The 275,922-nt window shown below is 55.4% G+C and overlaps 9 protein-coding genes, 5 long non-coding RNA genes and 2 other non-coding genes across 37 annotated transcripts in view; 11 read left to right on the forward strand and 5 right to left on the reverse strand.

Annotated features, from left to right (window-relative positions):
• Window positions 1-87,409: 87,409 nt before the first annotated feature.
• LOC127491022 (uncharacterized) lies at window positions 87,410-91,402 on the reverse strand. Its single transcript, XR_007919474.2, has 3 exons — window positions 91,263-91,402; window positions 88,262-88,399; window positions 87,410-88,028 (listed from the first exon to the last, which is right to left on the reverse strand). It is a non-coding gene; the product is annotated as an uncharacterized lncRNA (long non-coding RNA).
• Window positions 90,644-97,916, forward strand: HOXC13 (homeobox C13). The gene is made up of 2 exons (XM_008256700.4): window positions 90,644-91,434; window positions 96,387-97,916. Exons 1-2 carry the CDS (start codon window positions 90,711-90,713, stop codon window positions 96,641-96,643), a joined length of 981 nt encoding a protein of 326 aa, XP_008254922.3. The 5' UTR covers window positions 90,644-90,710; the 3' UTR covers window positions 96,644-97,916.
• Window positions 97,917-100,710: 2,794 nt separating this feature from the next.
• Window positions 100,711-109,857, forward strand: HOXC12 (homeobox C12). The gene is made up of 2 exons (XM_002711030.5): window positions 100,711-106,238; window positions 106,945-109,857. The coding sequence occupies exons 1-2, from the start codon at window positions 105,641-105,643 to the stop codon at window positions 107,181-107,183; spliced, it is 837 nt and encodes a 278-aa protein (XP_002711076.1). The 5' UTR covers window positions 100,711-105,640; the 3' UTR covers window positions 107,184-109,857.
• A 13,440-nt stretch (window positions 109,858-123,297) lies between these two features.
• Window positions 123,298-126,920, forward strand: HOXC11 (homeobox C11). Its single transcript, XM_008256545.4, has 2 exons — window positions 123,298-124,352; window positions 125,681-126,920. The coding sequence occupies exons 1-2, from the start codon at window positions 123,653-123,655 to the stop codon at window positions 125,911-125,913; spliced, it is 933 nt and encodes a 310-aa protein (XP_008254767.2). The 5' UTR covers window positions 123,298-123,652; the 3' UTR covers window positions 125,914-126,920.
• An 8,446-nt stretch (window positions 126,921-135,366) lies between these two features.
• Window positions 135,367-140,621, forward strand: HOXC10 (homeobox C10). Its single transcript, XM_008256546.4, has 2 exons — window positions 135,367-136,240; window positions 139,495-140,621. Exons 1-2 carry the CDS (start codon window positions 135,490-135,492, stop codon window positions 139,770-139,772), a joined length of 1,029 nt encoding a protein of 342 aa, XP_008254768.3. The 5' UTR covers window positions 135,367-135,489; the 3' UTR covers window positions 139,773-140,621.
• Window positions 140,622-142,132: 1,511 nt separating this feature from the next.
• On the forward strand, window positions 142,133-142,191 carry MIR196A-2 (microRNA mir-196a-2). Its single transcript, NR_162571.1, has one exon. It is a non-coding gene; the product is annotated as a microRNA mir-196a-2 (primary transcript).
• Window positions 142,192-149,293: 7,102 nt separating this feature from the next.
• On the reverse strand, window positions 149,294-150,259 carry LOC103348279 (uncharacterized). The gene is made up of 2 exons (XR_516711.4): window positions 149,834-150,259; window positions 149,294-149,541 (listed from the first exon to the last, which is right to left on the reverse strand). It is a non-coding gene; the product is annotated as an uncharacterized lncRNA (long non-coding RNA).
• A 63-nt stretch (window positions 150,260-150,322) lies between these two features.
• HOXC9 (homeobox C9) lies at window positions 150,323-153,229 on the forward strand. The gene is made up of 2 exons (XM_008256547.4): window positions 150,323-151,013; window positions 152,666-153,229. Exons 1-2 carry the CDS (start codon window positions 150,476-150,478, stop codon window positions 152,908-152,910), a joined length of 783 nt encoding a protein of 260 aa, XP_008254769.1. The 5' UTR covers window positions 150,323-150,475; the 3' UTR covers window positions 152,911-153,229.
• A 3,128-nt stretch (window positions 153,230-156,357) lies between these two features.
• Window positions 156,358-162,412, forward strand: HOXC8 (homeobox C8). Its single transcript, XM_008256548.4, has 2 exons — window positions 156,358-159,719; window positions 161,050-162,412. Exons 1-2 carry the CDS (start codon window positions 159,284-159,286, stop codon window positions 161,340-161,342), a joined length of 729 nt encoding a protein of 242 aa, XP_008254770.1. The 5' UTR covers window positions 156,358-159,283; the 3' UTR covers window positions 161,343-162,412.
• A 4,706-nt stretch (window positions 162,413-167,118) lies between these two features.
• Window positions 167,119-180,350, forward strand: HOXC6 (homeobox C6). Of its 5 annotated transcripts, none has more exons than XM_051845600.2 (3): window positions 167,119-167,258; window positions 178,052-178,397; window positions 179,142-180,350. In XM_051845600.2, the coding sequence occupies exons 2-3, from the start codon at window positions 178,244-178,246 to the stop codon at window positions 179,447-179,449; spliced, it is 462 nt and encodes a 153-aa protein (XP_051701560.1). In that variant the 5' UTR covers window positions 167,119-167,258; window positions 178,052-178,243; the 3' UTR covers window positions 179,450-180,350. The 5 variants fall into 5 exon arrangements, with proteins under 5 accessions (XP_051701560.1, XP_051701562.1, XP_051701561.1 ...); XM_051845602.2 differs by having other exon boundaries at window positions 167,128-167,258; window positions 178,235-178,397; XM_051845601.2 differs by lacking the exon at window positions 167,119-167,258 and adding an exon at window positions 169,153-169,289.
• Window positions 167,126-203,422, forward strand: HOXC4 (homeobox C4). 9 transcript variants are annotated; one of them, XM_070052333.1, is made up of 4 exons: window positions 194,051-200,475; window positions 200,608-200,725; window positions 200,875-201,784; window positions 202,268-203,422. In XM_070052333.1, the coding sequence occupies exons 3-4, from the start codon at window positions 201,346-201,348 to the stop codon at window positions 202,621-202,623; spliced, it is 795 nt and encodes a 264-aa protein (XP_069908434.1). In that variant the 5' UTR covers window positions 194,051-200,475; window positions 200,608-200,725; window positions 200,875-201,345; the 3' UTR covers window positions 202,624-203,422. The 9 variants fall into 9 exon arrangements, with proteins under 9 accessions (XP_051701551.1, XP_051701554.1, XP_051701556.1 ...); XM_051845591.2 differs by lacking the exon at window positions 194,051-200,475 and adding an exon at window positions 167,126-167,258 and having other exon boundaries at window positions 200,608-201,784; XM_051845594.2 differs by lacking the exon at window positions 194,051-200,475 and adding an exon at window positions 169,159-169,289 and having other exon boundaries at window positions 200,608-201,784.
• Window positions 182,108-184,694, forward strand: HOXC5 (homeobox C5). Its single transcript, XM_051845605.2, has 2 exons — window positions 182,108-182,896; window positions 183,645-184,694. The coding sequence occupies exons 1-2, from the start codon at window positions 182,443-182,445 to the stop codon at window positions 183,857-183,859; spliced, it is 669 nt and encodes a 222-aa protein (XP_051701565.1). The 5' UTR covers window positions 182,108-182,442; the 3' UTR covers window positions 183,860-184,694.
• Window positions 203,423-224,915: 21,493 nt separating the features above from the next.
• LOC103348283 (uncharacterized) lies at window positions 224,916-230,974 on the reverse strand. Of its 3 annotated transcripts, none has more exons than XR_011379778.1 (3): window positions 230,265-230,519; window positions 229,465-230,074; window positions 224,916-229,304 (listed from the first exon to the last, which is right to left on the reverse strand). It is a non-coding gene; the product is annotated as an uncharacterized lncRNA (long non-coding RNA). The 3 variants fall into 3 exon arrangements; XR_011379779.1 differs by having other exon boundaries at window positions 224,916-227,981; window positions 229,051-229,304; window positions 229,465-230,503; XR_007919475.2 differs by having other exon boundaries at window positions 229,465-230,974.
• A 36,407-nt stretch (window positions 230,975-267,381) lies between these two features.
• LOC103348284 (uncharacterized) lies at window positions 267,382-275,859 on the reverse strand. Of its 8 annotated transcripts, none has more exons than XR_011380072.1 (6): window positions 275,397-275,855; window positions 273,357-273,538; window positions 273,158-273,245; window positions 271,763-272,596; window positions 271,459-271,658; window positions 267,386-270,397 (listed from the first exon to the last, which is right to left on the reverse strand). It is a non-coding gene; the product is annotated as an uncharacterized lncRNA (long non-coding RNA). The 8 variants fall into 8 exon arrangements; XR_011380071.1 differs by having other exon boundaries at window positions 267,389-270,041; window positions 270,185-270,397; window positions 271,459-272,596; window positions 275,397-275,857; XR_011380070.1 differs by having other exon boundaries at window positions 267,389-270,063; window positions 270,185-270,397; window positions 271,459-272,596; window positions 275,397-275,857.
• Window positions 268,360-268,462, reverse strand: LOC127491200 (U6 spliceosomal RNA). The gene has a single exon (XR_007919791.1). It is a non-coding gene; the product is annotated as a U6 spliceosomal RNA (small nuclear RNA).
• The window catches only part of LOC108176648 (uncharacterized), a 4,840-nt gene continuing 2,558 nt past the window's right edge, over window positions 273,641-275,922 (forward strand). The window contains exon 1 of the long non-coding RNA XR_001793339.3: window positions 273,641-274,181. This is a non-coding gene — a long non-coding RNA (uncharacterized lncRNA). The remainder of the gene's footprint in view (window positions 274,182-275,922) is intronic.

The following is a 275,922-nucleotide window of genomic DNA, read 5'->3' on the forward strand; positions in this document are numbered from 1 at the left end:
CTGGAAGAGAAGCTCCTGGCTTCAACCTGGCCAAGTGCAGGCAGTTGGGACCATCTGAATCCTGAAGAGTGCAGGCCAGGAGTGGGGGGCCACCTCTGAGCCCTTTGGGCCTGGTGCACCTGGTCCCCCTTCCCTCCATCTTCAGCCCCTCCTTGTCCCCTGCTCACCACCGTCACACCTGGCTGTGCCTTCATTTCAGCCACATGTCTGATCCCATCTCTGTCCCTTGGCGGGCTCCCTGCTGCCAGCATTTATCTCCCTGTTTTATGATGTCATTTAATTAGCTCGCACACCGTGGTTTTATGGGACAAACACGGCCTTGTTTGCCTTATAACTGGCTTTCCCGGCTCTTTGGGGACAGGTCAGGGAATCAGCCTGGTGGGGTTTGGAGTTCAGGAAAGCTGGATCTTTAGGAACCTGGGAAATTTGGGAATGATCTGACTTAGGGACCCATCTACAGCAAACTGGAAAAGGGCCATCCCTCGGTCATCCCTGGCTCCCCACCCACAGCGTGGGAATCTCCCTGGTGGGGGAGACGCTAATCCTCTCGCTGTCCCAAATCCCTGTTGCTCCCGTGCATCTCTCACGATTCTAGTGCGTAGACAGAGTGGCCGCCTATAGCATGGTCACAAGCCTCCTGCTCGTTAGCTCCAGGGGGAAGAAAAACAGATCTGGTAGGACACATGTTAAAATGGGGCTTATGAGGCCAGTGCTGTGGCATGGCGGGTAAAGCCGCCACCTGTGATGCCAGCATCCCATATGGGCGCTGGTTCGAGTCCTGGCTGCTCTACTTCCAATCCAGCTCCCTGCTAATGTGCCTGGGAAAGTAGAAGATGGCCCAAGTGCTTGGGCCCCTGCACCCATGTGGGAGACCTTGATTGGATTCCCAGCTCTTGGCTTCGACCTTGATCTGGCTCTGGCCATTGTGGGCATTTGGGCAGTGAACCAGCAGATAGAATCTCTCTCCCTCTCTCTCTCTCTCTCTCTCTCTCTCTGTGTGTGTGTCTCTCAACCAAATTAAATAAATAACTAAAATTAGAGGACAACAATAATAAAGAAGAAATTGACAGAAGAGCACCCTAAATTGTAACAACTCAGAAGAAAGAAAATACAGGGGTTTATTTGAAATTAATATTTATAAATTGAAAATTGGGTATTGAAAACACCGCTCTGCCTCCTTCTGGAACGGCGTGGATCAGGTTCTGTCTGGGACTGAAACTTCAACCAAAATGCTCCAGGAAGAGGACTCTGTGTCTGGACTTATGCTTCCAGAACCTTCCACGTCAGCATGTCTTCAGAAACTTTGGCCCCAGCCCCTGCTGCCACCGCTTGCGACACCTCACAGGACCAGTGATGCACGAAGCCTGTCTTCGGCGTCCCCGTCCCCTCCTCCCAGCGGCTGTGACGTGCATCTCCCCTGAAAAACCATTAGGCTCGGGAAGCGTTGGGACTGGCCTGGGCACGCCTTGGCCCCGCTGGGCCGTGCCATCCCCCAGTGACTTCAGAGCAGGGAGGGCGGTATTCCGAGGATGCTCCAGCCGCCCCTCCTCTGTCACTGAATTGCCAATATATTTTCTCTGACAGTTTGTACAGATAGTTAAGATACCGTGTAATTACTGTTGCGTTTGAAAGCCAAACATGATTTACTTCTGACAAGCTCAGTCATCTTTCGGATGACTTGGGGTGTGTGTGTGTATGTGTGTGTGCGTGCGTGTGTGTTGGTTATGTCAGATCCTAATAGCAGAGTAGGGATTAGGCCCCATGCTTCTGCCATTCACCTTCCTGTACCAGATCAAGAAACATAGGGGTAGCCAAGGGTAGATAGTTCAGAAAGTCCCTGGAAAAATGGACCTCAAAGATAAGTTTATTTTGGTGCATAGATTTTTTTTCCATAATGTATGTTTTTATGAACTTCTTGAAAACCTTTATATGCTTGCAATTCAAAACTTTTTCTCCCCAAGTAAGCTTACCGCTTAAATCCATTTTTCAGGGACTTTAAGTCCCCGTGGACTGAGCCCAGTATGGGGAGATGGCATTCCTCCTCTCAGGGAACCCAGGGCCTGAAGAGTGATGTCCTGCACGCCTAGGTCAGTGAAAAACGCACAGACCTAGGATCCCGGGTAGGCGATGGGGCAGCCAGGGAGGATGGCAGTGCAGCATGCGTCTGATCAGAGCTTTGGGAGAGGAGGTTTAGCGCCGGAGAGAAAGGAAAGGAGGGGGTGGTTGCTGAGGGAGAGGAGTGACCCTCACGGTGCAGGAGAGGCGCTGGCACAGAGGAGCGCTCTTCTTCCTGGCTGTGTCTGAGCAAAGGGTCCTGGCAGAGGATGGGGAGGAGGAGCAACGTCCTGGTGCCTGGAGGGAGGAGGGGCCGGAGGCTGGATCAGACCACCGCTAGGCAGCCTGTAGGGGGTCCAAAGTGCACTAGCGGGTTGGGAGGATGGTTCCCACCTGCTGAAAGAGGTTGCACTTGAATGGGGCAAGGGAGAGGTGAGTGCAGTTGAATGAGGGCCTGGGTGCCCCCAGCTTCTGAGCTCATGACATGGGAAAGAGCAATCGGTCCTTTTCCTGGTTCCTTTCTAATTGCAGCAGGAGACTCCAAGTCTGCATTAGACAAAGGATTATATAAGGTCCCAAAGCCAAGGGCGCCATGGGGTTGCCTTCTGGGCCCCAAAAGAAGCCTGGGCCTGGGCCGAGCAGAACAGGGCTCATCTTCAGCCCCTGGGGTGGAAAGGGTGTGGGGGTGGTTGATGTTCTTAAGTTTTGCTCTCGGCGTCTCTGGCTCAGGCTTCTGTCCGCACAGACCTGCATCCCAGCCCCGCCCCAACTGCTGATTATACCCCTTGAGATGCATCATTGCTAGGAAAGCAGATGTGCCAGCCAGATGTGACATGTTGGAAGGAAAAAAATTTAAAAAGCCCTTACCTCTGAGCCTTGGGGAGAGCTGCTCATCACGGTCTCGCTGTTCTCATGGGGAGGGCAGGGCGGAGGCTGGGTTCCCGCCAGCTTTGAACCCGCCAGGCTCATCTGCAGGAGGCTCTCCAAGCTCTTCAAGGAGCCGGATGTGGGAGCTGGGGAGTGCAGGGTCCGTAGCAGATGGGAGAGGTTTGAGGTGCGTGGTAGCAAGTGGGCTACCAGTTAGTCCCTCTTGCTGGATTGCATAGGGAGGTGCTGATGAGTGCGTGTGTGCGCGCGTGTGTGTGTGCACGAGCACACGGACATATGTGATCTCTAAGCGTGGGTTTCTAGGAATTCAGCCCAGAGGTATCCACCAGCTTCCCCGGACAGGCCCCCATGACCCCCCTGGAATGCCTCTGCAGTTGTCCCCAGGTTTTAATTCCTTTCTGTCATCAGAAACCCAGCTCAGAACTTTCTAGCGACTTGCCCTTTGCCTGGGGGTAGGGGTGAGGAACCTCTTGAGCCTGCTGACAGACATCTCAGTCTGGGAGGCCCTGGCACGCTTTGCTGGGAGCCTCCCCGCCAAGACGGCGCCTGGGGTCCCCGGATGTCAGCCATTCCCCCAGTCACTTCCCAAAGGTCAAGGGGTAGAGGAATAACCCCTTAGAATAGGCTAGGAAGGGACTAGGGGAAGAAATCCCAGGAAGTGTCTTGGGTGGACCAGCGAGTTCTAAGGGCAAGGTCAAGGTGAAGTTGCACAGTGCTGCACCAGGCATGGAGGACATCCTTGATAGTGCAGGTTACCCACAGCCTTCAGAAATGTAGTCAGTTCTACAAAGTCCTCTGCTCAGACCCCTGAGAGGTGTTTCTTGATGACATCTTTGCCTAAATGTCGACATTTCCCATTTTCTAAACTGGACTCCAACTCTTCCAATCCATCCCCAAAGCGGACTTGTGATCAAAGTGCCCTGGGAGCCAACCTAGATCTGAACACGCGTGAGCTGGTGGAGGGCTAGTGTCTTTTCCAGCTAAAGCCCACGGACTAAACCAGATCCCAAAGGAACTCTTCCCCAATCCTGCTCTTAATCCCCATCCTGAAAGTAACCCTCCCTCAAATCCCAATTTGAAGCCTGTGCCTACCTCTCTCCTCCCCACCCCCACTGCCTAGGATGATTTGAGGGTTAGGAGGGGCTGGGGAGGAGAGGGCAAGGTGAGGAGTGCCTCTGGGGAAAAGGAGGAGGAGGAGAGCCAGCCAGAGCGACCTGGAGGAGCCAGTGTGGTATCTGGGAGCCTGGGGCATGCTCCTGGTGCTTGCCAAGCCATGAGTCACAACATCGTTCTCCGTGGCATTTTGGTGGGGGTGTGTCTGGGCTGGCAGCAGGCAAACAGGCTCGGCTCGTCCCCCTAATGGGGGGAGGGGAGGGAGAAGGTCTTCCATCCTGAGGGTCCCTCTTTTCTCTGCTCTTTTAGATTTCACAAGACTCAGGCTCAGCAGGAGGAAATGCGGTGCTTAGAAATTCTTTGTCATTCGTTGCAAATAAATCATTGGAAAGACAAAGTCACTGGGAATGCAGAGTCTTGAAGCTCCCAAATAAGAGAGGTGACCTCGGCCAGCGCCCCCACACCCCCCAGCATCATCCCCTCAGGGACCTGGGGTTGCCCCATCTGGCCACGCCCCCTCCCTCCCACTGTAGTCATTGCCAAGATCCAGATAGGCACCCACCACAGCCAGATACAGATCTTTATGGCGTGAACCTATGCTTGCACGAAATAGTTCCTGGAGCCTTTCCCCGAGCCTGGTACCTGTCCCTGGCTGTCTCCAGGTGCCATGTGTCAGTTTTCTGGCTGGCCATGGGCCCAGCCCTGACCCTTACCGCTGAGAGAAGGAGTCGGACGGTAATGACTGTTTTCTGATGTTGAGTGACGATTAGGGTTATTATTGTTTGTTCCTTGGGGAAGCCAGACAACCATCAGCCTGACTCTAAACACATGTGGTTCAGAGCAGTGACTTGTCCTGAGGGCCCATGGAAGTTCCACCGAGCCCCTTATCCTTAGCCCGCATCTGGAACTGGAAATGCTACGGACGGGCTGGGAGGAAGGAAGGGGCCTGCTCCTTATGCCTGCCCTCTGGGGCTCATTTTCACGGCCTGGAGTAGACTTTACACTCCACAGATCTAGCTCCTAGCCAGCCTTCTCTGCCAGGTGTGGAGGCGAGAGGTACCGTGAGACCAGCCAGGAAGTGACGTGGTTGAGAGACACCCCGCTTCTCTCCGCACCACGCACCTGCCTTCAAGTGACACACCACGCTCACTTCAACCATGTGTTTCAGTTTGTTGAGGATTTCTTTTTTTAAGATTTTATTTTATTTATTTGAGAGGCAGAGTTACAGACAGAGAGAGGGAGAGACAGAGAGAAAGGCAATGGCCGGAGCTGGGCCAATCTAAAGCCAGGAGCCAGGAGCTTCTTCCGGGTCTCCCACGTGGGTGCAGGGACTCAAGGACTTGGGCCATCTTCTACTGCTGTCCCAGGGCATAACAGAGCTGGATCGGAAGTGGAGAAGCCGGGACTCAAACCGGAGAACACATGGGACGGCAGTGCTGCAAGCCAGGGCTTTAACCCATGGTGCCACAACACTGGCCCCACAGTTTGGCTTAGAAAAAGACAGGGCCGGCGCTGTGGCATAGCGGGTAAAGCCACCGCCTGCAGTGCTGGCATCCCATATGGGCACCAGTTTGAGTCCCAGCAGCTCCACTTCCAATCCAGCTCTCTGCTATGGCCTGGGAAGGTAGTAGATGATGGCCCAAGTCCTTGGACCCCTGCACTTGCGTGGGAGACTCAGAAGAAGCTCCTGGCTCCTGGCTTTGGATTGGCACAGCTCTGTCTGTTGCAGCCATTTGGGGAGTGAACCAGTGGATGGAAGACCTCTCTCTCTGTCTCTACCTCTGCCTCTCTAACTCTCTGCTTTTCAAATAAATACATAAATCTTAATAAAAAGAAAAGTTCCCAGTATAGTGTCCATTTATGAGTTTATTTTATTTATTTATTTATTGACAGGTGGAGTTAGACAGTGAGAGAGAGAGAGACAGAGAGAAAGGTCTTCCTTTTTCCGTTGGTTCACCCTCCAAGTGGCCGCTACGGCCGGTGTGTTGCGGCTGGCGTGCTGTGCCGATCTGAAGTAAGGAGCCAGGTGCTTCCTCCTGGTCTCCCATGCGGGTGCAGGGCCCAAGCACTTGGGCTATCCTCCGCTGCTGCCTGGGCCACAGCAGAGAGCTGGACTGGAAGAGGAGCAACCGGGACAGAATCTGGTGCCCCAACCGGGGTGCCGGTGCTGCAGGCGGAGGATTAGCCAAGTGAGCCACGGCGCCAGCCCATTTATGAGTTTATTATCAGCAATTCATCTTTTTCAGACTTCTCCAGCCTAAATAACTCAATTCTCTTGACCTTTTCTTCTCATGTCTAGCCTTACAAAATTTATTATTTGAGGCAGAGAGGGAAAGAGGAAGAGAGAGGGAGCTTCCATTTGCTGGTTCACTCACCCAAATGCTCACAACAACTGCGGCTGGGTCAGGTGGAAGTCAGGAGCCCAGCACTCACTCACTCACAAGCATGGAAGGGACCCAACCATTTGGACCGTCACCTGCAGCCTCCCAGAGTGTGCTTTAGCAGGAAGCCAGGGCTGGAAGTGGAGCTGGGGCTCAAACCCAGGCACTCAGATAAAGGGATAGGAACATCCCAAGTGGCATCTATTTTTTAAAAAAGATTGCTTTTGTTTATTTGTTTATTTGAAAGGCAGAGCTACAGAAAGAGAGAGAGCAAGAGCGAGAAAGAGCGAGAGCGAGAGAGAGAGAGAGAGAGAGTGCACGCGTGCTCTTTGATGTGCTGGTTCACTCCCCAGATGGCTGCATCAGCTGGATCTGGGCCAGGAACCAGGAGCTTCTTCCAGGTCTCCCACATGGGTGCAGGAACCCAAGCACTTGGGCCGTCTTCTGCTGCTTTCCCAGGCACATTAGCAGGGAGCTGGATTGGAAGAGGAGCAGCTGGGACCCGAACCGGCGCCCATATGGGATGCCAGCACAGCACCAGCCCGTTCAAGCGGCATCTTAACCACTGTGCTAAATGCCTGCCCCCCGCTCCAGCTTTTTGAATGACTCTGGTTGGTGCCATTCCCTGTGGGCAGCCAAGGCTCCAGGCACCTGAACGGCTCTCACTTCCTCTGCTCTCCTCTCATTCAGACTGTTCTTGCATTTTTGCTTCCTGGGTAATAAAAGCTGCTAAACAGAACTCTTCCCCTTCACTTCTCTCCCCAGTAGTCCCTCCAAGCATTGCTGCAAGATTTGTCTTCCTAAAGCAAGGCTCTGGTCCCGACATTTTCTGCTCAGGCTGGTTCTCAGCACTGCCAGGCTGAGTGCTCACTACGGGTCGGGTATTAAATGCTTTTGATGCGTTCGCTAATTTAATCACCGTGAACTCTGGAGGGAGGATGGAGGGGCTTGTGAGTTCCCCTGGAACGATGAGGAATCAGGTGCAGAATAGTTAACTTGTCCAGTGTCTCATGACTGGAGAGAGAAGGCACTGAGATCTGAGCCCAGGCCCCATGCTGTTCATCTCCGTGTATTGGAAAATGCCTGGGAGGATCTGACTTCCAGCCCCGAAACACCCAGCGCAGCGCGGCACCGAGTACACGATGGAGAAAACAGCAGTTGTGTGGTCAGCAGGAGGAAGGGAGACTCTTTCTTTCTTTCTTTCTTTTTTTTTTTTTGACAGGCAGAGTGGACAGTGAGAGAGAGAGACAGAGAGAAAGGTCTTCCTTTGCCGTTGGTTCACTCTCCAATGGCTGCCGCGGCCGGCGCACCGCGCTGATCCGATGGCAGGAGCCAGGAGCCAGGTGATTTTCCTGGTCTCCCATGGGGTGCAGGGCCCAAGCACTTGGGCCATCCTCCACTGCACTCCCTGGTCACAGCAGAGAGCTGGCCTGGAAGAGGGGCAACCGGGACAGAATCCGGCGCCCCTACCGGGACTAGAACCCGGTGTGCCGGCGCCGCTAGGCGGAGGATTAGCCTAGTGAGCCGCGGCGCCGGCAAGGGAGACTCTTTCTTGTGATTGTCCAACTTGCCTGGGGGAATCCGCACTCCTGTGCAGAGCTCTCTGCTGGGTGGGGGAATCATCTAGGGACAAGACCTGCCTCCTTCCGAAGCTCCAAACTCAGTCATGAGAGCTGCGCGTTCCTGCCACCGGGCCCCACTGTGCCAGGTTCCGGCACCACTCAGCAATAGTCTGGGGGCTCTGGTTTGCTCCGCTGGTGGGAGAAGCCGAAGAAGGGGAGACCACAGAGACAATAATCTTTGGGGTCTCCAGTTGACCTTCAAGATGGGCTTGGCTGTGAGCCTCCACTGCGTGGTCTCAGCAAGGTAAGGGTGGATGGGCGGGCAGTGAGGATTTACCCGGAACAAAGACAGGAGAGGCAGGACGGCAGGACGAAGCTCAAGGCCACGGAGCCGCAGAAGTAAGACTGGGGCCCGAAGTCTCCAACAAGGCCACCTGCGCGTCTCTGCCTGTTCTGGCCCGGCTTCCATGTCAGGATGACTCCCGCTCCAACTGCCCATGCGCGCGCTGCCTCGCCCCTGCCACCCACACTTTGCTTAAGTGCCCTGCCCGGAAGCAAGAGCTGAGGTCCCAGGTTTTGGGGAAAGTGAGCTGCAGCGTCCCCACCCCCTGCCCCGTTTATGAGCTTAGGGTGGCTCCCACCTTCTCACACCCTCCCTCTCTTTATGTCTCAGTGCAATCTTTGATGTCTTCTTCTCCTAAGGGGTAGGGGTAGGGGTGGAGAGAAGCCAACCCCAGCCACCGAGGCCCCGCCCCCGGCAGGCCTCAGGTGAGGGAAGGGGTTCCGGAAGTGAAGGAGGGGGGACCACTGCACCCCAGCAGCCTTGGCCTCCCTGTGGGGGGTGGGGGGCATCGCGTTGGGTTTGGTCTCTTCCGTGGCGCTGCCGGGAACAGCATGCGCGGCTTTGCAGGCAGCCAGACTCAAGTTCACATCCTGGCTCGCTCCTTGACCTTGATCTTGGGCAAGCTCCCTTAGCCCTCTGAGCTTCAGTTTCCTAACCTGAACTAACACGCTGTGCATTTCACAGAGCGCCGCGAGAAGGCGGTAACTCAGGCTTGGCCGGGCCGCTGGAGCCTCTTACACCCAGCCTCGCTTGCTCCCCTGATTAACAGCGGAGTCCCTGAGAGCTGGCAGGTCCCTGGCTGGCCGCCTTCCGTGCCCCTGCCTCTTCCTTCGCACCGCAGGCCTCCGGCCCCCCTTGGTGCCTGGCAGAGAGAAGCATCCTTGCTAGCATGCCCCTGCCCCTCTGCTGGCTGCACAGCCCCTGTTGGTCTGCAGGTCCCCAAGCCGCCCAGGGGAGGAGCCCCTCTTCCCACTCGTGCCCAGTCTCCCGGCCCCTCCATGAGCGCCATTTGCTTTGCTTTGTTCCTATTCTTATCCATCTATAATTTTTATTTTATAGCTACCCTCTAATGGTCTGGGGCCATCCCTACTGAATCACCGGCTGGTCTTACTTTAGGATTCAATTTGGTTTTATGAAAATTACCAAAATTCTCCCTGGGTGGGTGTAGACCTGGGCAGGGCCAAGCTCTTTCTGCCGGTGAAGCTCCTCCCCACTGGGAGCCTCCCAAGCCTTTTCTATTTCGTGTTCGGCCACAGCAGAGGAGCACACATATGCGTGTAGATGTGTGTGTGCATGGTTGTGCATGCATGTGTGTGTACACGTGTGCCTGTGTGCACACTTGATGTATGTGCCATGTTTGTGTGCGCATGTGTGTGGCCTCCTTGGCCTTGTAAAATCTCAAAAAATGGGTTTCTCACTCCTGCTACTTATTCACATATTTGCTGTTTTGGGGGAGGTAATGTTTAGTTATCTTCCTTTTGCCTTTATTTATGTATTTCTAATTTTTATTTTTAAAAATTTTTTTAAGGATTTATTTTATTTATTTGAAAGACATAGTTACAGAGTGAGGTAGAGACAGAGAGAGGTCTTCCATCAGCTGGTTCACTTCCCAGATGGCCACAATGGCCGGAGCTGCGCCAATCCAAAGGCAGGAGCCAGGAGCTTCTTCCAGGTCTCCCATGTGGGTGCAGGGGTCCAAGGACTTGGGCCACCTCCTACTGCTTCCCCAGGCCACAGCAGAGAGCTGGATCGGAAGTGGAGCAGCCAGGACTAGAACCTGTGCCCATATGGGATGCTGGCGCTTCAGGCCAGGGCTTTAACCTGCTGTGCCATGGCGCCGGCCTCTCTAATTTTTATTTACTTGAGAGGGATGGAGACAGAGGAAGAAACAGCTAGATAGAGGAAGCCAGAGAGACAGGTAGACATAAAGGAAGAGTTCCCCTCTGCTGGTTCATCCCCCAAATGACTGCAGTGGCCCAGGGTGGATGTGGGGCCAAAGCTGGAAGCCAGGAACTCAGTCCAGGCCTCTCATGTTGGCAGTGGAGGCCCAGTCACTTGAGCCATCGCCACTGCTTTCCAGGGCCAGCAGCAACAGGAGGCTGGAGTCAGGAGCCAGGCCAGGTGGAGAACCCAGGCCAGGTGGATTGTGGGATGTGGGCAGAGGTGACTGTGGGAGTGAAGCCGACCTCTCAAGGGTTTTGGGCTGCTTTGCGCCTTCTTTCCAGGCAAGTGGGGTAGGAAAAACTTGGGGGAAGCATATTTACTTTTATTTAATCTTTAATTAACTCATTTAATTAATTTATTTGAAAGGCATAGACAGACAGACAAAGACAGAGATTGGCCATCCACTGGTTCATTCTCTAAAAGCCCTCAACATTCAAGGCTGGGCCAGGCCAATGCCAGGAACCAGAAGCTCAATCTGGGTCTCCCACGTGAGTGGCAGGGGCCCAAGAACTTGATCCGCCTGTCAGCTGCTGCCTCCCAGGGAAGCTGGGTTGGAAGAGCAGTCCAGGCTGGAGCCTGGGCCCCTGACACGGGATGTGGGCATCCTAGGTGGTGTCTTAACCACTGTAGCAAATGCTCACCTTCAGTTTTCCATTGAGATTTTCTAATACATTCCTGCTTCCTTTGGCAGACATCTCCATTAGGGTTTAGAAATTCAGTGCTATGAGGGTTGGGCCCGAAAGTGGCAGAAGAGGAAATAGGATTCAAAGCAAACAAAAACAACGAAATTAGGAGCAGTGATTTGTCCTGTTGATCTCGGTAGCTGATTACTGATCCCCCCCGCCCCACCCCCCCCAGGCCTCGGATCCACACAGATCCTGCCAGAGGCAGAGCTCAGACCAGACCTCTGCCCAGTGCCACGCTCCTCCCCGGCCTGAAACTCATCAGATCCTGTGCTTCCCTCCCCCCTGCCTTACCTGCCCCTCCCATTACCTGGTGACCCAGGTGAGTGTGCTTCAAAAGTTCATGGAAAATGGAATTAATAAGATAAGCATAGGGGCAGGCATTTGGCCAAGTGGTTAAGATGCCATTCAGACACGCGCATGCCATAGGAGAGGACCTGGGTTCAAGTCCCGGCTCCACTCCCTATTCCAGCTTCCTGCTAATGCAGACCCTGGGAGGCAGCAAGTGGTGGCTCAGGTAACAGGATCCCTGTCACCCACCCGGGGACACCCAGCTTGAGTTCCTGGCTTCTGCCTGGCCCTACCCTGGCTGTTGCTGCCATTTGGAGAGTGAAGCAGGATGGATGAGCTCTCTCTTTCTTTGTCTGTCTCTCACTGTCTTTCAAACCAATAAATAATTTACAATCTATGCAGATTAATCCTGGCACAGAAACATTTAAAGTCGTGCATAATTTTTTCATAATATGTCTTTTAAGAGCCCCTCGAATTCCTCTCCCTTCCCCTCTTCTGCCTCTGCTCACCCGCGTCTCAAACATCATGTCCAGACCAGGAGGAGAGCCCTCCACCCCTGGGGGTGGGGGAGCTGGGAGCTGGGAGCTGGGAGTCTTTCCTGGAGAATCCCATCAAATGGGCGCAGAGAGCCTCAGCGTCAGGAGTGTCTGTTTTGTTCTTCAGCTTCTGCTCGTTGCCCTTAGAGGAGCGGGTGTAGAGCGGCTGAGAGAGGGGTGGGCTTGGGGTTGGGGATGACCCCTGAGCCCTGCTTCCCCTTTAAGGAGCTCACTTCTAATCCAGCGGCTTCACTGAGACCTGAAGGCAGCCCGACCTTTGAAAATGACATTTTCTCACCAGCCATCCGTTCCTTTAAAAAAAAAAAATAAGGTAACTGGAAAGAATATGATTATCCTAAAACATTTTATTTTTTAATTAAAGAGGGTTCATTACACTACCCGTCTCATCTCGTCCCAGAGGAGAGAAAGCCTGTGTTCAGCAGGTTTGCTAAGAAATAATTATAGGTTCAGACCTTCCCCGGGCCCCGAAATTCAATTAAACTTTTTTTTTTGTTTTAAGTTGCTTGCAGTCACATGGTATGGATGTGTGCATGTGTGTGTGTGTGTGTGTGTCCCAGCTTTCCTGGTAGAACTTGGGGAACAGCTCCTCCGGGATGTCAGCCCTGGCCTGACATCCGGGGCTGTATGGATGCGAGTGGATTTTAACACCCTGAAGGATGCCCGCCCACCTTTGTTTTTTCATGGTTGGTTTGTTTTTCTCAGTAGGAGCACCCCGATGATCCAGCGGTCCCCAATTCCTGGGACACTTCCCTGGCTTATATATTGAGTCAGGTCAGTGCGCATGGGGGGCTGTCGACCTCCACGGTGGATCCAGATCACACGGGGAACACAGCAGAGACCCAGGCCTACACACCCACCCACCCCCGCCCTACACACCAGGCTGGACACAGCACGAGGCCCAGGCACCAGTATTTTTGAAAAGTTCCTGCAGTGCTTCTGAGGCACAGCCAGGGAGCAGAGGGCCTGGGGCCACGGGGGCTGGCAGCTGGACTGCACCGATCGTACGGGAGTCGGTGTTCAGCAGACACCCAAACCGGGTCGAGGGCCTGCTTCGCTCAGCTCATCATACAGTTGTTTTAAGCATGGACGCAGGGGGCCGGCTGGTTTCCTGTCGCCCCTGTCCAGGCACCGAGTTATATTTCAGTCTAGGTCGGAACAGTCATCCTCATTGTCCTCACTGCCACCTGCTTCATGTGAGACAGGGGGAGGCAGCTCCAGGGCAGGACTGTGCCGTGGACCCTGTGTGGATGACACAGCCTACGTGAGCAGCAGGGAATGCCGGCCAAGCTCCAGGAGGTGGGGCAGGAGCTGAGTCTACAGACAGCAGGTGAGACCCCAGGCTTCGGGCACAAACCTGCCTGGCGGTCAGAAATATGGAAGGGGGTGGGTAGGGCTGTGTGAGGCCAGATTCTTACCAGACAATAAACCAAGACAGACAAGAGAATAGAAATCTAATAAATGAATCAATAAAATAAATAAGTGTGCCTATGAATCCCCATATATGTCAGCATATAACTATATATGAGTTTACATACATTAGTGGTATCTAGTGTGTGTGTGTGTGTGTGTGTGTGTAGATTTCAGTAGTGTGGTGTATCAATCTATTTATGTAGCTATACTAGCCTTGTGGGGCCAAGAGGTAATTATACAGCTCTCTTATATTTTTTTAAAATTGTGGTCATTTTTGTATTTAAATTTTACCAATATCCCAACGCTTCGAGTATTTGGATTTATAAAATATGTATGTGTTTCCTATTTTGTGTGCAGGTAATCTGTTACCTGTATTAACTAACTCTACTTAACTGAAGTGGGTAATTCAGACACAACTAATCTGCTTTGAAAATAAAAGAATCTATCTGGGGCTTAGGTCATCTGAGCTTACTGTGTGACTTTTTTAAAGATTTATTTATTTATTTGAAAGTCAAAGTTACAGGCAGAAGAAGAAGAGAGAGAGAGAGAGAGAGAGAGAGAGAGGTTTTCCTTCTGCTGGTTCACTCCCCAGATGGCTACAATGGCCGGAGCTGTGCCGATCCAAAGCCAGGAGTCAGGAGCTTCCTCTGGTTCTGGGTACGGGGGCCCAAGCACTTGGGCCATCTTGCACTGCTTTCCCAGGCCATAACAGAGAACTGGATGGGAAGTGGAGCAGCCAGGACTTGAACCGGCACCCAAATGGGATGCTGGTGCTTCAGACCAGGGCTTTAACCCATTGCGCCACAGTGCTGGCCCCTGACTTAGCTTTTTTTTTTTTTGAAAGGCAGAGTGGACAGTGAGAGAGAGAGACAGAGAGAAAGGTCTTCCTTTTGCCGTTGGTTCACCCTCCAATGGCCGGCGCACTGCGCTGATCCGAAGGCAGGAGCCAGGTGCTTCTCCTGGTCTCCCATGGGGTGCAGGGCCCAAGCACTTGGGCCATCCTCCACTGCACTCCCTGGCCACATCAGAGAGCTGGCCTGGAAGAGGGGCAACCGGGACAGAATCCGGCGCCCCGACCGGGACTAGAACCAGTGTGCTGGCGCTGCAAGGCGGAGGATTAGCCTAGTGAGCCGCGGCGCCGGCCCCTGACTTAGCTTTAAATATGTCTCTCATCCTCCTAACTGCTTCTCTTTGCTTGTGGGTGAAGCCAGAATGAGGCAGACAAGAAGACAAAAATAAGGCAGCCCTGGGAAGACAGCCGTGTCCAAACCCCGTGGTAGCTTCTCCCGGACAACATCAAAGAAAAAGCAGCTCTCTGCGCGAGTGGTGTTTTAAGAAGTGTATCAACGTGAAGCCAGCTGGGCAGCTTTTCCTGAATCCGCATCTCCGCGCTGCTGGGAGGGTGCGGGGGGAAGGCACAGAACGGCTCTGAGTCCCCTGGCCACCACCCTGTGTCACTCACACAGCCAGCAGGGCCGTGGGTCACGGCGCGGGCACATCGGTGCGGACACATCGGTGCATGGCTTTCCCCTGGTGGTTACCTGTCAGGTGGGTTCCACCAGCAGAGTGAGCTTGGGCAAAGGGCGTCTGCCCAGCGCCTCATGGACTCATTCAGTAAAAGTGTGTTGTGCCCCTACCCCGTCCAAGGCACTCGCTGGGTTCTGGGGTGGAAGAGAAAGAGACCGTCGCCTGCAAGCCCTTCACAGCCTGAGAGGAAGAGATGGACAGTGAACAGAGACAGATAATGTGGGGAATGTGCTGGCAGAAGCAACGCGAGGGTCCCACACTGTGGCGCAGTGCTTGCAATGCTGGCGTCCCATTTGGGCGCCTGAGTCCCAGCTGCTCCACTTCCAAACCAGCTCAAAACCTCCCAGTGGGCGGGGAGCTGTCTTGTTGCGTTACTGTCTGCTGTTTGCTGTTGACGCCAGCAGCCAGCCAGCCTGGCGGCCCAGGTGTCCCGCCCTGGACAAGAGAACTAGAATCCCTCCTCCTGCTGTTTCTCTTCCTGTTGCTTGAAGGAAGGGAAACGAAGCCTGAATGTTCTACATTGAATCAGACAGTGTCCTCTGCCCTCTGCCTCCAAAACACTAGAACTCCTATTTATCTCAGTCTTCCCTCCTGTGAAGTGGGTATAATCATTTCTGCCCTACTTTCTCTTCAAGGTGTTTTTCTAGCACTTATCATAACATATAATTTATATTTGATTAATGTCTGCTTTCCTACTAGACTGTAATATTCATAAATACAGACTGTGTTTATTTCCCCTCTTTTTTATTTCTTAAAAGATTTTTTAATTTATTACTTATTTGATAAGTTACAGAGAGAGAGGGAGAAACAAAGAGAGAGAGGTCTTCCATCCGCTGGTCATTCCCCACATAGCCACAATGGCCAAGGCTGGGCCAGGCTGAAGCCAGGAGCCAGGAGCCTCATCCAGGTCTCCCACGTACGTGGCAGAGGCCCAAGCACTCAGGCCATCTTCCACTGCTCTCCCAGGCACATCCCAGGGAACTGGACTGGAAGAGCAGCAGCCAGGACTTGAACCTGCACCCATATGGGATGCCCGTGTTCCAGGCTGTGGCTTTACCCACTGGGCCACAGCACCGGCCACTTCCTCTCTATTTAATCCCCAGCCTCTAGCACAATGCTTCTACACAGTAGTCACTCAGTAAACACTGTTGAATAAACCAGCGGATGGTGTTTCCAGGATCAAGTAAGACGGAGTCTTGAAATCTCTTCGAACAATTGAAAATGGGTATTTGTCTTTCTGAGCCTTGCCGATTTCACTTGGGATAACGTTCTCGAAGCCCATCTTATGCTCCACATGTTTGACGTTGATTAGTTAATCCTCGTTATTCCTGAATTCCGCCCGTATTTGTGAATTCACCTGCTTGCTTGGTTCTGCTGGTAACCTCGAAAGCAAGACGGGGACAAGGTGCTAGCAAAGTCATCTGGGCATGCGCAGAGCTGCAAAAGTATTTCTTCTTTTGGTGCAGCAGTTAAGTGGCCTCATCTTCTATCAGGGTGCCTGGGTTCAAGTCCTGGCTCTGCTTCTGATTCCAGCTTCCTGCTAATGTGCACCCTGGGAGGCAGCAGGTGATGGCTCAAGACCTTGGGTCCCTGCCACCCATGGGGAGACCCTGATTGAGCTCCAGGCTCCTGGCTTCAGCCTGGTATACTTCTGGCTCTTGTGGGCATTTGGGGAAGGAACCAACAGACAGGAGATGTCACTGCCTCTGTTTCTCAGCTTTTCAAATAAAATGAAACGGCCGGCCCTGTGGTGCAGTAGGTTAATCTCTAACTGCGGCTCCAGTTCGAGTTGCGGCTGCTCCACTTCCTATCCAGCTCTCTACTACACCTGGGAAAACAGTAGGAGATGGCCCAAGTCCTTGGGCCCCTGCACCCACGTGGGAGACCTGGAGGAAGCTCCTGGCTCCTGGCTTCAGCCTGGCCCAGCCTAGGCTATTGCAGCCATCTGGGGAGTGAACCAGCAGATGGAAGACTCTCTCTCTGTCTCTCCTTCTCTGTAACTCTGCCTTTCAAATAAATAAATAAGTCTTTAAAAAAAAGTCTAAGAGAGTAAATTTCAAGTGTTCTCAGCCTAAAAAAATAAGTATTTGAGATGATACATTAATTAGCTTGGCTTAATTATACAACAATAGTATCCATAAATCATAGCATTAGTTTATACTCCGTAAATACATACAACTGTAATTTCTTAATTTGCAAGTAAGAATAAATTTTTAAAAATTGGAAAGGGGAAATGTATAACATTGTTTCTAGTCAACCAGATTGTAAATTCCTTGAGTTTAAGAGCTGAGTATGGGGCTGGCGCTGTGGCGTAGTGGGTAAAGCCACTGTCTGCAGCACCGGCATCCCATATGGGTGTGGGTTCGAGTCTCGGCTGCTCCACTTCCTATCCAGCTCTCTGCTATGGTCTTGGAAAGGAGTGGAAGATGGCCCAAGTCCTTGGGCCCCTGCACCCACGTGGGAGACCTGGAGGAGGCTCCTGGCTCCTGGCTTCAAATCAGCACAGCTCCAGCCATTGCAGCCAGCTGGGGAGTGAACCAGCAGATGGAAGATCTCTCTCTCTCTCTCTCTCTCTCTCGCTGCCTCTGCTCTCTGTATCTCTGCATTTCAAATAAATAAATATTTTGAAAAAAATAAAGAACCGAGTAGAAAAAGCCAATTGCCCATTAGGATGGATAAAAAAATACTAAATCTATGTAATGGAAAATAATACTCTTTATTTCCCACTCAACCCAACTTTTTACCTGTTAGGTCTCTGTAAATAATTACATTTATCACTCTAGTGTTTATAGCCACAATAAGACATCAGCTCGCGCCAGTGAGAGTGGCTTTTGTGCCAAAAAAGACAAAGGAGAACAAGGATTGGTGAGTGTGTGGAGAACAGGGAAAGTGTACTCTCTGCATGTGGGGATGCAAGTCAGTACAGTCATGTGGAAGGCAGTATAGAGGTCCCCCCCCAAAAAAAGGTAAAACAGAACTACCAAGTGAGCCAGCAACCCCACTTCTGGGCAATGAAACCCATCTGTCAGAGAGACACTCACGTCCCTATGTTCATTGAAGCGTCACTCACAATAGCCAAGATACAGAAACAACTTAAAGCCCATTCACTGATAAATGAATAAAGAAAAGGTGGTACCTATACATGATGGAGTATTACTCGGCCAGAAAAAAGGATGAAATCTTGTCATTTGTACCCACATGGATGGAACTCAGGGTCATTTTGTTAAATGGAGTAAGCCAAGCACGGGAAGAAAAGCACCATGTCATCTCACTCCTATGTGGAGTTTAGAAAAACAGGTGATTTTGTAAAAGTTAAAAATACAGTGGTGGTTATCAGAGGCTGGGGAGGGAAGGGGTTGACTGACAGGTAGAGGTTATAGGAGTCAGAAGTTCTGGGTCTCCACTGCACAGTAGGGGGACCATAGATAATACTAATGTACTGTTTATTTCTCTATTTTAAAAACCTAGAAGATAGGATTTTGGATACTTCTACTTAAAGAAATGCTAAGTGCTTGAAAGGTTAAAATATTTACCCGGACTGGATGTTACACAACATAACAAAACATCACACAGTACTCCATAAATATGTACTGTTTTTTATAGGTCTGTTAAACTGTCTTGCATTAAATTTAAAAACAAAGGAAAAATATAATACTTGCAATTAATACTTTGAAAATGAATTTGGCCGGCGCCGTGGCTCAATAGGCTAATCCTCCGCCTTGCGGCACCGGCACACCGGGTTCTAGTCCCGGTCGGGGCGCCGGATTCTGTCCCGGTTACCCCTCTTCCAGGCCAGCTCTCTGCTATGGCCCGGGAGTGCAGTGGAGGATGGCCCAAGTGCTTGGGCCCTGCACCCCATGGGAGACCAGGATAAGTACCTGGCTCCTGCCATCGGATCAGCGTGGTGCACCGGCCGCAGCGCACCGGCCACGGCGGCCATTGGAGGGTGAACCAACGGAAAAGGAAGACCTTTCTCTCTGTCTCTCTCTCACTGTCCACTCTGCCTGTCAAAAATAAAAAAAAAGAAAATGAATCTAAGAAAACAAATCTCACAGTAGCATCAAACATGATAAAGTACTTAGAAATAAATGTGGCAAAAGTAAAAGCTTACACTCTGCAAACTCTGAAATATTGTTGAAAGAAATTAGACGACCTAAATGAAGGTGAAAGCAACCCGTGTTGATGGCGATACTTTCAGAATTAATCTAGGGATTCGACATGATCCCTACCAAGTCCCATCTGGTTTTGCAGAAACCAACAAGCTCTTCCTACAATTCAAGAGATCCAAAACAGCCAAAACAGCTTTGTAAAAGAAGAACAAGGTCGGAGTACTCACATTTCCTGATCTACAGGGACAGGTGCTCTGGCGCCCTGAGTTAAGCCGCGGCTTGCTGCTTGCGACACTTGCATCCCATATCGGAGTGCAGGCTCATGTCCTGGCTGCTCCGCTTCCAATCCAGCTCTCTGTCGATGGAAAATTGGCTGTTTTGATCATCTGGGCAGTGAAGCAACAGATGGGAGATCCGTGTGTGTGTGTGTGTGTGTGTGTGTGTGTGTATGTGTGTATCACCCTGCCTTTCAAAGAAACAAAACAAATCTTTAAAAAAAATGTTTTAAAGTTACTGCAAGGACAGTATGGCACTGGCAAAACAGACATATCCCTCCCCAGGGGAATAGAACTGCGAGTCCAAGAACAAACCCTCACGCTTTTGCATAATTGATTTTCAGCATGAGGACCCTGACAATTCCGTGGGGCAAGAACTGTCTTTTCGAGTAGCGCTGACACAGATTATCACGCGTGCAAGAACTGAGTTGGACTTCCACCTCACACTACATACAAAAATTAACTCAAAGTAGATCAATGACCCCAGTGGGAGAACTGAACTATAAAACACCTAGAAGAAAATAAAGGCAAATCTTGGATTATGCATTATTTGAAAAAGACCCAATAAAAAAGAAAAGCAGATAAATTGAACTTCCTCCAAATTAAAAACTTTTTGCTTCCAAAGACAGCAACAGGAAAGTGAGGAGATGCCCAGAAAGGGATGAAACCTTTGCATATCATACATCTGATAAGAGACTTGTGTCTACCGTATATAAAGAACCCTTACAACGCAATAGTAAAAGGATACATAGCCCAATTAAAAGCGGGCAGAAGACCTGAACACTCCTTTCTCCAAAGAAGACAAACACATGGCTCTTAAAAGTATGCTCAGCCCATGGAAATATGTTCCATGTTATTAGTTATCAAGAAATGCAAATCAAAACCACAATGACACACTATTTACACCCACTAGAATGGCTATAAAACTAATAAGAACAAGATAATAAGTGTTGATGAGAATGGAAAAAGGAAATGCTCAGCTGTCGCTGGTGGACTGTGTCACAGTCCAGCTGCCTTTGAAAGCAACTTGGCAGCTCCTCACCATGTTAAGCCTAGCGTTGCCGTAGGATCAGCAGCTCCACTCCTAGGGGTACGCCCTGCGGAAAGGAAAGGAGGGAGCCACCTAAGAGCTTGTGTATGAACATTCATAGCAGCTGAAAAGTGGGACAACTTGTATATCCCTCAACTCACGACACGTAACTGAAATGTGGATTCTCCAGGCACCAGAATATTGTGACAATAAGAAAGGACAGAAGTGGCCAATGTTGTGGCCTGAGACACTGGTATCCCACATAGGCACCAGTTCATGTCCTGGCTGCTCCACCTCTGATCCAACTCCCTGCTCATGGCCTGGGAAAGCAGTGGAAGATGGCCCAAGAGCTTGGGCCCCTGCATTTGCGTGAGAGACCTGGATGAAGCTCCTGGCTCTTGGCTTTGGCCTGGCTCAGCCCTGGCTGTTGAGGCTATCTGGGGAGTGAGCCAATAAGTGGAAGACATGTGTGTGTGTGTGTGTGTGTGTCTCCCTCTCCCTCTGAAACTCTGCTTTTCAAATAAATAAATAAATAAATAAATCTTTAAAAAAAGAAAGAAGAGAGTATTAAATCATGCTACAACATGGATAAGCCTTGAAAATAGGTGAACTGAAAGAAAGCACATAATGTATGTATTTATTTTTATAAAATTTTTATTTATATTTTCATTTTATTTGAAAAGCAGAGAGAGACAGAGACAGAGATCTTCCATCTACTTATTCATTCCCAAAATGCCCCCAATGCCATGGCTGGGCCAGGCACCTGGAACTCAATCTGGGTCTCTCACGTGGGTGGCAGAGGCCCAGGTACTTGAGCCATCATCTGCCACCTTCCAGGATGTGCAGTAGCAGGAAGCTGCATCCAAAGCGGAGGAGCCAGGACTTGAACCGGGCACTCTCTGGTTGCATTTACAGGAAGTGTTCAGAGTAGGTGATTTTACAGAGACTGAGAGTAGATTAGTGGGTGCCTAGGACTGGGAGTGTTGAAGGGACATGGGGAGTGAGTGCTATTATCAGGTACCTCAAAAAAGTTTACAGAGGCCGGCGCCGCGGCTCACTAGGCTAATCCTCCGCCTAGCGGCGCCGGCACACCGGGTTCTAGTCCCGGTTGGGGCGCCGGATTCTGTCCCGGTTGCCCCTCTTCCAGGCCAGCTCTCTGCTGTGGCCAGGGAGTGCAGTGGAGGATGGCCCAGGTGCTTGGGCCCTGCACCCCATGGGAGACCGGGAAAAGCACCTGGCTCCTGGCTCCTGCCATCGGATCAGCGCGGTGTGCTGGCTGCAGCGCGCCGGCCACGGCGGCCATTGGAGGGTGAACCAACGGCAAAGGAAGACCTTTCTCTCTGTCTCTCTCTCTCACTGTCCACTCTGCCTGTCAAAAAAAAAAAAAAAAGTTTACAGAAAACACATATTATTAAAAATTGTGCCGGACTTTCAAATATTTTTTGCAGTAAGATAAACTTATCTTTTAATTTAATTTTCCATGAACTTTTTGAAGTACCCTTGTAGATGCAGATTTTCTCTTGGGATTATGACATTACTTTTTAAAAGATTTATTTTATTTATTTGAAAGGTAGAGTTGCAGAGAGACTCCCCAAATGGCTATAACAGCCAGGGCTGGGCCAGGCTGTAGCCAGGGTCCAGGAATCTGCATCTTCCACATGGGTACTGGGGTCCAAGCACTTGGGCCATCTTCCACTGCTTTCCCAGGTCCGTTAGCAGGAAGCTTATGGGAAGTGGAGCAGCGGGGGCTCGAACCGGCCCATTACAATACAGTGCCTGCCCTTAGGGAATCTTCAAAGTAATTAGAAATTTGCTATTGCTCTCTTAAAAATCCTGGCTGCTCCATTTTGAAGGTTACTTAATAATTCATATTTAATTTTCTATCAGCGGCTGGGGCTCAGTGCTTTGGAGCTGTGAGTGAAAGTTGCCAGGAGGACATCAGAGAGGAATATAAAGTGCAGAGAGCAAGGGCAAAACGAAACCCAAGCTGCTGAGCCTTCGCGGGGAGAGACCCGGGGAGCCAGCTCACACTCCCAGCCGGCGGGAGAAGCACTGTGTCGTCGCAACTCCAAACACGATATTCTTTATTGAGGTTTCTAGTTTTGGTTGCGGTGTTGGGAACTGAGTTGGCCCAGCCACCTTCTTTGGGTCCAGAGACACTACAAATAGGGACTCCCGACCTCCAGGTGCTTCCTTTAGCCTCCTGCGAGGCACTGAAGACTCGGTTAGCCGACGGGTGTGAAAGAAAGCCGTGGAGAACTTGGAAAGGCGACAAGGAGCTGGGGACCGGGTCAAGGAGACCGGGCTCCAGGAACAGCCCTGCTGTAGACGCCACGGCTTGGGACACGGGCGGCTTGGTGAGGGGCCCACTCCTGCCGTGCGGTCTGCTTGAGTCTAGTCTTGGTTTCCTTCCTCTCTGCAGGATTCTGTGACCTGAAGGAAGCTCTCCTTCCGATGGGGAAACAATACTTGGATTTCAGGGGGTAGAGCATCAACAAATAGGGGGAAAGCACCCTGGGGGCCAGCGTTGTGGGGCAGCAGGTGAAGCCGCCACTTGCGATGCCGGCATCCCATACGGGAGCGCCAGTCGGGGGTCTCAGCTGCTCCACTTCTGATCTAGCTCCCTGCTAACGTGCCTGGGAAAGTAGCAGATGGCTCAAAATACCTGGGTCCCTGCCACCCCTGGGAGATACCAGGACGCAGTTCCTGGCTTGTGGCTTTGGTCTGGCTCAGCTCTGGCTGTTGCAGCCATCTGTGGAGTGAACCAGCGGATGGAAGATCTCCATCCCGCACCTCCCGTCCCCCCCTTCTCTCTCTTTCTGCCTTTCAAGTAAATAAATAAATCTTTAAAAAGAAAGACAAACTTCCCAGCTAACAAAAAACTGAGCTGGATTTTAAAGGACGTTCAGAATGTAATAATACTGTAAAAGAGAAGAACTTCCACCCAAGGTCATCCGCACAAAAGGGACTTTACACCATGACGCTGGGCCCCCAGCCACTGCACGAGGCCACGGCCCAGCAATGCCACATGGCGGCCCCCGGCCCCAGTATGCCGAGTGATGAGATTGGACTACAGGAGGCGGCTAGGGGAGGCCAAACGGCGGCCGGCTGGGTCTCTGCTGCGGAATCCAGAGCGCTCGCAGTCACCTTGGACTCGCAGAAGCCAGCGAGTTAGGAGTATGCGCCGTGCGCTGCGAGTCACGGGGTTACCTGCACCCCAACGGGCTTGTGCTGTGCTCCCCGGCCGGCCCAGCTCTCTGCTCTTCTTATCCCAACTTGCCTAATTGATACCTTGGCCGATGGTGTCATTAACGATGCTTGAATAATAGCCTGACGAGCCGATTTCAAAACGAGAGAGGTGATTAATACGTTGGAAATCCAGCGAGGGGGAGCGGGGAAGGGGGTGTCCCAAGAAGTTAAGAAATGAAGGGAGGGCAGTTCTGCGCCCCTCACCGCCTGTCTGAGGGGCAGACTAGGGCGCAAGAGTCCGACCCCCAGCTTTGCCCGGCATGCTGATCTCCCCCAAGTCCCCTCCCCCGTCCACCCCCCCCCCACTTTCTGACACCTACAAGCTCGTTACATGATGATGACCTATATTTTTATCTTTTTTATGAGCATCAAACACACATCATCCTGCAAGCACATGTGTTGGACGTGTGAGTGCCTTTGATGGTAATTTATTGTAGGGTTCAGTAGCCAGGGCTTAATTGTACCCTAAAATCGCTTACCATTTTGATGCCTCTAAACCATCCCAAAATGCGCCTTTTTCCTACAGGAGGGAGTGGGCCCACCTCTTTTTCCTACACCTCTTTTTTACAATTTTCTTCAGTGGAGTGGAGCTGAGCGAGGGCTTAAGGGAGAGAGTCCCCTGCCGGCTTCTGAAACGCCTTGGTCCCCAGCCTCTCGCAGCCACTGGGCTGTGAGGAAGCTTTGCTCAGCTCCGCAAAACCGAGTTTGGTTTTTCCCTCAGGGTTTAGGCCAGCATGGGGCTTCCTTGGTGGCTCAGTATGGTTGTCAAGCAATTCAGACTTTTTCAGCTTGTGGATGATGGGATTCGATGGGATTCGAAATGCAAATATTGTGTATTAACTGAGGGAGGCTGGGCCGCCCTGAGGCACGGCAGGTCTCCTGCTGTCATTCTAGAATCCTCTCCACTTCCGCATCCCACCGCTCTTTCCTGGGGGGGGGGGGGGGTTGACGGAATTCAGCAGCCTCTGTGGAGTATGAGGGGGTGGGGGTGGGAACAGAGGAGGCGTGGAATCCCCCGGACTAGATGTAGCCCAAGCAGCAGTTCCAGCCTGCTTGCCTCCGCTCCTCCGCCCGGCCCCTCTGCGTCTCTCCGTACAGCAGGGGATTGCGTTACAGGAAGACGAGTCAATGTTTGGAACAACTAGGAATGTGACTCCCATCCCGCGGAAGGGAGAAGGGAGACTGGAATGTCCACCTCTCTTTCTGGAGAGCCCAGTGGCCGTGTCCAGCGCTGGCCGGGCTGGTGCGCTGGATACTGGTTACCTGGGGACACCCTTCTCACCGGCTCTTGCTACCGACTCTCCCTTCCAGCTGCGTTCCTTTGCTCTCAGTCTCCCACACATGACACTCATCACACGTGCTTGTTCGTACTTGTCTCCACTCACTCACACAGGCCAGGCCCTCCTCCTGCAGCCCCAGCTCCTATTTCTCTGTCCTCCCTGCTCGGCCCTTTGCCCGTCCCTCTTTACAGACCGGGCCCTAAACTCACTGCCGCCAGGAAAACTCCTTCGTTAGTCTTGCCTTGCTCCTAGGGCTCTGCTGTTCCAGCTCTGTCCTGGTCTGGCAGTGCCGGCTGCTGTTACCCGCACTTACTTCTGTGTCCTGCCGCCTGCCAACGTCCACAGAGGCACACCACACGTCCTCCGAGTGAGCTTCTTCACTGACAGCTGAACCGTCACCATCGCCTCCTTGGGGGCTGAAAATCTGTCTTCTGCAAAAGGCCGTCCCAGCGAGCCTTCCTCTCTCACGTCCACGGCAATGGAGCTGCACAGACACGGCCGAGCTTGGTGAAGACAGCCGCTTCCACGGTGCAGTGCGTGTGAAACCTCATTTTCCCCATGGTAACCAAAAGCATGTTTGTTCCCAATCTTCTGAAAATGAACCAGCTGTCTGGAAGTGTCCGTCCACATCTCTTAACTACCCGGTTCTCGGCGACGCAGAGCACAGAATGGTCAGGGGCCCCCGTGGTGACACTCCCTGCACGTGCATCTACACCCCCTTTACAGAGCCCTGACTACAACCTCGCAGGTCTGCTGGAGCTGCTGGAGCTTGCTTGCTGTGTGCTCCCTGCCTCCAGCCTGCCACACGCGCCACTCCTGTCATCTGGAGTGCCGTTCCTTTCCTCATCTACCTCATAAGGTCCGATCCTCTACCCAAAGCCCAGCTTAAAACCTCCAAGATGGGGCTGGCACTGTGGCGCAGTGGGTTAAAGCCCTGGTCTGCAATGCCGGCATCCCATATGAGTGCTGGTTCGAGTCCTGGCTGCTCCACTTCTGATCCAACTCTCTGCTATGGCCTGGGAAAACAGTAGAAGATGGCCCAAGTCCTTGGGCCCCTGAACCTGCGTGGGAGACCCGGAAGAAGTTCCTGGCTCCTGGCTTTGGATTGGTGCAGCTCCAGCCGTTGTGGCCATTTGGGGAGTGAACCAGTGGATGGAAGAGCCCCCTCTCTCTCTCCTTGTCTCTACCTCTCTCTGTAACTGTCTCTCAAATAAATAAAATAAATCTTTAGAAAAAAAAAAAAAAAAAAACCTCCAAGAATATGTCCCAGCTGTCAAGTGCAGTTATTTCTGCCTCACCCCAGCTGTCGTGAGGCGCTATCCAGGCCTCTTTTTAAACAGCACATTGTGCCACAATGGTTCATGCATGCATTTATCTTTTACTAGTTTGTAGGCTTTTGGAAGGTGGAGATGGCATATTTTTTAAATTATATATCTCTTCCCATATTCAGGTTTAGAACCACAGTGCTTCGCGCAGTAAGCACTAAAGAAGCATAAGTTGGTTCATGGAGCCAGGTGTCTCTGCTTATTTTGTTCCTATACAGTTGCTTCTCTCTAACCGTGTCGCTGTTTGTCTCTGGGGAATCCTCCGTCTATCTACAGTAAGATGAGAAGGTCTTAACGCAGAGCATTAGACAGATTCGTCCTTGTGCACGTTGTGTGCTGGGCTGAGATGAGCTCTCCTGCTTGGCGGAGGACAGCCGAAGGGGTGTCTCTGCAGGTCCACTCGGTGAGAAAACACGGCTCGCGAGAGGCAGCCGCGGAGGAGTGGGAAGTGGTTTCTGGGAAGGGGACCAGCAGCAGGATTTCCTATGTCAGCAAAGAGGACAAAGTATTTGCTTAAAGAGATTCATTTCACCCTTGGCACCAAGCTCGCTTCTTCATGCGGCAGTAACGTCACACAGCACTCTGAATGGCGGGCACCTGAGGAAGCGCCCATGGTTCTGCTCCTGTCTGCGTGGCAGAAGGAGTGAGTGAGGAAAGAAATGGTTGGGGACTGCTTATGCTCCATATACTTAAGAAAAGACACCTGGGGCTGGCACCTTGGTGCAGTAGATTAATTCTCCGCCTGTGCCACTGGCATCCCATGTGGGTGCTGGTTCTAGTCCCGGCTGTTCCTCTTCCAGTCCAGCTCTCTGCTGTGGCCCAGGAGGACAGTGGAGGATGGCCCAAGTCCTTGGGCCCTGCACCCGCGTGGGAAACCCGGAGGAAGCACCTGGCTCCTGGCTTCAGGTGGGCACAGCTCCAGCCGTAGCGGCCATTTTGGGGGGTGAACCAGCGGAAGGAAGACCTTTCTCTCTGTCTCTACCTCTCACTGTCTGTAGCTCTACCTCTCAAATAAATAAATAAAAATCTTAAAAAAAAAAAAAAAAACACATCTCAGTCTCCCGGATCTCCTCCTCATTCCTTCCAGCAGCTGCTTGCTCCCCCAGCGTCTCAGTTCACCTGGCTTCCAACAAAGCCTTTTCCTTCTCGGATAAACGGTTCAACTGTTTCCCAGTGCATAAGGACCCCTCCGATCTCTGTGGACTCATAGCTTCATCAGTCCCGCTCTCCCGTGCTCAGTGCTGCAGCTCCCTTCCTGCTGAACTCCGTGAGGTTCTCTGCTGCCTCCAGGAAACCCTCCCGCATCCCGCCCAGCGATGCTCTCTGTCCCCACCCTCCCGCGCTGAGTCTCGGCATTTCTCACTGTCTTGCTTGCGACCTTTTCCTTACAGAGAGCTCTTTCCTGGTTATCTCCCTCTCCTTCCCCACGGCTTCCAGTTGACTGGCTTTGGAGAATCAACCAACTTTAGCAAGTGATAATAGAGACAGCTTCAGAACCTATTAGCCTAATCCCTTCCTTTCCATCTCATCCCTTCCTTCCACAAAAACTATTTATTTATTTATTTGTTTAACTGAAAGGCAAAAAAGAGAAAGAGAGAGAGAGAGAGAGCAAGCGAGCTAACCCATCTGCTGTCACTCCCAAAAATGTTTGCAATGGTCAGAGACGGAAGCTGGACGTGAAATGCAATCCCCCATGGGTGTCAGGGACCCAGTCACTTGCGCCATCACCACTGCCTCCCAGGGTCTGGATTAGCAGAGAACCAGAGCTGGGACACACGCATCTTATCTAGCGTCTGAATCCCTGGGTTAAACACGCTCCCCTCCGCTCTTCCTTGAAATCTCGCCTTCCTTCAACAAGTGCTGGCCAAGCATCTGGTATGTAATAGGCACGGCTTGCTCCAGGCTCCTCCCCTGCTTGTGGCTTACGTTCCCTGTTCTCTCTGAGTGGGTGTTTAGACGTTGGTCTGACACTGGAGGTTCCTTAATCAAATGCTCCCAAGCAAGGTGACGGGGTGGCGGGCTGATGGAGTGTGCAGCAGGCACTTCTCCTCCCAGCGAGACATCCTCCTGATCCTTGGCTTTGCTTCTCGTCACTGCTGCCTCTCTCCGAACTTCAAATAGGAGGGCCTGGGGTCTCACACAGTGGCCAGCCGTGAGCCCATCTCAGACACAAGTTAGTACTTACTCAAGGACTCTGCAGAGTGGAGAAGGGAAACTGGGTATTCCAGCCTTCCCCTGTGCATACGCCCATCCACTCACGTTTTTACCCACGGCCGCCTTCTGCAGTTAGGGCACACGGGGAGCAAAGACGCGCTCTCGGCTGGAGTTGCAGTTAACAAAGGAAGATGCTCGGTGGGCGAGGCATCTTTTGATGGGATCTGGGTTTTGCTGGGCGGCCCAGGGAGAGACTGTGGAGATGACCTTCTGTGGACAGCAGACATGTCCAGTCGGAGGCCTGGCTGAGTCAGGCTGTGGGGCTGGTGAGTGAGTTAGCTTGGCTGAAGCACAAACCCCCAGGTTAGAGAAGCCCAAGAATCGGATTCCGCGAGGGATTAGGGTGGACTCCGTGGGCCTAGATGAGCAAGCTGGGTGCACAGCCTCCTGCCTGGAGGTGGAGACATGCATGAACTTCAAGGGGGCTGACATTTTTAGTCTTACTCTTCAGTTTTGAGCAAAAAGGATAAAGTGTTTTGGAACTCTGACTTCTGACTACAGTGGTTCACCTACAAAGACCACAATGAAAGTTTAGTTTCCGGTGTGTGTGTGTGTGTTTTTTTTTTTTTAAGATTTATTTATTTATTTGAAAGGCAGAGTTACAGAGAGGAAGAGGCAAGGAGGTGGGGAGAAGAGGGAGGAAGGGAGAGAGAGAGAGAGAGAGAGAGAGAGAGAGGTCTTCCATTCACTGGTTCACTCTCCACATGGCTGCAATGGCTGGAGCTGTGTCAATCCGAAGCCAGGAGCCAGGAACCAGGAGCTTCTTCCCAGTCTCCCATGTGGTCACAGGGGCCCAAGGACTTGGACCATCCTCTACTGCTTTCCCAAGCCACAGCAGAGAGCTGGGTTGGAAGTGGAGCAGCTGGGACGCAAACCGGCACCCATGTGGAATGCCGGCACTGCAGGCGGCGGCTTTACCTGAACCTACTGCTGACACTTCCACTGTAGTTTCCTATCCAGATGGGCATCGACACTTCCTTGCACTTCTGTTCTGGAGTCATCGAATGAGCCCTCCTTGCATTGCCCAGTCTATTTCTTTCCCAGTAAGGTTTCAAGGTAGTGCAGAGAAGCTTTTGCACTTCAAGCTCTACCTTGAACTTGTGCCTGAGGGACAGAAAGGCAGCCAGGAGCTGCCTGTGCCCTCCCAGCCTGCTGGTAGATGGACTCCAAGCCTGGGTGTTTTTGCCGGCCACAGGGGAGGAGACATCCAGGTCTGCTTTCCCCAGTGTTTTAAAGATGTCTCTCTTTATTTGAGAGACAGAGAGATGCCCCATTCACTGGCTAACTCTCCAAATGCCTGTGACAGGCAGGAAGAGACCAGGCCCACACCAGGAGTCTGGAGCTCCATCTTGGTCTCCCACGTGGGCCATCATCCGCTGCCTCCCAGCAGCACCTGCAGGAAGCTGGATCAGAAAGATGGAGTAGCCAGGACTCACAGCAGACACCCCGATGTGCACTGGGGACACCCCCACTGGCCGCTCAGCTCGCTGGGCCACAAAGCCTGCCCCTAGTTTCTCAGACCTTTGTATTTCCACCTTGAACCTCTGCCAGGGTTTCCTCTGAAGCAGAAGGGAGAGGTGGTAGTTTTCCATAGAAGGTATAAATATGACTGGGGCCGGGAAACACTGTGAGGTATCCACACGTCCCCTTAGGCATATTGAGATGTCTTTTTTTTTTTTTTAAAGAGGCAGAGAGAAAGGAAGAGACAGACAGAGTTCATTCCCATCCACTGATTCATACTCCAAATGCCCACAGTGGCCAGGCCCGGGCCAGGTCGAAGCCAGGAGCCATGAATTCAATCCAAGCCCCCTCCTGGGGTCAGGGAGGAGGTGGCAGGAACTCAGCCCCTGGAAGCATCACCTGCTGCTGCCCAGGGTCTGCATTAGCAGGAGTCAGGAACCAGAGCCGGGTGTTGAACCCGGGCCCTCCAACATGAGATATGGTCATCTCAACCACTAGCCTAAATGCCTGCTGGCACATTTGGATTTTTTTTAAAGATTTATTTTATTTATTTGAAAGCAGAGTTACAGAGAGAGGTAGAGATAGAGACAGAGAGAAAGGTCTTCCCTGCTGGTTCACTCCCTAGATGGCCACAATGGCAGGAGCTGCGCTGATCCAAAGCCAGGAGCCAGGAGCTCCTTCCAGGTCTCCCATGTGGGTGCAGGGGCCCAAGGACTTGGGCCATCTTATTTTATTTTATTTTTTTTGACAGGCAGAGTTAGAGAGAGAGAGAGAGAGATAGAGAGAAAGGTCTTACTTTTTCTATTGGCTCACCCCCCAAGTGGCCACTACAGATGGCGCGTTGCGGCCGGTGTGCTGTGCCCATCTGAAGCCAGGAGCCAGGTGCTTTCTTCTGGTCTCCCATGTGGGTGCAGGGCCCAAGGACCTGGGCCATCCTCCACTGCACTCCCAGGCCACAGCAGAGAGCTGGACTGGAAGAGGAGCAAGTGGGACAGAATCCAGCATTGGGTCATCTTCTACTGCTTTCCCAGGCCATAGCAGAGAGCTGGATCAGAAGAGGAGCAGCCAGGACTAAAACCAGCGCCCATAAGGGATGCCAGCACTCCAGGCCAGAGCTTTAACCTGCTGCGCCACAGCGCCAGCCCCCATATTTGGATTTAAAAGACAAAATCCCAAGAAAGAAACTGTGCTTTGAGAGAAGGGATAGTATTGCCAAAGAAGAATTTTCCAGCAGAGTGGCTTGTTGAGCCGATTGCAGGAAATGGTGCAGACGAACAACGTCCAAGCCTGGCTTGGACACCTGGCTTTGGAGGCACCGCAACAGACAGACAGGACGGGCTCCAAAGCTCCATCCCAGACCCGAGCCCAAGCACTGCAGAAAAACACCTGGGGCACCCCCGACTTTCCAGGTCTTTCTTTCCTGTGGCTGCGGGTCTCTCCCACTCCTCAACACAAAACAAAATTCTTCTTTTTGCCCTTCTGCTTCAGGTTTTGAAGAAGTGAAGTGAAGCTGGTGCTGAAAGCAAATGGAGGGGCCGGCACTGTGGCATAGCAGGTAAAGCTGCCGCCTGCAGTGCCAGCATCCCATATGGGCACTGGTTCAAGTCCCTGCTGCTCCACTTCCGATCCAACAGCTCACCTGCAGGAGACACTTGATGAATGCTAGTCTTTTCCTCCTCCCTCTCCCCCAGCCCTCCAGGGACTCTCCTTTGGAGAAAACTGCAATAGTCCAGCTACTTCAAGAGTTGTGATCCTAGAGTTGGTGCTGTGGCATGGCATGCTAAGCCTCCGCCTGCTGCGCCGGCATCCTGCATGGTTACCAGTTTGAGTCCTGGCTGCTCTACTTCTGATCTGCTACAGCCTGAGAAAGCAGTAGAAGATGGCCCAAGTCCTTGTGCCCCTGCACCCACGTGGGAGACCTGGAAGGAGCTCCTGGTTTCTGACTTCGGATTGGCTCAGCTTCGGCCACTGAAGCTGGGGAGTGAACCAGTGAATGGAAGACTCCTCTCTTTGCCTCTCCCTCAGTCTAAAACTCTGCTTCTCAAATAAATAAATAAATCTTTTTAAAAAAGGCTTGTGGCCGGCACCGCGGCTCAATAGGCTAATCCTCCGCCTGCGGCGCCGGCACACCGGGTTCTGGTCCCGGTCGGGGCACCGGATTCTGTCCCGGTTGCTCCTCTTCCAGGCCAGCTCTCTGCTGTGGCCAGGGAGTGCAGTGGAGGATGGCCCAGGTGATTGGGCCCTGCACCCCATGGGAGACCAGGAGAAGTACCTGGCTCCTGCCATCGGGTCGGCGGTGCGCCGGCCGCAGCGCGCCGGCCGAGGCGGCCATTGGAGGGTGAACCAACGGCAAAAGGAGGACCTTCCTCTGTGTCTCTCTCTCTCACTGTCCACTCTGCCTGTCAAAAAAAAAAAAAAAAAAAAAAAGGCTTGTGATTCTATCCATGCTTAGTAGCAGTAAGCAGCATGGTCACCCTGAAAAATGCTTCTAAGTGTCCTCTAGTCCACAGAGGGAGCCACGTGGGGGACACACACACACACACACAACCTTATAAATTAGTGTTTTTATGGGCTTTCATTTTACAAGGATTGTTACAAAGCCTAATAAGCAAGCTATCATAGAAGAAATTTCAATTCCACTTAGAAAGTGAAGACTTTTGGGGCAGGCGCTGTGGCACAGCAGGTTAACGCTATGGCCTGAAGCACCCGCATCCCATATGGGCGCCGGTTCAAGACCCGGCTGCTCCACTTCCGATCCAGCTCTCTCTCTGCTATGGCCTGGGAAAGCAGTGGAAAATGGCCCAAGTCCTTGGGCCCCTGCACCCGCGTGGGAAACCCGGAGGAAGCTCCTGGCTCCTGGCTTCGGATCAGCTCAGCTCTAGCCATTGCGGCCAACTGGGGAGTGAGCCAATGGATGGAAGACCTCTCTCTACCTCTCCTCTCTCTGTGTAACTCTTTGGCCTGGGCCAGCTCCAGCGGTTGTGGCCATTTGGGGAGCGAACCAGCAGATGGAATGTGTCTCTCCCTCTGCCTCTGTCACTCTGTCTTTCAAATAAATAAAACCAATCTTTAAAAAAAAATGGTAGGAGACTGAAGTTAGACGATAGGGGCAATCAGCAGGGGAATTTGATTTCGGAAATCTTGAAACCAGGTCCGCAGGAGCCAGCTGTCAGCCTGGGATGAGTTAAGTTCAGTCCTGCCCGGAGGCAGAGGGAGGGATGAGGCAGCCAGTCAGAGTCTGGGAGTCTGGATCAGGGCTGGCTCATGGAAACAAAGCAGCTCATTAGGACAGAGGTGGAGAGCAGCCGCGAAATCCCCAACCTGTTTGCCTGGGGCTCAGAGCAGTGGGGAAGCTTTCTGGCTTGATCAATTTTAGACTCTGGTTATAATAACAAAATAACAAAAAAAAAGGGGGGGGGGAGGGATTTCAGTAAAACCAAAATGCAAGGATCGCCCCTGCCATGGAGCTTGGATCTCACTCACTGGGGAGTTGGGCAACTCGGAGCAACACCCAGGAATAATTTAGACCCGGCAGCAGAGAGAGGGCTAAAAACCATTGCTGGGTTTGGGAATTCAGATCCAGCCCCCAGGCCCCGGAGCTTGTCAGGGAGGATTGGTTCATCGAGGGGTCCTCCCAGCCTGGTGGCTATGCAATGCAAGAACTCACTTCTGGGAAGCACTGGGAAAGGCTGGGTGTGTCTGAGCGTGTGCGGAATCCTGGCTTCAATTACAGACTGGCAGGCGGCTTGGCTCGGGAGCCGTCACAGCCCTTGTCATCCTATTTACAAGACTCACAGTCCCCTCTCCAGTAGGTGCCAAACCTGAGGGCCTCTCTGTGCCCGCCACCACCTCCCACTACTTGTGCACAGAGTGGAAGCAGCGGAAGGGGTGAGGGTCTTCCTGGTGTGTGCACCCACTCCCACCAGAGGAAAGAGGGCCCAAGCACTTGCTCAGCTTACACATCTTTTCTACTGCCCTGGTCACGAGGGTGGATTTACCAGTGCAATGCTCTCCTTGTTGGAAAGATCTTCAAGAGGGAGAGAGATTTCTTTCTCTAGAATGGAGGTAGCTCTCTCAAGCTTCCTTCCTACGAAACAGATCTATGGACTGTCTCCTGCCCGTTGAAATCTATGAGATTCTTCTGCTAGCACCATCCTGGGGGGAGTTAGAGAATGTGGGTGTTCAGTCTGCCTTCTTCAGTAGACTGTTGCCAGGCTCTGCCCCTGGAGGTGCCACGAGAGGACCCATAGGCACGGGGAGCCGGCTTCCCACAGAGCGAAACTCGCAGGCAACCAGCCCCGCATTCCTCGCTGACTCATGCCCGCAGGTTGGTGGGCCGGGAGCCCTGGTGCTTCTGGGACAGCTACAGCTGGAAGGTGTCTGCTCTGGTCTCCGGGACTCGCCAGCTCCCTTCCCTGGCCTTGGGCACTCCCTGGCCCATGCGCCAGGTATCATGATGAGATGCAGCCAGTGCTAGGGCAGGAGAGGGGGAGGGAGACCCACCACAACCACCCTGACCCTGAATTACCAGCTTCCCCTGGGGAGATCAGAGCCCAGGTCCCAGGGCATCGCTGATCCCTCCTCATCATCTGAGTCGGGGGTGCCAGCAGAGGCATGTACAGTTTTTTCATTGTTGAGGGTCTACCCTGTACCAAGTCCTGTGCTAAGCAGGTAAGGGTGTCTCTTCCCCAAGGGACTACGAGCAAGTTTCCTGGTGTCAGGTTGAGCAGGGAAAAGGGCCCGGCCAGCCCGCTGTGTGGCCCACATTGCTAGTCCCCAGGTAGCCCAAGAGAAGCTTCGGAGTTCAGAGGTTGACATTGTCCTGCCCGCCCGTATGACAAAACAAGCTTTGAAACTTCTGGGGACTGTAAAAAGTGACCCAGTAGATTTCAGACAGAAGCAAGCAGAGTGACTCCAAAGGTAGATTGTTTCTATTAGGAGAAAGAATTACTAAACCAGAACTAGGTCAGAAAGAAGTTCAGAATACAGCAGAGAGAGACAAAAATATGCAAGAGACAAAAATGTGCAAGAGAGTTGAGAGCTACAGAGGCCAGAATGAGACGATCTCCCCCTCGATGATCAAATTCCAAAACAAAACAGAGAGAGTAGAGCAGAGGCAAGGTTGAAATAAATGGTGACAGAATTTTCTAGAGCTGATTAAAGTTACTAAGAGCCAAGTAAACCCAAGAAGGAGAAAGCAAAAAAAAAAAAAAAATATTTCATGTGTGTTAGGGAAATGCAGAACATGAAATATGATGAGAAAAAGACAATAAGGAACCAGGTAAGATTCCTGCTTTTGGCCACAAAGAATTTGTCCTTCTACCATAAATAACAAGAAAATAAGAGAACATTTCAAAAAGCTAATGGGAGTGGAGTTTTTTTTTTTTTTAAGATTTATTTATTTATTATTTGCAAGTCAGAGTTACATAGAGAGAGGAGAGAGAGAGAGAGGTCTTTCATCCGCTGGTTCACTTCCCAATTGGCCACAACGGCTAGAGCTGTGCTGATCTGAAGCCAGGAGCCAGGAGCTTCTTCTGGGTCTCCCACGTGGGTGCAGGGGCCCAAGGACATGGCCATCTTCTACTGCTTTCCCAGGCCACAGCAGAGAGCTGGATCAGAAGTGGAGCAGCCGGGACTTGAACCGGCGGCGCCCATATGGGATGTCGGCACTGCAGGCGGCGGCTTTAACGGCTACACCATGGTGCTGGACCCAGGAGTGGAGTTTTTAAAAATCCATTCATTTATTTTTATTATACTTGAAAGACAGGCAGAGACCTTCCTTCCCTCAGTTGATTCATTCCCCCAAAGAGCTGGGCCAGGTGGAAACCAGGAGCTTGGAATTCAATCCAGGTTTTCTATGTGGGTGGCAGGGACCCAAGTACCTGAACCCTCACCTGCTGCTCCCCAGGGTGTGCATCAGCAGGAAGCTGGATCCGAAGTGGAGGAGCCTGGACTTGAAGCAGGTGCTCCTGTATAGGGCACGGGCAATCCAAGTGGCCATTTAGCCCCTGTGGCAAATGCCTGCTCTGGGAAGTAGAATTTAAAAGGTACGTTTAGGGGTGGACATTTGACCCAGCCGTTAAAACATGTGTTGAGATGCCCGTGTCCCCTAGCAGAGTACCTGGGCCCCACACCTGGCTCTGCTTATGTGTTCCCTGCCAGTTGTGATGGTGCAAGTGACTGGTTTTCTGCCACCCCCATGGGAGATCTGGCTTGAGTTCCTGGTTTACATTTTCAGGTTTGGTGTAGCCCCAGCCATTGTGGGCATCTAGAGAACAAGCCGTCTCTCAGTCTCTCTCTCTTTCTCTCTCTGTGCCTCTTAAATCAATAAACAAAAATTTTAAAAATAAAAAATATAAGATATTTTGATGCAAAACACTTTGAAATCCTTGCATACGAGGAGCAAAGTCCATGAAAATGCGTACTATGAAAAAATTAAAGTTTATACACTAAAGTAAACATCTTTTAACTCCACTTCCATGAGAATGTTTTGAAGTGCTCGTGTGTGTGTGTGTGTGTGTGTGTGTGGAACAGGAGGCAGTGCAGGATGTGATCCTTGAGAGAGAAACAAACAAGTGGAACCCTGTAATTACCCTGCCTTCCAACCTGGGGGCAGTTTTCCGAGAGCCATGGAGAGGCGCATGGAGCAGGGCCTGCCTGTCTTTCTAAGTTGAGGAGGCAGAACCTAGAGCTCGGGCGAGAGGGCGTGGGAGGAAGAGCTCCAAAGTCTGCCCGGCCCTTCAGGAGTCTTCGACAGAACACCGACTCGTGCGTGGGTTGGGAAAGACTCCGTGACACTGAACAAAGGATAGCAGTAGGCAAGTACTGAGCCAAGCAGAGCTGGGATCCGTCCAAATGCTGTCCACCCAGAGAACACAGCCTTCGTGAGGCATTTGGAGCAAAGAGTAGGAACCTTAGTGCCTTAGTTTTAACAGTAACGGAGCCTGGTCTTACCACCAACAAAGCTTAAAAGCAAGCCCCAAAAGATAATTTTGTCTGCAAGGAAGACAGAAAAATCCAAATATTTTATGCAACGTTCAAAATACCAGAATACAAAGATTTCAGACGTGCCAAAGGGGAGCACACCATGATCCACAAGCAGAAGGAAAAGTCCAGAGAAACAGGCCCAGAAATGACCGAGGCTGTGGGGTTAGCAGGCAATGACCTTAGAGCAGGGTCAGACATAGGTGTGAGGATTCACAGGAAGACTGATAGAAAGAAGACAGAAGGAGAAAATATTTCTAAGTGGACTTTCTCAAACTGAAAATGCCTGCAATGGAAAATGTACTCAGTGGGCTTCCAGCAGATCTGACTTAGCAGAAGAAAAGATGAGGGAACTTGAAGACAGAAGAAGCACACGAACGACTGCAGCACACAGGGAACAGTGTGAACAGCACACAGGGGCCTCAGCGGCCAGGGGACAGCGCCAAGTAGTTTAACCTCCACAGAACTGAACAGAAGAAAATACTTGATGAAACAACCCTGACTTACTAAAAATGAAAAACCTACCGATTTAAGAGACACAACTATTGACCCCAATCTGGCTAATAATAAATCCAACTACACCATGGTGCATCATAATCAAATTGCTAAAGAATTTAGAAGTAGCCAGAGAGGACATATTAAATATAAAGGGGGGACCGGCGCTGTGGCGTGGCAGGTAAAGCTGCCACCTACAGTGCCAGAATCCCATGTGGCTGGTTCCAGTCCCAGCTGCTCCACTTCTGATCCAGCTCTCTGCTGTGGCCTGGGAAAGCAGTAGAAGATGGCCCAAGTCCTTGGGCCCCTGCACCCACGTGGGAGACCGAGAGGAAGCTCCTGGCTCTTGGCTTCAGATCAGCACAGCTCCAGCCATTGCAACTAACTGGGGAGTGAACCAGTGGATGGAAGACCTCTCTCTCTCTCTTTCTTTGCCTCTGCTCTCTGTAACTCTGCCTTTCAAATAAATAAATATGTAAAAAATATATATATATAAAGGGAAAAAATAAAAATTATTGGGGGTGTTTTAGCAGAATCAAACTATTATTTGGAATAATATTTTGAAAGCACTGAAAAAATTTGCCAATCTGAATTCCATATTCAGTTAATTTTTTTTCAAAATGGAAGTATAATAAAACTTTTTTGGAGGAAAAAAAAAGAAATCTTAATGAATTCTGAGTGCCAAAGGAAATTTTAGAGTGAAAGGAAAGGATTCTAGATGGAAACTTAGACCTATAAGAGTTCCAGAAATGGCCAGTATGTATGTAGATAAATATTAAAAGACTTCTTCTCTAGCTTTAAATGTTTCTTTGAAAGATAACTGGCTGTTTAGAAGAAAAGTAATAACAGCGTATTATAAGATCTGTAAGATACAAAGAAGTAAGATGTATGACAACACTAGCATAAAGGAAATGGAAGCAAACTATAGTAAAGTAATTACACATCAATGGATACGTTGTCTGAATACAGACTTTGACAGTTAAAGATGCATGTAGTAAACCCAGAGAAACTGAAAAGGCAATAAAAGGCAAAGACATGGCTATTAAACCAGTAGTGAAGATAAAAATAGAATCTCCAGGGCTGGCGCTGTGGCGCAGTGGGTAAAGCTGCCACTTGAAGCGCTGGCATCCCTTATGGGCACTGGTTCGAGTCCTGGCTGCTCCACTTCTGATCCAGATCCCTGCTGATGGCCTGGGAAAGCAGCAGAAGATGGTCCAGGTCCTTGGGCCCCTCCACCCACGTGGGAGACCTGAAAGAAGCTCTGGGTGGGTAGAAGAGTCTCTCTCTCTCGCTCTCTCGCTCTCCCCCCCCCCATAATTCTGCCTTTCAAATAAATAAATAAATCTTTTTTAAAAAATAGAATCTCAGGGAGCCGGCATTGTGGCATAGTGGGTTGACCTGCTGCCTGTAATGTTGGCATCCCATATGAGCACTGGTTTGAGTCTTGGCTGCTCCACTTCTGTTCCAGCTCCCTGCTAATGTGCTTGGGAAAGTAGCAGAGGATGGCCCATGTGCTTGGCCCCTGCCACCCACATGGGAGATCAAGACTGTGTTCTGGGCTCTTGGCTTTGGCTTGACCCAGCCCTGGCCATTGCAACCATTTGGGAAGTGAACCAATGGATGGAGGATGGGCCATTCTCTGCTGCCTTCCCAAATGCGTTAGCAAGGAGTTGGATTGGAAGTGGAGCATCCGAGACTCGAACCTGCGCCCATGTGGGATGCTGGCATCACAGGTGGCAGCTTTGCCTGCTATGCCCAACAGCAGCCCCCCCAGATAAATCTTTTTAAAAACAATAAAATAATACATAGGAAGTGCCAAGGCAGCATGGCGAAGCTATATTTGTAGCTGCTGAGCTGTCACAGAGCAATAGAGCTGTCACTTTTGGGTTGTCTTGACAAGGCATGGCTTCCTGCAAGTAGGAAAATTTGACAGAGTTTAGACAGACCAAAGGTTAAGTCACTGCAATTTATTGGCTATATAATCTTGGGCAAATTGCCCAAGTTTCCAAATACCAGTTAACTCTTTTGTAAGATGTAGATCATAATAGTACCTGACTCAAAGGACTTTTTTTTTTTTTTTTTTTTTTTTTTTTTTTTTACTTAACCTGAGATGATACATACAAAACTCTTAGCATAATGCCTGGCCTGTAAAAAGCACTCAAGAAATCTTGGCTAGCATTTTTATACAGAGGAAACGTGGCTGCTGCAGAAGAGATAAGCGTGTGTGATACGAAGGCCTTGCAGGAGGAGTGTGTCATGTGCGGGACGAAGCAGAGGGCCTGCGGCGGCAGAGATGCCACTTAGAAAGCCATTGGGTGAGAGAGTGAGGCTGGGGACGTGGGGGGAGGGGAGGCGCAAGAGATGAGTTAAGGGCAGACTGAGGCGCTGTGCTCTGATATGATGAATGACAGTAGCTACTGCCTAACCAAGGGACCGCAGGAAACAGCTTCCATGCGTGGTTGACTTCTTACCAGTGACCGACTGATTTATTATTAGACCAACACCAGGTCCTGTGGGCTCTCCCCTGGCTTTTGTAGCGCTTGGGAGGGCGGTTGGGTGTGTGAGCGACTGCTCAGATTCATGTCTCTATGGGGAGAGGAGCAGCGGAGGATCTCACCCCACCACCATCCTGCTCCACCCCCTCCCCCGCCCCAGAGAAAATTCTGGTTAGGGGCAGACATCTGGCCTTGTGCTAAAGATGCCAGTGTTACACAGCAAAGTGCCTGGATGCGATTCCCGGCTCCAGACCCTGGCTCCAGCTTCCTGCCGAGGTGGATGCCGGGAACAGCAGGTGATGGCTCAAGTGATTGGCTTCCTGCTACCCAGGTGGGAGAGCCGGATGGAGTTCCTGACTGTCGGCTGCAGCTGGGCCCAGTCCCAGCTGTTGCAGCCATTTGGGGAGTGGACCATCATGTGAGGGCTCTTTGTGTCTTTGCCTTTCTATACCTCTTGAGTTAAACAAAAATAATAAGTCTGGTTAACTTACAGAAGGGAAAGACGGGAGGCATGAAAGCCAGTGAGGGGAGCCTGTGCTGTGGTGCAGTAGGTTAATCTTCCACCTGCGGCCCCGGCATCCCATATGGGCACTGGTTCATGTCCCGGCTGCTCCACTTCTGATCAAGCTCTCTGCTATGGCCTGGGAAAGCAGTAGAAGATGGCCCAAGTTCTTGGGCCCCTGCACCCATGTAGGAGACCCGGCAGAAGCTCCTGGCTCCTGGCTTCAGATTGGCTCAGCTTCGGCTGTTGCAGCCATTTGGGGAGTGAACCAGCAGATAGAAAACCCTTCTCTGTCTCTCCCACTGTCTGTAACTCTACCTCTCAAATAAAATCTTTAAAAAAAGAAAAAAAAAGCCAGTGAGGACTTTGCAGAGAGAATCCAGATGGATTCGCTTTAGTTCCAGGTCAGGCTTAGCACTCCAATTCAAGTGCCTACACCTGGCTGCAGTGCCCGGTTTTGCTGGGGAACCAGGGAGCTCAGGTACAACGGAGCAGGGTCCCTTGTGCTGCCTGTGGGCACTTGCAGGCTGCAACCTCACCGCACACCTCTGCTGCATCCCTTTCCTGCCAACCCTGGGACTTCCCTGCAGCTACCGGTGTGGAGGAGGCTGGTGCACAGCACAGGTGTTGGAAGACTGGGCAGTGCAGGGAGGTTAACCTGTCAAGGGACCCAACTTGACTGGGAGAGAACAGATGCATTCTTTCTCCTTTCTTCCCTGCCGGATTGTGTGGGGACACAGTGGCTGCACCGGGCCCCTTTGAAGACAACTCTTCCATGCAAAGCCACCAATCCACTCGATGCCGTGGCCCATTGTGTATTTGTGTCTGCTGTTTTCTGCTTCACTGTCTTAGCCCTCACTCTTGGCTCCCTGGGATTGCACTGCTCATTAAACTATTATTGCATAAACTTTTGCTTCAGGCTCTCATTTCTAGGGCAATGCGGCTCAGCGAGGAGGGCATAATCTAAAAGAGATATTGGGTAATGGCTCAATGCAGGTGGAAATGTGCTGAAGGTTTTCCTCCCAACAGCAGGGAAATTGGGCACCCGTGTGCTCCTGACGGCATGGGAGGGGCTGGTCTGTATCCCAAGGGAATAGTTGGAACGGCTTGGGGACATGGGCATCTAGCCTAGCGGTTAAGATGTCTGTGTCCTGGCCGGCGCCGCGGCTCACTAGGCTAATCCTCCATCTAGCAGCGCCGGCACACCGGGTTCTAGTCCCGGTTGGGGCGCCGGATTCTGTCCCGGTTGCCCCTCTTCCAGGCCAGCTCTCTGCTGTGGCCCGGGAGTGCAGTGGAGGATGGCCCAAGTGCTTGGGCCCTGCACCCCATGGGTGACCAGGAAAAGCACCTGGCTCCTGGCTCCTGCCATCGGATCAGCGCGGTGCGCCGGCCGCAGCGCGCCGGCCGCGGTGGCCATTGGAGGGTGAACCAACGGCAAAAGGAAGACCTTTCTCTCTGTCTCTCTCTCTCACTGTCCACTCTGCCTGTCAAAAAAAAAAAAAAAAAAGATAAGATGTCTGTGTCCTGCATGGGAGCACCTGGATTTCATTCCTGGATCCAGCTCCCGGCTCCAGCTCCCTGCCAGTGCGGATCCTGGGAGGCAGCAGAGATGACTGAGGTAATTGGGTTCCTGCCACCCGTGTGGGAAACTTGGATTATGTTCTTGGATCCTGGTTTTGGCCCTAGCCCAACCCTGGCCACTGGAGACATCTGGGGAGTGAACCTGCTGAGAGAAGTGCTCTCTCTCTCTCTCTTTCTCAATTAACTAAATATACAGGTTTCAAAAGTGTCTTTTCTACTGGAGCAAAGCCCTTGCCTTCATATCCTTATTTGATATCATACATTTATACTAGGATTAGAACAACTAAATTTAGCATTTAACTCATTTTGTAGCATAAAACTTAATAAAAAGGAATGCAATCAGAATGACAGACTTAGGGGCCGGTGCTGTGGCGCAGTAGGTTAATCCTCCACCTGTGGCACCAGCATCCCATATGGGTGCTGGTTCGAGTCCTGGCTGCTCCACTTCTGATCCAGCTCTCTGCTGTGGCCTGGGAAAGTGGTAGAAGATGGCCCAAGTCCTTGGGCCCCTGCACCCATATGGGAGACCTGGAGGAAGCTCCTGGCTCCTGGCTTTTGGATCGGCTCAGCTCCGGCCATTGTGGCCATTTGAGGAGTGAACCAGTGGATGGAAGACTTTGTCTCTCCCTCTCACTGTAACTCTACCTCTCAAATAAATAAATAAAATCTAAAAAAAAAAATGACAGACTTATGAAATCATCTTCCCGATCTTCATTTGAATGTACAGTTTAACAGAACATCTTTAAAAATCAGAGTTACAGAGAGAGAAGCACAGAGAATCTTCCATCTGCTGGTTCACTCCCCAAATGGCTACAATGGCCAGAGCTGCGCCGATCAGAAGCCACGAGCCAAGAGCTTCCTCTGGGCCTCCTACATGGGTGCAGGGGCCCAAGCACTTGGGCTGTCTTCTACTGCTTTCCCAGGCAATAGGAGAGAGCGGGATCAGAAGTGGAGCAACCAGGTCTCGAACCTTTGCCTGTATGGGATGCCAGCACTGCAGGTGGCAGCTTTACCCGCTATGCCACAGCGCCAGCCCTTGGTCTTATTGTCTTGACTTCTGTGCTGAGGCTACCCCTCAGACTCACATGCCTCTCCTGGTTGTGCCAGGTACAACGACTTGCAAACACAACTGCAGCTGGGAGCTGCACCCTTCCATGCATGGACCATTGACACAGCCCCCTAAAGATGGCTACAGGTCAACCAGATGGGGGGGGGGAAGAGAGAGAGAGAGAGAGAGAGAGAGAGAGAGTGAAAGTAGCTGAGGGACCCAAGAAATACCACGTGATGTCAACACAGGCACGTTTTATGGGGCCTTGTTATGTCTTGGTGCTGCGTGTGCCTGTCTAGGGATCATCAGCTGCCAGGGTTTTGAGAAGCAGAAAATTGGCTAGATGATCTTGATTATTCAAATAAAATAGATTCGACACCTGCATTATCTGGTTAATTGCCGCCTTGTGGCCTGGGGCAACCTGACCCTCATCCTGCTGGAGCCACAGGACATGCCAGTCATAATTATCTGTGTGGAACTGGATCGAGTGTCTGCCGAGTAGGAAACGGGAAGAGACTGCTCCGAGTGACAAAGGAGTCGTGCGCCCACGTGGCAGGCAAGAGAAAGATCAGCCCAGCCTGGGAGTGAGCTGGAGAAGCGAATTCAGGCAGATCTCAGAGAGTTTTCTCACTCTGCCTATGTGGATTCCGGCCCGAGTAACTCTAAGGAAACGCGTGGCCCCCCGGGAGGCCGTCCCGCGCCCCTTCATCCGGTGCTGGTTTCTTCTTCACACAGCACTGGGGACTCGGTCTGCGCTCTGCTTATTGGCACTGATTTAGAAGCTGCTCTGTGTGTTTGCCCATTTTTCTGCATGCGTGCCGTGTTCCCGGAAGTGGGTTCAGGTAGTGCCTTCCATAGTCACGTGCCCCATCCGACACCACCTCACACAAACCTCCGTGGAGCTTCTTTATATATATTCGTCATATATATAACAATGTTTTAATGATTGAATTCTTTGTTTTAAAGATTGATTGATTTATTTGAAAGGCAGAGTTACAGAGAGGAAGAGACAGAGAGAGAGAGAGTCTTCCTTGGGCCCCTACACCCACATGGGAGACCCGGAAGAAGCTCCTGGCTCCTGGCTCCTGGCTTCGGATCAGCACAGCTCCAGCCATTGTGGCCAGTTGGGGAGTGAACCAGCGAATGGAAGACCTCTCTCTCTGTCTCTTTGCCTCTCCCTCTCTCTGTGTAATTCTGACTTTCAAATAAATAGATCTTTAAAAGAGAGAGAGAGAGAGAGAGAGAGAGAGAGATCTTCCATCATCAAGTTCCCTCCCCAAATGCCTGCAACAGCCAGGAACCTAGAACCCAATCTGATCTCCCGCGTGGGCAGCAAGGACTCACGAACTTGAGCCATCACCTGCTGCCTCCCAGATGTGTGCCAGTAGGAGTCTGGGCAAGAAGTGGAGTAGTTGGGACTGGAACCAGCACTCTGATGTGGAGGCCAGCATGGCACACCACGATTTAACCCGCTGCTCCTCAATGCCAGTCCTGGGATGTTTATATCTTCATGGCTTGAAGATTGGACTGAGAACCGGAAAATGACCTTTTGCTACCTTGTCTGATACGTGCAATGAAAAGCTGTATCTAGCTTTGGCATGCCACTCTCACTTGGGAATCGAATGCTATCTGAATGTGGCTTTCTATCATCGTATGTCCCAAAATCTACAATACCGTACTTATCCCTATCGCAATTCCCTGCTGTAGTAGGTAGATACTTGTACCTGCACACACAAGATACCTGCAACTGTCCCACGGTGTAAGCACCTGCCAGTCACACATTCACTCTAAATGCACCACCTTCTCCTCCACTAGGACCTATCCTTGAGACACATTTCCTAGCTCAGGTGCACGTGAGTGCATGTGGAACCCACCTGCAGACCTCAGCTTCCCCTCTTGACTCCCCCCTCCCTCCCTCCCTCACCCCTTCCCTTCCTCCCTTCCCAAGCAAGGAGTTGGGGATAGAGATAAGCTCCATTTTGTCAGGATTAGAATCTCCTTGACAACGATCACAGACTTATCACATTAGGCCAATTTTCTAAATGAACCGGACAAGCCCCGGGTGAAAATCTCTTCTTTTAATTGCCAGGAAAAAAAATTAATTGCCAGTACTCCCTCCCTCCATCCTCCCGGACAAAGCAGGCCCTACAGGCTCATGTGATGCTGGAAACCATTTAAAGTGGCTCGTCGGGGGGAGGTGTGAGCTCTGTCCCGGGGAGAACACGGACAGAGAGAAGGGAGAGGGAAAGGATGGCTAATCTGTGCAAGGTGCTGCAGTCCCGTCATTGCTCCTGCCCTTGGACGTGGCTCCAGAGCCTAGATTTTTTTTTTTTTTTTTTGGACAGGCAGAGTTAGTCAGTGAGAGAGACAAAGAGAAAGGTCTTCCTTCCATTGTTTCACCCCCCAAATGGCCACCATGGCTGGCGCTGTGCCGATCCAAAGCCAGGAGCCAGGTGCTTCTTCCGGGTCTCCCATGCGGGTGCAGAGCCCAAGCACTTGGGCCATCCTCCACTGCCTTCCCAGGCCACAGCAGAGAGCTGGACTGGAAGAGGAACAACCGGGACAGAATCCAGGGCCCCAACCAGGACTAGAACCTGGGGTACTGGCGCCGCGGGCAGAGGATTAGCCTAGTGAGCCATGGCACTGGCCCAAGAGCCTAGATTTTCAAAAGCTAACGTGGCCTCTGCTGCCTCAGAGAGAAGCCAGCCCCGCGAGAGGAGGGGTATCTCTTGGGAAGGCGAAGGGGCAAGCGAACCAGTACTCAAAGCCTGAGCACTGCAGACCAGGCTACATGTGCAATTTCCTTCATTAAAACTTCAAAATGGCTGGTACCACGGCTCAATAGGCTAATCCTCCACCTAGCAGCGCTGGCACCCCGGGTTCTAGTCCTGGTCGGGGCGCTGGATTCTTTCCCGGTGGCCCCTCTTCCAGGCCAGCTCTCTGCTGTGGCCAGGGAGTGCAGTGGAGGATGGCCCAAGTGCTTGGGCCCTGCACCCCATGGGAGACCAGGAGAAGTACCTGGCTCCTGCCATCGGATCAGCGTGGTGCGCCAACCGCAGCACGCCAGCCGTGGTGGCCATTGGAGGGTGAACCAATGGCAAAAAAAAAAGGAAGATCTTTCTCTCTGTCTCTCTCTCACTATCCACTCTGCCTGTCCAAAAAAAAAAAGAAAACCCAAACTTCAAAACGGGGGCCAGTGTTCTGGCGCAGTGGGTAAAGCTGCCGCCTGCAGTGCCAGCATCCCTTATGGGCGCCGCTTCAAGTCCTGGCTGCTCCACTTTCGATCCAGCTCTCTGCTGTGGCCTGGGAAAGCAGTGGAAGATGGTCCAAGTCCCTGGGCCCCTGCACCCGTGTGGCAGACCCGGAAGAAGCTCCTGGCTCCTGGCTTCAGATTGGCGCAGCTCCAGCTGTGCCAGCCAGTTGGGGAATAAACCAGTGGATGGAAGACTCTATCTCTCTCTCTGCCTCTCTGTAACTCTGCCTTTCAAATAAACAAATAAATCTTTACAAACAGCAACACCAAAAGAGCTCATAGTATGTAATACTCTCAAAAATAAATAAATAAAACCTTAAAACAATCCAAGTGACGGAGAGTACTGAACTCAGTTCTTTGAGGAAACCCAAGCTCAAGTACATTAAGTGACAGTGACATCAGGATGCGACCTCAGGTCCGAGGGGCTCCCCGCTGATGCTCATTCTGCTAATATACCAGGACTGACTCGCTGTCTGGGAAGTCTGAGTTTCTGGGATTTTTGCCTCCAGCATTGCAAGGGTCTCGTGGTTCCTTGAACAGCTGCTGGCTGTGCTCAGAGAAACCGTTTCCAGGGAAGGGGAGCGCATGGGGCCGCTGCTGACGGGGTCTCCCCTTCCCGCGGCTCCCTGTGATTCCACGGCCAGGCGCCCCTCTGGAGGGGCTTGAGCTGGCAGCGAGGAAGGCACTCTTTTAGCTTGTCTGGGCCTTGTTGACATAAATCACATGGGTCAGAGAGACCTGCAGGAACGCTCCCGGCCTGCCCTCGAGGGGGAGTGTGGACTTGGCCGGCCAGGGGGACAGGTGTGACCTACATTTCCCATCCCTTCCTGCCTGCCTTCCAGTCTTCCAGTCCTTGCCTCTGTCTCCAGACCTGGGAACCCTTCCTTGCTTTGGTCCACAGATCCAGGCCCACCCTTTGCACACCGGAGACAGGCACGTCCTGTGCTCCCTCACTTGATTTCGTCACAGCTTTGCAGCACCTGTCTCTGCAGCCCCACGAGGCGCCTCCTGGGTCCGCCTGGTCTCCCTGGGCCTGTCTGAATCTCCGAGCACTGCCCCACCTCCCTCACAGCACAGGACTCTGTGGGAAGGGACCCATCTATCCCCATTCCCTGGCATTTTCCCTTGCTGGGGGCACCAGGGGGCCGTCTCAAAAGTGACTGAGTGAGATGGTTAAGACACCTGTGGCCCACCTCAGGTGGCCTGCGGCTGCTTCAGGCTCCAGCTGCTGACTCCAGCGGGGACAGTGCCAATGGCTCAAGTCATTGGATTTCTGCCTCCCCGTGGGAGATCTGAACTGGCTGCCCAGCTCCTGGTTCCAGCCTCTGCCCAGCCCTGGCCATTGCGGGCATCTGCAATGAGTGAACCTGTAGCTGAGAGCTCTGTGTCTCTTTCTTCTCTGTCTCTCAAATAAATATATAACATTAAGGGAAAAAAAGGTGCCTGGCCTACACATCATCTGATGAGCCTCTAAGTCAGTGAGTTATTCCTTCATGTTTCCAGTTAAGGTCTTGCTCTAATTTCGCATATGAATTCAGCATTCAGCAGGCACAATTTTTCTGCTTGTGACATTGGCACAGGGCAAGGAGAAAAAAAACACGATTCTAGGGGAATGAACACAAACTCTCAGACCAACTAACTAACAGTCCCCGTGTTCGTCACGTTCTAGCGATTGAGTGATTAATTTGGGGAGTTTTATAGACAGCTTAACACTCTCCTGGCATAAGGAATCCACCAGGTTATGTAAAAAAGAGGACAGATCCCTGAGCTATAGCTACCTCTGACGATGAACATGACAAGTGAGAGATAGGGACATCAGAGAATTTCCCTTAAATTCCATAGTCCAGCATGTGGGTAAGAACGGGCGACTCCTAAATACTGGTGCGTGTATTGATCTTGGAGACACTTAAAACCCTAACCCGACCGTCCTGCACCCTCCCACGCATCATGGCCACCCTACTCGAGTCTTGCCCCAGTTGGCCTCGTAAAGCAAACTTAAAAACCAGCCTGCCCATCTCTAACACTTCAGTGTCCACTTTCATTTTATTCATGCTGTTGATCAATAGTTTTGCCTGGGGTGAAACCTAGACCTTTTATTGGGTACCCGGGACGGGTGTGGAAGGACTGTTCGTGGGGTGCCTTCCTCAAAGGGCCCCCAGATCAAGCAGCCCGACACAGCTGCCCGTCACTCGCTCTGTGTGCTCTGCCCCTGTTATTTTGTGTCTCTGTAATCTTTCATTGATTCAGCAAATACCCCTTAGGTGTCTGCTGTGTGCCAAGAGCTGTATTCTACCCGTGGTTTAATAGTGATCTGATATAGTTGCTTCTTTGTGATTGCCAGACATTTAAAAAGCCTAATGAGGAAACTGTATTGGGGAAACAGCTAGAAGAGGAAGTTGATTTTTTTCTTTTTTTTTTTTCCCTCTTATCTCTGGGGGCCTTTATTATTGGGGTGGGGCAGTGTGAGAGGAGCAGCGTGGCTGAGCAGAAGCCCACCTCACGTTAGCCTCAATGACAGGGCTGCAGTGGCGGCGGCAGGTGGGGGGGTGCCTACAGTCATAGCCCCCCCAAGTCTTCTCACCCTTATTTTCTTACCCCAGCACCCCTTCAACCAAGAAGGAGTCCTTTGCTGTAATTAAGCAGTCTGTAATCAACGAATCCCATTAAGAAATAATGAGGCCAGTAATGCAGCGAGCGCCATTGATGGGGGATCAGTGAAACTCATGTGGTTTCCCACTTTCTGAGCAAGAGCGGGTGGGGGAGGGTGGAGGAACTGCTGACTCAGCACTCTTAGCATGACTTCCCTGCTGTCTCCTCGCCCCCCGCCATGTCTCCAGCCAGACTCTTTTTGCTGACGTTGGATGTGTCTTCCGGAACGTGGCTCCCCAGTTCTGATGGAGAGGAATGTGTGAACGCCTTGGTGGCAGGGTTTTAGTGTAGTCATCTTTCTATCCCAAGTGCCTGGCACGTCCTAAGTGCCCTGGGTGCTGAGACAGGCTGGGCAGGAAACAGAAGGCCAACACAGGACCCACGTGCTCTGCTTTCTCGCTCCAGACTTTACCAAATAGGCTTTGGGTCCATTAGCATCTGGGTAGGTCTGCTCAGCTGTGGGGGCTCCTGGCACAGACTCCCTCATACTGCTCCCATCTGAGCCCTGGCTCTATTGTGTGCACTGGTATATAAGGGCAGAAGTTCTTGGATACAACGGCTATTTTCTGTCGTGTATGGTGAGCGCTCCCTGGTCCCAAGAAAGTCTAATGTTTATCTTGCAGCAACAAGGATTGGGACTAGACAAATAGGAATGTTTCCATGCAAGAAAGTCAACCAAGAGGTCCCTCCAAACACCTTCTTGTATTAATTCTACCGAGCCCATTGAAGCAATGAGCGCTAAGTGGAGAGGGGACCGACTGGTCGATCTGGAGATCTGCGAGGTGTGAGGTTCAGATGTCTCAGTTGGATGAGCTTGGTCTGCATTGAGCTCATCCACTCTCCTAAGGTGAATCCCGCGAAGGCCTGAAGAATCTTCTCCGTGGTGGCCGGAGAGTGACTTCAGAAAGTGTGTCTCCGCCCGAGACCCTGGAGCCCAGGCAAGCTCGGCATGTCTTGAGCTTGTAGTTTTGGTTATTTCCCTTAGCCAGAGAGGAGAGCTGGCTGGGTCGGGCAGGGAACAGGGAAGGGACAGACAGATGTTCACGGAATTCAGCACTCGCCCAGCCACGCCCTCTAGGCTGTAGGACCTCCACCCCCTCCACCCCAGCGAGCCAGCGAGGAGGGTCAGAACTTCTTTCAGGGTGGAAAGTTCTGAAGGAGGCGGGGTGGGCTGGTGGCCAAAGGCACCTGCTGTGAGGCCCAGAGATTTGGGTTTCAATGAGGGAAGAGCCTTCCTCCCCCTCCCCTGCCGGGGAGCAAGTTTCTTCATCTCTCTGAAAGGATGGCAGCGAAACCTCCCACAAAGTCTGTGAGGGTTAACCGATAGAAATTCAATAAAGCACACCCAACCCCGTGTCAGGCTCGCTGGGAATGCTCAAGATGGCGATTAGGAGGAGCGCTAAATCCAGCGTGGAGCTCTCCTTTCCCAGCAGGCACTGCAGAGTTTTGCCTGGGATCATGCAGCTTTGTGGTTACTCTCGAATGTTCTTAGCTGTGTGTTATCTCCCCACTTGGACCGTAAGCTCCTTTAACTATGGTCTGGTACTCTTTGATACTAACTTTGAGATTGTTGAATTCCACCGAAAACTTTGATCTTTTTAAAAAATATATTTATTCATTTATTTGAAAGGCAGGTGACAGAGAGAGAGAGATACGCACACACACACACAAATTCTGTATTCACTGGTTCACTCCTCAAATGGCTGCAACAGCCAGGGCTGAGCCAGGCTGAAGCCAGGAGCTTCCTCCAGGTCTCCCACGTGGGTGCAGAGGCTAAGCACTTGGGCCATCCTCAGTTGCCTTCCTGGGTGCATTAGCAGGGAGCTGGATCTGAAGCCAAGCAGCAGCACTGGAACAGTCTCTCCCACATGGGGTGCAGGCATCCTAGGCGGGGCTCAACCTGCTGCACCACAAAAGCAGCCCACACAGAAGTCTTCAGGGTAGGAACTCTGCTCAGGTTTCAGATGATTACGGTAAGCCCATTTGCCATCTCGAGTTTGAGAAGTGCATGATTTTTATCTTTTATGTCAGGGGAGCGTGCCCTGTGTTAAGAACTAATTTGCCCACTTTAGTACGTCTAGCGGAGTCTGGAGGGCTTCCACACGGTTAGAAGGAGAAAGATCAGCAGCGTCCGTGCACACTGCAGGTGGCCGAGGGGAAGAAAGAACCTGCAAGAGGAAAGGCTCGGGTGAAAACTGGGTCTCTGTGAGACTTGGCTGAATCCACACACTGCATAGTCTTCTCCTCCAAGTCCTCATGCGCACGAGTTGTACAAGTTCAAGTTCAAGTTCAAGTTCAAGTGCTCCAGTCCCAGGTCTGAACCCACAGCTTCAGGACGAGCCAGGTGCTAAGGGTCACTTCTATAGTCTCCTTCCCTCTCCCAACATGGAGTTTCCTTTTCTCTTGTTCTGATGAGGACATCATCCTAGCAAGGATTCGCCGTTTCCCCCACAGTATCTGTTCATTGTTGCTGCCACCTGAGTATATTATCCGTTTTTTGAATCGTCCACAGCAAACGTTTTCTCCTTGCCTAGCTTCTTCCTGTTACCTTGCATCCTTGTTGTTATACATGGTGGTTATACTTTGGATAATAGTTTGCCCCCCTAAAGACCCATATGTTAAAAGGCTTGATCCCTAGAATCTTTTAAGATTTATTTATTTATTTATTTATTTATTTGAAAGGCAGAGTAGCCGGCGCCGCGGCTCACTAGGCTAATCCTCCGCCTTGCGGCTCCGGCACACCAGGTTCTAGTCCCGATCGGGGCGCCGGATTCTGTCCCGGTTCTACTGCTTTCCCAGGCCATAGCAGAGAGCTGGATTGGAAGAGGAGCAGCCGGGACTCGAACCGGCACCCACATGGGATGCCAGCACCGCAGGCAGCAGCTTTACCCACTACACCACAGTGCTGGTCCCATTCCTAGAATTTTATGACAATGGATTAAGGATGGAACTTCATCTAGTTACAACATGTAAAAGTAAGGTCTTGAAAAGTGATTAGACAGGATTAGGCAAAGCCCCTATAACTGAATCAGGGTGCCTGCATACGGAGACTGATGATGGGTGTGCTTCCTGGCTTGCACGTGGCCCTCATCAGGTGTTAGACTAATGGGACACTTGATCTTGGACTGTGCACCTCCAAAACCGTGAGGCAGAACACAGCTTCTTCCTGCAGAAGCAGCGCCTCTCAGCTGTCTGTCATCCTGATGAAAATCTGCCCACCACAGGGCCAGCTCCTTACTCAGTCACTTGGCGAGTGAAGGAAACAAAACCCTCCCAACACTCGGCAGACTCCGCAGGGGGCACCTTCCCATGGATGGTCAGAAAGCTCCTGCTGTGACTTTTTTTCTTTCTTTCTTTCTTTTTTTTTAACAGGCAGAGTGGACAGTGAGAGAGAGAGACAGAGAGAAAGGTCTTCCTTCCGTTGGTTCACCCTCCAATGGCCGCTGTGGCCGGCGTGCTGTGGCTGGCACACCACGCTGATCCGAAGGCAGGAGCCAGGTGCTTCTCCTGGTCTCCCATGGGGTGCAGGGCCCAAGCACTTGGGCCATCCTCCACTGCACTCCCGGGCCACAGCAGAGAGCTGGCCTGGAAGAAGGGCAACCAGGAAAGATTCCGGCGCCCTGACTGGGACTAGAACCCAGTGTGCTGGCGCCGCTAGGTGGAGGATTAGCCTATTGAGCCGTGGCGCCGGCCCCTGCTGTGACTTTCCACATCGAAGCGTGACTAACTGAGAAAACAGGGACCCTGGGACTGGCGCTGTGGCGTTGCAGGTAAAGCCTCAGCCTGCAGTGCCGGTATCCCATTTGGGTGCCAGTTCGAGTCCCGGCTGCTCCACTTCCAATCCAGCTTTCTGCTACGGCCTGGGAAAGTGGTAGAAGATGGTCCAAATGCTTGGGCCCCTGCACCCATATGGGAGACCTGGAAGAAGCTCCTGGCTCCTGGCTTCAGATCGGTGCAGCCCGGTCGTTGAGGCCAACTGGGGAGTGAGCCAGCAGATGGAAGACCTCTCTCTCTCTCTGTCTCTCCTTCTCTGTGTGTAACTCTGACTTTCAAATAAATTAATTAATCTTAAAAAAGAGAGGGAACCCTTCCTACAACCGGTCTTGGAAGTCTTCGGAGATTAATTCCAGAGACGCCTCCTTGACCTTCACCTTCTTGCCTCGTGGTGTCTTAGTATGTGTGTGCTTGAGGGGTGTACTAAAGACCGTTGAACAACACTGCCCGCCCTCGCTTACAATCTCACTGGCTGACTCCACAACATGTCCCACGGGAGGCAGGTTGGACCGTGGACAGCACAAACCCTCGCTATTCAGGACACGAGAACTGAGGAAAAGGAGCCAGAACGTATTTTATAGGACAGTGAGAGAAGAGAGGGAAAAATACTCCAGCTTGCGTGGACCTGCCTAAAAGCAAAATCTACTTAAAAGACCCCCAAAGACTAAGGCTCTGTAGCAGCATGAACGATGCAACTTAATGATCGAAGACCCCAAGGCAGGCGCTGTGGTGCAGTGGGTTAAGCCTGTGTTTGGGGTGTTGGCGTCCCACATTGGAGTACCTGTGTTCAAGTCCCACCTCTGCTTCCACGCCAGCTTCCTGCTAATGTGCACCTGAGGATGTAATAGATGATGGCTCAGGTCCTTGGGTTTCTGTCAACCGTGTAGGAGAGCTCCTGAATTTGGCCCGGCTGTTGTAGATATTTCAGGAGTGAACCAACAGATGGAAGATACCTCTCTCTCTCTCTCTCTCTCTCTCTCTCTCTCCATTTCAAATAAATAAATAAATACAGTAAGTAGGGTAGAATGTCCCTGATTTCAAAGGGAGATGTTAGCAACCCTGCCAAACAGAGGAGAAGGCAGAGCATCTATCGGGTCAGGCCATTCTTCCGTAATCTCTCCAGTGCTATTTTATTTGCTGCATTAATGTGTGGCTTTGTAATTGTTCTCGGGTTGCTTTTACTGTGTGCATTTTGCCTTCACAGGTGAAGTCTTCCTGGGCAGGACCTGACTCTTCGGAGGAATTTTTTAATCCCCCTTCCCAGCAGTGCCCATGAAGCTCCAAAGCAATTATGAGCCAACCACCAGTGCAAGCCCAGAAAATACAACAGTCAACATCCTGCCTAGGACGGCTCTGCCCCAGATGAGACACAAGCCAGCCATCTCCTTCCCGGAAGACAAATGTTTGCGCACGGGTCTGTGCATCACGTTGAGGGCACAGGGAGACGCAACTGTAGAACCCAGTTCCCATCTTACCTTGCGTCTGGGTCATTGAAAGGGAAAAGGAAACAAATTCAGGCAGAAAAAGGTTTCAGGCTCCATCCTGCAGGGACGGGCACTTGGCACAGGGCTTGTGATGTCAGAGTCCTGTCTCAGAGGACCTGGGTTCCAGGCCAGCTCCAGCTTCCTTCTAACACAGACCCTGAGAGGCAGCGGGTCCTGGCCACCCACACGGGAGACCCAGACTGAGCTCCAAGTTCCTGGCTCCTGGCTTTGGCCTGGCCTAGCTCTGGCTGTTACAGGCATTTAGAATGTAAACCAGCAACTAGGGGAGCTCTCGCTCGCGCGCGCTCTCTCTCTCTCTCTCTCCCTCCCTCCAAGGTTTATCATGAGACAACTGGGTGTTTTACAAATTAAGGACCAGTTCTGAACCTGGGATTTCTCTGTGCTTTTCTGGAAGCAGTTGAGCACTTGGGCTATGATGCCAGAGCCCTAGGCTGAGCTCCTTCTTAGCTATCCCCAACCATGTAAATTTGAGTAACTTAACGTCTCCGAGCCTTGGTTTCCTCATCTGTAAAATGGGCCCAAAAATAGTGGCAAACTCAGATGCCTGGTGCAAAGGTTAAATGCAATAACTCCGATAAAGCCTTTCAAATAAAATTAAGGGTCTGATTGGAGGCCTCCCGGGAGCAGCTCCCTCATCCTGGCTGCACCCTGCCCAGTTCCTTGCTGTTCCCATCTGCAATTCTGTCTTGGCAACAATTCCACTCTGAACGCTCTCAAAGTGCTTTGTAGACTTTTAATTAGTTCCGTGGGAAGTGAGGCAAAGCCTAGCCTTCATTTTGCTGACGAGACTGGGGGTGAAGGGGGAGGAGGGAGGGAGGGGGAGGAAGAGGAGCAAGATGACCAGAGCACTTGTGCAACTCACTGAAGCCCTTACGGTGTGGGAGGGCCTGGGATTCAAACTCCTGAGTCTTGCTTAAAAAAAAAAATCTTCGGCGTCCAGATTCCTGAGCAGGCAGTGGGCTCACCCTACTAACCTACTTTGCTGGGGTGGTGTTGATGAACGCTTATAAACCCCGTCCTAGATGATAGGCTTGGAAGATTGTTGAAGAAAGCATGTCATTAAGTCCCTGCTCACCCCCTCCTCGACGAACAGCCCCAGGCGGAAATGGACGTGAGCCAGACTCGAGGGCCTCCACTTCCAGCGGACAGACTGGGATTCGACAGCAGCAGGGATTTTCCAGCCATGAGGGAAGCCCAGGGTGTGCGTCGGGAGTGAATCATGAGAGGCTGGGGACAGAGCCCAAAGCGGGCAACACATGGCGAGGGAGTCCAGAAAAATCCTCACCACACGACGGGCTCCCCTTGAAGTAGGCTGGGTGGTGGCTTCCTTGAAATCCAGGCCACTGTCTTTATAGTTTTCTTGCTTCCCTTTGTGAGAGCGGGCCGATCACAAGGCAGCTGGGTGTTCGCAAATCTAGGACGTGCTCAGAGCCAAGGACTCCTGTGTGCTTTTCTGGAAGCGGTTGGGAATTCGGGCACTGATGTCAAAGACCTGGCAGGCTGAGATCCATCTTTGCTGTGTCCATCTGTGTGAATTTGAGTAAGTTATTTTGTTTCTCTAAGCCTTGATTTCCTCACCTATAAAATGGGCTCAATAAAAGCGCTAACCCGAATGTCTGCTGTGCAGGTGAAATGCAATAATTCCGAGGGAGCCATAACTCAGTGCTCCTCATAAAGTGAGTATTTGATCCATTTTATTTCATTTTTTACGTTATTTATTTATTTTTGTTTGAAAGGCAGAGAGAGAGAGAGACAAAAGACAGGTCACACCCTCTGCTTCCCTCCCCAAATGCCTGCAACAGCCAGGGCTGGGTCTCTCAGGCCAATGGCAGGGACTCAATTACGTGAGCCATCACTACTGCCTCCCAGGCTGCACGTTAGCAGGAAGCTGGAATTGAAAGCAGAGCCTGGACTCGAACCCAGGCCCTCCAAAATGGGATGCGGGAACCCAAGTAGTGTCTTAACTGCTGTGCCAAATGCCTTTCCCACTGATCTATTTTAGCCACTCGTTCTCTCCATGTGAGTTACCTGCATTGGAGATTATCTCTGTGTGTGTACATGTGTGTGTGTGTGTGTCTCCCTCTCTTTCTCTCTGTAACTCTGCCTTTCAAATACATAAATAAATCTTTAAAAAATTAAAAATAAATAAAAAGAAAATATCCACATTTCCTTCCATCAGTGTGATCTGTCAAAAGCAGACACATCCAGGGCCACTTCACAAAGCTGATGGAGAGGCAGGCACTTAGCCTAGCGGTTAGACACCCACGTCCTGTATCCCAGTACCTAGCGGTTAGACACCCACGTCCCGTATCCCAGTACCTGGGGCCCACACCTGGCTCCAGGTTCCTGCTAATGCAGATCCTGGGAGGCAGCGGTGATGGTTCAAGTAGCGGGGTCCCTGCCACCCATGTGGGAGACCTGGATTGAGGCCCTGCCTCCTGGTTTCAGCCTCAGCCCAGCACCAGCTGTTGTAGGCATTTGGGGAGTGAACCAGCTGATGGGAGTTCTCGCCCTCTCTCAAAAAAAAAAAAAAAAAAAAAAAAAAAAAAAAGTTCATGGAAGCTGAAATCAAAAGTTTATTTTGGGCCAGCGCCGCGGCTCACTAGGCTACTCCTCTGCCTGCAGCACCGGCACTCCAGGTTCTAGCCCCAGTTAGGGCGCCGGATTCTGTCCCGGTTGCTCCTCTTCCAGGACAGCTCTCTGCTGTGACCCGGGAGTGCAGTGGAGGATGGCCCAAGTGCTTGGGCCCTGCACCCGCATGGGAGACCAGGAGGAAGCACCTGGCTCCTGGCTTCAGAGCGGCATAGCTCCGGCTGTAGCGGCCATTTGGGGGGTGAACCAACGGAAGGAAGACCTTTCTCTCTGTCTCTCTCTCTCACTGTCCACTCTGCCTGTCAAAAAAAAAAGTTCATTTTGGTGCAAAAAGAACTGAAAACAGGGCTGGTGCTGTGGCTCAGTGGGCTAAGCCACCACCTGCAGTGCTGGAATCTCATATGGGCGCTGGTTCAAGTCTCAGCGGCTCCACTTCCGATGCAGCTCCCTGCTGATGTCTGGGAAAGCAGCGGGGGGGGGGGGGGGGGGGCGGCAAGTACTTGAGTACCTTGCACCCACGTGGGAGACCAGAATGAAACTCCTGACTCCTGAGTTCCTGGCTTCGGCCGGACCCAGCGCTGACTGTCCTTGCCATTTGGAGAGTGAAGCAGCAGATGGAAGATCTCTCTCTCGCTCTCTCACTCTGTAACTCTGACTTTCAAATAAATAAATAAATAAATATTTTTTTAAAAAAAGAACTGAAATCCTGCAGCTTTTTGATAACACATTTCCCATGAACTTTTTGGAGTACATAGATCACTCCATTTATACAAAACTATGAAATGCAGATTAGTCCATAATGACAGAAATCGGATTTGTGGTTGTCTGGAAGGGGTGAGGGCTGAAGGGAAAGATGGCAGAGGGGCGAGAAGAAACTTCCTGGGGTGCACGTGCTCTGAGTACAAATACAGACTCCCATCAGCATTTATAAATAAGTTTAAAGTCTGAATGCATATTAACAATCTATGCACACAAGGACTGACGCTGGGGGCCAGCATTATGGTATAGCAGGTAAAGCTGCCTCATGCAATGCCTGCATCCCACATGGGCACTGGTTCGAGTCCGAGCTATACCACCTCTGATCCAGCTCCCTGCTAATGGCCTGGGAAATGCAGTAGAAGATGTCCCAAGTGGGAGAACCGGATGAAGCTCCTGGCTCCTGGCTTCGACCTGGCCCAGCCCTGGACATTGTGGCCATCTTGGGAGTAAACCAATGGATGGCAGATCCTCTGTCTCTGTAATTCTGACTTTCAAGTAAAAAATAAATCTTTAAAAAAAAAGTCACGCTACATTAACAGTGGAAACAGAGTATCAATTTCCCTAGCAGCCCCTTATATATAAAAGACACTGCCTGCCACACGGGAGGAGTGAAGAGCCCACTGGACCACCTGCTGCCTTGTCCCTGAATCTCCAGCACTTGGCGTAGTGCCTCATGCATAGGTTTGTCAATGACTGTTGAACTGAACCGAGCTTAAGCACTTTGCTAATTACTTAGCAGATTGCCTGTACTGACAGAGCCATGCCAAGAAGATTTGTAGATGTTTTCCAGTTGCCTAATTTTGCGCTTACCCATAAAAATGGGAGAAAGTGGAGTTGTCCTCCGAGTTCTGTGAGTCTCCAGGTAAACCTTCAAGAAAGAGGGTCAGGGACATCTGATGATGGCTAAGAGCATCCATGAGAACAGTAAATGTGTGGAAGAGGAGTGGCTGGGGGCCACAGTGTTGCTGCTCAGCAGGCTAAGCTGCCCCCTGCGACGCCGACATTCCATCTAGGCACCAGTGCGAGTCCCAGCTGCTCCCTGCTGAGGCACCTGGGAAGGTAGCAGAGGCTGGCCCGTGTCCTTGGGCCCCTGCACCCAAGTAACATGATGGAGTTTCAGGCTCCTGGCTTCGGCCCAGCCTAGCTCCAGCCGTTGTGGCCATTTGGAGAGTTAACCAGGGGATGGAAGATCTGTCTCTCTCTGTCCCTCCCCTCTCTGTGTAACTCTGCCTTTCAAATAAATAAATAAAGAGGAGCAGTTGCAAATCGTAGCTGAGAGCCTAAAGTTGCGATCTCATTCGCGTTTGCAGACGGGAAAGTACAGGGAACGGAGTTCTCTCAATCTCACAGCTCCTTTCCACCCTCAACAGGTGCACTTCCCTCCCTACCTCAGGCCCCGGGCCAGGGCCACTTGCCACTAACTCCCCCAACGTCCGTCCCCTTGGTCTCTCAGCTTTGATAACCACCTGGCCTTTCCTCCAAGTCTCTTTTAGAAATTAGAGAAGTGCACGGCCTTGCCACCTTAAAAAACTATTTATTTATTTATTTGCGAGGCGGAGAGAAATCCCAACTACTGGCTCACTCCTCCAACGTGCACAATGGCCAGCTGGAAGCCAGGAGACAGGAGCTGAGAACTCAGTCCAGGTCTTCTACACAGTTGGCAGGACCCCAGCTGCTTGAGCCCTCATCAGTGCCTCTGACAGTGTGCATTAGCAGGAAGCTGGGCTCAGAAGGGGAGCCAGGACTTGAATCCAGGAACTCTGCTACGGGGCGCAAGTGGGCGCAAGTGTCTTAACCAGCATCGTAGCCGTTAGCTCGCGTGGAGCTGTCCCAGGCCCTGTAATCCTGCATGCCTCTGCCTGCTGCTCCTTCTCCTGAAAAACTGCTCATCTGCAATGCGGCCTGAGCGTCACCACCTCCGAGAAGGTGGCCCGGACACCTCCCCATCCCCCCAGCAGTTAGACGCCTTCTCCTCCCTGTGCCCTCAACTTCTTGTGTGTATTTCTGCTTTAACAAGTCTGCTCTTATTTATTTTTAAGCTTTTGAAAAATCTTTGTCTCTCTTGACCACCACTCTAAAATAAGCTTAAGGACAGGAATCAGATTTTATTTGTCATTCTGTTCCCTATGTCCAGAGCAATGAATTTTCACACACACAAAAAATTACTGGAGAAGCAGAGAGACAGAGATGACAGAGAGATGTTCCATCCACTGGCTCACCACCCCCCAAGTATTTGCAACAGCCAGGAATAGACCAGGTCAAAGCCTGGACCTGGGAAGCCAATCCAGGCCTCCCACTTGGGTGGCAGGGACTCCATTACTTGAGCCATTGCTGTTCCCTCCCAGATGCACAGTAGCAGGAAGCTGGAGTCCGGAGCAGAGACGGGACTTGAACCCAGCAACTCCAATGTCGGATGCAGGCAGCTTGTGTGTGTGTGTGTGTATGTGTGTGTTTTAATGTATTTGAAAGGCAGAGTGACAAAGAAAGGAAGAAACAGAGAGAGCTTCCGTCTGCTAGTTTAATCCTCAAATGGCTGCAATGACTGGGGCTGGGCCAGATCAAAGCCAGGAGCCAGGAACTCCGCCTGAGTCTCCCATGTGAGCAGCAGGGGCCCACGCACTTGAGCCATCACTGCTGCTTCCCAGGGGGCACGCCAGCAGACAGCTGGAGCGGAAGTGGAGAACCAGGACTCAAGTCAGGCTCTCCGATCCGGGACATCGTCCCACATGGCAGCTCAGTCCGCGCAGCACGGCACCTACCCGTGCAGTTATGTCCGCTTGTTTCTCTCTGGTGGAAACTTCTACCCCAAAGCTGCATTCCTCATCCTTGCATTTCATTACATTTTACAACATATAACTCCTTTTGCAATTTCATTGTCTAGTTGTTCAGATATTTAAATTTTTGTATAAATGTTGGCATAATGTGTGAATTCTTGGAACTTGCCTTTTTCTCTCAGCTTTACGCTTATGATGTTCACCCGCATTGCTACGTACAGCTTTAGTTCATTTTACTGCTGCCTTACAGTTTAATAAAGGACTATACTCTGACTGATTGATTTATGAAGATTTATGTATTTATTTATTCAAAAGGCAGAGTTACAGAGAAAGACAGAGAGAGAGAGAGAGAGAGGTCTTCCATCTGCTGGTTCACTCTCCAAATGGCTGCAATGGCTGGGGTTGGGCCAGGCTGACGTCAAGAACCAGGAGCTTCATCCAGGTCTCCCACGTGGGTGCAGGAGCCCAAGCACTTGGGTCATCTTCTACTGCTTTCCCAGGTGCATTAGCAGGGAGTTGAATAGGAAGTGGAGCAGCCAGAACTTGAACGGGCATCCATATGGAATGCCAGGGTCATAGGAGGCAGTTTTACCTGCTACACCACAGCGCCAGCCCCTACTACAATTTTTTGTTGGTGGTGTTTTGTTTTGATTTTGATCTGTTTATTTGAAAGGCAGAGTTACAGAGAGGTAGAGAGAGAGAGAAAGAGAGAGGTCTTCCATCCGCTGGTTCACTCCCCAGATGGCCACAATGGCTGGAGCTGTGCAGATCCGAAGCCAGGAGCCAGGAGCTTCTTCCAGGTCTCCCACATGGGTGCAGGGATCCAAGGACTTGGGCCATCTTCTACTGCTTTTCCAGGCCATAGCAGAGAGCTGGATCTGAAGTGGAGCAGCCGGGTCTCAAACTGGTGCCCACGTGGAATGCCAGCACTACAGGTGGTAGTTTTACCCGCTTCACCACAGCTCTGGCCCCAACACTTCTACTATTATTTATTTAATTGTTCTCTTGTCAATAGATTGTCCAGTTGTTCCCAAGTCCTTGCTTTCACAAACAATAGTGTTACAAACATGAGCAAGTTTCCTCTAAGATATATATGTGTAAGAATAGAATTGCTGGGTTGAGTTCTTGGCTTCAGCCCTGGTCCAAGTGTAGCGGTTGCAAACATCTGAGCAGTGATACATTGAATAGAAATTCTCTGGCTCTCTCTCTTCCTGCCTCTCCAATAAATAAATTTTTTTTCAAAAGAAAACAAGTGTTTCATGTGGTGAAATGCATCCATTCCTCCCAGCAGGATTTATTCTTTTTGTCTCTTGCTTTAAGAAATCTCTCCTGGCCCTGAGGAAATTGAGATCTTCTAGAAAACCAAGGTTGTGCGGGAACTGGTTGCCCAAGAGGTTGAAGAACCAGTAATGGGAATTTGGAAAGGCTTTCCTGCTTTCCACGGAGGCCGTGACTGTGTAGGATGGATCTGGAGCCGCCACAGAGGGAGTTGGCTGAACTCCCAGAAGACCTTCTGGTCCATGAGGATTTGCAAAGTGTCTCTGACTTATGGAAGCACTGACCCGTATCTCATCTTGTTTGGTCACAGTGGGTGGATGTCTGGAGACTGCTGAACACCAGGGAGGTTGGTTCAACGGTGAGGGGAGAAGTGAAGAGGCTGAAGATCGGCAAGATTCTCCAGTTTGTGAGCCCAAGTTCATCACTCTCAGGTGCAAGACAGCAACCACAAACGAGCCGGTGCCGCCCCATGCCGCCCCTTGCCACCCCTTGCTTGCAGACTTACGCCCTGTCCTTTGCCTGGAACTTCCTGTTCAGTAGCAACGAAACCACGCTGGGAGAGTATGGCCAGAAACCAGAGTGGAGAAGAAGATGCGAGCGAAGCTTTGAGGGCGAGAACGCACTCCACCAAAACACGAATGCAGACTCAGCTTCCCTCAGGGTCTTGGGAAAGTGGGATTCTCGCGGCTTTGCGCAGAGGAAGGAGGATCTGGCCTCCAGAGCTCCTGGACCTCCGTGGAGGGGTCTAATGGTGGGGTCAGCTGAAGAGTCCTCCTCGTTCTCCTCTGCCCAGAGTGGCTGGCTGTCAAAGGTGTGGACGTTTCGGGAGCCCCTGCGGGAGGTTTGGGAGAAGGGGATTGAACACCTACCTCCCCGCCCCCGAGCAGGGCAGGAGTGGAGCTGGGAGGAAAGCTACAGAGAACTAGACTGACACGGTGAGGATGAATGACACTCTGGCTCCTCCGAAGGGACATCACCATCAATCTCCAGTTTCTCATCCCAGGCAAGGGAAAGGGAGCCAGAGAGGAAGGACAATGCAGTGTAAATTATTACACAGCCCGTGGCTTTCCAAGCACTGCCAGTAAAGGAGATTTATGGCCTAAAACTTGCAGCATGAGGTTCTAGGAAACGCTTGCATCACCTGCAGGTGCACCTTTCAACAACACTGGTGCGTGAGTGTGCCATTGCCCACCCACGTGCAGGGACACGCTCACACACTTACTCCACGAGACGCAGCTGGTGTACAATAGTGTGCACCATGGTTTTACTTCACTCTTCAGAAAGAATCCTGTCTGTTCTTGTTTCCACGCAGTCTCCAAGCTAGACCCAACTACTGATGTGGGTGTTGTTCAGGTAGCCTTGTGTGATGCTGTAGGTGGTGGGTGAGGAGTTCCAGAAGTTGACTGGAAATATTTTAGGTTAAATGTGGTAAATGAGGGGTGGGCATCTGGCTCAGCAGTTAAGGCACTACTTGTGGAGCCAGTGTTGTGATGTAGTGGGTTAAGCCACTGCCTGTGACACTGGCATCCCATATGGGCGCCAGTTCAAGTCCCGGCTGCTCCACTTCCCATCCAGCTCCCTGCTAATGTGCCTGGGAAAACAACAGAAAATGGTCCAAGGCCTTGGGCCCCTGCACCTATGTGAGAGACCCACGTGGAGCTCCAGGCTCCTGTTTCAGCTTGGGCCAGCCCTGGTCATTGCTGCCATTTGGGGAGTGAATCAGAAAATGGAAGACTCTCTCTCTCTCTCCTTCTCTCTCTCCTATCTCTCTGTTACTGCCTTTCAAATAAACAAATACATAAATATTTTTTCGAAGAGTGAAAGGAATCAATGCATATAAAGTGATGCCATTTGGGAGGCCCATGTCGCATATCAGAGCACCTGGTTCCATCCCAGCCCCACTTTTGACTCAGCTGCCTGCTGTTGCACATCCTGGGAGGCAGCAGGCAATGGCTCGAGTCCTTGGGTCCCTGCCACCCACATGGGAGACGCAAGAATGAGTTCCAGGCTCGTGGCTCTGAGCTGGCCCAGTCCTGCTAACTGTAGGCATTTGAGGAGTGAACAAGAACATGGAAGATCTCTCTCTTTCTTTGCCCCTGTGATATATATATATATATATATATATACACACACACACACACATACATATACATACATTTTTAAATGCAGTAAATGGCAGTTGTTGAGGAGGTTAGTATCTGGGGCAGCTTCTGTGCACCAAGCTTTGATTCCCTTTAGACTAAGAAGAACCCACAGTACTGATGCACCAGGCGACTTCCGGAAACCTCAGATGGAAGATGAGGCCGGCAACGGCAAAGCCCAGACAGACTGAACCCGAGGGGATGTGCATCTGTCTCCCGTCTCCCCTCGAGTTCCAACGTCCTGCGAGCCGGTGCAGAGCCCGGAGGCCTTTGATCTCAGGGTGTTGGGTGCTCTAATGAGGAAGCCTGCTGCCCTGTCTGGGTTTCGCAGGAGTTCACTTGCAGGCTTGCAGACAAGGACTTCTGAGCCAAGGCCGTGGCCAAGTCCTGGCTGGTTTGAAGCAAACTCTGAGACACACTGAGCAACGGAAAAGGGAAGGGGCGACCTGGGCCAGTGGAGGGGCCGCGCCGCACTGCCGTCCTTTGACCTGTCGGACTCGCTTCTCACCCCACGCAGATCTCCACCCTCTGTCCTCAAATGCTTGCTTCACTTGAAGTTGCTTGGGGTGTTTACCTTCACCCCCTCATTCTTCAGTGGCAGCACGACCTAGGCCCTATGCGCAAAAGACTTGACAACGTTGAAAAGAGAGATTACAGCGCATCTCAGAGCCTCGCGATGGAATTTCTGCCGATTTGTTTTTTGTTTGCCATGGATTAGGTTGACCCATATGCAATTACTAACATGTTTGACTATTTTGGCCTACAGAAAATGGTGTTCTTCTACAAGAGTGCTTTGAGCAGTCCATGCAAAGTGGAACGAAAAGATAAGCTTTTTGGACCCAAATAATTTTGAAATCCATGCATACAAGGGGTCTTCAAGAAGCTCATGGAGGGGTGGGCACTGTGGTGCAGCAGTTAGGCCACCACTTAGGATACCCACACCCCATATTGGTGTGCCTGGACCAAGTCCCATTTCTGCTTCCGATCCATCTTCCTGCTAACACCCACATGCAAGACAGTAGATGATGGCTCGAGTACCTGGGTCCCCGTCAGCCATGTGGGAGACCAAAATGGGGTTCCTGGCTCCTGGCTTCAACGTAGCCCCGTCCCAGCTGTTGCAGGCATTAAGGGAGTGAATCAGCAGATGGAAGACCTCTCTCTCTCTCTCTCTCTCTCTCATTTTGCCTTTTAAATACATAAAAATAAAATAAGCATTCGAAAAGATTTATGGAAATGCATATGACAGAAAAACTATGCATGATTTTTAAAATACTTTGCATCAAAGTCAACTTATCTTTTTTTAAATAGATTTACTTATCTTCTTGAAAGTCAGAGTCACACAGAGATAGGAGGAGAGAAAGAGGTAGAGAGAAGGGAGAGAGAGAGGTCTTCCTTCCGTTGGTTCACTTCCAGATTGGCCACAACGGCCAGAGCTGTGCCGATCCGAAGCCAGGAGCAAGGAGCTTCTTCCAGGTCTTCCAAGCAGGTACAGGAGCCTAAGGACTTGAGCCATCTTCTACTGCTTTCCCAGGACACAGCAGAGAACTGGATTGGAAGTGGAACAGCCGGGACTCGAACTGGCGCCCATATGGGATGCCGGTACTGCAGGGAGCAGCTTCACACACTACGCCACAGCGCCACCCCTATTTCCTCACTCTTAAAATGGAGGTAATAATGGCACTGCCCTCACAAAGCTGCTGTGCAAATTTAAATAAAATGTTATATGTAAAACACAGAACAGTGCCCAACTCAAATTAAACTCTACATAAATATTGACTAATGTGGTGAGCATCATGGCACAGCAGGTTAAGCTGAGGTTTGGGATGCTCGTATCCTATATCAGAATGCTGGGTCCAGCCCCGGGTACTCTGTGTTTCCTAGCCAGCTCCCTTCTGGCACACCTGGGAGACAGCAGATGACGGCCGAAGTACTTAGTTCTGTACCACTCATGTGGGAAACCTGAATAGAGTCCCTGGCTTAGTCTAGCCCCAGCTATGGCAGGCATCTGGAGAGAGACCAGCAGATGGAAGATTGATCTCTCTCTCTCTCTCTCTCTCTCTCTGCCTCTGCCTCTCTGTAACTCTGCCTTTCAAATAAATACATAAACATTAAAAAAAAAAATGAGCAACAAAATAGCTTCCAGGGTGAAATTTACATTTAAAAAAGAAGAAATTGACTCCTGAAACCTGCAGAATGCAAAAAAGGGATGAGAAGGAAGGCAGATCTCCAAGGAGATCATTCTGCCCCGTAGTGAGAGGACTCAGCCCTCCATACACTCCTGGGTGCCCAGCCCCATGTATTCCAGCTACGGGCGAGAGAGAAGCAAACAGGGCTCACTGGCCAGCCTCGTGAGATGGTGCTGCACCCTCACAAGGCTTTGTCTGCCGGCTGACTCGGAGTCTGAGTCCTGTTAGCGCATTCCAGCAATCTGTGAAATTAACAACCCATTGACCAGGGGTAAGACTGTTGGAGCTGGAATCCTGAGCTCACTACCTCACTTTTATTTCTACAAAACGAACACTTTGGATAGAAAAGACGCGTGGAGCACCAGGGTAGTGAGTGCAGCGCTTACCAAGCCTGTGGACAGTGGTGCTTGTGGAAGCCGGGGTGGGTAGAAGACAAATCACATCTAGAAGAAGTACATGTGCCGGTAGGGTCAGGGCCCGCCTCCCCAGACGTGAGAGCAGTGTCCTCTGTAACCAACCCGCCTTGCCTGCTCTCCCCAGCCGTGATCCCAGGTGGCTCATTATTGGTCTCTGCTGCTGACAGATTAGCCCCTGGGAGGTGCAGGGGCCAGATCTGCCTCAGTGAGACAAAATCTGTTTTGTTGAGCCCATGCATAATTTCCAACCTTGCAGGGGTGTTAATGACCCCTTTGAGCAAGCCCTGGGTGGCTTGACAAAGAAGTCACCGACATTTACAGAGCCAGGTCATGCGGCCACCTGGTAATTGAGACTCCTCAGTGCCCTTCGGGGAGTGAGCAGTCACCAATTTTGAGTTCTGTCCATGCTCCCTGCTGTATTTTTGTTTTCTTATTTTTGCTCTTAACGTCTGTTATTTTGTCCATCTGCTTGGGCGGCTGGGAAAGGCTGCTGCGGCGTTCTTTTTGTAACTTCTTGAGTTGGGATCCAACTTTTTTTTTATTCTTTTCTAATGTGTTAAGCCTGTAAATCTCTTTTTTTTTTATAAGACTTAATTTTTTCTAAAGATTTATTTTATTTATTTGAAAGTCAGAGTTACACACAGAGAGAAGGAGAAGCAGAGAGAGAGAGAGAGAGAGAGAGAGGTCTTCCATCCGCTGGTTCACTCCCTAAACGGCCACAACTGCTGGAGCTGGAGCTGCGCCGATCCGAAGCCAGGAGCCAGGAGCTTCTTCTGCTCTCCAACACAGGTGCAGGGGCCCAGGCACTTGGGCCATCTTCCACTGCTTTCCCGGGCCATAGCAGAGAGCTGGATCAGAAGTGGAGCAGCCGGGAGTCGAACCGGTGCCCATAAGTGATGCTGGTACTGTAGGCAGGGCTCTACCTGCTACACCACATGCGCCGGCCTCTGAAATCTGTTCTTAAATTTCTAGCCATATTGGAATTGTATCTTTCTGTTAGTGATATTTAAATTAATTACTTATATTCATAGAAATGTGGCCTTATTACACTGATTCTTTTTATTTATGGTTATTGGTTTTGTGGCACAATGCACAGTCCATTCTTTTTTATTTTTATTTTTTTATTTTTTTATTTATTATTTTTTTTTGACAGGCAGAGTGGACAGTGAGAGAGAGAGACAGAGAGAAAGGTCTTCCTTTGCCGTTGGTTCACCCTCCAATGGCCGCCGCGGCCGGCGCGCTGCGGCCGGCGCACCGCGCTGATCCGATGGCAGGAGCCAGGAGCCAGGTGCTTTTCCTGGTCTCCCATGGGGTGCAGGGCCCAAGCACCTGGGCCATCCTCCACTGCACTCCCTGGCCACAGCAGAGGGCTGGCCTGGAAGAGGGGCAACCGGGACAGAATCCGGCACCCCAACCAGGACTAGAACCCGGTGTGCCGGCGCCGCTAGGCGGAGGATTAGCCTAGTGAGCCGCGGCGCCGGCAACACAGTCCATTCTTTAAATGCACTGTGTGTTCTTGGGCCAGCACTGTGGCATAGTGGGTTAAAGCCCCAACCTGCAATGCCGGCATCCTGTATGGGTGCCAGTTCAAGTCCTGGCTGCTCTATTTCTGATCCAGCTCTCTGCTGTGGCCTGGGAAAGCAGCAGAGGATGGCCCAGGTGCTTGGGCCCCTGCACCCATGTGGGAGACCCAGAAGAAGCTCCTGGCTCCTGGCTTTGGATCGGCACAGCTCCAGCTGTTGCGGCCATTTGGGGAGTGAACCAGCAGATGGAATACCTCTCTTTCTCTCTGGCTCTACCTCTCTCTGTAACTCTGTCTTTCAAAATAAAATAAATTCTTTTTTTTAAAAAAAGTGTATTCTCTAATCCTGCTTAAAGGATTCCAGATATATGTACCAGAACATGCTCGTTAATTGTATTATTCAAATCTTCTGTGAGTCTGCTAATTTTTTTCTGGCCAGTTAATCTGCTGTTAGAGAATAGGATTTTTAAAAATCTATTATGGTGAATTTTTTCATTTTTTTCTTATAGTTTCATTTTATATATTTGAAGTGGTTACAAAAAAAATAAAGAATTGCTGTGTCTTCCAGGTGAGTTGTTACTTTTGTGAATATGTAGTGATTACATTTCCTTAACTTAAAAAGCGTTTTGATTTATTTATTTGAGAGGTAAAGAGACAGGCAAAAAGAGAGACAGACAGAGCTCCCATGGGTTGGTTCACTGCCCTGCGGTGACTGGTACTGGGCCAGACCAACGCCTGGAGCCAGGAGCTCAATTCAGGTCTCCATGTAGATGGCAGGAACCCAAGACTTGAGCCATCGCTCGCTGCCTTCCAGGGTCTGCACTAGCAGGAAGCTGGACTCAGGAGCAGAGCCAGAACTGGCCCTAGGCTCTCCGACAGGGGATGCAGGCGACCTAACTGACGTCTCCACCACAGGCTAACTGTCTACCCAAGGCCACGTTTCTGAGGGAGACGGCTGAAGGCCTATTTCTCACTGAAGTACCTTACACACAGCATGGAACTCCGCACTTTGATTATGTCTGGGCTTACTGCTCAGGGCATCCACGTTGTTGTGTGCCCATCGACACCACCCATCTCCAGAGCTTCCCTTCATCATGCTGAAGTCTGTGCCCGTGAAGTAGTAACTCCCCACCAGCCCTACTCCAGTACTGCAGTGACCCTTATCCTAGGCATCTTTTTTAAAGGTTTATTTAATTATTTGAAAGTCAGAGTTCAAAGAGAGAGGAAGAGGCAGAGAGAGAGAGAGAGAGAGAGAGGTCTTCCATCCTATGGTTCACTCCCCAAATGGCCACAATGGCCAGGGCTGGGCCAGACTGAAGCAAGGAGCTAGGATCCCCATCTGGGTCTCTCACGTGGGTGCAGGCACCCAAGCACTTGGGCCATCCTCCGCTGCTTTCCCAGGCGCAGTTGCAGGGAGCTGGATTGGAAGTGGAACAGCGGGGACTTGAACCAGTGCTCATATGGAATGCCAGCACTGCAGGCAGCAGCTTAACCTGCTACATCACAGCTCTGGTCCCCATCCTTGTATCTTTTTTTTTTTCTTTAAAAAAGATTTATTTATTTATTTATTTGAAAGTCAGAGTTACACAGAGAGAGAAGGAGAGGCAAAGAGAGAGAGAGAGAGGGCTTCCATCTGCTGGTTCAACCCCCAAATGACCACAATGGCTGGAACTGCGCCAATCCGAAGCCAGGAGCCAGGAGCTTCCTCTGGGTCTCCCACACGGGTGCAGAGGCCCAAGGACTTGGGCCATCTTCTACCGCTTTCCCAGGCCACAGCAGAGAGAGCTGGATTAGAAGTGGAGCAGCCGGGACTCGAACCAGTGCCCATACGGGATGCCGGCACTGCAGGTGGCAGATTTACCTGCTTTGCCATAGTGCTGGCCTCCATCCTTGTATCTTAAGTCAATTTTGTCTCTTATTAGTATAGCAATATCATGTTTTTTGTGTTTTCTCATTTCTTTTCCTCTCAAGCATTCTGTGTCACTATGACTTATAGCAGCACATAAGTAGAAGTTTTCATCCAGCTTGACAATTTCAGACTTTTGACTGGTGATTTCAGTGCATTTCCATTTACTCATTTTGCTGATTTTCGCTTTCTATCTACTGCTTTAGTTTGTGCTTTTATTTTCCATGTCTCTCTCTTCCTGTTTTCTATTGAAGTGATGGAAGTTTTAAAAATTCTCCCTGGGGCTGGCACTGTGGCGTAGCAGGTAAAGCCACCACCTGCAGTGCCGGCCCCCGGTATGGGTGCTGGTTCGAGTCCCAGCTGCTCCACTTCCGATCCAGCTCTCTGCTATGGCCGGGGAGAGCAGTAGAAGATGGCCCAAGTCCTTGGGGCCCTGCACCTGCGTGGGAGATCCGAAAGAAGCTCCTGGCTCCGCCCTGGCTGTTGTGGCTACTTGGGGAGTGAACCAGTGGATGGAATACCTCTCTCTCTCTCTGCCTCTCCTCTCTCTATGTAACTCTGACATTCAAATAAATAAATCAAACTTTAAAAAAAAATTCTCACTTTCTCCTTTAGGATTTTGAAAGCTGTATATTCTATTTCTATTCTTTTCATGGTTGCCTGAATTTTAAATCTAAAATAATCATATTGGCTTAACCAGTGCCCCTGCTATCCTCCCAAGTAGTCCAAGGCCTTTGGAATCCTTTAACTCTGATCATGTTTCTCCCATTGTGTAGGCTATTATTGTCCAGTGTAATGATAGCATCATATTTTCACACTTGTTGTTGTTTGCACAGTCAGAACAGAACAGAAACCTGTTCTCCGGTTTCTGCACTCATCATGACTTTTCTTCGGATTCCTATTTTTAGCTCACTCCTTCCTTATGGGTTGAAATTTTCTTCAGGAAATTCCCTGAAATGGCCAGGGTGGGAATTCTATTTGTGGTAAGGAAGCTATTTGTGTCTGCCTAGAAATTTATGTTTTTTTAAAGATGTATTTATTTATTTGGAAGTCAGAGTTATACACAGAGAGAAGGAGGGGCAGAGAGAGAGAGAGAGAGAGAGAGAGAGGTCTTCCATCTGCTGGTTCACTCTTCAGATGGCCACAACAGCTGGAGCTGTGCCGATCCGAAGCCAGGAGCCAGGAGCTTCTTCCAGGTCTCCCATGCAGATACAGGGGCCCAAGCACTTGGACCATCTTCTACTGCTTTTTCAGGGCACAGCAGAGAGCTGGATCAGAAGTGGAGCAGCCAGGACTCAAACCAGCGCTCATATGGGATGCTGGCACTGCGGGCGGGAGCTTTACCCGCTCTGCCACAGCGCCGGCCCCCGGGGTGTTTCTAAGAGTGCTCCATATTATCTTCTGGATTTTTCTGAAAGTTGTCATCTGTTCTGTAAATTTTGATCTGTGTGAGTAGGCAATGAAACCAAGTCAGAGGGCTATGTAACCCTAGGAAATACCCGGATACTCAAATGTGAACAAGGTGCATCTCACATAGATGAAAAATGCTACGTTTTCCATATCTAAAAATTCTGCAGGGTTCTTTTTCAAATTTATCTGGTCATTTTAATAGTATTTTGTTCTTTTTTATCTTAAAAAGTTCTTCCTTTGCATCACGTAGCATACTTGTTTTATTATCTGGATCTGATCACGTGCTAACTTAAGTTCATAGGCATCCACATCTTCTATTTGATGTATCTATTAGCGTTTGTTCTTTTTCTTTCTTTCTTTTCTTTTTTTTTAAAGATTCATTTATTTATTTGAAAGTCAGAACTGACGGGTGGGGGGAGCGAGAGCTCTTCCATCCTCTGGTTCATTCCCCAAGTGGCTGCAATGGTTAGGGCTTGGCCAGGCCAAAACTAGGAGCCAGGAGCTTCTTCCAGGTCTTCCACATGGGTGCAGGGGCCCAAGGACTTGGACCATCCTCTACTGCTTTTCCCAGGCCATAGCAGAGAGCTGGATCGGAAGTGGAGTAGCTGGTGGGACCAGCGCTGTGGCTTAGTGGGCTAAGCCTCCGCCTGCAGTGACACAATCCCATACGGGTGCCAGTTTGTGTTCCGGCTGCTCCATTTCCCATCCAGCTCTCTGCTATGGCCTGGGAAAGCAGCGGAAGATGGTCCAAGTGTTTGGGCCCCTGTACTCACATAGGAGATCCAGAAGAAGCTCCTGGCTCCTGGCTTCTGATCAGTGCAACTCCAGCCATTGTGGCCATGTTGGGAGTGAACCAGCGGATAGAAGACCTTACTCTGTAACTCTACCTCTCAAATAAATAAGTAAAATATTAAAAAAAAAAAAAAAAAAGTGGAGCAGCTGGGACATGACCTGGGACCCATATGGGAGGGTGGTGTTGCAGGCGGTAGCTTCACCTGCTACGCCACAGCTTTTGGTCTCTTGGATGTTTTCTTGGTGCTTTGGTAATTTTGATTTAGGAGCTTATCTGAAACAAGACTTTGTGGGGATAGCGTGTGGCCTGGGTTGGAGATGCCTCCCTTCGGAGATTTTATTTCACTTCCTCTAGGAAACCCAACTCAGGGTCAATGCTAATATTAGCTTCTCAGTAAGGAATTGGTATGGTGTTCACAGGATATAAATTTGAACCCCCAACTGGCATAAAGGAAGACAAAGATTCCTCACATGAAAATGCCTCTGCTATGTTGGAGTTCTTTGCCAGTCCAGAATCCAGACCAAGACGGATAAACCTTGTCCCTGCTCTTTATCAGTGGGCAAATATCTTTGCTACGTTTCCTTTTTATTTGATGGTTCCTGTGTTTCCTTTTTATGTGACTTGATTCCTAGTCCTACACAACCATTAAACACAACCCCTTCAGTGAACCACTTCCGCCACAGCCCCAGCGCCAGGCAGCTTCCGGATTGGCTCCTCCATTTACACTCTGATTTTCAGTTCTCATCTCATTTTTGGTGCCATGGGGGATTTCTAACAACCTTTGGTTTAAGAGGAGAATTTCTTCTTTACTTAATGTGGACTAAACTGATCTTCTGTATATATAGAAAATTGAAAATGAATCTTGATATGAACGGAAGGGGAGAGAGCAGGAAAGGGGAGGGTTGCGGGTGGGAGGGAAGTCACGGTGGGGGAGGTGGGGAAGCCAATGTAATCTATAAGCTGTACTTTGGAAATCTATATTCATTAAATAAAAGTAAAAAAAAAAAGAGGAGAATTTCTTTCTTTCTTTTTTTTTTTTTAACAGGCAGAGTGGACAGTGAGAGAGAGACAGAGAGAAAGGTCTTCCTTTGCCGTTGGTTCACTCTCCAATGGCCGCCGCAGCCGCCGCGCTGCAGCCGGTGCACCGCGCTGATCCGAAGCCAGGAGCCAGGTGCTTCTCCTGGTCTCCCATGGGGTGCAGGGCCCAAGTACTTGGGCCACCCTCCACTGCACTCCCTGGCCACAGCAGAGAGCTGGCCTGAAAGGGGGGCAACCAGGACAGAATCTGGCGCCCCGACCTGGACTAGAACCCGGTGTGCCGGCGCCGCGAGGCAGAGGATTAGCCTAGTGAGCCGCAGCGCCAGCTAAGAGGAGAATTTCTATTTCACCCTTTAATTCCATGTGCTTCGCAGTAAAGCCTTCCGTTTGCTGTCTTGCAGAATACAGGAGCCAGTCTCATCGCTACGTACTGGAAAATTCCCACCTCACACATGAGGTATGAAGGCTCACAGACGTGAAGTAATTCCCCTAAATTCACACAGGCAAAAAGTGGCAGGACCAGGATTCACACCAATCTTCTGTCTCCTGCTCTTCCTGTTAGGCAACCTCGCCACTGTGAATTTCCGTGTCCTATTGTGATCAGTTACAAATTTCCAGCTTATTGGATGATTCCATCCCTACCTGTGGTAACAGAAAAGTTGAGCTCATTTATAATAGACAGAAGTGGCACGATGAAGGCTTGATGAATTCTGTAACATTCTATTTTTAGAAACAGACTTCTAGCCTTGGAAGCCACCTGAAAAAGACATCTGGTCCACCCCCTCACTGCACACAGAACCACCCTCCCCCGTCACTCACCATCTTCACCCAGTGATAACTTCCCTGGCACCTAAGATGCTGCAGAAGACAAGCTAGGAATTCTTTTTTTTTTTTTTTTAAGAATTATTTTATTTATTTGAAAGACAGAGTTACAGAGAGAGGTAGAGCCAGAGACAGAGATAAAGAGAGATCTTCCATCCGCTGGTTCAATCCCCAAATTACCACAACGGCTGGAGCTGAGCCGATCCGAAGCCAGGAGCCAGGAGCTTCTTCCAGGTCTCCCATGCGGGTGCAGGGGCCCAAGGACTTGGGCCACCTTCTACTGCTTTCCCAGGCCACAGCAGAAAGCTGGATCGGAAGTGGAGCAGCTGGGTCTCAAACCGGTGGCCATATGGGATGCTGGCACTGCAGGCAGGGGCTTTAACCCACTGCGCCACAGCGCCGGCCTCAAGCTAGAGATTCTTGTAGCCAGACTCTTCAGCTCAGCAAGTGCCACTGGCAGGATTTTTCTTCCTGACTTCTGATTCTGTCCTGCACCTGTGCCTCTCCTGTCCTCAGGGAAGACACAAAAGAGCTTCCTTAGCCTGCTTGCCTCCTGCCATTGCTGAGTGACCACAAGCCCCCAAGGAATCACTCAGGTCATCCAGCTTTCCCTTCTTCCTTCCTTTCGGTCAGGATTTTTTTTTTCTGGCTGAAATTCCGGGTGAGTTATCTCCCATTAATGAGGCTGATATCCGGGAGCCAGATAAAGTATGATATAAATGCTAATTGGTCACAGCCAGTCTTGGCTTTGGTGCAGGTGTCTCAGGCTCCTGCGCTATGGGACCCATTCCCTGCTGACATTCAGGATGAAAAAAAGTTTAGCAGCAGACTTTTTTTTTTTTTTTGCAATGCACTAATGCGACAAGTACTAGTGTATCATACAATTTCTCTGCAACACGTGTACATGCAGAACATCTTTATGACATATTCACATACACTAACAGGCTTTCAGAATTTGGATATTCTAGGATTCTTGAGCAAATCCCTTTGCCAGGCATTAGGGGTGAAGGTAGAAAGAGATCCAGAGAAAAGTGGGTCCAAGTACTTCTTACGGTGGGAGTGGGCACACCCATAACACAAACGCTAGCTCTGCTTACAATGTTAGAATAATTGTTTTGATTAGCCAACATCAAAGGACCAACATTCGGATTATTTTCATGCAGTTAACTAAATCCTCCCATTGTTTCGAGCCTCACAATGTCAAAAATATTTCGAGTTTTCTCATTAGAAAATATAACTGAACATTCCACCCATATGGGAGACCCGAATGGAGTTTCTGGCTCCTGTCTCTGGCCTGGTTTGACCCCAGCTATTGAGCTATTGGGGGCATTTGGGAAGTGAATCAGCAAATGGAAGAGATTCTCTCTCTCTCTCTCTCTCTCTCTCTCTCTCTCTCTCTCCCCATATCGCTCTCAGTCACTCTGTCTTTCAAATAAATGAATAAATACATCTTTTAAAAAAAGAAAGAAAACGTAACTGGAAAGTTGTTTGGGTATTTTTTAGACACCTAAGGTCACCCTTGCTCCTGCCCAGTTCTGCAAGGCTGTCTCCTCCTGGCTCTGCCCCCAGCCCCTGCTGCAGCACCCCCCCCCCCACTCCCCTGCACTGCTGCCCAGCACCGCTCTTGTGTGTCAGTCTGCTCACCTGCCTAGCTGGCTGGGCCCTGAGCCTGTGCTGTCTCCCTGCACACGTGTTCCCTGGGGCTCCTCTGCCCCAGCCCAGGCCATGCCTGTTTCCTGACCGAGTGACTGGAAGGGAGCTCAGCCTTAACCCTTCTCCTCTCTCCTCTGTTAATTAGCGTGCTGCGTTTGGCACCAGCTCCGTCTGCAGATGGAGGGCGACTTTCCAAGAGGCCTTGCTCCTTCTCCTTCCCTTCCCAAATAGACTAGTATTTCAACCTGACAGCTCCCGGCTGGTCCTCTGGCTGTCGAGCATTGAGTGTTTATTTTCCTGATGTTTTTATTCCAAAGTCTTTGCCGGGGTCATGTCGCTGAAGTCTGCCAAGTGACAACAGCCCCTGACCTTGCTGCTGAATCCGACACATTTTACAGGTACAGCTGTTGTCAGGAAGTTATAGAAGCCAAAAAAAGAGACCCTCCGAGGTCACCTTGGACATGCCCCTGTCTACAGCCTATCGTCCATCCATTTCTGCGGACGCGAATTAGAGCAGAGCTAGTTTCCCAAACACATGCAAGGAGAGTGGATGTCACACTCTTTGACTCCCACCCCATTAGCCAGCCGCCCACACCGTCGGGATACTGAGTTTCCTTAAATGGACCTACAGACTCTCTGCTTGACCCACCCAGGCCTTTGGAAATGCTCCAGCGAAGGACTGAAGTTTTCCTCTGTTGGTGCCTGCCATCACTGGCGCTTCCTTTCTGAACGCAGGCATGCTGAGGCTCACGCGCCTGCTCCCCCACCTGGAACCCCCTAGGCTGGCCTGGTGGACTTGGCACTGGTTATGAAGAGGGAAGCTAGTGTCTCCGGAGGGCCTGACAGCCTGGCAGGCAGCCTGACGATAAGGCAGCTGCTGCAGTGTCTACAAGCTGAATACAAAACAGAACTATAAAATGGAGGCTAGTAAAGCCGCTGCCTGCAGTGCTGGCATCCCATATGGGCACTGGTTCGAGACCCGGCTGCTCCACTTCCGATCCAGGTCTCTGCTATGGCCCGAGAAAGCAGTAGAGGATGGTCCAAGTGCTTGGGTCCCTGTACCCAAGTGGGAGACCCGGAAGAAGCCCCTGGCTTCAGATCAGCCCAGCTCCGGCTGTTGCAGCCATTTGGGAAGTGAACCAGCGGATGGAAGACCTCTCTCTCTCTCTTTCTCTCTCTCTCTGCCTCTGCCTCTCTGTAACTCTGCCTTTCAAATAATAAATAAATCTTTAAGAAAAAATGGAAGCTTGGCCGGCGCCGCGGCTCACTAGGCTAATCCTCCACCTTACGGCACCGGCACACCGGGTTCTAGTCCCGGTCGGGGCGCCGGATTCTGTCCCGGTTGCCCCTCTTCCAGGCCAGCTCTCTGCTGTGGCCAGGGAGTGCAGTGGAGGATGGCCCAAGTGCTTGGGCCCTGCACCACCTGGGAGACCAGGAGAAGCACCTGGCTCCTGGCTTCAGATCAGCGCAGTGCACTGGCCATTGGAGGGTGAACCAACGGCAAAGGAAGACCTTTCTCTCTGTCTCTCTCTCTCACTGTCCACTCTGCCTGTCAAAAAAAAAAAAAAAAAAAAAAAAAAAAAAAGAAGAAGAAGAAAGAAAAAAAAAAGAAGAAGAAAAGAAAAAGAAAGAAAAAAGGAAAAGAAAAAATGGAAGCTACCCAGTTCCTGGTATTGGCAGGGGTCAGAGACTAAAATTGATTTCCTGGTAGTGAGTCTAAGCTATATATCCAGGGACGATGCTGGGGCAACTCTGGGGAACCAATGCCAGGCAATGTATCTTCCTCACCTTTGGAGAAAATGCTCTCATATTGGCCACTTGGCGAGGGACCGACAGGGAGTGTTTGCACACAATCTAGTGAAGCAAATGTTGGCTCTTTATTAGATCTGGAAATACATCAAACTAGATAATTCAGAAAATACATCAAACTAGATAATTCAGAAAATATATCAAACTAGATAATTCAGAAAATCTCTTTATTAAAATTCTGACCTATGTAATTCTACATTTCTATCTATATGTCAAATTAAGACTCAAATTGCCAAAACTCTGCTTCATTTCACACTGTGTTCTTGCTACAATAGTAGCCCTGGTTTTGTGGGCTTTGTTCCACTTCACAAAATCACAGGAGGACGGTTGGAGCCAGCTACCAACTCTCTTCAGCCCTTGAGCCTCTAGCGGATGTGAAATAGCAGCTGACAACAGAGAGAAGAGAAATACCAAGTTACGAACTGAAGAAGCCAAAAATCCCCCTCTTCCCTTCTAGGTAACTGGGCAGAATCAAACCTGGGCTGGAGAGGGAAGAAGGTTTCACTTTAAACCAAGCTCAGAGCCGTGAGGATGCATTGGCCTGGACCTTCTAACTACAGATTTGAAATCATTTGTATGGGGGTTGGTGCCATGGCGCAGTGGGTTAATCCTCCACTTGCGGTGCCGGCATCCCATATGGATGCCGGTTCTAGTCTCAGCTGCTCCTCTTCCAGTCCAGCTCTCTGCTGTGGCTGGGAAAGCAGTAGAAGATGGCCCAAGTGCTTGGGCTCCTGCACCCACATGGGAGACCGAGAAGAAGCTCTTGGCTCCTGGCTTTGGATCAGCACAGCTCCAGTCATTGTGGCCATTTGGGGAGTGAACCAGCGGACGGAAGACCTTTCTCTCTGTCTCTCCCTCTCACTGTCTGTAACTCTACCTCTCAAATCATATGTATGACAGCAAATCGCTACAGAACCACTAAGTGTGTTAATTTAGGGACAAAGAGGCCGGCGCCGTGGCTCAATAGGCTAATCCTCCGCCTAGCGGCGCCGGCACACCGGGTTCTAGTCCCGGTTGGGGCGCCGGATTCTGTCCCGGTTGCCCCTCTTCCAGGCCAGCTCTCTGCTGTGGCCAGGGAGTGCAGTGGAGGATGGCCCAGGTGCTTGGGCCCTGCACCCCATGGGAGACCAGGAGAAGTACCTGGCTCCTGCCATCGGATCAGCGCGGTGCGCCGGCCACAGCTTGCTGGCCGCGGCAGCCATTGGAGGGTGAACCACCGGCAAAGGAAGACCTTTCTCTCTGTCTCTCTCTCACTGTCCACTCTGCCTTTCAAAAAAAAAAAAATTTTAGGGACAAAGAGGGGTTAGTGAACACCCATTGGCATTGATTAGGGCTGACAGACGACAAACATTCTGCTGCTATTTTGAAGCGTGCGTGTTAAGGGCAGTTCCAGCATGCACGGTGGCACAGACACAAAGGACTTACTCCTCCGCACATGAAGTCCCAGGCGGCTGATTCCTGGCAGTGGGCAGCTCTCCTCCACACAGCATTCAGGAAGCCAGTTCTTCCCCAGGGCCTCACTGTCCACATCCTGACAGAGGCAGAGGACAGAAGCCTGGGACAGGGGGATGAGGACACACCCACGTGTTGAAAGCCTCCACCAGCAAATGGCACATACATTCCCTTGAGAACTCAGCAAAGAAAGCTGGGGACCCATAGTCCAGCTGAGACGCTGCCAGAGCTGGGTGGGGGGGAGCAGTTGCTATGGAGACTAACCTGGAAGGTCAACCCGGGTACCAGCAGTCCCCACCTACCGTAGAAGCTGCTGAAAGCACTTTATCTTTCTTAGAAAAGCAGGTCAGCACTGGCCACGTGGACGGTGCACCTGGGGCCTTGGGCTTCTTCCCTTTGGAAGGGGGAGAGCGAGCGAGCGAGCGAGCGAAAATCTTGCATGCCTGGCACCCGCGAGGGACCGGGGCTGGGCGGGCATCGGTGGGAAGCTGGGATGCGGGTGTGGGCGTCCCACGCGGCGCCAGGCACCTGCCCTGCAGTCTCGAGCCAGGGCCGTGCCTTTGTGACGGACAGGGAAGGCCTCATCCCACTCACGGACGTACCGAGGACTTGTCTCCAGGTGGCGAGTGTTGATGGGAGGGGGCCAGGAAGGACAAGGAGGGGCCAAGGAGGGAGGACTGAGTGCAAGATCAGGAGCAAAGTGGCCACAGCAGGCTGCCCCCCCACCCCGCCCTCTCCCAGGAACATGGCTCAGCCTCCCCTGAGTTGCCTACCAAGGTCTCCCACATGCCAGAGACCAGTCCCTTCTAGCAGGAGGGCTTCTCTGGTCTCTTGTGTTTTGAAGGTGTGAGGAACTCCTGGGTCCCGGGGACCCTGGGAATGGACACATGCCTAAAACATCCTTTTTGTTACTGGAAGAAAAAAAAAAAAAAAACCACCCAGTGAAATGTACCACTGGCCGAGGAAGCCAATAAAACCCATGACAGCAGAATTGTCTGGCCCTTCAACTCCAAAGAAAATAAATATATTTTACATCAGATAAATTCCAAAACTGGATTTAATTTTTTTAAGTGCCTTATTCTGGTAGGATCCGAAGACACATCTGTCAGGGATGAGGTCATCACAAGGAGAGTTTGACTATTTACAATAAAAATCACCGCCTCCCTCGCATTCTCGGGGTTAGGCGGGAGCAAACCGCTGCTTCAGCTTCTTCCCGGCGAGGGAGGCACCTCCGTGCCCTGTCACCTGCGCTCCCGGCCTCCAGCTCGGCGTGAACCACACAAGCGCGCCTGCAGCGTTCTGAGGCTACCCTCACTGCTTTCCGCACACTCCCTGCTCTCCTGCAGCGCTGCGGTTTTATCGTAGGCACCCTCCCTGCCCCATATCTGAGACCCGCCGGATCCCGGGCTGGACCAGCAAAACGAGGGAGCGGCCGGGACCGGCAACCCCCAGGACGAAACTCAGCCAGCGCTTCCTTGGGAAATGGAAAGCGTTTGGGGCAGAAACAGTCCGTTGGTGCACACACTTTGGGGGGTAAAATCGCGCCGCCACGGAGAAGGAGACGTGCGCAGTCCCAAGGGGCACAAGGCCACCAAGTGCGGCTTTTGGAGGTTGCGGGAGTCTGCAACCCCGCAGTGCGCTCCCGCCGTTTCTCCTACCAGAGACCGGTCAGAAGGCCTGCAAGGTCCGCTGGGCCCTGCGTGATCCTTTGCGGGCTCTGCGTGCGGGGCCGCGTACCCCCTGTCGCCGTCTGCCCCCGGCTCCCGCACAGCCCAGAGAGGACCGGCGTTTGGGGGCGGGGGTCTCCTGGAGCGCGATTGCGGGGAAAGCGACTGCCCCGCAGCTTCCAACGGCGACAGCGCAGCGGGACCCCGCTCCTGGAGAGCGCCGGGAGGCGCAGGGCGGCGCCGACACCTCCAAGTTCCTCTAGGAATGTTTGAAAATACAAGTTTCTCCCCGACTGATTTTGTTTCCCTTTTAAATGGAGTCCCCTCAAAAATACAAAGACGTGGACAGGCAGGCGCCACCCGGTCTGCAGTCATCAGTCACGACTGATGCCGATTTCGTTAGGTTCCAGTTAGGAAAAAAACAAAAACCGGGGTAGCTCGGACCAGGCTGGGAGCGCCGGGGACCTCGGTCTCCAGTCTGTGCAAACCGTCTGAGCTCCTCCCGAGAGAGCCCCCCACCCCCGGCCCGGGGACTGAGGAAGGGACCCTGCAAGCCCTGGACGCCACATCCCTCAGGGGCGGGACGGAGAAGGCGCCGCAGCACCGCCGCCGCCCGCCGCCTCCCGGTCGGTCTCACGGCGGGTGGAACGCACGGGGCTCGCTCGGGCGCGGCTCCTGCCGTTCCCGCCTCCTGCGGCCTGCCTGGGGAGGTCGTCGGTTTTCGGGAGGCAGAAAATGAAGCCGAGCTCTCGGAACAGCCGTGGGAGAGAAGAAAATTAAACGAGTGACTCATCTCTACGCCGGAAGGTCTGGGGCGAGGCTGTGGCCCCCGCTGGCTTCTTCCGCAGAAGGTGCGGTGGGCACATTCGAGAGGAACAAGCCCCCTTTGGGGCCAGTCAGGGGGCCTCCAGCGAAGATTACGGGAGGTGCTGACGGGAGGTCCCGCGCTCTGCGAGACCTTCGGAACCCAGGCCGATTGCAGCTTTGTTGCCAAGCGGAGCGTGCTCCGGGTGGTTCGACGAGCGTGGGCTCCGCGTCCAGGCTCGGCTGTTTTAATTTGGGTCCAGAGCCTCGAGGTTCTCCGTGGAGGTGGGGGGCCGGGGGCCGGGGGCCAGGGAGCGATCTTCCAGCGCCGTAATAAACCACGTTAAAACTGTAACGGTCGAAGGATTCGGACAACAGAAATCCCTCTCGCTAACCTCGTCGGATGATTGGAATGAGTAAGGAAAAGGCAAATTTCTGATTGTTTGCAGAGATTTGGCGTTGTTAGCGGGGAACGGGCAGAGAAAATAGGAGAAGGTAGCCGAGGCGGGCAGTGTGCTGGGAGACGGTGGGACGGTTTTCTGTGCACCCTTCCCTGTGAGGATGCAGTTTCTGTTGTGATGACAGGCACTGACCTGCGTCAAGTTATCAGAAAGACCTGCAAGTGTGGTTTCCACTTATATTTTTCCAATGTGATCAGAGTTAGCTAGGAGCAGCCGCCTCCAGCCAGTCCTTACGCTGCGTGTGCACTTGCCCTGTAGTCTGCGGATTCCCCACACAGAACTCAGGTGAAAAGTCCTCTGAGGACTGCCCTATTCTAGGTGTGCTGGGCAGAGCACCGGAGACACTCGTCTGGGTTCAGAAACCAAAGAGTGAGCCTTGAGAACTTGGCCTGGAGAGGCAGGGGGTATTTTTAGATCTGGCGAAGAGCCCATTTTTATGTGGCTGCACCCAGAGGGCCGGGTCCCCCCCCCCCAAACCCCAGAACGGAGAAGCAGTGATCTTTAGGGGAGAAGAGACTGCTCGCCCTTTTGTAGTGGAAGGTAGTGAGTCCCCTTTTTCTTACTGGCAATGATTGGAAGGAGAAATTCACCACTATTTATGATCTTGTTCATCGTGTGTAAGTGTAAAGCATTCTAAAGATCAGATTCAACACAGGGGATGTGTATGCCTTCAGTGCGCCAGGCTTACAAGTAGATTTGAGATACAATCAACTGCAAATGGAAACCATCACCCTGGGCTTCTGTTTAAGACCTGATCTTACCATTTCCTGTGTATTATACTCCTCAGATGGCAACAAATAAGAGCTACATGGGAAATTAATACCAAGATTCCTAACATCTGAATAATTTGTTTCCTCCTTTAACATTATGCCAGCTAAAATGTATCCAGCTTTTCAAAAGTCTGTGCTCAAGGCTCTGTCGCTCCATCCAGCTTTACCCTCTCCATCCCAAGAATTCACTTAATCTCTTTGGATAATTCCTTGCAGGGCTGTGATTATTTTTAAAATCACTTTCCTACCTCAAGATCGGGCATAAGGAAAAGAAGAATGGAGGGGGGTGTCCTTTCCTAATTTGGGAGGTGTCTTTTCTTCGGGACCTGCCGCGGTGGGTAGGGGCTGGGGGGGGGGGGGGAGCTGGTTTTTTGGTCTTGACAACGGGTGTTTCTTGCCAACAGGAATTGACGGGTAAGCTCAAGAGCCCCTGGAGGCACAGGGACCTACCTCCCAACAGCGGAGTCTGTTCAACACCCCTGAACGCCCAGGCACAGGGGAAGCCAGGGCATCTCCCACATGCCCAGAGCTCACAGGGGTCTCATCCTGGTCTTTCTATCCCGCATGGGAATGTACCCACCTGTGATTGCAGCCCACGGCCGGCACCCAATGCAGCCATGAGGGTGTGGGTGTGATGGAGCCTGTCTCGCTCCATTTGCTCCGGGTCCCAGCGGAGACCCAGTGCTTCCCAAGACAGGTACTCTTCCCTCTGTTCTCTCAGGTCGGCCATCGACGGTCCCGTGTGGAAGCTGCTTTCCCTAAGCGTAAGCCTGGGGCGGCAGCAGGGGTGGGAGGTGCAATATAAAATACTGAATAATTGCTGCATGTACACATGAGAAATCAGCACAGTGAAAGAAAGCCTCAGAATTCCCTGGATCTGGCGAGCGATACAGAGAGAAAGGAAGGAAAGGAGTTGCCTGCTGTTGAGTTCCCGGCGGCCAAGGCGGCGGCGGCGGGGACTCCTCTGCTGCGGCTTAGGAAGTGGCCCGCATCTCCCAAAACCCATGGAAGCTGGAGCCGCGGCTCCCTAGGCTAATCCTCCGCCTTTAGTGCCAGAACTCCAGGTTCTAGTCCCAGTTGGGGCGCTAGTTCTGTCCCGCTTGCCCCTCTTCCAGTCCAGCTCTCTGCTGTGGCCCGGGAGTGCAGTGGAGGATGGCCCAAGTCCTCGGGCCCTGCGCCCGCATGGGAGACCAGGAGGAGCACCTGGCTCCTGGCTTCGGTTCAGCACAGTGCGTCGGCCGGATAAGCGCAGCGAGAACCAACGGAAAAAGGAAGACCTTTCTCTCTGTCTCGCTCTCTCTCTCACTATCTAATTCTGCCTGTCAAAAAAAAAAAAAAAAAAAAAAAAAGATTGTGCTGAAAGAGCAGGGCCAATGCCAAAACTCTGCCATGTTTGCCCAAATGGAGAGTGAGGACAATTCTGCCGAGTGTTGGCGGAAGTCAAAGTGGATCTGAACTCTGCATGCTGCAGATTTGGCACCGGATGCACTCAGACCTGGTGTCTTTATTCTCTCTTTAAAATAAGATTTCAAGAAGCCTCTCTCACTCCTGTCTCCGCTGCGTAGCTGAGCGCTAAAAGTGATGGCTTAACCACAAGGTGCGTGGTTAAATTCACAGCACTGCAGGCCCACCAGCACACCGGCTCAGCACAGGCATGCAGACAACCAAAGCCTGTACCATCTTAAAATTAAACACAGCTATGTTGTTATATTCAAGGGAAATGTTATGTGAAAAACATACAGAAAAATTAAAGATTACCTAATTATGTGGCTATGGGTATCCGAGGGCACATATCTGTGTTCATGTTTATCTCGAGTTCCCCGAACACCTCACCAAGCGTATATTACATACTACTTGTCTGGAAAGAATAGGTCTCCAACAGATGAGAGAGGAGTAAGTCTGGATTACTTTTCTGGAGCAAAGTTCATTAATAAGTCAGGCACTAGAAGGAGGATTACAAGTACTGTCAATCACAAGTGCAGATCAGAGCGGAAAAGGATTTTCCCCAAGGCCTCGGAGGAGGAGAGAGATGGCACAAGTCCCTCTGCCCTGCCGCTTAAGAATCCACAGCTCAGCCCAGACACAGATGCCTGCCTCTGAGGAGAGCAGGGGTCGGAGGATTCCCAGGGGTTCTCCCCGAGCTCACATATCCTTTGCTTTCAAGCTCACCCCATCAGCCTGCCCCAATCAGCATCCCTGTTCTGACCACCCACAGCTGCCTCTGTGCTGCACCACAAATGCCCCAGCACCTGCCCTGTGCCAGTTTTGGAAGTCGGTGGTCATCCTCCCCAGGAATGCCCTCGGCCACAAAGAGCCTGGGGTGGGCCCTATGCCTTGAAAGACCTTCCTGTCCCTGGGAGTTAGAGTTTCTCTGACTGTACAAGTGAGGGCGGCATTCCTTGGCAAGAGGGAAAATGGATGTCTCCATTCTTCTTTCAAGTTCTCTAGAATCCCTCCACTCTGCTGACAGTACCAGGAAATACCACAGGGGGAAAGTGCCCCCCAAATATCCCCCAAAGCAGAGGAAATGCAGATGAGAGAGAGAAGGAAAGGTATACCCCCATATCTCTCCAGCCAGTAAAGCTGCACCCGGCTTTGTCTTTTTAGGAAGATTTAAGTGATCACCAGCAGCAGCTACACTCCCTTCTGCTTCCCTGCCCCAGAGATTTCGGCCAAGATTGTTCCTTGTGGGATTTCTTCCTTCTGCAGTCGAATTCTGAGCCTCTCCCCCCAACCCTTTGTTTTAAGAATCAAGATGATTAAAATCCACCTCTTTGCATCCTCTGGAGGTCTTTTGATTCTTAGTGTTTTGCTCAGTGGTTTTCAGAATACAATGTCCTCCCTGTCACTGCTAGAGGTGTCTGGTCATGGAGAGAAGCAGGCTGTGGTCCACTTCAGATGCGACTTTCCCTCTTCCCTATGAGGAAATACACATTCTCCCTCCACCATCTGCCTCCGAGGGTCCCAGACTCCAGTTCCCCCATCCCCGTGTCATCGGGGGTCCCCGAGCTAGTCAAGGCGAAATGCCCAGCCCCTCAGCCGCATCTTTGACCCTAAAGTTGCCCTTCGGGGCGGGCCAGGTCTACCTTGACCCAGAAGAATGCTGCATGGGGGTCCCCAACCCCTCTCTGCTTTCACAAAAAATGTTATTCTCCCGATCTTTAAAAAAAAAAAAAAAAACTGGAAATCTTTAAAAAGAAGAGAATGATGATCTCTCCACCTCTCCCTTCTAGGAGCCCCAAAGCTGAACTTTAAAAGATGGAGGAAATGATCAAAAGTGATAAATACCTTTTCCAGGCATTCAGTTTGTTGGCTTTCTGACCAAAAGGGGCCTTTGTTGGATGTCTGCAAGGAAGCCCAATCCAGCCTCCAACCAACACTCCTCCACCTCCTTCCCAACCCCCCTCAGCTCCCTTGTCTAACTTGAAAATGAACTTGGACTTCCCTCTCAGACAGGCCCTAAAACCAGGAGGGTTTTATTTGTCTGTTTCTGAAGGGCTTCCTAAAAGGGGGAGGTGTTTTGGGGGAGGGGGAGGGGACAGGGAGTCCTCTCCACAGCTGAGGAAGGAGTGGGGGCTCTGGGGAGGGCAGGAGGGGGAGGGGATTCTTTGCTAACTTCTCAACTCTGTGTTTATTCCCTGGACTTTGTCAATGGATGCAGGGGGAGGTGGGGAGGGGGGGCCAGTGACCAAGAGAGATGCTACCCCAAAAGAAAAAGGGGGTGGGAGGAGTTAGGATCAGAGAGGACCAGGACAGAATACATAGAGAGATGGGGAGGGGGTTCTGCGAGGAGCTTGGTAGGGAAATGGTGGAAGAAAGAGGGCTGGGGTTGAGGACACTGGAGGGCCATGGACAGCCGGCACCTGACTGCCTGACCAGAGCCAGTGCTGTCACCAGTCACCAGGCAGGGTCTGCTATGGGGCCAGGCTGGAGGAGAACCCAGGAAAAGACCCCTGTACAGATCCCTGCAGTGCCAGAGAGGAGAAGCTTGGGGTGGTCCCCAAATCTTGGCCAACACTGCAAGCAAGCACTAACTAAGCAGCAAAGAGGAGTGGATTGCCACGATGTCTGACAGGTACCAAAAAGGGGGGAATGAGTGGGGCCCAGAGACAAGCAAGTCTGGGCTGGAGAGTAGAACTCTCAAACCAGGAGCAAAGCGATGGCTCGGCCCCCCTGGTCCCATCTTTCCTCAAGCTGGGGGCCTAGGGAGGGAGAACAAGAGAGGCAGAGATGCCAGGGTGGCCACCGCTGTCCACTTTCCAGGAGGTGCGTCCCAGGCTGGGAGAAGAGGCAGGTGGTTCTCCCCCAAGGCTGGGCTGCGTGGATGGTGGGACCCAAGTGGAGCAGGTCCCAGAGGGGTCAGGACCCTGGCCGGGGCACCTGTGTCTGCCTACTCCTCACCTGTCCCAACCTCCTGGCGCTCAGAAGAGAGGAGGGGAGACAGGGCAGGCTCAGGGAGCCCCCAAACCAGCCACTGTTCTTTTCCTTTCCCATCAGTATCACCAGGAATTTCCTGAATCTGTGGGAGGGTCGCAGCTCTCAGACACACCCTGGAGGGCGCCTGTCCATGGGCCCTCCAGGACCACCCCCTCAGTCTCAGACACCCCTTTCTTTGCTCAGCAGCTTGGACACTCTCTTCACTTTGTTCCACCTATCTCCCCTCCCGCCCTGCAGGTAGGACCCGGGACAGGAAAGGGGTCCCCCCCCAAACTCTATACCTACCCTACAAGGCCCCGAGTCTGGGCCAGAATCCAGACCCCACGGTGAGCAGCGAGCCTCTTTGTTCCGCAACAGCCTCAACCCACAGGAATTTCTCCCATTAAAAAAAAAAAAAAATGAGCTTCTAGCTCTTTCTTTGTCCCCCTTTCCTGGGAAATATGGAGGAGACAGAGCAAAGAGAGATGGGGAAGGGAAACGTGGATGCCTGATTTCCAGGGGAGGACATCTGACCGTTGAATAACAGACCCCCACACCAGTCTCAGCTTTCTTCGCTCTCTGAGCCCAAGCTACACCCAGCCCTCAAGTGTGTGCACCAGCCAGGCTGAAGAGTTCCACCTTTGACTTTGTCTTTCGTACTGTGGGCCAGGAGTTCCACTCCTCAACTGGAGAAACACAGAGACCCCTGCCTCTTTTCCTGAGCAATGTCTTTGCAAGTAGATTATGATGAACACGGACACGAAACGCCTATATGAGCAGAGAAGCAGCCAGCCAGGGAGACCTTTATTGGAATGGTGTATCTCTGGGCACACATTTGGGCCAAGTCTGCAGAGCATTGCAGGACCCACGCGGCTGCAGTTTACACACATCCACAAACCGCAGGCATGCGTGCCCCCGCGCACACTTCTAGGGGGAAAGGCATGTTAGATGCAGGCTTGATGCGTTGGCGCATTTGAAAGAAAGCATTTCCCGGTTCCAAGAAGGAGCTGAGGACTGGTGTGGCACCGGCAGCGCAGAGCAAGGCTCCCCCGAGGAGCCCCAGGGGCCATTTTCCACTTTTCTTCGGTGTCATTTACTGCTCCGTCTTCCGCCCTGGAAACCCTTTCTTCCTGGAAACCCAGGAGCCACACTTCCTTTCGTTTCTCTTGGTTTTCTCCGAACTGCATCCGCAGCGAAGCCCCGTGGCCCCTAGGCGAAGCCGGGCGGGTGTGGCCGCGTGGTGCGGAGGGTTCCAGCGCCCGGCTTTCTGGGGCGGGATCGCCTCGGAGATGTAATTACTACGTTTCCATTGCTGCCTATTCTCCTGGAGTGTTTCATTTGATTTTATTTGTGTCCCAGCGAGATGCACATTTTTGCTGGGGGAGGAGAGAGAAGAGACCCTGGGCTTAAAGTTAATTAAGCAGCAAAGCTTTCCTTTCCTCCGCCCTCCCGCGGGGCTCTTGTCTCTGCGTCTCGCCCGCGGATCCCAGCGCGCCCCAGCCGTGAAGGCTGCATTGACAAGGCGTTGGAAGTCTGGGGGGAACCCGGCAAAGCTGAGGGGGATCGCACAGAGCTTGCCGATGTCTCCAGCCGCTTTGAGCGTCCTTACCCGGGAGCTTTCCCCTCCGGCGCCCCCTGCCACAGGAGTCGCTCTGGGGGCTCCATCTCCCGCTGGTCTTCCTGAAGAAGCGACTTTTGGTTCCTTCTCTTTCTTTCACCGCCGCTAAACTTTGGCCGCATAGTGCCCCTAGTAAATGGAATTGTAAAGTTACCGGGTTAATTAAATCTATATCTCATTGCAATAGGAATAGTTAATGTCCTTATATAAACTTGGAAAAGAACATACCATTAATTTTATTTATTGGCGAGCCTTCCTGCCCCCAAATCCTGCCCCTACTCCCAAAAGCTGGCGGTCCCATCCCTGGGTCCTAGCCCGCGGTAGAAGCGTGTGGCCTCGGCCCAGATCCGGGAGGAGGCCCCAAGAATGGGGTGGGAGCTTCAGGCCATTTGTTGCCTCTGGCGGCCCGCACGGAACCCAGAGCCGCGTTTCACGGGACTCGAGGCCAGGGCCTCCACCTTGGCGACGCCAGGCTGGACACTGGCGGACCTCCCCCCACCCCCACCCGCCAGGCCTTAGCCGAGGGAGCCAAGGTCACACAACTCAATCGAACTTGGCCAAGCCCTGTTTGCTTTTTTTTTTTTTTTTTTTTTACCTTGACCGTGGACTCCAGCGGCAGGGTGGCCGCTTTCCCAAGCTAGTGACTCCCAGCTACGATCAACTCCTCTGTCCCCACCGTCATCGCCCTCAAAGCGCGCTCAAGCCGGCCAGCTTGTTTCGAGCCCCAGGCTACAGCCTGCTTTCTGAACTCTGAGCTGACCCCGCGGGATGAAGATCGCGCTGATAAAGAACAATGCTCCCTAGGCTAACTCACGGGGGACGGCGGGCGTCCCCAACCGCCAAACACCGTGGTCGCCCCCCCAGGGAGGAGGGGAAGCGGTCGCCGGGGCCTCAGCGCAGACTCGGCCATTTGCTCTGGGGCTTGAGGGGTGCAGAGAGGCCGGTTTGGGGGGGGGCTACTGCCTGGCCATAGTCCCCGAAGCTGCCTGAAAGGGTGCACGGAGCCTTTAAAACCTATGGCGGGGGCAGGAAAGAGGGCGACGCCGCAGCCCTCTTTTCTGTCATCTCTTTCTCGCCAAGGGCGTGTGCTGAAAGCTACCCTGGCTCAATTCCACAGAGATGCTCCAGCGGAAAGAGGCGACTGTACTGAGGACCTGGACAAGTTGGCACACAGGGAGGAAGCGGGCAGGGGGCTTTGAAAAACCAGTAAGCGGGCGTTCACGTTTTAGCGCATGAAAATACTTCGCGCCGAGTGACCCCAAGGAAGCTGGGGAAGATGTGCTGGGTTCCTCTCGGCTCTGGCTGGGCCGAGGTCGGACCTCCTGGGGCCCTCCTGGTTCCTCCAGGGGACTGCCCCGACCCCTCCCGCGCCCCCATCTTCCACATTTCCCTTTGTACACCTCTGCGCTGGAGAGCAGCTCTGTGGGCATTCGGGCTTCCAGTTTGCCTAGACCGAATCCTTGCCCCCACTCCCTGCTGCTTTGCAAAATCTCACTTCGAGCTGCCCACTGAGGTATCAGTCTAGTGCCCACCCCCCTGAGCGCGCTCCATCATGTCACACTCCCCCTGGGGTCGAAGGCTGTTGCGTCTCCCCAGCCCTCTCCGCTCCAGGCAGGAAGGCACAGGGTCCTTTTCCCACAACTGGGGCTTTGAGAACGAGGAGAAAGTTCGGAAAGGAAAGCACAGTCCCCACCCAAGGCTCGCCACGGGGCGCCGGGCTCCAGCCAGCCGCGAGATGGAGATCAGGAGTCCGCCAGGGCCTGAGCGTTCCCGCCTGTTTTCCAGTTTCTTCATCATATTTTTTAAAAACCCAATCTCTCCCCTACCCTTAAGCTCCAAGCCCCAATCCAGAGACCTTGGCAATCCCAGCGAGGGGTTTTGGGGTACGGGTCTGCCTCCTCCCCCCTCCCCGTGCGCATCCTAACCCGAGGGGGAGGCGCACAGGAACAGTCCTCTCCTCCCCAGACCCCTTTGCGTCGGCTAAATTCAGCTTCCCCCTCCCCTTCTCCCCTCTCCCTCCGCGGTCCAGCCAGGGGGCGTCGCCCTGTCCCTTTAAATCTCGCAGGGCCCGCCTCCTAGGCCCCTCCCGAGAGCCAATCAGCACAAACCTCCTTCTTGACGCCCCGCCTCTCGTCGAAGGGAGGGAACCCCAGGAGCTCCAGCCTGGGCGTCACGTGCGAGGACCGCGTCACGTGGCCGCGGGAGGGGCGCCAAGGGGAGGAGGGCGGGAGCCGGCGGATTTCTTAATGAAGTGTCCCCGCATGCGTAGAGAGAATGCACGGAGGGAGGTGGAAGCTCCTGGAGGAGGAGGAGGAGGAGGAGGAGGAGGAGGGGGAGGTGGAGGAGGAGGGGAGGGAGGAGGGGAAAAGGGAGCGAGGTGTCTCCCTAGCTCTCTGCCTCTGGCAAGTGGAGTTTTTAAAAAGCTCGAGCAGACCATGTCATGACGACTTCGCTGCTCCTGCATCCGCGCTGGCCGGAGAGCCTTATGTACGTCTATGAGGACAGCGCGGCGGAGAGCGGCAGCGGCGGCGGCGGCGGCGGCGCAGGCGGCGCGGGGGGCGGCTGCAGCGGAGCGAGCCCCGGCAAAGCCCCGAGCATGGACGGCCTGGGCAGCAGCTGCCCGGCCAGCCACTGCCGCGACCTGCTTCCGCACCCCGTGCTGGGTCGCCCGCCGGCTCCCCTGGGCGCTCCGCAGGGCGCCGTCTACACGGACATCCCGGCCCCGGAGGCAGCGCGCCAGTGCGCCCCTCCGCCGGCGCCCCCCACCTCGTCCAGCGCCACCCTGGGCTACGGCTACCCGTTCGGGGGCAGCTACTACGGCTGCCGCCTGTCACACAACGTGAACCTGCAGCAGAAGCCTTGCGCCTACCACCCGGGCGACAAGTACCCGGAGCCGTCGGGCGCCCTGCCGGGTGATGACCTGTCTTCTCGGGCCAAGGAGTTCGCCTTCTACCCCAGCTTCGCTAGCTCCTACCAGGCGATGCCCGGCTACCTGGACGTGTCGGTGGTGCCCGGGATCAGCGGGCACCCGGAGCCGCGTCACGACGCGCTCATCCCGGTCGAAGGCTACCAGCACTGGGCTCTCTCCAATGGCTGGGACAGTCAGGTGTACTGCTCCAAAGAGCAGTCGCAGTCCGCCCACCTCTGGAAGTCTCCCTTCCCAGGTAAGGAAGGGGCCCGAGCTCCGCTGCCGCCAGCGACCCCTCCCCGCCCCGCCTGCCCCCGGGCTCCGCGCCCCAGCCACCCCCGCCGTCTGGCCTCGGCGCGCCGGCTCGGCTGGGCTGCCGATGGAGCCGGCCGGGCGAGCTGCGCTAAGGAATGCGCTGGGGAAGAAATCTGCTCCGACACGTTCTCCGGAGCTGCCCGGCCGAGTGAAGCAATCACAGGCGCCCGAGCGCCGGGGCCGCCGGCTCGGCTCCGGTCGGGAGCTCGCCTCATCCTCCCCCTGCCGGCTGCAGCTTCGCGCAAGGCCCCTGCCCCTAACCCCGCTTCCGGACTGGGCTGGGGGTGGGGGTGAGCCTCCCGTGCCCCAAATTCCAGGAGAAAGCCCTCAACTCATCGAAGAATTGGGGGCGTGGGGGTGATAAGAACTCTCACGGTTTCTGCCTGCATTTTCAGGATCGTACAGGCACTGGATAGTATTTTTTAAGTAAGGGTCTGATTTGCCAGGATCTAGTGAAATGTAGGGTTTCCTCTACCTTGATTCATTTTTAAAAATCAGCCCGAGTTTCCTGATTGTTGAGGGAAAAGAAGAGCTAAAATCGCTGGAGAGGGAATGGGACTTGAATTTTCTTGGCCGGTGGTATATACGGAACTAGAATGCCTTGGAGGCTCCCACTGTCAAGTTCCCCAGATCAGCTGGAGCCAGTCGCTGGGCCAGACACAGAAAGAAGGGCTGGTGATGAGAAGTGAGGAAGACCTGGGGGGCCTTGAGGGCAGCCCCCCCCCCAAGAGCTGGGGACCCCTGGGTCCTGCACGGCTGTGGAAGGGGAGAATTCCCTTCTGCCGTGGAGGCTGTCTCCAACCAGGAGAAGCTCCCGTGCCTCCCATCACCCCTACCCAAGGAGGTGGGGGAGACCTGTCCCGTGCTTCCCAGAACCACCACATCAGGAGCTTGCATCCTGTGCTGAGACACCTGTTCTGGGGTCTAGGGGACCCCACATGTGAGCCTGCTCTTCCTGTAAGCAGGTCTTAGTGGCTGACAGCCAGTCCTCCTTTGATGGCTACACAGGGTTCTCAGAGCAACCACAGATACCTCTGCATACTGCCCAGAGAGCCACCCTCCCCGAGTTCCACATGCTGGGCCAAGGGTTGTTCTCGTTGGAAAGCACGACCCAAAGACCTTCTAAGGGCGAGCCTGATATTCTTCCATATCCAAGACTGGGAGTGGACGTAGATGAAGAAAAATCCCTGGATGATGTTAGAGAGGGTAGCAAGTAGCATTCATGAAAATATTGCAAGATTGCTTAGTACAATATAATGCAGTACCAGGATGGGACCCACACTAGGTGCCCAGAATTGCCAGAATTGAGACTCATGCAGTTTTACTATACTGCTGTCACATATCACCTACTTTGCATCAGCTATGATATCGTCAGGTAATATGATTTCTTTCATTAACTGCTACATAGGAAGCACACAACAACACATTTCTGGAAGAGCGGCGATTCACATGTAGGTACTCAACACAGATAGAGAGACAACCCTGTAATTCTCTTTATCACCAGAACAGAAAGCTCTGTAGGCATTGGGGGTCCAACGGGAATCTGAAGCACTGGAACCAGATGGTTGTGCCAACGGGTGGGGAAGAGGTGCCTGCCAGCTCCCAGATCCCACTGTGGATGAGGGCATAGCCCTGCAGCAATGCTCATGGGTTTAGGGTGAATGCATGCAGAGTAGGATAGGACTGGAGGGGAGCTCAGAAATAAAGATCCTCAGAAAGAAAAAGAAAAAGAAAAAAGTCAGCAAACCCTGCTGAAAGTCAACAGTTTTGATCATAGCCTCCTAGAGAAAAATATCTCTGAAATAAAATAATACAGCCCAGTAGAGATTTAATACACTTGCAAACGACAGCATGGAAATGCATATGAAAGACTTGCGGCTTGCCTCAGCAGCACTGAGCTCACGCACTTCCCGAGTGGAAACAGAACCCGGCTGATGTATCTGGGTGAGTGCAGAGGTCCAGGCAGGAGGCAGATGAAAAAGAAATTATCTTCAGACACCCTCCATCTTTCTACCCACACAGAGATCTTTTAGAAGTAGCGAGATTTCCAGATAACTCTGTCTATGCAATTGTGGTTTGTTCAGCGGCATCTAGGCATAAACATCACTGTCTCTCTTCAGCGCCTCTGGCTCTCAGAACCCTTGTCTATAGCAGTCTGGGCTGGTGTGGGAGATGCCGGCAATTGTTCAGAGAGATCCCGATAATTAGGGCTGAGATGTGTTGTGGCTTCTTCTGTCTCCCAATTATACAGACCCTTGCTTCACTGCTCTGAGTTTTTGTTTTGTTTTGTTCCTTCCTATGGTGAGTGTAGACACTTTTTTTTTGACAGCAGGAGGCAGAAATTCCAGGAGAGAATTAGATATAGAGACTGGATTTAGGGGGAAGAAGAAGTGGACTGCATTGGAAGTCTCTGTTGAAAGCTTTTGGCTTTGGGTTGAGAAGAGCAGCTGGCTGGGTTTCTAGCTGGTCTGGGCCCCTCTTGGGAACCCAGAGCCCGCTTGTGGGAGAGAAGGGGGCTGTGGAAGCTGTAGCCAGGGACCCCTCGGGCTCTTAAGAGAACACTATGGCGGAGCTTTGGAGCCTCAGAGGTGTCTGCCAGGCTCCCAGGTGTGATGGAGGGAGAGTGGGGAAGCTGTGTTGGTAACAGTGATGGTCAAGTCCCCACTCCCTTTAGGCCTTGTAGATACAACTCAAGATCTGAGTTACTAGACGCTTCCATATCTGCAGAGCAGGCTTCCTCTCCAGACAAGGCAGCAGACAATGCAAGGAGGCTTCCGTGGAAAGACAAGGCTGGAGTTGTTTCCCTCAAAAACCTGCGTCTTGGTCTGATCCATGCAAAAACTCCACCAGGTCAAGCCTGGGCATCCTGTAGAGAAATATAACCTATTCAGACCCTTTTTTAAAGGTGATATTTTTAAGGGTTATGTTGATGAAATCCCATTGAGGATTTAGAGTGGGCATTTAGAGATCTAAAATTAGGTAAGTAATTATGAGTGATGTTGAAAACCAGAGACAATTATCTGGTTAATTCAGAAAGGAAGACCCACCTCCACTGCACTTTACTGTCAAGGGCCAAGGAGATGTCTTAACACTGGACGGTACAAGGCGGCCTGTTTGCATCTTAAAACTTACTGTATGGTTATGTTGCAAGTCAGGAAAGTCTGGGTTTAAAGCCTGGCTTTGCCATTTAAATTATTTTACCCACACTGAGCCTCAGATTCTGGAGCGTCTAAAATAGGCTTAATACAATAAGCCCGAAGAAATGTTCTGAGAATTTACAACAAAAGCAGACAAACAAAATCTCATGGTATCACCACTCACCCTCTTCATTTTTGTTCTTGTCCTTGAATCATCAATTTCCTGAATCACAACCACATCTATAAAATATATTTGAAAACTGAGAATTTTTAAAAATTATCCTCTAAGAAAAAAATCTTTGTTAACTTTAAAAGCTCTTATCTGTTAAAGGGGAGTTGTTTTGTTTTTCAGATTAAAAAAAAACAAAAACAAAAACCTGGCTTATTTATACAGAGGCAGAAAAAAAATCCCAGGTCCAGCAATTTTCCTGAGAAATTGTCGCCGTAAAGAGGACCCCTCTCCGACACGTCCTTCCTGAGAGTTTTTATTTCCCTTCTACCTGTGTTGGATGGGACTCCTGTTCTTGTCCTGGGTAGACGCCCCTAGGAGAGAGCAGACCCAATGGGGACAGGTGTAGCGAGGGGGTTGATGAGGATGCCAGGGAAGGAGTTTGGGTCTTCACTCTGGCCTGTAAGGGCAGTAAGAATGATGGGTTCCGGGAACCCCAGAGATTCCGCCCTACTCGCTGGCTTCTGCCTGAGGAAGGTGAGGACTGGGTTATCCGATGATTCCCCCCAGCTCTCCACCTCCCCTAGCAAGCTTTGCTGGGACCTTTCACTGGCAGGACAGAGGGTGGACTGGACAGTGAGCCTGGAAGTGCCATGTTGGGTTTCGCCCTGGTGAAATCGTCAGAGCCTACAGAAAGGAACTGCACGGGGTTGGGATGACGACCTGTTTAGGGTTTAGGGTGAGGCTTGCTCTGTGGAATGTAACCAGTTTCCTGCACTCTAAAAGGAACCGAATGGGGAGGAGGTTGGGGCAGAATTTATTCTGTCTGGTTGGGGGAGGGGGGGGACCAGGCCCCCTCCTACATCCAGGAACCTGGTTTCCTGTGTCTCCATGGCCAGGACCTCCCACCCTGGTTGCTTGGTGGTTCACAACATGGAGCCCCAGTTCCAGTCCGCCTGCACCGTGGGAAACTTTGCTTCTCTTTATCCGTTGGTGCCTCAGATCCCTGATGCAGAACCAGCGCCCAGAGGCAGGCAGACCCACTTGGTGGTCTGTGCCCACTGATGGTGACCCCTCTGCCTGCCATACCCTCCCCCAAATGTAAAACAGACCTCCTTCTTGTCCCAAAGGGACGGGGAATAAGCCAAGATGGGCACCCGAAAGTTAGATACTGCGGGAAGGAGGGCTTTCTGAATCCTGGTCAAGCCAGCAGGCAGCTAGGATGGCATGTGGGCCTGGTCCTGTAAGGGGCCAGGGAGAGGAGGCCCTGCAGAGCCATATCCCAGCCTAGGTCTAAAGGAGAAATCAGTTGTACTGATTCTGTGTTTATTTGAAACATTTATTTATTTTTTCATCATGGAGTTTTTACACTCGTTTTGATTTTTTTTTTAAATCGCATTAACTGAATTACTGAGTTGTTGGCACCCCCTCCAAGTTTGTGCCTACGGCGAGTATCCGTGTGACCTTGCTAATATCAGAGGTACAAAGGATTAGGGGGCTTCACCAGGCAGAGCGGCGCGCGGGTCCCCTCGGAGTCGCCGCCCAGCAGAGCCGCGCGTTTCACGTACCTTCTCTCCCCTCCCCCAGACGTGGTTCCCCTGCAGCCCGAGGTGAGCAGCTACCGGCGTGGGCGCAAGAAGCGCGTGCCCTACACCAAGGTGCAGCTGAAGGAGCTGGAGAAAGAGTACGCAGCCAGCAAGTTCATCACCAAAGAGAAGCGCCGGCGCATCTCAGCCACCACGAACCTCTCCGAGCGCCAGGTCACCATCTGGTTCCAGAACCGCCGAGTCAAAGAGAAGAAGGTGGTCAGCAAATCGAAAGCGCCGCACCTCCACTCCACCTGACCGCCCCCCGCCCCCCGCCGCCCGCCCCGCCTATTTATGTCGCCGCTTTGTACCGTGCCCGAGCCCACCGAAGGACGCTGCGCCGGTGCGGACGAGTATTGAACGTTGACGAGAAAGAGGAACCGCGCCCACGGAAGGCCGAGAGGCCTCGCCTGCCTGCTCCGTATCCCACCCCAGCCTCAACCCCAAGCCCGAGGAGCCCGCCAGGCCTCAGCGGCTTTGGACGCGGGTCGAGGTGGCTGTGGGAGGAGGCTTCTACTCGCCCTCGTCCGCCCCTAAGAAGGACGAGGACGGGGCGGCCGAGAGCCCAACCATCGGAACCCAGGCAGGGCCAGGGCGCCCCAGAAGACCCCATCGCCGGCCAGGCTGGTGGATCGCCCTCCTCGGGCGTGCGGAGCCGCAGCACCCGGCGAGCCCCTGCCTTCCCGGCAGTTCCTCTTTCCCCTCTGTCTGTCCCGCACTCCTGAGGCACGATTTCCCATTGAGATTTCTCTGTGCATATTTTACAAATCGCGTTATATCGATGATCATTCGTAGGCATCCGGCCGCGGCTGAGTTATAGACCCGCTCGGAGCTCGCCGCTGGGTTTTCTCTCTTTCGGGTCTGTGTCCACAGAAGCCCCGACCCTTGCATTGCAACCAAGGAACAGCATTTTCTCAGTCCCGGCCCTGCCCCCGCTGCCTCCCCGCGATCCGCCGCCGGCGGCTCGGTCATCGCGTGGAAATCCGGGGAGGAGGAAGACCGAGCGGCGCTGCTCGGTGCGCTCACCCCACCACCACCACCCCTGAGCTTGGGGGCCGGGCTAGGCAAACAGCAGAACTTCTTCCTAAGGGCAAACTTCTCTTCCAAGGGGATGGAGAGTGGGTCCCGCCCCCAACCCCGCAGAGTTCCTCTCCACCTCCCTACATCCAGGCCGTGGCTCGCGGAAGAGGCCTCACGCTTTCACTTTGAGTGACATCCCTAGGAAATCAGTAGAGGAGCAGCAGCCCAGGAGGCAAGTAGAACTGGAGCCCGATCAGCCACACGCTGCTTTCCTCCTCCAAGGCCAGCTTGGTGTCCTAGGGGCCCCTTCACCTCCTCCCTTCCCACTGGCCCATTACAAAACAGTGTTCTCTTGAAATGTCCATCAGAAACAGGCTCTTTTTTTAAAAAGAAAAAATGTTGTGTATCTGTATATAGTATTGTGATGTCTGAATGACAATGTACTGAATGCAAAAAAAAATCCACAAACCTGTTTTTAAAATAAAATCTTTTTTTTTTTTTTTTGCCATGATTTTATTGTTCAGGTTCCTTCTGAAACCAGTTCTGCCACTGGCTCTTCAGGGCCATCTCTGATGCCTGGTGCCCCTATACAGCCAAAGAGGCAGGGAGCAGAGGGCACACAGCACCCCCACTTAGGCTGATCCCAAACCCCTACTTGGCTCCGCTTGAGTTCTTTGAGTTATAGGTGCAGTCTTTACCATTGAGGCAGGAGAAAAGCTCTTCCTATGCTAATACCCAGTTTAGCTGCACGTCTGTCCAGGAAGTGAAACGTTGATTGGCAAGTGACTGCCCGGAGACAGGTGAGTGACTAAAGCCCATTGCTTGTCACTGCAGTTAATAGTTGAGGCTCAGCTCTGGCTCTGGGTGCTCAGAGGGTGCTGTGCTAACTAGAAGCTGGGGGTGGGGAGGTAGTAGTAGCAGAGTGGTGGGAGGCTCCTGAGGCCCTTACTGCCCCCCAGGCTCCCAAACCCCTGCAGCCAGTCTGGGCTAGGGTTGGGGTTGGTGCAGGTCTGCCCAGCCTGCCTAGCTCAGCAGAACTCTTTTCTTCCCACTAACCTAGGCCAATGGGCGGGGCTGCTGGGAGTCCTTGGGCCCCCAGTTTGCCAAGCCAACCTCACTTTTACTCTCTAGCCTTCCTGGGAGCCCATGTAGACACTGCCACTAATTTGTTTTCCTTGTCGCGTCTGTGCCTATCTCCCTATCTGGCAGAGTTAATGAGATCGTTAAGTTGTCAGGTTAAGAGACTTTTAAAAAGCAATATAGCCTAAAACAATGTTATCTCAGATTAAATCTTTACTGCAGCAATTTTTATTTATATATAATATTTTTCCTCTCCCAAGGCCCAGAAAAACTGGAGGCATCAGGTTGGAAATCAGAGTTCTCCATTCTCCCTTTGCCTGATGGGACTGAAGCTTTTAAAATTGCATTTGAATAAATGTTTAAATGTTTCTGGGGTCTCTCTCTCTCTCTCTCTCTCTCACACACACACAGCATGAGAGACAAAGAGCCTGAAGAATTCCCTTTTCCTGGGGGCTCCACTGCTGCTGTGGCTGCCAGTACTGTTCTACTTGACACCAGCTCCGGGTTGACCACCATGGTGGGCAGTGAAATATAAGAGAGTAGGGGATTTGCCCAGGAATAGGGTTCATTCTCAATTCCACATCCCCTTTCTCTCCCCACCCACCACCCCATCTCTCTTCCAAGCCTCCCGGAGTCTCCCCTGGAATGGAAAGCATTGAAGACTCTCTCTCTCTCTCTCTCTCTCTCTCTCTCTGTGTGTGTGTGTGTGTGTGTGTGTGTGTGTGGTCAGAAAAGGGAACTAAGTGGACAAGAGCCCGGGGCTCTATTGATATTGTCCCCCAGCCCTCTTGGCTCTTTTGGGAAGCTCCATGTCAAAGACATAAACACAGTGAAAGTTGGGGAGGGGGCACTTGGTGGATAGAGAAGTCCAGAGTTCTCCAAGGGATCCTCCTACTTCTGCACAAAACCCATACACAGTCAAATGAGCGAGTCTTCCTCCACCGAGACACCCCCAACTCGAGACCCCAGACGGTTGAAGGCAAAGGAAAGGTGCAGAGGAAACCTCAGGCAGGCAACTGGGGGGAGCAGGGGACGCTGGTAACCCCAGCAAGGACCGCGGCTCTGCTGGAGCCAGGCTGTCAGGAGCTCTCCCATCCTGGATGGATTCTGGAGGGTTTCTATGCCGCCTGCCCGGACTGACTTTGCGGATGTGTCTCGCTAGGAGTAGGCAGGCACTCTGAGCGGGCGTGTTCTGGGGAGGGACCTTTCCTTCCTCTGTCTGGGGCGCCATCACTGGGGACGCTGTGAGACGTCTCTGGGAAGGAGTACGTGAGCGTGAGGGTGCGTGTGCTCACACGTGTCCGGCTTTTATGAACCCAAGTGTGTAAGTGGAGGTCGTCACCCAGCACACCCTGTCTTGGCGGTAGAGTGTGTTTCCTCTCCATTATTTACATCCACAAAAAGTCCTTCCTCTTCAAGGCTGGTCTACCAGTGTTTGTGTTAGAATAAGGCTGGGAGCAAAGGCAAATAATGCACGAGCAAGGGGCTAAGGAGCCCAGAGCTTTCCCTGGGATGGTGGCTTCCATGCTTTTATAATCTGATGGCACCCCCTACTCCCCCACCTGCCTGAGGAGAGGAGTGGGGGCAGGTGGGCTGGGGTCTCTTCACCCAGAGGCTGCCAGGGAGAACTCAGATCCTTCCTGGAGTTTGCTGATGATGATGGCGGGGTGTGGGGGGGGGGAGCTTCCCCACAAGTCCTAGTCTCCAGACTAGGGGCCAGCAAGATGGGTTTTTCAGCCAGGAGCCCAGCAGCAGGAACCCACAGGCCAGCAGCACCCCTGCGGGCTGTTGGGTCCTGAAGTTGACCCATAGGTGGTAGAGGGAGGGCGTGGGGGATGGGGTGGGGGTGGGGAGGGTGGGGGGTTCGAGGCAAGGGCAGCCCCCCCCCATAGGCGCCGTCTCTCCTGACAGCCCTGGCCTGCCGCAGCTCCCTTGTGACCTCATTCTATTCACAAAAGGGCTCCCCACCCTAAGATCCGCCCGGAAGGTCTTGGATGGTTTCAGAGCCCTCTCCTAAGAAGCTGCGAGGCCCCGTTGGGGCAGATGTATCTCTAGACCTGCGCTGGTGGAGGAGCGAGGGGCCCTGGGGAGCGAGGGGCTTCTGGGAGGAGGAGGGGGGTGGAGGAGGAGGAGGAGGAAGAGGCCGCCACCGCCAGAGCTCTTTAGCAACCAACCAGGCTCTTCCTCTTTTAGCCTTGACCGTGACTAGGTCTTTCTGACCTTGACATCACCGAGAGCACAGGCGCGGGGTGGGGGGGGGGGTAGGCCTTGATCTTCCGGGGGGGCCCCTGTAGACGCGCCATCCCCTTCCCGCCGGAGCCGGTCGCCTCTGTTTACACACTGAGGAGGTGTCATCTGCAGTCTAGACAGGGGCGCTAATAACGCCCATAAAAGACGGCCTCTCCAGAGATGCTCCAGCAACTCAGCCCCTGCGCGCCTGCCGCCGGCCGCTCCCTCCGCCTCGCGCGCCCCGCCCTCCTGGGCTGTGGCCGCTGGGCCTGCGGGCGGCCTCGGGGAGGGGGGGAGCCGGAAGGTTTCTAGAGGCTGAAGACCTCCGCCTTCGGTCTCCAACGGTAAGTGGATCCCCGCTCGTCCAGCCCAGCTCGGGGTCTGCGGTGCATCCTCGAGTCCCCGCCGGCCCCCTCTGTCGGTTGCTCCCACCCCTGTCCGCTGGCGCCCGTTGCCCCAGACGAGGGCCCTGGGGTTTGGGAGGCAGCTGAATAGCTGTGTGGAGCAGACCCACCCCCTCTGGCAGATTTCAGCTCCTCCCCGGAGCCGTGGTGGGGGCGGGCGACCCGGGCACAGCCAGAGGGGTCGGGCCGAGGGGCGCGGGTACTGGGGGTAGTGCTCACCCCCAGCCGGCTTCGAAGTCAGGCCTGGGGCGCTGCGATGCGTCGCAGGCGGTTGTGGGTGTGGCGTTTGATGAGGTGTGTGTGAACTTGGTCCCCACACCTCTCCTGACACTCAGTAATTCACCGGGCGGAGGAGATCCTCTACTGGTGGAGGTGGAAAATGTCAGAGCTGGGGAGGTGTTTAACTGTTAGTGCGCCGCGGGAAAGACAGAATGGGGAGATATGGGGGATGGCCCAGCTAGGCATGCAGAGGGCATCTCCCGGATGGTCCTTCCTGGGATTACCCCCCCGCCCTATTCCCCCCCCCCACACACAAGGGTAATTGGACTAGGGTATTCTGGTGGATCTGGACTGGGGCTCAGAGGAGCCCCATGCGAGGGATGGGAGGAGGTACTCTTGTCCCCGAGCTCTTGAGTGAGCCAGGAAGCTGGACGGAACTCTCTCACTCAGCCTTGTCCAGCCCCTTCTCCAGGTTGCGGATCGCCCAAAAGCAGCACCTGGGGAAGGAGGGGGTGTCTCCCGGTCTGCTCTTTCAGTCCCAGTCTTCGAAGGAAGGGTCGGGAATAAGGTGGGCGTTGATCCCTACAGGAGCCTGGGAGCAATGAAGGAAATTGAGCCCCTACCCCTACCTTACAAAGGTCCCCCTCCAAGCCTGAACCGCTACAGGGGGTGAGACTGAGAGGGTCCGGCGGTCTGCAGGGGCCCAGGCTGTCCCCATGGGCGGCTGTTATCTCCCCTCCCGCTGCCCGACCAGCTCTCACTAATGTCCCTTCTGGGACCCAGGCCCTGTTTCATTTGCATAAGCGGCAGAACCGCTCTCTGCAAATCAGACAGTGACCTTGAACTGGGCCGCCAGGGCCAGCAGAGGTCTTGGCGGACCAAGGAGAAGACAGCACCGCACCTACTAATTTCCGACCTCCTGGGCTGGCAGGCGAGTGGGAGTGATCGCTGGCGGCCTGTGCCTCCCACAGCCATTCTGTCCCTGCCACCAGGGAAGGCATGGATTTTATAATTGTCTCATCCTCACCGGCGGCCCCGAGGATGTGGAAGGAGGGGTGGAGGCACAGAGAAGGCGAGGAAGGGTGCTGCAGGACACCGGCTGCCTCGGGTGTGCAAGAAAAGCCTTGGTCCGAAGCCTTGCCTTCAGCTTTCATAGCCCCGGAGTTAATGAGCGGGGCACGGTGGAGCCGGGCCAGCTGCGGTGGGAACGGGTGGCCGAGGGACCAACGCTCAAGCCACCCCTTGTCTAGCTCTGCGTTCCGATGAACCCACAGAGTTAGGGCGCACCAATCGCGCGGCGGTTCCAGAGCTGCGGTCCGACCTACTGTAGTTCTGCGCGTGGGCAGCGCAGCGCTGGCGGGTCGGACCCGGCTGGACGCAGCTGCCCAGCGTCGGGGGGCTGCGAGTCTCTCCTAGCCTCCTAACCCAGCCCTAGACCGCTCCCGGCGGCGAGCGCCTCTCGCCAAAGCCGCATTTAGATTGGCAGCTTTGCACCCGAGCCTCCCGCCGGCCCTGGGGACCCAGGCCGGGAGCGGCGTTTTTGTCCGAGCCTGGTTAAAGAAGGGGCGCTTGAGTTGCGTGTGCGGCGGGATTTCTTAGAGGCGAACAAAGCCACGGTGGTGCCTGCTGGGGCTGGACACTTAGATTGCCTGGGTCCTCGGTAGGGTCCTGAAAACCCCTGGGCTCGCGGCGGGAGGGCTTGAGGGAGCAAGACACCTGGAATGCGAATTTTGCCGATGACTTCTTGGCTTGCGCTCTCCGACTGCAATCGGGGTCGACTGCGTAGAAGGAAGGGGTTTGTGCCTAAAGTCCGAAACCTAGAGAAAATGGCCTGTTTGGACAGAGCCAAATCGGGCCGAGACAAGTGCGTGTATTGAAAAAGGACTTCCTCAGCCCATCCTCATTTCGTCGGCATCTGCCGCCCTGTGGCCGCTGCTGCGCGCGTTCGGAGCGGCCTGGCCAGGGAGCGCAGCCGGCCGAGCTCCAGGCCAGAGATCCGCGAGCTGGGGGAGGATGCGCCGAGGCTCCCGCTCTCTGTCCTGCGGTCCGTCTTCTAGACGATCGGAGTCATCCGGGGACGCGAAAGAGAACGGGGAGAAGATCCCACGCCACAAAGGCCGGAGAGTATCCGGCAGAGCCTAGCCCAGCGCCCCCCACGCCAACAATAGCGGCTGCGCGCCGAGGCCCGGAGAGCCTGGGCGGAGACCCCGCTGCTGGTGCAGTGTTCCAACTGCTATCAGCGACCGAATTAAAGTCACACCCTGTTTATCTTGACAATCAACATTAGCCCCTCAGAAAAAAAAATATAGGAACAATTGTCAGTGACGCTCATGAATGCGTCTTGAACAGAGGAAAAAAATGTGAGGGTTGCTGTGACATGGAATTCGCAGCCCCTCCATCAATTCAGCACAGAAAAAGCCAAGCCAGGCGGAGTCTCTGGCCCATTCCTCGGCGTGCCCCCCAGCAGTTGGCAGCCCTCGGCTCGGCTTGGGTTCCAGCATGTGGACCAGGCGCCCCAGCAGGGCAGGCTCCTGAGGGCGGAGGGGCCAGGCCGGGGGGAAAGGGGAGACGATCCAGCCCAGCGAGGGGCGGAGGGGCAGGCTCTGCGCAGTCCCTGGCAGGGCGCCCGCGGGGACGCATTGCTGTCGGAGTGAGCAGCTAGGGCTTGGAATATGAAATCGCGAGGGGGGCCGTGGAATTCCAAGAATCTGCGTTCTCTCTGCCGCATCCTGCAGAAGAGAGGAGAGAGAGAACAAGGAAAAGAGGGAGATGAAAATCTTCTGTCTTCCGTCTGCTTTTGTGGCTTTGCCTCATTCTCAGAGACAATTTTCACCTACGTGGGTTTCCTTTCTATTCTCTCGACCTCTCAGTCTCTCCAACGCTCTCTAAATCTTCCAGTGTCTTGCGGTATTTGGACTGTCGCTGAACAATTTAATCTTGTATTAGTTGAACCATGCTTTGTGTAGGAGTTTGAAATAAGCATATACAGAAATGTAAGCGTTTTCTCTCGGTGGCTCCCGTAAGGCACATCTGGTTTGGGAGGGCTCTATTTTGAGTTTCTGTTCAATCCACTTGGGCTGGGCTGTGGGGGGGCCAAGTGTCAGATCATCACTTCAGTGGCCAGAGCGCTAGATTCTTAGACTTTTCTGAAGGAGGCTTCTGAGATTTGCTCCGTAAATAAAATCTCAAACCCTCTGGCTCCCAGCCCACCTCAGGAGGCAACCTCCCCTAGCCCTCTGCAAAGCTAGGCTGGGCCAGTTCTGGGGTGTGGGTATATCCTTTGCAGTGGGAAGCAGGAGCCTCTCCCGGCAGCCAAGCCCTGCTAGGGAGCTGGAGTCTCACGCTGCTAAAAATCTGAGAACACCCCAATCCCTAGAAGCTCCTTAGTCCCTCTAGAAGTCAGAAGATGAGTAGCTCCAACCCCCCGATTTTCAGGAATAAGCAAGTAGGTCCCTTTGGAGCTAAGCGCCTCTTTTTCTTGCTTCTTCTGCATCCTTCTTCCAAAGGTTAGGGGAGGTGTGAGGCTGGGGTGGCTCCCAGCTGTGGTGCAAGACTGAGTTTCCATGGGCCTTGGGTGGGGGGATAGGGAGAGGACCCCAAATGTCTTCGCGAATGCCTAAGGGGAAGGTGCTGAGGAAGAGCCCAGCAGGGGTAGGGCTGGGAGAAATAGCGGCAGGAAAACCTGTCCTTACCCCCACTTCCCTCCACTGTAAATAAACCCCGACCCAAGGGCTCATCCGTCTCCTTAAACAGCCAGTAAACTTTATATGACACAATATCTAATAGTAATTTATTGGGGAGATATTGTAAATTCCAACGGTTTTAGTTAATAAAGGAGCTAATTAAAGAGGGACGGGCTGTGTTGGGCCAGCTGTTGGTGATAAGATAACACATCTGGGGGCGGGGCTGCGGGGCCGGTGTGTATGTGTGAGTATTTTTGGTGTGGCGTTTTCCCTCTTGTCCCGCGTCTGGCTATTGCTTCACTTCTCTGCCCTAGGTTTTATGTGATTAAAAAAAAAAAAACAAAAACAAAAACATAATTCAGCGAACAGACCTGCCCTAGACCTTGGTCCCCCCCCCCAGCCCCCACCTGGGGTTGGGGATGGGAGAAGTTGGAGTTGGTGCGGGGTGTGTGTGTGTGTGTGTGTGGGTTTGGGGGGGGGTGCGAATCCGCTGTCCACACCCCTCCCCCTGGCGGCGGCACCCACGTGAGCAGGGCGGCCAATGGGTGGCCGGCGCAGGTTTAACTATGTTTAATGTCAGATAGCAATAAAGTAGAAGCTGCCGGTCTGGCCCCGCGGAAATGGGCGAGCATAATCTCTTGAATCCCGGGTTTGTGGGGCCGCTGGTGAACATCCACACGGGAGACACCTTCTACTTCCCCAACTTCCGCGCGTCCGGGGCGCAGCTGCCCGGGCTGCCTTCGCTGTCCTATCCGCGCCGCGACAATGTGTGCTCGCTGCCTTGGCCGTCGGCTGAGCCGTGCAATGGCTACCCGCAGCCCTATCTCGGCAGCCCGGTGTCGCTCAACCCGCCCTTCGGCCGCACGTGCGAGCTGGCGCGCGTGGAGGACAGCAAGGGTTACTACCGAGAGCCGTGCGCCGAGGGCGGTGGCGGCCTGAAGCGCGAGGAGCGCGGGCGCGACCCGGGCGCCGGACCCGGAGCAGCGGCGCTGCTGCCGCTGGAGCCGTCGGGGCCGCCGGCGCTCGGCTTCAAGTACGACTACGCGGCGGGCGGTGGCGACGGCGGCACGGGACCTCCGCACGACCCGCCCTCGTGCCAGTCGCTGGAATCCGACTCCAGTTCGTCCCTACTCAACGAAGGCAACAAGGGCGCCGGCGCGGGCGACCCCGGCAGCTTGGTATCGCCGTTGAACCCCGGCAGCGGGCTCTCGGCCAGCGGTAAGGACCTCGGCCCAATCGTGCGCGCCACGTGAGGGCTTCCTACCTGGGCGGGCCGGGGAGCGACGAGCTGGGGCCGCCTGGGGTGACAGAATGAGTGGAAAGTTAGAGCTTCTTTGAGAATGAAGTGCGGGTGGTGGGGTGAGCCCTATAAACATGTAAATATCCCCATAAAAGAACGGCAGAGGTTTCCTTTTTTGCTAGCCAGAGGCCGGAGGGGGCAGGGGCTCCAGAGAAGCGGGATCCTAAGGCAGACTTCCCCACAAGCAGGAGGGACGGAGCCAGGACCCTGCTTTCCACGGGTCCTTGGATACGATCTACTCTTAGCCACTTGCTAATGTTAGGTTCACACTCTCCTGGGATCCAGTCCTGGAGGGTGTGGGAGAGGAGAGGGCCAGGAAGTAGGGAAGAAGAAAATAAAGGAGAAGGTAGGGGAAGAGTGAGAGATGGGCCTTCGACGGCCACCGATCCTGCAACGGGAGGCAGGGCTCAGGAGGCTAGGGTGCCCAGTGAAAGTGGGAAAGGAGACAGGGATGAAGATCTGGATGGGAAAGGTTTCTGGGATGCCCACCAGCCAGGAGAAGGAACACAGAGAATCTGAGGTCCCAGGTGGCGTGCCAGGGGCAAGGCTCCGGGGAAGGGTGGAGGGCACTGGGCTGGTTGCCCCTCAATCCTCTGGCCAACCCTGCGGTTCATCTCCACCCAGGCGCGCCCTGGTACCCGATCCACAGCCGCTCACGGAAGAAGCGCAAGCCCTATTCGAAGCTGCAGCTGGCGGAGCTGGAGGGCGAGTTTCTGGTCAACGAGTTCATCACGCGCCAGCGCCGGAGGGAACTCTCGGACCGCTTGAATCTTAGTGACCAGCAGGTCAAGATCTGGTTTCAGAACCGGAGAATGAAAAAGAAAAGACTTCTGTTGAGAGAGCAAGCCCTCTCCTTCTTTTAGGGGGCGGCACAGGGTGCCAGCCCCAGACTGAGCCTGTCTTTGGGCAGAGAGCAAGAGAGGGCGCCGCCTGGGACACAGTCCCCGCTTGGGACGCCCGGCGTCTCTGGCAGGCCCTCCCTGGACGTCTTCTTGTCTGTTTTGTTCGTGGTTCCCTCCCACACACCCCCAGCAGGCCCTGCCAGTTCTCAGAGAGAAGGGAAGAAGCCCAGCCAGGGAGAGAGAGAGAGCAGAGGCCCACAGCTGTGGACGGTGGCAGGGCCCAGAGCCGCTGGGGAGGGGCTGCTTTATTTTAGGCGGGACTGGGGCGCTCCGACAAGGGTCTGGAGGAGCCTGGGCTCAGATGCCCCCTTCTTCCACTTCCTTTCTGCTGCCCTGACTTTCTACCTGCAAAAGCAGATGAGAGTGGAGAGAGTGAAAGCCGGGCACCCAAACTCACAGTTGGTGGGGTTTGGAGAGGTTGGGAGGAGGGAGCAAGCGCGGAAAATCAGTGGGAGAGAAGGAAGTGAGGCTTGGTCTGGAGGGCCTGGGGAGAGTGAGGGAGAGTGGGGGGACCCCGGAGAAGTGCCATTTTCTAGAAGAGAGGGGTCAGCGCCACCCAAAGTCCGCTCACGTCTGGGTCATCCAGAGCTGGACACGGAGAGGGCTGAAACATTCGGCAGAGGCCGGCGACTACCAGCCTCCTGTCCCCTCCAGGATGGGATGCTGGAATGGTCTTTTGACCCACCCCCACAGCCAAGTCCCAAGCCCTCTGCCCCGCACTGGGCGAACAGCGTTCTCAGGTGTGGTGCCATCTCCTCTGCCTGCCGCCGGTGGGGCTGTGGGGCCAAAGCCTCGGCGGAGATTGAGAGCCCAATCACTTACCACCCCAGTCACCCCCCAGCTGGCTCTCCGGGAAGTCCAGGGGATTGTGGAAGAGGCTTAGTAGCGCCACACTGATTGGCAGGGATAGTTTCTGGCAGGCTCGGCGGTGACGGTGGCCGGCCGCTGATTCTCCCTTCCCCGCTGGCGTTCACGGTCACGGCCGGCCAGAGGCTGGACCGGCATAATTTACGAGGCGGGAGGAGAATGTGCCCTTAAAGGGGCTACCGGCCGGGGAGGCCCCGCTCAGCCCTGGTTTTTCAAGCTGGTGACAATGGAGGAGGGGGCCTACCGCTCCCGTTCCCCACCCAACCCCTTTCTCTTTCCCCCACCCAGCCCCGTCACCACCCTTTGTCTCAGGACTCTCTGCCTCTGCCTCCCGGAGCGAGCCGCCCACCGTGAGGAGCAGAGCACAGGGAGGGGCGCACCCCTAGAACCTGTTGGAGGCCACACAGTGGTATCTCCAAGCCAGAAGGTCTTTTATCCAGAGTTCCCCTGTGCAGTAGATCCTGGGTTGGCGAGAGAGAAAGAGAGGGAGAGAGAGAGAGAGAGAGAGAGAGAGAGAGAGAGAGAGAGAGAACCTATCAGCCCAGCCTCACCTCCCTGCACTCTTTTTTGGTATTTCTCCCCCCAAAGTACACCAGCCCCCAGCCTCCCATCTGCAGTGCTAACCGCCCTCCCCCCACCAGGGAGCAAGCAGCCTGGGAAGCAGGGGACCAACAGAGTCAAATGCAGAGCCTGGATGTTGTGAAACTGACCTGCTCGCTTGGAGTGTTTTCTGCCTGGGGAGAGTCTCCCCACTCCTAAAGGACAATCCACAGAGTACTCCCCACTCTTCCACCAACACACAACTTCAGGTCCCCAGCCGAATGGGGCTATGCAGAGGCGTGCGCGCGCGCACACACACACACACACACACACACACACACACGGCTAAGCCCAGCGGACCACTGGGCCCACTGCACTTGCAGGCAGACAACAGTCCCCACAGAGCCCTACCAAGTGGACACTGCAGTCATACACCTCTGTGACCTACTGGGGTACCTGCCTCTCCCCCCCACCACTCGCCACGTTTCCCCACCCGTGTAACTTGTTCTATCCACATACAAGTCTCCTCCGTTCTTGCTGGCCACTCAGTGTCCTGTGAACCGGTGCTGGGTGGGAACTACTACCCCCGCCTTGGCTTATCACCCACTGTACCCCTTCATGCAGCCCTCCCCGTGACTTGTGAGCCCTTGGGTGCTGAATTGGAGCCCTCCCACCTTGGCCTGACTCCCAGAGCCCCCACAGAGCAGCCGGGAACCCTCCTCGAGGAGTAGGGGATAAAGATATGCAATCTTCTCTTCCCTTCGTTTTAACTTGACTTCTGTGAGCTTCTCTGTTACTCTGTACCCTGTTTTCTGTGTCTGTTGCTAGTTCCTAGTGTGCTCATGGTTAGAGGCCCTCTGCTGCCTTCCTCTCCAGCTCTCTGTAGTGTATCCTCCTGTTCCAAGGTCTGTCTTAAGCACGTTTGCCCTTTGTATGGTCCTTGTACAGAGTTGCTTCATCATATTAATAATAATTAAAACCTGGATGTATGACGATGTGATTCTCTGAGAATGCTTTTTAACAATGGGTCCCCACATATGATATCTTCCATCCAGAAAGAACGGAAACTTCAGCCCACTAGCTGTTCCCCCACTCTTTTTACTGTAGCTCAGGCGAATAGTGAAAATAATAAATGTGTAAAGGCAGACTAGTTGCAGGGGTAACAAAAATAGCCAAGCAACTAAGATTGTTCATGAGCTCTTGTCTCCTATCTCAGTCCCAAGCAATTATGGCCAAGAGAAAATTGGGGATGGGGGGAGGATGCGCTGAGGACTCATGGGGCTATAAAAATAATGCGAACAACCCAGAGGAGGCAGAAACCAGTTTCAGAAAAGTGAAAAATAGAAACTGGGGTAGGGACATGGGGGTCTGAACTGGGACACAGGGACAGAGCCAATGCCCTGGGGGCTGGGGTGGGATCGGGATTGGTGGGTCCAGGGCCTCAACCTTGCAATCTTTAACTCTCATGCTCCGTGGTGAGGCCATTTTGTGCGTTGCAAGGTGCCTAGGCAAGGGGGCCGAAGATCCCCTGGAGCTGTGAAATAGACTCCACTCTTGAAGCCAGGACCCCCTCCAGCCGTTCCTAAAAGAGGCCCAAGTCCAGACCGGTGTCAGGAGGCAGCAGTGCCCATGAGCTGCCTGCCTCTCCCCCTGCTGCCAACCTTATGCCGCTTGCCCCCCCCCCCCAGCTACCCCTCCCACCAGTGTGACTCCAGTCGTGGGAGTCTTCTTCAAATTCCTTCTCTATGCTCCCAGGCCTGTGCTGGAAAACCAGCCCCCCGCCCCCCACCTTGAGAGCAGCCTTGGGGCCACAGCCACGCCTCCTGCCCTGAAACCTTTCTCTCCTTCCATTTTCTTAATCCTGCAATTAGAGAAACTAGTCCATTTTAGAGCAACCCTCATTCTCCCTTCACCCCTGTCCTCAGCTGCCCGGTGTATGTCTTGGAGATCGGCATACAAAGGCTGGCTGGGAGAGAGGCTAGGGGCCGCCGCTTCTGGCAGCCATGAGCTGGGGGAGGGGCCTGCTGGTAGCTTCTGGGTCTGAATAAAGGGGGGGGGGGGGAGTGCTGTCTGAATCCCAGGGTTTTCAAAGCAAAAGACTAGCCACTTCTTAGGACATGTCTACACGGGAAGATTCAACAGTGGAGGTGCTTCTGGCTTTTAAGAGAGTGAATTTAGAGATGTGGTGAACAACTGGCGCTGAATTGATTCTCTCAGTGTTAGAGAGAAGGCGCCCTGCTTGGTGGTTCCATGCAGGCCTCCACCCTCAGTTGTCAGAGAGGGAAGGACCCCAGCCATTTCCTCCTCACTGCAAAACAATTGCTTGTCTGTCCTGGAGCTCAGGATTCAAGTGCATGGGGCTGAGCTGAGTTCTGGACCTGGGCACGCTGCTGGCAGTGTGTTGAACTATTTGCCTAGTGTGAACCCCCAAACTACCATTTATTCCAGTCACTTTAAGACAGAGCACCCCGTGTCGCTAACTGGGCCTTGTGGGACAAGAAAAAGAGAGAATTTATCCCGGTGATTTCAGGAGAAGACAATTGTGCTGTTTTGTGTGCGGCAGTTTCCACCATCTGGTCTGTGAGTTCTGTATTTGGGCCTGATCACCCACGTGGTTGTGCCGCTCCCGACTGCATAGCTGAAGTTGGGTTCTGAAAGCCACCGTGGAGCGGGCAGGAGATGGGCCGGTAGTCCAGGATCTGCGGATACTAATGCAGCCGGAAACCAGGCACGATCGATGGCCTAGACCAGGAGGCTATCAGAGACCGCCAGGCCCCCATCGGCGAACAATGCAAACCCCTGGGACCTGGGGTTCCGGCAGGGCTGGAGCCCTCACCCACGCTCCCCTTCGGGTCCAGGAAAGCAGGAGCAGGTTTTAGGCTCCAGGCCGCGCGGGAAACGGACCCTGGCGCCGCCGAACCTCTCCGCGCCGTAGGCACTGGGAGGCGGGAGGGTTCTAGCGCAATTCAGCTCCAGGTGCCTGGCAGGCCCGGGGTTGCGCGGCGGCTCCTTCCCCGACCCCAAGGTCCGAGCGACCGCTCCTCAGTGCCTGCCTCCATCGCGGCAGAGTCGCCGGTTTTCCGTGGAGCGGCCTGCGGTCGGCGCCCGCCGCAGCCCGGCGCTGCGTCCGCGGTTGCAGCTCTTAGAGACAAAGGCGGACCGGCGGCTGGTGCAGGACGCCGGCGCCCGGGGCCTCTCTCCGACTCACGCCTTGGTGCCCTCCGTACTCCGGCCCCGTGGAGAGGGCTCTGAGACCCTGGCCCTAATCTCCGTCCGCCTGGTCTCCGGCTCCGGTCCACTCGAAGGTCCCGGGGAGAGGAAACCGGCGCGCCCACAGCCCCGGTTGACCCGAAGAGCTCCTCGCCCAGCAGCGGCCGCAGCACAGGTCGCCTCCCGAGGGCTGCCGGGCCCCCGCGAGGGGCGGGATGACCCCTGCTGGCCGGAGCAGTAGAGGCTGCTTGACCGAGACCCGCACCGGCCCAGTCCTTCGTCCCCGCTCCTCCGAGGCCTGGGCGACGCCCCAGAAGTTTGTGGGAGACCTCGAAGAGCAGCGGGGAGGAGGCACTGCCTGGGTGGCCGGAACCACACCTGCCTCCCAAGCGCCTTCCCTCGGCCCGACACGCGGTGTCCCGCTGCGGCGACCGCCCCTTGCGCCAGGTTCTCAGCTCTGCCAGCTCTGCCCAAAGCTCCCCAGGCCTGCGCCGGCAGCTGGGGTCTGGCACTGTAGCCAAGAAATGAAACCAAACACAGCCGGACTGGACCAGCTCCTTGCTGGCCGGCGACTTCTCTTCTTCCAGCCAGAGCGCTTGCAGGGCATTCGCAGACAAGTCTTCATATAGTCAGCTTCCCTGAACGGGAGCTCAGAGCGTCCTTGCTGGCGCAGGTCTGTGCGATGGAACCCACCCGCAGTGCTTGCTGGAAAGCGCGCTGTGAAAGCTGGGTGACCACATGGGAGCGTGGAAAAGATGTTCCCTAAAATACACACCTTGCCAAGTGCCATCATACCAATATATTGAAACCACCTCAAATGCACAGATGCTACGTTACAGGTACATCCTGGGCATGGGGGAGATTTTCTAAATACACACACACACATATACATATATATACACACACACATACTCAGAGACAACTTTTGTCCATGCAAGCGAAAGCAACCTACCAGGAAAAGATTATACATAGCATGTCCATTTGTCGAATGTAAAAATTTATTTACATAAAGGGAAGACTGCATGCGCACACACCCCACACATGGAGTGTTCAGTCCGTTTAAGCTCCAAGTATGTACACACTCAATAGGAGTTATAAAACCAATGCATGGCCAATGCAACCAGATATTAATGTCTACATTTAAAACTGTGTGCAAAATACATGGTATCATTATAACACCCAAAGTGCCTATCTACCCAGTGTATTAAAAAGAAATTCTGTGAATCATGTTTGCGTATACCAAATATAGCGAAAGAACATTCTTGGGCTTCACAGGTTGTATTTATAACACAGCTCTGGCAATCACAGGAACAATAGCAAGAGGATGCTCAGGCCTTGGCAATGACCATCTCCGTGTGCTGAGCTTCTTCTGTTGATCATTTCTGCTTTTTTAAGCCTTCATCTAGGTCTGCACGCATTATTTACAGAAGTGAGGTCTCTTCTCTACTCCCCTGTTGCACCTCTGGTCTGGAGCTGGGGGGCAGGTGTCTATATTTAGACCTAAAACCTGTTTGCAGCAGAGTCCCGGGCATACTCAGGCTTATATGGAATCAGCAGTATATACTTAGATTGTCCCCTGATGCATTCCTGTAGACCTGGTGTACGCGTGTTAGGTTCACTCTGTGTTGCCACTTAGGGAAGAGACGCGGGTACAGGGGTCTGGCTAGGTGTGTAACAGGCGGTTGGATTCCTGGGTGTGTGCTGGACATCCTTGGGATCCCAAAAGCGAAGATTTGCTTAGGTTTTTTATTTGTTTAATGTATTTTCAAATTTCGAGTCTAGAGAGCAGCAAGAAGCAAAGGCTGGATCCTGGCCTCTCCGCCCCTCTCAAATGCAGAAGCAGCCACCTCTCCGTGTCCCCCTCAAATGTGGAAGCAGCCAGGGCAGAAAGGCCTTGGGTCTGTCCACACCCCATACCCAGGCTCACATTTGTAACCAGGGCTGGGTCTACACAAGCTCCAGCAAAAGGCTAGCCCATAACTCAAGCTTCCCCCTCCCTCAACAAAACCCTCCGAACTTTCCCTTTTGCAGGGGTCCTTTCCTGGTCCTGGGCTGTTTTTGGTCCCCCCCCCCCCAAAAAATTCGTCCCACTTGGGTCTTTGCTTAGCAACTAAAGGTCCGGGACACATGCCTATGGAGGAAATTCTTTGACGGTGTACTCACATCCAGCAGAGACATTGTTTGTGAGTCCAGGGGTTCCGCGTAGACGCGGCCATATTTTACAGTCCAAAGGAATCAATTAATTAGCGCCTCCCAGTCCCCCCGCCGGCCGCTGCTCGGCGGAGCGCGCGGCGGCGGCTGAGATGGATGTGCGTGGCCAGCTCGCTGGTCTTGTTAACAAGCCTCGTCATAAAGATGGAGATGATAAGGGGAGCGCAGAAGCCCGGCGGCCGCGAGGGGGGGCTTGCAGGGCCGGCCTCGCAGCGAGTGGGCAGCGGCTGACCCGCCGCCGCCGCCGTCGCCCTGGTGCGTCCTGCGCTCGCGTTGCTTTCGCCTTCTCTCCTTCGGGGGCATTCATGCTGTGAGCTGGGACCGGGGTAATTCCTCCTCCCCTGCCCTTCCTGGGGTTTTCCCTTTTCTTCATCGATCAGATTTTCAGCAACCAAAATATGCAAAGCTCTCCTTTGACGAGTGCCTGCCTTGCGCTCTGCCGCGTTTGGGGGGGACCTGCCTTTGCTCTCTCCTTTCCTTGCGTTTCTCTGCATGGCTCCTTTCATCTCTGTCCGGTGCTCTCTCCCTCCTCTGGCTGTCTCTCTGGCTTCATGGTTGCTTTTTCTACCAGGTGGGTGCTGGCTCAGGCCCCAGTGAGCTTGTAAAAAAAAAATAATAATACAAATACCCCTTGGTTATCTCGCGCCAGAGTGAACACCCTCAAATACTCTAGACTCAATGAAAATAAAATTTAAAAAAAAACCTTCAGTGTAATTGCTGGTTTGGGTTGCAGCACTTAATTCTGTTTATTCTCGCTGATGTGCATACTTAACGCAGAGATATTGATACTAAAGGGCAGGGGGAATTAATTTTATTTTTATAGTCATCTATTAAGAACAGAAGATGATCTGAGTCTCCTTTAAAGGGACCGAAGAGGGGGGAGGAGGGAGATAGAAAGACAGGGAGGGAGAAGGAGAAATATGACTGAGGGGAACAAAGATCTTTGCCTGAAGAAACAATGTAACACTACACAGAACTATAAAGTCTGGGAATGCAGGACCCGGGACTCTCCCTCAGCTTCCCCCATGTGGAATCCTGTCCCCTGCACTTCCTGCTGAAATCCCGACCCCGACTCGATAGTGGTAGTCAAGGAAGAATTCATCCAATTATCCGGATAATTGTAGGGGGAAAGAGAGAAAGCATTTGCCTTTTATTGTCTCATCCTCTCTGGGGTCTGTGTAGAGGAGGGGGTGGTGGAGGAGGGGTGGGGGTGTCCGTGGAATAGAGAGGAAGAGGGAGTGGGAGAGGGGGTCTCTCACCAGCACCCCCAAGCCCTGCAAAATGGCTGCTCTGGAATGGGGGAGACCCTAGGCAGGAGCTTGTAGATTTGGGAACATACTCAAGGAGAGAATCCAGTCTGAAGGCCTCCGATGCAGTTTCATTTTCCGGGAGATCTGCTGGGCTTCGCTTTGTCTGCCTCCTCTAGCATTGCAATCATCACAAGTGAGTGGATGATGGATAATTACAGGGGTGTCGATGATATTATTTTATAGTCGCCGAAGAGATGATTAGCTCCCGTCGGAGGCTCTGCTGGAGGCTGGGAGGCAGCACGAGGCAAGGCAGAGGCCCCGACAGCCTTCCCCTTTTCCTGTTTTTACATGTGTGTGGATCTCCAGAAATCCCTAATTGTCTGAATCCCCTCCCCCAGATGTCCTAAGGGAAAAATCTAAGAGTTTAGGGGCTGAAGTTCCAGAGGAGGGCAAACAACAACTTCGTACATGAACTCCAGCTCCTACTGCGGTGGGCTCTGCTCGCCCACATGCCTCCCACCATGGAAGGCTTCACCCTCAGCCCAAGGCCAGTAAGGTCACAGAGTCTTGGCAGGTGAGGCTGGTGAGCTGAAGACAGGGTCTTATCAAAGCCAAGTTCACTGTCATCTCTAAGTGGGCACCCAGCCGAGCGCCCTTTGGGTTCTAAATTGGCCTTGGTGCCTGGACCCTCCGCCCCAGGAACCCCCCTTCCCGGGCCCCCGGGTGACAGCATCACTCAAACTGGGACTATGGAGGTCAGTCCTGGATAAGGATGGTGGCAAGATTGAAAACATTTTTTGTTTGTTTCTGGGATTCAAGAGCCCAGAAGGTTGTGGGAGAAAAAGAGAGACAGAGAGAGAGATTGCCACAGAGGCAGAGATCAAGGCAAGAGAGGGCTGAGAAAAACGATGAGATCAGCTGGTCAGAAGAAAAGAAATGAGTGAAAAGAAAGGGGATAGGAAGGGAGCAGAGGAAACAAAGAAAGGAAAGTGATCAAGGGGGAGAAAGGGAGGAGAAGGAGGGATGTGGGACCAGGAAGAGGAGAGAGTCTGGAAGAGAAAGAGGGCGGGCGGGCAGGAGGCAGAGGCAGGGGTCTGGCGGTTGCTGTGGCGCTGCCCGGCGGCCTGCAGCAGTCTGGGTGGGCGGGGGCGCTGTGACAAAGTGAAGGTCAAGTTAGCATCGTACCTTATAAGGAAGGCGTCAGTCCTCCATTTCAGCCTTTCTCGCTGCAGGACGCGGCTGTGGCATTCCTGGTCTTGTAAACACTGGACTCTTCGGGGGCCTTAAAAAAAATAAGGAGCCCCCTCCTTCCTTTATTGGGGGGCGAGCTGCGATGGTCGGGGAAGCTGCAGACAGGGAAGGCAACTAACGAAGACTCCGGGAAACTTTTCTCTCCTTTTCTCTCTCTGGCTCCGATCCCTGCCAGCTGGGCCCCCTCCCTCCCTCCTTCCTCCCCCTGCACGCCTCTCTCCCCCCTTCTCTGGGTCTCCCGGTCTTCCCGTATTTTTCTGCCTGTCTGTAACTCCCGGCTCCGTCTCTGCGGTTCCCCCCACCCCCACCCCCATGCCCCACGGCAGACGTCCAAATCCGAATCCGTTTCCATTCCACCGCGAAGCAGAGCAGGACCTAAGAATTGGAGAGAAAATTAAACATCATAAAGAAAAGTTCGTTTACAACTTAAATGTCTGAATATTACGGTTGCCTTCAGAAAACAAGGCGGTACACGCGGTAAGGAGAAGTGACACGGCAGGGACTGGGAGGGCTGGTGCGGTAAAAGACTTGGGTTTATTTATTTCTCAGATCCACAGGCGGAAAGAAAGGAGGAGAAGGGGAATGAGAGGGACGTGTTTTACCCGGCGACCGGTGCAAGGAAGAGGCTGTAGCCAGTGGGCCTGGGGGGAGAAACGCAGCAGCCGCCCGGAGGCTGGAGCGCCCGCCCGAGCAGGCTCAGCTCAGGCCTTGGGTGCCGACAGCGAGGATACGCGATGTTTGCGGATCTGGGGAAGGCAGGAATGCAGGGAGAGTGAGGCAGAGCCACGGGCAGCCAGCGACGCTGAGGAGTGGCGGCAGCCGCGGCCCGGGCAGCGGGCAGGCTCTGCCGCAAGAGTCACCAGAGTCACCGGAGTCCGGATCCTCCTCCGCCGGGGTCGCTTTGGGGATGGGGGAAGGAGAGAGTGGCAGGGCCGGGCGAGCGGGGGCATTACTGGTGTGGGGGATTTCTGCTCAAGCCCTCTCAGCTCCCGTCCTTTCTCCGTGCACATGGAGCCATTTTAAGGCCCAACATTGAAATTCTAATGGCAAAGAAGGGAAGAAAAGCTATGGCAGGCATCTTGGCTAAATCTGACGCTCCAAAGGCTGCTCCTCTTGTCACCCCCCACCCTCCCTAACTGGAAAACAAGCCTCTGGGATCCCCACCTACGCAGGGACCTGTAGTGGGGCTTGGGGCCTGGATGGGAGCCGCCTGCAGCAGCGGGCAGGGCCGCAGGGCCGAGGGCTCTCCCAGGCCCTCCTCCCCTGGGGTTCTGCTAATGAAAAACAAAAGGGGGAGGATTTGATTATTTCTGGTGGTGTTAAAAGATCCTGGCTTTCAAAGGGCCTGTGATCCTGAGATCTAAGGTGATAAGTGTCTCTCTCCTAGACATTTAATCTGGGCAAAGTGCCACTTATGTCACAAAGTGCCTGGGCTCAAGGGGCTGATGGGGTGGCCAGCCTGGGGACATTTGTTGTGGGGACATCCTCTCCCCCAAAGAGGGCAGGCCAGGCTCTCCTCCGTGGCAGTAGCTGTGGCTCTGTGCTTGACACAGAATGGCCAGGCCTATTCTGGTGCCCGCCCTGTACCCTCTAACCAGCCTGTGAAAGGGACCCCTGGGAAGTAAGAGGGAGGCTTCCCTCCAGCGTGGGAAAGATGGAGATAGCCAGACCCAGACGTCTCCCCGCAAAGCTGTGCTCCACATCTGTGACGGAACACTGGCGGGCACTTTGGAGAGCTGGGGGACTTGCAGAGACCCCGACGCGGGCAGAGGCTGGGGTGGCTACGGGTACACGGGGTAGGAGTGTATCTTGCAGAACCACTTCCGCAGAGGGGCCCAACACACAATGGGCTCCAATATTGAAAAACACCAGACGATCTGCCTCGGAGGACATAAACAGGCCGAGCGGATGCAGGTTCATAAAACCCGCAGAAACCCAGACAGGAACACTTAAAATGCCCCAGAAACAAAGCACACCGTGACAAATTCTCACCCAGCACACAAGTACACGCACAGGAATGTTCCCAGGCACATACAGAAAGACAGCCTCCCTACCTCCAGCCTCCACTCGTGGACACTCAGGTATACCTGGCCAGCTCCAGAAACAGGTTTGTGTTCATTCCTAAACTGACCCCAAGAAACCCCTAGAGGTTGGGGGGGGCAGGCACCGGCGGCACTGCACACCCCCACTGAGCCAGCCCAGGTCTCCTGAGTCCCGCTAATGCACGATCCAGATCCATGCCCAGAGATAAAGTCTAGACAATAGACTTTATGACAAGAGGCTCTCGAGTTAGGGGCCGGCCGATAAATCTCTGGCGAATCTTCCTGTAACTCAACTGCAGGCTGTCGTGACTGAGAACCACAGGGTCCACAGAGAGGAAAGCAGAGAAGTGGAGTGCGTTGGAGGGGCTGCTTTTTAAGTCCTGGGCAGGAGGCGGCTTCCCCACTGGGGCGAGCCAGCCTGGGCCGGCACACTGGCTCCACGCAGCTCGGCCGCACTGTGGAAGCTTCCGGATCAGGCTTGAGAGCACTGGCCAGTCAGGGTTGTCAGGGCTGCCCGCTGCTGTCCAGGCTACCGGAAATCGGGGGAAATGAACAGTCGAGAGGCAGGGCCTGGCGGCTGGGACAGACCCACAGCCCATGCTCGCTTGCCTGGGGCAAAGGGTCTTTTCTTGTTGGTGACTAGAATCTTCTTGCTCTATGTCACCTGAATTTTTCACCCCACTCAACTTCTCTCTCTCTCTCTCTCAATCTCTCTCCCCTTTCCTTTTTGGATTGATGGGCTGTTCCCTTTTGCATTTTCGACCCAGGCGTCTGATTACAACTAGAGAGCCACTGAAGTTGATCTCATAAAAATGCCGCGAGCTCACTTTGATCAGGGCGGACTGGGTCCGAGCCTAAGCAGGCGCTAAAGGCAAAGAATGGCGGCTCGGGCCAGCCCGGCCACCGGCCTGCGCCCAGGAAAGGTATTTTGTGTGTATGTGAATGAGTGTGTGTGTGTGTGTGTGTGTGTGCGCGCGCGCGCGCGTGCACCACCGCCACACCGTTTTGCAAACGAGGGCCCAACGGCAGCGACTCCATTTCCAGACTGCTTTTAAGACATTTCCTTCATTTTAGAGCATTTGGTAAGGAGGCTAGTGAAACTGGCTCGTAAAATGGGCCTTTTATGGGGGGAGAAATGGGGTCGCGTTGCTAGCCTCCGGGGACAATCCCTCCGCGGAGGAAGCTGGGTGGGGCCGCAGGGGCGGAGGAGACACCCCTCGCCCTACTGCCCGCCTGGTTCATAGGCCGGGGTTCCCCGCTTAGGTGGCCTGACCTGGGGGCCCCAGTCTTGGGGTGACAGCCAGGGCTGAGGCGAAGTGGAAGCCAGGAGCCGGCAGAGCCACCTCCTCCCAGTTTCCTAGCTGGGGTAGGGAGGAGTGGGAAAGTCCCAGGTGTGAGATAAACCGCAAGCCTGAAAATACCAAATCACACTAAAGGGATTATTAAATACCCGATATTGCGCTAGGGAGAGAGATGCGCACAAAAAGGTGCAAGCTGATTTTTAATGAGGGCTCCTCTTGACAAGCCCAGCCTGGGAGGTCCACGCGCGGGACACCGTTGGCTCCCCTCTGCGAGGGGCCGAATCTATTATCCAAGCCCACCAGAGCTCTTCCCAGGGGCCCCCTTTCTCCTCTCAGGCTCTTCCTCCAAGCTCATAGTCCCTGTCGCTGTGTGCTTTCTGGAACCCAGAGCGGCAAGGCGGCCCCGGTGGTGCTGTGTGCCCGCCTTCTGAATCCATCTCTGTTGTATGTCGGAACGTGGAAAGGAGTGGTGCTCCAGTGCGCAGTGGCCCTGGCCTCACTAAGACAGGAGCCGCCCAGACCAGCTGCCTGCTAGCGGCCGAGCAGGCGGGCCGCCCTGACGGAGACCACCAAGAGCCAGCAGGGAGGGCAGCCTGGCCCTGGTGCAGAGAATTCCAGGTGATGGCTGGGACAGATGGAGGGCCACCAGGTGAGGGGAAAGAAAAAAGCCGCCTGGTGTGAGGCCTGCCAGGGAAGGAACCTGAGGCCCACTGATGGTCCCGTGGCATGGAGGTACCCCAAGCCCAGGTACCGCTCCAGGCAAAGGCTCAGCCCTGTGCTTCTGGGTGGCCTGGATCAGGGCTGGGCAGAGCGGCAGCCCCTCAGCGTGGGCATGTTTGCCAATCAGCATCCAGCTGACTTCGGAGGCCTGTGCCTTCTCTCTCTGACCCCAGCAGCAGCCACCAGTTGCTGGAATTATTTTTTTAAGCAATCGAAAAATTAGAAAAACAGTGCCAGCAAAAATTTTAAACTTTGTATCTTACTTTTAGCGGGGAAGAATATTATTTCTCAGAGTCTCTGTTGGGAGACCCCAGAGTTTCCTGGGACATCAACTCCTGGTATTCTGTCTTGCTTTTTCTTTTCCTTTCTTTCTTTTCTTTTCCTTCCTTCCTTCCTTCCTTCCTTCCTTCCTTCCTTCCTTCCTTCCTTCCTTCCTCTCTCTCTCTCTCTCTTTCTTTCTTTCTTTCTTTCTTTCTTTCTTTTCTTTCTTGTTTCAAAGAAATAAGGCCGCCGCCAGCCAGCAGCTCCTCACAGCCGCCCAGCTCACTTTTATGGTGGCCCCGGAATAAACTTTGGTGGTCAAATTCAAGTGCTCAGACCTACAGCTGTCTCCTCACAGGAAGCAGCCTACCCCTCCCAGCCCTGGCTGTGCAGGGATACGCTCTGGGGGATTGGGCCCCACATCACCCAAAGGACTGAGAAGGGAACGGAGCAGAGTCGTGGGGTAGGGGCAGTGTGTGTGTGGGGGTGAGAATATCAGGAACTCAGACTCCTCGTTGTCTTCATCCACACCTATGCAAGGAAGAAGGGTACCGCACCCTCGTTCCTATCACTGTTTAGGGAGCATTTTGCCTCCAATAAACTCGAATTTAATGAGGTCAGCACGAACCCCATAAAAGCCACAATCCATAGTTCCCCACCACTATAGTCAAAAACGCTGCCCCCAGCTCACCCTGTAAAAAGGGCGAGAGGAAAAAAGGAAATGCAACAGATTTTACTTTCTGGGTCTCCTTGCCGGGTGAAGCCCCACACTTCAGCAGAGCCCTAATGTACTTCTTCTTTGCGCTCAGTTAAGGTCTGGCCAGACCCCAAGGAGGGCTTGGAAGTCTGCGCCAGGCACTGGGAGGCCGAGGGGCCCTGGGGGTCTGTCCCCAGGACGGCCGAGCCACCCCCAGGCTGCGACCCACAGCACAGGCACACTTCCCCAAGGTGTTGCTGCGAAGGCCAGGCTGGACAAGTCTGGAGAGGCAGGAAGTCTTCGAAGGAATGGCTTTCGGGGGCTGTCTTGGGAGACCCAACACCACTTTGGTGCCCTCCGTGTGTGGTTTGTGGGCTTCCACACTTCACCACGCTCCGGCAAGGAAAATCAAATCCACATTACTTTATTTTTAAACAAACGGGAACCAATTTTAACCAAGAGTTGGGAAGCATTTGTGGGGTTTGAGCTACTTTTGGTTGTCCCCAGGCTGAATCCTGGGGGCTTCGGTTCTTTGCCGGAACAGGAACAAATCACGCCTTGGGGACTCCTTCTCAGAACCCAGGCCGCTTTCTGCCCAAGCCGGCCGTTCTGGCCCCTTGCACCCAGCCCAGAACCTTTCATGGCAGCAATTTTCAGCTGCCCAGATGTGTCCTGTGGTGCCCAGCAGAGAGCACAACCACCGAATCCTGGACCACAGTCCTTGGCAAGGCCACAGACTGGGAGAGGGGCAAGGGCAGGACCGAGAAACTGGAAGGAGGCACTCGGGTTCGGCTGCAGCCCCAGGGAGACGGGTTAGGGGCTTCCACTGGGAAGTGGCCCCTGGCCCTACTGATGGTCTAGGGGTCCAAGCTCCCTTTCTCTCTCCTGCTGAGAGACCCACATCTGGCTCCAGCCCCCCTCCAAGCACCCCAAATCACCCCTTCACCATATCCTCCCTGGACCAGCCTTCTTTGCAGCCCATCAGCTGAGATGGAGCCCCCAACCCAGAGGGCCCCAGACCCCCCCCATCAGAAAAGATACATGGTTCTCATTTGTTTCCATCTTTTTCTTTGGGATTTGGGACTTAGAAATCCACAGTGGATGTAGCTTTCTGCGCATTGATTGACAATAAAGGCAGGCATGAAATATTCACCCAGGGCCACTCTCTCATACTAAATATTTAACACAACATTAGAGAAGGTTTTTCCCAGACTTCGCCAGGCACCGGCTGGGCGGCTGGCGCACTGCTCACCACTCGTTTATGACTAATCCGAGTCCCTAGCCGGCGGCAGCACAGCAAGCCAGACAAAGTTGGGACACAAGCTTGTGGCTGGGCTGCCTCACCTTTGGGAAACTTCAGATACTCTTCCGGGGAGTCCCTCCAAAGACTCCAAAAAGGAAGTCTTGACATCCAGCTCTGGCCAGGGAGGGGACCGAATGGATTTCTTCAAACTCTGGTGAACAGGCGCTGAGTCTGTGGGCTGCAGGGTGAGTCCCTGAGACTGGGGGAGGGTGAGGTGGGGGAGATCAGGCAGTGGGGAAAGAGGGCCTCCTTCCCACCCCATCTCCTTCTGATCCCAGAGAGGAGGCAAGACCCCCCCCCCTCACACACACACACACACTGCCCCCAGCCCTGAAAGCTCTCCCCCTTCCTCTCCCAATCCTGGGGGGAAAGAGAGCAACTAGGAAAAAAAAATACACTTGCCCCCTCCCAGCCGCCGCCCCCGCCCACCCCACCGCCCACCCCACCCAAGCCTGTCTCCCCTCCTCTGCTCGCGCTGGGAGGAATGGAGAGGAGGGGAGTGAGGAGAGAAAAACGAATACAAATCTGCAATTGATTTTCATAATGTTTCTGCGGTGTTTGCAAACCAATCGCCTGAACGTCCCCATCTTACCTAAGAGAGAACCCCTCCTACGTCTGCGAAGTGCTCCGAACTGATATATGACAATATCTACTTTGGATCACGTGCTCGGGGAGAGAGACTAAGACGGATAACGCGTCATCTCGCCTTCCCAAATTTTCCCCCCTCGCTAGACCGGGTCCGAAACCTCCGCCCGGAGCCGGCGGCACAGGAGAACGATGTTTAACTCGGTCAACCTGGGCAACTTCTGCTCGCCGTCGCGCAAGGACCGGGGCGCGGACTTCGGCGAGCGGGGGAGCTGCGCCTCCAACCTCTATCTGCCCAGCTGCACTTACTACGTGCCCGAGTTCTCCACCGTCTCCTCCTTCCTGCCCCAGGCCCCTTCTCGCCAGATCTCCTATCCCTACTCGGCCCAAGTGCCCCCGGTCCGCGAGGTCTCCTACGGCCTGGAGCCCTCCGGCAAGTGGCACCACCGGAACAGCTACTCCTCCTGCTATGCGGCGGCCGACGAGCTCATGCACCGCGAGTGCCTGCCTCCGTCCACGGTCACCGAGATCCTCATGAAAAACGAAGGCTCCTACGGCGGCCACCACCACCCCAGCGCCCCGCACGCGGCCCCCGCCGGCTTCTACTCCTCCGTGAACAAGAACAGCGTCCTGCCCCAAGCCTTCGACCGCTTCTTCGACAACGCCTATTGCGGCGGCGGCGGCGGCGGCGGCGGCGGCGACGCGCCCGCCGAGCCCCCCTGCTCGGGCAAGGGCGAGGCCAAAGGGGAGCCCGAGGCGCCCCCGGCCTCGGGACTGGCGCCCCGGGCGGACGCAGGCGCCGAGGCCGAGGCCGAGGAGGAGAACACGAATCCCAGCTCGTCCGGGTCAGCCCACTCGGCGGCCAAGGAGCCGGCCAAGGGAGCCGCCCCCAGTAGGTAGCCGCGGCCGGGCGGGCAGGGCGGCGAGGGAGGGAGCGCGTCGGGGAGGGCCAGGGCAGGGGGAGGCTGGGGGAGTGGGGCCCGGCCTCACGTTTTGGGTCAGTCCGATTTTATGTGGAGTTTTATAAGCATTCAAAGGATTTTATTATAACCGACAAAGCCCTCTCTCCCGACGACTCGACTTTTTACGATGGAGAAGGGGTGGGGAGGGAGGGACAAGAGCTCTTTGGAAAAGCCGGGAGAACCCCCCTCCCCCGTTATCTCCCTCGGTCTGTGAAATTTCTTAAAAGCGCCACCATCGCGGGCGATATTAACTTTGATCGTGAACTTAGAGCAGCATTTACGCAAGGATGGGGAGCTGGGCCGCCGGGGGTGGAGTGGGAGGGAGGGGAGGGGTGGCGGGGGGGAGAGAGGGGAGGGCGAGGGAAAGGCCGGGGCCAGCCCGGGGAGGGGGAGAGGTGGGGGGAGCGAGGCAGCGGAGCAGAACCTGAGACCCGCGAGGGAGCCCAGGCCGTTCCGCTTCTGTCTTTAAAACTATTTTGGGGGGGAGGAAAAAATTATGTTCAAACTGCGTCTTGGCGGCCCAGAATCCGGGCAAGGTAGCCGGAGCCCAAGCGACAGAGGAGTCCGCGGCGACAGGAGAGCGGGGACGAGCGGCCGCGCTGCGCTGCAGGCGGGGGGTGGGGGGGGTGGGCTTCCGCTGTGCGGCGCGGTCTGCGGCCTCGTGCAAGGCGCGGCCCGGGCGGCCCGGGCGGCCCGGAGAGCTGGGACGCCCCCCGCCCCCGGAAGCGGCGCTGGGGCGCCCCGGTGCCCGCGCGCCGCTGGCTTCCTCCCGGCGGGCTCTCCTGGCTGCTCTAGCCTGATCTCACTTCCTTGCGCCTGCTCCACAAGCTTCCCTCCGGTTTCTGGGGGAAGGGGGTGGTGGGCTTTCGGAACCGTCAGGAGGGCAAAGGCGCCGAAGGCCTGCAGGGCAGCAGCAGGAGGGGGGCCCACGGGGGACGCACGTGGCCCCGGGCGGCTTCCCTCCTCCCCCCGGACCCCGCCGGCCCAGGCCCTCACCCGAGCGCGAGAAGGGGGTGTGTGGGTCGCTAGGCTGCCCGGGCTGCGCGCGGCCGGGGGTCGAGGCCAGCCCAGCGCCCACGCCCGGACCCGAGCACGCGCGCGCGGGAGGGGTCGAGCCAGAGGCCTGGCTGGAGGGCAGCCTGGCGGCAGGGACTGGGAGAAGGGCCGCTGAGCGCTCGGCGGGCCGGGGTCGCCCGGGTCTCACGTGTCTCTCTCCCCCTCTCCTCGCACTTGCCCCCTCCCCTCCCCTCCCCTCCAGACGCCCCCCGCACCCGCAAGAAGCGCTGTCCTTATTCGAAATTCCAGATCCGGGAACTGGAGCGGGAGTTTTTCTTCAACGTGTATATCAACAAAGAGAAGCGGCTGCAGCTGTCGCGGATGCTGAACCTGACGGACCGACAAGTGAAAATTTGGTTTCAGAACAGAAGGATGAAAGAAAAAAAACTGAGCAGAGACCGGCTGCAGTATTTTTCGGGAAACCCGCTGCTGTAACCGCAAACCCGGCCCTTTTGCGCGGGGGGTGGGTGGGGAAGAGGGCACAAGAGGAAATTATTTTATTTTATTTTTATTTTTTATTTTCTAACTCGTCTTCTTTCCGCGGGGTGGAAAACCGGACTGTGGCCAGGGCTGGCCCCCGCTGCCCTTGTCGGCGCTGCCCCCGCGGAGCCGCCTTTGCGTCCGCCTGACCGTCGCTGCGGGACCCGGGCGGGCCTGGACAGGGGTGTTGAGCGTCCGACCCGCGGCCAAGACTCTTTATTTAAACGAAAACACACCTCGCGACAACGTCTTGCTGCTGGGATGGGGTGAGGGGAGGGGCGAGGGTCGTGGGCGGCGGAGCCTAGCAATCCTTGGACTGAGAAAGCCTTCCCTTGCCCGGGTGGAAAGATCCGCTGCGACACCTTGTCTGCGGGGGAGACCTGCCAGGCTCCCCGCCCCGTCCCCACCTTGCCCCGCTGCCGGGGGGGCGGCTAAATGTGATCCTGCCTTGCTGTGAATTTCCTGTACCTTCGACCTGGTGTTAGGTGTGCAAAGTCTGTGTCCTACCTCCGTGTGCGCCCTGGCCCCGCCCGAGCCTAGTTGTCCTCCCGTGACCGTGTAGAGAGAGCCCTCCTTTGAAATTTCTGAACTGGTGCATTGAGGTTTCCTAACCTTTCTCCAAGCAGCGCCCACTCCATGGATTTATAGCTAGTCTATGCAGTTGTCCTTTTTTTCTTTTTTTTTTTTTTTTTTGGAAGAAAAAAAAAAAGATTGGGATGGAGGAGGCAGGAGAGAAATGAGATGGGCACCTCTTGCTCGCAGGTGGGGTGGGCTGTTTTTGTAAATAAACCTCACAAGCCGTTCTTTCTACCTGGAGAGGGTGACGGGAGAGGACGTACATCAGATTGGAATTACCCATCTCTCTCCGTGTGATTTTTTTTTTGATGGCAAATAAAGATCTTTCATTCTGTTCAATATTATGATTTTACTTTTAACCCCACTCCTTAAAAAAAAAAAAAAAAAAAAAAAAAAAAAAAAAAAACCTCCATGCTCCCAAGACGGTGGAGAAGGAGGAGGCGGCAGAGCCTGGGGCTGGCGGAGGCGAGGCAGGCCGGTGCTGGCTCCCTTGGAGCTGCCAGCCGCTGTCAGGGCCAAGAGTGTGACTGTGACGGTGGCTTCCTGCTCTTCGGCGGAGGACATTCCACGGCTACTCTCAGGCTCCCCTTTCTCATGTGCAGCTCGAGCTGTGTCCAAATACCCAGCACCGCTTTCCATTTAAGCACAAGTTTGTTGTGCAGTTAATTGTAACCATCATCAAATTTAAATTTATAGGAATTTTCTTGGCTCCACCGCCCTCCTGCCAGATGTCTCCGTCTGTCGCAGTTAAATGTGTAGGGTGGAGGGGCGAGGCTTTCGCTTTTTTTTTCTCTATGAGAAGACTGTATTGGAATTTTTATATACAGTTTTGAAGGAAGGAGGGGAGAGGAGCAGAAGCTGGCCCCCTCCTGAGGATGGAAAGGTGGGGCCAGGCCCCTTCCCCTTAGGCACAAATGGCCAGGCTCCACCAGACACCACTGGACACCTAGGCTGGCCCGCCCTGATGTCTGTCCAGGGGGTGTCCCAGAGCAGAGAGACCCAGAAATTGGTTTCATAGGGGCTGGCATTGGGGAAACACTGGGGAAGGAGGTGGCCTGTGGGGACAGCGGCCGCCACACCCAGCTGGATCTGCTGCATGTTGCTTCTGTGTCCAGAGAGCCGCGGGGTCCTCTCAGTGCTGACTCTGGGGGCACTGGGTTCTTCTCTGTTCCAGGTTCATGATTTGGGGGAGGAAGTTGCGGACCCATTTTCTCACCTTCCTCCCCTCTGTTCTGGTGTAATTCCACGTGTGTCTGTCTGTCAATACAGTTCTGTTGGACGCAAGGCAGGAGCGCTGTGGCTGTTTCCTTGAGGGCCTGTTGTCGCTTCTGCAGGCAGGGATGTGACTCTCTGATTTGTAAATGTTGGGTGTGTGCAGCCTCCAGTTTCCTCCTGTGCCCCCAACCCCACCCCACATTTTGAGTCCCTATAGCTGCACCTGAAGAGAATTGTTATCTGTACACCCATGCCTGCAGCATGCAGTGAATGCACGCTAAGGGCACACGTCCCCGCGTTGTGCAGTGAGTGTGGCAGGAATGCCGGGAGGGTCCCCTGTGTATCTGAGTGTGTGACATTTCTCCAGGTGTGAGGGTGAGCCACCGGCCACTTGAGGGCATGTTAATCCGCTGGCTGTGTTTCCTGGAAAAAAAAGCAGAAATTCTGTTGAGTTTTCTTTTGAGAAAAAATGACAGAAACTCTAGGGGATGAACCTGTTTATAAAACAAAATATCAGCCTTCACATGGTTCCTGATTTGGGAGCAAAATATTGAAAGCTTGGAGCTGTCCCTTTTCCTGCAACGTGCAGCCCAGACTAGATTTCTGTAGGGTAGGAGGCGAGGAGTCATTGGGAAAGAAAAACAAAGACTCTGACCCAGGCCAGCCGGGGACCTGCCAGTCCTCAGTGGCCCTCCAGAAAGGGGGGGCGGTAAAGAAGGGTGTCTCCAGTCCCCCAAACAAACCCAGCTCTGGGCTCCTGGGATGTCCAACCCCCCTTGCTACTCAGGGGCACTCTGGCCGCCACCTCTGGGGTAATCCCTGCAGCAGCACAGCCCAGGAACAAAAGATTCTCGTCTAGACGTAGCCATAAAGCGCCCCCCGTGCCTCTAAACCCAGTTTCATTTCGGCCTTAACGACCCAGTCTGGCCTGGGTTAGAAAACGCTTCCGCCCTAAATAGTAAACAAACCGCGCGCCCAGACCCCCACCCCAGCACCCCCTTGCCCACATTGCCCCTTTCCCTCCAGTCTTTCTCAGCGCCCAGCTCCCCAGCCTCTGCCCCCCCTCCCCAGTAAATAAACCCGAGGCCGAGTTCAAAGTTTCCCAGAGCTAAGGAGGAATGTTGGTTGTAAAAATCCAAGTTTATAGCGCACGTGGGAGTTTACAAGGGTATTAAGTGGTGTGGGCTGAGAGTACCCCGGGCCCCTCCCCCTCCCAGGATGGGTTTTGGGGGTGCAGGGGGAACCAAGGGCACTTGAAATGAAAAGTGGTTTGGGGGTATCCTTGGATCTGGGGTTTCTTTGTCACTCAGCCCTTGCGGTCCCTGGGCCGTGTTCATACAAGGGGGCAACTCACAACCCCTACCCAGCACCGCGGAGAGAGTGTCCCTGGGTTCCAGATTCCAGCTGTTCCGTTGGAAGGGTTGGGGGAGCCCTGTTTCGAGAATGGGGGAGGCAGCAAAAAGAAGGTATAGGTCAGGTATTTCACAGACAGAATCAGGATACCAGGGCCAGAGCTCAACCAGAACAGGAGGTAGCACCTTGGAGTGATTTCTTGAGTGGACTCGGGCATAGAGGGCCTTTCTTACAGGGTGAAGGAGAACTTTGAACTTCAAGGGAGTCAAGGGCACCACCCCTTCCCTCTCCCCGCCCCTCTCAGGAATCTGCCCGGCCATTCGAGCCTGGGCCAATGCTCCCTGAAAGGGGGCCGCCCCTGGGGTTTCCTGGTGCCCCGGGGCTGGCTAGCGCTGGTGGTGACCACCCCCCCCCCCCAGCCCGCCAGGATCGCCAGCACGCGACTGCACTCTTTATTATTCATATAAACCTTTGGGAAAGGCAACGCCCGGGAAGTTTTTATAACTTTGTTTGGCATAAAAGTTTTACAAGATTTCCCCTCCCTTTTGTGAAAAACTTAAAAGTTTTGGTCGTAGCATAGGACGAGGTCTCAGATCTTTGGGCGGGAAGGGAGAAAGGGGGGCTCTGGGGCCCCAGCCAGAGGAGGGGGTGGCGGTGGGGTGGGGAGTGGGGGGTGGGGGTGGATGTCTGGAGCTGCTTTTTCTTTGCTTGAAGGCAAAATGGCTTGAAGGTCGGGGTTAATCCCCCCTGAGGCCTACCTTGGACCAGCTTTGGGAGCCAACAGAGTGTGCTGGCCTTTGGGTGCGCCCTGTGCACTCTGCTCTCTGCTTCTGAGAGCGTCTCTTACAGAGCCCCAGATTGGGACAATGGTGCAGGAGAGGATCTTTCCTTCATACCCGCTTGTTCTCCTGCCAACGCTCACTTGAGCTCTCTCTCTCACTCTCTCGCTTGCTCTCTCTCTCTCTCTCTCTCTCACACACACACACACAGCCTTGCACACCCCCCCCCCCCATAAGCCACTGCACAAAGCAGAGACCCATAACCTTGACTCAGACTGCCGATTTGGGAAGGTCTCTGTACACAGCCCGAGAAGTCAACGGTGACCCTGAAGAAAGAAGCCACAACACTGGGAAACCCCTGCACGGAACCAGAGAAGACAGAGCAGCAATCCAGGAACACAGAGAACAAAGGTGCCCACGGGGTGGAGGGGGACAGGGTCTGAGGCTGGCAAGCCCATGGTGAACCCCTCCGAACTGCCTCACCCTCCATTTCTTCTGACTACAATGTTGGAGGCATCAGTGGGGCTCAACTTCGGCTCATTCTAATGTTCAGCTCTGGACAAAGGCAGGCCTGGGGGCTAAGTCTCCTCTGGCGGGAGGCGAAGAAGGTGGCGATTCCTGGCCCTGGAACCTGGTACTGCAGGGAGCCCTCAGCGTCCGTGGGGAGGTGCCCCCAGAGTTTGCTTTTCTTTCCCTCTAATGGCGACTGCTGAGGCCTGGCCGCTGGCCGCTGGCCGCCACCCGCCGCAGGCCGCCCTACACTTCGCCTTGTGGATTGCCGAGCTGAGGAGAAGGTCAACTCCAAGCCTGCGCCGCTGGACTGGGGATGCACGCGACTGAGCCTGATGCTGTCCCTCACCCAGCCCAGCACGACAGAGCAAAATACGAAAAGCTAGCAGGGGAAGTCAGAGGGCAAGGAAGAATGGAAACGGACCGGGAAGAGCAAAGAAAAAATTGCACCACGAAGAGGAGAGCAGAAGAGGATGTGGGGAATTAGAAAAACAACAAATTACCAAAGCGAGAAGCTTGGAAAAACAAACAGAAAAGGCATGGGGTTAGGGGGGAGGAATGAAAACTAGAAAGAAGCAAATACAGAGGTGAATAAAGCAGGAAGAAAGGGAGAGAGAGACTAGGGAGGGAGAGAAAGAAACACTGCAAACAGAGGTCTTGGAAAAGGAATTTAGCTCCACGGAGGATGCTTTATATTTTCTTTTTTTCTGGAACAAACCAGCCCAACCACAACCCAACACTGCCTGGAAACCTGACCTACAGGGGCCCCTCAGATGCAAACTATTAAAAGTGGGGAGCAGGGCCTTCCCCCCAAGATAACCTCCCATGTGTTTCCTCCTCCTAGGGCTGCCCGAGGCCGGCTCTGCTGCGGTCTGGTTTCGATTCGGAAAGCGAGATTAAATAAGTGGCGGTTTCGAAGCAGTAGGGCAGAAATCTGGATTCAGAGGTCCCGGGGAGCACTCGGGGTAGAAGTGAATATTTGCGGCTGTGTGCACACAATTACGTGCGCGTCAGACACGTGTGTAGCCCTCAGCATGCGGCTGGTGCGAGTGTGTACAGTGTCCAGAAGCGAGGACGGTTCCACCAGCCAGGCAGCCGGCGTGGCTGAGAGAGGAGACGGTGATCCGACACCCAGAGCACGCCAGAGGCCCCACTAAGCGGCCTCGGCCTCCCGCCTCTCTCTTGTACCTGTTTGGGGGAGGAAAAAAATTTTTTTCTGAGCATTCCACTGTGTAGCTGGGATTTCCCTGCTCCTGCATGAGCAGGGGCAGAGTCTGGTGCCAGTGCCGAAGAAAAGCAAATATTTCCTTCAAATTTTGGGAAGAGGGTGATTTATCTCGGTCTCCAAAGCCCGAGGAAGAAACCCCCGGCCACCAGTGGTGTGATCTCCCGTTCCAATTTGCTGGAAGACATTTGCATGTGCACACTTTCTTTTACCTTCTTGTCACTATTGTGCCCCAGGGGAAGGACACGCTTCCCTTCCCGCCTCCTCTGCGGAATTTCTCAGGTGACTTGTGTAACTTCTTGGGAACTGTCGTGGGGGGAAGCAGGATGGTTCTGGGGCGCTTTGAGAGCGACGGCCGGGGAGACAGCCAGCTGGGGCTCCTGCTTGCTCCTTGGCCTTTGCTTGCTCCTCCTGGCTTCACCTGGGGTACTCCCACCCCAAGGGCTCCAGGCCTGAGCAGTCCCACTAGGACCCTTCTCTCCCTTGCTCTCAGCCCCACGGGCCGGCAGGAGGCCCGCCCCAGCCCTGCAACCCTTCCAGATTCTGGGGACAGGGAGGAAAGGGCCCGGTGGGCCATGGCCAGGCCTTGGTGCAGCCTGAGCTCTGCTCCGCCTGCCCCTGGATTTTCTTGTTCCCCTGTTGAGGTTAAAAAGAGTCAGGCATAGGAGCAGGGCTCTCTCTCTCTCTCGGCGTTCCCAGAAAGTTGGAGAAAGAAATGGCATAAGAGTCGGTCTGGGGCAACTAGAGCAACGCGGTTCTCCTCTGCACCCCCATCCAGTTGCCAAGGGCAGAGGCCGAAGGGCCTTGGCCCTGTGGGGTAGGGCCGGTGGGCGCCTGGCGGCGGCTGCCGGGACGGCCCTCGGGCGCCTTTGAACGCCAAGCCTGGACAATAGGACAGAAGCTGTCTTTGCTCGTGGCCTCGGGCAAGACCGAGCCCAAGGGGGCAGGGCTGGGACCCAGGCCTGGCTGGACCTCCCTGCACCAGCCCAAACGATTCCCCGGCCGCGTCCCCGCGCACCACGGCCTTCTTTTCATCGCCACTGAGTGAGAGGAGCGAGCCAGCCCGCGGAAACCCAACAAGTTACCCACGCCCCCGCAGCCCCGTCCGAGTGCGAGCGGGCCGGCTCCCGGCTGGCTGGCAGCGCGGGATTTGCGTTTATCTTGCGTAATTAGAGGCGAACGTTTGTCCCAACGGGGGTCCCACTTAAGCTGATGAATTTTATTTCTTTTTTCATTAATGGGCCGTGTTTATCATACTTCTAATTGTTTCAACTTTAAACACTATTCGTTCTTGTGAGGATGAGGGGAGCCTGGGGGCCGGCGGCTCCCTCTCCCCGGGGGGTTATTCCCATTCGGAAAGGCGAGGATTCCCAAGCGACTGCATCCCCTCCCGGGCCTGAAGTGAGAGGTGGGCTTGAGATGGGGGTCCCGCTGAGGGGGGGGGGGGGGGCGGAGCGACTCCGCTTCGATCTCGGATTCCCCCGGGTTCCTCCTCGGGACTTGTTTTGGAAGAACAATCTGGGGTCAGTCTCGTCCCGCTTTTTCTGCAGGCACCCCAACCCCCTCCCAGGCTGGGCTCAGCCTCGTCCCCTGCGGGGGCTCTTCCCTCACTGCCTGGCCCTGGGCGGAGGCGGGGGTAGGGTGGTCCTGCTCCGTAGCTTCTACCACCCAGAGACAAGCCAAGAGCCGCTGAGGTGGCCCAGCAGCACCCGGCCCAGGGAAAAGGACCCACCGGACTCCAAAGCTGGGTGGGGGCAAGGCCAGGGCCCTGGGCCGGGCGGACGCCAGGGGCAGGCGCACCAGGCAGGAAAATAAAGGCGGCCTGAAAGAGGGGGAGGGAACCCTCCAAAGTCATATAATTCTCAATTGCTTTGGTCTTTAATTTCATCGTCCCATAAATGAGGAAATATCAGTTCCCATACTAAATTTTTATCCCCGGCTGATAAATATGACGGGAAATTTTCGTTGGGTCCTCGTAAAAGGGAACGGTTTCGATCAGACTGGTGGGGAAAGACTTATGCAGATAATACAAACAGAGTGGCCATAAAGTCGCTTCCCGCGGGATGGGTGGCTCGACAAATGGCTCCCTGGACTGACTGCGGCCCTGCGCTGTCCCAAGTCTGGTCTGGGGCCTAACAGCCTAACCTTGCCCCGGATAACCCTGGGCCGCCCAGGCCTCGGGGACCCCTCCAAAGGAAAACATAGAAACGGTTCCCATCTCCCCTCCGCTGGCCTGCAGGCCAGCCACGCGTGCACCCCGCGGCCTCACGGCTTTCTGGGGGGCTTGGGGAGCCCCTGCCCCTCCTCTCTCACGCCCTGGGCCGGGGAATCCGGAGAATTTCTTCCTGCGGTGCTATCGGAGCGGCCGCCGGCTTGGGCCTCCTCCTCCTCCCCGCCAGGGCGCTAGGCGGCCGGGGTCCTTTCCTCCCCCCGGCCCGGCTCTGCGGCCCTTGAGGAGGTGGAAACCAGGGGCAGTGCCCAGGGGAGGGCGTGGGGCGGGCCGGGATCCCGCTGTTCTCCAGATTCCGTTTCCTGAGGAAGGGGCGTAGAGTTTAGTTCGCTTTGGGAGAAAGGCGACGCAGAAATGGAAAGAACCGTTTGCAGCATCCATCTCCCCCGCCCTTTCCTTCCCTTTATTAAACAACGAAGACAGCAACAAACAACAGACTGCTTTCTCTTCTCCTTTCCAAAATGCTCCAGGGCCACTCGGTCCCGCTGGGTGTCCGATGTACTCGCGGCCAGTGGCCTGGCTTCCCGCGTGGTACGCGGTTCCCCCAAAGCCCGCCGAGGCCCCCGCGGGCTCCATCTTTCTCTCCTAGAATATTCCTTTTCCAAGGTGGGGTTTGGGGGGGGGGGCAAGGTCAAGCGGATCGCAAGGGCCGCTGGGGTCGGGAGCCAAGCGGCCGAACCGGCTCCAAGGCCAAAGCCTTCCCGGCCGGCCCCCAAGATGGTGACCACCCAGCCAGGCGCAGGCCGCAGCGCCCCGGCCTCCAGCCCCTGCGGGCTCGGAGCCTCCTCTCCGGGGGAGCCCTGCCGGGGACTGGAAACCCCCTCCCGGCCCCACCCGAGACGCTGGAGTGTCCCCGGCAACCCCCTGCGGGGAACTCACCCCGCAACCAAAGCGCCCAGACGCGCGGGGAACGCAGAGGCGCGGGGAGCAGAAACTTTGGTCCTGTCCGGGACTCCTTAACTTTGTTTTCCCTCTCGCTGCCCACCTTCTCCCCCGGACCTCACCCCGCTCCCACCCCCAGGGGAAGATGCAGGCGCGGGGTGGGGGTGGACGAGAGTCGCGGAGAGAAGCGGAGGTGGAGAGAGGGGAAGAAGTACCTGGATCGTGTGTCTTGACCTTTTAATTTGAATTTGACTGTTTTGAGCCCCGGGTAGCCTCTCTCTCTCTCTCCCTCATTTCTCCCCATCTCCGCCCCCCTCTCCCCTGGAGTTCCAGGCTGGCTCCCGGGTAAACAAACCCCACTCTCCCCCAAGAACCCCCACCCCACCCCCGCCACCCCCCTACCGCCCCTGCCGCCCGGGGGGCGCTTCCTTTGTTCGCGGGGAAGGGCTCGGGTGCCCCTACCCCGAGGCAGCTGCTAGGTGGCGCTGTTACTCCACGCTGCGCGCTCCGCCTGCCGACAACTTGACCCCGCTGACGTCACGGCCGTCTGAATCATCAAGGCCATTTTCAAATCCCATTGGTCTAGCCGTCACATGGTGAGGACCGAATGCGCGGATAATTATGGAGCTGATATTTCCCCCCCCTCCCCTTCTTTTTCCTCCCGCCCCTCCAACCGCCCCCCCCTCCCGGATGGGGAAAAAAAAAAAAGATGTCAGCTCCTCCGCTGTAGTATTGCTCCTTAAAAACCCCTCTCTCTGAAAATGACATGCCCTCGCAATGTAACTCCGAACTCGTACGCGGAGCCCTTGGCTGCGCCGGGCGGAGGAGAGCGCTACAGCCGGAGCGCAGGCATGTATATGCAATCTGGGAGTGACTTCAGCTGCGGGGTGATGCGGGGCTGCGGGCTCGCGCCCTCGCTCTCCAAGAGGGACGAGGGCGGCAGCCCCAACCTTGCCCTCAACACCTACCCGTCCTACCTCTCGCAGTTGGACTCCTGGGGCGACCCCAAAGCCGCCTACCGCCTGGAACAACCTGTTGGCAGGCCGCTGTCTTCCTGCTCCTACCCACCTAGTGTCAAGGAGGAGAATGTCTGTTGCATGTACAGCGCAGAGAAGCGGGCGAAAAGTGGCCCCGAGGCTGCCCTCTACTCCCACCCCCTGCCGGAGTCCTGCCTGGGGGAGCACGAGGTGCCCGTGCCCAGCTACTACCGCGCCAGCCCCAGCTACCCCGCGCTGGACAAGACGCCCCACTGCGCCGGGGCCAGCGACTTCGAGGCCCCCTTTGAGCAGCGGGCCGGCCTCAACCCGCGCGCCGAACATCTGGAGTCGCCGCAGCTCGCGGGCAAAGTGAGTTTCCCCGAGACCCCCAAGTCCGACAGCCAGACCCCCAGCCCCAGCGAGATCAAGACGGAGCAGAGCCTGGCGGGCCTGAAAGGCAGCCCCTCGGAGAGTGAGAAGGAGCGGGCCAAGACTGCCGACTCCAGTCCAGACACCTCGGATACCGAAGCTAAAGGTAAGGCCGCCTGGGCCGCGCGCGCGGGCCCGGCTGAGGCGCTCGGGCACTTGGTCTTGCGGCCCGGGGCGAGAGGGTGGGGGGTGGCCGGGGGCCGGGGTTGGGCCGAGGAGGCCCCGGTCGGTCTTGGGAATGCGACCCCCGGCTGGGGCGTGCGGCTCCCCTGTCTGCTGCGCGCCAATGGGTTGGGGAAGGTAATCCGCGACGTGGAGGTGCTGGGCCAGCCCCGGGGCCTTGGGTGCTGAGGCGGGGGGCGGTGCGCACCAGCCGGCAGCCTGCGGGCGCCCGGTGCTGCCCAGGATGGTGCCCGCTGCTGGGCACACGCTGGCTTCGGTTTGCTTTCTCAAGGCTGCTGTTGCTGCTCTCCTGGGGGCCAGGGGTGGGGGAGCCGACGTCCCCCAACCCCCTTCCCCGACTCAGGTCAGAGGCTTGTAGGGAAAAAGAAAGAAGGAAAAAAAAAAGCTTAAAATGGCGATCTGGAGCCAGGGACTGGAGAAGGCTTGGGAGAGATGAGAGATGTCTTTGCATTGCGTTTTCCCAGTTGAAAATTGTTTCCTGCGAAACGCGATTTGTTGTTTGCCTGTGGGTCTGATATGTGCCGTGCGGTTTTGGCTCCTGCGGTTTTTGGCTCGGCCGGGGGGCCTTGGGCAGCCGGGCTGGGGCCGGAAGAGGTGGAGGTGAGGGGCCGCCGGCCACATCCCTCCCTCCTCCAGATGCCTGGCTTGGGGATGGCGCTGGAACCGGGCATTTGGAATGTTGTTTTTTCATCTCCTCTTTTAATTCCCCCCCCCCCCTTTTCCTTTTTTTTCCTAGTTAAAGTACGTTCCTTCCCACCCCCACCCCCACCCCATTGGTTTCTGAAAAGCAGCCTCCAAATGAGAATGGGGAAAATTTCTGTGTGCGTGGCAAGCGGTTTTCTCCTGAAAGGGAGTGTGGCTCTGGTTGGATTTCATTGTGGTTTGGGTTGCAGAGAGGAAGCCTGGCCAGAGTTCAAGCTCAGGGTTCAAGATTCATGTCTGCTGGAGGACCTGGGGCCCTTCAGGGCCTCTCTCCCACACCTGGAGGAGGAAGGTGGAGGCTGTGGGGAATGAGTTCCTCGCAAAGTTGGCACAAAACGCACCAGGAAAGGCCCAACAGGGAGGGATGGAGCGGCTCCCCAGGATACTGGCTGCTGGCGGCAGCCAGCGAGGGGCGTGCTGGGTGGAGGGGCAGATGGAGTTCGCAGTGGAGCTGGCTGGGGGCGGCCTGAATCTCCTGGTGCTTTGTATGTGGACGCGACGACGCACACGCGTGCCTGAGGGTGACCTGTGTCACACTCACACACACCCCTCTCCCCCATGTTCTCACATGCACACACACACACACTCAGGCATGCCTGCTCTCATAGGCACACACAGTCTTTTGGCGGGCAAGAGCAGAGCCTCAACCCTCGGGGGCTGCTCTGCCAAGGTGGCCTGGGCCAATCGGCCCGTGGAGACCCTGGCTGGCCGGAAGGAAGATGAGCATGGGTGTGTGCCTGGAGGAGAGGGCACAGGGGAGCACACACACACACACAGGGAGCCTTGGTTGTGGCACATGTGCAGTGTGAAGAGCTCCCTCCCTCCGCAAACCCTGAGTTTTGCTGGGGTACAGATTGGGGGTAGGAAAAACTGCTTCTAGCCCCACTAAAAGCAAAGTCAAGGTTAAGAAGTCTGCCTCCTAACTGGGACTGCAGCCACCCAGTAGGCTTCCCTTTCTCTCCTGCTGTTCCCACCACAACCTAAACCCTCCCTCCCCAACTCAGCCCACCCATCACCTGTCCTCATCTTGCCCCAAACCCCATCTTGGTGTCTCCATCAAGCCAAGGGCAAGAGAGTGTTTAACTATATATTTTCCCAATTTTAATTTCTCTCACTTCTCCCCCCTCCAAAAAGAAACCCGCAACAAACCCCCAAAAGAAAATTTAAAAGGGCAGAATTAGATACGGAGAAGCCGTGAGCAATTTGGCAGGAAGATGCAGGTGCAGAAGCAGAATTATTGAGGACAGAACAGTCAGGTTTTCAGACTGAAGCCTCCTCAAGTTTGCCTCCCCCACCCCCACCCCCCAGCGTTTCCTGGCTTCCCTAGGGTCTCTGCCTCACCCCCAGTCAAGATAAGACCCGGGAACCTGCCACCCAGCTTCATTTGGCTCAGGGAGGAGAGAGCACAGGGCTCCTTTGCTGGGTGCTCTTCCGGGTCTTCAGACTCTGCTTCTCCCTAAATGAGATGGCCCAGTGTCCCCCCCCCCCCCCCCCCCCGTCTCCTGCCTCTGCTTCGTGTCAACAAGAGTGTGTGCCAGGCAGAGAGACTGCCAGTGAGAGAATGGGAAATATACACAATCCCCCGTAGTAGCTCTTGACGCATGCGGACACGTGCGAGCGGATCTCTGTGTGTGCCTGTGTGTGTATCGGTGTGGGTATCTCTGCAGGTACATCCGTGTGCGTACACACCGTCCACACACAGACTGGGCAGGGGACTTCCAAGAGGCTGCATGTCCACAGGCTGTGTCTCTTCCTTGACCTCAGGTCCTCCCTCTGGCCAGGGGAGTGGTCTGAGGACTTCTCAGCCTGCCCCAGAGCTGTTGCCCCTGACCTGCGCTGGGGCACGAGGCTCCCCAGCCTCAGCTACATGCACCTGGGCAAGATGGCAATGGGGGATCCAGTGAGGCAGAGGCAGGAGCTGGGGGCCTGGTGCAGGGACAGCTGGCTGGCCACTGGCTGCCAAGAGCAGGACAGGGTCCCTCCACCGAGCTGAAAGGGGTCAGAGCTCCCTGGGCACTGCTCTGGGCTACAGGGTGGACTGCAATCAGGTCTGGGGCCTGGAAAGCACTTGTCTGTCTCGGTTGGATTTTTTTTCCCTCAAAGCTGGAATGGAGAACAGCACTAAGGGAGGGGCTTGGTGAGGTTTTAGGGCGCCCAGCAGGGTCAGCAAGCTTGGGAGGAGGGGAGTGAGACCACTCAGGACCTGCGAGGTTAGGTTGCACTTGATTAATATAAACTGAATGAACGCTTTGGAGAGAAGGACCTCCCCCCTTTCTCCCCTGTCAATCTAGACCCCAGAGAAATCCTAAGAGCCCCCAAACCAAGAGGACCCCACTGGCCAGCCAGGCCCGCGGGGCAAGAGCAGGTCCCCTGTGCTCCCTCGGCTGCCCCACAGCAGGCTGGCAAAGCAGCAGCGCCTCTGCGAGGGGTTTCCTCTTCGAGGAATACTTATGCAAATAATGTTATTTTTAACAGAGGAGATAAAGGCAGAAAACACCACAGGAAATTGGCTGACAGCAAAGAGCGGAAGGAAGAAGAGGTGTCCCTATACTAAACACCAGACGCTGGAATTGGAGAAAGAATTTCTGTTCAATATGTATTTGACGCGAGAGCGCCGCCTGGAGATTAGCAAGACCATTAACCTTACAGACAGACAAGTCAAAATCTGGTTTCAAAATCGCAGAATGAAACTCAAGAAAATGAACCGAGAGAATCGGATCCGGGAACTGACCTCCAATTTTAATTTCACCTGAGCGCGGGGGCCTCCCCTCCCCCTCCCCCTTCCTTCCTTTCCCCGCCCCTCCTCCCTTTGTGCCTGGTGATATATTTTTTTTTTCCTCCCTGAGTATAAATGCAACGCGCCTGCAAAAAAAAAAGGCAAAGACCTCAGACTCTCCTCCAAGGGACCTATGGTTTGTGCTGTGAGGATGCCTCCATCTAAAGCCTGAGAAACGGGGTGCCGGGGTGTGCAGGGTGGGGTGTGTCCTTGTAGGTGGGGGTGGGAGTGTGGCTGGTGTGTGTGTCAACCCCTCACTCCCCCACGCACGCACACACAGCATTCTGTTCTCCAGAATGTTAAAGTTAAGACTGAACCCACCCGGTTGTAGGGGAAAAACAGGCAGAGGGAGGGTCTGTAATCTCGGAGAGCACATCAGAATCGCTTCTTGTTGCTGCGTCCCCTCCGTAGAATAATAGACGTTTGGGAAAGTTCCACTAGTGTTTGTGTGTTTGTCGTAGCGCCCAGTGCCTCCACCAAACCTCCTCGTGTCTGTGCCTCCCAGTCGCTCTGAGAATCTGCTCGAAGTCTTGTATTCCTACTGCCTTCTGCTTTCCTCCCGTCTCTCCCAGCACCCCCACACCCCCATTCACTACCATCTCAGAAATTCCAAACAGAGGAACAAAAAAATTAAACATAGAACATAGCAAAGCAAAGGCAGAATGCCCGCCCCTCCCCACCCCTGCCCACACACCCTCCAAAATTGCCCTGTCCCTGTCTGGGAGTTGTGTTATTTAAAGATATTCTGTATGTTGTATCTTTTGCATGTAGCTTCCTTAATGGAGAAAAAAAATCCTAATAAATTTCCAGAGTCGTAATCCTGAAATGGGTGGCTTTTTGTTTTTTAGTGTTTTTTTTTTTTTTAGCGACACCCCCTCCCCCCGAGGAGCTGAGTGTGTGGATGTGTGTGTTTTGTGTTTGACTCATCTCCCAGAGCCTTTCTAGAACGTCTCTTGGCGGGTTTAATGTAAGTGAGAGACCATAACGTTGATTTAAATATTATCCAGGTGACCACAATAAGTCAAGGTCATAAAACAGTAATGTCAGGACGGTCTTGGTGCGCGCGAGAGGTGGGTTTTATGATCTGCAAATATAATGTGTGCTGCAGTAAAAGATGCATTTAAAGGTGACTGGAGGAGGGAAAGAGGCAGAGAGCAAGCTGCAAGCTTGAGGAACAGACGGATCTGATTGCCTGGGGTGCTGAGTGGGCGCACCCCACTGCTGCTGGGGGCACCCCAAGAGCCCCCCACCCATCCAAGGAGAGGAATAAACTTAACCGCTGGAGGGGCAAGAGGAGCTCAGCGCCACCCCACCCCCCCACCTCGACAGCAGCGAACAGAAGTGCCGGCAGCAGCAGGAGGAGGCAGCGACAAGGTAAGAGAAGCGGTTTCTTATTCTTCTCTTGGCGGCTGAGTGGGGACTCGCGTCGTCCCCAGGTGCCTGGCGTGCAGCGGGCAGAGCCGGGAGGAAGGTGTTTCAGGCGTTCGAGCTCGCTAGGAGCCCAGGCTTGCCTCGTGGCCACTGGCAGCTGAGGGCAGCGGCCGTGAGCCCCCTCTCCACCCCTCCCCGGCCCATGGCTGTGGGGTTTGGCGGTTAAAGGAGGTGAATTGGTGGTTTTTGGCTTCTTTATCTCCACGGGCATTTAGGGTTGCCTTGAGGCAGACACACAGGTCTAGGTGTCGCTCAGTCTGGTTGTGTGTTGCTGCTGGTGGAGGTGGGGGGTGGTGCTCGAGAGGGCTGGAGCTTCAAGCTTAGGTTTTCCTGCTTTTTGCTGGTTTGGATGTGAGCCTGGTCCAAGCTCTTGGTCCCCACGCTCCCTTGCTTGTGGGGCTTTGCCAGGCAAAGTGGCCTGGCTGGAAGGGACTCCGGAGCCCCGGGCGCTGTGGTGCCGCCACCCATATTCCTCAGGAAACCCACGCCGAGCTGAGAGAGCGACAGGATCAGAGCAGGTCCAGGAGCAGAAGGAACAAGACAGGGGACCCAGCTCAGAGAGGAAGGACGATACTCTCCCCCCCCTTCCCAGGGCCAGGGCCAGAGGCAAGGGGATAGTTCCTAGTTCCTCTGCAGAGCTGGGGGTGGGGCTGGGAGGTAGCGGCTATCGGTCCCATGTCACCAGATTTTCCCTGAGCGATTTGCTTCTTAGACCAGAAACTGATGGAGCAGTCAGCCCCCCCCCCCACCCAGCCACCCAAAGTCTGCTCTGGGTCCTTAGGGAGGTTGTGGGGGCGGAAAGGGGGACGGGGGCTGAATTTCACCCTTCCCCAACCCCCTTCCCTTCTCCTCCGGATAGACGCAAAGCCGAATCTCCCGCCCTACTCGCTCAGCTGATCTGTGGCTTAGGTAGTTTCATGTTGTTGGGATTGAGTTTTGAACTCGGCAACAAGAAACTGCCTGAGTTACATCAGTCGGTTTTCGTCGAGGGCCCCCACCCACCTCTCCTGCGCCTTCCCTCTCAGCGGGGCTGCCCCACAGCCCCCTCCCAGATCAGGCGAAGTGGGCGCAGACCGAGGAGGGCACGCTGGGAGTGGGGCCGCGGGGCAGCCTAGGGAACCCCGCTCTCTGCCTTTTCCTGCTCAGCCTGTCCCAATCCCTGGGACCCAGGGAGACGAATCTGAATCTTGGCTGCAGCTATTGTCTCCTGAGCCCAGCTGATAGACAGACAAAGAAGCCAATTCCAAGGAAATTCAGGAGTTGGAGTACGAGGAGGTGGCCTGGCGGGCCAGCTCTGTCGGGCAGCAGGGTGGGGCAGGATCCCTGGAGCAGCTCTGAAGGACCAAGGGAGCCTCAGGGACAGTGGGCTTCTCCCACTTGCCACCTCCCAGGGAAGATTATGCCTCCAGCTGGCCAGGGCTGGGGCTTCCCCTTAGAAAAAAAGCAGGGTGCCTGTAGGTCCTAAGAGTTGGGGAACTTTGAGCGACAGCCCAGCCACTTCCCTTTGCCCTTCTTGCAGCTCCCTCTCCAAGGGGAGGACATATTTGGGGTGTTCCTAGGTTAGAGGAAATCCATCAAGTCCAAGCAGCAACCCTCACCGACATACCCTACTAGGAAACAGCAGGACAAAACCCTGGCTGTGGTCTCGGGCGCGGGCTGGCTGTGGCCCCCGTAGGCCTCGGTCTGTGTGTCTGCGGCTGTCGGGCAGTTGCCAGTCTGCGCGCTGTGTGGAAATGGCTGGGTGGGCACGGGCTGCCCGCGCCCACCACCCCCACGTTGTTGGGAAGGCTGCTGGCTGATGCCAGGGGTTAGGAGGGCAGGATGATGGGGCAGGGAGCAATGGGAGCAACGTGAAACTTTACAGAGTCCTCCCTTCCTTCCCCTCCCTGCTCCCTCAGTTCTGGCCCTGGTTGCTAGAAAGGTTTTCAAAAGAGGTTTCTTTGCCTGCGGGAGAAAAATGGGGGAGGGGTCAAGGAGACTGGAGAGAGACACCCGTGTTCTCAGAGCTGCTGGGAGGTCAGGTTCTCGGCCCTGATACTTTGGAATTAATTATGACTATTAAAACATTGCAAACTTTCCAACGGGGGGACAAAACACAGACGTGGAGTTCCTTGTTGCCCAAGTTGTCTTCTGGGGCAGGCATATGTGACCTTGTATGAGGCTAGGTCTCTCTCTCTCTGTCTGGGTGCTCTCCAATCTCCTGTTTATATTCCTATCATTCTCTTATTTTTCCCCCCTCTTTCTCACACGAGAGAGATTTCTTTTGACCCCAAGGAAGCTAGAGGAGAACTTGGGAATAGAGCCCCACCCCTTCATAGGGGAAAAATTTTTTTTTCTGTTTTCTTCCCTCAAAGGGAAGTCCTCAGATCTCTATGGCTCCCAGGGAAATGGAAGGCTTCCAGGGAGCCGGGCCAGCTGGTAGGGGGCAGGCAAGGGGCTCCCCAGCCTGAGTCTCCAGCCTGCCCCAGGCACGTAGCCAGTTGGGGTGAAAGGGGATCCCAGGCAGAAGCAGGGCACTGAGGAGCACTTGGCTTGGAGACAGCGGCCCCGATGGGCCGAAATTCGCCAATGAATGGCTTCTGTGCTTTGGGTCCCTCTGCCCCCATTTCCTGTTTCAAAGCTGGTGGGCTTATGAGGGGGGTGGTCACAGAGCCAGGGGTCGGAGTATCCCCCTCCCTAAATGCAGAGGAACGGAGGCAAGGTCTCATAGGGCCAAGGTGAGGGCCAGTCTGGTGGTCTGAGACCAGCCTGGGGCCCTGGGGCTGTGGATCATGGCTAAGGCGATGGTGATTATTTATTCGCTTCGCTAGAAGGGAGTCTTCAAAAGGAACAGCGTGAAGAGGGGAAAAAATTATCTCTCTCGTCTGCGGATATTAAGATGGATTTTTATTTCTTAAAGGACCCTCCCCGCCGAGAGCGCATAAGCGTAAACTTAATATATGCTCCGCAGCCCAACTCCAGAAATCGCAATAAAAGTTAAAACCTCCCCTACTGGTTTTTTTTAATTATGATATGGGAAAGAGGAGCAGGATTTATAGAGCTGAACTCTCGGCGTCTGAGTGTTTGAGACTTGCGGGAGAAGGAAGAAAAGGCGAGAGCTCGCCAAGGAGAGAGCCTTGGTCTCTGAGCTGTCTCGCAGGCTGCGGGGCTCGGGCACAGCCCGGCCCGTCCGCTCTGGCCTCCGCGGGACCTCGCCCCGGCCCACGGCCCACGGCCCACGGCCCACGGCCCACGGCCTCGCCTCGGCTTGGAGATGCAGCCCTTCTCCGGAACAGGTGAAGGGGGCGGCGGCAGCCGCCGCCGCGGGCTGCCCGGCGGCTGCCTAGGGGGCTGCGGGGGCGGGGGAGGAGGGCGCCAGGGCGCCCGGCTTTGTGTGGGTCCCAGGCAGGGACCGAGGTCTGAAGTCCCGAGCAGTGCTGCAACCCAAGTGCGGCCTGCCGGGCGGCTTGTCTAGAAGGGGCGCCCCGGCCGGCCGGGGCGCGGGAGCACCGACCAGGTGGACTTTGTGGACTGGCCGCAGAAGGAGCCGAGCAGGCTTGGCGGGCTGTGGCCAGCAGCGAGGCTGAGGCAACCGGATGTTGAGTCTGTAGAAAGGACCTTGAGGTCTGCTGGGTGTCTGGGCTGTCGGGGGCGGCGGCCCAGAGCGTGGAGCGGGCAGTGCGCGCGGGGCGCGGCGGGCGGCGTGAGCGAGGCAGCAGGCCCCGCGCACCTCTGCGGCTGCGGGGCCGTGTGCTGGACGTCTGAACCGAGGCCCGCCACTGGTCAGAGCATGGAAAATAAATGCAGTTGCAGGTCTTTCTTTCTTTGCTTTTTTTTTTTTTTTTTCTTGTCCACTTAAGAGGTCCTTTTTTTTTTTTTTTTTTAATATCTGTCTTTCGGAGATACCTGGATTTGGTCCAGAGCAGGTTGCCCGCGGGAGGGCCCCGCGAGCGGTAGCGCGCGAGGGAGGGAGAGAGGGAGGGAGGGCGAGATGGAGGGAGGGAGGGAAGGAGGGCGGGCGGCGGCGGCGGCCGGGGCTTCCCTCCCCGGGCGGGAGGCGGCTGCCCTGCATCTGTGGCCGTGGGGAGCCGAGGAGCAGGTAACGAAGCCGCTTCCCGAGGCGGGACTGGACCAAGCCAAAGGGACCGAGTCTTCGGGGTCTCTGCCTGAGGCCCTGGCGGGAGAGAAGGTAGGGAGACCGGCGCCCGCCAGGCCTGGCCAGCGAGGCCTGCGGGATCTTGAACCTGCGCACGGTCTCGGGCTCACACTCATGCTGTTGAGTCTGTGCGGTTTGCCTGTCTGTCTGTCTGCCTGTCGGTCTGTCTGCGACGCCCGGAGCTCTGGGCTCTCCTTCCAAAGGCTTGTTGGGGGTGGGGGGGGGGGGAGGAGGAAAAAAAATCGGGAAAATTCGTCGGCATGTGCACTTTCATTCATTGGATTCTCCGCGCCTCGGCGGGTTGCTCGCGACGCCCCCAAGCTGGAAGGGCGCTCCATCGCGGCCGCGGGGAGTCCGGTGCGCCGGCTCCCTCCGCCACCGGCTCCAGGTTCGCGAGTCGCCCCGAGGTTTGAGGCCAGACAGCTCCCAGTCGGGCAGGGAGGGCGGGGGAAGAGGCCAGCCGCTCTGGCCCCTTGATTGTACTTCGGGCCCGTATTGTCTCTCTCTCCTTTCGCCACCTCCGCTTCCTCAGTCTGGTCTCCAAAGTCACTGCAAATTTCCTTGCGACACATACATCACACAAAAGATCAGGTAACAGCGCGCTCAGGCACACGGGGGGCTCCGGGGCGGGCGGCCCCCCTCCGGGCCACTCCCCGGGCTGGGAAGCCAGACCGTGCTGGGGGAGCCGGAAATAGCCCCGTTTGCTGCGCAGCGGCGGGGCGGGGGCGCCGGCGGGGGAACGCAGGCCCGCAGGCCGTGGCGTTGAGAGGGCCACGTTCACAGGCCCTGGGGCCTGGCCCCTGGTGTGCGGGGATCCCGGGTACCCACCTGGGGGTGGGGGCAGGCCGCGGGCTCCTCGCGCGGCAGCGCAGGCCGGGAGCACTCCGTCTCTGTTTCCAGCGCAGGCCTTAGCCAGGAGTTGTCAGTGGGTGTGTTTTTCCCAACAAAGAGGGCTCAGGAGGCAGAAGGGGGGAAAGTAGAGGGGAGCCGGGGAGGGGGCGGGGAAGGGGGAGAGGGCGGCCGGGAGGTGGAATGAGCCCATTTCAGGGGGAGACGCAAAATGAAAGCGAATGGAGTGCGGCCGCCTCCTCCGCGCAGGGCGGGTGCTGAGGAACCGGGAGCCGGCTCCCTGCCTGCGGGCGGCTGGGATGGCCCGCTGGGGGCGGGGGCGGGGGGGGGGGCGGGCGGAGAGCCTGTTTTGGATTTAATCCGAACTTGACGGTGTGGATGGAGCCCGCAGGGAATTTAAATCACTAAAAAGGAGGCGCGTGGCAGGGGGAGGGGACGACTCTAACCTGTCCGTCTGTCTGTCTGTCTGTCCTCCGCATGGTGCTAAGCTTGGTTGCGGTCTCTAGTGCTCCGGATAGAGGTGATGGAGTCAGGGTCGCCCCTCCCCCTCGGGGGGCTCTGCGGAGCTCAGTGGAATCTTTTGGGGGTGGGAGGGGAGTTCTAAAATCCAGAGCCCAGGCAGAGCTGCTGGCTGGCTAAGGCTGGGGTTTCAACCCTCCCCAGCAGGGGACTCTCAACTGCCCCAGTCCCTCAGGTTTGCCCCCCGCCTGCTGAGGAAGATGGGAGTGGTGTGAATGAGAGAGCATCCCAGAGTCATCAGCCTGAGTAACTGGGCTCCAGGAAGAGGAGACCCGCCTCCTTGGTGCTCCCCCCACCCCCTACCCCCCCACACCTACGCGCCTGGATTTGGGGGAAGCCGGGAAGCCTGTTTCAAACACTAACCTGCCAGCCTGTCTCCAGATGTACGGAGTGGGGGCTGCAGCCCACATGCACTAGTGGAACCTACGGGGCCCACGGCCTGGTGCTCTCCCAGCCTCTCCAAGGCCCCCTCTCTCTCTCAGCGAGTTCTAGGGAACGCAGAGCACTGGGCCAGGAGGGGGCAGTGGGCGAGGCCTGCTTCCTGGGCCACAACTGTGCCTGTGTCCCGGTGGGGAGGGTGCAGGGTTTCTGTTCCTGGAAGAAGAAGGCGACAGCCCCTTGTTGGCTTTGCGGGGGACTGGATGGCAGCGGGGGATCCCGGCAGGCAGTGTTCAATGGGGGTGGGTGAGAAGGGGGCGGCTCTTCCCAGCTGGGATGTCTGTTTCAGGGGCTCTCCCCAGTAGCAGAGGTCCATAGCAGGGGCTCCTCAGAGACTTCTTCCTCCTCCCGGAAAGCTGAGGTTGGGGCAGGCAGGCCCTGCAGCTGGTGAAGAGGCAGAGGAGCAGCACCGGGAAACCTTGTTCCTCTTGTGTTTCTTCGCCCCTGGACTGGAGCGTGGCGCAGCCCCCAGCTGCCCCGTGAGGCTTCTGGGCCCACCGTGGGATTCTAGACCCCAGAGGCCTAGTGTGCCCACCAGAGCAGGTCTCCTGGGAGGGGCAGGAGAGGCGGCCTCTTCCTCCTTTGTGTCCAGACAGAAGTGGTCGCTGCGCCGGGAGCTGGGCCCGCGGCAGAGGCCCGGCAAGCCGGCGGGCTGCACAATGCCACGGCTGCCCGGCAGGCTCGAGCCCTGCCCCGTCCCGCCTGCGTCTCCTCCTCCTGCCTTTCCTCCACCTTGCTTCGCTCTCCGCTGGGCTTCCTCTCCCTGCTCTCCCATCCCTTTGCATCTCGCCTGCCTTCCTTGCTTCAGTTCTCCCCCTGTTCTCTTCTTCTGTTGCTCCGTCTGCTTCTTTCCTTCCCAGAGCCTGGCGCCGTTTTTTGCAGTAGGTCTGTCCTCAGGGCTGTCTCAGGCAGGCTGTTGTCCCCTGATGTACTGTTGGTCGCAGTCTGGCCCTGGGCCCCACTGAAGGCTAAATGTCTTTGCTCCATCGCTGCCAGCAGCCGCCCAAGAGTCCGCCAGTCCCCAGCCGGCAGGAGCTGGGGGAGGTGCTGGCTGCTGCGCTGGGGACTTGGAGAAAGCCTCAGCAGAGGCGCTGGAACCTCTTGTCTTTTCCTTGAACTAGTGAGGGAGATTTTTTGATTGACAGCTAACCCGACTCCATCAAGGCCAAAGAGATATTCCGTTTCTTGCTGTAATTCGCATTTCCTAGGCCAATTCAGGCCAAGGCAGGGGAAGACAGAGCCCAGGGGGACGAGGCGGAGGCCCCCAGGGTCGCCTCTCCCCAGCCAGACACTTCCCTCCTTCCCCCCCGTGTGTCGAAATCCCAGCCCCGCTAGACCGAAAAAGAGAATAAGCAGAGAGGGGGGGTGGAGCAGTGACTGGGGAGAGGGCCTGCAGAGCTGGGGTCGCCGCCACGCTCTGCTGCTGCCCTCCCCCCAACTTTTCAATCTCCCCCTCCCCATGCTACACTGGCCAGCCCTTCTCCACCACAGAGGAGAGACAGCGCCACAGAGATGCAGGAGGGAAGCAGCCCCCGCCCCCACCCTTGGCGTTTGGTCCCCTCCAGGGGACAGGAGAGGGAGTGAGAAGGGCAGGCGTGGCTGGGGACCTGGCAGCCTCCTTCCCTGCTGCGTTCTGAGCCTGCATCTCAACCCCAGCTTCTGCCTGCTTCCCTAGCACCGTCTGAGACCCTTCCCTTCTGACCCCGACCCTGCACCCCTCCTTCAAATGCCCTCTGCCGTATCTAGGCGCACTGTATCTGTGGGGCCGTCACCTGCCCCTATCCTCCCCCCCAACACCCCTGTCCACTATCCTGCACCCACACTGGCCATTTCCTGCTTGCCTGAAGCCCACCCCACCCCCCTTGACTGAGCCACCCGGGGACAGTCTGATGGGAAGCAGAGGACTGGGCAAAGAACCCCAAATTCAAGGAGCAGGGTAGCAGCCCAACTTATGGGGGAGCAATCTAAGTTGTCTGATGCTCTCCCTGCGATCATGGCCGCCCCTCCAGAATCCCTGCATCCGACCCCCAAAAACCTGCTTCCTCCCTCCCCTCCGTTGCTTTTTTCCCGTTCCAAAAACAGCCTACAATTTTATTTAATGAAAGACACATTTATGAACAATCAAATGATCCTCATAAAAATTTTATTGAAGGACGTAAAAACAAGCTACTTGCCCACGACCGAGGTCGCTCTCTCGCCTCGCCCGCTCTCACCCTGGCTCTCTGCAGGCAGAGCCCCGGGAGTGACTTCTTTTTTTGGGGGTGGGGGGTTGTGTCGCAGAGCTGGAGCTGGGGGCAGAGGCGGGCTGAGCAGGAAGACGGGATGCGAACGCTCCCCACTTAAGTTGTGCAGGTCTCTCCTCCACTTCTTCAAGCTGGCAAAGAAACGTAAATAGATACAGACAATAAATTTAAAATAAAGGCGCTTGTGCTCTCCGTGCCAACGCAAAGAGAAGACTTCCGAGGCTGATGACGGAGGGGCCTGCGAGCCCGAAGTTGCACCCCTCCCACCGCCGGGCCACCTTCCCCCGCTTCCCCTGGCCCAGATTTGGGGGGCTGAGCCGGCCAGTGGCAGGAGGGCGCTCCCCGGTCCCTCCTTCCCTTCCTCCAGTCCCCTCCCACCCGCCCTCCCTCGCTGCTGCCGCGGCTCCTGAGAGAAATACATACAGACACACTATTTAAAATCGCATTTTTAAAAAGCCACGTTCCGAGCTGACAATCGCTGGGCTCGGCTCGCGCAGAGGCTGCGGGCGCGTCGGGGCCGACAGAGACGGATTACGTCAAGAAATAGTTCCTCCACCTACCTCGGCCGGCTCCCCGCCCCTGCGGGCTCCCGCGCCCGCCCGGCCCCGGGGGTCCCGCAAGCCGGGCCTCGGGGAAGCGGTGGGGGCGGGCGGTCCCCCCCGCGTTCCCCCCCAAATCCTCACGCTGTTGGGGCGGGGGAGGCCATCTGCTTATGGGTGGACATGGGCAAGGGGCGTCCTGTGGCGAGGTCTCAGCCGTCCTGAGCGGAGGGCCGGCGCCTGGGGTCCGGAGTTGCGGACCCCCAGGAAAACGCGGGTCGCGGGGATCAGCAGAGAGAAGAGGGTGGGAGGGGGGGGTGAGAAAAAAAGCAAGGGAAAAAAAAAGCCCCTGCGCATTGATCCGCGCCGTATTTTTGGGTAAATACGATCACGTGGGGGCCGGGGAGCCAATGAGCTGCGGGGAAAAGGCTGGAAAAATAATTACCTGCCTTGATTGTTCTGTGAGCAGATAAAAAGTACATATACAGTTCATACAATAATCTTATGTATGTAAAACCCTGTTACGATGTCGGCGACGGGGCCCATCAGTAACTATTACGTGGACTCGCTCATTTCGCACGACAATGAAGACCTCCTAGCGTCCAGGTTTCCGGCCACCGGGGCTCACCCCGCCGCCGCCAGACCCAGCGGGCTGGTGCCGGACTGTAGCGATTTTCCGTCCTGTAGCTTCGCGCCCAAGCCGGCCGTGTTCAGCACGTCGTGGGCGCCCGTGCCCTCGCAGTCGTCCGTGGTCTATCACCCGTACGGCCCCCAGCCCCACCTCGGCGCCGACACGCGCTACATGCGGACTTGGCTCGAGCCGCTGTCCGGCGCCGTCTCCTTCCCCAGCTTCCCGGCCGGGGGCCGTCACTACGCCCTCAAGCCGGACGCCTACCCCGGGCGCCGCGCCGACTGCGGCCCGGCCGACGGCCGCAGCTACCCGGACTACATGTACGGCTCGCCCGGGGAGCTGCGCGACCGCGCCCCGCAGACACTGCCCTCGCCCGAGGCGGACGCCCTCGCCGGCAGCAAGCACAAAGAAGAGAAGACCGACCTGGACCCCAGTAAGTTGGGCGCAATTTCCCTTTACAACCGGCGCGGGCGGGGGTGGGGGGGTAGCCGGATTACAGCCCCTCGCAGCGGCGCAGGGAGCGCGGGAGAGGGGCGAGGGCGAGGGGGCGAGGACTCAATAAAAGCGAATTACCTTAGGGAGCTGGGCAGGGGCAGGAAGATCTGAGGAGGGGGCCCAGGGAGCCAGGTTAGGAGAGAGAGGGCCTGGGGGGGCTCCTCGAGCAGGAGCTGACTTTGATGAGCGAGACCCCTGTTCTCCACCACCACCACCCAGCCTCAGCCTAGGCTTTCTGGCTCAGTTCTCCACTTTCGAAGAAGAAATGCATTACAGAGCCAGGGGAGCACTGGGGCGGGGGGCGAGGTTTATTTTGGGGCTTTGAGATGGGATTGGGCACAGAGGTGAGGAGAGAGGAAATACCCCAGAGAGAAAAGCCACCCCCCTACACCTGGCAGTCAGCCTGGGGGTCTTCCCCCCCTAAGGAGAGAGCCACAGCACAGGAAAGGTCTCTGGACTGCTCCCCCAGGGAGGCTGGGACAGTTCCCAACCTGGGAACTTGGAGAGCTCAGGACTTGCAAAGAGAGAAGTGGGGTGGTCCGAGCCTCCTTAAACTTGAGAGCCCTCTTCTGAAGGTCTGTCTGCAAGGAGGAAGACTGCAGGATGGGGGCTCAGGGATGAAGAGGGGTCAGGAACCCATGCCCCATGCTGGGGACTCACTCCCAGCCCAGCCAGGGAGAGTGGAACCCCCTGAGTGTGGCAGAGGAGGGGGCTTGGCTAGCGTAGGTGGGGGGCAGGTGGGAGCCCCAGGGTCAGAGAAAGAGGGAAGGCGAAGCAGCAGGGGCAAGCTGCAGCCCCCTGGGTGTGAGGAAGTACTTGGGGGAGTCCTGAGGGGCCAGGGCCTAATTCTTTCTCTCTGAAGCCTTCCATCCCTGCCCTCAGCTACTCCCAGAAACCTGAAATTGGAGGCTTGGCTCCCACAGAGCCTGTCCTGGGGTTGGCAGGAGGGGGGCACTGGAGGCCAGCAGGAGAGCTGAGATCTGGGCAGGGGGATGCCCTCCCCAAGGCCAGCAACAGCTCTCTGGGGAGAGGCAACAGTACCCTGAGATTTCGCCTCAGCAGGGTTGCACCCAGAGCGAGCGGCGCTGGAGCTGGAGAGGGTGCATGGGGTGGGGTGGGGGCTTGGGGGGACTCTCAGGGCCAGGAAGCAGAGCTACTGAAACCTCAGGACTTGGTGGTGGGCTGGGAGGGTGGGAGGGGGCAGAGGAGGAGGGAGGTGGGGAGGAGGGGGACCTCGCTATAAAAATAAAAAACAAGAGAGAGAAGCGTTTATGGGCCTATGAAGCGGTTGGGAATTTGGACTTTTTATGAGGATATTCTCGAATTACTACTCTTGAAGCTGAGAGGACCAGACTGTAGGGGCTTTGAATAGCTTCGGATTTCCTACAGTTTTAGGAAACTGAAAAGGGGGGAGAAGGGGGGGGCAGAATGAAGGAGGAGGAAGGGGGGAAGATTCCTACAGCAAAACGTGTCCAAATTCAGGTTCAATTCTTGGGTTTGGGGAGCCTGGCTAAGCCTGGGGGTGGGGAGGCACAGGTCCTAGGCTACAGAGGGGGCTCCGCTGACCCCTGTCTGTGTTTGGCCCTCCAGGCAACCCCGTAGCCAACTGGATCCATGCCCGCTCCACGAGGAAGAAGCGCTGCCCCTACACCAAGTACCAGACGCTGGAACTGGAGAAGGAATTTCTCTTCAATATGTATTTAACCAGGGACCGTCGGTACGAGGTGGCCCGGGTTCTCAATCTCACCGAGCGGCAGGTCAAAATCTGGTTTCAGAACCGGAGGATGAAGATGAAAAAGATGAATAAAGAGAAAACCGACAAGGAGCAATCGTAAACCCTGCCCCAGCCTGGAAAAAGCAAAACAAAAACAAAACAACAAAGCAAAACAAAACAAAACAAAACCCGCAGAAATATCCCCATGCAGGCGGGAGAAAGCACGGAAAAAGAAAAGGAAAGAGCAAGATAGAGAAAAGCCAATCAACTTAAAAAAAAAAAAAAAAGAGGAAGGGGAAGAGGAGAACTCTGCGATATGGGAGGGCTCAGTGTTGAGAAATTGGTGTTTTAGAGTTAGTTCTACCCAGCAGGGAGGAGGTGCGGAGAGACCCTCGCCCTCGGCCCCCAGCGCAAGTGAAATAAATGACACACACAAATGTGATTTTTTTTTCCTCCTTTCTTCAGATAAGCCAGTACTTGAATCGCTATATTTCTATTTCTCCCCCCTGTATTGTACTTGATCTGGGCCATCCCTTCCCTGGCCTTGGACGCGCTGCGTGCAGATTTTGTACAAAAAAGAACACACACACACTTACACACACACACACACACACACACACTCTGATTCCCGGCCCAGGAGCTGCGGGGCGAGGGCCCGAGCGCGGCAGGCTGGGTCGGGCGGCGAAGGCCGGCACCTCGGGCGTGTACATAGCCGCGTTTCCTCTCCCCCCACAGCGTCTGTCCGTCCTGTAACGTGCTCCTGTTTGTTATGGTAGAACAGCTCTGTGTTAATATATCGAAGTCACTGAAAAAAACAGAAACTCAATGGCATCCAGTTCTCGTTATTTCTCCTCCCTGTGGCTTGCACGCTGCTGCTGCCATGGAGGATGCAAGTGGCCAGGTTCGCTAGGGGAGGCTGGAGCCAGAGAAAGGGCTCCCTCTGCTTCTGTGCGGGCTGGGTGGCTGAGGGCGGGGGCTGGCTGGGCAGGGGGCGTCCAGGGGGCAGGGTGGAGGGCTGCTGAGGCCGGGCCCAGCTTGTGCCTGTCCCGGCTGGCTGCCTTCTAGTTTCCTGATGGTTGGATGCACGGGGTTCGGGGCGGGGGGGGGGGCATGGCATGAGTGGCTTTCGCTGGCTGTGATTAATTGTAATAATTTATGAGTACATGAGATCGGCCGAGAGAGATAGGTGAACGTGGAAGTTGGGTGCTGGGTGAGGTCCTGGGCCCGGCTTCTGGGCTGGCTGCACTGGTACCTTGCTGCTACCAGGCATGGCTGGGGGGTGGGGGGAGGGCGGGGGTCAGCTAGGAGGAAGGCCAGGCAGGCCTCAGGGAGCCGGATGGGCACTGGGACTGCACTGGAGGAAAAAAAGAGAAATACGGGGAGAGGGAGAGGGAGAGAGCAGAGGAGGTGGCCAGAGAGGATGAAGGGAGGGAAGAGACAGGCGGCTGCGGCCCCTGCTTCTCCATGCATCCTCCGTGTCTCTCCTGGCCGCCTTCTCACTCCCTCCGGTGTTCAGTGTGAATGTGGCTCTGGGGGTGAGCGAGCTTGAGCAGGGCAGCTGCACCGTTTCTGGGAGAAGCTGAGGCCAGGGCCCAAGGCGGCGGAGTTGGATGCTCCCTGGTGTTGCGGATCCTCGTGCTTAGAGGCGGCGGGGAGTGTGGGGGACAGCCTGGCGGGGCCATCGGCCCGCGCGCTGCACCCGGAGCCCCTTGCCTTAGAACCAGCGGTTTTTCGTCTGCTAACGAGAAGCAGACACGGGCTGCCTCGGCCCCGGCACCCCCTTTCTCGGAAATCCCCCAATCTGGAAACTATTAAAATCAGACTGCTCGAAATATAGCCCTTTAATATCTCGGGCTGCCCATTCTGCTGAGGGTGCAGGGTGTTGCCCGGAAGCGTCCAGGCATTCCGCAGGGAAAGAGAAAAATATAGTTGGGGGTCCCTGGCGCACGGGCTGCCTTAACCCCCAGAGCATCACCTCATGGGGTCGGGGAGGCTTTGGTGGGGACCTGTGGGGGACAGCCCCGCCACTGGCACTGGGACCTCCTACCCTCCCCTTCCACTGAGGCTGGAGGTAGGTGGGGAGCTGGGAAAGTTCTGTTCCCTCCATGATATCTGGGCGAGGACAGTCAAGTCACAGAGAGGGACCCAGCCGGGGCTGCAGGCTGGGCCCCCTCTGCGCCACACAGGGGCTCTCCTCCTGCTTTTCAGAACCATTGTTTTCTTGGTCCCGCTGAAAGGTGCTTTGCCTGAAGCTCTCCCTTTTTCTGCACTGCCTCCGCGCCGCCTTGGGCCGCCTCTTTGGTTCTGGAGCCCTGGCCGCAGTTGCACACTCAGCGGAGGCCAGCGCGCCCCTCTGCCTGCCTGGGATGCGGGCTCCTCTCGCCGCTCTGCCCGGCCGCCTTTCCCCAGCCTCCACCCCGCCCCTGCGCCAAGGCCCTGTCGCCTCCCCTCTCGGCGGCCGTCGGCACGGCCTGCTTCCTGCAGCCGGCCCCGGGGGCCGGCCTGGCTGCGGGCAGAGGCGTGGGCTCCAGGCGCAAGGCCCACCGGGGCCCGGCCAGCCGCTGCGTCCCGGCCCAGCCTCCGGGCCCGCAAGTCAGGCATGGATTGGATTTTTATTCGCGATCACTTGTGGATGAAAGCGACCGTAACAACACGACACACATCTGGGGAAAGAAATGAAAGCTGGGGCAGGGGTTGGGGGGGCGGAGAGGAGCTAACAGATGCCCTCCCCCCTCACCTTCCCCTCCCCGCGCCCCTCTGCTCCTTTGTCAGAATCACAAAACCCTAAAGGTTGTTCCACTTGGGAAGGCAGCGGGGATAAGGTACATTTCCGCAGCCCCGAAATGCGCTTTTATGGGGCTGTTTGTTTCCCTGCTCGGGGGTTCTGAATGGAGCCGAACAAAACAGCAGCGCGGAGCTGGCTAGACGTCTGGGCTTAATTGTTTTATGGTTTAAATAAGGTGGACACTCTTTCCTTTGAAATCGGATTATAGGAATGTTTTGTCTATGGCCCACGGAGCACAGGACCTCACTGGCTGGGAGGGAGAGGTGGAGAGAGCGCGCGCGAGGGACGGGCTACAAACCGGGGGGCAAACGGCCTGGAGCGGTCAGTCCCACCGCAAAGTCCGGCAGGCGGCGGCGGCGGCGGCGGCGCGGGCGGTGCGGGGCCGGCGTCCGGGTAAGCGCGGCGGGGAGGCCGGCGTGCGCGCCGCGGGCGGGCGGCCGTGGGAGCCTCAGGCAGCGCGTCCGCGTGCGCCGCGGTGCTCCGGGCGCCCAAACGCCTGCTTGCGGGAGGGGGCGGGGGGCCGCCGCAGGTCCTTTGCACAGTGTCTCTTCAAGCAAGAAGGGAGGGTAACAAAAAGAGAAGGCAGTGTGGGGCCTGCCACAAGATTTATTTCGAGAACTTAGAGAACGAGCCGTCCTGGGGGCAACTCCCTTGCCCGTGAGTCCCGCTCCTCGGCACCCACCCGGAGGCTCCTGCCTCCCACTTACCACCTTAGGGCCAAGCCTGGGGGACCTCTGCCTCTTTTTTTTTTTTTTTTTCCCCCTGGCCTAGCTGCATTGGGGCAAGTGGACGCGAGGTGGCGCTGTTGCTCAATGTTAGAGGCGGCGCGGGCCCCGGCCGGCCTGGCCGCACTGACGTCGAGAGGCCCGGCCCGGAGCCGCGGGGAGAAGGCCCCGCGCCGCGCCGCGCCGCGGCCCGGCCCGGCGAGCCTGGCTCTGAGCACATCCACGCTCTCACCTGCCAGGCGTAAATAACGCGCGAGTGGCAGCGGGAGATGGGCCCTGGCTCCGGGAGCGGGCTGAGGAGGCGCAGGAGGGCGGGCATCGCCAACAATCGCTTTGCGCAGGAGATAAGAGCAGAGCGGACGACGCGTAATTAACACAAAAAGGCGGACTGACCCGGACAAACGAACATAAATCCGCGGTACCTAGACGGGCGGTGGGACAGGGACGGCCCCGGCGAGGATGGCTGCGTGCGGTTCCTTTATTTCCAGGCTCAGAGCGAAATAAATCAGAAACGAGTACAAGGAAGGAAAAAGAAGAAGAAGAAAAGCAAAACAAAACAAATGAAAGAGAGGCGAGAGGTCTCCTAAAAGGGGAAACCGAGTCTGACCAGGGGTTGCAGGGCTGCTGGGTGCCGCCGGGCAGGCGGCGGTGGCGGCACACTCGGGACAGTCGCATTCCAGGACACAAAGGCCCGGAAGAATAGCTCTCTGGTAGAGTTTTCCGCTGGACCATAAAATGTCAAAATATCCCCCCACCCCACCCCTAAAAGATAAGGCGCAGGCCCCAGAGCGAATCTGGCCCTCGGGGCTTCCTCTCTCCAGGAGGAGAGGAGAAAGTATTTATGACAGTCGCCGGCACAGTCGCTGGGAGCCGGGAGTCCACTCTGCTGTTCCAGCCCCAGACGGGTAGGCTCGGGAAAGGCCAGGCTGCAGGCGGGGGATGCAGCGGGCGCTGGGAGCGGTGGAGACGCCCTGCGGTGCGCCCACCGTCACTGTCTTTGCAGGCCTGGCCCTCTCGCCTCCACCACTCCCCTCTGCTGCCCAGGGACCATAGTCCCTTATGTGTGCGGTTTTGGGCAGCTGGGACACAGACAGATCCTGGAAGGGTGTCATACTGCAATCCCAGCGCTGCCCTGCCCTGCCCTGTCCCCAGCTCCAGAGCTGGGCTCCAGCCTGGGGGGCAGAGACTTCCTGGTTTGCTAACCACCTCCTGGCTCACCCACTCCTGAAACCCCAGCCTGTGGATGGAACGCAGGGAGCAAGTATTTGTCCTGGTGCAGAGACGGTGCATATGTGTGTGTGTGTCGGGCAGTGTGCACCATGCGTGCCCAGTGTCTGCAAGGTGGTGGGATACTTGCAGGCACACGTGTGCCAGTTTACAGGGGGCATGCAATGCACTTGGTGTGTGTCAGGGTGAAGAGGCAGCCTGTAGTGTGTGTGTGTGTGTGTGTGTGTGTGTGCACATACCCCAGTCTGCTGAGGGAGAGGACTGGAAAAACCATTCCTACTCGTCGTCTTCATTCGTATGCACACAGCACACATGCACACCACGGCGCTCACTGGCTCCCTTTTGCTCTGTTGCCTGTGCGAAGCCCACTTAGGGCCAAGGACGGGCAGTGAGGGGCCGAGGGCCTTTTATCCTCTGCGATTCACTTGAGTTTGTCCAGTGTTGGGGGATGTGGGGAGCCCCCCAGAGCAAGCGTGGGTAAATATTTAAAGAGTGTCTGTTGACAGTTCCCGTCCACCTCCTGGCCAGGGCAGCCTGCCTGGGGGAGGGGGGAACGGTAGAGGAGCCAGGGGGTCCCTTCAGACTGAGCCGGCAATGCCTATGGGGCCAGAGTATTTGGGGACAAGTAAGAGGCCTGCTTTAGTCCCCTGCGACCCAGAAAGAAATGGTCTCCTGAGAAGAGACACCATGCACCAGCCCAGCCAGCAGCCGGGGATACACAGGCTGCCCTCACCTTCTTGGTCCCCACAGGCAGCTTTGCTGCCAGCCCCCCCCCCACCCCCGGCCCAGCCTGTGGCCGCTGCCTGTCTCCTGCCCAGTGGCCCTGATGGGCTGTGTGGGGTGCCCGCGGAAGGCAGGCCGGCAGGCAGGCAGGAGCCTGTTCTGCATCTGGGGAGGGCAGGGCCGCTGCAGACCCTGGCAGGGGCTGATGCCTGGGGTGTCTGGGGCTATGGTGGGCTTGTTTCTCCCCAAAGTCTCCCCCCCACCACCACCACCACACACATCCCCCTCCAGGGGGCTCATCTTTTGGGGCTAGGGACCCTGCTCTGGCATAACCCCATTTAACCTCTTTGGAATGTGTTGTACCTGTTGAGGTAACCCGAGCTGACCTGCTGGTCAGGTACGTCTCTGTCTCTCAGGCTCAGAGGGAAAAGAGAGGCACCTTTGAATCTGAACGCGTACCTTGGAAAAGCTGGCCCCGGCCATTAGCTGGGGCTGGCTCACCACCCCCCTGCACACACCACACCCCCATCCCTCCCCCTCTCCTCCCTCCCCTTCCTCCAGGTCCCCCCAGCCCTGAACCCCTCAACCCCCGCCATCTCTCTCTCCCTCTCTCTCTCTCTGTCTCTTCTCTCTCTCTCTCTCTCTCTCTCTCTCTCTCTCTCTCTCTCTCTCGCCTGTCTTCATGTCGTGGATTGATGAACGCGAATCGCGTGTAAGCGCCGCCACCGCCGGGAGTCTGAGGAATTCGCCTGGGCTGTTAAAGGAAAGAGCTAAGTGAGCGAGCTCTACCTACCGGCAGTGAGGGAGCCGCCGCCGCCGCGCCGCCCGCCCCAGCCCGAAGCTCTGCCGCGCCGCCCGCGCTCGCTCGCACCGAGGCGCCCCCACCTGCCCGGCCCCCAGCCCAGCAGCCCAGCCCCGTCCCGGGGAGCCGGCCGGCCCGGGGTTCGGTCCCGGGGGGAGGGGAGTTTCGGGGGTACCGGGCGGGGGAGCCGCGAGCCAGAGGGGAGGGGGCCGCGGGGTTTCATGTACCCAGCATGAGTTCCTACTTCGTCAACCCCCTGTTCTCCAAATACAAAGGCGGCGAGTCCCTGGAGCCGGCCTATTACGACTGCCGGTTCCCGCAGAGCGTGGGCAGGAGCCATGCGCTGGTGTATGGGCCCGGCGGCTCGGCGCCCGGCTTCCAGCACGCCTCGCACCACGTCCAAGACTTCTTCCACCACGGCACCTCCGGCATCTCCAACTCGGGCTACCAGCAGAACCCGTGCTCGCTCAGCTGCCACGGAGACGCCTCCAAATTCTATGGCTACGAGGCGCTCCCTAGACAGTCCCTTTATGGGGCTCAGCAAGAGGCGAGCGTGGTGCAATATCCCGACTGTAAATCCTCGGCCAACACTAACAGTAGCGAAGGACAAGGCCACTTAAATCAAAACTCGTCTCCCAGCCTCATGTTTCCATGGATGAGACCCCACGGTGAGAAGCCTTTTCTCTTTCCCCCTTGGTCTCCTGCGCTCCGGGGTCTCCCCCCCCCTTCCTTTTTGTCTGCCTTCGCTTTCCCTCCCGGCTTTGGGGGTCTCTGCCGCCCCACCCCCGAGCCTCGGTGGGTTGCTGGAGGTTGGGCAGGCTCGGCTGAGGGTGGGGCTGGAGGCGCCTGGGACATTTTGGGGATTGGGATGAGGGTGGGGAGAGGTGCCTGAGGGTGCAGAAGCTTGGAAATCGTTTGCTGCTTCTCTGTCTGCCTGTCTCTGTCTGTGTCTGCCTCTCCCTCCCTCTAGGTCTCAAGTCAGAGTTGGGGAGGTGGCTGGGAAGGGTACCCTGAGGTTAGCAGCCTGGGGAGCCCATGAACAGGGTGTCTCCCAAAGCAAGAGCCCCCCCCCCCCCCCGGCTCCAGGACAGAGGCGAAGGGAGACCTCCGCTTCTCTCCTCTAGCCAGAGTGCTGCCACCCCCAAAGACAGGCACCCAGGCTCAGAGGCTAGCCCAGTGCTCCCTCCCCGAGAATGAGTCTGAGCCCCGGGACCCCAACTTTTCTGCACTTCCCCCACTTGGGGAAAGGACAGGAAGCTGGGGTGGAGGAAAGCAGCGCTCCCCAGGAGAGGGGCGTCCAGACAAGGGGTCCCTAAGGTCCAGAGGGCCCTGGCCAGGCCCTCCTCACCCCCAGCAAGGGCTCCTGGGTCTCGCCGAGACCTGCAGAGGGGCTCAGGCTACGAGCCCCTCCAAGGGTGGCCCCTCACAGCCCAATTTCGAAGTACAGGGGGAAGAGATAGAGCGACAAGTTCCGGCAGGGATGGCCCGTGATTTATTTGCTGGTCTCCAGTTAGCAATCAGGCGGAGCAGTGATACATTCCAGGAGATCAATTATTGTGCTTATTGGAGAAGTGTTCAGCAGAGAGAGGCAAGGAGCAGGCATGGCAGAGCCCCTCTTCTCTGCCCCCAGCCCTTTTTCCTTTCTTTGGGAAACAGGCTCAAGTCCCCAGCCCGGCTCATGAACTGCCACTCTGCACTTGTAAACAAAGCTGCAAGGGCCAGTTTCCTGGGGTTGCAGGCCTGGGCCGGGTGGGGTGGGGGGCTCTGCAGGGCTCCCCTGGCCTCAGTTTCCAGAGAGAACCCCGTCCCTGCCCCACCCCCACCCACCTCCCAAGGTGAAACCAGACCAAAACAAGCCCCCAAACTTTCCCGCTTTCTGCTCAGACTTTTCCACGCCAGGGAGAAGGGGGGGGAGCCGGAGCGGGGGGGGCACCTGGCGGGGAGGAAGAGTGGCCCCCCCACCCAAAGGTAATCAGACTGGGGTTCTGTTCTGTCCAGCTCCGGGGCGGCGCAGTGGCCGGCAGACTTACAGCCGCTATCAGACCTTGGAACTAGAGAAGGAGTTTCTCTTTAATCCGTATTTGACACGGAAGCGCCGGATAGAGGTGTCTCACGCCCTGGGACTGACTGAGAGGCAAGTGAAGATCTGGTTCCAGAACCGACGGATGAAGTGGAAAAAAGAAAACAACAAGGATAAACTGCCCGGAGCCCGGGATGAGGAGAAGGTGGAGGAGGAAGGGAACGAGGAAGAGGAGAAAGAAGAGGAGGAAAAAGAAGAGAACAAGGACTAAGCAAGAAAGAGGGACACCCCCCTTTAGCAACTCCTTGAAGTTTCGTTTTATGGTAGCAGATAAATTGAGAAGTTTACGACTGTCATTTGCTTTTATAGAGAATAGAATGACACTCACAACTCTAACTACCTGTCAGATACTCCCAGCTCTGTTTTATTACCTTTGGACTCCCCCCCACCTCTTTATTTGTTTGGGGACTGGAGGGGGGAGACCGAGACGCAACGGAATGTTGGGACCCTCGGGTCCACTCCTGGCCCTCCCAGATACACTTGCTCCTACCCCCACCCTCCTGGGTCCTTCCTGGAGTCTCAGGTCCCAGCCCCGGCCTCCTGGCCCTCTCTCTCTCTCTCTCTCCCTCTCTCTGCCCCCTTGTGCCACGGTCCCGCCTCCCTGCTGCCCTGGTATTTATTTTAGAAGGGAGCCCCTTTCAAAATATGGAAGAGGACTGGGGCTTTGTCTTAATGCTAGGACCTAGTGGACTGGATTTACTTGTTTAAAAGGGAAAGAAAAAAAATCAGGAAAGGGAAACAGTTTTAAAGAAATAAGGGAAGAATAGCAAGGAGTATGCCCCCTCCCCTCCCCCTCCTGCTCCCGGGGCTCCCTGCTTCGGAAAAAAAAAAAAAAAAAAAAAAAAAAAAAAAAAAAAAAAAAAAAACCCTTGACTTTCCCTGGGTACCTAAGAGAAACCTGAAGGAGATGTGGCGCTCCCACCTCCCCTGTTTCCGTGGGGTACATAGGAGCCTGCAGTCGCCTCTGAAATCCTACCTAGCCCTTCCCATAGTCACTCGGGCCCACGCCTCCAGCGCCTGCCTTCGCTGTTTGATTTCTGTTCTGTTGGGCCCAGCTTCCTCTGAGCTGCAGTACTGTTAGCGCTCAGAAATCGCCACAATCATGAAAATAAATAAATAATAATAATAATACTGATAATAAATCTTTAACATACTACCTAAAGGGAACCTGCAATAATCTTGAAAAAGAAAGAGAAAATTAAAAAAAAAAGCACCCTACTATAGGAGGAAAAAAAAGAGAAAAAAAGTGAAAAATGAAAAAAAAAGAAGAAACCTCCAACGTATTTTATCACTACCTATAGAAAGAAATCCTGCTTTGAGAGTACTCGTAATGCGGTTTTGTTGTTGTTTGTTGCTGCTTATTTCACTAAGAAGGACCCAACAACTGATACTGCCTAGCTCGCCGGTCCTGTGCGCTTTTATTGTGCTTCTAACCCCAGTAGAGTAGAGCTAAATTGCACTGAATGTATAGTTAACTCTGTCTTGAATCCTCTGTTTATGCAACGTGCTCGAAAGAAAAAAAAAGTTAAAAATATATCTATAATAATAATTTTTGGTCATTTGTCTTTATGTCCAGCTATGAATGTAGGTTTTGTGTCCCGACAACCCTGTTCCTGGTCCAAGTACTTTGTATTGTATACGTGAGTCATAATAAAAAAAAAAAAAGGAGAAAAATATTTGAGGCTGGAATGACTGGCTTGTTCTCTGCAGCTCTCTCTGTTGTCCCCCCACCCCCTTCTCAACACTCTGCAAAAGGTCTGCTCCACCGACCTGACTTGGGGTTGGGGGGAAGGAACTCATGCACAGAGCAGCCTGGGGTGGCCAGGGCAGGCTAGGCTGGGAGGGCAGGTGGAAGGGGTAGGGGGTCAGAGGAGGAGGAAGAGGAACCACCCATTGGTAGGAAGAAGAAGGGTTTATCAGTGTGTTCTTGGGAGAATCCTGGCTCCAAGCAAAGTGGATTTCTAGAATCTAGGACCCTAGTGGGAAGAAAGATCTCCCTCATCCACCCTCTTCCTCCTCCTCAGCTCTGAGCTAGGCCCAGACAAAGACTGCCCCATTCCCTTCCTGCAGCTGTGCCTTTACCTCCCAGGGCCTGGAGCTGAGGGAGAGGCTGTGGGGTTCCTTCTGGTCTCCACATGGCCCTGATGGCCAGCCCTTGGCTTCCGGCACCCTGCATGACAACAGTGCCTGGGGTGGGGGCAGCTGGCCTGCCTGGGGGGCTGGACTAGAAGATGCCTAAGATGGGGGGTGCTAAGTGTCTGTGTGTGGAGGGGGGAGGTGGGGGTAAGGAGGCTTGGGTCTGGGGAAGAGGCCAAGAGGGAAATGGGTGAGCTGGAAGACTGGCCGGCCTGGGGTCCACATCCTGAAATTCAAATTCGGCCGTCTTGGAGCCCTCACTGTCACTCAGCCCTCTGTGTCCTGTGCAGCCTCTGTTCTGGCTGTTTCCAGCCCACTCCCGGCTTCACCTTGGCAAATGGGCAGCTTGCCTGCCCCCAAAGTGCTGCCCGTGGGCCTGGGGGGCTTGGCCAGCTGAGTAGACAGTCCCCGCCATGGTCATAGCAGGTTAAGGACAATCTCCATTCCAATCTTCATCCTCCAAAATAAAGTTGAGTGAGGGCTCTGAGACCCCTGAAGTAAAAGGGTCTCTCACTTTTCTCTAGAGTCCTAGACCAAAAAATCTGTTTATGCCAATGAGATGCTGGTCAAACCATCCCAAATTCCAGAGATACAAGCCCTCTGACTCAGCAGGAGAGGGGAGGGGATCTTCTGGCCTTAAAAACCAGACCCCCAAAGACAGAAATATTTTTGAGGCCAGATCTCTCTCTCTCTCTCTCTCTCTCTCTCTCTCTCTCTCTCTCTCTCTCTCTCTTCCTCTCCCTGTTTCCTAGTCAATGATTTTCCCAGACCTAAACCCAGGCCAACATTTCTTGTTTTGGGTAATTTCAAGGGGGTTCCAGTCCCTGGCTGGGTCACAGTATAGGATTGGGTTAGGCATCGCTCTTAAGGGACCCTACAGCTCTGGGAGGCTTTGAGCGGGGCGCTCCAGTGAAATCTCCTGGAAACTGGGGTCCCTGCTGGGAGCCCAGGCTTCAGCCAGGTAATCCAGTGTGTTGTAGGAGACACCAGCTACCCGCCTGGGGGAAGCCCCCAAAAGACACCGTTTTGCTCGGACCTCAGGCCTGCGCACGGGCGTCCCCTCCACGCGCCGGGGGATGGCCGAGGGCCGTTTCATTTTTAAATGTGGAATTATGGTTGCTATTAATAAGAATATCGGGCCCTGCCGCGGAGCAGGGTGAACCGTGCAGTAGTGGCTGTGAGGGGTCTCGCCAAATGTGTTCCGTTTGTCCCTAGTCCTGCTCAGCCATGCCCGTGGCCCCGAGCCCGGCGCGTCGGAGGGCGGGGTGCGTCTGGCGCCCGGCGGGGCTGGCGAAGTCGGGCACCAGGAGGGCCCGACCCAGGGAGCCCCCACCGCCCCTCTGCTCCGCACCCTCTCCCCCACCCGCTCTGCCCACGGCCTCTGTGTTCTCGTTTGGAAAGAAAAGGAGGTAAAAACCCGTTTTATGGGGGAACGTAATTGCGAGCGGGATGCGCGCTCTTTAGAAACGCGTCCTCTCAAATGCTCCCGCCGTCCCATTACCGGAACGGGGACCACTCGGCTGCGGCAGATACGACTCTGGTCTCTCCCATTCTTTACTTTTTTATTAGCCAATCAAAGTGGTTTCCGAAAGCTATTTGTGATTTGTGAAAAATAGTATCTTTCAAAATGCTGAGTCGAAGCATCTCGCTCATTTCACTTTGAATTTATTATTCTAATCTCAACGGCAGAGACAAGATAATGCGACTGTGAAGTTGAGGGGCAAATTCGTTTCCCTGCATTTTTTTTTTTTAAATTCTCAGCGTTTTCTCTCCCTTCCCAATCCCTTATTGCAGAGTCCAGGGGAGCTATGGGCCTGTGCGACGATCGGACAAGGGAAGGCGGGCAGGGAGCATTGGAAGGGGTCTTGGGGGACCCTTTGAGAGTGGGTTGACCCCCCCACCAGCTTCCCTCAATGAGATGCCCCCCTGACTGCCTGGTGGCTGGGAAAGTTCCCCCTGTCCCAATTAGGGACGGCTAAGGACAGGTTGTGCCACAGACTAGAAGTAAAATTTCCGGTGAGCTGCCCGCAGCGCTGTCCCATTCTCCCCGCTGTCCATTGTGAAGAGCTGGGCCAGTGCTTCCTCGTCGTAATTTTTAACTACCTGTTATAAAATTTATGGGTGGGTTTGTAAAAGAAACAAGGTCCCTGCATCTGGCTGGGGGAACTGCTTTGCTCAGAGTAGAGCACGTTTGGGGAGGGGGGTGAGGGATCCCCTGTGGGTTAGGGTGGGGACACTGGGCCACGGAGGATCCCGTGCCAGCTCCGCTCCTCACCCAGGCAAGAGCCAGCGGGAGAGGCTGTGCTGCAACCCACAAGCACATAGTCTCTATGGGGGCCCCACACTGGCCGCACTGCCAAACTTGGGGTCTGGAGAAACAAGGGTCTCTGAATTTCCCTGCTGAAGGTACACTTCAGGGCAGTAAATGGTTCTTTCTTCAGGGCCCCAGACACTGAACCAGGCAAATTTTCTGAAAAGGCAGGTGGGCGTGGGTATCCCGCCAAGATGGGGAAAGCTTCAAACTGCCTTGCACCCTAGACTAAGATCATGGGCATTCTCTTTTCGGTTCTGAAATGAGTGCACGCTGCAGAGTGAGCCTAGGAAATGTGGACACCTGGTGCTGGGGAAGGTCTTGGGGGAGGGGAGAGGTGGATGTCATTGTCCCTGGGTAAGGGCTCTGAGGGTGAGATTTGCCTTCAGGGTCCTGGAAGCCATCCCAAGTTCCCAGCCCTCCTGCTGCCTCTGCAGGAAAGCCCAGGGCTGCCCGTAGAGCTCACAGCTTCTCAGACCCCGGCCAGGTCAGCCCTACTGGGAGGTTGCCAGTGGCCCGTGACTCCGATCCCGTCTAGGGTGTAACGGGAGTTTGCGCGCACACCCTGGTAGCAGAGAGAAAGCTGTTTTTTCCTAGGGAGAAAAGAAAAAAAGAGAGAGATAGGGCTAGGGAGGGCATCCCTTTCCTTGATCCGCCAGCCGACACTAGCCCAAGGCCACAAATCTTCGCAAAGCTTGGATTCCCCTCCATGCAACCTTAATACCTCCATTTATTAAGGACAGTATTTAAAATTCGGCGCAGCAGGCAGAGGCACCCGACGCCTCAGTGCCCGAACCTTTCCTGCTTGGCTCGCCGCGTGCCCCTGCAGCGCTCTCCGAGCTGCCCGGGAGCAGCCGGGCCGTGGGGAGTGGGCGGTGGGTGGGGGTGGGGTGGGGGTCGGGGGATGCTCCCTCTCAGAGAGAATTGGGTAAACATGGCGACCGCGGCGCCCATTTGCACACGCTACACAAATGCATCGCATTCCCGGTTGTTTGCAGAAAATTTACAGCTGAGTAATAAAAGTTTACGATCGACTCACAAGTTGGATTGGCCACAAGAAGTCATGTGGATTCCATCCATGAACGTGAACTTTTTATTGTGGTTTGTCCGTTCCGAGCGCTCCGCAGAACGGTCCTCCCTGTAAGAGCCTAACCACGGCCAGGGAAACCAGCACTGGGCGCTCCCTTCATTACCAGTGTATTTTTTTTATTAATCTGATAAATAATTATTCCTCTTCCCCCTCCCCCAGTTTAATTTTTCCCTCCCAGGTGGAGTTGCCGGCAGCTGGGGGCACCTGGGAAGGGTGGGGATGGGAGGGGAGAGGCAGGAGTTGAGGGTCCTCTCTCTCCTTTCCCCCAGACCCCCTGGCCCCCAAGGGGCAGGAGGAATGCGGGAGTTGGAGTTGAGACCCGGAGCCACAGAGGCCTCCGCCCCTCTCCTCCCAGGCTCTCCCTCCTGCCCCCCTTCTCGCAACTCTCCTCGGTTTTATTTGGCTTTTTTTTTTTTTTTTTGGCGATTAGGACTGTTCTTTTTTATTTTTGAATTTCCATAAAGTATATGTGTGTGTGTGGAGCTGAGACGGGCTCGGCAGCGGCACAGAATGAGGGAAGACGAGCAAGACAGTGTGGGAGAGAGAGAGGCAGAAAGAGAGGGAGAGAGGGAGAGTGACAGCAGCGCCCGGTAAGTGTTTCCTTATTGGTTCAACTATGTAACTAATGGTCCGTAGCTGGGTGGCGGTTTCAAGATAAGGACAGCAGCGGCTTGCCTCGGTTACAGAGGAGAAGGGGTGGGCGCGTGGGTAATTATGGGGAGGAAAAGTGGGGGTGGGTGGGGTTAAACTGGAGCGCTGGTAACTGCTAGTGGGGCGGGTGTGCTGTCCCGGTGCCCCCTGCGCGCCGCCGCCGCTGGGGGTAGAGGGGCACGACGTTGGAGCCCGAGGGGCGCGCGCCGAGCCGGGGCTGGGGAGGGGTCGTCGAAGGCGCCGGCCCTCTCCGCGTGATGCCCACCGCGTCGGTGGTACCTGTTTATTATGGATCTGCGGGACGGAGGGGGCCTGGAGGCTGCAACTCCAGGGTGGGGAGAGGGAACCTGTAGGCTGCGCCCACTGCCCCCTGAGCGACGTCAGCACCCCCAAGCCGCCCGAACAAACTTTCGGGCGCCCCTCCCCGTCCGGCAGCCCCCTCCCTCTCGGAGAGCGCGGCGGCCACAGCTCACACATGCGCAGTGCGCGCCCAGGGCCGGGCCGCCGAGCAGGAAGCGGGCGCAGCGAGGCGGACGGCGGGGCCTGTTAATTGGCAATTAAGGGGGAGGCTGGTGGCTGGTGCGCGTCAGCCGCAGGAGAGCGTCTGCCCACCCCCTGCTCCCGCCCCCACTCTGGCGGATGGCAGGGTGGGAGGTGCCCTGCACTGCGGGTGAGGGTGGGGGTGGGGGTGGGGGCTGCCGTCCTCTAAAGCCATCTTGTGCGCGCAGAAAAAGAGGCCTATCCGCTTTCTCTCCCTGGGTCCGGTGCCCCCACCCCCACCGCAGCCACCCCGCCCGGGATGCCCACCGGAAGGCTCCACGCCCCTGCACGGCTGCTCCGGCCTGGGGCGGAGGTGGGGATGGGGGCGGCCCCCGGCGGGACGGGGACAGGCCCAAGGCCTCGCCGGCGGTGCCTCGGTGTGCTGAGGAGGCAGCGAGGACCCCAGGGGCGGCGGGCTTCCGGGTGCAGGCGTCAGGACAGCGTGGCCAGGAGGGTCCGGGGCGCCGGGGATCTTCCTCATAATTGGTGCTAATGGCGTGTTGTATAGTCTTAACCCGACACATATGGCTTCATAACACAGTGGCTTAATTTCTTCCAAATGTACGTGGCCCTGAATGTGTTGCAGTGTGATATATGACCGCGCCCTGCTCGGGGGCCTGGGTCCGAGGCGGCTCCTACCCGCATGAAATGGATGAGTTTGTGTTTGGGAAAGGCGACGCACACGCAAACGCTTACCCACCCAACGAGACACACCCAGTGCGGGGAGGGGGCGCGCCTTCCTGGGGAGGTCTGAGTCTGGGGGCAACACTCAGCCTTCAATAGGAGCCAGACACCCCCACCCACACAGGGCTACTGGGATTCTGCGGCGAGCCGGAGTGGGGGAGGGGACCGCTCCTCGATTTCCTGTTTAAATCCTGACCCATTGCTGGGGTGGGGGCGGGGGACGGGAGGGGGCAGAAAAATCCGTTTTTATCAAATTCTTAAAAATCCAGTTGGACTGCAATTGGAATCCATCCCCCTGGGTTGCAATAACGGTGAATCTTCTGTCCCCTCCCCCCACAGTCCCCTACCCTTCCTCTCCTGCCCCCCCAAAATTCCCCTTTCGCAGCCGACATAAAGACCTCGGAGGTATTCTCCCGAGGGAAGAAATGGCATTTTCTCTCCCCCTTCTCCCACCCCCCCCCCCGCCTCCCCAGGACTGTGTGTCGGCAGAAGCGTCTGCCGAAGGGCTAATTTCGCGTTCCTTGTTTACGATCGAGAAAAGCGCTTGGCTGTCCCCAAATGGGCCCAGCCCGCCGCCTTGCGCCGACTGCCGCGCGCTCTCCGCCGCTCGGGCGCGGCCCGGGGTCTGACGTCCCGGGGACCCGGAGTCGGAGGGAGCTCAGGAGGGCGAGGGGAGAACGGTGGAGGGGCCGAGAGGCCCGAAAACGGGAGCCTTTCTCCTGGCGTAGAGTGGGAGCCGCCGACGGGTGAGGCCTCTGTTTCTCTCTTTCGCCTGTGTGTCGTCCGCCCCCGCCCCTGCGGATGGCCGCACGGACGCGGGGTGGGGGTGTGTGCATAAGTCTCCTTTGTTCGTCCCAGAACGAGAACCGTTCCCAGAGAAAGCCATTCAGGCTCGCGGGGAGTCACCTGGGATACTAGAGGGGCTGCCTCCCATCGGAGAGGCGGGCCTGGGCCAGGCTGGGGGTATTTCTCTGGGACCACAGGGATCTAACTGAAAGGCGCTGACCGTGAGATCTAGGGGTGCTAGGGTTCGAGGGTGATGGGTTCACACTACCATCCTGTGCCCCCATCAGGAAGTTGCATTGATTTTCTGTCTCTTCTGGCTCAGGTCCGCAGGTCCCCACTTTGCGCGGTGCCCTTCATCCCTAAACCCATCCTGGTCCCGCTGAGACAGAGGGATGCAGAGAGAGAGAGAGAGAGAGAACGGGGCAGCAGTGCTGGCCTTGGTTTTCAGTTTTCCAGTCTGGCCAGGAGATAGGCGGGTCTCCAAGGCCAGCCCTCTGCTTCGTTACTTTCGCTTTTCTTTTGCCTCTCTGTCACTCTGTGGAGCTCCAACAGAAAGCACAAGAGGGGGGCCTCCAGTGGCAACCTCAGCCTTCTTGCAGGCCAGATTCCCTGCAGACAAGGTCCCTGCTGCAGGAGAGCTGCTCTGTGATTATCTAATAATAGCCAGGGGAGCTGAGAATAGAATCTGGCTCAAGGACTCTGCACACCCAAGGCTGAGGCTGGCCAGACACTGGATCTGTGGATCTGGGCCTGGCAGTGCTGCCTGGAACCCTGGGCCCCCAGTGTTCTCTGAGCCCATTCTGGGCACTCTCAGGCCTGGCCCTCACTGGGGGTGGGGGTGGGGGCTTTGTCAGGCCTGCCATCCGTGTATTTCATGTGCTGTCTCCTAACTAAGAAGCAAATGGACATCTCTCCCTGTTGTGACAGTAATGATCCCCACGGAGAAGGTGACCTTGTTGGGAGAAGGTGACCTTGTTGGGTTGGCTGTTGTGTTCTGCAACCAGGCTTGGGAGCTTTCATACATTTATTATAAACAGGCTCAAATGTACAGACTCAGACCTGTGCGTGAATATACACAGACTCATGTTTCCTCGGCAGCTAATTGTGTATTACCATGCCTAGATTCGCTCAAACACCGTTTTATGTGCATGCGAAATGTTGTTAGCCCTCATTCATAGATGAGAGTGAGCTCGTGGACTCACAGGGCACAGCCAGGAGGCCCCGTGTGCGTGCTGGAGATGGGATAGGCGGGTTCCAGGAACCCACGGGTGCCACAAAGGTGTTCCCAGACCTCACTGCCTTCCCTGGGTTGGGGAAATGCCAGACCCCTCGGATTTATTTCTCGTGGTATTTCCCTCCAACGTCCCCAGCTTGCAGACTGTTGGGGACCCCAGTGGTCTTGAAAGTGAATTCTGGGGCACTCTTTCACAGCCGTGGAGGGCCCAGGAGCAGTGCTGAGCACCCAGCAGTGGGCCATGGTGCTGCTGGTTCTCCTGGGTGGGTGATTAGGTGGTCTCAGGCGGTGTGCTGAGGTAGGGGCCAGCCCGGAGGCTGGGCGAGGCCGGTGGAAGAGCGAGCCAGAGGGCCGGGGAGGCAGCAGCATTTGTCTCTCCTTGCTCGCCCTGGCCGCGGCACCACCCCAGATTTGCCTGCATTTGTGGGAGCAGATTAGGACCTCTCTGGGGTCCCCCCAAACACCCAGATCTGGAGACTCACGGGAATGCGTTTAAATCCACTCGGCTACCTGAGCCAGGGCAAAGCCAGGCACTGGGGGAGGCTGCTGGAGGCCGAGCAGGATCCACACTGGGCCCCGCCTGTGCGCCTCGGAGTCCGCGCTGCAGTCATCGGGGGCCTCTTTTCCGGCCTTTCTCGCTTCCCGGGCTACGAAAAGACAGAGCAGAAGGGAAATATAAATGTCAGTTAAAAAAAAAAAAAAACACCCATAAAAGAAAAGTAAGGGCAGAGCAGGGCCAGGAGGGTTTTCCCGCCGCCGCTGGGCGAAAGGTTCCTCTTAGGAGTCGCGTCCAGACACGCTGTGGCGCCCAGCCCTCGGCTCTCTCTCGCAAGCCTGCTCCGCCGGCCCCGAGCGCGGGCCTCTGCCACCTGGGGCGCAGAGGGTGCCGTGCCCCCAGGACGGTGCCCCCTTGCCTGGCCCACGGCCTGTGCCGCCAAGACGCAGCTGCCCCTGTTTATTGTGTCTGTGACTTGTTTACTTGTTTTGTCTGCTGCCACCCTGCGTCTGAAACCCGCCAAACCAGCACACCCGCCCGGGAAGACAAAGTGCGGGGCGGGCTCCCCAACTCCCTCCCCTCCCCAGCACCCCCTCCAGGCCCTGCGCTGAGCGAGGAAGCAGGAATTGTCCTGAAGTAGCCCAGCTGTTTATGGGGTCGGGGGGGGGAATTGTGGGGTCACTGTAAACCTCCGGATGTCCTGGTACTGGGGAAGCTCGCAAGCAGCCCTCCAAATGCCCTGGGCTCTTTTTTTTTCTTTCCCCTGGTAACTGCTTGGTGAATGGGGGGTCAGTCACTGGGAAAGCTGGGGCCCCCTCACCCCTCTTCCCCCATGCATTCTGCAGGAGTTTCCCTGAGACTAGGTTGTTGTGTTTTCAATCAGGTTAGTGTTGGCGGATTCATACAGCTGCCGTAAACCGTGTCGCTGGCCCCTTTCCTCATCCCCCCAAAAGAGCGGCGAATTTAAGCAAATCTCACAAAATTAAATTGCCCCTTCGCTAAAGATCCTATAAATCTCCGGCCCCACCAGGTGTAGAGTCAGAGACACCGTTGTTTGCCTTTAATTTCGCTCCTGGCTATCGAGTCTAAAAGAGTATCGTCGAAGAAAGTGATATTCTCGTTTCTGAAATTAATTTCCCCCTCCCGGTCTAGCTCCCTCTTTGCGCCAGCACAGATTAAATGGTTCGTTCAGATCTGCAAACAGTAAAGGATAAAAGTATTTATAGGGGAGCGAGGAGGGTGTTTCATGGTTGGCTTATTGTTCCAGAACATAATAACATTTTATTTTCAAGCAGAAGTTAGGGGGCAAGAAGTGGGGGAAAGAAGGAAGAAAACCAGAGAAAGCCGAGCACCCGCACACAGAACTCCCCCTCCATGGAGAACTTTGATGACATTTACAATTTCCATATGGCAGCTCGCTGTGACGTCATAAATGCCAAGTTCTTGCATTTTACAATTCTCATAAACCTTCCTAGAGGGTCCAAGCAGTGCTCAGCGCTGAGGGGCGTGAGATGCCGGAAGTTGGGCGTCTTTTAGTCCAGTGCAGAACCGCTCTACCCCTTCTTGCTCATCGGGTACCCTCTTTAGCTGGGAGCTGAAATATCCTGGGTATTCTGAATTTTAACTTCTCCTGGACCAAGCAGAGCCACTTGCTGTGCTCCCCCCAACACACACACCCAGCATATCTGACACTGGGGTCACTGCTATGTCCCCAGGGTGTCCACAGGTCCCCCCTTCAGCTGTTTGGAATAAAGGTGAGAGGTTAGAGGGCCAGGCCCCCAAAAGCCAGAAAGGATTTTTCTTTTTTCTACCCAAATGGAGCTGGAAGGGGGCTCAGACCTGAGTGTGATGGGACAGAGGTGCTGGGGACCTGTTTTACTTTTAACCTGAGAGGCCCAAGAAGCGAACGGAGAACCTGAGCAAACACCAGAGTGAGGGTTTGTGTCTGCTGATGGTGGCGGTAATAAGTATGGTGCCAGGAAGGGAAGGCAGGCAGAAATCAGGAGAGAGGGAGGGAGGAGAGGAACGACACCTTTCTTTTCTGTTTCATTGCAGTAACCCGCAGCAGCTCGGGCAGGCTCTTAACCTTTACTTCGCTCAAGCGAGGAGTGGCCAGTGCAGGCCTCAGAGGTGTTTGGGGCACTTCTCAGTCCCCATTCGGCCTCCTCCTCCCTCTTGGCGGACCCCCAACTCCCTTCAGCTGGCCCGTGACAGCCATGTCCCCAAAATATCTGCACCCCCAAACTGGGATCCATTTCTGGGTTGGGTGTGTCAAATTTCACTCCCCCCCCCAAGAGTCTGCAAGCCAGAACTTTGAAAGGAGGGTGTTCCTTTATGGAATGCAGCACGTGCATGGGTGTGGGGTGTGTGTGCACAGACACCGTCCGTCCCCCCACCATATCTGTGAGCAACTGGAGCCCCTGGGGTGAGCCCCTGCTTTGGTCCCTAAACTGAGGGCGGGGGAGGGGGAGTCCCCTGCGTTCACCTTCTCGGGCAGACCAGGAGGAGCTTGGCAGTGTTTTGACTCTGAGTTCCACGGGAGATCAAAGGACCTTGTCCCCCAAACAGCAGGCATTTAGAGTACGAATTTTATTTTTTTAATAAAAAAGAAATCTTGTCTTAAGTCAGTTGGGCCAACTGAACAGTGGCTCCAGAACAGCAAAGCCTTAACCAAACAGTGCGATTGTGAAGTGAACGGAGCCAGTGATTGAAACTCTCGGCGTTCTCTGTAAGAGGGATTTTAGCCCTCACCCGGGGCACAAAAGGAGCTGGCAGGCAGCCGCCTTCTCCCACTCTGCAGAGAGAATTAGGGGTGGTGGTGGGGCCACAGGCTTCCCTGCACCCCAGCACCCAAGTCCTGCAGCCCCAGTGTTGGGGTCCCTGAGCAGCCAGTGGAGGCGCTGAGCTGTAGCTGGTGGCGCGGGCAGCCAGGACTGGAGTGTGTGTATCTGTGTGCGAGGGTGGGTGAGTCTCAAACAGGGTGCAGAGTTTAAGGTAATTGGGGATCACACATGAGGGCAGAACCTCTGGAAAAGAGCACCCTCAAATCAAAATTCCCGACCTCAGCTCCCTCCCTGCCCACACACCTCCCTGAGAAATTAATGTTTTCCAGAGCAAAAGCAAAGCAGTGTGAAAGGCAAGGTGAGGCCTGTCCAGGAGCCTGTCTTGGGCTGGGGTGCAGGTACACCTACCCTCTCCCCAATTCAGAGCCGCAGAGGCCCCCAGCTTGGGGGGGGGGCCTGGAGCGGCTGGGGCTGGCATGGGAATACTTAACTCCCCGCGGGAACCCCCCAGGTGGCGGATCTCCAACTCTCCCCTTAGCCTTGGGGACTTCACTCAGGCCCTAGGCACGGGCGGTGAATTCTTCCCCTATAATTAGTGCTCATGAAAAGGGTGTGCTTGGGCTAGGGGGCCAGGAGGGGAGAGGGTGGGGAGCACCGGGACAGCGAATGGCAACTGTACCCTTTTCTGTGTCTTCTGAGAGCTGGTTTTACATCCACTAATTACAGCTCCCAACACGAAAATCTGCTCACAACGCTAAAGCGCCCTCCGAATGCCTAATTCCTGGGGCCGCGGGGTCCAGAGCCGGCGCAGACCTGCGGGCCTGATAGGAGGTGTCCTCTGATTCCCCCCAGGCTTGTTTTATAGAAACAAAGAACAAGTTCTCTCCCCTCCTGCCTGGGACTTGTGTGCATATTTACAGAGCTCAACTGCAGTTTTAATAAAACATCTGTTCTTGCTTCTGCTGATGAGTTTCCATAATTGTTTTCAGACAAATTGAACAGGAAAATATAAATATATTTAGAAAAATCCAAGTGCTAGCTTCCCCCACAGACAGCCTTTCTTATGCCCCCCCCCAAATAAAATTAACATGAAATGGGAAAAGGAAAATACAACCCAATGGAGGGAAGATCGGGCTCATCTGACCTGCTCTCCCCCCTTGGAGCGAAGCCTTCCAGCAAATTCCAGCCGCATAATTAAAGATCAAACTGCACGAAGGGAGCTTCGTTCGGCAGGAACGGAAGGTGATGGGGGGAGAAATCAACGGTGGCCGCGTGGAAACGCGTTTGTATTTCCGCCTCCCCCGCTCTCGCCCTTCCAGCCAGCCTTTCTGCCTGTTTCCCCCAGCAGCTGGTTTCTGTTCCTTATGAATCGGCGAGACCTTTCAGTCCCTGCCCTCTGTTTAGGGACGTAATAAAACACTTAACTTTCCGGGCCTGAGACTTACACTCTGCTCCTTAGGTCGCCCACCCCCCGAGAGCCCAAAAGAGAATCTCCCCCAATTTTGGGGCCCCCTTCTTCATGCCGAATTGAGGAGAGGCCCAAGGAAACCCAGACGTCCTTGTGGGGGGAGGCTGTATCTTACGCCTTCTCCTGGAACCCCTTCTTTTTTTCACGCCCCCCCCCGCCAAGGTCCTTTCCTCCCTCCACCCATAAAAGAGATTTTAAAATACATGGAAGATCAACAATCATTGAAAGCAAAACCTCATTAAGGATCCTATCTTCCATCATTCAATTTGTTGTACATTGCAACAATTTAATATCTTGAAGGAATTATCACTGACATGATTTATCCCTCCAGCAATCTTTCTCTCTGAAATGGGGGGTTACTCTTTCTTCCTGCTTCTTCTACTTGTTCCACTGCTACCCTCAGGGCAGAGCAGAAGCTGGGAACTTTGAGACAGGCTACTTGTGGCCAGGGGTGCTTCCTGGCTCAGCCTCCAGGAGGCTCGCCCCCTCCACACTTGTTCTTCTCCCCCTACTTCTTGCCCTGGTTGGGGGGGCGGGAAGCTGTGGCCCCAGCCAGCTGTTAGAAACCTCTGCCCAGGCATGCCATGAATTCGAGGACAGCTGGACTGGAGAGCCAAAAGCAACTCATGTGTGATGTCTCTGCTTGTGTACCTGCCATGTCACCCCAAAATGAGATCAAATTTTCTTCCTCTTCAGTTTAAGAACCCCCCCCCCATCCGCTTTCACCTTTATTTCCTCGGGGAGGAGAAAGTGTGGTCCCAGCGGAAGAACCTTCCAATGGGAGGGGTCTGTCTCCTATCTCCTAAATACCAACCAACTTCCCTCCTTTTCGAAGGACTGGGGCTGTATTTTTTTCTTCAAAGCCAGCACAGATCGTCTGGCAGGAAGACCCCCGTGAGCCCCTCGCAAGGTTCACGTAGTAACTAGCATGGGGTCCCCACCAGCTCCTACGTACTGTCTGCTTTGGGGTTCAAGAAACTTTATTTTTCCCCCCTAGCGACACTCCAGGGAAACCTTAGCTTTACAGAAGACGAATAAACGAGTTTTTTCCCAGCGTAGTCCTGTTTATGGCTTTATTGCCACCCATTGATTACTCCGCTTTGTTACACAGAAGGAAAAGATCATAAAATCCGGCGACATCCGGGTTCTTGTTATAGCCAGTGCCCCCCCTAAAAAATGATTGAGGGGAAAATATGAGCTCTCAGTACGCGCCCCGCGCACGCCCCACCACCCCCTCTTTGTCACCTCGAAGCATTTTCTGCCTGTGTCGCGACATCAGATTAAGTTTGGGTTCCATCAGGAGAAAGCGCCCATCTGCACACCTTCCGCTGTTTTGCAGCTCCCTCAGAAACCTCGGACTCAGCTGCCTGTTCCTAGCCGGCTCTTCCTTTTCCTCAGCCCCAGGGTGGGGGGGAACACGGGAACAGAGGCTGCTGAGAGTCCCGGCCCCACTGGCACTTGGGCAGGAGCTCCCCACGAGCAGCCTTTCCCTAGAGTCTTCAAACCCCAGAGCTTGGGCCCAGGATGCCTCCTTGGGGGCAAGGGGGGCTTCTGACCTGGGCAGGGGCTTGAGACTGCAAGGAGCTAACTGTCCACCAGCGCCTCACCGGCCCAGCCTTCTCTTTCTGCCTGGAACCCCTGTGAATCACTCCACCGTGCTCGCTGCCTCCAAATCATAAATTCTCCCCAACATAAACAGGAGTTGATGTCTCTAGAAAGACTCTCAGAGTTTGCTTTCTTCTTCCTTTTACGCTCTCTCCCACCTTTTACTACTTTTTCTTCCTTTTCTGTTGTATTTTTATACATTTTCCCTTTTAGGAAAAAAATGCTGCAACAGTTTTCCCAAAAAAAGGGAGGGGAGGGTCCCAAGGCGGAGGCAGAATGGAGCAAAGAGGCCCAGGAAATCAGACACATGGCCCCTTTGCCCAGGTCAGCTCTGCCACTGTACCCTAAAGTCTCACCTTCACCCCTGGAGACTTGCCTGCCTCCCATATGCTCCCTGCACCCAAGACTCTGGGCCACACCCTCCTCCCTCCTGGTGCTGTGAGGTTTCATGTAATTTCTTTCGACTTCTGATTTTTTTTTAATTGTTGGGGGAAAAAATACACCGGCTCAGTGATGGAAACTCACTCCAGAGAGTGTCAAAGGAGGATTTCCTGGAGGATTTCTAGGGAACCCCCTGAGCTGGGAGGGAGTCTTTCCCACGGAGTCATCGGGACGTAATTTTAGAAGGAGGTAGTTACAAAATAAGAAATCAGATTGAAAATGCAGGGATTTCTCCGGCCCTGGCTCTGGTCACAGCACAGCCCAGTTAGCTGGGGCTGAGAGATTCCCCGGGAGCACAGCTGGCGTTGGGGGGGGGGGGGGGGCGGAGCCCCTGCTGGCGGGCACGCACCCCCTCCTTCACCCCCAAACCAGTTCCCTTGCATATATATTTTTAAGAGAAATCCAAGTCTCACTTTTAAAGCACACACTTAGTCTCAACTAGGGAATCAACAGAAGCAGAAGCGATTTTTTTCCCCCTTCTTGACATCTGGCTTGCGATTGGCTGGAAGGGGGTCAGCTGACTTTGTCATTTTGTCTGTCCTGGATTGGAGCCGTCCCTATAACCATCTAGTTCCGAGTACAAACTGGAGACAGAAATAAATATTAAAGAAATCATAGCCCGACCAGGTAAAGGCAAAGGGATGAATTCCTACTTCACTAACCCTTCCTTATCCTGCCACCTCGCCGGGGGCCAGGACGTCCTCCCCAACGTCGCCCTCAATTCCACTGCCTATGATCCAGTGAGGCATTTCTCGACCTATGGAGCGGCGGTTGCCCAGAACCGGATCTACTCGACTCCCTTTTATTCGCCACAGGAGAATGTCGTGTTCAGTTCCAGCCGGGGGCCGTATGACTATGGATCTAATTCCTTTTACCAGGAGAAAGACATGCTTTCAAACTGCAGACAAAACACCTTAGGACATAACACACAGACCTCAATCGCTCAGGATTTTAGTCCTGAGCAGGGCAGGACTGCGCCCCAGGACCAGAAAGCCAGTATCCAGATTTACCCCTGGATGCAGCGAATGAATTCGCACAGTGGTGAGTTTTACAGCCCCGAGATATAAATTAAATAAACTGAACTGGCTTTACGACCGGCTTCCCTAGAAGAACGGGCGGAGAGAGTTTTTTATGGCCCCATAAAAACAATCACGCTCGTCTCCTCGCCGACGAGACAGGGCCCCCTCTTCTGCCCCCTCTGCTCGCCTCCTGCTTGCTCACAGGGGCCTGGCCCCCCTCGACTGGAGGGCTCCAAGGCGAGCTGAGGGGGCAGGAACAGGGCAGAGGGGATGAGGGGAGGGGGCCCAGGGTGGGGGAGCCCCCCAAAGTCGCCTCAGGCTGAGGAGGGAGGGAGGGGGAGAGGAGAGGGCAGAGAAGTGGGGAGAAGCTTCTGAGGAGTTGAGGCACCTGCGGAGATGGGGGACCCCAGTCCTGGAGAAATGGGGCCCTCATCCCCCACTCTCTCTCTCTCTTTTTTTTTTTCAAAAATAATCTTTCAGACCCCCAGCTTTCTGCCTGATTTTTTTTTTGCTCCGCCTCCCCCCACCCACCCACCTTTCTCTGGGACCCACAACCTCTCACCCCCAGGGGAGCGCTGGAGGAGGTTGGGGGTCCTGGCTGTCCCCCGGTGGGGGTGGGGCAGAGCAAAAGGGAGAAGGCTTACTGCCCAAGGGGGCCCCTGAGCTGCTGGCCAAGTTGGGAGGCTCAGGGACTGCGAGGCGAGCTCCTCTGCGGAGAGCGGCCTTTGCTGATGGCTTTTAGTGTGTTTTGTGCCCGGATCTCTAGGGGTCGGCTACGGAGCGGACCGGAGGCGCGGCCGCCAGATATACTCGCGGTACCAGACCCTGGAACTGGAGAAGGAGTTCCACTTCAACCGCTATCTAACGCGGCGCCGGCGCATCGAGATCGCTAACGCGCTCTGCCTGACCGAGCGGCAGATCAAAATCTGGTTCCAGAACCGCCGCATGAAGTGGAAGAAGGAATCCAACCTCACGTCCACGCTCTCGGGGGGCGGCGGCGGGGCGGCCGCCGACAGCCTGGGCGGGAAAGAGGAGAAGCGGGAAGACACAGAAGAGGAGAAGCAGAAAGAGTGACCAGGACTGTGTCCCCGCGCGCGCCACCCCCGTCTGTCTCTCCTTCTCCCTGGCTCCCTCCCTCCCCCGCACACCGCCTCGCCCCTAACCACACTCTCCAGTACTTCTCACTGGCACAATTGATGTGTTTGGACGCCCTGAAACAGAATTAGGGAGTCCAACGTGGACCCGAGCGTCAGCTCCGGACCCCCTCCCGCACCGAACCGCTCTCGCCACGCGACTGCTCCTCCTCCTCCTCCTCCTCCCCTCTCCCTGCTAGCTCCTTCTCGGCTTGTCTGCAGGCCCTTTCCTGGGCCCAGGCCTTAGGGGCTCAGCCCCTGAACCTCTCTTCAGCCTCCACAGATTGCCCTGCGAATGAGGACTTGGCTACCCCCCCTCCTCCCACCACCACCACCACCACTGCCTCGACGCCCCCCACCCCGGCCCCGCGCGCAGAGCGCCGGCTCCCGGGCCCGGGGCCTCCGCTGTGGGGCCTCAGGTCCCGGCCTGGCAGCCGCGGGAGGGCGGGGAGGCCTCGGCCCCTCCGCCAGCCCCTGCCCGGCCCCTCTGCCCCGGCAAATGCCCAGCCCAGGCAACATTGTATTTAAAGAATCCTGGGGGTCATTATGGCATATTACAAACTGTGACCGTTTCTGTGTGAATATTTTTAGCTGTATTTGTGGTCTCTGTATTTATATTTATGTTTAGCACCGTCAGTGTTCCAATCCCATTTTAAAAAGGCAAAAAAAAAAAGGGAAAAAAAGAGAAAACGGCAAAAAGGAAAAAAAAAGTGAATGACGTTTGTTTAGCCAGTAGGAGAAAATAAATAAATAAATAAAGCCCCCTCGTGTTACCCTCCTGTATAAATCCGACCTCTGGATCCGTTCTCGAATATTTAATAAAACTGATATTATTTTTAAAAGTTTAGATGCGAATTTTTGTTCATTCGCTCATCCGCCGGCCTGGAGCAGGCGCCAAGCGCCCCCGTGTCCGCCCGTCGCCTGCACGCGCCTCCCCCGGGCGGCGGGCCCCCGGCCTCCCGCTTCCCCCGCGATCGCGCCGTGGGGCCGGGGATTTCGCCGGGGGCGGGGGCAGTCGGCCGGCCTCTCTCGCCGCCCCTGGGAACCCCGATCCCGGAGAGAGGGCAGGGGCCGCGCGCGAGCCCAGGCCCCCGGCCCGCGCCAGGCCGGCTGGGGCGAAACGTGGCGGAGGCGGAGGAGGGAGGCGGCGGCGGCGGGGCCGCGGGCCGGGACGCAGCGGCTCCAGGACCTCGCGAAAGAGAAAGCTTGGAAACGGAGCTCCGGCCTGCTCTGGGACTCCTGACGTGGCCGGGACAAAATTCCTCCTTCCTCTGGGGTGGGGGTGGGGGCTCCCCGGCCTGGCTGCTTTGCTCTCTCCCCAGGCCGGGGCGGCCGAGGGGCGCGGCCGGAGCCTTGGCCATTTCCCAACGCCAGCCTTCTCTCCCCAAGCCCAGCCAGAGAAACCTGAGTGGGCCTAGGGGGAGAGGGGTGGCGCAGGGGGGTGGCGGGGGTCTCTCCCGGAGGTGGGGGAAATATCCGCCGGAGTTTCCAGACTCCTCAGATCCCCGGCAGCGGGGAGGGGGCTTCTCCTGGCAGGGGCGGGGATTTCCTGGGGAGAGGCAGGCAGGAAAGAATCAGATTTGGGGCCTAGGGGCGGCCGAGACCCTGGCCGAGGGCGGCAAGGGTTGCCCAGGCTCCTGCCGGTCCCTCCCCTCCGCCCGCCAGGTAGCGCAGAAATGGCTCCCTGGAAGGCCCGGCCCAAGGAGGGCCTCCTCCTCCGCCTGGCTCTCCTAAGGCCCGGCAAGGCTTGGAGCTGCCCCTCCATGCCCTCGAGTGCCGTGGGTTTGCGTCTGACACCGGTACCGGCGGAGGAGCGCACGCCGCCGGGAGGCCGCGCAGTCCCGTCCCGCAGTGCCTTGTATCTGGTTCTTGACGCAGGCGCGATTGAAAACCGCCGTGTGGCCACCTCTGGGTGCCTGGCATGGTGAGGTCTCCGTGGAGCAACTCCACCTGGCGCCTGGCCTCCGGGCTCCGCGCAGAGCGCCCCAGAGCCTCGTGCTGCCCGCGCCAGGGGCCCTACTCCAGCATAACCTGTCTGCTCTCCAGAGGGTGTGTCCCCGGTTCCGCGCTGGCAGGCACCTCCTCCGCAGTGGCGGGAGGGGGGAGACCTTAGCACCTCCGAGGAAAAGGGACTTTGACCTTTGACTTGGGGAGCCTGAGATAAGCCCCCTTGGGTCTCCAGCCTGGGCAGGGGCCGCCCTACCCTAAGTCCCTTCTCCACAGCCATTTCCGAAGTTTGGAAGACCCCAGAAGTGGGGATAACCGGGCTACCCACTACAAAAAAAAAAAAGCACCTCTGTGCATCCTAAGCGGGGCCTCGTCGTTTCTCAAATTTAAATAGAATGTAAAAGTCCAGCACAGGGGCTTGTTGCATCAACAATCAGTTTCTACTCCACTGGATGGAAAATGCAGCCGGCCGGAAGGCGAGCCGGCACGTCAGGATGCAGTTCCTACAAGTAGGCACCAGGTGTCGCTGTGGGCTCGTTGTCCCGGCTACCCCCCAATTCCAAGAACCATTTTTTCCTCTCCCTTCCCTCTCTGTCTCCTCTCTCTGCCTCCTCCCTCTCTCCCTCCCACCCTCCCTCCCTCTCTCTCTCCCCCTCTCTCCGTCTCTCTCTGTCTCTCTCGCTCTCTCCCCCCTTCTCACTTCCCTCTCCCCCTTGGTTGGGTTTTGCCAACATATCAAGATGCGTTTCGCCGGCTTCCATCACTAACCTCCCGGAGGTCATCAAGCCAAATTTATGAGTGGCCGCTGGAGTCACGTGACTCTATTTAAGGCTCCCTTATTTGGGAAGAGCGCATAGGATAAAGAAAGAGATATCTCCACCTATAAATTGTGCACTTTGGAGAACAAAAAACCCCTCAACTTCAAAGAGTCACAAATCACCCTTAATCAAAAAGGGTGCAGAAATTTTTTTTTGGGCCCTCCCCGCCATGAGCTCCTACGTAGCCAATTCATTCTATAAGCAGAGCCCCAATATCCCTGCCTATAACATGCAAACTTGTGGGAACTATGGATCGGCCTCAGAGGTGCAGGCACCCAGGTACTGCTACGGCGGAATGGACTTAAGCATCAGTTTCCCACCGCCTGCGCCTTCCAACTCTCTCCACGGGGTAGACATGGCTGCCAACTCCCGGGCTCACCCCGACCGCCCCGCCTGCAGCGCCGCGGCCGCTCCGGGACACGCGCTGGGCAGAGACGAAGCGGCTCCTCTGAACCCCGGGATGTACAGTCAGAAGGCGGCTCGCCCGGCGCTGGAGGAGCGAGCTAAGAGCAGTGGGGAGATCAAAGAGGAGCAGGCGCAGACAGGGCAGCCCGCCGGACTGAGCCAGCCACCGGCCCCGCCACAGATTTATCCGTGGATGACCAAACTGCACATGAGCCACGGTAAACTTTAGGACTTCATTTTGCGCGCTCGGGTCCGCCTGGGTTTTATAGGCCATGCGGGGCAAATAAAGAAAAAAAACCTGCGGCCATAAATTTTACGATCCAGGCATCAATGGCTCGTAAAACTGTCCACTAAAAGGCTTAGAGGCTGTGTGCGTCCAAATTTACGACGACATAATTGGATCATAGGAACAAAACGTGTATAAAAGGCAATATTCAATTTTTGGGGGAGAGGGAGGGAGTTAAAAAAATAGAGGGATCTGAAGGGTGAGCGGCGCGGGGCTCCGGCGCGGGGATCCCCCCGCGGCTGGCTCCCTCCCTCCCCTGCGGAGCCCGCTCGGCCGGCGCTCGCCGCTCGCCGCTCGGAGGCTCCCAGCGACTCGGGAGGGGCGGGAGGGGGGTCCCCGGTGCCCGGACCTGGAGGGTGCTTGCTGTTCGGTCCGAGCCTGGGTCTCCCTCTTCCCCCCACCCCCCCTCAGCCCCTCCGGCCCGCCGAGCGAAGGCTGCCGCGCGGAAAGTTTCCCGCCCGGGGCGGAAGCGCCTCTGCCCGGGCCTGGCCAGGTCGGGCCGGCCGCTGCGGCCCGCGGGGCCTGTCCGGCCGCGCTCACCTCGCCTCGCCTCGCCTGCCTCCCTCCCTCCTCCGGCCGCGCGTGGGGGGCTCGGGTCTGGGCTGGGGGAGCCGGGGCGCTACATGCTATTCACCCCTGCCTGGCTTTTGGTGGGGGGGTGGGTGCGGTTTCTGTTCCAGAGACGGACGGCAAGCGGTCCCGAACCAGCTACACGCGCTACCAGACCCTGGAACTCGAGAAGGAATTCCACTTTAACCGCTACCTCACTCGCCGCAGGCGCATAGAGATCGCCAACAACTTGTGTCTCAACGAGAGACAGATCAAGATCTGGTTCCAGAACCGCAGGATGAAGTGGAAGAAAGATTCCAAAATGAAAAGCAAAGAGGCTCTTTAGAGGCAGCCGGGCGGCCCACAGAGAGCCTCCCGGGGGCCCCCCAAGCCGCCTTCGGTCCTGCGCCTTTCCTTTTCGTTTTTTCTCTCTCTATATTTTGGGGTGTGGGGGTGGGAGCTACAGCCTTGGCCCCCAGGGCCTCTCAGACAAAAAAAGCGCTTCCCTCACCCACCCGGGTTCCCGCCGCGGGGGGCTGCCCCATCTCCCTTTAGCTGGACTCAGCTCTGCTCCGCTCAGCACCGGGCAGCTCCGGTACAGGCTGATACCTAGCGACCCTGGGCCTGGGCAGCCTCTCTGGCTCCCAGCCCCAGCCCGCCAGGCCCAGCCGAGTCACTGTGGTCCCGGTGGTGCCACAGGCCCCTGGCTCCGACCCTCCAGCCTCGCCCTCGCCTTTGTTCCCGGATAGGCCGGCCGAGCGGCTGCAGGCTGGTGAGAGCGTGGCTGTGCCTGGCGGAGTCCGTCGCCAAGTCTCGGGGTGCTTCTTTGCAGTGACTAAACCCCCTGTGCACTTACTGGAGATTTGCATATGAAAAGGGGAGAGGTCGGGGGTCCCCTCGGTTGCCCCGTGCTCGGGGACCTCTCTTCCCACGGGAGAAATCCGGGAACCGCCCCCACCCCAGCCTGCACCGCCCGCTGCATGTCCTCAGGCCCAGCCCCAGCCTGCTAGCTAGCTCCACTCTCGGGGTTTCCTGCCGCTGGGCCCCTTGCTGGTCCACGGCCCCCGCCACAGCCCTCTCTGCCCTCTTGCCCCATCGCTATGGCCCAACTATTTATTGACTCCAGGTCTTTCCGGAAGCTATATTTTGTCATATCAAATAAAGACGAAGCGAGAACAGGACTGAAAGTGCCGTGGCTCCCGTCTGTTTGGGTCAAAGTGTCTGAATGGGCTCTGAGGTGTAGGGGGAGGCCCCTCGCCTTTAAGTCTCCCCTGGAAAAACAAATTGTTTTGGGGACTTCTAAGGGCAGCGAGAAAGGGGAGATGAACTCAGCCCCTTTCCTGGCCCGAAGCTGCGGAGCAGAGCGGCTGGGGCGGGGGTGGGCTTTTCCCTCTGGTGCTGGCTCTCCCAGGCCTTCAGGTCTGCACACCGGTTCCCACTCTGGCTCCAGACTGGCAGCAGCCCTCCCCGCCTCCCCTCCTGCATGCCAGAGCTAATCTGTAGGGACTGATGGCTCCGCCGCCGTGTGCTAGATTTTGGGGCCCTCTGGAGGGCTCTCCTGGGGCCAGGGGGCCCACTGCCTGATAGAGGGGTGCTGGGGGGGCCGGGCCATGTGTGCTTCACTTTCTCTGCTACTGGGGGGCGGGGAGGACGAGCTGCAGTGCCTACCTGCCTGGCAGGAAGTGCTCAGACCCTTTTCTCCACCTTCTGGGGCCTAGGGCTATGCAGGACAATTAACCGGGAGAGAAGCTGCATAGACGTGTGGCCCAGTCACGTCTGTTCGCCCTCATTCATCTCAGTCTCTGGGATTTTGTGTGGAGGAGGAGGGTGGCTGTAAGGGGGGGGGGGCGGCTAATTCAGGTGGTGCCTGGGGCTGGCCTAGGTTCTGCCCAGCCCCAGGCTCCTGGGATGGGCTGGAGAGGAAGCACTTTGCAGGAGAAAACAAATGCAAGGAAGGGTCCATAAAACTTTACTGCAGCTTCCTCTCCCGCCCCCCACAACAGGGTGATTTCCTGGAGCCGTGCCTAGGCCCCCCACACTGGTGGGATGGGGATCTGGACTGTGCTGGGGGAGCATTTACAATTATTAATGCGGAGGTGCCTGGATTTTTCTTTTTCTTATTAAGGACTGACTTCACTGCATCCTACTACCTTGGCTTCCGCACTGTCATTTTGTTTTTGTTTTTAAGAATAAGACCCAAGAGCCTTTGCCCATCCCATGCTACCACCCTTCCCTCCACACTGCAAGCGTAGAGCAGTGCTGAGACCCTCAACTTGCAGACAGCAGTCGGCCCAGCCCCTCTCTCCCTCTCCCTCTCTCTCTCTCTCTCTCTGTCTCTCTGAAATAAAATGTGTAATTTTCTTCAGGGAGTTATTTTAATTTTTTCTCCATGCTGAGTAAAACTATTGGGTGAGCAGTGGAGCGTGGAGCAGCACAGGCGTCTCCGAAGGGTAACAGTTAACTAAGAAAGAAGCTGTAGCGCCTGCACTCCCCGCCCCAGCCTCCCAGGCCGCCCAGGCTCCCTGCGTCCTCCCCAGGGCACAGACCAGGGGCCAGCAAGGGCTTTGCCTGGGGCGGGGGCACTGCAGGCCCCACCCGCCGGGAGGGCTATACCTGCCCCACGGTGGGTACACTGGGTGTTTTGTTTTTTTTTTTCAGGCCGGCTGGCTGGCAGGGTTTGGGCCTCTCCTTCCTGTATGAGCTGCAGGGCTGATTTCATGTGAGCAGGCTGGGGTGGACACAGCCGCGCCCGCCTCTCTCCCATCCCTGTCACAGTCTGCAGACCTGTGCGCCCAGGCCCCAGACTCAGCTTCAGCGACCCAGCACAGGGGACGGGTGAGGCCCTGGCTTGCTTTCTCCCTGAGCGTTCAGGCTGTGGCTGGCTCCCCGCCAGCCCTGGAACAGCCTCCCGGGAGCAGGGTCTGGCTCTGCACTGGGGCAGTATGCAGGGGCCCGAGGAGCCGGCCTCTGCACTCTGCCCTGGAACCCACCCCCTCTGGCAGCGAGAAAGAAGGGGAAGAAGCGTGACTTACCTTCCCGGGGGAGTGGGAAGAGGGGGACACGGCCCACTCTGAGCAATTAGAGGAGAGAGGAGGAAAAAATAGGAGGAAAAAAATATCAACACGACCTCGGAGGCGACAGGTCCTTATGGAAATAAGTAAGTAAATAAATAAATAAATGAGGGTCCACCCTCTCCCCCCTCCCCACCCTGCAAGGGGGTGGGGGGTGGGACAAAGGAGCACCACCAGGGCTTTTTAGTGTTACTGAGCATTGGAGGACTAGGCATGGCTTCTACGTGAATTTAGGAGTTTGAAACTTTTGGAGGTTATTTATGTGAATGGCCCGAAGGCAAGCCCGTGAGTGGCTCTTGGGGGACCACGTGATGTCATTAAACCAAGTTTTATGGTGTAGGGAGAGCTGACAAACCCACAATATATTTACATCATATATAATCTTAACTGTCCAGCCACGCAGCTGCTGGTGAGGTTTAATGCTAGGACAGAGGGCCTGGCAGTTAGAGGGGATTACGGCGCTGGGGATGATGGTGAGAGAGGTTCCATCTTCGCAAATGAATCCCAGGGAACACTGTAAGTTAATTCTCTCTCCCCCTCTCTCGCTCCCTTTCTCAGACCTTTCCTCACATTTCCTAAATCTCCTCCCCTTGGTAGAAGGCAGTTCCCACTCTGGAAGCGGGGGGAGGGGGGAATAGGCCAGCTCAGGCCTCCCCAGGCCGCGGCTTGCCACCCCCCAGCCCTGCTGCCCCTCCCCGGGGCCCTGCTGCCTCTAGCAACATCCTGTAGTTTCCTCAAGGTCTCTCTGACCCTCTCTCAGTTGGAAAGAAAGTCAGCGGCCGAGCCACGAGCAGTGGGCATTTGTAGGAGTGTGCAACTCCTACGCGAGAGCCAAGTGCTTGTGGGGCACTGCGCTGCAGGGAGGGGTGAGTTCACCCTCAGCCAGTGGCCCAGGATCCAGGCGGTGGGGGGGGGGGGCTGGGGACCACGGCGTGGAGGGAGGGCTTTGTGGCTTCTGAGCCCACAGATTGCTGCTGGAACCGGCAGAGGCACCTGAAAAAGTCCCCAAAGTATCCCCCTCCCCTTCAGCACCGGCCAGGAAGGGCGGCTGTCCCCGCCTCAGTAACCTGGAGTCCTCATTTGTCTCAGGCTCCTGTGGCTTCACGCATCCCTCTCCCTCTGAGGTCTTCCCAGCATCCCAAGCCTTTGCCTCAGGTAAAGCCAGGGCCCCAAGACCTCAGGGTTCCCTCAGGGAGGGTCAGGTACACGGAGTGGGCGGGGAAGTAGACGTGATGTCCTCGCTAGGCTAGAAAAGCGCCCCAGCCCAGAGGAGGGGGGAGGGAGCCAGCAGGGCCCTGTGTGGCCATTGCGTACTGAGGCCAGTCTCCAAGCTGGGGTTCTGTCAGATTTCTAGAAGGGAGCAGCAGAGGCTTCGGGCGTGGGAGGCACGTGTCCTGGGCACCTGCCAGTGTTTCCTGTATCCCCTCCCAGTGGGTCACCGGCAGCTAAACCTCTATGCTTAGGGAGGGCTTGGAGGCTGGGCGGCTGCCTGTGCACAGAGGGGAGGGGAGCAGAGGGCCAGGGCTGGGGGCCAGGTCGGCGCCTTCCCCAAGAGGGGGGTCAGTACTCACACTCTGGCCCGACCCCCGCACTCAGGTGCAGGATGGGGAAGGGACTGTTGTTATGGTAGTATCCCCTCCGCTGTCCAAGGGACTGAGGAAGCAGGGACAGGAGGGTGAAGGGACATACAGGCACAAAGCTGGGGCGTGGGGGGGGGAGCGTACTGAGACCAGCCCCACACCTGCAAGCACTTGGAGGACCCTCCCGTCCCCGCGCACCTTCTCCCAGGGCCTCAGCCACCACCACACACACACCACCCTTGCCCAGATTTGCCCTCTCCATCCTCCTCCCTGACAAGCACTGGGACCCCAGAAAAGTCTGTCCAGGAGGGCCCTAAAAAGTTAACTCTCAGGGTCGCCTTTCCTCCTTCCCCACCGTCCCCTCTAGGCTGAGATTCTGAGGGTTTCCTGAAACGGTCGGATCCCAGCAGCAGGGAGGCATTCCCCAGGGTCTGTAACTTGCCTCTCCCCTCCCCAGCCCGCCCCTCCCGGCCTCCCGGAGGTCTTTAACCAGGAATTCAGCTGGAGTCCCCGTCCAGTCCCCAGGCCAGGCGGCGCTGCGCTGGGCGCTGCGGGCCGTATGCGGATTCACACAGCGCCTCTTGGGCAGTCAGTCACTCCCTCCCTCCCTTCTCTGTTCTTGAGGCTCAAACGGTCCACTTAAACACCAGCCTCCTCTTCCTTCCAACAATCCGCTCTTCGGGTCAGTTTTTACTGTTTTGTCAGTTCCACCTGGACTCGGGACAAACACAAAAGGGCCCTGAGATTCGTGGGCTTTCCACGCCCAGCGCCCTGAACTGGGGATGTGTGTGGGGGTGGGCAGGCAATCAGGTGCCAAGGTGCCCCAGCCAACCCGGAAAGCTTTTCATTTTGTTCCTAGGTCTTTAACCCTAGAAGAGGTCAAGCAGCCAATCAGGAATGCGCTAAGCAGGGTCATATGGCCTCCATCAGCCAATCAGCAACAAAGCACTTGGGTCTCTGGCTCTCTCTCTTCCCACCGTCCCTTCCGCGCTCCGGGGGCTGCCCTCGGTCAGATTCGGAGGGGAGGAGTGATCCTGGCTCTCCCTCTGGCTCCCCTCAGCCTGTGGCTTGTGCCTTCGGTCTCTAACAAAGTCGTAGCTTGAACTGAATCGTGCAGGGGTATGAAGCTGTGGGGACAGTCCCCTGGAGTGTTGTCTGTGCCCCAGCGTGGTTCTGTCCCATTCCCTGAGCTGCATAGGCGGGAACTCTGCATTAGGCTACAGGGCAAGTGTGGAAATGAGCTCCAGCCCAGAACTCAACTTCTCATCGATCACCCCCTCTCCACTTACCACTCTTACAAGTTTTCATTCTCTTCTGAGCCAGGGGTGAGGGGAGCAGGTGGGGTGAATTGAGGAGACCCCTTTTAATTGATATTTCTGGAATTACTCCTGGGGCATTGGATTTATCAAACTGTCTTAAGCGTGGTTGGGGAACGGAGCAGAACTGGAGTCTTTTTGTTTGGTACCTCTCATTTGTCAAATCACTAGGGCTTCCATGTTGAACAGCTAATGTTTCGGCTCCTGTCTATTCTGTTTAGAACGATGGACTAATGAGCTAGATGGTGAGCTGCTGCCCCATCAGTAGCTATCGAGGGCTATGGGCTATGGCTGTGTTTACGTGGCTTAGGTCGCAGCAGGCAGTGGGTGAGACCCTATTTCTGAGCAAGGGCAGCTGAAGCGCACAGTAGGTGTGCACGATAGAAATACTTTTGTTTCCTGAGCACTTGGACTGGGCGCAGAGCCAGTCCACTGGTAGGTCTGGACCCAGGCATTGTCCCCCACCCCCATCCCCAGGGCTTTGTTCCGAGGTTAATTTTCTGGTTGGGTTCCCCTTCCCTCCCAGTCTCCTCCCTATCTCCTGCCCTCCTGGAGCTACCAGGGCCTCTGAGCCCTCCTCTGGGGATGAAGGGTCCAGGAGTAGTAGGAATGGCCCAGGCTGAGCTGGGCATGTGGACACCCATCTTCTTACTTGTCTCCTGGGTGAGGCTGGTTTGGGGACAATGGCATGGACTGGGTAGGAAGGATAAGAAGCCAGAGAAAGGGCAGAAGTCGCTGAGCCCACACTTCCTAGGTGTGGGCTTTCAACCACTTTTGCCTCTTTGTTGAGTTATTGAAGCACACACGTACACGTGCCTACCCCTAGCAAATGTTGCAGTAGCCTTGTGGGAGAGCAGCTGGCATCACCCTGGGGTTGCCAGGTCCCCAGGAGGGGATGAGGACAGAAAGACAAGAAAGAGGGGTGGAGTCCGCAGGCACTGGGAAGAGGGACTTTTTCTTAAGAGTTGCCTCAGCCCCTCCTAGCATTCCGGTAAGCAGTCCTCAGCTTTGTCACCACTCCTCTCTGGAACTGGCTGAGTTAGGTCTTTGAGGGCAGATTGCTGACACATCACCATCCTGGACTTCCATTCTGTGTCAGGACTCCTGGAGCCTCCACTGTGGGGAGGGGGAGGGGTGAGAGCCCCTGTAGCCCCACCTCCCCCCAGGAGAGGAACTTTGAAGTCAGGGAGCCAAACTCAGGTTTTCTGGGGTTGGGGAAGGGGGGATTCCATGGAGAGCAGACAAGTCTGGTAGAAGGCCAGGAAAGCCACATCCTTTCCCACTCTGCCCCAGCTCTACTGGGCCCTCCTAACCTGCTGTGGGGTCTGGTCTGGTTGCATCTCTTTCGCCTGCTTTGATGGGACTCCAGGAGCCGGAAGACCTGCCTTAGGGAATTGGGTTGGTCGAGCCCCCTGTCCTGAGCCTTGCAGAAGAGCTCATGCTCCTCTCCCACTGCGGGGCAGATGGTAATGGGTGGGGGTGTTGTGTCCATGTGCCTGTGCAATGCGGAACTTGGGAAAGGTGGACCGGGCTATCCAGGGTCTTGTTCAGTATCTGGTGTTCCTGTCCTAGAAGTTCTGGTAAAGAGGCTGTGGGCTGGCGGAGCCAGTGCAAGGTGGTGGCTACTTCTTTACACATGTTCAGAGCAAGTTCTGTGGTCTGTAAGCCCACGGGGGCTGGGTGGGAAGTGTGGGCTCAGTTACCTGGAATCCATTTTGGAACCACATCACAGTACCTCTCAGAGAGGTAAAGCAGATCTTTGGTTCTCCCAGTCCCTGGCCCTCAATATCCAAAAACCTAAACACGCAGGATATACATATGTGCCCAAGTGTGGCATGACAGAGGTCAGAAGCCTGGGCTGGACACAGTCAGCCAATCTCAAACCCACTTCCCTCTCCTTCCCTCCCACCCCATTCTTCCCATCAGCCCAGCCTGGAAGCCATTTGTCTTCCCCACCCCACCCCCACCACTCAAGTCTTGGGCAACTGTTGGCTTTCCTTCCTTCTGTTCCCTCCCCCGACAAGACCCCAATCTTGGAGCAGCCCCCTCCCATGGATGGTGACAGCCAGGCTCTTGGTGACTTTCAATGTCCGGTTGGCCCAGATTGGGTTGTGGAGGACCAAGGTGGCACTGGTATAGGCCAGGGCCTTATCTGATGACATCTGCCTTTCCTGCTGTCCCAGACTCAAACTCCAAACTGCTCTTTGGGCTGTTGTTTTGCTCAGATATTGGAGGACAGTTTTGTCTGGTAAATAGGGGGTGTGTGTGTGTGTGTGTGTGTGTGTGAAAGGAGTAAGGGTCAGGTCCCTCATTTGAGATGGTGTCTCCCCCTCCCTGGAGCGGAGGCTGGGGGCGTGGGCCCAGCTTTTATTGAGGGTGCTTTTCCTGTTAGGAGTAGAGACAGGGTCATAAACGCCTACAGGAGGCTGTTTTGATCTGGTGCCTTCTGGTCTTCTCAGGAAGTAGCATCTGAGGTTTTGCTTTGTAAATCACTCCCTCCCAGCACGGCCAGATAGATTGGATTGCACTGCCCCAAGCCCACCTGAGGTTCCTCCTGTCTGCCCCCGCGTAAACCAAAGGAGAAAAATAAAAGGACATACAGAGTCCCTAAAGCCCTTGGCCTCCGATTTAAAAGGTGTGTGGGGGGGGGGCTACTTGGTCATTGCATTTTCTCCCCTCAAGATTCCAGATTTTAAAATGATACTTTCTTTCCTTTGCCCATGCAAACCCTAGTGCCCCAAGCCCGCAGTCACCAAGCTGCGAACAGCGAAGGCAGGCAGTTTGTGAGCCCGCCTGCGGATGTGGATACAGGGACTCCAGCAAGCTCTTCTCTGTTCTGGGGCTACAGTCTGGCGGTGACCCCTTCCCCAAGCCCCTTCTTGACAAGCTGGGAGTTCAGGGATGCAAGGGAGAGAGAGAACTCCCGGCAGCCAGGGCGAAAATGGAGGAAACGTCACGGGTCCTTGGCTGGGTAGTGTGCCATCGAGATGGGGGGCAAGGGGTGTGTGGAAGCCCGCAGACTTCTCCCAGCTCTCTTTACCAAGCTGTCTCCAAATGAAATCCTATTTTCCTTCAATGGCTCCATTTTGTAATGATAATGAGCCTTCCTAAAGACACCCCAACCCCCTACAAGTTCTCCCTAGCCTAGGGCTAGGGAGATTAGAAAAGTGAGGAGCCGGCTACCTACTGCTGAGTTTGGGCTACTTCCTTCAGTTTCGGGCCCAGGGCGCTGGGGCGCAAATCCACCGCCCGCGCAGTGCACCTCTCGGGAGGGAAACGAGGCCATAGATTGTTAGTTTGCTTTCATTCATTTTTCAGCAGAGTCTGGGCTGGGACACCCCAAATGCACAAGCGCTAGAAAGTCCTCTTCATTCCTAGGGACTCCAAGCAAACACACGTGTCTTAGCACTCCTATAGTTGCATGTGTGAAAATGTATTTATAGATCGTTCTCTGTCTAAATCAGGAAATATGTTTCCCACCCCCTCTCGGCTCCACACTTAGATGCAGATTTATAGATCTTTAGATTTATAGATCCACAGTGAATGTAGCAGTCCTCGGCTGAATTCCTGGGTGCACATAACCAACCTTTGCCTAGTGCTGGGAGGCGCATGCCGCGGTGTGTTGGCACAGCTCTCACTAAACGTCTAAATGAGTATTTGGCTTAGTTTCTTTCTCGGTTGGAAAGAACCATGTGCGAGTTGCTCAGTTTCTATTTTGAGATTTTTAGCAGAATTTATCCGTGGGCCCTAAGCCATAAAATCGCTACAAATTGAAGCCACAAAATTGGAGATCTTTACGGTCTTCTCAGTTTTGCTGCAAACTTAAACATTGGGACATTTCTTTAGGAGACAGTTTTGTAATGCTTACATCCGTGTGAAGGGGCATAGATTCCCTTTCCAAAGGGCTTACCCCTACTGTATCCTGTGTCTCTGTGCTCCTATAAAAGGTATCAGGTGAGCGGGGTTGGGGAGCAAATACCTTTTGATTTTGAAAGCGAGTGATTCAGACAGGATCTCTACTCTACTGAGTTCGCTGTCCCCTGTGGGGATCAGCCCTCCCTCAGGGCTGTCTCTGTTGCTGGGGTCCCAGCCCAGGCTTCCCGACCTGCACGACCTTCCAAGGCAGCCACTTAAGAGTAGGGGAGAAAGGAGACAGGGAGAGTCTTCCAGTCCAGCACCTCTTGGTTCCCACAGGGTTTTTAAAATTTGGAGAAAAGGACGTTCAAGTCCCCTACTATCTTTGTAAGGTGCCCAAATGATGCCAGGGCCTCTGCACCGCCCAGAGGTGCCCCCTCCTCAGTGTTCTTGGTGCCCAGGGCCCAATTAAGCCGGCCGCCTGGCTCTCAGCAGCCGCGCTCTTATCGGCCGGGATTGATGCCTCGGCGGCTCCTGTATATCATTTTCCAAGATTTTTTCTGTCCAACTCCTCGGCTCCTTTGGCTTCCACGGCTTTGACTAATGATTGCTACAGATGCCAACGTCTTCAGAATCCTAATAGCCAGGCAGGCGGACTCTTATTTACCCGGCAACACCGCTGTGGGGGAAGGGGGTTTGGGGGGGACAGGCATTGGGGTGTTGCGGGTCAGGGGACAGGGAGTAGCTTGTGGCCAGCTCAAGTTCCGCTGAACTTCCCCAGTGAGCAGCACCCTCCCACCCCCTCCTCTCCCAGAGGAGAAAAAATCGCAAAATCTCGCTCATAGCAAGTCATTGCTGCCTTGTTAGAAAGACTCAAAGAATGAACAGGACGCGGTGGAGAAGTGCGCAGAGACGTGTTTATTAGTTGTATCTAAGAGAGAGATTAGGCCGGAAAGCAAGGGTTTGGGGAGGAGAGAAAGGGCAGGGGGCCAGCCACAGCGGGAAAGGGGACTCTTTTGCCCCCTTCCTCTCCTCACCCTAAATCCCGTCCTGTCCCAAATGAGACTCTTCCCCTCTCCCCCTGCCGCCGCCTCACCTTGGCTCCCTGCGCTGGAGAGGCTGCACAGGAGTTCCTGGGCGTGGGTGCCCACAGCCACCCCGGGAGGCTGCCACCCGGTGCCCGCAGAGGCCGCCAGGGCAAGGGGGCCTCTGTCTGGGGCTGCGGAGCGAACATCAGATCCAATTGCCCTCCGCGGGCTGCGGCCGGCGGCCGGGGACGAGCCGCCGGGCGGCCTGAAGTTACGGCGGATTTGGCTCCTCCCGGCGCTGGTCGCCCGCCTGCGCGGGGCCCAGGTGTCTGCGGGAAGGGGCCCGGGGCTCCCCTCGGCGCGAGCCTGCAGCCAGGCGGGCGGCATCCTCGAGTCTCGGTGTCCCCTGCACACCTCCCCCCACCCCGGGGAAGACAAACGCGCAGAGGCCAGCTCTGAGGCCAGGCTTCAGGGGACAAACCAAACCGGGAAGACGATGCAGCACCAAATCATTGAGGAAGGCGAATGGGCAGGAGCGCAGTAGCGGAGCCCCGCGTGGCGGCGAGGACCACGGCGGGCGCGTGTGGGGCAAGGCCGCCGCCCGGGACCCCGACCCAGGCCGCACGAGGCGCGCCGACAGCCCCGAGGGTCTCCTCCGTGACAGCCGGTCGGGAGGACTCAGAAACACAAAAAGGGAGACGAAAGATCCAGTCGGAGGCAGAGGCGTCCTGAGGCTGCCCAAGCGAAAATCAATCACGTAATTAAAACAGGGAGGGGGCGAGGCCCAAGGCTTCGGGTCCCGAGTTCTGAGCAGGCGGCCCAGGTGCGGGCCGGGGCCGGAGAGCGGCGGGCGGCGGGGGTTGTGCTCGCCGGCCGCGACCAGAGCGCGCCAAGGGGCTGTGGAGAAGTTTGGGACAGATCGCCAGGGATCCCCGCGGGCTGGGAAAAGCGGACCGCGGGCCCTCTCCCAGGCCGCATCCTGAACTTCTCCGGCTTCCCCCCTCTTTTTCTGGGGTTCGGATGCGCCGCTGTAGGTGAGGGCTGCTCCCCTGGTCTCGGTGAAGCCGCCGATTTGCCCAGGCAAGTTTGTGTGAGGATCCAGGTGGCCCCAGGATGCTGTTTCTGGGGTTCAGGTCCCAGTTTCAGGCACTTAGGTAGTTCCCCTGGGCTGGATTCCCCCAACCCCACAACCCCCACCGATTCAGGGCATGCCTTTGGATGGCGGGGGTCTGATGTTTGGGCTGGGTGGAGATGCGGGTGGGCTTCCTGGGGTTAAGCCAGCTTGGACCCCTTTGGGCTAGCAAGGAGAAGGCAGGGAGGAGATGAGGTGCGCGTGGAGTTCTGCTTGGTGAGGGAAAGGTGTTCTGGTATCACTGGGGTCAGGAATGGCACTGGGCTGCTGTGGCTGGGTGGGCCCCACAAAATCCTTCCTCACCGAGGCTTGCTCTGCAGGAGCCCAGGGTTCCCCGATTTCACTTTGGACAATCAAATAAAGACCTTCCCTCCCCTCCTCTGCCCTTTCCTCTCCCACTCCTTGAGAACTGAAAAAAAAAAAAAGGAGGATTTTAACAAAATTTCCACCCCTTGGCATCTTCCTCCGCTCTCCCTACTTCGGCCTAAAGCATCCTCTTGGGTCACTGAGCTGTCTCCCGGAGCGCCCTTGTGGCGAAGAAGCAGACTTTGGCAAGAGGCTATCCAGCCAAATATCCATGAATTCTGGCTCCAGAGGGGACCAGGATTCCCTTAGCATTTCCCAATCACTGCCATCCTCACTCCCCAGGGTGCCTGATTCTATGGGTCCCTGGTGGCACAGAGACCAAGAATAGTGCACCTGGAAATGCCCTCATCAGTCCCCTATCCCCCCCCCCCCCAAAAAAAAGGTTTCCAACTTGCTACTGGGAACACCAGAGCAGAGAGCTGCCTCTGTGCTACCCTAATCTAAGGCCAGCCCAGCCCTAGATCCTCTCAAGCCACACGTAGGCTCCTTGAAAAGTAAAAGTACCCCACCCACCCAGAAAGTGCAGGTTACAAACCTCCAGCAGAGCAAGCTTCCAGAATGCACAAATCAGAATTTTTCAACAACTATATTCCTACTAAGACGAATTAAAGTTCGCATTAGAGAGAGAAAGGGACCCCCTCTGCCCCAGGCTAAGTTTTCAAGGGGAATATAATCCAAGCAGTCTCGGATGACAGTGGGGGGGTCAGTCCAGCTGGGATGAGCAAGTAAGGGGGTGGGGAGCCCAACCTCTAACTAACAATTTCTCCAGCATAAAAATGAAACATCAAATTCGTTAGCCCAGGGCCTTCATTTTTCCCCTTCCACATTATAACTAGTTATTGAACTCGCTGGAAGATCTAAAGGCCATTTGCGAAGAGACAAATTTCAATGGAGTTTCCCCATCAATAACTCCATGGCAGTGACCTATTGGAACAAGTCAAACACCCGAGGTGAAATGCAGGTCACTCTGTCTAACCAATATTAAAATGCGGCCACTTTTTAAAAAGCCACTTTAAACGAGATTTGAGGAAAATTGAATTCCAAGGAAGGCCAGGCAAGGCGGGGAAATCCACGAGAGGACCTTGCCTATGGTCTCCGAACAAACAAGAGAAATTCATCTTTAATATTTTAAAGGGGGGCAAATTAACATTCCATGATTGCTTTTCTTCTTCTTCCTCTCTCTCTCTCTCTTTTTTTACTATAAGCAATTCCAGAAGGGGGGGAAAAAGGGGGTTGAGTATTTTCTGGTGACACGTCCGGGTTATTAAAATCATTTTAGACCAATTCATTACTTTTACTGACAAGAGATTTAAGAAAAAATCAATTAAGCATTTGCATATTCTTTTGCATACATTAGCCCTGCCTGCTGGCATCAGAAGCGGACAAAAACACACATATATCCACATACAACACATCCACACACAAAAGAAAAAAAATGGTTTTAAAAGTCTTGCTTTAGTCTGAGGCTTTCAAGAGTTGCCTGGAGAAAAAAAAAATCAAAAATGAAATGAATTGCCTAATTGCATACCATCTAAAAGTCAATTTATTTGAGGAAAAGGAAAGAGGCATGTTGCAATTTTTAATCTCTAAACCAATAACAAAACACATCCAAAAGCAAAAAGCAACCCCCCCAATCCCCTGCACTTGGAAGAGTAAGGAGAGGAATGACACTGGGTTTCTTTCCCTTTTGCCTCCCAAATCCTGAATTGATTCTCTCGTGTATTTTTCTCCCTTGGAAAATGCAGGGAGTGTGAGAGGTGGGGTTTCAATGCAGCACGGAATCCGTGGAGCCGCTGAGGGCTCTCAGGCGGCAGCTTGTGACTGGGGAGGGGAGGAATATGGGTTATCTAACGGTCAGTATGGTAATCCGGGCACAATAAGGCCTCACACACAATGGACACATATTTTTCTTCAGCGGTGTCAGAAGGGAAGCGCTTTGTACTGGAACATGTTTCCGAAAGAGAAACCACATCGAGATTTAGAAGGGAGATGGGGTGGGGGCACAAGGCATGTGGACAGTGTTTGGATGCTGGCAAAAGGTGATCGGGAAAAATAAAAATAATCATAAAATCGGGGCAGAGCGGAGGTGGAGGTCCTGGAGCTGGCAGGACAAGAGGCAGGAGGGCAAAGCACAGGACCAGACACAAGATTCATCAGAGGCGAGAGCCGCCTATACCCAGCCCAGTTAAACCATTGCTAAGTGCAGGAGCCCTCGGAAAGGATTTTATTTCTGTGCTTGTAATAAAACTCAGGTAAAATGTGTGTGTATGTGTGTGTGTGTGTGTGTGTGTGTGTGTGGCGAGGCATTTCTACCCATGTGCCAGGCATCTTCCTTGCTATTAGGCTATAGGAGCCAAAGAGAGGGGGCTTTTGTGTTTGTTTTGTCTTGGTTTTTGTAAATAATGTAGATGAATGGTGGGCACATTTGGGAGAATCTCCTAGATTTCTTATTCTGGATGTGCATGTTGAATTAGCTATGCAGACCTGGAAGAAGATCTCCATGTATTTATGGCTGTGTAAGGAGGCATTTATTATTTTAATAAATATCAATGGTATGTACGATATATCTTTCTGAACCCTAATGACCAAAGACAGACTTGACATTCAGGTGGGGCCATCTGACCCCTGCAGGTCCATTCGCTCCTCCGGGCCTGCAGAAGGGCTCCTGGACACATCTGCAGGAACTCAGAGACCTGGCACTGGGGCTGTGCCTTGGGGCTGGGCACTGCCTTAGGAAGACAGGAGGGCTGGGGTGAGGGAGGGTCCCTAGAGGTGGGAGTAAGGGCTTTTGGAGGGGAGCCAGGCTGGCAGACCTCCCTTCCAGGTGGGGAAGGGAATCCGCCCAGCTTGGGTGGGGCAGGACAGCTGCAGCCAGGTGCAGGCCTAGAAGGGAGATTGGGGGTGGGGCCAGGAGGTTTTCTCCAACTTCATCAACCCTCCCCCTAAGCAACCGGAGAGGTCTGGGAGCTAGGGCCCTCCCCATGGGGCCGCGTGGGCTACAGTTAAGATCTGTGTAGTTCAGGGTACAGCACAGGTTTGCTACACCCTTTTCTAGCAACTTATAATTAACTCTCCCTACCCCTCCACTGATAATTACAGAAGAGCAAGCTGTCACACAACTGCAAACCACCACATCTAAGTAGCGTGCCCCACCCCCATTCCCACCCCCACTACAGTCTCAAGTGCCTTTTCCAGCCAAAGCAGCCAGCCCTCACAGGACAGGGGTGGGCAACTCTGGGAATTTGTGGGAATCTCTCAAGGAGATCCTCAACCTCCAGGGAATGCCAGTTTCCTCAACCAGCTGGTGATGGGGGCAGGGGGGGTGGGGCACTGCCTCTCTGGGGAGACGGTGTCCGGGAACCCCAAAACTGTAGCTTCTGCAGCGCTAAGCACTGGCCCTGGTGGGCTTGGGGTGGGGTCCAAAACATTGGAGGAGCGGAGGCAATGGGGTGGGGGGAACTCAGGCGGGAAATCTGGCCCCTCTGGGCATCGCCTGTGGCCCACCCTAGCCCTCGGGGTGAGCCCTCATTTGGAAGTGGAGACCCTCGCCCACATCCCAAAGACGGTGAGAGAAGGGCTGGGAATCTCCTGCCTCCCGTTCTTCTTCTCACAAGGGCTTTATTTTTTTCCCTTTCCCCTCCTCATTCCCTTAATTGCAGATGTTCTAATTAAACCCTCAAATACTTGTTATGCCGTTTTAAAAGGTACTTATTCAAGTGTCAACCAGGCTGGGCTGGGAGGAGGCAGCGTAGGGCGGCGAATTAAAGGTAGATTGACTAATCACGGCGGCGATCATAATAATAAAATCAGAGGGAAAAAAATCACATTACGACTTTTCGTGGAAAGGAGGGAGCAGGCAGCCAGCGGCCGCCAGCCCTGCGCCACCGCCGACACAAAGAGTACGGGCGATTCCGCGAGACTGATTTATGACGTTTTACAACCCTATAAAAGCTGTAGCGACGAGGCAAGCGCTCCTACCACCGCTGGCAGCTTTAGTCTAATAAATAAAACATAAACAGTTAACTTTATGTGTCACTTTTATTGTTATCAAGTAAAATATAGCCAAGCCTCTGCAAGCTATGATTTTAAACTATAATTGTTATCAAGTACAACAAGGGGACCCGGCTCCCTCCCTGGGCTCTCCCTTCTGCTACCCCCCAACTCGCAGTTATGAAAGATCAGTTAATTGGAATGGGGGCAGGACGTGGCCACCCCAGGCTGAGGGGGTGGGTGGGAAAGTAGCCCTTGCTTGCCCCACCTCTGTGGCCTTGCTGCCCCCCCATCAGGGTGCTGCTGTCCATGTGGGTGGCAGAAAGAAGGGAGGGGGTGGGAAGGAGCTGGACACCCCCAAGGCCCTCCCCACCTCCCCAGCATGGTGAGCTCAGCCCTCGGCTTTTGGAAGACAGCCGGGAGCTGGCCTCGGGAATGCGTGTTTACATGTACACACACGTGTTACGTGGATACAGTCCCTGGCCGGAAGCAAGCAATCTCTACCCTCCAGGGGGCTGCGGAGAGAAGAACGCTGGGGCCTTGGCTTGGTCACCATCCTGGGCAGCGACTGCTGGCGGAAAGCTCTCCTTCTACCCAGGCTCCCTAGGAGTCAGCCCCGGGGAGGCAGGAATCAGAAAGGAGCCGGGATGTCAGAGCCCCTGCTCCGGGGCTGGGGCAGGGAAGGGTCACTGGGCAGGCTGGGAGGGTGCGGCTGCTGATCTCTGCTTTTGCCAACCACTTCCTGTTTCTCTTCAGCGGGGGGCTCAACCCCCAGACCTCCAGAAATGACGTCAGAATCATTTGCATCCAGCTGCCTCTACCTGCCTGGTCCAGCTTGGACCCTGCCTCGCGGGCCCCATGGCCAGAGGGTTGGGTGAGTGTGTGGGGGGAGGGGTGCTGGACTCTGGTATCCTTGGATGGGGGGGGCACCCCAGGCTCTCTCCAGCCACCTTGGCTCAGCCTGGGCCCCTCCCCATCCAACCTCCACTCCAGTCTTCATTCAACTTCCTCTTCCTGCAAAAGAGGGGCACTGCCCGGTGACCTACACAGACTGAGACGCCATGGCAAATAACAGAGACCTCTGGGAAAGCCTGGGAGCCGGGACCCACTGGAGGCCGGAGGGGAGACCCCGAGCAGGGGCTGAGAACCGCCCCCACCCCCCTCAGTACCCAGGCTGTGGAGCTGGAGCCGCGAGCAGGAAGAGACTGCCAGTCTGGAGGGGTGTGTGTGCTGGGGGGGGGGCATCCCAGCCTCTGCCAGCTAACCCCACATCACTGCCCCCCCCCAAGCAGCACCACCACCACACACACAAAAAATTGGATACATTTTGAATAAAGCGATTCGGTTCCTTATCCGGGGACTGGGTTGCTCCGTGTGATTGGCCGGCGGAGTCACATGGTGAAAGTAACTTTACAGGGTCGCTAGCTAGTAGGAGGGCTTTATGGAGCAGAAAAACGACAAAGCGAGAAAAATTATTTTCCACTCCAGAAATTAATGATCATGAGCTCGTATTTGATGGACTCTAACTACATCGATCCGAAATTTCCTCCATGCGAAGAATATTCGCAAAATAGCTACATCCCTGAACACAGTCCGGAATATTACGGCCGGACCAGGGAATCGGGATTCCAGCATCACCACCAGGAGCTGTACCCACCACCGCCTCCGCGCCCCAGCTACCCCGAGCGCCAGTATAGCTGCACCAGTCTCCAGGGGCCGGGCAATTCGCGAGGCCACGGGCCGGCCCAGGCGGGCCACCACCACCCCGAGAAATCGCAGCCGCTCTGTGAGCCGGCGCCTCTCTCGGGCGCCTCCGCCTCCCCGTCCCCAGCCCCGCCAGCCTGCAGCCAGCCAGCCCCCGACCACCCCTCCAGCGCCGCCAGCAAACAGCCCATAGTCTACCCATGGATGAAGAAAATCCACGTGAGCACGGGTAGGCAACTTTGCGCTTTGCTCCCCCCCCCTTCCCCGGCGCTCCCCACCCTCCCCGGCCCCCTCCGGCCCCGTCCTCTTTTCTCTCCTTCCCCCTCTCTCTCCAGGAGCGACTCTGGGTTAGCACAATTGAACTGGATTTACGAGCGAGAATGGGTAATTACATCCCCCATAAATTTTATGGCTTAGCTACTCTGGGCAGTCCGAGCCATGTGCTACGATCTGTTATGTATGTGTGAAAACTATGCTCGCTTTCTAAGGGCGCATAAATAATTCAGTGTCGTTACAATGAGGATTCCCCTCTTATTACACTACAAAGTCGCCAGCTTCCTTCAACTTCTTTATAACCCATTTAGCTTGATGACTTCATTTCCACCGCTCCCGCCTCCTGTTCCTCAGAGCTGAGGATGGGGTGAGGGTGGGGGCTGGGGAGCCTGCCGCCTCTGAACCCCACTCTCTGCTTTTCCCCTCCCCTCCCCCCCAGTGAACCCCAATTATAACGGAGGGGAACCCAAGCGCTCGAGGACAGCCTACACGCGGCAGCAAGTCCTGGAATTAGAGAAAGAGTTTCATTACAACCGCTACCTGACCCGGAGGAGAAGGATCGAGATCGCCCACTCGCTGTGCCTCTCCGAGCGGCAGATCAAGATCTGGTTCCAAAACCGCCGCATGAAATGGAAGAAGGACCACCGCCTCCCCAACACCAAAGTCAGGTCAGCGCCCCCGGCCGGCGCCGCGCCCAGCGCCCTGTCGGCAGCCACCCCGGGCCCTTCTGAGGACCACTCCCAGAGCGCCACGCCGCCGGAGCAGCCGCGGGCAGAGGACATTACCAGGTTATAAAACGGCGCTCACACCCCTGCCCCCACCCCGGGCCCCCACCTCCCCTCACACACAAACTGACTCTTATTTATAGAATTTAATATATATATATATTTTGGTTCTTTTCTCGCTTCCTCCCACCTTGTCCCTTGTCAATTCCAAACAGACAAAAACAGATAAACACTCTCTCTGCCCTGTTCCCTTCCACTGTCAAGCATGTAATGTTGTCTTTAGCATGGTACCTGCTGGGTTTTTTTTTTTTTAAGGCCATTGATTGGGGGGGTATTTATTTTTTAAGGAGAAAAAAAAGCTGCAAAAATTATATATTGCAAGTGCGACGGTCTGGTTTGGGTGAATTTCAGGGGAAATGAGGAAAAGAAAAAAGGAAAAAGAGAGAGAGATTTTTAAGCCAATTCTCACCCTTCTCCTCCTTCCCCCCACTTTCCTTAGGCCTTTTGCATTGAAAATGCACCAGGGAGGTTAGTGAGGGGGAAGTCATTTTAAGGAGAACAAAGCTATGAAGTTCTTTTGTATTATTGTGGGGGGGTGGGAGGAGGGGGGAGAGACGACAGACAAAGCTGAAATGCATCTGAGGAGCCTCTCTGAGCTGCTCAGTTCCAGAGGCCAAAAGGAAAACCAAGATGAACTTTCAGTTCAGAGAGAGGGTCTGTAGGTAGGATCGCCCCCCACCCCCGTCGTGGTCGTTGTGTTTTTTGGACTGAATTTACTTGATTATTGTAAAACTTGCAATAAAGAATTTTAGTGTCGATGTGAAATGCCCCGTGATCGATAATAAACCAGTGGATGTGAATTAGTTTTACGGCAATGTCTGATGGTTTCTTTTTGTGCCCCTCCTCCTCCTCCTCTTCCTCCTTCTGGCCTGGTGCTGCCCCACCTCCTCCAGAGTTGCCTGAGTTTACTCTGAGCAAACACACAAATCTGAACTCCCAACTGTAGTCTCCCGGGTGTCCTTAGAAGCAGCAGCAAGGGGTTTTTGGGGGTAAGGGAGGTCTTGGGAGGAGAGAGGATGGGGAGGATTAAGGCTTCCCCCCTCCCCCGTCTGCGGGGAGGCCAGACCCCCTCTGGGGTACTGTCGGTGGAACTGGGGGTCCTCACTTTTCTATATTAGCCTCTGTCCTTTCTTTTTGTCTTCACTGTCCTCCCTGGGCTCTGCTGAGTGGGCCCTGCCTGATGTGCAGAGGAGTTTGGAGCCTCCAGGGCTCCTGGGGGTGAGGGCTGGGGGAGCCGGCCCCCTCCCCGACATTCCCCATCTCTTAGAAGAAGAAAGGTTTGGAGCTGGTGATTCTGAAGCAGCCAAGTGCCCTGTCAGGATGCCTTTTCTGTTTGTTTAGACTTGGGGGAAAGGGTGAAGTGGAGGCCAGCGGCCTGCGGCCTGCCAGGCCCCCCAGCACGGGCAGGCCTCACAGGCTGACTGCCTGGAGATAAGGAAAGACTTTTATCAGCGATCTGCCAGGTGTCCAGAAGACCCTCAGAGAGGGGCAGGGGCCTCCCCTTGTCTCCACAGCCTCCCAGATCCTGGCAGGACATGGGGTGGCCTACACAAGTCTCTCTCTCCCTCTCTCACTGTAAAATAAATTAATTAAATAAAATTGCTTCCTTGGGACTAAGGAGAAAAAGAAAAAAAAAAAAACTGGCCTGAATGACATGAATAATTAATTCAAGCCAAAGACTCCCAAATAATTCTGTTCCTGAACACCAGGCCCCAGACAAGGCCTGCTCAGTTTTTTACTTGTTTGTTGGGAGCAGGTGGGGGAGGGCGGTTGGGGAGCTGCTTTTCAGGCGGTTTATCCAAATTTCAGGCTGGAGGGGGCAGAGCCAGGGCGGCTGCTTCCCTTGGTTCTGGGACCAAGTTGTGCAGATCTGTTTGCTGTGCTGTGGATTTATTTCCTCTTGACCCACTGGCTGGCTGGTGTGTGCGTATGCACGTGCCTGAGTGCTGGGGGACCCCCTTGGTTCTTTAGGGGTACTTTGTGGTCCCTCAGTGGTCCCCTGGAGACAGCCCACACAGGACCAACAATTATCTGGAGCGATTTTCTGTGATCAAGTGAATGGAGGGCCAAATCAGAGGAGGGCCCCTGTCATCCCCAGCCAGTGGTGTTTGGGTGGGGAAGTAGAGGGGCAGCGGCTGCACTTGGGAAAAGGGAAAGACGGTCTGAAGGGTGCACCCTCAAGAAAAGAGGCCAAGGATGGAACAGGGTGGGGGTGAGGGGCTGAAGTCCATGCTTCCTTCCTCCCCAAGTTTGCTCATTCGAAGGACTGAGAGCGAGGAGGAGGCAGTCGCTCTATTTTATTGCTTCAGTTTCTCCCTGAACTTGCACAGGGAAAGCAGCAGCTTTAAGAGATGGGGATATTTAGTTTATTCCTCTTCTCTACTGGCATCTCATTCCCCTCCTGTGTCTCACATCCACAGAGTCATTCTCCGGGGGTCTCTGTCCATCCTGGGCTGAAATCTGTAATTTTTGACACATGAAGCAAAATCGCAATCCCTTACATTTGAGTTCTCAGAGATTTTGGCCCCTGGCCTTCACTTCCCCTGGGCTCCATTTTCTCCCCTTGGACCTGGCCACCCAGAATGGGCTCGGGCAGCCGGGGTGGGGGGCAGGGCTGGGGTGTGGGGGCAAGGGAGGCTCCCCCCAGCTCCCCCGCCTTGGTCCCTGCTGCTCTACCCACTGCTGCTGCAGCCTGGCTGGGAAGCCCAGGGCCGGGCTTTTATTGAAGTTGGGTTGAGAAGCAGGGGAAAGGCTGGGGGTGGGGGGAGGCCCCAGCCAGGTTCATGGGGAGGACAAGGCATTTTCTCTCCCAGGGTCTTTATATTCGGCAGCGCCTCTGACCTCTCCCCCACCCCCATCTCCGACCCTCCCAAGCCAGCCCTAGCTCAGCCCCTGGCCTCCAGATTAGGATGCCACCGCTTTTGTGGGGCTGGGGAGTTCTAGCCCAGAGGAAGGGGAGAGGCAGGCACTTGCATGCCTGCTGGCGCCTAGGAGGCCCTGTCTCGGCAGTGGCTAAGTCAGAAGAAGACGGGGTGACACGGTGACACGCAGCGCCGCCGGCAGCACCAGCCTTGCAAGAGAGCCCCCCAGGCCCCCAGGCCCCTGCCCTGTAAGTAGTCAGCACTCCATCTGACGAGCACAAAACTTTGAACTCTTTCTCCGGTTGTCCCAGTCTTGGGGAGGGAAGGCGGGAAACTTGAGTTGCGGATGGACAGAGGGATGGACGGAGGGGTTCTGCTTGGGGAAGATGGAGTTTCTGTGCCAGATCAGAGTACCTGGGGGAGTGAAGAAACTTGGCTCAAAGAGGAGAGCGAGCGAGCGAGCGAGCGAGTGAGCTGCGGAAAAGAACTAGGGGGCCACTGGGATTCTCTGGAGGTCTCTTGCAGCTGTTGGCGAAGTTTTCCCATAAACTTTTCCCTACAACCTGTGTTTCATCTTTCTTCCTAAGTGGACTGGGCAGATGAAAGTATAGAGACATCTTCCTCCTGCTGGCTGTCTGTGTGTGTATGTGTGTGTGTGTGTGTGTGTGTGTGTGTATGGAACAGAGGTTTTGCCTGGGCTTGGGGTTGCTCAGCTTGTCTAGGACTCGGGGGACTGACCCCAGGGGAGCCCCCCCCCCAGGCAGGCGCAGGGTGCCTCTGCAGGGTGGTGCCACCATCCTTTGCTCTGCTTTCTGGGCCACCCTGGGTAGCACAGTCATGCACTCACAAAGGCGCTTCTATGTGGCTCCCACCTTGGAGAGCCAGTGCGCAAGGGAAACGCCTCTGTTCAGGGCACCCCTCCCAAGCTCGGAACGGGAGTCTGAGGATTCTCCGTCTCCAGCGGCCACCAGAGCGGAGGGAATATTTATTACCTCTCTGGGTGTCATTACCTAAGAATACAATTTTATGAACTTCCTCATCTGTTCCTGTGATTTATCTGGATGGGCAGGGGCCCAAAAGAAACATTTGGGGGATTTGGTGGGAAGCGAAAACTCTTGCTGCCTCTGACCAATCCCTGGCAGAACTCACCACCCCGTTGCCTGCTTTTTCTGCACCGTCGTCTCCAGCCCCGGCTTAATTTCTCCCCTGCAGCGGCCCCGGCTTGCTCCAGGGATCTCAATTCCAGCTGCCCCTTGAGAAGGGAAAATGATGGGTGCCCTATTTGACCAGAGACCTAAAAGGATCCCCCGTACAGCCCTTAGATCCCGCGCGGGTCAAGGAGCTCTGATCCCTTTTTCACCCGAGGAGCAGAGAGGCTGCGCCAAGGCGAGGTTCGCGCATCTGCGCTTGGAGGCCAGAGCACCGGCTCGGGCCGGCTTTCCCGCCACTCGGCAGGGTAGGGGCTTCCTTCTCTGCGTTCTCCTGCGGCCCCGCTGAGCCCACGTCCGTGCTAACAGGGAGCGGGGCCTTTGCGGCTCCATCTCCCCCACCCCCACCCCGCTTCCCCTACCAGACAGGTCCTGAGGACTAGAATGGCAGCGATGGCCTGCCAGGAGGTTAGCCTGTGACCAGGACTGCAGTCCGATAAAGGGGAAGGAGTTATTAAGTCCAGGGCCCCTTCAACCACTTCCAGAGTCCCTAATACGCGGAGTCTGCCGGGTAAGGGGGCTGCTGCGGCTGCCTGCCGGGGCGCGAGTCAAGCCAGGGCTCCCTCCTTTCTGATCCCCCCTCTTCGCCGCATCAGAGGCTGGGGGAGGAAAGCAAACGTGAGTTTCCGGGCGGAGAAACCCTGCAAGGGAGTGCATCCCAGGCCCTGCCAAATAGCCAAACCCAGGCTTCCCCGCTCCGGGCTGCGGGCTTCCGGGGCCGCCGGGCGCCAAAGAAGGGGGCTACACGCCGCTGTCTTCCCGCGGCGGCTGGGCGCCCGGGGTCCAGCAGCTCAGGAGGCCGCCGGCGGCCCAGCTCCTCCTCCGGGGCCGCCTCCGGTTCCAAGCCGGTCCGCTCTGGGCGCGGTGTCGCCTTCAGCTGGGTCACGACCCCGGGGCTCTGGCTGCGGACAATAGGGCGCAGGGCGGAGGCCGCAGGGCTGCGTGGCCGGCGGGGCGGGTTCACAGCGCGGTGAACTCGGCTCAGCCTCGGGGGTCTCGCCCTTGGGGGTCTCAACCTCCTCCTTCCTTTCCCCTCGTCCACTTTTTTTTTTTCTTTTTCTCCACTCGTGAAAAACTGCACCAACTCTCCATGGTTCTTTGACCAGTACGGTACCCTACCACTACCACCACCAAATAAGGAGATTTTAAATTCTATTTTTTTAAAGAAGCGAGCAGGACGGGGGACCCTGTGCGTCTTTGTGGGGATGGAGAGGAGAGATCCAACTTTTATCCCAGCCTCCAAACCCACACTCCCTCCATCAAAGGGATTCCAGCCCAGAATGCCCCTCCCGCACAGCCTTGGAAAGAATTCGCTTCTTCCTCCCCTGGCCTTTGCCTCTGGGTGCCAGGTTAGGGTAAGGACCTTTATAAAGGGAAATGAGATCTCAAATCCATGGGCAGGCTGGGCTTTTGATGGGATGTGTGTGTGTGGGTGGGGGGGGGGGTGTCACTGGATTGAAGGCCCCCAAACCAGTTTGTTTCTGTTGGGGTTCTCTCTCTGTCACAGAAATGACTTGGCTCTCTCTTTTTAAAAATCTTTTTTACCTTCATCGACTTGAAAGGCAGAGCAACAGAGAAAGAGATCTTCCATCCCCTGGTTCACTCCCTAAATGCTCTCAACAGAGCATTTAGGCCAGAGCTGGGCCAGGCCTAAACCAGGAGCCTGGACAATTCCAGCCGGGTCTCCCACACGGGTGGCAGGGGCTCAACTCGGGCCGTCATCTGCTCCCTCCCAGGATGTATTAGCAGGAAGCCGGATTGGAAGGAGAGTAGCCAGGATTCGAACCACTGTCTGATCCGGGGTGCCACTGTCCCGCTGTCCCAAGCAGCGGCTTAACACACTGTGCCTCAGCCTCCCTCCCCCCCACCCCCGCGCCATTAGGCAGTAGCACTGAGCTTGCAACGTTGTGCATGTGGTGTCTTTACACTCAGCTGGAACCGATTTGGGAAGGGCGGGCTGCAGCGTGGGGCTTGAGTCCTCGCTGGAGGAACAGAGGAGAAACCGGGGCAGGTATTCAATCTTTCCGTATTTCTGCCTTCAGCACTCTCCCCTGCCCCTCCCCTGCTCTCTCTGGTCCCTGCCGGACCTGGAGCAGGTGTGCAGAGAAGGGGCCTTCCCTCACCAACTCACTTCCTCAGATGACTTCCGCCTGCCCGCGCTGGAATGTGACTGCCTCCAGCTCTGTCTTTCCTGGGCTGCTTCCGGGGTGCCGTGGCCCCATCCCCCAGCCTCTCCCCACCACCCTCTTGCAGGAACCCTATGGGACAATGCCCCCCCCCCCCCGCCTCCACCCATGCCCCTCAACTCCCTCCCACTGTAAAGGTAGAGGAAGGAGAGCCAAAAGGCCCGAGTGGCCGTCTGGGAGGGACGACGGAGGTGCAGAGCTTTGTGGCCGGCCAGCTTGGGGCCGACCTGTGCACTCCAGAGCGGCCTCGGCCAGTGGTACACAGGAGAAGGTTGTATAGCCTGTGCAGATGTTGGCTCAGGCATCTCCTGGCTTCCCCTTTATCTCTCCTCTTATGGGAGAGGCTCCCATCTCCCTGCACCTTTGTTCTCTTCCCTCTCCCCCCCTCCCCCTCCTCTTCCTCTGTTTGATCCTGCCCCCCCCCCATTGTTTCTTTAGATCTGGGAGCATCTGTTCCTGTCTGCCCCTCCCCCAGGTCCTCCTTCCCTCCTTTCCCTCCCTCCTTCCCCTTACCCCAAGCACTCATGAAAGCCCCCAAACGGAAGGCCTTTGGCCCCTGGCCCCTTCTGATGTGCCACAGTCCAAATACCTTTAGGGCCAGTCCTGGACACCCCTCCCTAACTTCCGGTTACTTTCATTTCATTCTCGCAGCTGGAGAGGGTGTTGGACTGGCACAACTGGCGTCCTGGCTCCTGGGGCCCAGTCTCTTCTCTCACTGGGATGATCATCCATTCAGTCATGGAGTCTGAGTTTGAAAGGCTTGGGGCTGTTACTTGCTCCAGTTCTCTGCTGGCATTGGGGGCTATACACTTTGGCCATCTCTTCCCAATCCGGCTCTGAGGAGTGGCCATTTCTATCCTCTCTATTTTCTTTTTCTTTTATTTTTTAAGATTTATTTTATTTATTTGAAAGAGTTACAGAGAGAGGTAGAGCCAGAGAGAAAGATCTCCCATCCTCTGGTTCACTCCCCAAATGATAGCCAGAGCTGTGCTGATCTGAAGCCAGGAACCAGGAGCTTCTTCCAGGTCTCCCATGCAGGTGCAGGGGCCCAAGGACTTGGGCAAACTTCTACTGTTTTCCTAGGCCATAGCAGAAAGCTGGATTGGAAGTGAAGCAGCCAGGACTCAAACCGACGCCCATATGCATGCCAGCAGTGCAGGTGTCAGCTTTACTTGCTATGCCACAGTGCCAGCCCCCTCTCTATTTCTTTTACCACTTGCCCTGCCGCTCCTTCCCTTGGTGACAGTCATTTTTGGAGTAATAAGAAAAGCCCTGCACACCCACCCCAGACTCCCCCATTGAAACTGGAGGACAGGCAGGAGACCCATTTTCTCTGACTTCCACAAAACGCAATGGAACGGCTCTCTCACGTCCTCCTTCTCTCCACTCGAACCCAAGGAATATATGGTCTGCAAAGTGTACGGAGAGGGTACTAATTCCCGCTCATAGGCTACCCCATTGGGTCTCAGCCCTGATAATTCAGGCCCAAGACTCTGGAACTCTCTGTGGTAGACCTGACTCTAGCAAAACCCACTTGGCATCTCCGGGCCACCAGGGTGCAATCCTCCCAAGACCCCCATTCTTTTTTTTTTTTTTTTTTTTTTTTTTTTTTTTTTGACAGGCAGAGTGGACAGTGAGAGAGAGAGACAGAGAGAAAGGTCTTCCTTTTGCCATTGGTTCACCCTCCAATGGCCGCCGCGGCCGGCGCGCTGCGGCCGGCGCACCGCGCTGATCCGATGGCAGGAGCCAGGAGCCAGGTGCTTTTCCTGGTCTCCCATGGGGTGCAGGGCCCAAGCACCTGGGCCATCCTCCACTGCACTCCCTGGCCACAGCAGAGGGCTGGCCTGGAAGAGGGGCAACCGGGACAGAATCCGGCGCCCCGACCGGGCCTAGAACCCGGTGTGCCGGCGCCGCAAGGCGGAGGATTAGCCTAGTGAGCAGTGGCACCGGCCCAAGACCCCCATTCTAGAGCTCAGGGTTGAAAATGCGTGGACAAGAGAAGCCCTGGCTCATTCGGTTCCCTCCACTCCATCTGCGCTGAGATCCAGCTCCTGCCTGGGATTCTGCCCTGTCTTTATCCTGAAAGAGCAGCAGTTGGCCAAGAATCCCAGGTTCATGCTCCTGGTGGCTGTGCTACTCGGTTTCCATGGTGACGAGAGGCAATTGCATTACCTGCTACCCCCTGCACACACACACACACACACACAGGTTGGGCAGACCTGAATCGGCTGGGAGAGCCTTACCTAAGAAAGACACGGGAGGTGGGACCCTGTATTTTGTGACAGTGTCTTTGCTGGCTAGGATGGCAGAGGGGTGACTATGGAGAGAGTGGTTCCCTCTGGTCTGTGATTTTTCCATGTTCCTTTCTCTCAGCAAACATGTTTACCAAGAGGCACATCCGCAAAGCATACATGACTACATGACACCTCATGCGAGGGCCTACACACACTCATTTTCTTCTATTCCTATGTAGGTGACTCTGCTGAAGGAGATGTGTGTTCATGTAGGGGTGAGTGACAGAGAATAACAGAGCACCCATGAAGGGTTTCTTTTTTCTTTTTTTTTAAGATCATTTATTTGAAAAGCAGAGTTATAAAGGGAGAGAGAGAAGAGGCAGACAGAGAAAGACAGGGCTCTTCCGTGTGCTGGTTCATTCCCAAAATGGTCACAGTGGCCTGGGCTAGGCTGGGCCAAGGTCAGGAGCCAGGAACTCCATCTGCACCTCCCACATGGGTGCAGGGGCCCAAGTTCTGGGTCCATCTTTTGCTGCTTTCCCAGGTGCATTATCAGGGAGCTGGATCGAAATTGGAGCAGCTGGGTCTCGAACCGGCACCCACATGGGATGCATCACAGGTGGTGACCTAACCTGCTGCGCCACAGCACGCCGGCCCCAAGAAGTGGCTTCTTGACTTATCACTGCCACTGGTGACAGAGGCGTTTGCTGTCCTCCTCCCCCATAAAATGTCCTAAAAGACTTGTTCCTTTGCGGAAGAGCAGGTGGCCCTTCCTTTGGTGCCCTTTGGTGCCCTCTGTGTCTTGACTCCTCAGGCCAAGAGTGGCTGGAGAGGAAGGAGCCAGGAGTCAGGAACTGTCTAGAAGAGCATCCTCCTCCCGGATGCAAGGCAAAGCATGGAATTGTTTACCCTCTACCCCACTACACAGCCAGGAAACAGCCAGGGCCCCAGGGACAGTTCTCGTGGCCCTGGGGGAGTAAACAGGTTAATGCGTGGAAGCACTTAGAGATTAAGGCCTGCCAGCCTGGGCGCCAGCTCTCAGCGAGTCCAGTCCATTTTGTTAGGAGCAGGCACAAGCATTGGCTTCCATGTTTACTGTGGTGCAGGCACAGCACTAGATGCATGTCTTGTTCCAGCCTCACAATTAACTCTTTGCAAGTTCTTTTGTGCCCCTGGGACAAGGGGAGGCTGGGCGAGGCTTCGGGGTATGGATGTGCTCCAGTGGCAGGGCCCAGACTCCCCTCAGAGGTGCCAGAGCCCAGTTCTTTGCTTTAGTTCTTCGCTCGTGGTGGACACAGACACCGGCTCTTAGCATGGGACTGATGTTAGCAGGGGGCAGTGGCGAGGGTGTGGGGACCGGTGGGACCGACAGTAGCTCAGGCTGTGTTTGGCCTCACCCTGGTAGGTGTTTTGTTTTGTTTTGTTTTGTTTTGTTTTGTTTTGTTTTGTTTTGTTTTACAGGCAGAGTGGACAGTGAGAGAGAGAGACAGAGAGAAAGGTCTTTCTTTTTTCCATTGGTTCACCCCCAATGGCCACCTCGGCCTGCGCGCTGCGGCTGGCGCACTGCGCTGATCCGATGGCAGGAGCCAGGTGCTTCTCCTGGTCTCCCATGAGGGTGCAGGGCCCAAGCGCTTGGGCCATCCTCCACTGCCTTCCCGGGCCACAGCAGAGAGCTGGCCTGGAAGAGGAGCAACCGGGACAGAATCCGGTGCTCCGACTGGGACTAGAACCCGGGGTGCCGGTGCACAGGCGGAGGATTAGCCTAGTGAGCCGCAGTGCCAGCCATCCTTGTAGGTTCTTGTCCTCTGCAACACCAGGGTCTAACCCAGTGCCTCTCATACTTATTTTTGTTGTTGTAGGACCCCTTGAGACATAAAAATTATTAAAATTCCAAAGTGCTTTTTGTTTATATTCAGTGTTTACCTCAGTAGAAATTAAAACTGATGGCTTTAACAATTCTTTAATAAGAATAAGAAAGATTACATGTCAACAACACAACATACTTTCTGATGGAAAGCAACTCTGTTTTCCAAAACAAAAACAATTTAGTGTCGTTATTTTGTATTTTCACAAATCTCTTGAATGGCTGTCTTAGCAGAGAAAGTTGGATTCTCCTATCTGTCTTGGCATTCAATTTGTTTTGGTTTTTGCCTTTGTTATTCTCATCTTTTTATAAATAGATTATTTGTTTTGAAGGGCAGAGTGGTAGAAAGGGAGAGACTAGAGGAAGAGTCCACTGGGTCACCCCCCGATGGCCCAGTGACCGGGAGTGGTCCATGCAGAAGCCGGGAGCCAGGCACGCTATCCTGGTCCCCACATGGGTGGCAGGGGCCCACGTACACACGCGATCATCTGCCGCCTCCCAGGCTGCACAGGAGCAGGACTGGGAGGTGGGTCTCAATGCAGCCACTTTCATGTGCGATGGGAACGGCCCAACCAGTGGCTTAACCTGCCACACCACGGCCCGCCCTCCGTGTGTTTTGATGTGGTGTTTAGTTGAAGTAGCTGAAGTACGTAGCCTCATTCAAATATATAAGCAGGGTTCGCAGAGCTCCTGGAGGGGTCTCTGGGACCCCCGGGGATTCTCGGATCACATTGGGAAAACCACTGATCTACCAACTGAGATGACCATGGGATGATTATATTGGGCACCCTCTTCACATTCTTTTTCCTTTTATTTAAAAGGCAGAGAGAAAGAGACAGCTCCCATCTGCTAGTTCACTCTCTCTCACCCCAGGGTTGGGCCAGAACCAAAACTAGGCACCAGGAATTCAATCCAGATCTCCCACATGGTGGCAGGAACCCAGTCACTTGGACCATCATCACTGCTTCCCAGTGCCTGCATTAACAGAGATCTGGAGTCAAGAGCCAGAGCCGGGAATTGAACCCAGGTACTCCCTTGTTGGATATGGGCATCTTAACCACTAGACTGAATGCCCACCCTTCTTTGAGCTCTTAAATGGTGCTTCTAACCCCCAAATCCATCATCATTTTAGTATTCCACACTGTATTCAAATTGTGTTATCTTAGGCAAGTCACTTGATTTTTCTATCCTATAGCTAGGATGGATTGATAGATAATAGATAGACAAACTGATTGATTTATAGATATAATTATGTGTGTTGTGGGTGCATTATCCATTAGATTTTACTATGAGTGTGTAGAGCATACATTACAATATAAAATAACTTTAGCATTGTTTGGGGTAGGCAACTCAGTTATTACTATTGATCTTGCTTTTCATTAGGGGAAACTGAGCCCCAGAAGGGTGACCTACTTGAAGACAGCTCCTCCAGCGGGTGGCGGGTGGGGATTCCTCCAGGCCTCCGACTCCTAGACCTGTGCTCGCCCTCTCAGGAGCCTGCTCTGCAGAGACGGGGCTGCACGGTGCACGCACAAGTAGCACATGTGCCAGGCACAGACCAGTTACAGAAGTATTTATGATACTTTCTTTTAAATACTTTTTTATAAATTTATTTATAAATAAAAATTCATTTATTTGAAAGGCAGAGAGAAAGAGAGAGAGAGAGAGAGAGAGAGGTGTATCTTCCATTCGCTGGTTCATTCCCCAGATGTTCACAACTGGGAGCAGGCAAGCTGAAGCCAGGAGTCAGGAACTCCATCTGGGTCTCCTACATGGGTGGCAAGGGTCCAAACATTTGGGCCCTCTTCCCCTGCTTTCCCAGGCAAATTAGCCCAGCGCTGGATCAGAAATGGAGCAACCAGGACTCAAACCAGCACTCATGTAAGAGGCTTAACAGAGCAGCTTAACCTGCTGCACTATAATGCCAGCCCTGAGATTTTTTTTTTTTTAAGATTTCTTTTTATTTATTTGAAAGGCAGAATGGCAGAGAGAAATAGATCTTGCATCTGCCGATTTACTCCCCAAATGACTGCAACAGCCAACTCTGGACCAGGCCAAAGCCAGGAGCCAGAAACTCCACCTGCGTCTCTCAAGTGGACGGCAGGGACCCAAGTACTTAAGCCATCATCCACTGCTTTCTCAGTCACAATAGCAGGGATTTCCACAGGAAGCAGAGCAGCCAGGATTCAAACTGTTGCTCCGATGTCAGCCTCACAGGCAGTGGCTCAACCCATTGCACTACATCACTGGCTCCACAGGTGCTATTTTATTTACTTACCTAAATATATCAATATATGAGAGGAAAAAAGTCTTATATCCCTGCATGCAAAGTCACAGCTCTGCTGAGAGGCCCAAGCACCAGCCTGCCAATGTCCTTCCTTCCTCACCAGATTCTCCATGTGTCTCTCATCCTGGGCCTGATGCTAAGGACCCTTCTCTGGCCCAGCTCTTCCCATGAGCACACAGGGCAGGCACCCCTAGGGGCAGCAGTCTGAGCCCCTTTTCTTCCCCCCTGACATCCTTTTTCAGAATCAGTGGCCTGCAAGTGTGCAACCCAGGGAGGCAAAGTAGTGTGAGCAGAGGTGTGCACACGTCTGTACAGATGCAAATGGGGAACCCTTGGGTGTGGAGGAAGCCCCACACAAATGCCAAATGGGGGGTTTTTTCATTAATCAGATCTATTCTATTCTATTCTTTCTATGGCAGTGTGAGGCCCCTGTGTATGCAGGCTCCATGGGAAGAGCCCTCTGTGGGAGGCTGGATGGCCAATCTTTCTGCTCCCAGTTGCCTTCAGCAAGTCCCCCAGTGGGAGCCTCTACTTCCTCATCTGCATAATGGGGGAAATACTTATAGTCTCGGGATGGGGGAATAGTAGAATAGGCCTGAGTGAATGTGATTCTCTTCTTTTTCTGGAAATGTCCAAATAAACAGCAGAGAGAGGAGTATAATCAAACTCCCACGCATCCAACACCTCCCCCAACAATGATCAACCCACAGCCAATCTAGTTTCGTCTATTTCCCTACCCAACACTACCTCATATATTTGGAAGCAAATCCCAGACATCATAACATTTCTTCTGTAAACAAGTCAATGGATATCCCTAAAAGATAGCCATTTTTACAATATAACCACAATATGATTATAATACCTACCCACAATTGTCTTGCAAAATTCTTTAGTTTTTAAAGAGAAAAACAAAAAACTTCTAAGAAATGCAGAGCGGCTGACTCCCCTGTGTCCACGCTCAGGGTTGATGCACATCAATAAGAGAAAATGAGAGTGGGGGGAGAAGCATGCAGTTTTCCTTTTTATTTCCATCTTAAAATCCCAGGTCATTTGCAGCTCTTCCCATCTGCTCCTTGGGCTCATTAAAAACGGGCTGAGAAGGGACCCTGGAGGTGTAGATGCAGTGGAGGTGGCCAGGGGGAGCCTCTGGCAGGCGGCAGACCTCATCGTGGACGAGCACAGGAATGGAGCCACAGGGAACCAGGCTGCTGAGGGCCTGCCCAGCCATTTGCCGCCTTTGGATTCCCTCCTTGGCCTGCCACGCATTTGAGAGCTGTCTCCAGTCTCTCTGATCCCCAAAGATGTGCAGACCAAGATACAAAAGAGAAAGCCAGAGGAAGATTGCCCAGAGGCATAGGTAAACCCACCTGCTCACACACAGGCCTTGTACAAACCCATGCAAGCAGAGACCGGTGTGAATGCACAGGTGGGTATCAGCAAAGGTGGGAAAACACAGAGAGGCGGAGCCAAACACTCACATATGCGTGAATTTACAGGATCAGGAGCTGTCCTGGAACCAAAGACAAAAGCCCAGAAGCATGTGTGGGCACTTGGGGCCATTTGTACCCACGCTCACTTAACAGGGCCAAGCTCTAGGTCTTTCTGGCTCCTTCCCGTTCATGCTATCAAGTGAGCCAAATACTGCGCTAAGTTCTGCCCCTGCCCTAAGTTCCTGGGGCCTTCCTACTGCGCCGGACAGCACAAGCTGTCTTCCAGTCCTGTCCGTCTGCAAAGGCAGGAGTAAGAGTGATGTGATGTGTGTGTGGTACCTGCCCGTGTGTCCACGTGAGCACACAGCTCTTCATCCTGACAGGGCAGCTAGGTGGGAGGGGAGGGAGGGAGGGCAATAGCTGTGTAGACTCCAAGTCCCTGCAGGCAGACAAGGGAGCGTTGCTTTGCCTGTACGGTGCGGTGGCTGTAGGTCGGAATGATTTTTCGCTGAATTGATTGACCCAAGTGGACGTTTTGGCATCTTAAAGACATGACCTGAGGGTGCTCTTGCTGGGCCTGAGTGAGGCCGTGTCAACAGTCCGAGGTTGCTTCGTGGAGTGGACTTGCCAATCAATGAGAAGAATAAAGCTGATAGGACTTGGCCAGGTCAGTGGCTCGCCAGGCCCTGCATGTGCACTGAATGATTTAGATTCAACGAGAATCCATGGAATCCAGCAGTTTAAAGGCAAATGTTATCATTTCAACCCGTTTTTGTGAGGTCTGAGGGTCGGGGACTCCATAAGGCTGGATCTGTGCCGGCATTTAGGGTAAGGAGAGGGTTGTGTGACAGTGCCCATGGAAGGATCAGCAGTGACGCAAGGCTGTGCGCACTTGCCCGAGCACCCGGGTCTGGAGCTGCCCAGCAGCAGCTCTGGGGGTGAGCACCTGGCCTGGTGGTGAAGGTACCTGTTAGGGTGCTTGCATCCCGGAGCAGAGCGCCTGGGTTTGATGCTCAGCTCCACTCCTGACTCATGCAGACCCCGAGAGGCAGCAGCGATGGCTCAACAAGTTGGGTTCTTGCCACTTGTGGGGGAGACCCGGATGGAGTTTCCATGTCTAGCTTTCCCAAGCATTGAGGGAGTGAACCAGTGGATGGAAGCTTATGTTCTCTCTCTCTCTCAAATTAAAATAGAAACAAAAAAAAACAATCTCTTTGGCAAGAAAGTACAAGTTGTCTAGGGTAACTGGGGTCATAGAGTACTAGGTTTTGAAGGAACTTGGAGCTCTGAGACTTTGAGAGTTTTTTTTTTTAAAGATTTATTTATTTACTTGAAAGTCAGAATTACACACAGAGAGGAGAGGCAGAGAGAGAGAGAGAGAGGTCTTCCATCTGCTGGTTCACTCCCATATCAGCTGCAAAGGCTGGAGCTGCGCGAATCTGAAGCCAGGAGCCAGGAGCTTCCTCCGGGTCTTCCATGTGGGTGCAGGGGCCCAAGCACTTGGGCCATCTTCTACTGCTTTCTCAGGCCATAGCAGAGAGCTGGATCAGAACTGGAGCAGCCAGGTCTTGAACCGGCACCTATATGGGATGCAGGCACTGTAGGCAGTGGCTTTACCTGCTATGCCACAGCACCAGGCCCGACTTGGAGAGTTTGGAACAACTCGCCCAAGGTCATACAGTGAGTAAGTGGCTGAGATGCGAGTAGACACGGCACCCATTCACAGGGCTGAAACAGCAGAAGCCTCATTCTGCACAGTTCTGGAGGTCCGGGCGTCAGCAGGGGGGTTCCTCCTGGCGTCTCTCTCCTAGGCTTACAGCTGCCCGTCCTCTCCTTCTGTCTCTGCGTGGTCTTCCTCCCGGGTGGGCCTGCGTCCTAACCTCTTCCCATAAGGACATCTGTCCGTATGAGCTCATTTTAACATCATTTCCTCTCTTGGGGCCCTGTCTCCAAGGACAGGCACATTCCCAGGTGCCAGATATTAGGACATAAGCATGTGAACCTTTCATTTCTTTTTTTAATTTTATTTGAAAGGTCGAGAAGGAGGATCTTCTATTCAATGGTTCACTCCCCAAATGCCCACAACAGCCAGACCTGGGTCAGACTGAAGCTAGGAGCCCAGAACTCAATCCTGATCCCCCACAGGGATCCAAGCACTCCAGCCATCACCTGCTACTTCTCCCGGCGCCCAATAGCAGAAAGCTGCATTGGAAGTGGAAGATTTGGGGCTTGAACCAGGCACTCCAAAACGGGAGGTGCGTCATGCCTGCCCCCTCCTCAACGCATGAATTTGGATGAGACGCAATTCCAACAGCAGGGCTCTGGATCCCCAGTGCTATCCTGCTCGCACCAGACTAAGTGATCTGGTGGGTTTTATTCTTGAGCCAATGCAATTCTGTTTTGTTTCTTAACGATGCAGAAGTTGTCCTTTAGAGCCAATAGGAGATTGAAAAATGTTTCCTAGAGCCAAAGCCTAATGGGAAACAGCGTGAGCTCTGGAAGGAGAACCTGCGATTAGACAGACCACCAAACGCCGGCAAAACAGAAGTTTCTAACTAGAGTCTTTGAACTGCAAAAAATGCAGTGAGGGGAACTTGACAGTCTCAGGGGGCGGGACCTGGCCTGCTCTACCCAGAGAGCACAGGTGCCTGACAGCACTCACAGCTGAAAAGCCCCTCTGTGCATAGGCATTCTGAGCTCAACCCGCCAGCAGGCAGTGAGATAAGCCCCGGACTGCTGCCGCTGTGGCCCGCAGAGTCAGTGCCTGAGACACAAGACACCGGCAGTCAGTACTGGAGCCCCAGTGTGAGTCCCAGCTGCTCCACTTCCCATCCTGCTCCCTGCTAATGCGCCTAGGAAAGCAGTGGAGGGTGGCCCACGTGTTTGTATCCCTGCATGCATGTGGGAGACCCAGATGGAGTTCCTGGCTCCTGGCTTCGGCCTGGCCCAGTCCTGGCTGTTGCAGGTAAGTAGGGAGTGAACCAGTGGATAAAGATCCTCTCTGTGTGTCTCCCTTTCTCTGTCACTCTGCCTTTCAAGTAAATAAATCTTAAAGAAAAAAAAAGAAAATATAAGGCCCATGCAGTTAAGAGCAGTGTGAAGCAGGCTAACAACATCTGAAGGTAGCAGTCCCTTCTCTCTGCGTCCGAGGGGGGCTGGGGAAGTTGGGGACAAAACAATCACCCTTACCCCTCTGCCCCACAGGCCCTGCCTGCCCTAGGAAGTGCCCTGAGGGGAGTGGGCGTGTGTTGTGCGGCAGAGACAGAGGGGAGAGGGGGTCCTAGAATTTCACAGAAACCATGCGAGCTCCTGTAGGATTACAGATCTTCGTATCTGACCGACATGTGCCAAGAGGTGCCCGGCTGGGACAGGGCCTGGCTCCTATGACGGTTGCTTCCTGTGCTCCTGCCATGGAAAGCAAGCTTGGCTTCTGGAGTCTGGAGGGAGCAATTCCAAAAGTATCCAGCTGGGGCCGGCTTTGTGGCGCAGCCTGGACTTGCGACAGCAGCATCCCATACAGGAGTGTCGGTTCAAGTCCCAGCTGCTCCACTTCCAATCCAGCTCTCTGCTGTGGCCTGGGAAAGCAGCAGAAGATGGCCCGAGCGCTTGGGCCTCTGCACCCACTCAGGAGACCAGGCTGGAATTCCCTGGCCCAGCCCTGGCTGCTACCACTATTTGGGGAGTGAACAAGCAAATGGAAGGTTGTCTCTCTCTCTCCCCTCCCCCCTTTCAAATGAATAAATATTTAAAACAACTGACGCCCAGAGAAAGCCAGCTTCCCTGGGGCACTGGGAAGAATTTTGATTTTGGGATCTGATACCGGGGTTCTGGTTTCCGAGCCTCAGTTTCCCTTCCTTCGCTGTGAACTGCCTCTGTGAGGTTATCACTAAGATCTTTCCAGCTCCCAGACTCTAAGCAAAAACTGGAGGATGCTGGGGGCAGGGAGGAGGAATACTCTTTGTAGCAAATCAAATGATGGACTATGTGTCTCTGTGAACCAAACCAGGCACAGAAAACTCTCCATCTTCATTCCAGAGTTGGTGGGGGGTGGGGAGTGGGGGTGTTCGCACTGGTGTCTCCTCATTTGACAACTCAACCTCTTCCACGAGCCCCCTGCAGGCTCACCATGGGGAGCTGATTCCCTAAAGGACCCCGGCCCTGCTGGGAGAGAGGCCGAGAGGAGCCGAGACCGGGAGGGAGGATGGGGCTGGTGTCTGTAGGGTGCCGGCAGCCAGGTGAACACAGAGAATCAGCGCAGCAGAATAAAGGGATCCCATTGCGTCGCTTCCATCGGAAGGTGCGGGATGAGCCTTTCGCAGTCAGGGCTCCTGGGAAGGCTGTTCCCCCTCCCCGAAGACCCTGCTGCCGAAATACCTTGGGCTGGCCATTAGAGTACACCCTTCTGTAGATCACATCCTTTCAAGTACAAGAGCACCACGGGGGCGCTTCATCAAATAAGGATGCGATCAGGAGAGCAGGTGCGCAGGCCGGGCCGCTCGGGAGATAAGGGGCCCTGAAGATTCAGCTCCGGCTCCTTCTCAGCTTCACACGCCGAGCCTCGGCGGAACTGTTGAGTCTGCTTGAGCAAGCAGGGATGCAAGGAGCCCTCTGGAACCAGACGCCTGCCATTGGGGGACGTTTCTAGGCGGGAAAGGGTGGGGAGGGACGTCGTGCTGAAAAGTCAGGGACTCCTAGTGACAGGGAATTCAGGGAGGTGAAGATTCTGACAATGTCCAAGCACACGGCCAGCCACGGCAGAAGCGAGAGGCGAGGCGCCTGTGGCGCGCCCTCCATATGGCCACAGGATAGACAAGAATCCATTTCATACCCGTGGTTTCTGCTCTCCATAAAGCATGATTTGGAAGTGTTAAAAATCCAGAGTGCAGCAGGGTGAGCCACCACTTGTTACTCTGGCATCGGCTACCGCACTTCCAATCCAGCCCCCTGCTCATGTGCTGGGGGTAGGCAAGGCCTGAGTGCCTGGGCCCCTGTCACCCACGTGGGAGCCTTGAATGGAGTTTCTGGCTCTTGGTTTCGGCCAGGCCCAGCCCTGGCTGTCATCATTCGGGGAGTAAACGAGTGGATGGAAGATTTTCTCTCTCTCCTCTGTGTGTGTCCAGGGTTCATAGCTGGTCAAACGACCTTGGGCAGATGACTTAATCTTTCTGAAAATCCATTTCCTCATCAAATTCAGCATGAAGCACGCAGCATATAGTCATCTTCCGGAAATGGAAACTGCTACAGTTATGATATGGAGGGGGCTTTGGGACCCTAAGAACTGGAACTCAGTCGTGGAATGAATGACTTGGGGGATGAAGAAAGTGCGCCCGCCACCCTCTTCCTGCCTTTGCCAGTGCCGGGGAGACCTTCACGTGACTTCCCCAGGTGCCCACTTGAGTGACTGTCACTCAGACTGTCACCTTGTTAGCACAAGTCAGAAGCCCCGACTCTGAGCCTCATGCCGAATCACCTGGCCTGGCAGCGCAGAGTCTCCAACTCAGTTTTACCTTTCAAGGTCTGGCATTGAAAGAAGGAAGGGTCTTGTACCCCTCCAAGCAGGCCCAGAAACCTTCGGTTTGGGGTAAGGTTAGCTTGACGCATGGGCAAGCTGGCTGGGCGGCTGCTCCAGATCATGCCAGAAGGAACCATCTTGGCTCTAGCTTAGATCGAGGCACCTTGCCATAATGGGTCTGGGGTTGCATCACCGCAGCCATTTCTCTCCATTTAGGCAATGACCCCTGGAAACCCTACCGAAGTGCCCACTGTGGCCTGGGCGGTGTGCATGGCCACACACTGCTAACCTGGAAGGCTGCCTGGTCTCGTAGCAGGGGCTCAGGACAAGTAGAGTCTGTTAGGACTGGGCTTTGTATTACATTTCTCTTATTTTCATCTTATTTGAAAATCAGAGAGAGCGAGAGGGAGGGAGGGAGAGAGAGAGAGAGAGAGAGAGAGCACTTCCATCCATTGGTTCACTCCTCAAAGAGCATCAGCAGCCAGGACGGGGCCACACCAAAGTCAGGAGCTTGGAATCCAATCTGAGACTCCCGCGTGTGCCACGTGCCACCTCCCACCGCACGGCAGTAGGAAACCAGCAGAGCCAGGACCAGTGTCCAAGCACCCGGACATGGGGTGTGGGTGTCCAAGCAGAGGTGTCTTCACGTCTCTCCCATGCCAGGACTGGGGTTATTAAAGGCACACGCCTCTTCCTTCCAGGAGGCCCGCAGTAGAATGTATGCACTACAGGAAGACATGGGGGTGGCAAAAGAGGATGGGCCAGCAAGTGGGGATGGGACCCACCTGTGGCTTAGGCAGCTAAGAAGTAGGTTCACTTCTAACTGCCAGTTCTCATTGATATTGACTCTCTGGCTCTTGTACCTTCCAGCCCACATGCGCTTACTCCTAGCGGGGAGTTAGGTGCTGGGGCAGAGAGGTGGAGACTGTCCTAGTGTCTGGGGATTCTGAGCAGCCACATGCGGGCCAAGCAGCTGGTCTCCAACCAAGACAGCAGCCCCAGGCCTCTGCTCCGGGTTGAAGTCAAGCAAAAGAGTGCTTAAGAGCAGGCCCTGTGGACGACTGGGAGGCCAGAGGGTTAGGTCCACCCAGCATCCGTCATCCAGAAACACACCTGCCTTGAGTGTTAAATGTAATCCCCAAGAAGTTACGAGTTTATGTCTAAAAGTGCAAAGAAATGAGTAGTTTTTAAAAGTATAACCATTGATTCATTTACTCAAGACAAAATAGAAGGAGACTTCCAAAACTTCACGGAAAAATGGAATTAAAACGTTGAATTTGTGGGGCAGATGGTGGGGCACAGCAAGCTGGACACCTGTCTCCCATATCAGAGTGCCTGGTTCAAGTCCCAGTTGCTCTGTATTTCCAATTCAGCTTCCTGCTAATCTCCTATGAGGCAGCGGATGATGGCCCAAGTGCTTGCGTCTCTGCCACCCATGTGGGAGACCCAGAGGGAGTTCCTGGTTCCTGGCCTTGGCCTGGCCCAGCCCTGGCTGCTGTGGGCATTTGGGAAGTAAGCCAGCGGATGGAAGAGTGGAACAGCGCGCTCTCTCTCTCTCTGCCCTTCAAATAAACAAAAATCTTTAATTAAAAAAACCTTGATTTTAGTGCAAAAAACTTTGAAATCTATGTATAGTTTTTTCACAATATGCATTTCTCTGGATTTTTTGAAGATTTTTCATATGCATGGATTTCAAATTTTCTGCACCAAAATATCTTTTTTAAAGATTTATTTATTTACTAGGGAGGCACAGTTACAGACAGAGGGAGAGACAGAGAGAAAGGTCTCCCATCTGCTGGTTCACTCCCCAAATAGCTGCAACAGCTGGATCTGTGTTGATCTGAAGCCAGGAGCCAGGAGCTTCTTCCAGGTCTCCCGCACGGGTGCAGAGGCCAAAGCATTTGGGCCATCTTCCACTGCTTTCCCAGGCCATAGCAGAGAGCTGGATGGGAAGTGGAGTAGCTAGGACTCGAACCGGCACCCATATGGGATGCTTGCACCACAAGTAGATGCTTAACCCACTATGCCACAGCACCAGCCCCTAAAATATCCTTTAAGTCCATTTTTCATGAAGTTTCTGAAGTACCCTGATATGTGTGTGAATATTTACGTAAATATACATGAAGGTCTTCCTTCCTCTCTCCCTTCCTCCCTCTCTTTTTCTTTCCATTGCCAAGAGGCCAGCGAGCCGTGTGGGACCTGTGCCTCTGAGGCCTAACCTGGACGGTCTGCAGGCCGGGGGGTGGGTGTTGCACCTGCACTACTGGCCACACCCCTGCACCTGACTCAGGTGTGCTGGCATCCTGGGCGCACAAGTCCTCTCTGGCTCATTCTGCCCCTTCACTCTGTGCTGGCCATTTCTGTCCCAGAAGGAGCAGCCAGGGAAGTTCCTCCCACACAATCCTAAATACTGCTGTGAGATCAGGAAAACAACATTAATCCTTGGAGCAGCCACAACAAAGTAGGTCCCTCCAGGCCTCAGCAGCCCCTCCTGCCCAGGGCCATTCCTTCTCGGAGGGATGGAAAAACTGGGAATGGGAGTGGGGAAGGATGCATTGAGCAGGTGTGACACACACAGCACGGAGAGGTGACTCTGGACGGGAGGAGGGGAAGGAGGCAGGGGTGGCAATTAGCTTATTATTGTTTCCCCTGGGTGCTGTGAGAATTCCTTAGGAGACACTTGTAAAAAAGCAGAGGCAAGACAGTAAATACACATCTAATGATATGCTAAATAAATTATTATTGTTATTAGGATGGCGATTATTACAGCAATTGCAACTTGCTCCTGGCATCCAACTTTGCACTGGAGATGGGAATTGGGTCCCCTTATGGCCAAGGCCTCCACTGCTGCTGCCTGCCACGGGCTCCAGACACCCCTTCCCCCCGCCCCCAGGAATGAGCTGAGGAAGTGGGCAGCCCAGACCTGGCTTCCAGCCGCCGCCGCAGAGGGTGGAAGGGTGCGGAGCTGAGCCTGAGCGCCCAAGGCCTCTGCAAGGCACTGCTCTGGCAAAGCCAAAAAGGACGAGGCCTTTGCCAAGGGCCAAGGGCTGCAGGGGCCGCATCTAGGGAAGAGCTCCTGGACACCCAAGCAGGGGGGCCAAGGAAGGGCGAAATGCCCTCCTTACTGGGTCCCTGCCAGGAAGGGGAATGCACTCTGGGGCTGCTCAACCTTCACACCGCGGCCTCTAGCACTCAGGTATCTCCAGCAACAGTCCAGGGCGCTGTGCATCCAGCCCTTTGTTTTGTCTGCTCCCCAATGGGGGCCTGGCCCCCAGAAACAGCCCAGGAAAGGGAACACGGCTCTCTGGGCTCAGTCCAAATGGCCGCTGGCTCTTGGTTTCCTGCTTAGGTGCAGGGACTGTCCTCACGTGCAGCCTGCAGGTCCCGGAGTTTGCAGAGTGTCCCAGCCGGAGCCCAGGCTGCAGCCTGGAGCCGCAGGCAGGCAAACATATGTAAATACGGGAACTTGGGTCTCCTTGCATTTCTGAAGGGAAAACAGCAGCGTTGCTCCAGGGCCTCAGGTGTTACTGGGGAGAGGACGAGGGAGGGAGGGGAGAGCTAGAACTCTGGAGAAAATGGTTGAACTTGGGGCCAGGGAATGGGATTCTGGGTTTAGTGTCGCCCCCTTCCTAGGCCGCAGTCTCTCGCTGGGACACACAGTGGATGCCTCTAAGGATCCTTAGGGAGAAAAGGAATCAAATTTGGGAGATCCTCCCCACTCTCAGCCTTGATGGCAGAAGGGGAGGCTGACCTGTGCCACGCACACCAGTGTCCTCGCCCGATGCGGGAATGTTACACCTGGCCAGCCTGGCCCCAAGCTCCTCCGAGGAGCTGTTTTACAGAGTCCAAAAAGGAAATGATAACAATGAAAAAGAAATGCGTGAGAGGCAGGCGTGTGGCACAGCGGGGATGTCCTTACCACTGGCTTCCTGCTCCTGGCACCCTGGGAGGCAGCAGGCGATGGCTCCAGTACCAGCGCTCCTGCCAGCCACGTGGGAGACCTGGCTGGGGTGCCAGGCTCCTGGCTTCAGCCTGACCCACTGCCAGCTGTCGTGGGCACTTGGGGAGTGAACCAGCTAATGGAAGACTTCTCTCTCTCTCTCTCTCTCTCTCTCTCTCTCTCTCTCTCTCTCTCTCTCTCTCTCTCCTCTCTGTTGCTCTGCCTTTCGAATAAATAAAGTGCTTTAAAAAATGAATAAAAATCCAAAACACTCCGGTTGGGAGGCATTACTGGTTTGGAAAATTGGTGAGTTTTCTGAAGTTAAAAAAACGCGAACTGTTCGATTAAATTATAAAAATATTAAGCCTGCACTTGGTGTCCCTGGTTCAGGCCTGAGGCACACAGAGACTCTCCTTTGGCCAGGCTGTCTGTCTCCCGCTGATGTATAATTCCGGTTTTATTTGTGTATTTCCTAATGGACCGAGCGATGGCTCCTTTCGGGGCCCCACAGGCCAGCAGGCAGCTCCATCACAGCCCGGGGTTCGGGCTTCAGTTCAGCTTCCGTACGTGTGGGGGGGGGGGCGGCTAAGAATCCAAGGTGCACTGGGGACACGGGTCCTGCTACCCCCCACCCAACTTCCTGGATCAGGATGCCTTGTTCTCCCAGCCCCACTAACTACACGCCAGGCGCCATGCCTGGGTAGGGGCTCCTCCTGCCTGGGACCCCAGGTGCCTGCTAGCTGCCTATGGCCCCAGTGGTGTGCAGTGAGGGCAAGCTTTGGGGTGACAGCACGGGCGCCCTCTCTGGAGGAGTTCCCAGTCCTGTGGGGTGTGTGGAGGGTGGCAGGTGCGTGGATCTGAACCCCAGCCGGGGGTCTCCACTCCTTTCCAGCATCCAAGAGATCTTGGGAGGCAGGCTGGCTGCTGAGACTGACCCGGGAAAGTGCTCTGCACAACCATTCGGCAAAGATGTCTATGACTCCTGGTTTAAAAGAAAATGAAGTGAAGGGGGTGGCATTTTCCGCTGGGGTGGGCGGCGGCTGGGGAAACTTTAGAAGGAGCAAAGAAGGGACAGGTGGGAAGGGAGGCCTTGGCGAGCCCGCGGGCAGCGTCCCCGCCCCATCGCCGCCTGGGCTCAGGATCCCCGCCACACATCAGCCCCTGGAGCATGGGAGGCCCGGTGGGGGGGGGGGTGAGCTTTCTCCGACCGTGCTCACCTCACTTTCCTGGCTCAGAGACAGCAGGAAGTGTGCTCCCCGCCGTCTGCTGTCCCCCCCCCCAACCCTCTTCACCTCGGAAGTCCATACTTGCAGACTTACAAATTAGGGTTCAAGAAAACCACGCCAGGAATGCTGGACCGCTGCTAGCCTCGGGTGCACTAAAAGCGGAGACCTGGCCCCCTGTGGCAGGTGGGGTGGGGGCTCCGTGCACTGGCTCCCCTTCTGCAAGCTCCCTGTCCACACCTGTCTTCACCAGGCCCAGGCGAAACCGGTTCTCGCCTCCTGGTGGATGCCGGTGGCGCCTGGGCGCTTACCCCTCTTCTTCTGCTCTGTTTGTGCGCGCCGAGCCCGGGGCACCCTCCAGCGGCCTCCCCTTCTGGAGACTTGCAGTGCCCTGTTCACCCTTTGTAACTCCATCCCTCGCTAAGTAAAGAACTGGGCTGCCGATTTCCTAGAGAGCCTGACATAGCTTCGCAGATGCCTCTGTGAACAAGTCTCTTCCAGCCCCTCCGTGGAAATGCGTCCGCTCCGAGACAGGCCGGCCTAGGTCCCAGTGCACACGCATCACGCCGTGATTGCACCTCATATACATACGGGTATCTCCACAGACTTCCCTTTGAAAGTGCCTGTAACTCCAGAGAGAGAGAGAGAAGAGAGAGGCCGTACATATACGATGATAATTACTTCCGTCTATTTTTACAACTATGTAGTTATAAATAGATATGCCTATATATAGTGATAATACTATAGAAATATCTCCGTAGCCATATACGGCTGTAACTGAATGCTCTAAGTACTCTATATCACAATCAATAAGCATCTCTCTCCCGATACATAATTCTAATGATATACATTTATCTATATGGCTCTCAGAGACATAAACCTGTCAGGGTATCAAATGTCCATAAAGCTGGATGGCTATAAGAGAGCCATATATTTTCCCATATATAAATCTGCTTCTATAACTATTGTATATGCACAAATACAATGGAAATAATTATATTTTCCTGAAGCATAAATCTGAAAATACAACCACAGCACATTTAGGTACGGTTAGAGATAAAGCAATATTTTGTAGACCTCAGTCTGTCAAGAGAGCCACCAGTGCCTCGGAACAGAGAGAGTTATAGCGGGAGTTATAAATAAACCCTCCAGATGTGAATGGATCGGGAGACCGAGATGTAAACACCGCTCCAAGCTCCCCTCCCTTTCTTCTGCTTCTCGGGGAGATATTCCTGAAGACCGGACAGGGGGCTGAGGGGTCTGGACACTGGTCACTGCCCCTCTCCCCCACCCCCAGGGGGGCTGGGGGTTACTGGACTTCGGGAACCCAAGAGGGAGCGGTGGAAGGCAGTGGCCGCCCCGAGGCATCCCAGCAGCCCTGCCTGGCCTTCTCCCAGTAGCTGAGCGTGGAGGCGAGCGGCCAGGCCTACAGGAGAAAAACCGAGAAGGCCCAGTCTGGCTTGGGTCACTTTGCCCCCCTCATCAGGGAAGACGGGCCCAGGCCCGGGAGCCGAGAGGATCCAGAGGCATGGGGGCTGCAGGCCGCGCTGGGGAGGCCGAGGCCGAGGCGAGCCAGTCGCCAGCCGGTGCCTGGCGGGTCCCCCGCGCGCTCGCGCGCCATCTCCCGGGCCGGACCCGATCCCCGCGCCCTGCGCCCGGCCGCGCAGCCACCCGTTCTGTTTTTCTTCTTGCCTTTTCGTCCGGAGTGCGGAGGGCCAGGGCCAGCGGCCCGCGTCGCGAGGCGCATGGGTCGGGTCTAAAGGGAGTTCTCCGCCTCTCCCCGCGCCAGAGGGGTCACCGCTCTCTCGGGAGAAGAAAAGGCAAACCTCGAAACGTGCGCGGACTTCAGCCTGCACAAGTTCTCACGCGCGTTCCTTAGGGTGCCTTTTCCGTTGACAAAGTTGGCTGCTGCGTGTTTTCTGTTTTTCGCTGCGTCGTTGCCGGTTCTGCTGGCACAATTGCGTTTTAAAGGAGGGATTTCGTTAGACCCGAACCTGCGGAAGCTGCGAGCCGGCTCCCTCTCCCGCGAACGTCGCGCGCGCTCCGCACCTCGGCCTCCCGCCGCCCCCAGATAAATAAATCCGCACCACGATCGGAAACCGGTACCTGCGCGGGATAAGGACAGTGCAGGATCCGGGACCGACCCGCGGGCTTCGCTTCCTGGGCCGAAGCCTCGGTTCCAACCTCGCGGAGGAAAATTCAAGGCGCCTCCACTCCTCCCTTGGGGTTTTTTTGTTTGTTTTTTGTTTAAAGACGCCGGGAAAGGAAGTTTCCTTGGGCCTGCTGGGGTCCCGGCCTGGCTCTGCCCTCTCCCGGGCGGCCGTGCGCGTCTCCCCGCGTCCCTGCCGGCCCCGCACCTCCGCGGCCCGGGCGGCCAGCACGGAGGCTGTGGTCACCGCCTCCTCCGTCTCTCCCTTCGGCCTGCCCCTGGATGCTCGGCCTCTTCTTCCACACAGAGAATCCACAAGGCACCCTCCCTGCCCCCGGCCACCCTCACTCGTGGGGTCTCCTCCTTGATCGCACAAAGCCGCGAGAAAGCAACAGGGAAGCGGGGCCTCCCGGCGCGGTCTCCCGCCGCGCCCCAGGCCCGGACCTTGTCTGGGGAGGGGCTGCACGTACGGAGACGCTAACTTTCTTCCTTGTTTTCCCCTCCGGCACAGTCTGTAGTCTCCACTGCTGCTTCTGTCCCCTGCTCCTCCGGCTTTTTATTGTTTTCCTGCTAGGGAGGGGCTGTTAACTACTGTTTTTATTATTATTATCATCATCATCATCACGTTATTTATTGTTATTAGGTCGGTTGTTAGAGGTTTGTTCACAGGTCCTGGGGACAGAGGCCTGCGGGTCACACGTGCGTGCACACACACCCCCACACACCCCGACACGGCTGGCCCAGAGCACACACTCACCCGCATACGCCCACCAATGCCTGCTAGGTTCAGACGAGGCAGGCGCCCACCTGCCCCGAACACTAGCAACCCTCTGCCCGGACGCACAGCGGCCTCGGCGGGAAACGCCACTCGCCCGGAGCTTAGGCAAATACCTAGGAACCCTTCTCTGGTAGGGCCTGGAGGGCCAAGGCAGGCCTCGGTCTCTCTCCCCCAGTCTCTCTGGCTTTCTCCTTTTTTTTCCCTTGTTTACAGCTTCAGAGAGCTCCAGGCCCATAAATCTTGAGCGGCCTACGGAGCGCTGAGCACATTTGTATGCATCGTTAGGACTCGCTAATACCTAAGCCCATTAACGAGCGTGTATGCGCGTGGTTTCCGGTGTGTATTAACTTATAGTTAAATTCTGGAGGAAAGGGCATTGTGAATTAACATACACCAAATCCATCACGGGCTTTTGTCATGTCGGATTAGTCAGCTGAGGGTTTGGGGGTGCACCCGGCCTCCACAAACTTTGTGGGGGCCAGCCCGGGGGTCTGGGGGGGGTGGGCAGCCGAGCGCACGCCTACCCAGCCCCGATCATTCGGGAAGTTCTCCCCACCCCGCTCCAGCGCACACCTGCGGCGTGGCGGAGGGGTAGAGCCCCGGCTCCCCCAGTCCGGCGCCGGCGGAGCGAGGCTGGCGAAGCCCAGGCCCCTCCGGCAGCCGGCTGGGGTTGCACCGGGGCCGCTGGGCGGCCTGGCTTCCGCTCTCCCGAGCGCCACGAGAGGAGAAGCAAGTGGAGTCGCTGAACTTTAATTAAACCGAAGAGGAGGCAGGGGGCGGAGGGAGAGAACGATCGCGGGAGCAGGAGGCCGAGAGGCCGTGCAGAGGAAGGGGCTCGGGGCTCGGGACTCTGGGGAGGCCGGGGAGCCCTGGGGTGGGGGGCTGAGCGCGAACTCCTGGTGGGCAGGTTTTCCATGCTCCTCCCCCCCACCAAAACAAGCATCCCCCGGCCCAAGGCCAACGCCAGCCCTCTTCAAAGAAAGGAAAGGTAAAGCCACAGGGAACTTGAATTCTACGGCGCGTTTCAGCCAGGTGTTGCTGGTTCCAATGACTCACAGCCTCCTGGAACCCCAAGGATCTGGGTAATTGGGCCTGCATAGACAGAGATGAAGAACGCCAGCTCTAGAGAGAGAGAGAGAGAAAGAGAGAGGGCCATCTCTCGGGGTCCCGCAGAAAATGCCAAAGACAAAGCAAGCTAAATGATCGTGTCCGTGTGGATCTATTTGCCTATTTCAGTGCAGCCGGGGGCGGGGCGGGGGATGCGGGGCCGGGAGCCGGCTGGCGGGAGCGAGGATGCCCTGGCTGCCTTTGCGTGGCGGGCACCGCGCGGGGGCCTCCCGGGCACAGCGAAGGCGACCGGGCCCGGGCCGGGGGTGCGCTGGGGGAGGGGCGCGGGGCGGGCCCTCCCCCGGCGCTGTGAACTTTAGCTGGGCCGCCGCCTGTCAGCCGCAGAAAGCGTTAAAGGTGCAGCAGCCCGCGCCAGCTCCGCAGCCGCCTTTGTACGCGTGATTTATGACTTCAATCTTGGTTCACCGAGAGTTCACACGGCTTTCGCTGCTGTTGAAGGTTAAAAGATGGTGTTCGCTTGACAAGTGGGACTATTGAAAATTCCTCCTTCTTCGTTGTGTTTTTTTTTTTTTTTTTTTGAGAAGAGCAGAAACTCAGGAGAGAAAAAAAATTGGGGGGGGGGGGGGACGGAGTTTGTAGTGGGACAGGAAGGTTTGCCCCGCTAGTGTGGGGGTTTTTTGTAGGTAGGGATTGAGTGTGTTGTGGGAGGAGAGTTGAGAATAGGAGGGAGCTAGGGGAGGGATTCACGAAGCTCTCCTCTTTGGGGGCCAAAAGAGTGGCATTTTGAAAAGAAAAGAAAAGAAAAAACACTGTACTTTCACAGTTAATTATCTGGGTAACTTTAGTCGCATCCCTGACCGACTTTTCTCTTGAGATGGAACATGAGCTGGAGAGGCAGCCAGCCCAGGGGAGGCTGAGGGTTGGGGGTGCCCTGGTTCCCCGGGCTGGCCATCCACCTTGCCTGGATGGCGGCTTTTCAAGTGTGCCCTTGCACTCATGTGTCTGGGCAGGACTTTGTTTCCTTTAAGATTTATTTTATTTACTTAAAAGGCAGAGTGACAGGGAGAGACAAGGAAAGAGAGCTCTTCCATTTGCTGGTTCACTCTCCAGATGCCAGCCACAACCAGGGCTGGGCCAAACCGGAGCCAGGAGCCAGGAGCCAGCCAGTGGCAGGAACCCAAGGGCTTGGGCCGTCATCTGCTGCCTGCCCAGGCCCAAGAGCAGGAAGCTGGATGGGAAGGGAGGTGAGACTGGGTGCCAGGCTGCCCACAATGGGATGGGCGCGGGGTGCGGTGTCCAAGCAGCCGCATAACGGGCTGTGCCCCCGACCCCTCTCTCCACGGACAGACGAGCATTTTTAGGGCCTAGTGTTCTGAGTCCCTTCTTCTGGTCTGCTTAGTTTCGTGTGTGCATTTGAGCAAAGTGAAAAGGGGGGTGGGAAGGAAACCTGTAGAATTAGGGCTGGAAATCCTTTCTAATCCTAGATCCCCTTGGCCCATGGTCCAGCCCCTCTTCCTTCCAGCATTTTGGACAAGGTGGTGCCAGGATGAGGAGGATGGTTAAGGGTCTTCCGATGGCCAGGAGATAAGGCCCCTTTGTGGCCCAGGCTTTGAGGGCTGGGAAGAAAAGGAATCTCTGCTCCTTTCCAGATTGAGAGAGGGAGAGAGAGAGAGGGAGAGAGAGAGAGAGAGAGAGAGAGAGAGAGGGAGAGGGAGAGGGAGAGAGGGAGAGAGGTGATTCCCTGGAGCTGAGGGTCTGAGGGGCTCCTTGAGGCTCCTATCTTTAGCAGAGTGCATTCAGCCAAGCTGTAACACAGCTGCACCCCCCTCCCCGTGCATCTGAGCAGGAATGCTGGGTGGGAAATGGCGCTGCGAGTACCTGGGTTCCATTTCCGCTCCAGCTCCGTGCTGATGCAGGCCCTGGAGAGCAGTGGAGATGCTCGGAGGGTAGAATTCCTACCACCCACACGGGAGACCTGGATTAAGTTCCTGGCTCCTGGCTATTGCAGGCATTGAGGGAGTGGAGCAGCAGATGGGAGGTGACTCTCTCTGTCTCTCAAATAATCAGAGAAAGCATTTTTACCAGATATGTTTAAATCCCCTGGAGTGAGAATACCTCAGGGTGAGCCTGGGGGAGGGGACCGGAGCAAGCTGGGTTTGGGGTGCGCAGGCCTCCCTAGCCGTGGTTTACCCTTCAGCACTGACGCCCTGGATGTGTCTTTGGAGGAGGTCAGAGGCAGCCCCTCAACTCCAGAACCAGGAAGCTCAGGCGTCCACGTGGAAGGGCTGCTCCCTGCCCGCCGCAGTAGGAGGTCTCAGAGGAGATTTCCAGGAGAGGGAGAAGGGAGTGCGACCGGAGGGCTCAAGGGTGTCTCCCAGGTCCTGGCTGGGAAGCAGAGCCAGGAACCTCCCGGCCCCAGGAAGGCCCCTTCTCATCTGCCCTGACCGTGCCCCTCCCTGGTAAACAGTTTCAGCGGGCTTGGGCTCATCTGTAAGTTGAGAGTAATTATGAATCAGCAATTCGCAACCAAGACTGGGGATGGTGACTGTCGCTCCGCCCCTATGTAACAAACCGGGGCCTCACAGCGTGTCTGTGCCCACCACAGCCCCTCAGACCCACTCCACGTGCTGGAGTGTTCTGTGGGCTTGGCTCGTGGGCGCCTGGGAACAAGACCACAAGAGCAGAGTCCACTGGCCTGAGCTCAGGGGTGTGGGTTCAAGGCCAGGTGGCAGAACTCCCAGGCCCCAGAGCCAAGCACTCGGGAATCAGGGAGGGGCATTCTGACTCTCTCGCCCTTCTGGGGACCCCTGGGTACACACCTGCCCCCCTACAGGGAGGCCCAGGCTTCGGGCCACACCAGTCCCTCAGAAGGCTGGGGCTGGGGAAGTGGGATCTGCCAGTTGGCTCACATCTGTATAGGCCCAGAGAACTGATTTTTTTTTTTTTTTAAATTTTTGACAGGCAGAGTGGACAGTGAGAGAGAGAGACAGAGAGAAAGGTCTTCCTTTGTCATTGGTTCACCCTCCAATGGCCAGCGCACCGCGCTGATTTGAAGGCAGGAGCTAGGTGCTTCTCCTGGTCTCCCATGGGGTGCAGGGCCCAAGTACTTGGGCCATCCTCCACTGCACTCCCTGGCCACAGCAGAGAGCTGGCCTGGAAGAGGGGCAACCGGGACAGAATCTGGCGCCCCAACCGGGACTAGAACCCAGTGTGCTGGCGCTGCAAGGCGGAGGATTAGCCTAGTGAGCCGCGGCGCCAGAACTGATTCCACAAGACAATCTCCGTGGAAAGCCCTGCCTTAGGGGCAGGTGAAGCCACCTCTTGGGAGGCCTGCATCCCATATCAGAGTGCCTGGTTCAAGTCCCCAGGCTACTCTGTGCTTTGTATCCAGCTAATTCCTGCTAAGGCACCTGAGAGGTAGCAGTGATGGCCCGAGTACGATGCCTTCCACATGGGAGACCTACAAGTAGCTCCAGGCTCCCGGCTTAGCCTTGTCTGTGAACCAGTGAATGGAAGATCTCTCTATCTGTCTCTGTCTCTGTCTCTGTCTCTGTCTCTCACTGCTGCTCTGCCTTCCAAGTAGATGAAACTAAACCTTAAAAGACAGTAAATCCCTGCCTTCGCCTCCCCTGTGCCAGCCCTGGAGCAGTCTCCATCACCCCTCTCCCCTCTTCTCCTGAGCCCTGGAAATGCAGGGTGGGGGTGGGGGTGGGGGAGGCAGGAGAGGCAGCTCCCAGCTGCATCTAGAGAAAGACGCAGGCTGGGGGAATGTGGGGGGAAAGGTTCAAACCTGCTACTTCACACAAGTTTTTTTTTTTTTTTTTTTTAAGGTGACATACTGGTGAGTTAAGTTTTATTTATTTATTTTCACTTTATTTGAAAGGCAGAGAGATCGTCCATTTACTGGGTGTTTACTCTGTAAATGTCTGGAACAGCTGGGGCTGGGCTGGACCAAAGTCAGGAGCCACTCCATCCAGGCGTCCCACGCGGTGACAGGTGCTCCAAGGACTTGAGCAGTGACCTGAATCCCAGGGCGCACATGAGCAGGAACCTGGAACTGGAAGCAGAGCTGGGATTCCAACCCAGGTGCTCTGATATGGGGTGTGGGCATCCCGAGGAGCAGACGAATGGCCGCAAGCCCCTTCCCAGTTTTATCTCCGTTCTTCAAACCCAGCTCAACACCCTAAACCTAGGCATGCAGGAGGCCCCTGAATTTATTTCCCCAACTCTCTATTCACACGGCAAAGGGGCCTCTTCCCTCCCTGAGGCCGGGGCTGCTTTGGAAGGCTCGCCCACGTGGAGCTCCACGCCCCCTTTCTGGAGGACGCTTCCGGTCCCGCACAGCCCAAGTGCGCATCTGCTGCAGGGGGACACCAGGGACCCAGCCAGCCCAGCAGCTCCGGTGCCTCACCTTCAGGTGGTCCCTGCAGGCCCCTCATCCTCCAGCTCCAAAGGCCCTCGCGTCGTCCCCCCCCCAACCCTTCTACCCCCCGCACCTCTGGGTCTCCATACGCCAGGAGGCAGGTAGGAAAGCCCAAGGCGTCCCCAGGGTGGCTGTTTGGCAGTAACTAAAGAGGCCTTGGGATCACAGGGGCAGGACCCACTGTGCTGGCGTCCCCCTGCTGGCCCCGCCTCTAGACATTGGCTGTCTGCAGGAGACAGAGCACGCTTGTTCTTGGACAGCGCTTCCCGCACCTCCGGCCGAAGGGTTTGAGGTTCACCCTCCGTTCACCCCCATTAATCACCCCAGCAGCTAAACATCACCCAGCCCCCTCTGGCCCTTTCTCTTCTGCTTGCCCTTAGTATTCATGGCAGGGTCTTCCTCCCCACTCGCCTCACAAAGACCCCCTCCTCTGACATAAGGTCCCTCCCCCTCTCCCACTCCCAGCCCTCGGTGGGCACTGAGCACCCTTCCGGCTGTGGCTGTGCCGACTGCCAGCGCCCGTGCTGGCTTTGGGTTCAAATCTCAGATCTGCCACTTGCTGCTGGCTCAGCCTTGGGCACGTGACTTCAGCTCTTTGAGCCGGCCATAAAGTGGAAGTGCCCACTGACCCGAGAGAGTTGCTGTGTGGATCAGCTGAAATTTTATTTGCATAGATCCAAGCATTCAGCAGGAGCTTGATAAATGATAGTTATTAATATCAGAAGGCTCTTGTAAGGAGAAAAAGGGATGCTCTTCAAATTCCAATAAAAGTGAAGGAAATGCCTCCACTGAGAGAAAGAGAGAGAGAGAGAGAGAGAGAGAGAGAGAGAGAGAGAGAGAACGTATACAGTCTTGTAAATAAGCAGAGTGGGGGGCCGTTAAAAAGTCCTAGGGCTGGGGCCGGTGCTGTGGCACTGTGGATTAATGCCCTGGCCTAAAGCACCAGCATCCCATCCTATATGGGGGCCGGTTCTAGTCCCGGCAGCTCCACTTCTGATCCAGCTCTCTGCTATGGCCTGGGAAAGCAGTAGAAGATGGCCCAAGTTCTTGGGCCCCTGCACCCACGTGGCAGACCCGGAAGAAGCTTCTGGTTCCTGGCTTCAGATCGGCACAGCTCTGGCCGTTGTGGCCATCTGGGGAGTGAACCAGCAGATGGAAGACCTCTGTGTGTGTGTGTGTGTGTGTGTAACTTTGACTTTCAAATAATAAATAAATCTTAAAAAAAAAAAAAAGTCCTAGGGCCGAGACTAGGATGGCCAAGACTAGGATGCTGGTTAAGACACCTGTGTCCTATATCAGAGTCCTGGGGCTCCAGCTCCTGACTCCACCATGGGAGGCAGCAGTGATGGCTCAAGTACTTGAATTCCTGCCACCCACATGGGAGACCTGGATTCAGTTCCCGGTTCCTGGCCGTTGCAGGTATTTAGGAAGTGGATCAGCAGGTGGAGGCTCTACCTCTCTGTGTGTGTCTGTCTCTCAGATAATTTAAAAAAAAAAAAATACCGATGTCTGGGGTCTCACTCCAGAGATTTAAATTTATTTAATTTATTTAGCACAGGGCCTGGGCATCTGAATTTTTAAAACTCCCTGGGGGCCAGCGCCATGGCTCACTTGGCTAATCCTCCGCCTGCGGCCCTGGCACCCTGGGTTCTAGTCCCGGTTGGGGCGCCGGATTCTGTCCCAGTTGCTCTTCTGCTGTGGCCCGGGAAGGCAGTGGAAGATGGCCCAAGTACTTGGGCCCTGCACCCGCATGGGAGACCAGAAGGAAGCACCTGGCTTCTGGCTTCGGATCGGCACAGCACACCGGCCGTAACGGCATGCCGGCCGTAGCGGCCATTTTGGGGATGAACCAACGGAAAGGAAGACCTTTCTCTCTGTCTCTTTCTCTCACTGTCTAACTCTGCCTGTCAAAAAGCAAACAAACAAAAAAACTCCCTGGGGCCAGATGTGTAGGTTAATCCTCCGCCTGTGGCGCCAGCATCCCATATGGGCACTGGTTCTAGTCCCGGCTGCTCCTCTTCCCATCCAGTTCTCTGCTCTGTGCTAAAGTGCCTGGGAAAGCAGTAGAAGATGGCCCAAGTGCTTGGGCCCCTGCACCTACGTGGGAGACCCGGAAGAAGCTCCTGGCTCCTGGTTTCAGATTGGCACAGCTCCAGCTGTTGTGGCCAGTTGGGGAATGAACCAGCGGAAGGAAGACCTCTCTCTCTGTCTCTCCCTTTCACTGTCTGTAACTCTACCTCTCAAATAAATAAATAAATAAATCTTAAAAAAAAAAAAAAAAAAAAAACTCCCCAGGTTGGAATGGGAGCAGAGGAAGTGCTCCAGGAGGTGAGAGCTTCCTGTCCCTCAGGGCCACCCTCCCAACCAAACGCCTTCTTCAGTGGCCGAGGGTGTCACTCAGGCTCGGTGTCCCTGGACATTCCAGAATGTCAGACACTCATCCGTTTCCTTTCCTTCAGCTGTGAAGACTTTTTAAAAATGTATTTTTTTGTGGTTTGAAATTCAGAGTTACAGAGAGAAAGTAAAATCTTCCATCTGCTGGTTCTCTCCCCAAATGGCTGCAACAGCCGGGGCTGGGCCAGGTCTCCCATGTGAGTGGCAGGGACCTGCTTTCCCAGGCCATTAGCAGGGAGCTGGATCGAAATGCAGCAGCCTGGAGTCCAGTCGTGTCCATATGAGATGCCGGCACTGCAGGTGGCGGCTTTTCCTGCTATACCACAAAGTCGGTCCCCTGTTAGGATTTAGACAGGGGCCATTCAAGAGGAGACTGGGGAACAAACTGACTTCTTGGAGTTCCTGCTAACATCAGACAAGTATATGGTCCCCAAACCAGGAGTGGCAGCAGCAGAGACAGCCACCCCTAGTAGCGGGAAAATTTGTAGGTACATAGTAAATAGAGTTTCTACCTGCTTGCTACAATAATAGGCTGAGCAATTAGGATACAAGCTTCCAGGATCTTTTCCCGTATTTCCAAAAAGATAAATCACCCCCAGGAACAGAATCTGCATATTGTAATTAACTGATAAATATTTCATGCCTGGTTCAAACTTTCTCCTCTCCTATTTAACGGCCACGAAGTTGAGCACCAGGGGAACTGGGGAGAGCGGGGAGTGGGGGCTGGGGGAGGCTCTGCACTGCCCGTGGGGGTGGGAGAACCCCCCCCCAAAGCTGCTTCTTTGTTTACCTGGGAAAGCAGGTTCCTTTAGGAAAGTGTGGCTCACCTGGAGCACCACTCACTGGTCACAGGTGGCAGAGCGAGTGCCTGGGGCTTGTGAGCCTCACCCCCCACCTCCCCCAGACGGAGCCAGGCTCTGGTGACCACAGGGGCAAGAGCAGCAGGCCCTGGGGCCCAGGGACCCAGCGACTGCGTAGGAACTCTGCTGCCACTGCGTCACAGGCTGACCACAGGCGGTTTACATAACTTGCCCGATGCTGTTTTTTCATCTGTAAGCCAGGCACAGCAATTTTTGCCCTGTAGGATGGCCAGTGCCCGGGAGGCTGTCAATATAGGATACCCCCTATCATCAAGACTAGTAATCCATCACTCATTAGGATCCTTTGCCCAGCCCCACCCAACCAATGGGGCACCCAAATAAGGGAGTGCTTATCTCATTTAACCAGCAGCAGCCAGCAGGGACAACCCCATGAAGGGAGGAGCTGCTGCTTAACTCAGTCTGTATCTGCATCTGGGCTTGGAGAAGTTTCTTGCCTCGGGCCACACAGCCAAATGGTTCAGTGTGCAGCCTGTGTCTGATGATGCAGTTTGAAATCTGGGCTCTGGGCAGGCGTTGTGGCGTAGCAGGTCAAGCCACCACTGCCTGCCATGCTGGCATCCTATAAGGGCACCGGTTCAAGTCCCGGCTGCTCCACCTCCCAGCCGGCTCCCTGCTAACTGCCTGGGAAAAGCAGCAGAAGATGGCTCAAGTGCTTGGGCCCCTGAACCCACGTGGGAGACCTGGAAGAAGCTCCTGGCTCCTGACTTTGCCCTGGCCCAGCCCTGGCCATTGCGGCTATCTGGGGAGTGATCCAGCGGGTGGAAGATCTGTCTCTCCTTTTCCCATCTCTCTCCTTCTGTAACTTTGATTTCCAAATAAATAAATAAATAAATATTTAAAACAAAATCAAATATGGGCTCTGCCATTTCATTGGTAGCTGTGGGGCGTGGCATCAGTATGGAACCTCCCTAAGCCTCAGTCTCTTTTGTAAGTTGGAACATAAATGGCGCCTAGTGAAAGGTGGCTGTGAAAGTGAGAACCCTGTGGATGGCGCCTAGCCCGGAGCTGGCGCGTGCCCGGTGTCCGGTAAAGGCGTGCGCATGCGCAGCAGCTCAGGCCGCCCAGTCTCCTGCGCTTTGTTTGAGAGGTGACTGGAGGGTTCTCCAGGGGCCACAGAGCCGCTCTCTCATTAACTCCGCCCCCCGCTCCCCAACACACACTTCAGTACCAGGGCTTGGGAAAAAAAGGACACTAAGCAGATTACGACTCCATTTCGGGAATTAAATCAAAACTCGGGACTAACTCAATTTGGCTTCGGAGGAGAAGGAAAGGTTAAAAGGGAGCGAGGAGGCGTCTGGGTGTGCTCTCAGCATCGCAGTGGCTGGCTCTGGACCCTTAACGCCTGGCGCCTCCACATGCCCAGGCCCACGGATCCCCTGGGGCTGGAGGAGCGAAGGTGATCCAGGGGTTGGGCGCCTGGTCCGGGGCCTCTTCCCCGGGGGCATGTGCCCTGGCCCCAGACCAGCCTAGCCTGGGATGGCTGCCATCCCAAGACTGGTAGGTGGGCCCCGGCAGGCAGCGAGGGGAAAGAGTCCTGCCTAGGGAAAGGCCTGAGCCAGCAGCGGGGGCTCCCTTTATCTGGGCAGACCGGGCCCTGCCCCCTCTTATTCTGCGATGTATTTATTAGCCCAAAGCAGGACGCAGTCTCCCATACACCCTGGACGGGAGCCGCCACGCAGCTCTGACTCAGCTGCGTAGTTTAGCCCACGTTATTCTGAGCACTGTAAACTAAAAAGAAAAATCGATTTCCACTTAAGGGAGAGTGGTGATTTTCCTCTGTATTTTCTCCTGTGTTCCCAAGACTACATCTAGGATTTTAAAAATGACCGGGAAGGGCGCATGTGCAGGGGAAACTGAGGCTGAGGGAGATGCATCGCTGGGGGGTGTGGTTCCAAACACAAGCAGGATCCTGGGGCAGAAAGGGCCGGGAACGCCCCCAGCTGGACCTTAACCTCCCCCAAAGCGCCGGGAGCTGCGAGCGCCCGGGAGGCAGGCGCTGTGGAGGAAGGGACTCCCGGGCTCGCCAAACAGCGGGGCCTCGGGCGAGCGCGTCGCCAGCGCGTCCTCATTCTGCGATTACTGTCAGGGGACCATCCATCAGCGCCGCCCGGGACGCCCGGGCCAGACTGCCCGCCGCCCGCCTGGGTCTCTCCAGATCGCATTAGCGCGGGCCGAGGGCGCAGTGAGGCACCGGCTGGGAGCGACGGCATGGGGCGGGCAGCGGGGGAGGCTGGGGCACCTCCGTGGGGCCCCTGCGGGGGCAAGGGAGAGGATGCCTTAGGACCCACCTCTTCCTCCCAGGTCCGCTTTCTGGGGTCTAAGATTGACGAAGCGGGGCGCTAGAACGGTGGGCGGGGCGGTGCGCGGGGGCGGGGGCGGACCCAGGCTAGAGGCCGCCGGCTGGAGGTGGGAGCAATCCTGGCGAGGAGGAGAGGGAGAGGCACCTGCAGAGGGTGGCTGGGGAGGGAAGAAACCGGGCGGGGGGGGGGGGGGCGTGCATGCGCGCGCGCGCAGAGGTCCGAGTTAAGTGGGAGAGAACTAGAAGGGAGAGAATCAGAAAAGAACACAGGAGCAAGCAGGAGGCTGGGAAACCACAGATGGTGGGGGTTGGGGCGGATCTTAGGGATGACCCACTGCAACCCCCCAGTTGAGAAACTGAGGCCCGCGTTGGGGAATCCCCTCTCCAAAGACCCACCCTCCCACCCCAGCTGCCGACGGGGCCAGCTCTTGGTCTCCCCGGCTCATTGATTCGTCCAGGTCACGTGTTCTGAGCATCTGCTCTGCACCAGGCACTGGGGCTCCCAAAATGCCGCAGGATCAGTGCCCGCCCTCCAGCAGCTGCGCGCGCTCTGTGCTCAGGGGGCTCAGGGCCTGCGCATCCACTTTCCCCAGGAGGGGGACCCTGAACCCCATCTCTCCTTGCTGTCTGCACAGTCGGCCCACTTCCTCATGGAGTGTGGATTCTGGATGTGGGGGGGGGGGGTGTGGTCGGGAGGGCCCGTGCCACAGCCAACAAGCCAGGCCTCAGAGCAAGGGCCTGAATCCCTGGGGACAAACGCCACAGGTAGCAGGGAGACCCTGCCAAGCTGCCATGAGCAGAGTCCAAGCTTGGCCTTGAGGAAGCACTTCCGAGCCCATAGCTGGGAGCTTTTTTATTTATTTATATTTTTTAAAATATTTATTTATTTATTTGAAAGTCAGAGTTACACAGAGAGAGGAGAGGCAGAGAGAGAGAGAGAGAGAGGTCTTCCATCTGCTGGTTCACTCCCTAGATGGCCGCAACGGCCAGAGCTGGGCTGATCCAAAGCCAGGAGCTGGGAGGTTCTTCCAGATCTTTCACGTGGATGCAGGAGCCCAAGGACTTGGGCCATCTTCCACTGCTTTCCCAGGCCACAGCAGAGAGCTGGATTGGAAGTAGAGCAGCCAGGACTTGAACCAGCGTCCATATGAGATGCTGGCACTTCAGGCCGCGGCTTTACCCACTATGCCACAGCGCCGGCCCCATATTTATTTATATTTTTAAGATTTATTTGAAAAGGAGGGGGACAGAGAAAGATTCTCCATCCACTGGGTCACTCCCCAAATGGCCACAACGAGCTACAGCTGAGTAGGGCTGAAGCCAGGAGCCTGGCGCTCCATCTGAGCCGCCCATGTGGGTGGCGAGGACCCGCGCACTCCATTCCCGATGCTTTCCCGGAGTGTGCAGACCCAGAAAGCTGGGTCAGAGGTAGAGGCAGGACACCCAGCTCCTACAATACAGGATGTGGGTGACCCAAGCCTTGGTGCCACAACACCCGCCCCGGGACCACCATGCTGTGTGCTTTGTTTTGTTTCTGTTTGTTTGCTTGTTTTGCTAGGACTTTAAAGCAGTTGTGGTTTCCTGAGCTTGGGGCTGGCCCCAGGCAAGGATCTACCCTCCTCAGTGAGGCTCCCGACACCCTGGGCATGTGTGTGCCGGGCAGGCTTCTGGTTCCGGATCCCTGGGCCTGTCCGCGGGGTCTGCGCTCGGGCCGTGGGTGGGCTGACATCTTCCTGGCTCCCTCCGCAGTCACCGCCAGCTCCGCAGCATCGTGGGACCCCTGAGTCCCCTGCAACTGCCAGGCCATCGCTTGCATCTTCCTGGCACTGAGAAGACGCAGTGTCTGAGTGGTTCTGTCTGACCCCCCACAGCCTTTCTGCAAGTTCCTGACAACCAGGAAGTGCCTGCTTATGTCTAACCTGGACTCCCTCTTGCTGCCTTGATCCATCGGCTGCACCTTGACTTGGGATGGGTCAAGGCCACAAGCCCCTCTCCTCCCCAATGATGCTCACCCAGACAGGGGCCGGGGACAGCTCCCACCAATGACTCTGGAGCTGTCTCCAACCCTACACAGTTTCTGCTTGCAGGGGAGTGGGGAACAGTGTGGGTTTCCAGTCCCACAGCGTTAGCCTCAAGCAGCGTGGGACCCAGGAGAGCAGGGAAATGGGCAGAGCTAGGGGCAGAATCAGCTTCTAGTTCTTAGCCCCTTGCTGCAGCCCCAATTCCCAGGGACAAACGCCCAGAGAGCAAGAGAAGTGGCCACTCCCGGAGTCCCAAAGACCTAGAGCCGAACTCCAGCATTATTCCTCCTTGCAAACAGTGGGATGCCCTGGGGATCTGTGCGAACAGAAAAGCCATTTCTACAGCTCCCCAAAGGTTCATCCAGGGCAGGATGTGTGCTTGGCCCCTGGACAGGGCTGGGAGTCGGGCGGCTCGGAGAGACCTGTGTGAAGGAATCCCACCCAGAAGGGCATCCAAGGCAGGAGGCCGTGTGTGACTTCACACACATTGTCTCATGGGGTTCTTCATGCCAAGTGCAGCGCCTGGCGCAGCATACATGCTCGTTGTACAAATGGATGACTGAAAAGGCACGGGAGGAAGGTCAGGGTCCTCAATTACAGCTGAAGCACCAGGGGCACAGAGTTAAATGACTCGCTCGGAGGCACTGCCCCATCAGAGGCAAGTCCAGCTTTCCCGGGGAGCCACTTTGGTGGCTGAGAGGCGGGAGGCAAGAAGGGAGAATATAGAGGCTCCATTGGGGGACAGGGGGGAGCCCTGCACAAGGATGACCCCCTGGAAAAGATGCAATTTAAGACCATGCATGGGGCCAGCACTGTAGCATAGCAGGTAAAGTTGCTGCCTGCAGTGTCGGCATCCCAGCTGGGCGCCGGTTCAAGACCTGGCCACTCCACTTCTCATCCAACTCTCTGCGGTGGCCTGGAAAGCAGTAGAAGATGGCCCAAGTCCTTGGGCCCCTGCGCCCACATGGGAGACACAGAAGAAACTCCTGTATCCTGGCTTTGGATTGGTGCAGCTCCGGTGTTGCAGTCATCTGGGGATTAAACCAGCGGATGGAAGACCTTTTTCTCTCTCTTTCTATCTCTGCCTCTCTGTAACTCTATCTTTCAAATAAATAAATCTTTAAAAATATATATTTTTTAAAAGACCATGCAGGAGCTGGCGCTGTGGCACAGTGGGGTAAAGCCCTGGCCTGAAGCGCCGGCCTCTCATATGGGCGCCTGTTCAAGTCCCAGCTGCTCCACTTCTGATCCAGCGCTCTGCTATGGCCTGGGAAAGCAGTAAAAAATGGCCCAAGTCCTTGGGCCCCTGCACCCATGTGGGAGACCTGGAAGAAGCTCCTGGCTCCTGGCTTCTGATCAGCACAGTTCCATCCATTGCAGCCATCTGGGGAGTGAACCATTGGATGGAAGACCTCTCTCTCTGTCTCTTCCTCTCACTGTCTGTAACTCTACCTCTCAAATAAATAAATAAAATCTTTTAAAAAAATTACATTGAAACCTCAGCAGGCAGACCCTTGCTAGCGTTAGATGCTGTGTGACGTAGGGCCAGCTGTGTCCCTCTCTGAGCCCCTGGAGAATGGAGATACTGATGGGAGGACAGTGCATGTGAGCAAGAAGAGCCAGCTCATCGCCCTTGGATAACAATTAGACACGGATGCCCACTTCCCTAGGTCTGTTTTTGATGCTATTATTTTTGTGGCTTTTGTTTTGTTTTACATATTTATTGTCTTTGAATAGGAAACACACACACAAGGTTCAAAGCTCAAAAGGTACCAAAAGTTAGACAGTGATAAGTAAGTCTCCCTCCCTCCCTAAGGACCCTCAGGCCACCGGGGTCCCCTGTCTGTTACAACCGCAGTCACCACTGTCTCATACAGCCATCCGTGCTACTCCCGGCTCCTACCCTGACATCCTGGCAAAGCCTAGCTGAGCGCTGAGGCTTTGGGGAGCATCTCCGTGTACTGAATACTCTCTCGAGGTCCCCTCCCCAGCTGGGGAGCAGGGCCTCGGAGAGGGGAGAGGCTAGTGGCTGCAGGCTGTACAGGTGGGAGGGTCGGCTGCCAGGCACAGTCCAGGGCACCTGCCCCCCCACCCCCACCCCGGGGCCTTCCGTGGGCCTGGTGAGGCACACACACACAGTTGGGTCCTGCTCCAGTGTTCCAGAGAAGGAAACATGGCATCTGTCCTTTCCCACCTGCGGGGCTCCCGGGAGGTCCTTCCCAGCCTCTGATCCAGTGGCTTCTACTCTAGGTGCCGGGATGGCTTGCCACTGTGCCCTCGGGGGAGATGCAGCCCTGTCCCAGGGGACAGCCCCAGGGCCCTGGCGCCCCTGGCTCCCATACTCTTCCCCTAGGCCCCCTCATTCCACCTGGGTCTTTTTTCTGTGCCTGCCTCGCTATATTTAAGCCACCCTCTGTGCCCTTGGACTCCCAGGAGACGCCCCAGTTCCAGCCCCCGCATCCATGTCCCGCCCCACAGAACACTTTGGTCCTGATGATGGTGAAAGTCCAAGCACAAGCCAAGCCCTCCGCAGAGCCAGGCACTGCATGCAGCCCGGGGCCTTCGCAGCTAAACCTCCTCATCTTTGGGGATGCCATAGCCCCACTAATTTTTTTTTTAACAGGCAGAGTTAGACAGTGAGAGAGAGAGACAGAGAAAGGTTTTCCTTCCGTTGGTTCACCCCCCAAATGGCACGCTGTAGCCGGCGCACTGCGCCGATCCAAAGCCAGGAGCCAGGTGCTTCTCCTGGTCCCCCATGCAGGTGCAGGGCCCAAGGACCTGGGCCATCCTCCACTGCACTCCCGGGCCACAGCAGAGAGCTGGCCTGGAAGAGGGGCAAGCAGGACTAGAACCCGGCGCCCCAACCGGGACTAGAACCCACAGGTGGAGGATTAGCTTAGTGAGCTGTGGCACCGGCCTCCCCACTAGTTTTTATTTAATGATATTTCCAGCTTCCAAAACAATTTTTTAGGGGGCAGGAGAGAGAGAGAGAGAGAGAGAGGATGCTCCCATCTGCCAGCTCACTTCCCCAAATGCCCACAATAGCCAGGACTGGGCCACGCTTTGGGCCGCAGTGACGGTTTCCACCCTCAATCCCACCCACATCTCTGGTCTTTTCCTTGAAGGCGGCAAGTTCTCTGAGGGCGGGGGCAGAGGGGAGGAGGGCTCCCCTTGCTAAGAGGCGGTGATGGACAGTTATGGAAGGCGCTCGGCTGGGGGCTCCACTTCAGCCTTAATGTGAGCAGCCCTCGAGGAAATCATAACGGGCTCTTAAAAACATGTTAAGACCAAAGCTGGTGTGTGTGTGTGTGTGTGTGTGTGTGTATGTGTGTGTGTGTGTGAGCAGAGCCCCAGACAGCTACTTAACAGGGGGCCCGGGGCCTTTGATTTCTCCACTCCTCGCCTGCCCTCGCCTCCATCTGCCGGGTGTTTATCGGCCAAGCCGCTGTTTAAATCACACTCGTTTCCTATAAACACTTCACTTGAAATGCCATCCGCTGCTCCAAAAATTCATCCATCACCAGCTTGGGGGTGTCCTCCCCGAGCCGCGGAGAGACGGCTCCCCCCCGCCCCCCCCCCCCCCCGCCCTGGATTCTCGGGTTTCAGCCGCAGGAGCAGGACCGACTTCCCCTCCGCGGAACAGGACACCGGCGTTCCTGCTCCTTTATAACTTCGCTGTGGCCGCCAGCCCGGGTGCTTTCTCTCGCAAAGCTCCATAAAGGGACCCCTGTTGACCGTCTACTGTGGCTGTCTCCCCTGTGTTTCCAGGGCTCCAGGGGACTTCGGGTGTGGAGGAACAGGGCCTGGGACCAGAGTTGCAAGAACTGAGGAGGGCATCGGATCTGAGGGGAGAGGGGCATGGGATGTTGGGCGATTCTGGGTCAACTCAGTCTGGAGTTGAGGGAATGGATGAATTCACTTCCTAAATTGAAACTTTAAAAACATTTTTTTAGGGGCTGGCGCTGTGGTGTAGCAGGTTAAGCCCCCACAAACAGCTCTAGTATCCCATGTGGGCACTGGTTCAAGCCCTGGCTGCTCCTCATTCAATCAAGTTCCTTGCTAATGCACCTGGGAAAGCAGCAGAAGATGGCCCAAGCGCTTGGGCTCCTGCATCCACATGGGAGACCCAGATGAAGCTCCTGGCTCCTGGCTTCAGTTCGGCTGCATTCCGGCCATTGCAGCCATCTGGGGAGTGAACCAGTGGATGGAAGACCTCTCTCTGTGTCCCTCCTTCTGTCTGTCTGTAACTCTGCTCTACAAATAAATAAAGGAATGTTTAAAACAATTTATTTTATTTTATTTTATTTTATTTTATTTTATTTTATTTATGTCAGAGGCAGAGAGGGAAGAAGATGGACAGACCTGTAATGACCTGGACTGGGCCAGGCCAAAGCCGGGAGCTGGGAACTCCAGGGTGTGCATTAGCAGGAACTTGGAATTCAGAGTGGAGCCAGGACCCCAGCTCTGGCACTGGGACATGGGATGCGGGTGTCCCAACCGGAGCCTCTTACCCAATGTGGGCCAAGCACCTGCTCCGAGGACTGGGGAAGTTCTTACCCTCCTCCCGGTCCCTGGCCACAGCAGACCCCTCATTGTCTCACCTGCAGGCTCTGCCGGGTTCCGGACTGGAGGATCGAACTCAGGTCAGACAGCTCCTGCCTGGTGTGGTCACCAGGGCTCCCAGTGCTTTCCTGTGGCCTGAGGTGACCCCCCTCCCCCAAGCCACAGGAGCACCGCCCCGCCACCTCCCTCCCTCTGCATACCAGCGAGGCTCCCAGGTGAGCGCCAGGGAGAGCCCAGGCGAGAGACTGGAGTTGAACCCAAGGTGGGGCGGCCGGTGCCAGTCTTTGGGGTGAAGCAACGCCCCTTCACAAACCAAATGAAGAAAAGCCTTCTAAGGGGAGCGTATGGCTCCATAAAATAAAGGGCCGTAATTGGGAGCGATATCTAATTTATCTATTGAATGCCTCCTCCGTACTCTTTTATCACTGAGATGGACAGGATATAATTGGTGTGCTGAATGCCATCTATCTCAGGGCCTGGGCTTCCTGTGCCGGCTACACCTATTACTGTCAGATTATGACACTGTAATACCAAGATCAATGACATTTTAAATGTGCTCCAGTTATGGGCAATTGCTGACAATAAAAACAGTGACAAATTGATGAAACTTGGGCAGTGATGATGTGGTGTCAAAAATAAACCATAAATAACCTGCTTTCCAAAGTGGAAGAGGTACCTGGGATGCCCGCTGAGCGGGGAAGGCCCAGGGTGGGGCGCCCTAGCCTGCCCGCAGCTCATCTGCTTCGAAAGCCCACTCCGAGCTGCCCCGCAAGGCCCCACCGGGAAGACGGACACGCAGTCATGGGTTGAGGCCTGGGGTCCTTGTAGACAAAATCCACATCACTGAGACTTGGGGAGGCTTCTGTGTGTGGTGGGGGGTGCCCCAGTTCGCTGGGACGCTGGTGGCTGGTCTTTGGACATCCTGCCCACACCGAGGCGTTGCGTGAAGACTGGCTGAGTCACGCCATCACAGCAGCCAATGGGAAGCCTGGGAGAGACCCTGGCAGTCTTTTCTGGCAGAGTGTGTGTGTGTGTGTGCGCGAGCGCGCTCCGCAGCGGGATCCGCATCTTCCCCACCCCCACCTCAGCCTGCCCTAAGCGTCGTTCTTGTCCAGGCCAACCTGGCTGGCTGCCCACCTGTTGAAGGTGATGCCCGGCCTGCAAGGAGCGGAGCTGCCTTGGGGAAGGTGGAGATGGGGCTTCTCCAGGGCCCCCTCTTCCAGGCAGCGCCTTACTGTCCAGGATTTTTTTCACACATTTCTCTTGTTTGAATGGTCACGGTCACGGCGTTTGGAGATGGTGCTGCTGCTGATACCACCACAGGGGGCATGCACCCAGCGCCAGCACCGGCCAAGCTCTGTTGCAGCAGGCTCTTCCCCTTCAGTCCCGTAGCCCCCAGTGCCGGGCTGGGGGGGGGGGGTCTCACTTCCTATTTGCTTGGAGCCCCAGCGACTCGCCGAGGGTGACCGGGCAGACAAGCAGCAGAGTCAGCCTCCCTCAAGCTTCTACAGCTGGTTAGGGGCAGAACCAGACCTCAGCCCAGCTCTCCAGGGACAGGCGTGTGGCACAGAAGTTAATTTTTTTTATTTATTTATTTATTTTTTTTTTTTTGACAGGCAGAGTGGACAGTGAGAGAGAGAGACAGAGAGAAAGGTCTTCCTTTGCCGTTGGTTCACCCTCCAATGGCCGCCGCGGCCGGCGCACCGCGCTGATCCAATGGCAGGAGCCAGGAGCCAGGTGCTTTTCCTGGTCTCCCATGGGGTGCAGGGCCCAAGCACCTGGGCCATCCTCCACTGCCTTCCCGGGCCACAGCAGAGAGCTGGCCTGGAAGAGGGGCAACCGGGACAGAATCCGGCGCCCCGACCGGGACTAGAACCCGGTGTGCCGGCGCCGCTAGGCGGAGGATTAGCCTAGTGAGCCGCGGCGCCGGCCTAGAAGTTAATTTTTTTTTATTTTGGTGCAAAAATTGGTAAAAACACATGCATGGTTTTAAAGTGGTACCTATTTTCCATGCACTTCTTGGAAGACCCTTTGTATAATCTGGGACAGTGGCAGCAACATTTAACCAAAAAATCAAGCAGAGAAGGGGCTCGCGCGGGGCCACACCTGTAGCACCTCTCTCCTAGTGCAAGTGCCCATGGCTGTGGCTGGGGTGTCGCAGGCAGCCTCTCCGGGGCCGGCATTGGGGCAGCGGTGAGGACCCTGCCTGGGGCGCTCGCAGCCCATATTGGAGTGCCTGGGTCTGAATCGCAGCTCCATCTCTCCGTCTGCGACTCCGCCCTTCAAACAAATACATCTTTTTCTTAATTTTTCATAAAAGAGCAAAAGAAACAAATAACCACACTGCATTATCACTGTTTTATCTTCAGGTTACTGTTACCTTTTAATTTATTTTCATTTTATTTGAAAGGCAGAGACAGACAGACAGACAGACAGAGAGATCTCCCATCTCCTGGCTCACTCCTCTGATGCCTGCAGTAGCTAGAGCTGGGCTCGGCAGAAGCCCGGAGGCGGGAGCCGAAGCTGGCCCTCCCGTGTGGGTGGCAGGCGCCCACGCTCAGGCGCCTCACTGCTGCCTCTCAGAGTGGCATCAGCAGGAAGTTGAATCAGGAGCCGAGAAGCTGGGACTTGGACGGCCCCCAGGTTAGCAGTAAGTGTCTGTTTAAATTCATGATTCTCCTTTGTGATCCTTTCCTGTTTGGTAATTACTGACTGAACCGCTAATCGACAACCAAGTGAACACTTACACTTCCTAAAGGCTACAACACAGAACCCTTAACATGAGTTGAGTACTTTGGGGAAGTGGCCATAACTTAAATCTTTTAAGTTTTACCACTGGGGCCTGCGCTGCAGTGTAGGAGGGTAAGCCTCCTCCTGGGGCACCAGCATCCCATAGGGGCGCCAGTACAAGTCCCGGCTGCTCCACTTCCAATCCAGCTCTCTGCTGTGGCCTGGGAAAGCATTAGAAGATGGCCCAAGGGGCCCCTGCACCCATATGGGAGACCTGGAAAAAGCTCCTGGCTCCTGGCTTCAGAACAGCGCAGTTCTCTCCATTGCAGACATCTGCAGAGTGAACCAGTGGAAGACCTCTCTCTACCCCTCCTTCTCTGTCTGTCTGTAACTGTGTCTCACAAATAAATAAATAAATCTTTAAAAAAAAAAAAAGTTCTACGGCTGAGGAGGGGGTCCACCATCCTGGCCTCTTTGCTGATGTGGACCCCTTTCAGACACAGGTGCCCTGTGTTGGCGCAGCCCAGGATCTTCCCAGGGCGCACACACCTCCAAAAGGCCCTGGGGGCCACACACTGCCCATGCTGGGTCGCCTAACTCAGCAGCACCCTCACCATGGCCTCCAGACAGCAGTCCCAACTCCTGCTCTTCCTAAACATTTTTCTTTTTCTGTTTTTTTTTTTTTTAAGATTTATTTATTTATTTGAAAGGTAGTGTTACAGAGAGGCAGAGAGAGAGAGAGAGAGAGAGAGAGAGAGAGATTGTCCATCAGCTGCCCAAATGGCTGCAATGGCCAGAGCTAATCAGATTGAAGCCAGGAGCTAGGAGTGTCTTCTGGGTCTCCCACTTGGGTGCACGTGTTGGGCCACCCTCCGCTGCTTTCTCAGGTGCATTAGCAGGGAGCTGGAGGGGAAGTGGAGCAGTCGGGGCTGGATCAAGTGTGGGAGTCTGGCTGCCAGGTGGTGACTAAGAAGCTATGCCACAGTGCCCGCCCCGACTGCTCCATTCCCAGCACGCCTTACCCTGCCGCTGGTTCCCCCAGAAAGGGGCCCTGGAGATGGTAATGGAGTAGGGAAATGCCACTGACCCTTGGCCAAAGAACTCCAAGGCCAAGCTCTTGGAAGAGCTGGAAAGCCAGCCCAAGACAGGGAGGACAGAACTGAGCCGCCCTACTCAGTTCAGGGAATGAGAGCCAGGGCAACAGGAAGGGGCGGGCAGCTCCTGGGGCAGGGGAGGAACTGTCAGAGAACTGGGTCGCAGAACGAGGGCAGAAAGCCATGTTCCAGGGTGAAGGACCGGAGCTGGGGCAAGTTCTGAATGGAGGCGCTGGCTCCAGTCCAGGGCAAGTCCCCAGGGAAGCGGTCGGGAGTGCCCTGCCCGTCGCCTGTCCGTCTCCTTGGTCAGCAGTGTGGGTGTCTGAGATCTCTGTGATTCTGCAGTCACTTAGCACACCTTCCTCCTCCTCCTCTGCCTGGGCAACTGGTTCCGTGGGCACCCATCCCGCCCAGGAGCTGAGTCACTCAGAGGCGGCGCCCTGCCCTCCGGCTGTGTACTCCGCTGTCTCCGTGTCCCGGGCACCACTCAGCCTTCCCTGCCTTGCACTCTCTGGGTCCCTTCAGTTCCTTCCCACTGGCGTGGGAGACCCGGAAGAAGCTCCTGGCTCCTGGCTTCGGATCGGCTCAGTTCCGGCCATTGCAGCCAGTTAGGGAGTGAACCAGCGGATGGAAGACCTCTCTCTCTCTCTCTCTCTTTCTCTCTCTCTCTCTCTCTCTCTCTCTCTCTTCCTCTGCCTCTCTGTAACTCTGCTTTTCAAATAGTTAAATACATCTTTGAAAAAATGTGGAGTGAACCACTGAAGTTGCAAATTATATCGTAACCATTGGCTTTAGAAATACTCAAGCAATACAATATGTGACTTGTGGCTAATGCTAGAAATAGAAAGACATGGATTGGAAGAACTTCCTCAAATTCCCTACAGGGCGCCTCTGGGAGGGCGGGGAGAGGTCCTGGGAGGGGACGATGGGAGCTGCACCTTTGTCCCTAATGATTTATTTTATTTTGAAAACCCAGGAGCAAAGTTGACCAAATAATAACAGTAGCTTAACAAAACCTTAAGTATGGATACTGGGTACAAGAGTGTTAAGTCATTCTGTTTTCTTTCTTTCTTTCTTTCTTTCTTTGTTGCTTTTAAGATTTCTTTATTTATTTGAAAGGCAGATTTAGAGAGAGAGAGAATCTTCCATCTGCTGATTCACTTCCCAAATGCCTACAATAGCCAGATTCTTAAGTCAGAATTCAGGAACTCCATCTGGGTCTCCCATATGTGTGGCAGAGGCCCAAGCACTTGGGCCATTCTCCACTGCTTTCCCAGGCACATTAGCAGGGAGCTGGATTAGAAGTGGAACAGCTGGGACTCGAACCAGTGTCCTTATGTGGGATGCCGGCATCACAGGTGGTGGCTTAACAGCCCTCATTCTGCTTTCTATGTTGTGGGAAAATTGACAGAATTTTAACCACAAAACCCTTGGGGGCCCCTTCCCATCCCCACCCCTTAACCAGGCGTGTTGGCCCCACCACTGCTCCTTCATGGCCCCATCCTGCTGGGAGGGGCCTGCGGTTTGCCAGGGGCTCCTGCCTCTGGGCCTCCGCCCGTGCTGTTCTCTTCTCCGGGGCACCCTTCCAGGCTCAGCTGCAGGCGGGCGGAGCTGGTTAGCTCCCGGAGGTGGAGCCATTTCTAAGGGTGGGAGGCACGCAGTTCTTTCTTTTCAGCTGGAGAGACAGATCACCTGTTTCTTTTTATGTACAATCTGGTTTGTTTCAAAGCTGTTATCAGTGAGGGAGAGAAAGAGAAAAACCCTCTATGGTGCCCTCCCGCCCCCGGCCCACGCCCACCCCACCCCCCGCTGTGGGGCCAGGAGATGGCCTGGCCGTGGAAGGATCCCCTCCAGCTTTTCCCGCTGCTGGAGGAAGAGCCCTCGCAGTGCGGCCAGCCCAGACCCTGCTGTCACCAGGAGCTCAGCCTGGCAGGATGCTGAGCAGGCCACGTCGGCGCCTGAGTTCTAGGCAGCCTTCCAGGAGGACCTGGTGTCGCCTGAACTTCCCTCGGGCGGCACCCAGCACCCAGCACCCTGCGCACAGCTGCCTGATACGGCAGCACCTGGTCTGCCTTCTTCCTGGGTCTCCAGCACCTCCAACTCTACCTGGCTCAGAGAAAGGGCTCAAGGCTATTTTAAAAAAATTTATTTACTGGCCGGTGCCACGGCTCACTAGGCTAATCCTCTGCCTAGCGGCGCCAGCACACCGGGTTCTAGTCCCGGTCGGGGCGCCAGATTCTGTCCCAGTTGCCCCTCTTCCAAGCCAGCTCTCTGCTGTGGCCCAGGAGTGCAGTGGAGGATGGCCCAGGTGCTTGGGCCCTGCACCCCATGGGAGACCAGGAGAAGCACCTGGCTCCTGGCTCCTGCCATCGGATCAGTGCGGTGCGCCGGCCGCAGCGCGCAGGCCGCGGTGGCCATTGGAGGGTGAACCAACGGCAAAGGAAGACCTTTCTCTCTGTCTCTCTCTCTCACTGTCCACTCTGCCTGTCAAAAAATAAAAAATAAAAAAAATTATTTACTTATTTGAAAAGCAGAGTGACGGAGAGAGGGAGGGAGACAGAGAGGTCTTCCATCTGCTGGTTCACTCCCCACATGGCTGCAATGGCCAGGGCAGAGCCAGGCTGAAGCCAGGAACACGTAACTCCAGCAGGTCTCCCACGTGGGTGCAGGGGCCCAAGCACTAGGGCCATCTTCTGCGGCTTTCCCCGGAGCACCAGCAGAGAGCTGGATCCAAAACAGAACAGCGAGGACTCAAGCTGGGGTTGCAAGCGGCGGCTTAACCAACCTGCTGTGCCCCATCCCTCCCTCTTCAGTCTCTGGCACTGTTGGAGATCCCACTGTCTACCCTGCATTCTTCTCACCTTTGCACAAGTCTCCCTCCCTCTTCCTCAGTTGTCAGGGAAAACGTTGTTACCAGGAGTAGCTGCTTCTCAACCCAAAATGAACTGTGGAATCGGTCTCACTTTAGAACCCATTTTTTTTTTTTAAGTTTGTATTACCATTCTACTTCCAGAGCCAGTCTCTCTTCCTCCAGGCAGTCCTCCTTGATTAAGCTGAGCATGCTTTCACTGTCTCCCCTTCTTCCACTACATTACAGTCTAACTTGCACTTGGTACTTGGTTAAGTGTGTGTTCTTGTCTCCTAGCATGCAGCATTTGAAGCAGACTTGATAGATGATTGCGGCAAACTGAGAAGAATAAAAAAAAAATACACAACCAAAATAGAGAAGGAGGGTTTTTGTTTGTTTGTTTGTTGTTGTTGTTGTTGTTGTTGTTTTCTTTAACAGAATCATCTCATTGCTTGCAAGTTCCGGAGCACAATGAATGAGAAGAGAATTTGGCCCCTGCAAGGCCGTTTAGGAGACATAAGTACCTGTAAATACCCAGGAAGAGAGGCCCTGTCTTTTCCTTGTTTTATTTTTCTAACCCCTCCACTCTTTAGGATTTGCAAAGTCCTTGGTCTAAATCTTGAGGGTTGATCGGTTCATGTGACTTCGGGTTGTGGTCCGCTGAGGCCCCTGGGTCGTCTTCAACCCGAGAGTTCGGCTCTGTCACGTGGCTGAAGGTGGTTCTCTGGGCCTCAGCCCTGGCGCTACGCACTGCGGTGCGCTCAGCGGGTGCAGGGAGTGGAGACGGAGGCACACACCGAGGCGCAGTTTGGGGCAGGGTTGGGGGTGGGGAGAGGGGAAGAGAGGAGTCTGGGCCAAGGCCAGAGGTGGCTCCCCGGGGAGTCCTCCGGGCGGGCAGCCGGACGTCGCTCCATCTTTCCCGCCTGACGGATGGGTCTGCTGCTCAGGCGCAAGCTGTCGGGCGGGCCGCTGCCAGCGCAGAACAGAGGCGCTTCTGTGCGCGGCTCCGCGCGCCGGGAGGCCGGCCCGTGATGGAGAAAGCAGGCGGCCCGGAACCGGCGCCCGAGGCCGCCGGGGCACAGGAAGCGAGTCCGCCTCCCCGCAGCTAGGGCCACAAGGGCCAGCCACGGGGACTTGGTGGAGACCCGCGCGTGGGCGGCAGGGCTCCGGGGAGACGCGGATCGGTGCCAAGAAGGGGGCAGCAGGAAGGCCGCGTTAGAAGGGGGAGGGGGGAGGGTCAGCCCCGCCATTTGGCCCTGAGACCCTCCCCTTTAATGACAATAGCCGTCTCGATTCAGTTGCACGGGACCCCTCCCCGCGCCCCTCCGCCTTCCGCACCTGCTGACAGCTCCCGCGGCCTCTGCGGGGACGCAGGCCGGCGCCCGGCGAATCCCTGCGGCCCACGGGCGGGACCTGGGGTCCAGGAGGCTCCGCGGTCCGCCCAGGCCCGGCTCCGACCCCGCCCCGCAGCCGCCTCCCCCTCAGCGTTAATTAAAACCTGCGAGATGGAGAGGCTGGCGCGGGCGGCCCCGTTTTATTTGCAGCATCTTTCATGCTGCTGACGATCGTAAAGGGCTTTAATATTGAAATATGGGCCATTTTCCCAGCTCCAGCCCTCGCCGCGAGCTCCCCACACCCCCACACCCAGCCACCCCGCGCTTGATGAAGGAGCCCCTGCAAATCCATTAAGAAGAGATAATTGAAAACTCCGGGGTAATATTTAAGGCTACACGCCGACGCGGGCTGGAGGGTCCGCCTGCGCCCGTGGTGCCCGGTGTGCCCGGGGCGCGCTAGGCCCCACGCCAGCCGCCCACGGCCTGCTTTCAAAGTGCTGGCTCCAGAAAGAGTAACAGGTCACCATGTGAGAAAGATGGCCCCGGGGCCTCGACCTCCCCATCTCCATTGGTGCACAGCGTGGGAACCACAACCGAAGCAGTTGTCCACGTGGGGGAACTGCTCCGTCCCACGTGGAGATCCTGTGTGGAGAGTGGATGGGCGGGTCAGCACACCAGCACCGACCAGGGCCGCTACTCTGCCGCATTCCAGAAAGCATCATTCCTGAGTTTCCCTCTCCCACACAGGGGAGTCACTTGCTCTCCTGTCCGCTGGTGCTTTGACACACTGTTGCCAGTATCTGCTCATAGTGTGTCTGCCGAGGCTGCCACACCTGGGCACGGAACAGGTCTAATGTCCCTCCCTCACCTACCCTGGCCCAATGCCAGGCTCCTGGCGTGAGCTCGGTGAACCCCCTGGACTGCCTGGCAGCTCCTGAGGGCTTTACATTTCGGGCACTGGAAGGAGAGAGGGGCAGAGCACAGGAAAAGGGCTCTCTGAAGCTGGGTGGGGTCCTGTCTCTGCCTCCCCTGTGACTGGCTTCCGAATGTTCCCTGAGCAGGGGAAGGACTGGGGACCCCGCTCTATACTGTGGGTTAGGAACCCTTTCTCTACTCTATTTGTCTCTGTCCTGATCAGGCCACACTTGGTGCACCTGCTGTGTGTGTGCGCACGCATCTACCCAGGTCGGGAGAGGGCAACCTACCTGTGCAAAGGGCCCAGGGGGCTCAGCCAGGCCCCTGGACACCCTGCTGGCCCCTCCCCACCACGGGGCCCCTGACTGATCCACCCTCTGTCCCAGAATTCCCTAACACAGTGCCCGACACCCAGCCAGGGCACCCAGGAAAGGCTGTTCTGGCCCTGTCCCCCGCCCCACGGTGGCTCCTGAAGCTATGGTGGACCAGGCCCTCTCAGTTCTTTGTTCCCAACCCAATGAGCCCTCAGTAGAACCACAAAGGAACTTGGGGCTCTCCTCTATGTTGGCATTTGGGGGGCAGCTGGGGAGTTGTGCTGGTGGCAGAGCCAATGCGGGGGGTCCCAGCAGGTTAGCGACAGAGCCGCAGTTCGGACCCCGTCTCCAGACCCACGTAACACAGTTGGTAGCCCGAGTGGCTTCCAGAGAGGGTGGCACAGGTCCTGTGCGCAGATGGAAAATGAGGCTCCTGGAGACAGCTGATCTGCTCGGTCACAGGATGGGAACCCCATGGCCGCTCCACTCGTTTCTCCCACGTCGCCATCCTCTCCATGGCCAGCTTCCCAAGCGCTCACCCTCCACACCCGGGGCCACCTGCAATTGGAGGTCTTTTTTTTTCAGCCTGTCTCCCCCCCCCCCCGCCCCCCAGGGCACCTGGGTGATCCAGCTGTGGGGGCAGGGCCGGGAGGTCCCTGCAAAGCCTGGTCTGCGCACAGCTGCCCGGCTGCAGCCGCACAGCCTGTTCCTGTCCTTGGCCACCCAGGCCCCAGCCGTAAATCCCCAGGCCTCGGCTCATAACCATTAGGCAGCACTCATCAGGAGCCTTTATGAGACTCGGGTCAGATAAATGGATTGCCTGGGGTCAGGAGCTTGGGCTCCCCTGGCTTCACCTGAGGCCGGCAGGTTCTGTTTGACTGGCAGCCAGAGGTGGAAGCAGGGGTGTTGAAGGGTGGAGTAAGCAGGTGCCCCTGGTGCTCCACACCCGTGGAGGGAACAGGGCCCGTAGCTCTGAGTCTGAGCGAGCCCCGTCTTAAGGGTGGACACACACACAGCACACAGGGCAGACACAACAAGGCACACACAGAGCACACATGCATACACACAGCACACACACAGGCGCACACTCAGACCCAACTCCGACTCAGATTCACTCTCCTGCCCCCACCCCGCCTCCTTCCAGCCTCCCAGCCTGCTTTGCTTGCTGTCTGGACTGGGACTGTTCACATGCACACCGATGACCTAGAGATCTGGTTAAGGTGCAGGGTCTCTTTTTATTTTTATTTTTTTAATTTTCATTTATTTATTTATTTTTTTGACAGGCAGAGTGGACAGTGAGAGAGAGAGACAGAGAAAGGTCTTCCTTTGCCGTTGGTTCACCCTCCAATGGCCGTGGCCGGCGCGCTGCGGCCAGCGCACCGCGCTGATCAGATGGCAGGAGCCAGGAGCCAGGTGCTTTTCCTGGTCTCCCATGGGGTGCAGGGCCCAAGCACCTGGGCCATCCTCCACTGCACTCCCTGGCCACAGCAGAGATCTGGCCTGGAAGAGGGGCAACCGGGACAGAATCCGGTACCCCAACCGGGACTAGAACCCGGTGTGCTGGCGCCGCTAGGCGGAGGATTAGCCTAGTGAGCCGCGGCGCCAGCCAAGGTGCAGGGTCTCATCGGCAGATCTGGAACCCTTTTCATGTATAATTTATTTTCACTTGATTTCAATGGCAGAGAGAGACACAGAGAACTCCTGCTCACTGGTTCACTTCCCAGATGCTACGATGACTGGGCCTAGGTCTTCCGTGTTGGGGAAGGAAGCCAGGGACCCACAGTGCACCCAGGCAGGGGCCTGGGATCGGGGTGGAGCCTCTGGATGTGGATGTGGAGGCTATAAGCCGCACCTTAACAGGTGTCCCAACCGTGCTTCCTAACCACTCCCAGGTGAGGGCCTTGGGGCTTCTCCAAGGGTTTTCCACAGCAGCCCTTGTCCTCCTGCCCTGGAGAGACAGGAATTCCCAGGTTAGGGAAAAGGGCCTTCCTCCCATCCCCCACCCTGAGGCTGCTGTGCACCCCCAGGGGGCCTGAGCCTGAGCCACTTCTGGAAAGCTGTTACTGCCCCCCCCCCCTTTTTGACAGGCAGAGTGGACAGTGAGAGAGAGAGAGACAGAGAGAAAGGTCTTCTTTTTGTCATTGGTTCACCCCCCAATGGCTGCTGCAGCCAGTGCGCTGCGGCCGGTGCACTGTGCCGATCCAAAGCCAGGAGCCAGGTGCTTCTCCTGGTCTCCCATGGGGTGCAGGGCCCAAGCACTTGGGTCATCCTCCACTGCGCTCCCAGGCCACAGCAGAGAGCTGGCCTGGAAGAGGGGCAACCGGGACAGAATCCGGCGCCCCAGCTGGAACTAGAACCCTGTGTACAGGCACCGCAGGCGGAGGATTAGCCTATTGAACCACGGCGCTGGCCTGTTACTGCCCCTCTTGACATACCCCCTGCTCACCCTCAGACCTCAGCCCAAACGTCCTGCTCTCAGAGACACCGCCCCCGGCCACCCGGCCACCTGACCAAGTGGGCTCCTACTCCATCCTGCCCGTGGCCACCGCAGCCCCTGCATAGCAGCTGTCCTTGCACTCAGGAACTTAACCTGTCTGCTGACGTTTTGGGTCTGTCCCACCCCCTGAGTTCAGGGGCCATGCCCACCCTGTTCACTCAGGGATCTGCACCCAGAGCCTAGCCTGTAGTAGATACTCAGTAAACACTGCGGGGGGTAGGGTGGGTGGTACTTAACCAGTGGCTGAGTGCCCGGGTTCCATACCCAGCTCCAGCTCCAGACTTCATCCTCATGCCCATGTGAATTCTGGGAGGCACTGGTGATGGTCAGGTGATTGGGCTCCTGCCATCCACGTGGGAGACCTGAACTGAGTTGCTTGTTCCCAGCTTCAGCCCAGTCCAATCCTGGCTGTTGTGAGCATCTCGGGAGTGAATCAGTGGGTGGGAAGTTTGTCTGTATCTGTCTCTCAAATAAATAAATAAATAAGGTCTGTGTGCATGTGCATGTGCGTGTGTGCATTTGTGTGTTGCTCCGCCTTTCAAATAGATTTTTTTTTTTAAAGGCAGAGGGCAGTGTTGTGGCATGGTGGGTTAAGCCTCTGCCTTCAATGTCACATTCCCATACGGGTACCAGTTCGAGTCCCAGCTGCTCCGCTTCCAATCCAGCTCCCTGTTAATGCACCTGGGAAAGCAGGGGAGGATGGCCTAAGTGCTTGGGCCCCTGCACAGGTGGGAGATCTTTAGGAAGCTCCTGGCTCTTAGCCTGGCCTACTGGTTTTGCAGCCATCTGAGGAGTGAACCAGCAGATAGAAGATCTCTCTCCTTCTCTCTCTCTCTCTCTCTCTCTCTCTCTCTCTCTCTCTCCCTTTATCTCTCTAACTCTGCCTTTCAAATAAATAAATCTTAAAAAGAAAAAGAAAAGGAAGTTGTGGCGGGTCATGGGACCCTCACTTATCGATGCTTGCCTTGACCAGACAAGTTCTTTTTTAAAAAAAGAAAAAAGAATTATTTATTTATTTACTTAAGAGGTAGAGTTACAGAGAGAGAGGGAGGTCTTCCAATCTGCTGGTTCACTCCCCAGATGGCCACAACAGCCGGAGCTACGGCAATCCGAAGCCAGGAACCAAGAGCTTCTTCCGGGTCTCCCACATGGGTGCAGGGGCTCAGGTACTTGGGCCATCTTCTACTGCTTTCCCAGGCACATTAGCAGGGAGCTGGATCGGAAGAGGAGCAGCCGGGACCCCAACTGGCTCTCATATGAGATGCCGGCACTGCAGGTGGAGATTTAACTCACTGCTCCACAGCGCTGGTCTCAACCGGACCAAGCTCTTACTGAGCCTCTGTGATGTGCCAGGCCTCGTGCTGGGGGCTGCACACACAGGGCCAGCAGAGCAGGCCTCCTGTCTGCCCTCAGGGAGTTCCCTGTCTAGGAGGAGAGACTGCCATCGCACAGCTCGGGTACTGCTGGCAGAATCTGGGGAGGAGGAGTGTGTGATGGGGGAGGGGCCCTCCCTAGGGAACACTGGGGGCCCTTCCTAGTCAGCCCCTCCCCCCCGGAACCCCCAGCTTCCATGCTGGCCATCCCCGCCCTCAGCGCTGTCTCTTTAAGAGGAGCGCCTCTTCCCCGAGCAGAGGAGGTTCCGGGCACACAGCCCGAGCTCACCAAGGTTGCAGGCCCATAAATCAATGCTGGCATTCCCCTGGCAGTGGGCTCTCGGCAGAGCTGCCCAGATGGCGGGTAGGCCTGGGGCGCCAGGGGCAGCCAGACACTTGGCAGGGGGCAGGCGGGCAAGGTGGGCACACAGCTGGGCCCTAGGCCCCTGATGGCAACTGCGCTCCTCTGTCTAAGGAGCGTGGGCCGGGGCCAGCGCCAGGCACTGACTCCTGAGCCACAGGCTGCCCCAGGCCATTGGGGGTCAAAGCCCCAACCCCCGCCAGTGTCCCCGGCATCCTCTGAGACTGAGGGCTGTGGGTGAGCTGTCAGGACCATACCTGCTCTGGCAGCCGGCCTACTACCTCACCCTCTACCCCCCTTGGCCTTCCCAGAGAAGCAGGTGTTCAAGGTCAACACCACCTCCTGGGGCTTCGCCACCCCTCAGCCACTCTCACAGAGCCAGGCTCAGCAGGCCTGGAGGGAACTAGAAAAGCAAGCTGTCTACTGGCCAGGTGGGAGCCTGGACCCAGGCTGTGTGTGGAGGGGAGGCAGCAAAACTGCCAACTCCTCGCTCGCAGGGATAGGGTGACAGAAAGAGAGATTCCCTGGATGTCCTTGTCCCCCAGTTCTCCTGTGATAAGTCGGGGCTCACAAGTTCTTAGAGAGACTCTCGCACCCCCATTGCTCAGATGAAGAAACTGAGACCCTGAGAACTTCGCCTGGGCATCTTAGCTTTCAGGCTACCTCCACCACACCACAGGTGCCCCCTGCACTAAGCAGGTGGAGGTTAGATAGCAGGTAGTTGACAGAATAGGTCAAGAAACAAACTAACAGAGGAATAAAGCTCCCCTAAACCACGGGGTGGGGGTGGGGAGAGCTGGAGTCAGACTGGACCTTGGCATAAAGATGGGGAATGGGGAGGAGGTGGGAGAAGGGGGCGGGAGGGGAGCCTGGGGGCAGGGGCTCTTCACCCAGGACCCCCGGCTGTCCCCCTGCTCCAAGCAGCTCAGGGGCTGCAGAATTCAGGTTCAGCCCTAGTCTCGCCCGATTCTCTTGGCTTCTTCCTTGCTCTCCCGGGATGGCTTATCTGGCTGCCAGAGTCATTTGCCGTCTCTAATTCCTGTTTAAATTAAACTTCCCACAAACAGGGGCTTAATGTGCTGTTACCAAGAGTTCCCGGGCCCCTGCAGCTCCGGGAAGCCGAGGGGGCCGGGCGGGGAAGGGACCATTTTGCACACACGCATTGCGCCGCATCCCTGCCCATTCCGTTGGCTGCTGGAGGCCTGAGTGCATGTTCTTGTTGCTCTGTCCAGAACGGTGATGCGTGGGGGCTGGAGGGGGGGGGGCTGGGACTGTGTCCCCCTTCCCCACCCTGGGAAGACAAGAGGACTGAGGGTAGGATATGGGGAGAGGGCATGGGCTCCATTTTCACCACGCATTGGTGGTGCTCACTGCTGGCCAGCACCGCACCTGCAGACCCCGGGACGGTGACCTCACGAGGCCTGGGCCACAACCCTGCCACGGGGGCGGCGCCATCACCAGCTCCGTTCCTGCAGCTGGAGAAACTGAGCACCGGAAGGTTAAGCAGCCTGCCCCAGATCCCACCGCTCGGAAGGGGCTGACCCAGGATTCCAGGATTCCAGCCAGCGATGCGGTCTGAGAAGTAGAATCAGGCGCCCGGAGGGACTGAGGGCCAGAGGCTCCCATGAGCTTGTCCCAGTGGCCGACACAGCCTGGGTCCTCAGCCCTGCCTGGTTTCCTGCCCTGCTGTGCCTTCTTGCAGCACCTCGTGATCTGTTTTCAAGGGAGCCCTTAAGCGCGATTGCCTGCCCTTTAGTGCCAGCCCTCAGGAGGGCGCTGTCTCCCTCCGCCGTGCAAAGCCCCCTTCCTCCAGGGAGCCCTGGAGAAGGGCGGCAACAAAGCTACACTGCAGGGCCCGGCACTGTGGTGCAGCCTGTTAAGCAGCCCCCTGTAGTGCTGGCATCCCATACGGGCGCCAGTTCAAGACCCGGCTGCTCCACTTCCAACCCAGCTCTCTGCTATGGCCTTGGGAAAGCAGTGGAAGATGGCTTAAGTCCTTGGGCCCCTGCACCCACATGGGAGACCTGGGAGAAGCTCCTGGCTTCAGATCAGCACAGCTCTGGCTGTTTTAGCCACCTGGGGAGTGAACCAGCAGATGACCTCTCTCTCTCTCCCCCTCTCAAATAAATAAACCTTTAAAAGATAAATAAATAAAAGTATAGGCAGGATTAAAGAAACCACTGAGGGCTGATGCAGCACCCAAAGAAGCAGAGGCAGGGCTACCAAAGCCTGCTGTGAGCTGGGGTCCTGGGGGATGGGTCCCCCTGCATGGCTGTGGTGATTAAGAAACCAGAGCCACTGCTCGAACTTCAGGCAGGTGAGGGGGGAGGCAAGAGAAACAGACACCTTCCCCCATCCTCTCTCTGCCCCGCCAGGTCATTCAAGGCCTAACCTCACCTCACTCACAGCAAGAGCCCAGGGAGGCAGGTGGCCCAGGGCACCAAGCAGCCTGGGGAGGAGGAGAGAAAGCCAGCCCGGGGAGGGAGGGGGTAGGCCAGGGTCTCACGTGGCAACTGGCAACGCCCCTAGCTTCTGCAGCTCAGGGTGCAGTGGGGATTCAGTCCTCCTTGACCCCTAGCACTGAGCTCCGGGGAGGGGAGCGTGATCAGAAGTGACTGAATAAGTAACCAGGTAAGTAAAGCCTAAAGGGAGGGACAGCCCCCCCACCCCAGCTCACCCTTGGGCACTGCCTCCTCCCCCTGCAGGCACCTGCGTCTGTCTCAGAGCTGGTCAGAGGCCTCGCTTTGAGCGCACCGATCCGATGCACAGGGGCTTCAGCTGGCTCCTCCTGACCGGGGAGTGAGGGAACAGCGCGTTCCTTCATGGCTCACAGCCGCTGCGTCTCTGCGGGAGCCTTGATCCCTGGCGGGCTGTCTGTGGTCTTCCCGGCTGGAGCCCTTGGCAAGCGGCAGGAGAGAGTGTGACAGCGCCAAGGAGGCAGCTGAAGGATCGGCACCCGGGGAGCCACAGCTCTGCCTTGCTTTTTCCAATGGGCCATAAAGACAGGGAGGCCGGGGAAGGGGAGGCGGTGCGGCGGTGCCAGATAAACAAACTCCAGCTCCCACGGGTGGCAGCTGTGCCAAGCCCACCTGACCCCGGCCCAGGCAGCTGGGCTCGTCACCCCAGCTCTACCGCCTGCTGGCGCCAAGGCTGCAAGCAAAACACTCAACTTCTCTGCCTTGGTTTCCTTAATTATTTTTATAATGTGAGTGGGGTGAGTATCCTGGCTTAATGGGTTAAGCGTTCCATATCAGAGTGCTGGATTGAGTTCTCACTGCTCCACTGCTGATCCAGGGTCCTGCTAATGTGCACCCTGGGAGGCAGTGGTCACAGCTCAAGTACTTGGGTCCCCGCCACCCACTTGGGAAACCTGGTTTGCATTCTTGGCTTCCAGCTTCTGTAGGACCCAGTCCCAGGTGTTGGAGAAGGGGCCAGCAAACAGGAGTTCTGTCAATCTCTCTGCCTATCACATAAAATTTATTTTTTTCTAAGTAGGAGTTTATTTTAGTGCAAAAAATTTATTTTAACCATGCAGAGTTTTGGGTTTTTTTTCTTTTATTTTATTTAAAACATTTATTTTATTATTTATTTGAAAGTCAGAGTTACACAGAGAGAGAAGGAGAGGCAGAGAGAGAGAGAGAGAGAGAGAGAGAGAGAGGTCTTCCATCCGCTGGTTCACTCCCCAAATGGCTGCAACGGCTGGGGCTGTGCTGACCTGAAGCCAGGAGCTTCTTTCTGGTCTCCCACATGGGTACAGGGTCCCAAGGACTTGGGCCATCTTCTACTGCTTTCCCAAGCCATAACAGAGAGCTGGATGGGAAGTGGAGCAGCTGGGACTCGAACCGGCGTCCATATGGGATGCTGGCACTGCAGGCGGTGGCTTTACCTGCTATGCCACAGTGCCGGCCCCTTTTCTTTTCTTTTTAAAATATGTAGTTATGTGTTTGAAAGGCAGAGTGACAAAGAGAAAGAGAGAGAGCTTCCATCCACTGGTTCACTCCACAAATGGCCACAACAGACAGGTTTGGGTCAGGTCAAAGCCAGGAGCCAGGAACTCCATCCAGGTCTCTCACATGGGTAGCAGGGGTCTGTGTACTTGGGCCATCTGCTGCTGCCTTCCCGGGAACATTAGCAGGGAGCTGAACCGGAAGTGGAGGAGCTGAGACTCAGTGGTCCAGTGTGGGTCACAGGCGATGGCATGACCCACTGTGTCACAACGCTGGCCTCCAGGTTTTCTTAATAAAGATTTTCCATGTAACGTGGAAAAAAAACTGGCACCAGAATGAGCTCCTCCTGCTAACTGTGTCTTCCACCAGCTTTTCACAGTGGCTCACACTTGGTAGGGAGGCGGGAAGGAGTAGCTGAGTTCCTCGTGAGGAAGGGGTTAGCAGAGGCCGGGGTCATGGGAAACCCTCGCCACGCTGCACTGTGTAGGGTGGAGCTGGACACCTGGGGCAGAGCCCCAGCAACCGGCTTCTCCGCAGAGGGCCAGCCCTTGTGTTTGCTCATGTGTGTTTGCTGTCAGAGGTGAACAAATGCAGGTGAGCACGGGAGCACCGCACAGTTCTTAGTTGACGTCAGGATGGCCTGGGCGGCCGGTTTAGCGGGTGGGGGTGGGGGTGGGGGGGAGCCTGCCGGGCTGCGGGGCTGCGGGGCTGCGGGGCTGCCGGGCTGGGAGCCATCAGCTTTGCTATCTGCCTTGCTGAAGCCCCTTCTCACCAACATCGGCACAGCTCTGTGGACAACACCCAGGCCTCCCTGGTTCCTCCCACGGACAAGCGGCAGCTCAGCCAGGCCTGGATGGAAGACACCTTGGACAGCAAAACTGGTCCTTCCCATCTACCCGTGAGGACTGGCCACACGCCAGCTAGCTGCCAGGGGAGCTGCCTGGCGGGATGGGGCGAGCAGCTGCCTCTGTGCAGGGGCCTTGGAAAGCCAGGAATGTATCACAAAGGCTGGCAACGAAAACACACACACACACACATCCCAGGGTCCGAGAAAAAACTCAGCTGCTTGCTGCTACATTCGTGATTTTAGATAATTACCAAAACTGAGTCTCCGTTTTTCTCATCTTCAAAATGGGAGCAACTGTTTCTCATTCAGAGAGTGAACATCAATGGGATATGCAAATATGGCGCTGTGTGGCCAGCCCAATGAAGGATCGCCATTAGTAGCTACCGTTGCCCATTACCCAAATACGGCTCTCTCAGAGGGACAGGGAAGTGATGTTGGGAACAGGGAGGGACTTATAACTTTGATTTTTTATGTTTTCTTTCTAGAATGAACACTAAGCACTTTCTGGTTTGTTCATTCGTTCATTCAACAATGACAGAGCTTATACAACCTGGCAGGGTTTTGTTTACCTGGAATGTTCTTATTTACTACTAGAACTGCAACCGTTCTTTAAAAAAAAAAAAGATTTTTTTTTTATTTTGATTCATTTAAAAAGAGCAGTTACAGAGAGAGACAGAGTCCCCAAATGGCCACAACAATGGGCTGGGCCAGGCTGAAGCCAGGAGCCAGGAGCTTCTTCCGGGTCTCATACGGGTGGTAAGGACCCAAGCACTTGACCATCCTCCACTGCTGTCCCAGTGCATTAGCAGGGAACTGGATGGGAAATGGAGCAGCCGGGACTCGAACCAGTGCCCATATGGGATGCCGGCATCACAGGCAGCGGCTTTACCTGCTACGCCACAGCGCTGGCCCCCAGAATGGCAAGGTTCATGAGGGCAGGTGCAGCAGCTGTGGCTGGTGCAAGAACACACTGGGCTCAATGCGTATCTGGAGGCTAAAGTGGAGGTGGAGGCCAGGGGCCCAGATCCCAGACCCTGTCCTGCTTCCCCTCGACCCTGGAGCCCGCACAGATCGTCTTCAGGAGGGTCCCTGGGGAGCAGACCCGGAACTCCTCCCCAGCGGGAAGACACCCACTCAGCAAGGGTGTCTCTGAAGCCTCAGGAGCCGGATCCGAGACTCCTGGGCTGAGCAGCACAGCACAGGACCAAGACAGCAGTGACGATGAAAACAGAACAGCGGGCATTTGGCCCAGGGGCCAAGACACACACAGCCCACACCAGAGCCGGTGCCTGGCTCAGCAGCCCTCCCCAGCTGTTGACTCCAGCTTCCAACTAACGCAGGCCGGGGGGTGGGGGCAGGGGATGGTGGCTCAGGGAGCTGGGTCCCTGCACCCGCACGGGACACCCAGGTTGAATTCCCAGGTCCTGCTCTAGGCTCCAGCTTAGCCCCAGCCCTTGCGGGCATTTGGGGAGTGAACCAGCAGATGGGGGTGCTCGCTTGCTCTCTCTCGCCTCTCGCTCTCTCTCTCTCTCCTTCCCTCTCACATCTCTCTGCCTCTCCAAAAAGCAAACTTTTTAATTAAAAATATCAAAATGTTAAAACAGAGAGAATTGACAGAGGACAGTCCCGGCTCAGTGAGTTCCCAGAGGGAGGGAGATGCCAGCGTAGTCCAACACAGAAGCCCCGTGCCGGGGCCCGGCTTTCTGCGTGTCAGCGCTGCTCCCACACAGACACACCCAGCCTTGCCAAAGCCTCAGCCTCTGTGACCCAAGCTGCCCAGAGACGCAAGCGTGAAGGTGTGATCATTGTATCAAAAAGGCTGGACCAGCCTGAGCGTCCATCAGGGGCAGACAAACAGAATGTGGACCCTGCAGACAGCAGTGTCGCTCACCCTAAGGGCGACAGAGGGATGATAAATGCCACCTTGCGGGTGAGCCCTGGGGACACTGTACTAACAGGGAGGGCACTGTGACCCCACGACACTCAAGGCAGAGGCCCGGAAGTCCACAGGGGCACAGCTGCCTGCTCACAGCCGGGGCAGGGTGACTGGGGGTGGGAAGCAAGGTGATGCCAATGGCCTGAGGTTTCTTCTCTTTTACTAAATTTTTGAATTTATATGAAGGGAGCAGTTTTTGTGTGTCTCATATATACAGCTTGAAGAACATAAAAATATGAATTGCTTCACGAATTTGGGCCTCACCCTCGCACAGGGGCTAGCTAATCTCTGCAGCGTTCCAATTTCAGTATATGTGCTGCCAAAGCAAGCACTCTTCTTTTTTAAGATTTATTTTATTTACTTGAAAGGGAGAGAGGGAGAGCGAGGGAGTGAGATCTATCAGCAGGTTCACTCCCAAAATAATCACAATAGTCAAGGCTGGGCCAGGCCAGAGCCAGGGACTCCACCTGGGTCTCCCATGCGGGCGCAGGGGCCCGAGCACTTGGACCATCTTCCCCTGCTTTCCCAGGCGCATTCGCAGGGAGCTGGATCGGAAGTGGAGCAGCCAGGACCAGAACAGGTGCTTCGGAACCGGATGTGGGCGTCCTCAGCAGCAACTTCACCACAACACTGGCCCCCGAGGTTTCTTTTGGAAGTGACGAAAATGTTCTACTAGGGTTATCATTGGTTTGTATCTGTGACGACTAAAACTACTAAGTGTTATATTTCAAATGGTGAATTGTGTGATACGTGAATTCCATCTCAGAAAGTTATTTTTTCAAAAAAAGAGCAAAGGGGAAGGGGTGGTTGAGATGCAGCATTTGTGTTGGTGATGGAAACAGCCCAGGCCCTGTCTGGTGCGGCCGCCCCCAGCTCAAGCCCTCAGTCTCTGGTCTCTTGCAGGCAACGTGTGGTAGCCCCCAGGGCCCGACTCACAAGATAAACTGAACAGGAAGGTGTAGGGCTGGGTCCCTTCTCCCCTGACAGCTCCCTCTCTGTGTTTTTTCTGGCACAAGAAAACAGTCTGTCTTCTTGTCTAAATAGGAGAAATTTATGGCCGCCTCCCCCTCCCCCTCTCCCTCCCCGGTGGGCCACTAGCAAGCGCCCACTGGGAGGCAGGAGCCCGTGAGCCTGCAGGGATGGGGGGGAGTCAGAGGGCGCGCCCTGCCTGCGGTGGCTCTGGCCCCAGCTCTCCCTTCCCTCTGCACCTTGGACCATCTGGGTGAGGAGGGGGATGGCCGAGAGGTGCAGGCCCCAGGAGGTGGCTCTCCCAGGCAGGCTGCCAGCAGCAGGGGCCCCAGGGCCAGGGCAAGGAAAGGTGGCTTGGCTTTCCCAAAGCATTATGGGAGGAGACCCAGGTTCCCCCCCCCCCCCGCTCCCCCCACCCGGATCTGATAGTTTCTATGCTTCCCAGTTGGCTGAGCCGGCCTGATCCGATGGGAGGACAACTCACCTTGGCTTCAGAAAAATAGACAAAAAAACCAAGTCTGTGAGCTTACGTGGGTCGCGCCCTCTCCCCCAGCCTCATCTACAAAAATGCAGATTGAATCTATCGGGCATCTCCAGGCCAGGGTTAGCGGCGGGGGTCTTCTAAGACAGCTTTCAGTGGTGACCCCCACACGGCCCCTCGGAGGCCTCCTCAGGGTGGGAAAGGGGCTCCGAGGCCCTGGAGTGACTGCAGAGGGAACTCCTCCACGTCTGTCCTGGGAAGGGAGGTTGCCCCATGGCCAGAAGCGTGACCCAGACTCTCCACCCGCGTCCACACCACGGGCCTCAGTTTACCGCTCTGTGAGTTGGAACCACAGGAACAGGTGTCTGTGCCGAGCGTCACGAGGCCTCCACTGGGAGTCTTTGAATAACATCGGCTCCATACATGCCGCTGCTCTAAGGATCCCGTCAGCGGATGTGGTCCTTGCGGTGTGAGAAGGCAAAACTGCTGTGACAAAAAGGCCCCCAGACACGCAGCATATGGAGAGCTGAGTTTATTTCTCACCGGGGAGTCTGGGAGGGGCAGTCCCGCAGGCAGGCAGCCCTGCTCCGCGTCTGCCACAGACCTGGGCTCCTCCACGGGTCGCCTTCCCTCTCCTCGCAGTTTCTCTTCCATCCCAGGGGCCTCCGCCACGCACACCCATCCAGCTCGGGAAACAGCGCAGACAGGAAAACGCACCCGGTGTCCCCAGGCTCATGACACCCACTCTGGCTTCTGGCCACACCAGGTGATGGGCGCAGCAGAGTGGCTGGCGGTGGTCCGGCCTCGTACATGAGCACTGCGGGGGCGCCAGCGGACACAGCAGTCTTGATCCCATGCCTGAGCCATCCTCTTCCTCCCCTCTTCCCAGAGCAAGGGAAAGAGAGACCCCCAGCCCAGAAAGTCCTGCCCTGTCATTCACCCAAGGTCAGTGCCCCTGAGAGTGGCCCGGAAGCCCCCCTGGAGAGAATTTGCTCCTACTCCTCTTCCCCAGTGGACGCAGCAGGCACGGGATGGGGGTGGGGGCGAGAGCAGGGCAGGGCCCAGCAAACCCGACTCCGCCTGTGCCCGGAAATGGGGCCTCAGCCCTCTGAGCTGGAACCAGGAATAAGGAGCCCCCTCGTGCGGGTTGCTGTGAGCATTACATAACAGGTGCACCTGACACATCAGTAAACGGTAACTAATTGTGCTTGGTGCCAGCAAGACAAGCCCAAGGCCAGTGGAATTCAAGTGCCTGCCCTCACTCGGCCTTACGTGTCTCCTCCTCCTCTCCCTCCTCTTCTTTCCTTCAGAGCCTCACCCCCCCCCACACACACACACATCTGCACCCTGATCTGTAGTCTCCTCCTCCAGGAAGTCTTCCCTGACTGAAAGTTTCACACTTGGCCTCTTCACACCCCTCTTATCCACTCACACCCCCATCTTGCAGCTGCAGGGCAGTCGGGGGCCCTTCTCGTCCGTCCATCCCAATCCCAGGTCTACACCGCATGGAAGGGTGTGCAAATTTGCCAGGTCAGGCAGATCAAAGCCTGCCACTTTCTGGCTGTATGATTTCTCACTTTATCTCTTTGGCTCGGGCTTCCCCCACCCTCCTGAGTGAGGTCACGTGCCAGGGGCTGATGGAGGGCATTTAGAAAGCGATGCCTCTGCTCTGCCCCCCCCCCACTCTTTACCAAAGAGAGATGACAGTAACCCCACCCCCAGGTGGGTGTTTGGGCTGCTAACACCTTTCTTCACAAACCTGTTCTACTCTCACTTCCCGACCCTGGTTCTGCAAAGCTGTTCCCTCTCTGGCTCTCCCCCAACTTTTCCCCGGCCCCCCCAAACCTTTCCATTGTTCCTCCCGGCCCTCCTCCTCACCTCCCTCTGAAGACCAAAGACGTGCATTTCACCAGAGAAGGCCTGGCGGACTCCCCCGCCAGACCCCCACTGTGCCTGGCCGCTCACCTCTGGGGAGGCGGTGCTCAGGCTAAGAGGCGAGAGGCGGGAGTGAGGCCTCTCCTCACTCCCCCACCCGCTCTTCCCATCACTCATCTGGGAATCCGGGGCGAGGCGGGGAGCTAAAGTGCAGAACATTCATTTAATATTAACAAATTGAAATGAATTCTTTGAATGCCAATTAACTCAGAGCGGGCCCCTTATTAATAGTAATTTAGATTCATACTTGGAGGAGCAGAGACGGGGGCTGGGCCGAATGTGCCCGGCGTGTCGGTGTCAGTGCAGCTGGCGGGCTGGGGACCGAGGGCAGCAGCAGCAGCTTTACTTCCTGCCCGATTGGGTTCTGTTTCCGTGAAAAGAACAAAGTCCCCAGAGGCAGCTCTTAGGGGGAAACACGAATTACTCCTATAATTTTATTTTGCGTGGCTGTGATGGATCGGAATCGGTGGAGACCCTACCACATCACTTTCATGAAGACCCGCTTCCCCAAAGCCGAAATGCACTCCAAACTCTACTAAGCCAAACCTCAACTGACCAGAAGTGAGAGTCCCCAGGCCAGCTCCTCAAGCTGCGTTGTTCAAAGCTGGAGATCCACAGGGGGTCCCTCAACCTCTGCCTTGGCCACAGCAGGGTGGGGTGTGGGGTGGCACAGGCACCCTCTCTTCCACAAGCCCACCCCTACAAGGGAAGGGATCCAGTAGGCTGACCAGGCTCTCTGGTCACTCTTGGGGGAGAAATAAGATCCACCTGCGATTTTCTCAGGATTTAGGGAACAGATGGGAAGTTCACATCCAACTTTGTGTGTGGGAGAGTTGCTTAGCACGGAGCAGGGAGGACCACACTTGGTCCCAAACTTAGCAACTGGACAGCAACTCTGCTCTCCCTGCTGTTGCTGGCCTGAGAGACCCGACTGGAGGCGCCCAGAGCTGGAACCTGAGCGTAGGGTCTGGCCCCAGGAGGAAGCTCTCTGCTTCCCGGCGTCCCCCTCGGCTGCAGGGAGGAGGCTGAGCCCTGCGCAAGTTGGGAGTTCTGAGGTGGAAGAGGCAGCAGTGCCTAGGGGCTGGGAAGAATAAGGAAATACACAAAACGGTGAAGTTGATCAATAAAAACTTAAAACAAGATTGCTCTGAATACACCAACATTGAGACGGAATAAAAATGAGGAAAGCATTCCAAGCAGATTGTTCTTTGAAACAGAAGTTGGAATTAATCAAAAGAGACTTTGTTGGCCTGGCTGTTGAGTTTCCCAAACAATAAATTCATTTACAAAACAAAAAGAGGATTCAGTGAAAAGAAGAAGAAGAAGAAAGAAAGAAAAAAAAAACCACAAAACCCTGGTCCACAGAGAGAGAAAAAAATTTCTGGAGATTCGTTAACAGCTGAAAAACTAGTGAGGGAGGGGAAAAGTGGAAAACTTGAAATCTGTGCAGGGATTCTTTGTTAAAAACAAACAAACAAAAACCCAAAACGCTGGAGTCTCAGGACGAGTGGGGGAAGGAGATGTGCAGGACGGGATTAGAGAATTACACCTTGGGCGACGCAAGGTGCGTCCAGGGAAACTGCCTGCGAGGGATGCTCCTCCCCGCGAGCAGCAGAGCTCCCAAGAGCAAAGTACCACTCACCTCTGTGAATTCGTCCGAACTTCACTTCCCCTCAAAGCGCAAGCAGGTTATGCAAGAAAAAATACTAGACGACATTTTTTCCTTTCTCCTAAAGCAACAACAGAATCGGATTTGAATCGTGTAAAGGGGCTGCAAGGGAGGCATCGGTACAGGTGCCTGGAAGGGGTCGGGGGCGGCGAGGGTGGGAGGGCCCGCTTACCTGGCTCTCCCGCAGCCGCCGGACACGAGCGCGTCCCGGCTCCTGCAGGTGCCCTCGCATTAGGGCAAAGAGGGGTCGGCATTCCAATGCCCCCAGACGACGGGCGGAAGGGCTAGGGGTGCCCATCTCCCCACCTCCACCCGCCGGCCTCCCTCCCTGCGGTACCCAGGCCTGGAGAACCACTGAAAGTTACAAATTGCTTCCATTATTAGCTCATCCCGGGCGGCCTGGTCATTGGCCAGCCCCTGACCACGTGGTCCCTCGTACCAATCGATTGAATTTCTAGTTGCAATTCTCTGTCCCTTGGCTCTGGGGAGGGAAGGGGAGGGGTGAGGATGGCGCGGGGGCTGGGGAGGGGCTAAGGGGTGGGGGCCTCTGTACCCCCTCCCCCCTCCGGTGAGTGAGGGCCTTGAGCGCCGCCCCAGAAGGAGTCGAGGGAATGTTGCGGACTGGGGTACACCCGGGAGGGCAGAAACTGGAGGAAGCCAGAGACGTCGCCAGGGACCCAGGGCCCTCTCCTTCAGCTCCCCGGCCCGCCCAGCCCGCTGGCCACGCCCTCCGCAGCGCCCACCCTGTCCGTCCCGGGCCAGCAGCCTGACCCCCTGCCCCGCGCGCGCCGGCGCTGTCGCCCGGGATCACTCGCTGCTCCTGCCCGCACTCCGGGGACGGCGCCCCCGGGCCCACTCGGAACCCGGCGCCTGCGCCCTCAGGGGGCCCCAACCCGCCCCTTTCCCCGAGGGCTGAGTTCGCGCCACTCCTGGAGTCCTTTGCGAATAGAACAAACTTTTGAGTGGATGAAAATCAAGAGGAGTCCGCCCCGAGCAGGTGAGCCGGGGCCGGGAGGGGCGCCCTCAGCCTGAATGCCGTCTGCCGCCCCCAGCCTCTGCCTCTCCTTCGTGCTCCGAGCTCAGCCTGCTGGCTGCCGGCGGAGTCTAAGGGGGCGTTGGTCGGAGGCACCGCGTCCGAGCAGCTTTCCTCGCCGGAGTGTGGGGACTAGGTGGCCGCTGGTAGGGGAGGGGGACCGGTTACGTCTGGAACTGGGGTATCAAGGAAGGCTTAGGGGCCGAGACATCCGAAGAGCCCGGGAGAGGTTGCTCCCCCCCCCCCCCCCCGCAGACAACTTGCGGGAACTTGAGAAAAGTTCCGGCGGGGCGATGGGGAGGGGCCAGGGGTTGGAGGTGAGAGAGGGGCGCCTGCTTCCCGTGCAGAATGGAAGGGCGCGTTCGCTCGGGACCCCGTCCCACTGATCACCCTCGGAGGAAAACCCGGCCGAGTCCCAAACCGGCTCACCCAGCAAGCCCTCGGAGACGCTTGGAGATCCCCCGAGGGTCTCGTGGATGCCGGCAGAAAGAGGGTGGCGGGTGGGGGTGGGGTGGAGGCGCAGAGCCTCCGTCGGAGACCGCCCCCCCACCCCCTGCCATCCTGGGACCTTTGGGTTAGGAATGACATCAGGAAGGGAACTGCTTCCAAGTCTCTCTCTCTTTAAATTCAGTTTTGACTTGGAGTCCAAGGGGTGCCCCCCTCCACGCCCCTGCCCCAGCACAATCTTCTTACGTTCTCCGGATCAAAGGAGAGCAGGAAAAGAGCCCCCTACTCCCCTCACCCCATATCCCCGATGGAAGTCGTGGGAGGCTCTTGGAAAGGAAGTCGGGAGCAGAGGGTGGGTTCAGGGGGCGAGGCTGAACTCCGGGGCCTGAGGCCGGGGCAAGGGGAAGAACAGGTGCAGGAGCCACCAGAGGGGTGGCCTGGGGGAGCTGGGGGGGGGGGGGGCGCCAAGGCCGCTGCAGGTGCACCCACAGGAGCTCAGGGCTTCCCTGGATGGGGGAGGGGGTCCTATCTGGAGCCATTGACCATGGCGGAAGCCTCGGCTGAGTCCAAAGTCTCCAGTTCGGGCCCCTCCCTAAGGCACCCCAGACTGAAGGAGCTGCGTAGGCAGCAGGCCGTGTATTTGGACCGCTTGGTGGACGGGGCTGGGCGGGGCTGTGGATCCCAGGAGAGAAAATACCCAAGTGGAGTGGGTGGTCGTTGTCAGGTCCATACCTCCAGGGGCTGCTTGGCCCTCCGTGGTCAGGGGCAGCGGGTCCACCCGGGGCCTTTGTTTTCGCTGCTGGCGAGGTTTTTCTGCCCGTGGTCCAGCGGCTGCACCTGCGCCTTGGTGAGCCGGGGAATGGGGCCCATCTCGCTGAGAGCTTTAGCACGACTGCAGGCGGCACTGCCTGGAACCGGTCAGGCGTGGTCCAAATTCCAGCCTTGAATTAAGGCCATTGATATTGCAAACAATCTGGGTCTTTTTCTTCCTTCCCATCCCTGGCTCCAAAGATTTGGCCCAAGGCCTCATCCATTCCCAGTCCCAAAACCACCGCTGGGGGTGGCCTGAGCTCTGGAGGCTCGGAGCCGGCACCAGTTACTAGGCAACTGGTCCTTTGCCTTGCCGTATCTGGTCCTTTTTGCTCTGCCTCCCCAATACCCACCCCACACCCTCCACACCCGCATATCCCACAGATCTCTGGAGTTGGCTCCCTTTTCTTTCCTTCTTAGGGTTGATGGAGCGACGCCTTTGGCCAGG

Source organism: Oryctolagus cuniculus, chromosome 11 (genome assembly GCF_964237555.1).
Source record: "Oryctolagus cuniculus chromosome 11, mOryCun1.1, whole genome shotgun sequence".
Lineage (NCBI taxonomy): Eukaryota > Metazoa > Chordata > Mammalia > Lagomorpha > Leporidae > Oryctolagus > Oryctolagus cuniculus.

Excerpts from the sequence above, each read along its gene's own strand:
- HOXC13 (XM_008256700.4), top strand. The coding sequence starts at position 90,711 with ATGACGACTTCGCTGCTCCTGCATCCGCGCTGGCCGGAGAGCCTTATG. Across the intron at positions 91,435-96,386 it reads CTGGAAGTCTCCCTTCCCAG|ACGTGGTTCCCCTGCAGCCC; the intron begins GTAAGGAAGGGG and ends CCCCTCCCCCAG.
- HOXC12 (XM_002711030.5), top strand. The coding sequence starts at position 105,641 with ATGGGCGAGCATAATCTCTTGAATCCCGGGTTTGTGGGGCCGCTGGTG. Across the intron at positions 106,239-106,944 it reads CAGCGGGCTCTCGGCCAGCG|GCGCGCCCTGGTACCCGATC; the intron begins GTAAGGACCTCG and ends ATCTCCACCCAG.
- HOXC11 (XM_008256545.4), top strand. The coding sequence starts at position 123,653 with ATGTTTAACTCGGTCAACCTGGGCAACTTCTGCTCGCCGTCGCGCAAG. Across the intron at positions 124,353-125,680 it reads GGCCAAGGGAGCCGCCCCCA|ACGCCCCCCGCACCCGCAAG; the intron begins GTAGGTAGCCGC and ends CCTCCCCTCCAG.
- HOXC10 (XM_008256546.4), top strand. The coding sequence starts at position 135,490 with ATGACATGCCCTCGCAATGTAACTCCGAACTCGTACGCGGAGCCCTTG. Across the intron at positions 136,241-139,494 it reads CTCGGATACCGAAGCTAAAG|AGGAGATAAAGGCAGAAAAC; the intron begins GTAAGGCCGCCT and ends TATTTTTAACAG.
- HOXC9 (XM_008256547.4), top strand. The coding sequence starts at position 150,476 with ATGTCGGCGACGGGGCCCATCAGTAACTATTACGTGGACTCGCTCATT. Across the intron at positions 151,014-152,665 it reads GAAGACCGACCTGGACCCCA|GCAACCCCGTAGCCAACTGG; the intron begins GTAAGTTGGGCG and ends TTGGCCCTCCAG.
- HOXC8 (XM_008256548.4), top strand. The coding sequence starts at position 159,284 with ATGAGTTCCTACTTCGTCAACCCCCTGTTCTCCAAATACAAAGGCGGC. Across the intron at positions 159,720-161,049 it reads TCCATGGATGAGACCCCACG|CTCCGGGGCGGCGCAGTGGC; the intron begins GTGAGAAGCCTT and ends TGTTCTGTCCAG.
- HOXC6 (XM_051845599.2), top strand. The coding sequence starts at position 177,998 with ATGAATTCCTACTTCACTAACCCTTCCTTATCCTGCCACCTCGCCGGG. Across the intron at positions 178,398-179,141 it reads GCGAATGAATTCGCACAGTG|GGGTCGGCTACGGAGCGGAC; the intron begins GTGAGTTTTACA and ends CCGGATCTCTAG.
- HOXC5 (XM_051845605.2), top strand. The coding sequence starts at position 182,443 with ATGAGCTCCTACGTAGCCAATTCATTCTATAAGCAGAGCCCCAATATC. Across the intron at positions 182,897-183,644 it reads CAAACTGCACATGAGCCACG|AGACGGACGGCAAGCGGTCC; the intron begins GTAAACTTTAGG and ends TTTCTGTTCCAG.
- HOXC4 (XM_051845591.2), top strand. The coding sequence starts at position 201,346 with ATGATCATGAGCTCGTATTTGATGGACTCTAACTACATCGATCCGAAA. Across the intron at positions 201,785-202,267 it reads GAAAATCCACGTGAGCACGG|TGAACCCCAATTATAACGGA; the intron begins GTAGGCAACTTT and ends CCTCCCCCCCAG.